General features: G+C 40.4%; 2 protein-coding genes and 2 non-coding genes across 15 annotated transcripts; 2 read left to right on the top strand and 2 right to left on the bottom strand.

The window, feature by feature from the left end:
• Positions 1-11,180: 11,180 nt before the first annotated feature.
• Positions 11,181-11,253, top strand: TRNAK-UUU (transfer RNA lysine (anticodon UUU)). The gene has a single exon. It is a non-coding gene; the product is annotated as a tRNA-Lys (tRNA).
• Positions 11,254-26,433: 15,180 nt separating this feature from the next.
• On the bottom strand, positions 26,434-171,366 carry IFT81 (intraflagellar transport 81). 9 transcript variants are annotated; one of them, XM_049698444.1, is made up of 20 exons: positions 171,211-171,366; positions 130,845-130,926; positions 107,960-108,124; positions 107,333-107,436; positions 106,604-106,784; positions 102,917-103,006; positions 100,360-100,425; positions 99,936-100,046; positions 97,882-97,966; positions 92,284-92,447; positions 90,882-90,977; positions 82,334-82,480; positions 61,854-62,003; positions 52,610-52,738; positions 51,438-51,527; positions 37,269-37,355; positions 36,193-36,264; positions 36,023-36,108; positions 32,276-32,321; positions 26,434-27,184 (listed from the first exon to the last, which is right to left on the bottom strand). In XM_049698444.1, the coding sequence occupies exons 3-20, from the start codon at positions 108,101-108,103 to the stop codon at positions 27,002-27,004; spliced, it is 2,031 nt and encodes a 676-aa protein (XP_049554401.1). In that variant the 5' UTR covers positions 108,104-108,124; positions 130,845-130,926; positions 171,211-171,366; the 3' UTR covers positions 26,434-27,001. The 9 variants fall into 9 exon arrangements, with proteins under 9 accessions (XP_049554401.1, XP_049554402.1, XP_049554400.1 ...); XM_049698445.1 differs by lacking the exon at positions 171,211-171,366 and adding an exon at positions 111,660-111,858 and having other exon boundaries at positions 130,845-132,592; XM_049698443.1 differs by lacking the exons at positions 130,845-130,926; positions 171,211-171,366 and adding an exon at positions 110,899-111,055.
• Positions 106,222-106,329, bottom strand: LOC117195409 (U6 spliceosomal RNA). Its single transcript, XR_004475133.2, has one exon. It is a non-coding gene; the product is annotated as a U6 spliceosomal RNA (small nuclear RNA).
• P2RX7 (purinergic receptor P2X 7) lies at positions 146,689-201,521 on the top strand. Of its 4 annotated transcripts, none has more exons than XM_004276722.4 (13): positions 146,689-146,952; positions 167,664-167,832; positions 168,949-169,017; positions 173,327-173,399; positions 174,427-174,523; positions 179,168-179,248; positions 179,876-180,005; positions 183,565-183,701; positions 191,368-191,458; positions 192,738-192,803; positions 192,891-193,040; positions 195,260-195,361; positions 198,947-201,521. In XM_004276722.4, exons 1-13 carry the CDS (start codon positions 146,828-146,830, stop codon positions 199,442-199,444), a joined length of 1,788 nt encoding a protein of 595 aa, XP_004276770.1. In that variant the 5' UTR covers positions 146,689-146,827; the 3' UTR covers positions 199,445-201,521. The 4 variants fall into 4 exon arrangements, with proteins under 4 accessions (XP_004276770.1, XP_033296845.1, XP_012391008.1 ...); XM_012535554.3 differs by lacking the exon at positions 146,689-146,952 and adding an exon at positions 156,654-158,470; XM_033440954.2 differs by lacking the exon at positions 192,891-193,040.
• Positions 201,522-217,868: the final 16,347 nt, after the last annotated feature.

Raw genomic sequence — 217,868 nt, forward strand, 5'->3', positions numbered from 1 at the left:
CCAACAAAAGAGAATAGTTAATCATGATAAACCCACATTGGAGAATATGATGCAGTTATTGAATATGGTCATTGGTATAGGCAATTTGGTCCAAAAATGTGTGTGAAATCCCATGGGCATTTTAAGTCTTTACTAGTGGGGCAAGTTCTTTACCTCTCCAAGGCCTCACTCTATTTACCTGTAAAATGAGTTTATCAGTATCTACCCAGGAGAGCTGCTGTGAGAATTAAATGTGATCATGTGATCAGGGTTTCTGGCTGATTACGAGACTCAATCAATGTGGGCAATGATTATTTCATAATGGACATGCATAATTTTTTAATAAGGAAAAATCCTAATTCACGCTATTTTAAAATAATATTTCAGAAGAGTTTTTGATGAAATGGAACACAAAAATAACATATTAAATATAAAAGCAGAATACAAATAATGTGTGTGCATATAATCCCATTTTTCAAATGCACACACATATACACAAATATATGCATGCATTTCAAAAACACGTAAAGGAGCTACCTCACAACGTTACCAGCAGTTAAGTTGTGGATTATGGGTGATTTTTGTTTTCTCCTTTACAAGTTACTGTGTTTTCAAAAATCTCTACAATAAGCACGTTATCATTTTTAAAAAGTAAAAATTTTCCAGAGATTCCAAATCTGATGTGGGGAGAACACAGAAGGGAAAACTGTGACCTCCATCTGTGAGTGGCCCCTCCGCGGGTGTCGTGCTCCACAGAAAGCCGAGTCACCCCTGTGAGGCCAGGGTGTCCTGTGAAATATGTAGACCAGGGTCAGACCAGCTTGTGAGGCATGATGGCCTCGGCAGACCTTTCCGGGGAGTGGGCACTCTGCCACCTGGGCCTGTATCATAATGAGATAATGTTTGTGAAAGCACTTTGCCAAAGAGAAAACTCTATCCAGATAGGCGATTCTGGGGCTTATTCTAGAGAAAGGAGGCTCTCAGAGCACATTCCATTAAGGAATTTCACACTCTGCCTCCTCCTCCAGACTCCTCTGTTCCTCCCTCCCCTGAACAGAAACATATTTAGTAACCCTATCTAAATCCTCTTCTTTCCCTTAATTTGATTAAGAAGCTAGGGGAACAAGGGATGAAGTGGAGGGTGAGGAGAGGGGGAGACTGAGTTGTGGGGAAAGATTAGAGGAGCTCAATGGATATCTCGGCCAAGTGATGCCTGAGTGTGGACAGGACAAGGGCCTCCAGGTACTTAGTACAGAAGCACAGAGCACAGAGGGAGGGACACAGTTGATCACGGAGCAGCCTCTCTGGCTGAACGAGAACCAAATAGGGGAGGGTCATGCTTTAAGGATTAACCAGGGGAATGGGGGCCATTTCCTAAAGGAGGCGCTAGCACCTTTCTGCGTCTCTTCTGGATCCTTGGAGCTTTAGGGTCTTCAGATACTTAAGAAGTTCCAAGGGGCTAATGTGTTGAACTCCTGCTATATGTGAGGTACTTTCACATATATTAATTTACTCTAATTAAGTAAATTATCACCCATGAAACTGATGCTCAGAGAGAACAGTTTTTGCCTGTAAGCATACAGCATCAGTGGGGTGGGGAAACTGGGGTTCAAACCCAGCTCTCCCTGCTTTTACCACTCTTCCTGGCAAACATTATCCTCAGGAGGAAGATAGTAACAGCCAGCATTTATTTAGCCCTATGTGCCTTACAAATAAGTGGTTTCATGTAATCCTCATTATATCTCTACAAGGTAGATATATACTATTAACAAACCCATTTTACAGATGAGCAACCTGATGCTTAGAGCAAGCAACTGAGCTAAAGTTACAGAGCTGGTAAATGGTGAAAGAGCAGGGCCTTAGAGAGCCTGGGAAAGTTAAAGGAACATTGGGTATGAGGCATTTCGAGTGAGAGGGGAGCTCCTGTTTCATGTGTCTCTTCTAATAGCTGGTTGCACCTCAAGGACAGGGACCTTACCTTGTTTATCCTTTTCCCAGCCCTGAACACAATGCCTGGAACACGGGGAACGTTTGCTGCAAGAACTAGTGGTACTTGTTAAGTTTGGCCAAGTGAGAGTCTCCAGTGTGGTGAGGATTAAGTGAGACATATTTGTCTAGGGATTTCCAAGTCTAAAATGTCACAGTGCTGGGCTTCAGAAAAGGATCCATTGGCAGTGGGAATCCCTGCAGGAGGCTTCAAAGGTGACCAGGACCTTGACAATGGGCAGGCCCAGGGAGAGGGTTCCAGCTCCCTTTCAGAATTTGATTCAGACCAAAGTGACAATGAGGGGGGCTCAGGCACATAGTCCCCACTGGTTCCTTCCACAGGGACGTCTCAAGGACATCTCCAAACCTTGGGAGATAAAACACAGTATGGGAGATGAAGGTGAAGGTGGGAAGAGTGCCATCTGGGCAGCTCAGAAAGACAGGAGAGAGAGGGAAGTGGGGAGCTTAGTGCTTTAATTAACAGGGACCTAAGACTCTTCTAGAAATAGGTTTGAAAGGATAAAGGGCAGAAAGTTGGTCTCTTCTGGAGAGGACTAATAGTCTCCACGAAGGGACCTCAGGCTTCAGTGAGAGTCTCTCATTGATAGATAAATACATCATTGCTTTATGGTCCACTACAGCTTTAGATGAAGCATTCCTGCTTCTCTTCCTTCTATAACCTGTGAGGAAGGCTACCAAAGGGCAGAGAACAGAAACAGCCACCGAGTTCCTGGGCCAAGTCCAGGGCTTCCTGGCCTATATTCAGAGCCTCAGCTTTTCTCCCCCTCTTGCAATAGTTTTTGGTGTCTTTATGTGAGTTGCTTATTAACCAGAGGATATCAGGGCACTGGGAGGGGAGAGCTGGTGCTGGTTGCCAGTGAGTGTAATTCAGAAGCACAGAATGGGGCAAAGCTGATGTGTGCGGTCTGGGTGACAGAGGATGGAACCAGACTCTGGTCACCACGCTGGAGCATCAGCTTGGAGGGTCCTGTGACCTGTGGGGGCAGCTGGGAGAGCCAGGGGTTCACTACCAACAGTGCCTATCCCTAGAAGAGTTCCACTTGCCAGGATGAAGGATAATGAATGGCTCTGAAGCAGCTGGGTCTACGCTACCCTCCCACAGCAACAAGTGGAGGGAGTTCTTTCAATGCTGTAGGAACTCCTCTACCACCCCCTTTTCCAAAGACACTACTTTTCAATTAAATATGAAAATCCTGGGCATCCTCTCCCGTCTCTTCTGGTAAGCTGCAGCTGACGGTCCTAGTCTACATAAGTACTTCTGATGGGCTTCATCAGCCAGCTGACCTCTTGGGGTCAAACCAAGGAAGCAGAGCCCGCCCTGGGCCCTGAGATGGTTCTTGATACTAGAGCACAGAACGGCTTCCTGCTGTGTCTAAGAAATACGGCTTAGCCAGGCTTCAGCTGGGCTGCAGTGTTAAATGTCTCAGGTTTCAAGTTGGTACCAGCTGCACTGAAGGGAAGTGGTTGGGGAAATTCTCCCATTTGGCTTCTTTCCACATGGAGGATGGCTAAAGGAAGAGAGAGCTTAGAGCTGCTGTGCTGGTGCTGATGCCTTAAAAATAATGATATAAACACAGCCACAGAGGTTGGCCTGTGGAGTCCCTGATGGGGACCAGAGAAGAAATGTTGTCCTGACTTACCCTTCAACCCATGCTCTGCAAACAGAAGTGACCCAGCCCTCATCTATCACCTCTGAAGCTAAACAACTTCCCCAGATGGCCCCATGGAGCATACATCAAGAGGGCCCTAGCTTCCAAGAAACCTGTACACAATTGCAGCCCTCAGAAATACTTGTTCTCAGATTCTTTCTTCCTCTATGTTCAGAATACGGTGCTAGCAAGTCATAATCCCAGATGAATATAGCAGATCATCTTAAACATGTCACTCAGTTTCTCTGAGCCTGGATCCTCACCTTTAAATGGGGATCATGTCACGTCTGCCTCATGGGTTTGTGGTGGAAATTAAATGAGATAATTCAAGGAGAGTGCTTAGTTCAGTGCCTTGATGAATGTTAGCTTCTATATCACCATTATTTCATTAGCTGAAGCCCATTCTTAGGTACAAAGACAGAAAACGAACAAACAAATAACAGCGATTCTAATTGTAATCCCAAACACGAAGGGCTGTGGGCTACAGCCTCAATGATTTCATAACACACAAAGCTTCTGTCTCCTGCTTACTCTCATGCCAAATCTGTGCCAGATCTGGTTATACGTGGTAACCTCAGTGGCCTCCAAGTTGTTTAAATTCTCACAGAGAATCCCAATGGATACTCAGACCTGCTGAAGCCGAGACAAATTCAAACATGCTGGGCTGGCAGTGAAATGTAGGATAAGAAATCATCACAAAGAAAGTCTGTTCACATTCTAAAAGTGCCTGAAGAACCATGGTTTGTACAGAGAGCCCTCCTCTCAGATGGGCAGCTCACAGATTCTTTCCTCTCGTACTTATTCCACAATACCACATCACACCCCTAACAAACATGTTTTGCTCCCAACTGAACAGGTAAAGACATGACGGCATTTCTGTTTTAAAGCTATTGAATGCCAAAGCCTTTGCTTCTGCTCACGTGTCCTAACCTTCCCTGCCTGGGAATTGGATCTGGGGTAATGGGTGACCCAGCAGGCACAAAGATGACAGATTCCTGCATCATGTAGCAACGCCGGGACAACCTGGGGCATCTGGCCTGGCTGGCAGGCGGGCAGGCTGGGAGGGGCAGCTGTAAGTACACCGACCTTTGTCCCCGTTTGCTCTTGGAGAGGGCGGGCCCTGCCAATGCTGCTCTCTTCTTTCTCTCCGTGTCTGCCTGGGACTCCTGCTAATCAAAATGTTCTCCAGGACCTGAGAAAGCCTGACCCTGGTGGGTGGCAAGCAGAGACCTCTTCTGGCAGCCAAAGGGCGCTCTGAACCTCTGTCCAGACATGGCAGGCACGGGGCTCCTAGGCACATGTATGTTCCTGTTCCCGAAAGAAATCTCTTCCCTTCTGGCTTTTTTCCAACTAGAAGGCTTATCATTAACTAGCCATCTACTCCTTTAGAAAACTGTTGACTCTGGGCACTCCTTCTACTAACGGATAACCACTAACGGATCCAAGGGAATATATTAAAGGACAGTGCCCCTGAATTTGAGCTCAGCAGGGCTGCTTTTCTCTTTGCAGGGCTCGTCCTTTGGGGAGGGAAACGCTCCTGTGTCTGCCTTCCTCACTGCCAGTTAAGTGGTTGTTCTGAGGAAACTGCGTGTCCTTTCTTCCAGCAAGGTTCTCCAGACCTCTGGCTCCCCAGGCTGGACACAAGGAGGGGGATGGATGCACATGTCTAGTGGGGAGGTAGGGGTACTCTCTGGCTCTTTCATGGTAAATCCTCCTGCTTTTTTCCCTTTCTTTCTTAGTTTCCCTGAATGATGCTGCTGGGGCTTAAGGCAGGTTGAGCCAGAAAACCAATTTTTCTTGAGAAAAGGCTGAGAGTTTTCTCTTTTAAGTAAGAAGTTAGGCCCTGGTTGCCTATTCCCTTCACCTTATGGAGGGCACTACGCCTGCCAGTTCCCTTCCATCTGGCAGGGGAGGCCACAGTCAGAGAGAAGCATCCTTCTCTTTCACAAATAAACAAATCCAATCCATGTGCTAGAGGACTTAGGGTATATTAATAGACAGATATTTTGTTTTCCTATTCTGGTGCTTATCCCCTTCCACTAGTATGAAAGATAAGAGAACACAAAATGTTCTCCACCAGCCACCCTTCTCCCCTCCCCCAGGGAGAAGCAAGCCAGGGGGCATAAGCTATTCTGTTTAAAGCCATCGCTGATGTACGAACTCTGAGAAAACAGACTTAAAGGTTTATATTCGGTCTCTCTTGGCTACGGTTGCTGTTCAGCAAAGAAACTATATTGTTTAAACCCTCCAGGCAAACGGGTTGCAAGGCAACCTGCAAACAATAGAAAATACCCCAAACTAAAAATACAGGCTTTAAAGGATAGGAAGCATGGTGGTGTCTTGGGGAAATAATTCCAAAATTGGGGTGAAGGAGAAAGGTGTCAGTTAGGTTGCTTTTATGTCCCATCAGCCCATCTGCCTGCTTTCACCCTTAACTGAGTTTCTTATAATCCAGGCATATTGGATTTTTATTCCTGGACTCTTAGTTCTTTCCATGGTCATCAACACCTTTATGGGGGAAGGGGCTCAAAAAGGCTATAATATCAGGCTGCCTCCTGTCCTAAGAAAAGCTACAAAGATTCTTATCAATGTACTTCCCCACTAGCTCCCAGCCCTGACAATGACTGCAACTCCTATGCCTGAGAAGTCCTTAGAAGCCCAAGAAAGAAGAGGGCTGGGGCCCAGCTTAATCACAAGGGTCCTGTGCCAGGAAGGCAGAGGGTCAGAGTTAGAGAGGAATGTGACGATGGAAAGAAAGCTTAGAGTGATGCGCCTGGAAGACAGTCGAAGGACCACAAGCCAAGGAACGCAGGTGGCCTCCAGAAGCCGGAAAAGACAAGCAGCTGCATTCTCCCCAAGAGTCTCCAGGAGGAACATACCCTTGCCGACACCTTGATTTTGGCCTCATGAGACTTCTGACCTCCAGAAAGGTAAGAGAATACATTTGCGTTGTTTTAAGTTTGTAGTAATTTGTTACAGCAACAATAGGAGACTACTACAGCAACTGAGAACCCAAGGATCTTTTACAAGGACAAGAAACCTTCTGTTAGTTCTTGGGTCCTCCATACTCTAGTACTGCAGGCAGATGACTGGGAAACCATGGTGTTCCCTTCCTGATGTACTTTACCACACATGACCAGACCATCGGAGGGCACTGAATCAGGTGGGCTGATTCACTATTATATCTCATGGCTTCCTTTAAACAAACAATCAAATAAACACAAATCAGTAAAAAGGCTGCTCTTTTATTTTTACCCACCGACAGGGCAGACCGATCAATCTATTATCCAATAGGCAGACTTGAGTGGCTGGGACATGGTTTTCTCCCATAACTTGTGGCCCCACCCCAACCAGTGTCACTCAGAGGGATCAGACCAGAAAGGGAAACTGGAAGAAAGAAAAATAAACCACTTCTATCTCCCTACTCCAGGTAGCCGGCCAGAAACTATAAGAGAATCTCTTGGACCTGTTTGGAAGGAAACACTTAAGAGATTTCAAGGCTCTCTCTTCTTTTGTGAGCAGGTTTGCTTTTTTCCAGACTATTCTCTGATTAAATGTCTTCTAAGGGCTTGCATAGAGAGCCTAGGAAACCCTATCTCAATAAAAAAAGAGAAAAGCACAGGATTCCCCTAGTTCCTTGCCTCCTAGAAGCATAAGCACTGGAAGACCATAATTTACTCTGTCTCATGACATTTCTAAGAGATAAGAACCATGGGTCCGGTCCCCATTTTATAATTTGGAACCCTGAGTATTACAGAGAGAGCAGCAACATGGACACAGTCACCCAGCAAGTTAAAACGATTTGCCCAGGGCTTCCCTGGTGGCGCAGTGGTTAAGAGTCCGCCTGCCGATGCAGGGGACATGGGTTCGTGCCCCGGTCTGGGGAGATCCCACATGCCGCAGAGCGGCTGGGCCCGTGAGCCATGGCCACTGAGCCTGCGCGTCCGGAGCCTGTGCTCCGCAACGGGAGAGGCCACAACAGTGAGAGGCCCGCGTACCGCAAAAAAAAAAAACCAAAAACAACCAAAACGATTTGCCCAAACCAGAACATAGCTCCCCCGACACCTAGACTGGCACTGTCCTCGTGTTCTCATGCTTAGTCTCAGGCCCTGGTGAACCAGGTCAGTAGGGCATAGCCTCTGGGTAGGTGGTCTCAGTGGAATGCAGAGATATGAAACCATTAAGCCTGTCATCACAAGGCAAGCTACTGATGCCCCAGGGGAAAGATTTTTCCAGACCAGAATAGAGCTCTGAATTGTTCTGTATGTCTGGTGTGTGTGTGTGCACGTGTGTGAGAATTTGGAAGGTAGTCAGGGGTGTGAAACAACGGCCAGGTCAAGGTATCTGCACTCTACCTTACCTTTTTTTTTAAAGACGTACTTTTTTAAAGATTTATTTATTATTTATTTTTGGCGGCGTTAGGTCTTAGTTGTGGAATCTTTGTTGAGGCATGTGGGATCTTTCGTCGCGGCACGCAGGCTTCTCTCCAGTTGTGGCGTGCGGGTTTTCTCTTCTCTATTTGTGGTGTGTGGGCTCCAGGGCACGTGGGCTCTGTAGTTGTGGTGCGCGGGTTCTAGAGCACGTGGGCTCTGTAGTTTGCGGGAGGCAGGCTCTCTAGTTGAGGTGTGCAAACTCAGTAGTTGTGGCATGCGGGCTTAGTTGCCCCACGTCATGCGGGATCCTAGTTCCCCAACCAGGGATGGAACCCAGGTCCCCTGCATTGGGAGGAGGATTCTTTACTACTGGACCACCAGGGAAGTCCCTACCTTACCTCAGTAAACCCATGAAGAGCTTTCATTTTTCTTTTTCTACCATCAAAACAAATCTTTTTCTAGCTTCTTTCTCATTTATCCCTCCTCCTCTCTCTCCCTCTACTATTCTTCTGAGAGCCTGAAATCTGACTTTAGGAGCAAAACTAATAGATTCCCCAAACTCACTGCAAGGGGATCGTGCTGGCTTGTACTGAATAGCGGCTTTGGCTTCAGAGCCAGAACTACCAATGCCCACAGCTCGGCATGAAATGCTGACAAGTTCTGCACATTCTCCACCACTTCTACTGCCCTTCCACGCGCAGGGGGCTTTGCAGAGCCACCTTCATTTCCTGCCACCTACATTTTGTGTCTCTCAAAGACTGAAAGGGTGCCCCTCTCTTTTCTTTCAGGTATAAAGAAAGGAGAATGGAATGACTTGGTTTAACACTACACTATTTTCAAAGTGTAGCAGACTCCTAATGGGGTTGTCATGTAAAAGTGGACGTAAAAATTAAGCTGATGTTGCCAGGTGCCTTCCCTAAGGGCCCAGAGTGGGCCCACAATATGGATCCTGTGCCACGTGAGGCAGAGGGCAGAAAATGGCAGCTGACAAAGGCAAAGTCAATGACCCTCAGCGTCTGAGTGGAGGAAGGTGACGAAACAACACCATGGGGGGCCAAAGATGTCAAGACAAGATGAAAGGAAGGACTGGTGGAACATGGCACTTGGCAAGACTGGTAGTGCTTTTTATTTACTTATTTCATTTCATTTTTTTGGCCACACCACGTGGCTTGTGGGATCCTAGATCCCCAACCAGGGATCAAACCTGAGCCCTCGACAGTGAAAGTGTGGAGTCCTATGACTGGACCACCAGGGAATTCCCTGGCTAGTGATTTTTAAAATCTGAGCTTAGGGCTTCCCTGGTGGTGCAGTGGTTAAGAATTCGCCTGCCAATGCAGGCGACACGGGTTCGAGCCCTGGTCCAGGAAGAACCCACATGCCGCGGAGCAACTAAGCCCGTGCGCCACAGCTACTGAGCCTGCACTCTAGAGCTTGCGAACCACAACTACTGAGCCAGCATGGTGCAACTACTGAAGCCCCATGTCTAGAGCCCGTGCTCCGCAACAGGAGAAGCCACCGCAATGAAAAGCCCGTGCACCGCAATGAAGAGTAGCCCCCACTTGCCACAACTGGAGGAAGCCCATGTGCAGCAACAAAGACCCAACACAGCCAAAAATAAATAAAATAAAATAAAATAAAAAAGAATCCGCCTGCCAAGGAAGGGGACATGGGTTCAAGCCCTGGTCTGGGAAGATCCCACGTGCCACACAGCAACTAAGCCCGCGAACCACAACTACTGAGCCTGTGCTCTGCAACAAGAGAAGCCACCACAATGAGAAGCCTGCGCACCGCAAAGAAGAGTAGCCCCCTCTTGCTGCAACTAGAGAAAGCCCGCGCACAACAACAAAGACCCAACACAGCCAAAAAAAAATAAGATAAATTAAAAAAAAATCTGAGCTTAAATTAACAGACGCAGTTTTGAGTTTGACTAACCCTCAACCTTGTATTAGTCCTAAACTAAAAATAATCGATGCCCCCAAATCTCCTTGCCTTATGCTAGAAATACGCACACACAGGGATGATAGGTAAAAAGAAGTGGGACAGGATGACTGGGACCCAGGGCTAAGGATCAGATGGGAACCAGAACCTCTTTATAAGGTTAACCCTGAGAAGTCCAAAAGTAAACTGTCACAATTATGATCAACTGATTTGCAATAAGGGTGCTAAGACAATTCAATGGGGAAACAATAGTCTTTCAACAAATGGTGCTGGGACAAATGGATATCCACATGCAAAATAATGAAGTTGAATAGGAGAAAATATTTGTAAGTCATATGTCTGAGAAGGGACTTGTATTTAGAATAAAGAACTCCTACAACTCAACAATAAAAAGACAAATAACCCAATTAAAAAATGGACGAAGGATCTGAATAGACATTTTGTCAAAAAAGATACAAATGGCCAATAAATATATGAAAATTAGCCATCAGGGTAATGCTTACAAAACCACAATGAAATACTATTTCATACTTACTAAGTTGGCTATAATAAAGAAGATGGATGATAACAATATCCTTTTTTCCAGTATCCTTGGTGAGGATGTGTAGAAATTAGAACCTTCATACTTTGCTGGTAGGAATGTAAAATGGTACAGTGAAAAAGTTTTTGAAAAACTTCTGCAGTTCCACAAAAAGTTAAACATAGACTTACCATATAACTCAGCAATTCTACTCCAAGGTAAATGCCCAAGAGAGCTGAAAACATGTCTATACAAAAACTTGTATATGAATGTTCATAATACTGTTATTTGTAATAACCAAAAAGTGGAAATAACCTAAGTGTTTGTCAACTTATGACTGGATAAACAAAATGTGGTATAGCCATATGATGGAGTATTATTCAGTCATAAAAAGTTAAAGAAGTAGAAAGGAAATTCTGACAAATGCTATGACATGAATGACAAGGTTATTGAGCATATTATGCTAAGTGGAACAAACCAGTCAAGAAAGGACACTGTATGATTCAACTTATATGAGGTTCCTGAGGAGTCAAATTCATAGAGACAAAATACAATGGTGGTTGCAGAGGGTGGGAGAAGGAAAATGGGGAATTCCTGTTTTATGGGAATAGAGTTCAGTTTTATAAGATGAAGAGAATTCTGGAGATTGGCTGTAGAACCAATGTAGACATATTTAAAATATTGAAATGTACATTTAAAGATGGTTAAGGGAATTCCCTGGTGGTCCAGTGGTTAGGACTTGGTGCTTTTGCTGCCATGGGCCCAGGTTCAGTTCCTGGTTGGGGAACTAAGAGCCTGAAAGCTGTGTGGTGCGGCACACCCCCTCCCCCCACCAAAAAAAAAAAAAGGTTAAGATGGTAAATTTTATGTTATGTGTATTTTCCCACAATAAAAAAAAAGTAATGACGTCTAATGATACATACTATGACATGGATGGCCTTGAAAACGTTATGCTAAGGGAAAGAAGCCAGACACAAAAGACCACATATTGTATGGTTCCATTTATATGAAGTTCCAGAATAGGCAAATCTATAGATCTAGAAGTAGATTAGTAGTTTTCTCAGGCTGGGGGGATCTGGGGGAAATGGGCAGTGACTGCTAATAGGTACATGGTTTCTTTTCAGGGTGGTGAGATGTTCCTAAAGTGAATGTAGTAATGGTTGCACAACTCTGGTGATGTACTGAAAATCACTGAATTTTTGAATGGGTGAATTGTATGGTATGTAAATTATATCTCAATAAGGCTGTTAAAAAATTAAGGTAAGAAGACTGAAAATGAATGAACTGCTTCTTTTTAAAAATTATTATTGTTAGGTTCTGTGATCTAACAATATCTAACAATATCTAGTTGATGACTGCTTTCCCTTAATGAACTGTAGGAACATAAGGCTGTGCTATGACAGAACAGGGGAGGAGTGCTATTCACAAACAGGAATACAGCTAACTCAATTGAAGAAGTGAGAAAAAATGTCTGCAGGCTTGAAAGAAAAAAAATAACCCAGCAGCAGATATTTTTAGAAGATACTTCAAAAAAAGTTGTAATAGGTCAAATACATTTCTAGAAAAACAAAGCAACTAAAAACCTTCAATACAAGGGGCTTGCAAAAGGTCTTTAAGGTTTTTCTCAAACTAAGTCCTGCATTGTTTAATCACTTTATAACCGCTTTTGATCTCTTGACAAGATAATTTGGAAGTCCAAATGTGCATTTCAACTTGCTTCTCATCATTCTGTACTTGATCATGCTCTGGGACGTTAACATAGACAATACCTGCAAAGATGTTTAAGAGTAGAATAGACTGTACCATAAAAATGACATTAAAAAGGACAATGGTCTGCCTGAAGCAGGAAGGAAATCCTGTCACATGGTACAGCATGGAAGAACCTTGAGGATATTATGCTAAGTGAAGCAAGCCAGTCATAAAAAGATAAATACTATATGATTCCACTTATATGAGGATCCTAGAGTAGTCAAATTCAGAGACAGAAAGTAGAATGGTGGTTGCCAGGGGCTGGGGAAGGGGGATGGGGAGTTAGTGTTTAATGGGTATAGAGTTTCAGTTTGTTCTGGAGATCTATTGTGCAATAATGTGAATATTCTGAACCATACACTTAAAGATGGTTACGATGGTAAATTTTAGGTTATGTATTTTTCACCATAATTTAAAAAGTTTAAAAAGGACAGTGCTGAGTTACAAGCCTTAATAAAAATTTCATTTTTATTGTATTAAGGTATGACTGACATGGAAAGAATTTTCAAATTTGATAAAGAAACTTGCTGGCTTGTGTTTATCTTTACTTTTTACTCCTGCTGGAGTATAATGAAAACAGATCACTTGGTTTAATTTTGTGATTATTTTTACTTCCTGGTTCCTGCCTGATTATGCAATGCTTTTGGTTACAAATAGAAAAAAAGGAAAGTTTATGTGCTAGTCTATTATTTTTGCCTCTATTATGGCATTACATTAAAGAGGACTGGACTGAGAAATATTTCTACTTATATAAGTTTTTATACAGATTTATTTCTAAACAAATTGAAATTCTGGGGCCTTGGCCACTAAGTAAGGCATCTTCCCTAAGGTCTATGAGCTGATGCTACTTTATACTTCCAAGTGTATTATTTTAACTGGTTTTACAATACACTAGCTTCCTCTTTCAACAAACCTAAAAGGTCACAGAATCTATCTTGAGTAATACACAAAATATTTCATAGATTTTTTTATTTCATCACATTAACTCTAAAATGTAACCACTGCTTGGAACTGTGACAATTTGATACAAGATAAGCCAAAAAGGACAGATGTTCATTACAATCATGTACAATGGGTCACTCTGAGAACAGCTACTAGCTATTCCATACTTATACTATGTGCGTTCCTGAGATACCGTCTCTGCTTTTAGACAATAATCATACATATGCATTTTTCCATACATATGCATTTCTGTGTGTTAAAGGCATGACAACATTCATTTTCTTGTTTTTAAAAAATAAATTTATTTTATTTATTTTGACTGCGTTGGGTCTTCGTGGCTGCGCTTGGGCTTTCTCTAGTTCTGGTGAGCGGGGGCTACTCAACGCTGCAGTGCGTGTGCTTCTCATTGCGGTGGCTTCTCCCGTTGCAGAGCACGGGCTCTAGGCGTGCGGGCCTCAGCAGTTGTGGTGCACGGGCCTAGCCCCTCAGCGGCACGTGGGATCCTCCCGGACCAGGGATCGAACCTGGGTCCCCTGCATTGGCAGGCGGACTCCCAACCACTGTGCCACCAGGGAAGTCCCAACATTCATTTTCTATAAACTTTATCCTAAGCCTGATGAGTGTTCTAGTATTAGATTTATATAACATACTTTTGAATAGTGAGAATGAAGCAGTGGGTAAGATGTCAAAGTCTCCAGGACATACTAGTGATTATTTCTAATTACAGAGCTGTATTATATTTACTTTATTCTCTATCTGGTTAATCAAGATGATACTTGGGCAGTTGCTACAGTAAGCTCTACCTGAATGGTGACTGTAAGTAGCTCGGTAAAAATAATGAGAAGACAATCACTTTGGAGAGGGCTCCCAGTCTTACCTACCACCTTCATACATAACCTTATTTGATCCTTTCAACAATTCTTTGAAGTTGTCAGAGAAAGAAACTGAGGTCCAAAGCAATTAAGTGATTTACTCAAGGTCACACTCTATTACGTTCATTCATTCATTATTCATTTAACTAGTATTAACTGATCAAAGTTGCTTATGTGCAAGTAGGCACAGGAAATACAACTGTGAACAGAAACCAATTCCGCATTCAGCATGGTCCAAAAGGAGAATCAGATAAGGATATGTATGATTACCATACAGGACTTGTATCTTTAAATGGCTGACCCTATATGTTAAGCATTTTACTGTTCCCCAGGTGTCTACTACACTTTCTGAAGGTTCTTACCCTGGCTCACCAATCTCATCTCCTGTTTTATGTGTGTGTGTGAGAGAACAATGATTACATATACACACATAAACATATATAATACAATATTTATATATATAATATATTCCTTTATAGACATATATTTAAAGAAAATGTGTTTGTTCTTTAAGGTATTCCTTAAAAGAATTCCTCTATCTTCCATGCCATTAAGGGATTATAGAGCTCCTTCTCCTCCACTAAGAGACCTATTGGCTCCTAGGAAATCTCATCCAGTTTGAGCCCTGGTAGTGACAGGACAGTGTCAAGGAAAGAATGCTAATGATTTTTCCACTAGCTGATCCCAAAAGCTTGGCAGAGGGGAGCTCAGTCCACTGAATGTTTATATAGCACCTTGATTAAAAGAGCTCAAAGCAGTAGTCTGAGTAGCTGTATTATAACCTCATTTTGTAAACTGTGTATTTTAAATACGAAAATAAATTCCTTTACCAATAAGCTTCATTATTTGTTAAAAATAATCATGAGATAAATTTCACAGAAAGAAGACTAGAAGTAAAATTGTAAATGGTGATAATCCCTGGGTGGTGGGATTACAGGTTATTTTAATTATCTTCTGTATTCAAAATTTCTACAATTAACATTATGGACTTCTCATTTAGAAAAAAATACTTAAAAAATTAAAGAAGAGGCCATAAAAACTCAACCTTACATAATTAAAAAAATACAAATTAAAATAATTCTTTAAGTCTATCATATTGACAGAGATGTTATGAAGCTAATATACCTAGTATAGGTAAGGGGACAGTAAACTAGGCACTGTCATTCATGACTGATGGGATTACAAATTGTCACCAGTTTTTTTCAGGGTGATTTGGCAATATCTATTGATCTAAATATCTATCTAAAATTTTAAATGCACATACTTCTGAATCCAACAATTCTACTTCTAAGATTTTTTTTTCCTTGTAGATATACTTGCATAAGGGTGCAAAGATGTAAGCAGAAGGATGTTCAATAAGGAATTTGTTAATTAAACTGTTCTACAGCTATATAGTGGAATATTCTGCAACTATTAAGAGTAGGAGAGGGGCTTCCCTGGTGGCGCAGTGGTTGAGAGTCCGCCTGCCGATGCAGGGGACACGGGTTCGTGCCCCGGTCCGGGAAGATCCCACATGCCGCGGAGCGGCTGGGCCCGTGAGCCATGGCTGCTGAGCCTGCGCGTCCGGAGGAGCCTGTGCTCCGTAACGGGAGAGGCCACAACAGTGAGAGGCCCGCATACCACAAAAAAAAAAAAAAAAAAAGAGTAGGATAGCTCTATATGTACATATGATTATAATTTACTGTTTAGTGCAAAAAGCAAGTTTCAGAATAGTGAATATAACCCTTTCTGTATACAATTTTAAAAGGCTGTAAATACATATATGTGCCTGTGTATGCAATTAAAATGTCTGGAAGAATATTCTAAAACCTAACTGTGGACATACCTCTGAGAAGTGAGAAGACTGAGACAGGTGAGGGTTTATTTTTTTAAACTACTATTCTTTGATATTATCTGAATTTTGTTACACTGATCTTGTATTTTTATCTTTAACAGCTTTATTGGGACATAATTCACATAGCATAAAATTCACCAATTTAAAGTGATTTAAATCACTTTAGTGATTTACGCACACATTCACTATTTTTTAGTATATTCACAGAGTTGTACAATCATCACCACGGTGTGTATTTTTTTTAATGCAAAATATTTTGAAAAATGCTCTAAAAGTAAACTTACTAGTGGCAAGAGAATGTGTGTCTGAGATACGAAAAAAGAAAGTTTTGAAGAGTAAGGGAATGATACACATAAACAAGGAGGAAAAAAATGATGGAGAGGGTCAGAGATAAAAAAAAAATAAAGATGTTAAATTGAGTTTTAACTAGGAACATATTAGATCTGCCTTCATTAAATCAACACATCTGGATTCTGTACCAACAACATCAAGGTAAGATATTTAGGCATGATAAGAAAAAGAAAACAAAGAAACCTTTGATTTGATTGTACTGCAAATATTTGGACCAGATTCTATATAAATCTACAGATAGCTGGATATGAATTTAGTTTAGAAAAATATATTGATTTTGTAGTTGCTAGAAATCTCTCCTGTCTTAGGAAGTTAACAGAGAGATACTACTTCTTAAGCAACGAATACTTACGGAACATCAACAATGCTCTGATTTGCTTAAGAATACCTGAGATGTCTGTAGCCTTATTATGATTTTAGGCAGCCTCTCTGCTAATGGATGGGGCTGTGTTCCTGTCTTGCTAGTTGTTTGGCATAGGGTGTCCAGCACTGTAGCTTGCTGGTTGTTGAGTGAAGCCGGGTCTTGGTGTTGAGATGGAGATCTCTGGGAGATTTTCGCCGTTTGATGTTACGTGGAGCTGGGAGGTCTCTTGTGGGAATAAAGACACAGACCTACTAGAGCATGGACTTGAGGATATGGGGAGGGGGAAGGGTAAGCTGTGACAAAGTGAGAGAGTGGCATGGACATATATACACTACCAAACGTAAAACAGATAGCTAGTGGGAAGCAGCTGCATAGCACACGGAGATCAGCTAGGTGGTTTGTGACCACCTAGAGGGGTGGGATAGGAAGGGTGGGAGGGAGACGCAAAAGGGAGGAGATATGGGGATATATGTATATGTATAGCTGATTCACTTTGTTATAAAGCAGAAACTAACACACCATTGTAAAGCAATTATACTCCAATAAAGATGCTAAAAAAAAAAAAAAGAATACCTGAGAATAAGGAGAGCTGGGTAGAGAGAAAAGGGCTCCTGAAACATACCGACAAACTTAATAAGCACAAACCATGTAGGAATATTCTGACTCTTTGGCTCAAAGTTTTGTATATGTTTTTAGAAGAAGGATGAGAAAACATACATTTGAAAGATAATATTTTATGAAAACATTCAGCAAAACTCACATTTAATCTCTGTATTACTTAAAATTACCTTTTCTCTGAGACTTTTCCCTCATTAAAATCTTGCTTGAGCACTACAGATCTTAGGAATACTTTGTAAAATATCACCTTATTTCCTTTTTTTGTATCTTTAAAAAGCACAGTTCAAAAGTTGTGCAATTGGAGGAATCTCTGGCACCAGGAAAAGCAAACTTCACTGATCATCCTATAAAATCAATTAGCTTGGGTACTACGAGCTCTTATATACTTAATTAGGGCCCTGTGGTGACTATAGCAATTGATCTGGTTCAACATCAATAAAATAATGGAAATAGGGGCTTCCCTGGTGGCACGGTTGAGAGTCCGCCTGCCGATGCAGGGGACACAGGTTCGTGCCCCGGTCCGGGAGGATCCCACGTGCCACGGAGCAGCTGGGCCCGTGAGCCATGGCCGCTGAGCCTGCGCGTCCGGAGCCTGTGCTCCGCAACGGGAGAGGCCACAGCAGTGAAAGGCCAGTGTACCGCAAAAAAAAAAAAAAAATAAATAAATAAAATAAATAATAATAATAATAATGGAAATGTACACAGGATAGCCACACTCATGCAAAACCTGTTTTTATAAAGAAGTAAATATCAGATTAAAAATATAAGTCACAAAAAAAAATAAATAAATAAAAAAAATAAAAAAAAAATAAAAAAAATATAAGTCACCACTTTTGAATTAGGAAACTGCAAAGTAATGCTGGTGCAAAAAAATTTTATTTATTTTTTTAAGGCCATGCTGCGCAGTGGCTTGCAGGATCTTGCTTAAGTGGTAATAGTTGCAAAAATCACTCACCATGTGGCTAACAGTTGACATAATACTTGATTCAAAATCAAGCAACAAGGAATCCTCGAGAACAAGCTATCCTTTGAAGTATTATAATATGTTGTGTTTCCCTATTTCTACATGTGCATGTAAGCATGTGCACGTGTGTTAACACAACATTTTATTGGTAATTAATGAATTGTGTATGCTGGAGACTATTGCTAACAACATAATCATCTCTATAAATGCTCTGATTGACTGTAACATCTTAGGAAACCGTATGAAAATAGAAAACGTTCCTATCCCCAGTAATATGCCATGTAGGACAATGATCAGTTGTTATTATTTGCTTAAAAGTAAAATTGCTTTATCAGAAAGGTTACCTAAGTCTTGTCCTGTGACTGTGACAACAAATTAAAAATGGAACTGCTTAAACCTCCAAAATATGCAAAACGGTAACTGAAAGAATATCGCTTTAATGACAGTTGAAACCATCCATCTCCATGGGCTAAATGTAGATACATTTGGAAGCTAACCTTGGCTTTCAGGCTTGAGGCTAGACTAGTAGGACTTCTATTGTCATCTGGACAGGTGGCAATAACCTTAGACGGGGATGTCAGAGCCTCCAAAGTCTTCTTTTAGATCTTACATCAAGCTACAATGAACCCTGGCTTCCGAACAAATTCTGAATGCCAAAAAGCAAAGGTGAAGGGTTAACTGCTCGTTATTTTTTGTTTCTTTGATGCTAAAATATTTTAAAAAGCAAGGACAGCTCAATTTAGATTTATAAAAAGGCACTCTGATGAAAAGCAAATGTGTTCCTGTATTTTGAAGTAGATGGTTAGAAAGCTAATATAGAGCTTGTGGTCTAAATATATCATTCTTTTAGAGGCAGAACATATTGCTGGGGAAAAATATTCTCTATCATAGGACTTATGGCATATAGTAACTAAAATGTTTTTTCCATTTGTTGAATTTTCAATGTTGGAGAATATTATTCACTAGACCCAGAGAGAAGTCCTAAATTGGAAAAGCAGCTGAGTCCAAGGTCATCTCTCTTGTTTCCAAATATATCTTGAAACAAATGCAAGAAGGGCACTTTGCTGAGTGTTATCTGGACATATATAGTTTCAATCAAATTCTTCAAGAAGTGTCAGAATAAAAGTTGAACATTTGTTTGACACTGCCAAGTCACTAGCAAGTGGGTCTCTTCAAGGGCTGAGGCTCTCCTCAGCGACTTGTCAATTATTACAACATAAAAGAGTTCTTTTTCCTACTCTCAAGAAAAAGAAATCAAGCACTGTTAAACACCAGCTCTGAATTTTTTTCTCACATTTTTAGATATACAGGAAATCATATAAACTTATAAAAATGTCTCCCAACAAAAATATAACTTTAAAATATTTTGTGGGCTTCTCTGGTGGTGCAGTGGTTGAGAGTCTGCCTGCCAATGCAGGGGACACGGGTTCGTGCCCCAGTCCGGGAAGATCCCACATGCCGTGGAGCAGCTGGGCCCGTGAGCCATGGCCGCCGAGCCTGTGCGTCCGGAACCTGTGCTCTGCAATGGGAGAGGCCACAACAGTGAGAGGCCCGTGTACCGCATAAAAAAAAAAAAAAAATTTGTTTCTCACCTAAACTCCTTTGAATTAGCAAATATTTTCCATATATCTGAAAATATGACATGAAGCAAAAACGTGATTGTATAGATGAGATGATAGAGTTGTAAACTGAATCAAAGAATAAAATGTTGAATTTCTGAGTTAGTGTAAAAAATATTCCTCCAAAGACAATGAAACAAATAACTGGCTTATTGCCTATACTGCTCTCCTTTGTCATAAAAACCAAATCAAACGTAGTCCATGATAGTAGTCTCTCTTGGAGATGATTAATTTGTGATTCTCTACAATGTATGAATCTCTCATTTCATCAAGGGTTCAAAAGGAAGCAGGGATATTAAGAACAATGCCAACAAGTGTACCAACTCAAAACCTTCAGCAATTTGGTTTCCAACTCCGTTTCCAGCTTCAACTCTCTTACTCTCTCCAGCCTTGTCTGGCTTGTACCTCAGGGCATCCCTTTCTTGGGGCTTCCTCTTCCCCATGGAGCTCTTGTTCCCTCCCTAAGCCAAATTCTACCCATGCTTCCAGAATGGTTGAAACTTGTACTATCTCCTTCTCTAGCGTGCCTAGACTGCTCCAGCCCACAGTGTTTTTTTTTTTTTCCTTTGAATTCCCATAGGACTATTAACTCTTGATCCCATTCCAAAAAGTTAAATTGAAACTTTTAGAGACCCTAAACCCTAAAAAGAGTGTAAGGAAGTCTGAGTTCTGATTTTTCTAATGAAAACTTCTTTTTTTTTAAAATTAATTTATTTTTTAATTTTTGGCTGTGTTGGGTCTTCATTGCTGTATGCGGGCTTTTCTCTAGTTGTGGCGAGCGGGGGCTACTCTTCGTTGCGGTGCGCAGGCTTCTCATTGCGGTGCCTTCTTTGTTGTGGAGCACGGGCTCTAGGCACGCGGGCTTCAGTAGTTGTGGCACGTGGGCTCAGTAGTTGTGGCTCGCGGGCTCTAGAGCGCGGGCTCAGTAGTTGTGGCGCACAGGCTTAGTTGCTCCGTGGCACGTGGGATCTTCCTGGACCAGGGCTCGAACCCGTGTCCCCTGCATTGGCGGGCGGATTCTTAACCACTGCGCCACCAGGGAAGCCCTGAAAACTTCTCTGATTTCTGAAATATCAAATATCAGGGTACATCTGTTTGCCTACTGGATAATCCAGTGCTGTAAACTCCTTCGATTACTGGTTCCTATCCAAATTTTACTCATCTTTCCAGGCCCAGATCGTTCCTCCCTCTTTGATGAAGCCTCCTGGACTCCCCTTTGACCTTTTAGTCTTCCCTAGATCTCCGTTTTGATTGAACTTTGATAGCACACAAAATTTAGCACTTGGTTATTAGGATTCGATATATTTGCTGTTGTTTAATGTATTGTTGTTACTCCTGTTAATGACAGGGGCCATGTCTTATACTTGTACTGTACCTTTTCATAGAATCCAGCTGAATGCCCAGCATATCAAATTACAGAGCACAAGAGCTTAGCACATAATAGGAACTCCTTACCCTGGCCCCATGCAACTGGGTAACTTACTGAGCCATTCTAGACTTGTCATTTCCTGAAAATGCCATGTCCTTAAATGCCTTTATGTCTTCCACTTTTCTTATACCTATCAAAATCTTAACTTATTCTTACAAATCTAGCTCCAGTCCCACCTCTTCCATTAATCTTTCCTCAAACCCCCCTGTTAGAATTAATTGCTTCTTCCTCTGAGCTCCTTGTTCTATAGATTAAAAAAACTTTTCTTTTTGCTGCCTAATATTAGAGTGTTCTAGACTGTAAGCTCTTTGAGAGCAAAAACCAGGTCTTGTTCATTTTCCATTTTAGCACTTAGCACAGTGTCAGGCACACAGAAAATACTCAATAAATATTTGCATATAAGTAAATGAGTGAACTTACAAATTCATTCTCCAATTAATCAAGTAATATCTTGCTAATTTCTTTAGTTTGGCCTTGGCATTTTCATAGATGAAGGCAAGAAATGTCCATAAAACTATTCAATGGATTCTGGATTTGACCAAATTAAATAAATTTTGTGGTTTTGCTTAATATTTTATTGTATCTCAATCTTTAAGTTTCATTGCAGCACTGCTCATAAAGTAAAAAACTGGAATCAATCTAAATGTCCAGCAACAGGAGACACATGATTTTAAGACTTTCACAGAGAAAGTTTTAAATTATAACCTATAAAGCTTCTATTTGCTCTGTATCTAAAACTATTGCTTCTTTTATGTATTTACTTGACAATCATTTTTACTATAATTCCCTCATCTGGTTGGTAGAGCTTATTTTTAACCATTTAGTAAATTAGTAAAGTTTGTTCCTCAGGTACAGTAAGCAAATACATTTTTAAAAAAGCATTATAAGAAGCAATAAAAATAGGGACTTCCCTGGTGATCCAGTGGTTAAGAATCCACCTTCCAACGCAGGGAACGCAGGTTCGATCCCTGGTCGGGGACTAAGATCCCACATGCAGTGCGGCAACTAAGCCCTTGCGCCACAACTACTGAGCCCGTGTGCTCTGGAGCCCTTGTACCACAACTAGAAAGAAGCCCGTGCGCCACAACAAAAGATCCTGCATGCCACAACTAAGACCTGATGCAGCCAAAAAAAATAATAAAAAAAAATAAATATTAAAAAAAGCAATAAAAATAATTTCACACATATTATAGTTTATAAATGGACATTAACCTTTATGGATATATATAACCAGTATATTCATGGGTCACACTGCAGGACAACACAGTAGTAAAGAGCACAGGTCTTAGACTCTGGCTCTGCCACAGTTATTAGCTGTGTAATACTGTGAAAGCCTTTCTGTGCCTCAGTTTCATCATCTATAAAATGAGAATAATAGTATCTCACAGGATTATTTTGAGATTTACATTGATTCATACATATAAAGCACTTAGGACAGTGTCCGGTACACACCAAGTGCTTAATAATGGGTTAGCTGCTAGCATGATCATCATCATGATTATGATTATTATGATTACAGAGCTTTAGATTACAGGGAATAAAATTTGTTCAATCTCGCTTTGCCTAACTGCTGTTGAAAAAAATTTCTCCTCCTCTGTAAGTCTGCTTCGCTTCTAGAACCAATAAACCAATCAGGCTGTGCTCTTTAACAATGGAACAGGCTCCCTCGTGAGGAGTGAGCTGCATTGCGGTTACTCTACCCAGGCTGGAAAGTGATTTGCTACAAGCGTTAACGTCCTGATTTCTGCACTGTAGAGAGGCTGAAAGAGGTCCCTCAAAGGTCCCAATCTAATAAATGACTACATGACTCATTCTGAGGTTCCTTTCAAGCTCCAAAACTCTATGCCTATTTACCAGCTTCTCACATGCAGTGTTAAGCAGCAGACTTGCCAGGAACTTGCCATTAACACTCTGAACTGAGGTGGAAACGAATACTTTCACTGAAAAGCAGAAATCTTTAATTTCCTTCTGTGTTCTGAACAGTGAATTTTGTGTTCTGAAACCAAATTTGTTGACTCAAGTCTCTTAGCAATTCTAGAAAGGAAATTGTGAAATTATCGGTATTTGCTGAGAAAGTACTTACAGTTTGCCAAAAGAGGGAGCATGGGAGCAGAAAGCATGTTTGTCTAAGTCTTTAAAAAAATACTTGTTTGGATTCTGTGCTTTAGTTTTTGACTTCTTTTGCAAGGATGGGATGAGACTAAATGACAGTTACAGACAATATTCTCTTTTTAAGATTGTCTTCAGACAGAAGGGTCAAAGACTGATACACATAACTTTAAACGATCCCTCTCCATCCTCCCCAGACAAAAGTCACCTCGTGCCTGGCTGCCACACATCAAAGAGCTCTAATTAAACTGCTCTCATTAAAAGGAAACGGAGGAGGAGCTCAGGCTAGCAGCTTCTCCTGAGTAGGGAAACAATTACATATTTAATAAAAGTACAACTTTATTTCTCTCCTGGCTGCCATGGATTGTTTAAAAAAGAAGGATTCATTGTATATATAAGCTAGATCTCACCTTTACCACAACAATGGAGAAGTTATTGATATAACCAAGTTTAAGGAAAGTTAATCATCAGGGTGGTGCTAACTTACTCACTCCCTAGGGCTAAACACTCCTTCTTGCCAAGTAAGAGGAATGATATAAGCGCCTAGAACCCTTTGTAGAAACAAGTCTTTGATTCACACTTATTATTAGTCACTAATGTTGGGTGAATGCCTGTGTGAGACAAGGAGGTTTCTATAAGACTAAGACACACATCTCCATGAGAAGTCATTTTTCAATACAAATTTGATTTTTGCCTTTGTAAAGGCAGCTTTAGCAAGTTACCCATTTGTGCATATTTTCAAAATCAATTCAGAAGAATGCTGCAAATTTATATATTTTTAGTTTGAGCAACAGATTCAGTCTCTTCCTTTACTCAAATTACCAAAAAGTTCTTTGTATTACGTTAGCCTAAAAACTTAAGAAACACACTTGGAAAATTCACAGAGCTTAAAATTTTCCCCCCAAATTATATATGTTATATAAACTAATTATTTGATAGTTTAATGAAATGGCTTCTTTTATTACTGCTGTCTGCTGCATTAAAGCAAAATGATAGAAAATATTAATCTAAAGAAGAAAGTTAAATGTTCTACAATTTCCTGAGATCTGGTTTAATTTCCATATGCCTTCGAACAATGTTCTAAGACAATTCTGCTACACCTTCTGGACCGGGAAAATACATGATCTTGGATTCAGTTATTAATAGATTTATAACAGAAAAGACATTATCCTATTATAAGATTCTTCTTAAAGGACAACCTTTAAAGTTGGATTATTTCCTTAACTAATACAGGAAGCAAGATAAGCACTGGCCTTTTGAAATTTACAGTTTAAATAGTCAGTCCCATGCAACAGCTGGCAATACTGGGTCCTAGGAGGAGAAGATCTGTGAACGCAGAAGCAGATTTCACAGGCTACATTTTTTTCCTTTATTTGGGCCATCATGTGGAAGCTGGATTATTTTCCAAAACGATTAAGTACTCTCATCAATTAGCCAGCTAGAGTATCAATCCTGAAGGAAAAATGTAATAAATTCTTCTTCTGTAAGTGCCAGCTGTCAAAAACTGTCAGAGTTAGTCAAAGCTTTTTAATGTTCCAATCAAATCGTAAAATGAGTGGAAAGTCACTGTATAAAACCCATTAAGCTGTGTTACTAAATGTCCAATGTTACATAAAAACTATAAATAACTTTGTACTTTTAGGGCTTTTTTTTTTTTTTTCAATTTGCTTTTCTTAAAATAATAATGATGTTCGGTTTCAGTTAATAAAGTAATTTTGGAGCTGCCTTAGAGTTTAATCCACATACTCTTTCTGTGTGGAATAAAGAAGGCAAGCAATAATCAAATCAGAATTGTAAGCATTCCTTGGAGTATCTGTCGCTAACAATTTTAAAAATTAAGAGAAGAGCATCAAAGACAGTGAAGGCTGAAAAAACTAATCATTAGGCTTAATAATCTTACAAATTGACATAACTTTGGGGAATAAAATGCTGTTTCTGGGAAGCGCATCTAGTCTTTTTCAACTATTTGCAAAGGAATTCATACTCTGGTTAAAGGAATATCACTTACTACTGGCTTAAAAATAACAAGGCAGTAGCCAACACTGAACAAATACATTTACCTCAGTGTTCAAAAACTGATTATTGAGTTAATAAGGGTTTGCTTCCACACAGTGAACATAGCCTTTCCTCTTTTAGTACATGGTTGATCTAATAGTTGATCTACGGGCACAAATGAGAATGCTGGTAACGGATATTTGATCAAATAAGTAGCTAAAGTAAGCTGAGGACCAGATTCAAACCACTTAATAACATTGAAATGCTTCTTTTTTTCTTAAGATATGTTAAAAGAACTTTGGGGCTTCCCTGGTGGCGCAGTGGTTGAGGGTCCGCCTGCTGATGTAGGGGACACGGGTTCGTGCCCCGGTCCAGGAAGATCCCACATGCCGCGGAGCGGCTGGGGCCGTGAGCCATGGCCGCTGAGCCTGTGCGTTCGGAGCCTGTGCTCCGCAACGGGAGAGGACACAACAGTGAGAGGCTCGTGTACCGCAAAAAAAAAAAAAAAAAAAAAGAACTTTGTTTCTATACTTTCCTGGTAAGTTCTTCCATACTCTGATGGATCCCATCTCTTCCAGTAATAGCTCCTAGAATTACGAATAATTTCCATGCTAATAAGATTCTCTGATTACCAAGAAAGACACTTTCTAACAAAAATCAAGAGTAGAACACATGTGGGAACAAATACACCCAAAGCCATTAATCCAGTTTGTATATTTTGCACAGGATAGAAACAACTTTCTTCATTAAAATGTTTTTGTTTTGTTTTCTCCAGGATAGCTAAAAAGAAAGAACCCAAGGTGGACATGCTAACAATTTGAAATTTGAGTTTTCAAATCTAAAAGAAATTTTGAAAAGTAAATTGAAACTGAAATGAAGTAAAGGGTGGCATATGAATTTAGTACCTTTCTTCAAGGAAAAACCAAAGAAATCTTCAAATACCTTGTCCAGATGAAGCAGAGAACTTGAGGCACTTCGACAATTTCTTATATTTAAAATAATAGTCCCCCAAACCTAAATACTATATTAGACTTTTGGTGAAAATAAGTAATAATCCTTAAATTTAACACAGTGCTATAACATAAATACTTACTTAAAAAAGAATAAAAATTTACACTATATAAATTTTAAATAAATAGCCATGATATGTGCACCAAGTTTTATTTGTGTTTAAACGATACAAATAGAACAAATATGTTATTCAAAATAATAAATCTTCTTGAATTTTACATAAGAAAAAGAAACTGAAGTGAAACTGTAGGAATTGCTGAACTTCAGATAAATGTTTCTTCAAAACAAGAGAGATTAATTCCTAAAAGATTCCTCTAAAGTTAAAAAAAGATTAAGAAAAACATTAAGCCACTGGGTTAGTATGTTTAAAAAAACCTACATGTTTCTTAATGGACATATGTTTACATTTACAGATAGTAAACTCAGTCTCCTGTCTCATAAAACACAGAAGACATCACTATGTCTAAACTAAGCAAAAAAATAAAGGACTCTTTTCCATATTAAAAAACTTTTAAAACCTAAATCTACCTTAACATTATTTTCCAAGAAAACTTAATAGGGAATGGCTAATCTGAAAGCAAAATGTTGTACAAATCACTTTCAAGAAAGGGAATACACCATGGGATTATGCTTATAGCTAGCAGTATCAGCTAAAACCCCAAACAATGACACATGAACTCAGAGTATCAGCCGGTCCTCTCCTCCCTCCTGAATTACCTGACCAATGGAATTTTGGCTTTGTTGTTTCAGAAAGCACTGTTTCTTACATTCCATCAATTGTTCAAAATCACGCCACATTTTCACTTGTTTCATATTGGGACCATGACTTTCTCGTACAGCTTTTTGTTTTTCCCGGAGTTTCTATTGTTAAAAAAAAAAATCAAGAATAATTAAATCTCATATACGGATTTACTTCTATTGTTCTAATCAGAAGAATATGGTATGCTTTGTACATCTGATGAATAATAGCTAAGCCAGGTTCTCCTATGATAGATGAAAACGAAGATGATAAAAGTTAACTAAATTTATGATAGATCTAGGACAACCTGAATTTAAAAAGAACAGAAAAATGTAAAAGAAAGGAAGGGGGGAAAAAAATAAAGGGAATCTGGAAAGTGGAGCAGTAACATGGTATATAAAAATATGCAGATTTTGGAAGTCAGAAGACTTGAGTTCCAACTCTGGCTCTGTCACTAGCTGTAGGGAAGACAATTTCTCTGGACTGTAGTTTTCTCAATTGTTAATTAAGGCTAATAATAGGGGTAATTATAAAAGTATCTGCTTTATAAGATTATTTTTTCCACATGACAATAGATATGGAAAAAATTATAAACTACCATGTGTTATACATGTTATTATTATTAAATACTGTATTCTTTCCTGAATCAGTATGCTCTAAGGGTATGCTCTATACCCAAATAAATCAAATTGTATGTAAATATTCCTCAGGGAGAAGGTCTAGTGATATTCTAAAAAGGCCCAAATCCTTATCAGAATTGTTTTTGTTACTACTAGCCTATATAGTTCCACCTGCCAAAATTGTTCTACTTACTGACTCTAAAATTATAAATAGGAATAAGAACATTTTTCAATACATTGCAAAACTATACTTTGGTTCTGTATTATGGCAAATTGAGGAGAGTGACAAAGAAAGGGAGGCACAAAGTCAGAGACAATGAGAGGAAAGAAAAGAAGGAAGGAAAGAAGAGAAAAACAGAGATGATAGTACACACATAAGGAAACAGTGTGACAGAAATACATACACTGACACAGTGTGAGAAATCACCAAGAAGGGCAGAAAAACAAGCAAAGACACAGAAACAGATTACACAGGAACATCTCCATCTTTTCCTCTTTTAGTATACATGGTTGATTTAACAGGTGACCTAAGCACATAAGTGAAAAGGCTGGTCATTGGTACTTGCCCAAATAAGAGGCTAAACTAAACTGAGGCCAGGTTCAAAACACTTACTAAAGACTGCCCTCTCCATCTATGGTTAATGAAAAGCAAAGTTAACAGCAAATAGCAACAGGAAACAAAACAGAATTAAGAAAATATAATTTAAACATAACCAGCAATTTTTTGACACAATGCCTGGCATGCAAATACATCTATTTAAGTCTATGTTACAAATAAAGTATCTTACAACAAATATTTTTATCCTCATAAACTAAAACAAAAGTAGTAAGTCAGATCAAGAGTACTGAGCATGATTTTAAGATTAAGGTACTACTTAACTGTAACTTTTCTTATATTATTGGAATAATTTCCTTGTCAAAATCCTAACAACCTATAAAAAGTTATTTAAAGAACCAAAGACAGGAGGTGGGGACTGTCTGTATCAGAAATATTATATTACTGTCACTTATTACAGATTTATTTTGTGGATAGTTGCAATGTACAAAAAATACTTGTCACAGATTTCATTGTTCTTAAAAGGAAGAGGTGGTACAGGAGGAGGAAAGTTACAACTTTCAGTACAATATTCCATCTTGGTAAGGCAAATTCTAGTATATGATAGTGTGAATTGTAGCACTATAGCTTGGTCTAATTTCAGAAACTCAGTTGGCATGAGGAGGTCTGTGGATGTCCAGTCTTTGCTGGTTTGGAAGGCATATGCTATTGTCAGTTTCAAAGCCTAGGTATGTTCTGTGTTTGCCTTGAAAATTTAGATCCACTCTAGGAGTGAGAGGATCAAGAAGCTTTGTTTCTTAAATGATACAGCCTGACAATCGGGGCATGAACTAATCAGTGGCTCATTTTGCTGGAACATGCTTGACGTCAGACTGCTGCTACTGCTTTCCCCCCAAATCCTGCAGTAAAACACTACACTGGAAGGGGAAAGAATAATCTTTAATCATATTTAGCAATTAAGTTTGGGTCTTTGAAAGGATTCAAAGTTTGACAAATATTTCTCTACACATAGCATCCATCCAGATACTTTTCAAAACAAATGAAATAGAGGAATATTTTCATATAAAAAATTATATTATTTATGAAATACCTGGATGAAAGTCAATTATTGACAATCATACTAAATCCTAAAGCCCCCAAAATCTCTAGTTAAAATACTGTACAAATGAATGTACAACTTGATTCAAACACATAAGTTCAAATATGAAAATTATTTTTTCCTTTTGAGTATGGCATGTCATTTCATAAATGGAATAAGGTGTACAGAACTCAATTTCTCTGATGAAATGGAAGAATCAGCTTTAATGTTTCTTTTTACTTAGATTAATATGATGGACATCTATTCACAATTCATACAAAAAGAACAGATGAACACTTTTTATAGATATGGCTGATTCCAGATTGGGGACAGGAAATGTACAGAATGAGCCTTTTGTCTGGAACATTTTGTCATTCCAGAAAATAAAAAATCCATCAAAACCTAGTAGGATTGTTTCAAAAGGATTCAGGAGCTGACTTCAAGAGGCTTCCACCGGCCAAACATGGGGCAATTTGGATAGGAATAATAATAAATATTAAATAAATAAAAATAAATAATAATAAATATAATAATAATAATTGCAATGGATTGAAACATATAAAACATGTTAAATCTGGGAGTTATAAACATACTTTTAAAGAATGATAAAAAATGAACTCATCATTTTGAAAACCAGTAATAAACAAATCAAGCAGTTATTCTGCCTTTCCTATATGACCTGTACTTTAGAGTAACCAGAGTTGGTAAGATGCTCTTAACAGAATTATTCCAGCCAATAAATGAAGAAGGAACAACATAATTAGAATATGACTGTTCTGCAACCTCTAATGAATTAATGGACTGAGGAAGTGATTTTCATTGGCTGCCTACATTACAAAAAGAGAGCTTCCCAAATATTGAATCATATTTAATCAAGTCTCTAAACCCAACTGCCAATTCACAGGACATACTGGGGACAGAAGAACATGCTAACTGACACTACAGGGAGGCCATCAACAAAGCTCAGAATGCTGGAAAATGACAAATGATCAGGTTTTTTTTCTTCCAACAAATAAATTGTAAAGAAAAAAGATGGACTAGTAACCTAGAGAAAAAGGGACTTAAGAAATATATCAAATAATAGCAATGTATGAACTCTTATTAGGATCCTGATCTGAACAAATAAACCATTAAGAAATTATGAGACAATTGGTGAAGTTTGAACACTGACTGGGTATTGGGTATTATGCAATTATTGTTAAATTATTTTTGGCATGATAATAGTATTGCAGTTATGTTAAAAAAAAGAGTCTTTATGATACATACTGAAATATGACCAGATAAAACAATGAAATCTCTGAGATTTGCCTAAAAATGGGCAAATCTGGGAGTGGGACTATAGATAAAACAAGACTGGTCACAAATTTAATTACTGAAGTTGAGTGATGGTTACATGTGAGTTCTTTACATTATTTCCTCAATTTTTTATTTAGGCTTGAAATTTTCCATAATAAAAACTTTTATTTTTTTAGTTCTTTTTAAAGTTTTTCTCAAAAAGACTTTTAAAAAGTCTACTTAGCAATTACTTCATTGCTTTCTACACTATTTGTTTTTCTGAAGTTCATCGTTAGAATATTACTTACAGGTTTATGGGAGCTAATTCAGCTTTTATGTAAAAGCAGATATATGTAAATATGTTTTTAATAATGACTCAAATGAAAGTAAGAATGAATAATTTTACTGTCACCAATTTATTGAGTCAGACCAATAGCTAAACTGTACAATGCACTAAGACTGAAACAAAGCCATATTTTTCATTTGTACTATTAGGATGGACAAGCCTATATATGTATATAAAATCATTTCCAGGCTGCAGCCTCAAGAATATTTGAACGTTGAAATTAGACACCCATATGTAATCAGTATTTTAAATGAAAAACTGCAGCCAACAATTTCTAACTCTGATGCTACAAACTTGACACTCCTATTAGAAAAACTAATAAGGAACTTCAATTTTCAATAGTGAAACCAAGTAAAGAACAGATAAAATGGCGTATAGTGAAGCATGGTTAGCATTCACTATGCAACATGGATTTAAAATCATTGAAGATTAGAATCAATTAGAAAAATCAATTAGTCATTTAAGTCCTGATGTTCAAGGCCCCACCACCTCTTCTACTAGGAGTGGCTCAGAGAACTGAGAAAACAAGACTCAATCACATGCTCCTATTTTTAGTAGCCCTCATATAAGACTGGCAGGTAGGGAGTGAGTATCTTAAGTAAAGTTTTTCGATTATTTGTATTAATTGAATCAATGTTTGTAAAGGACTTAAACTAGCCCCTGGCTCATAGTAAGAGCTTTGCGTTTATTAAATAAAATAAATGAATAAGTTTACACTTATAAGTATAATCCCAGTATTCCCAGATACCTGGGAATAAACTGAAACTTGTAGTTCATTAAACGTGGCATTTTGTTTGTTACGCATGAACTCTTTGTTATTTAAAACTGGATTTCCCCCCTCCTCCCAAATTCCTGTGCCTTCACTTTTATAAAACTAAATTCCTAAAGAAGAGTCTTCATCTTTGAAAGGGAGTAAGAAAGTTCCAATTTCCTCTATAACCTTAAAAAAAATGACAATGGCATAATCATGTACTGAAAGCCTGAATAGACACATTAAAAAAAACAACATTCTTGGGACTTCCCTGGTGGTGCAGTGGTTAAGAACCCCCCCTGCCAATGCAGGGGACACAAGTTCGATCCCTGGTCCAGGGAGATCCCACATGCCACGGAGCAACTAAGCCCGTGCGCCACAACTACTGAGCCTGTGCTCTAGAGCCCACATACCACAACTACTGAGCCCACGTGCTGCAACTACTGAAGCCTGTGTGCCTACAGCCCGTGCTCCGCAACAAGAGAAGCCATAGCAATGAGAAGCCCGTGTCCCTGCTCGCAACTAGAGAAAGCCTGCGTGCAGCAACGAAGACCCAACGCAGCCAAAAAAAAAAAATGCATTCTTACCTTTCCAAGATTTTCCTGTTCAGCAATATTTTTGGTATACTGTTCCCTGGGGAGTAAACATAATGATTTAGTTTACATTTACTTCAATCGATTTGATCATACAACTAAATTATAAATTAACGTATCTATCTAAATATATTAGACAATACAGTTTATAGAGTACTAGAGTCAGAATGAAACCCATTATCAAACACTCCCTTTTCCAATCTTTAGTCAGTTCATCTAATAAACAGTAATATAAGGAAAAAACCAAGGCAAAATATCATGTAAGAAGTTAAGTACCATTTCCAGTTAATCTACACTTAAATCAATGGTAATCCATTTGCTTAAATTACACTTTTTTTTTAAAGAGGTTTGCAGAAGAGAGAAAGGATACACATTTTTAAAAAACATTAAATAGCATCTAACCCAGCAATCCAACTTCTAGGAAGTCATCCTACAGAAAAACTCTCATAAGTTAATAAAGATGAAAGCAAAGACTATTACTTCACCATTGCTTATAGTAGTGAAAATCTGCAACCAACTAAATGTTGATAGACGGGGAAATGTTTAAACAAATTATGGTACATCCGTTCAAAGGAATAATACAGAGTTGTAAAAAAAGAATGAGGTAGATCTATAAATACTAAAGTGGAAAAAATTCTAGATAAATTATTAAGAAAAAAACTGTATATGTAGCTTAATCTTATTTATGTATACACACATATACAGACATATTAGCAAAAGCATGGGAAAAGAATATGGGATAATATACAACAAAATATTAACAGTAGACATTTATGAGGTATGGCAGTGTGGACAACATTCAATTTTTGTGTGCTATACTTGATAATGGTTACTTTTTGTTTTTATAAGTATTTCTTTTGTAAGCTAAAAAAGTTACAAATTTTTAATGTAAAAATAGAAATACAAATAACGTATTGTATTTTTAAACAAAGGTATAATTATATTTTAATATTATATAGGACAAAAAGTGAGATTTGAAGCGTTAAGGACAAAGATTGAAGGATGAGGACATAGGAACCAAGGACAAAGGAACCAGTGACAAGAAGATAAGAGACTTTAGACCTCAAATTTGTATGGAAAAAGACTATATTTCTGTGTAAAGCTACACAGTAGTACTTAAGAAGAAATTAAACAACACAAAATTGGGAATCTAATAAATCATAAACCACAAACTCTAGCAGCTTAAGTGAAGAAAGATTTGCATTTATGTCAAAAGGGAGGTAAACATGATTAGAACAGAGAGAATGGCAATCAAAAGTACCTGAAGCCCTTACAGAGCTGAAGTGAAGGTAGAATTTGTGCACAGGAATAAGAATGGAAGGGAATAGACACAATCTTGATGAACCTTCATTTTTCCCTTAAAATTTATGAGACACTAAGTCAAAATTGTTTACCTTTCTAGCTCTTCAATGAAAAAAAGCTGGGAGGAACTAAATGACATATCCCTCAAGAAGAATGTATGATTATTATTAAGAGAGCTTTAAATAATTCATTTATTACCCTAGGCCCGAGGAATGTCCAAACTGTTTTAGAATTTCCATTTATATTTTATCAAGAAATCGACAGGCACATGCTCTTTCTCCATAACAGTAATATGTAATTTTAATTTATTCAATGAATTTATTCAAGAAATAATTACAGAGCACCTGTTATGTACCAAGCATGCCCTGGGATTTCAAAAAGAAAACAGGACAGACAGGGTCCTTGCCCTCTAGGAATTCATACTATATCATTTCTAAAATACTGCTGCATACATTATATTTAACTTGAGCCTCTGTGGTATATATTATTCTCCTTATTTTATAGATGAGGAATGATTTGTCCAAGGTCACAAAACTAGGAACTGGAAAAATCAGGTTAGAAACAATTTTATGGTCTCTCTCTAGTACTTTGATATATAATATGCTGCCTCTTTAAGTAAAATTAAAATTTGCAGATGATCTTTCAAAACCAAGCTAATTTCTTACACCTTTGGCCTTACCAGGAAGTACCATAAAAGTAGAAAATGAAATAACATTAAAAATATTGTGTCTACAATACTTATAATATTTTAAACATGTATCAGTGAGTTTAGAGTATAATTAACTCCATTTTATTCTTAACATTCTTATCATGTACTACTCTAGTCAGGGCGCAGTATGGTAAAGGTTTACAATGAGGAAATGGTAAAGGTTTACAATGATTTTTAAAATGATGAAGAGGAATATCTAGCTAGAAAACTGATAAGAAAACCAATAGTTCAGGAGCTATATTTCCTTTTTTACTATTTATATTGATCACTTTGGAAGAAAAGAAACAATTTCTAAAACTTTTATTTTTCAAGAACAAAATTAACTTCTCACATTTGTGAAATATTAGCATTGACTATATAGATTTAATGAGCAAAGTTTACATTCAATGAAAGAATTTGTATAAGTACATTCAGTATGTTTTTTTAATGTAGACTTATTATTTTTTAAAAATATTTATTTATTTATTTGGCTGTGTCGGGTCTTAGTTGCGGCATTTGGGATCTTTCGTTGCGGTGCGCGGACTCTCTAGTTGTGGCACACAGGCTCCAGAGCGCGCGGGCTTCAGTACATGCAGCACACGGGCTCTCTAGTTGTGGCACGTGGGCTCTGGAGTGCGCAGGCTCAGTCGTTGCAGCATGTGGGCTTAGTTGCTCTGCGGCATGTGGGATCTTAGTTCCCTGACTAGGGATCGAACCTGTGTCCCCCTGCATTGCAGGGGGATTCTTAACCACTGGACCACCAGGGAAGTCCCTGTATGTTTAATATGTTAGACTATTAAAAAATAATATCCTATTTATAGGATATTTTTGGTCTGGCCTGCATTATATAAAAAAAATTTAGACTTTGCAAAACATTCTATTTCTTAGATTCCTTTTTGTAATATTAATGTATATGCCACTAAAAATCTCAACTGCCGTCTAGAATAAGTGTGAATCCTACACTTCATTTGAGTTCTTACCGAATGGTAAAAGCAAAACATTTGAATTACGATTAGGGGCAAAGAAAGCTTATCTTGTTCATTACTGCATTTTATCAAAGCTAGCAATTCAACTATAAACGTATTTTTTAAGACAGCATTTGATTTATTACAATATGCTGCAAGCTAGGATTACAAAAAGAAAAAATCACCATATAAGGACTAGTAGTATTTATACACCCTTCTTTGCTTTAAAGGCTGACACACTGCAGTCACACAGTTTCTAGCTGAAATGCAGTCACTCACACTGCACAATGAGCAGGCCAACAACCAGAGTCCAGGCCATGTAGGACTTGAAAAATAGACCAACCTTAGTGCTTTTAAAAAAGCAATTATGAAATTATACGTATTCCTGAGGAGGGGGTAATGGGGATTAACTGCTTAATGGTTGTAAGAGTTTCTGTTTCGGGTGATGAAAAAGTTTTGGTAATATATAGTGGTTATGGTTGCATAATATTTTTAATGTAATCAATGCAACACTTTTAATTATACACTTAAAAATGGCAAATTTTATGTTATTTACCTTTTGCCACAATAAAAAAGTAAGCAAGCAAGCAAGAAAAATTATATGTATTCTTACTTAGTCAGCAGGGCTGGACTATCCAGAAGATGTTTAACAAGATTTAATCCTAGATAATATCTTACTATATGCTTATTTAAGTACTCTGACTTTGTATAATTCCATCTTATTTATAAAACTTCTATAGATTAAAACATTAAGTAACTCAATATAAAAACAACAAAATTACTTGCCTAATTGCCTTTCTTTTTTCTTGTTGATCAGAAGAGACATATGCCTTCATTTCATCAGTAGCACGACAAAGTTGTACTTCTAGGTTCTAAGTGGAAAGACTAAGCTTTAGGTTAAGTCCTTGATACAGAAAAATCTCAGAAAAGTTTTTGATCCACTTTCTTTGTCTTACCTTAATCATACAATTTGTATAATGGTATCTACTTTCGTCTTGAAGACATTCTTCACGGAGTCCTCTGACTTCCTAATGTATATAATTTTAAATGGGCAACATTATCGAAAGAATAATCAGATACAGAGAGGATGACTATATTTACAACAAAAGACATACCATCAGAGTATTTCCTCTTCTGCAACCGAAACTTTATTATAATAGACTAGGTTGCAATCTTTTCTAGAGACCACTCATATCACTCTACAACCTATAAGTTTAGTTATTTATTAAGTACCTACTGTGTGCCCAGCTCTGTGCTAGGTGCTGGGGACAGAGGAGTGAACAAGACAGGTCCCTGCTCTCATTCAAGTAGAGGAAACAGACATAAACAAGGAAACATGTAATGAAGGTAGTTTCAGATGGGAAAAAGTGCCATGAAGAAAATTCTGCAGTGGAATGTGATAGGGTGACTGAGTGGGCAATATTAGGTGATCAGAGAAGACCTCTAGGAGGATGTGACATTTAGGGTGAGACCTAAAAGGTGAAAAGGAGAGATCAAGGCAAATAGTTGGTGGTAGAGTATCCCAGAGAGAGAAGAATACATGCAAAATCCCCAAGGTGAAAACAAGCTTGGCCTGTTTGAAGTACAAGAAGGCGGCCAGTGTGGCTGGGGCCCTGTGGGCGAGGAGTAGAGCACGTGGATATGAAAGTTCATGGAAGCAGGTAGGGCCTTATAGACCACAGTTCTGAAGTTAGATTTTAAGTGCAACAGGAAGCCAGTGGAGGGTAGCCTAACTGCTGTATAGGTTTCTTTGGCTGCTCTATGGAGAATAAACCTTAGGAAGGCAAGCGTGGAAGGGGAGAGTAGGTGGGAGGTTACAGTGCGAGTCTAGGGGGCCTGGACTCTGGCGGTAGGGGTGTAGATGGAGAATTTAGTATGTACACATCAAGTCTGAAGAAATAAAAATCTCTGCAGCTTAGGAGACAGACTCGGGATGAGGGTAAAGATTTGGGAATCTTTTGACATTGGTAGTGAAAATACGCATATACAGGCAGTTTCTGCTAAGTTGTTAAAATAAAAACTGTCTTCTTACCTGTTCTAATTTGGACCGATTACTTTCAAGGCCTGCTGCACAGCTATCATACTGGGATTTCTTTTCATCACACTCCTGGGTTAATTCCTAGTATGAAAAGGGTAATTAATTGAATAAGTAAAAAACAAAGGCCTAACATGTGGCTCTGAAACAATACATGCCCTTGTCAGTCTTGTAACTTAACTCTAAGCTTCTTGGCATACTTACGAGTTATTTATACAACAATCAGACATTTGAGAATTATGACAGATGAAGGTGCTGATAAAAACAATAACTGCCATGTATTAAGCTGTGTGCCAGGCTCTCTGTTAGAAGCTGGGAATAAAACAGCGAACAAAACAGCCAAAAATCCTTCCCCTCAAGTAATGCTCAGACAAGTAAACAGGCTGAGTGCTATGATGGATGAATGCAGGGTGTTACAGGAGCACATGGGACGCTCACTGGACCTAACCCAGGCTTGGGGATCAGTGCGGACAACCTGCTGGAGAAATTGATATCTAAGCTGAGGTACGAAGGATTAGTAAGCATAGTTAGAAGGGACAAGAGGAGGAGAATGTTCATAAAAAAAGGAACACTATGTATGAAGTCTTGGACTTGGAACTAGAGAGAAGAAGGACAATTTAGGACATATAAGTAGTTTATTATACTGGAGCATGTCTGGGAAATGTGAGAAGAGGCTGAAGACTTTGGCAGAGGCCTGATCAGAACTTTGTAAACCATGTTAAGGGTGTTTGAGCTTTACCTTTAACAATAACTAAGTCTCAAAACAACCTCTTGAGGTAGGTATTAATATCCCCACATCGTGCAAGGACAAGTATCTTGTAAAAGATTGTACTGCTGGAAAGACGTGTTAGAATTTGAATTCAGGCTATTTGAGTAGTTTCACACTTTCTTCTAACATAATATTTTGAAACTGATAATTTGAAAATCTTCTTCTACCGACACCTGGAAATGCTAAAAGTATCAACAAATGCTTGATAAGGCAGGGCAAACATCCTTTCAGATCCAGAGCTAACTGAACTCTCAAGGAAGTAAAAGGAATTACCAGGACTAGAAACAAAGGATGACAGCCTATGGCTATACTTGGTGAAGGAGTTGGGAGCCAATCTTGATAACAGAATGATTATTATCTCCAGGCAGGGCAAAAGACCTGGAAACCTGTGAATAAAGGGTTAACACCAGGCCTGGATTGATTCAGGCCAGACTGGGAATGGTTTCACACAGCACAGTTTCCTTGGGAACTGGAGAGTTAACATAAATGGGTAATATTGTGTGGCGCTTCTGCTGTGGGGGACTGCATCTGGTTTGGGGTGACTAGCACAGTATAAAAGACTGGTGGGAAAAAGGAGCCATGGCTTTTGTGAATCAAAGTGACCTACAGACATCTAAGGCTCTCATGGTTGACATGAGAAGGGGCAACAGAGGCTGTGTACTTGGGTAGCTGCTGGGCCTGTCAGTGAGATGAAGATACTATAGTATATGAAAGCCTTTTTTTGTTTGTGAGTTTTATGGCCAAACTGATCAGTAAATGCAGTTATGCTACTTCAGAGGAGGATGGAAAAAAGGAGTCTGTCCTCAGGCAGGTTTGGGATTTGTATTTACCCTACCTACGTGGTCTAAGAACTCCCAAGCTGAGACATTAACTCAAATTAGCTCCAAGCTTGTGATATTCCTAAAACACCTGGCAGAACAACAGCAAAACCACTCTGGAGGGACACACCCTCCATCTTAGCTGCCAGGACTCAAGAGACAAAACCCTACTAAAGATAAACTCACAATCCAAAAGTATAAATATATAAGGAACAATCAATCCATTATGAGTGAGAATCAGAAGATATAAAACACACAGCAGGACTATACCTCCAGGAACTTCGAATACTAGAAGAAAGTCTATTAAATAAGTATGCTTAAAATAATTAAAGTTATAAAGGAGGAACTGAAAATAAAAGACTAAAAAAGGCACAGTGAGTAAAAATAGACAAAAACGAAAAAAAAGTCACTGAAATTAAAAACTAAGTAGGTGACATAAACATAAGATTGGCTCAGGAGATGAAAGAATGAACTAAAAAACAGAGCTGAAGAAATTATCCAAAATTCATCACAGAGAGAGACAAAGAGATGAAAATATGAAAATGAGGTTAAACAACAGGGAACAGAATAAATACATCTAACATATATCTAACAGGAGTTGCTGAAGAACAGACTAGAAAGACCAGGGGAGAGAATATTTGAAGATATCATGTAGAATTTTTCCAGAATTAATGGGAGACAAAAAAGCACAGATTCCAGCAGAGCAGATAAAACTAAATCTATACTTAGATCATGGCAGTGAAACTGGACAACACCAAAGACAAAGATAAAAATATTAAAACTGTCTACAGATTTAAGGCAATCCCTATCAAAATACCAATGTTACTTTTCACACAACTAGAACAAATAATTTAAAAACTTGTATGGAAACACAAAAGACCCTGAATAGCCAAAACAATCTTCAGAAAGTAGAATAGAGCTGGAGGTATCATACTCCCTGACTTCAGACTATACTACAAAACTATGGTAATCAAAATAGTATGGTACTGGCAACAAAAACAGACACATAGATCAATGGAACAGAATAGAGAGCCCAGAAATAAACCCACACACTTATGACCAACTAATCTATGACAAAGGAGACAAGAATATACAATTGAGAAAAGACAGTCTCTGCAATAAGTGGTGATGGGAAAACTGGACAGCTAAGTGTAAAGGAATGAAATTGGAACATTTCCTCATACCATGTACAAAAATAAACTCAAAATGGAAAAGGGAACCCTCTTGCACTGTTGGCGGGAATGTAAATTGATACAGCCACTATGGAGAACAGTATGGAGGTTCCTTAAAAAACTAAAAATAGAACTACCATATGACCCAGCAATCCCACTACTGGGCATATACCCTGAGAAAACCATAATTCAAAAGCAGTCATGTACCACAATGTTCATTGCAGCACTATTTACAATAGCCAGGACATGGAAGCAACTTAAGTGTCCATCAACAGATGAATGGATAAAGAAGATGTGGCACATATATATAATGGAATACTACTCAGTCATAAAAAGAAATGAAATTTAGTTATTTGTAATGAGGTGGATGGATCTAGAGTCTGTCATACAGAGTGAAGTAAGTCAGAAAGAGAAAAACAAATACCATATGCTAACACATATATATAGAATCTGAAAAAAAAAACAAAAACGTTGTGAAGAACCTAGGGGCAGGACAGGAATAAAGACGCAGATGTAGGGAATGGACTTGAGGACATGGGGAGGGGGAAGGGTAAGCTGGGACGAAGTGAGAGAGTGGCATGGACATATATACACTACCAAATGTAAAATAGATAGCTAGTGGGAAGCAGCCACATAGCACAGGGAGATCAGCTCGGTGCTTTGTGACCACCTAGAGGGGTGGGATAGGGAGGGTGGGAGGGAGGAGAAATGGGGATATACATATATGTATAGCTGATTTACTTTGTTACACAGCAGAAATTAACACACCATTGTAAAGCAATTTTACTCCAATAAAGATGTTAAAACAAAAAAAAACTAATAAGAAAAATAAACTCAAAATGGATTAAAAACCTAAATGTAAAAAACCATAAAACTCCCAGAAGAAAACATAGGCAGAACACTCTTTGACCTAAATCACAGCCATATTTTTTGGGTCTGTCTCCTAAAACAAAGGAAACAAAAGCAAAAATAAACCAATGGGACCTAATTAAACTTAAAAGCTTTTGCATAGCAGAGGAAACCATGGACAAAATGGAAGATAACCTACTGAATGGGAGAAAACATTTACAAATGATATCATTAATAAGAGGTTAATATCCAAAATATATAAGCAGCTCATATAACTCAAAAAAAAAAAAAACAGTTAAAAAATGGGCAGAAGACCTGAAAAGACATTTTTCCAAAGAAAATATACAGATGGCCAACAGGAACATGAAAACATGCTCAATATCATTAATCATCAGCGAAATACAAATCAAACCCACAATGAGATATCACCTCACACCTGTCAGAATGGCTATTATCAAAAAAGACCACAAATAACAAATATTGGTAAGGATGTGGAGAAAAGGGAACCTTTGTACATTTTTGATGAGAATGTAAGTTGGTACAGCCACTGTGGAAAACAGTATGGAGGTTCCTCAAAAAACTAAAAATAGAACTACCACATGATCCAGCAATTCCACTCCTGAGTATATAACCAAGGAAAATGAAAACATTAATTTGAAAAGATATATGCATCCCAATGTTCATAGCAGCATTATTTACAATAGCCAAGACATGGAAGCAACCTAAGTGTCAATCAAGAGATGAATGGAAAAAGAGGACGTGGCATATATATATATATATATATATATATGTATGTATACACACACACACACACAATAGAATACTACTCATCCATAAAAAAGAATGAAATTTTGCCATTTACAACAACGTGGATGAACTTGGAGGGTACTATGCTTAGTGAAATAAGCCAGAAAGAGAAAGACAAATACTGTACAATATTACTTTTCTGTGGAATCTAAATAATAAAACAAACTAGTGACTATAACAAAAATTAAAACTATATATAGGGAAGACATTATCTAAAAAGAAATGAGAATTAAACCGATAGCAGATCCCTCAACACAACAAGAGAAAGCAGAAAGCAATGAAAATAATTTTTTTTTCTGACCAAGTCACTATTTAAGAAGAAAAACAAAGATGGTTTACTTTTGGCAATGATTCTTTACTAAGAGAACTACTAAAAGAAAAAAAAATAAAGCAAGGAAATTTCATTTTAGGAAGAAGGAAACTGAATCCAGAAGTAAGGAATAAAGTACATGAAGCAATGGTGAGAACTGCTAAATATGTGGGTAAATCTAAACAGGAAATGACTGTATGAAGTAGTAATTATAACAGTAATGACCACCATGACAACCACTTTTAGAGATGAAGAAATAAAATGGGAATAAAATACCACAGGATAACAACACATGTGTTAAATATGTTAGAGGGTGTTAAATTATTCTGAGGTTCCTGTATTGTTCAGGAGATTAACAATTGTTCAGCTGATTAACTTTAGGCAGGAAAAATATGTTAAAAATTTAAGAGTAAACAATATCAGAATAGAAGAAGATAGAAAGGGAAATAAAGGGAAAAAAGAATATAAAGAAAACAGGATTGGTGCAACGGAGGGCAGAAAGAGGAAAAGAAACATAGAAAAGCACAGTACATAGGATGTACAAAATAGAAATAAATTCCAATGTATCAATAATAAGAGTAAATGGGACTAAACTCACCAATTAAAAGACAGATTCTCACACTGTAAAGCAACTATACTCCAATAAAAATTTTCTTAAAAAAAGATTCTCAAACTGGATGTAAGAAACTATATCCACACAAAATCCAACTATATGCTATTTATGAGACTTACATAGGACAAAAATAAGGACATAGAAAGCTGAAAGTGAACAAATAAAAAGACATACCAAGCAACACTAATCCTAAGAAAGCTGCCACACTTACGTTAATAGCAGACAAAATAAGGCTCCTAGACAAAAAGCACTGCAAGGAATAAAGAGTCATAAAATAATGATAAAATGAATAATTTTAAGTGTTTTTTTTAAAAACCAGGAATCTTTAAATTGTGGTAAAATACATATAAAATTTACCATTTTAACCATTTTTAAGGCTACAGTTCAGCTGTATTAAAAACATTCACGTTATTGTGCAACCAATCTCCAGAACTCTTTTCACTTTGCAAAACTGAAACTCTATACTCCTTACACCACAAGTCCCCATTCACCAGGAAGTTTTGAACAACACATTTAAGAAGCTTGATCTGACAAACACATGGAGAACCCAGCACTCAACAACTGGAAAATACATTCTTTTCCGGATCAGGTCACTAAAAAAATTATGTCGGCCTCAGCTCTCTCCATGGCCACACTTAACTCTCAAAGACTGTGGAGCTACACTTTAAAAAACCTCAAGGAAAGAAAGCATGATGTAAGGGCTTTTATGCTCAATCAAGCAGTTGTTGAAATATTTAAGGCAACAAATTCTAGATTTGCAAGAACTCATCAGGTAATATTGCTCTACTAAGCTTTGAGGACTCTACTAGAAAACAAATGAGAGACAATAAAAAGTAGGAAAATGGGCAGTGAGAGGATTGTTAATGAGCACTGAATCTGACAAGTACAGGTATAATACTAAAGACAAAAGTGGGAACTAGGGTGATAGAACAGAACATAAATGTTATATGCCCTGACAGTGTAGACACGATACCATAAAACCTGCAGGGAGGGGAAGGGGAAAAGAAGGTGGAAGGTAGAATGAATAAGCCAGCTTCCTCAATTTTTAATTGCTGGGGATGGATGGGGGAATGTCAAAAGATATAATTTAAACCTGATGAATCAAGTCATAGTATAAGCATATTACAAGTATAAAGGCAAACAGTAAGAAAGACAATACAAATGACCAAAATTAGGCGCTAAAGCAAAGGGAAGGAGAAGTTAGAGGAAAAATACCAATTTCATCACTACTCATAGTGGGGATTAATACATACTATCAACAGAAATGGATGATTAATGGTGGCATTACAGATATAACCAGTAGAGCAAAACCAGAGCCAGAAAATATGAGAGAGAGACACAGACACAGAGAATGAACAGAGGAATTTATTTTTATAGGATTTAAAGTCAGAAGCAAAACAGAAAATGCACAAAGACCAAGTATGTCTACATATCAATAAATATGAATTGGCTAAACTTATTTATTAAAATAAACCTTTCAGATTATGTCACAACACAAAACACAGTTCAAGATCTATTCAGAGACACACCTAAAACAAGGTAAATTTTTAAAAGCTGAAAGCAAAAGATGGGCAAAAGTATAGCAGGCAAATGCAAACAAAAGGAAGCAAACATTAGTATCAGTCAGAGTTGACTTCTGGCACCCCACCAAAAAAAAAGCTTTTGTTTTTTTTAGAGAGTAAGAACAAAGGTGTGGAGATCAAACTTCAGGTAGCCAATAAATAATTATCCATTCATGAATTTTCAGAAAATTTCTGGAAAATATATAAGGAACTGTTATCAGTTATTATTTCTGGGGAGTATGCTAGGGGTGGAGTGTAGAGAGAGAAATAATTTCTATTCTTTCCCTTAACCAATTCCTTACAGTTTGAATTCTGGTCAAGAGCATGGTTTTACTTCTATAAGAAAAAGCAATCAACAAGAAATATTTCAGTGAAATCAATAATTACCACATTGTATATATACTCTAAAACAAGTATTTTAGCTTTTTCCCATATATTAGCAATTATATGTATTATGTCATTTAATTACATATAAATTTATAATTTATGGAACGGCATCTAAAAAAACAAACATGAAGATTTTCAAGATGCTATCTAACTCTAGATAATTATAAAAGATTTAGATAAATATAAGTTGTGATTTTCAAAGTCTTGAGATTTTCAAACAATTTTCAAACAGTTATGAATATTCAAATTTATAACAAAATGCAAATAAAAAGAATGGAAATGTACTAACACTTCACTATAAAATTTCCTAAATATTTGAGAGTTGTCCATGAAAGCAAGAAGTATAAAGTATTTTTAAGAACTCCTGCACTTTAACAATACGATAATACATCTGTGTAGTTTTGAGTGTTAAATATACTTACACAAGTTAAAAATAAACACTATTCAAAGCAGAGAACAATTATGAATTTCAGTTAATATTTGGCAACAGCTTAAAGTCAATGAAGCAGCTTGTTTTTTCAGTATACTTTTTATTACAAAAGTTTTCTGGGTAAAAATAGAACTATAGGGACTTCCCTGGTGGTGCAGTGGTTAGGAATCTGCCTGCCAATGCAGGGGACATGGGTTTGATCCGTGGTCCGGGAAGATGCCACGTGCCGCGGAGCAACTAAGCCCGTGCACCACAACTACCGAGCCTGTGCTCTAGAGCCCGCAAGTCACAACTACTGAGCCCACGCTCCACAACTACTGAAGCCTGCGCGCCTAGATCCTGTGCTCCCCAACAAGAGAAGCCACTGCAATGAAAAGCCCACGCACCGCAATGAAGAGTAGCCCCGGCTCGACGCAACTAGAGAAAGCCCGCGCACAGCAACGAAGACCCAATGCAGCGAAAAAAAAAAGAACTATACATGGATGTGGGAGATTAACACATGGAGCTAAGCAAAATGAGCATCAAGGACTCACCAACTGCACTGAATTCAAACATTGAAAAAAACTAAAAAGTTAATGAAAATGTGGGCAAGTTCTATACTCTTAGATTTTTTAAATTATGGTAAAATATACATAAAATAAAAATTATTACTTAAACCATTTTTAAGTGTGCAGTTCAGTGGCATTAAGTACCTTCACACTGCTGTGCAACCATCACCACCATCCATCTCCAGAACTCTTTTCATCTTCTAAAACTGAAACTCGGTACCCATTACTTTTCAACATGGCAGAAGACAGAGATGAAAATGCTTAGAGGACCTAGGCGCCCCTTGACTTGATGAATGTGTTAAGAACTGGAGAGTTGTATTATTTGAGAATAGTAGTGAGACAGCTATATTTCTTTGTAATGGAAGAGGCAGGAAGTACTTGACATACAGAGAAATCTAGTTAAATTGTATAAAAATGAACTGCAGGTTCTGGTTACATTATTATAATAAATGACTTTTTTCTAATTTATTTATTTATTTTTGGCTGCGTTGGGTCTTCGTTGCTGCACGCGGTCTTTCTCTAGTTGCAGCGAGCAGGGGCTACTCTGTTGCGGTGCGCAGGCTTCTCATTGTTGTGGAGCACGGGCTCTAGGTGTGTGGGCTTCAGTAGTTGTGGCACGTGGGCTCAGTAGTTGTGGCTCACAGGCTCTAGAGCACTGGCTCAGTAGTTGTGGTGCACGGGCTTAGTTGCTCTGTGGCATGTGGGAATCTCCCCGGACCAGGGCTCGAACCCCTGTCCCCTGCATTGGCAGGCAGATTCCTAACCACTGCACCACGAGGGAAGTCCCTATAATAAATGACTTTGCAGAATTAAAGATCTGGTATATGATTTTACTTAGAAAACAATTTAGTTGAAAAGCAATAGTATTCCTTCCTTTAAAACCATTTTTTAATAGTTATAATGATAAATACCTTTTTTAAAAGTCCTTATGTATTAGTCATTGCTGTTGCAAAGTACCTTATATGTGTTATTTAATTTTACAACCACCCTATTAAGAAGGGAGTAGTTTACAGGTGAGGAAACTGAAGTTTATAGAGATGAAGTCATCTACCCAAGGTTATCTAGGGTCTGCCTGATTCTCTAGCCCATGTTCTTAAATCATTCTATCCATATTGTCTCCCTGTAATTAGCACAATTGGTACCCTTTGCTTTTCACCTGCTGACATTTAGGATAAAGCTTATCCTAAATCTATGTGACATATGCACTAAATGGCCCAAGACTGACAGATGGCACAGTTTAGTTTCATACATTAAATGGTTCTTTTACTGAACTAATAAATTATCAATATATTTCAAAAGAATTAACAAGTGTGGAGCAGAATGGCACAATATAGAGGAAGAGGGCTTTGAACTCATAGAGACTGCAGTTTGAGTTCTTGTGCCAACACTTAAGTCATCTTAAACAAGTTATTTGACTTCTCTAAGCTTCAATTTCCTTATCTAAGGACAATCTGAAAATATTTTATAGTTGTGAATATTAAATGCATGAATGAGAAAGCATTAAGAGAACACTGTGAGGGCTCAATAATAATTATTTATATAATTCTGTAGAGGTCTGCTTCTAGCTCTAGAAGATTCTTGCCACTTATATTTATACTTGATTTTTAAAATACTTTTAAAAATGTTCTGTTAATGAAGTCAACAAATGTTTATTGAACAACTACATTGTTCTAAACGTGGTTCTATAAACCAGACACTCACAACTCTGGTAGATATTACTGTAAGGACCTTAATAGCAAATTTTTTTTAACTCCCAAAATAGAGAATTCCCTGGTGGTCCAGTGGTTAGGACTCCATGCTTTCACTGCTGAGGGTCCACCCAGGGTCAGGGAGCTAAGATCCCACAAGCTGCGTGTTGTGGCAAAAAAGAACCCCAAACACAAAAAACAAAAATAAACTCTAAGTACACGAAGTAATTTCATTTGCATCATATAGTATTAAACCAAAACCCAAGAGGGTCTTTCCTGAAGTCTTCTCAGACTTCATCTAGTCTTACTCCATGCTCTTTTCGGTAACTGCATCTTCTCCTGAGCTATGATCAAACATCACATCTAGGCAGATGATTACACACTTCAACTTGAGCCCCGATATCTTCTCCTGAACTCTTGCTGGATATTAACTTTGAAGTGTCTATAAGAAATTCATCATTTCTCCTCTTCTTCGTCCACTGCTACCACCAAAACTAGCTCTTCCTCATCCCTAATCTGCACTGTTAGTGGTTTCAAACCTCAAAATTATCTTGCTATCTCTTGTTCCCTTGTCTGTAATTAGTGTTCTTCCATATACCATTCAGATCTATTCCTTCTTGTCCATTCCTTCCACCAACACTAGTTTGGGACCTCATTCCCTCTAACTTAGGCTATCGAAAGGCACTTGATGTCACTTTTATTTGTTGAAAAGAATAATTATAAAGACTATGGCAAACAAGGGAAATATATTAACTGAATAGAACCTTAAAGTAATTAAACGCAATGTATACTACCATTCCAACCATGTAGAAAAAGTATATATAAGAGGACAAGGATAAAATGCAAAGATGAACACTGTTCAGCTGTTAATAATAGGATAATGGGTGGTGTAGTAAAGATGTTAAACAGCAGTCCCCAACCTTTTTGGCACCAGGGACCAGTTTTGAGGAAGACAATTTTACCACGGACCAGGGCAGGGTGGGGGATGGTTCAGGCAGTAATGCCAGCGATGGGGAGCGATGGGGAGCAATAGGGCGCGGCAGATGAAGCTTCATTCGCCTGCCTGCTGCTCACCTCCTTCTCTGTGGCCTGGTTCCTAACAGGCCACAGACCAGTACCAGTCCACAGCCCAGGGGTTGGGGACCCCTGAAGTAAAGTACCCAAAGTACCCATAGCCTCTCCAGAAGGAAAATTCTCTAGGCAGCCATATTTAGTACCATATCACCCTCCTTTCTTCTGATCCCTACCCACAAGCATAGCTGGTTACACCAAGGATGGATCCTCGGTCTGACCCGAGGATAGCCAGTAATCTCTGAGGTAGTCTGGTGTGGAAAACTGCCCCCAAAAGAGAGGAGCTGCACCAGGAGTTTAAATCAGAAAAGGCAGAGAAAACAGGGCAGTTATAGTGAAAACGTCAACATATATGTAGAGAGAAAGGCTACAGTGTGAGATATGAACAATGAGGAGCCATAAGCGAGCTAAGGTTACAAGTATGCCAATCCAAAGAATGGGGAGAAACTAAAAGATGGAGAAAAGAAACATAGGCAGACACACAGCTGGTGGCAGGCACAGTGAGAAGCCAATACAGAGTGATTCACTGAGTCATGTTATTGGTGTAGTATGAGTATGAAGAACTTGGCTCTGCCATTTACCAGCTGTGTAACCTTGGGCAAGTCCTTTACCCCTCTGTACCTTTATTTGCTCCTCTGTGTAAAGGGTGGTTTATCTAACTGGGTGGTTACGAGGCCTGAATGAGTAATGTAACAGTGCCTGGCACACAGAAAGCACTTGATAAATGCTATTACTATCACATTCATCATCATTATCCACAAGCTCCTGCTAAGGTTCCTGAAGCTTCCCTGAGCCAAAATGCTCGGTAGAGAAGTATAGTACCTCTACCTGCTCCAGAGAGACTATAGTTCTGATCCTTGGATTTCTAAAACAGCATATTTCCTTTAATGTTCTAAATATCCTTTCAATAAAACTCCTCATTTAAAATGTAAATGGACTTAATAAAAGAACTACAGGCATACCTTAGAGATATTGTGGGTTCTGCCCCAGACCACTGCAAAAAAGTGAATATTGCAATAAAGCGAATCACATGAATTTTTTGGTTTCCCAGTACATATAAAACTTATGTTTACACTATACTGTAGTCTATTAAGTGTGTAATAGCATTATGTCTAAAAATGTGTATATTTTAAAATACTTTATTGCTAAAAAATGCTAACCACCATCTGAGTCTTCAGCAAGTCAATCTTTTTGCAATAGTAACATCAAAGATCACTGAGCACAGATTACCATAACAAATATATAATAAAGAAAAAGTTTGAAATATTGCAAGAGTTACCAAAATGTGACACAGAGACACGAAGTAAGCAAATGTTGTTGGAAAAATGGCACTGACAGACTTACTTGACACAGGGTTGCTACAAACCTTTAATTTGTAAAAAATGTAATACAATGAAGTATGCCTGTATTTACAAACAGATTTATTTTACTATATCTTATTTTATTATATATTTTACTTTTACCATTAGGGAGAAATTTTACCATCACCAGAAATACATATAAGTGTTCCCTTTTGTCTGTAAGTTGCTGACTCAAGAAAAGCATTAAGAAAATCAATTCTTTAGAACGTACCCATGAAAACAATCCTTGATGTCCTCAATCTGAAAACCCTGCTCAAAAATCTCCTTTCTGGGGGCTTCCCTGGTGGCGCAGTGGTTGAGAGTCCGCCTGCCGATGCAGGGGACGTGGGTTCATGCCCCGGTCCGCAGGGGACGCGGGTTCATGCCCCGGTCCGGGAAGATCCCACATGCCGCGAAGCAGCTGGGCCCGTGAGCCATGGCCGCTGAGCCTGCGCGTCCGGAGCCTGTGCTCCGCAACGGGAGAGGCCACAACAGTGAGAGGCCAGCGTACCGCAAAAAAAAAAAAAAAAAAAAAAAAAAAATCTCCATTCTGAAATCTTCCTTTCCTGACAATCATTTCATTTCCTTATTTCCTTCATTTCCTTCCCTTTTCCTTATCAGTTAAGTATATGATCCTGATTATATTTTTTCTATATTGTTCTTAGGTTGGGTTATCTTTTATTTTTCCTAATTTCCTCATGTGTTTGTTCCCTCTCACCTATGACAGTATGAACCCCAGAGAACAGGGACTTGTCTCTTCCATTTCTTTCGTGGCAGCAGGAGTGTATAATGAAATAAGCAGAAGATTTAAAATAAGATGCTAGAGATGCTAGAGTCAAGCCCCAACTCTCTCACTTCCTACTTCTCTCTTTGGATAAGTCACTCAACCTGTCTCAGACTCCATGGCATTTTCTATAAAAAAGGAAACAATATCCATCTGATTTCAAAGTCCATGTGATTTCTCACTCTGCTTCTCTAACTCTGATAGATGGCATTCATGAAGAGTTTTATAGTTCCATCCTTAGGCACATGCAGTACAGCTCACATTCAAACCTAAAATTACTACGTGGAGAACGATAAAATAACAATTGTTAAGGACAAACGGCGAAGGCCACCTTATCTGGATTTGTGGAGGGCATTTACCTTCTCACAGTTTATCTTTAAAGCAGTGCCTGGAATTAGCTTCCAAGTAACTGTATTTCCTCACTTAATCATAAGCCATCATGGTTTGCCCCCCACCCTGCTCCCTAGCAAAGCAAGTTCATTAATCTAACATTAACTTGTCACCACTCGTTGGCAGACTCTGAACTTTTACCTGGCCACAGAAGAATGTGACTTCATAACTCTGACATGAGTATGATTTAAAGCAAAAATCTCATTTGGCTGCACTTGTGATTTTAGCTTAAACTCCTTCCTCTCCTCCTCTCCCCTGCCCCCGCCCAAAATTTATGACAAAACAAACAGCATAAATTAAACAAAAACTGTTGTAGGTCACATTATTATTCTCTTCTGCAGAATCATATAAAAAATAATAATTTATTTCCAGAAATTACCCAAGTAAAATATTTGGGATTCTAACTAATACAGCTGAACAAGAGAGAGTATTAAAAGTATCACAAAATTACCACCTAGGGGGGTGGGACAGGGAGGGTGGGAGGAAGATGCAAGAGGGAGGAGATATGGGGATATATGTATAGCTGATTCACTTTGTTATAAAGTAGAAACTAACACACCATTGTAAAGCAATTATACTCCAATAAAAATGTTTAAAAAAAAAGTATCACAAAATTAAATTCACTTACTTGACATTTCTGACGCAATTGTCGTAGTTCTTTTATAACTGGAGCTAGAGCTGATTTCTTTTCAGATACCAGAGAATTTAGTCTTTTCACCTGTCATTTAAACAAAATATATGACATCTAAGAAAAGAACTCAAAAGAACAAAAATACCATAAAGGTATTTATTGAAGTGTTATATGAGTGAAAAAAACTATAAATTACTTCAATGTCAAACAATGGGGAACTCATTTAGTAAGTAGTGATTCCTCAATAAGAAGGAATATCATTTAACTCTTCAAAATGTCAATTATTAAAACTGCAAACCATTATGGGAAAATATTTACAATCTAGTACTGAATAACTAAAACAAATTACAAAGTTGCCTTTATACAGCTTTGTATTATGTAAAAAGTATACAATTATGTAGGTTATATAAAATACACATAAACATAGATGAAGTGATATTCAAGATAATTAATAACCCAAAAGGCATAAGTAATGACCAATCAGAATGGACACCAGCCATAGAGATGAACAGGGTCTTGGAGGCCTCTGCTGTACTAAATGTTCATCTTTATAGGAGTTAGAATGTGGTGAAATCCAGAGGGTTCTGGGACCAATGTGGACAAGACAGGTGGAGGTGGGTACTCTGAGAGTTTGGGGCAGCAGCTATTTACCAATAAGTAGTGAAAGATTTCAACATTTTAATGCCTGATGAAGCTGTATCTGTGCATTCTGGCTGAATAGCAGTCCTGAATACAGAAAGATACTAAGGACATACACAAAAATGAAATAATTGTATTAATTTAAGTAGCATGATTTGGGGAAACTTGTTTTTTATCTTAAATATTTCTTTAATACCATGTAACTTTTTTTTTTTGGCTGAGCTGTGCAGCATGCGGGATCTTAGTTCCCTGACCAGGGACCGAACCCGAGCCTCCTGCAATGGAAGCACAGAGTCCTAGCCACTAGACTGCCAGGTAATTCCCAATGCTATGTAACTTTTACACACTTCAAAAACCACAAAATTGAACAACCTCTTTACAACCTCATTAGAATGGAAAAAGGTGAAAGAATGTAAAGAAAACAATGTGCAGAAATGAAAATTTGAATGCTTCACTGAAAACAGAACACAAAATATCTGCCTCAGAGGTAGACCATAAAACAAATAAACAAACAAAGCCTGTGTAATCACCATTTCAGACATGTCATCCAGTGTTCGTCCTTTCACTTCATCAACTTCACTCTTCAGGGCGGATACTCTTTCTAGCTCTTCTTGGGTGTAACTATATCCAGATATACCCTTTTTCTCCTCAATAGTTTGCTAAAAGTAAAGAATAAAATAGGTGTAAAAAATGGGGTCCACAAAATGGGTGTCAAAACCTTGATGATTCCATAATAAGTATATAGATTTAATAGGTAACAATAAAGTCGTAAATAAAGTAGTTTAAATCCTAAAGAACAATCTTTATTGACTTCAACAATAATTACGTTCCTTTATACGTTATAAACTTATACTGAAGAACTGAGAGGATGGAGCGCCCATTTGTTGAGATGAGGAGGACTTGGGAGGAACAGGTGAGGGAGTAGTAAAGATCAGAAGTTTAGTTTTGGACATGTTACAAATCTGAAATCTCTAGCAGAAATCCAAGAGAGTTCAAGATGTTGCATATACAAGACTGAAATTTGAGAAGCAACTGGAGATACAAATTTGTGAGTTGTCTGCATAGACAATATCTTTAAAGCCATAAGAGAATAAGATCACCAAGGGAGTGAGGGTAGAGAAGAGATCCAAGGCCTAAGCCTGGGGAACTCAAACACCTAGGCTTTGGAGAAATGAGAAGAAATCCACCATGGAGTAGGAACAGGAGTGTTAGTAAGGGAAAAACAAGGAGAGTGCAGTGTGCTAGAAGACAAGTAAAGAAAAATTTTACAGGAAGAGGGAGTTATGAACTATGTCAAACACTGCCAATAGGAAGATAACTAAAATGAATCTGTATGGACTAATCTCAGGATATTTTCAGTGGATACAGTGGGTGCTCTGCCCTGATCTGTTTATTGTGTCAGGGTACCCATCCCGTAGCTGTTGTGAGAATTGGTATTTTGATGGTCTACAGCTGTCCCTTCTTCAAAGTGTACCCCTGGTTTAACAGGAACTGTATCACACCACTTCTTGGGTGGTAGTAAGAGGGTCCATAGCAAATTACTGACTGACACAGGGGTCCAAAGTGGTAGCCCTCTTGCCTAAAGATGAGACCAACTCTGTGATGCAATTTATGCTCCAGAGCTCCTTATGCAATCAGAATGAAATTGGACTCCAACTGAATCCACTTTTTCCTCTTGCTTCATCTTTTTTCCTAAGAGCACTCACTGAATTATTCATATGAGGAGGAATAAGAATTCTTGTTTCAGGTTCTGCTTCTAGAGAACCTGACCAAACTACAAGGATGGGCTTCTAAGGTAGGATCACTCCCTAGGTGAATGGAACTGAGAGCCCTATCATTGGGGGCAAGCAGAGTATCGTTAGTCCTAGGCATGTTATAGCAGTACAATTGCTAAGACTGGTGAACTAGGGCAGAATATAGGTGGAAGGGATTATGGTGGGCATGACAATGGAAGGCTTGAATCTCCTTCAAGAGAGTTTGCTGAGAGGAACAAAGTTGACTGACAGCCATAACTGCTGCCCCTCTGGATCCACCATCACGTTCACACCAAGGCCATGCTTCCCCCAGGCTGTTCCCAGCCAGAGGCTGACCCATTCCTGCCTGACAGGGAACTCCTCTAATTGGTGACTGGCTCAGGAACTCCCCATCATCCCAACCAAAACGTCCTTAAAACTGTGCTTACAGCCTAAGGCTCTTCCTCTCCAATCCTCCTTCCTTCTTCTTCCTTCACAGAACAGCCTAAAGGCATTTAGAGCCTAAAGGCTTTCCCTGCCGCCTGCTGCTCAATTCCCTTTACCCTTCACAAAGGCTTCCTCCAATAAATCTCTTGTACATCTAATCCAATCTGGGCGTATGCTTCTTGGAGGACCTGAACTATCACAGGAACATACTAGCTGGTACAGTGTTGTTGGTGTTCGAGAAGCATGAAGAAATCGTAACTATAAGGACTATGAAATTGGGGTGGCTGTTGCTAAGCTCAAATGACAGGCTCAAATCCATTAATCAGTAATTTAAAGCAAAGTGATAAGTCAGAGAACCTCCTTAGGAGCTTTAAAGAAACCCTCATTTCCTGTGGCTATGAGGCAGAGAGAGCTGAAAACCATGGACAGGACTTAAATTGTAAGACTGGCAAAACTTCAGAGAAGGCTGAATATGTCCTATGTCAAAGTCAGGGCTCTGACAGGGAAGGGACAGGGTGCTGAGTCTGAAATGGGGATAACTGGATAGGCTCACTTGAGAACCTTAAAACCCCAGATTATCTTTTATCTTCTGGGCAGTGGCAAATGGCTTAGCTTGTTGGGTCAGGGGCCTGGAGGAAGCAAGATAGCAAGACTAAATGACTGGGGACAAGGAGGTCTCGGGAAGAGGCATCTGGATTGAGCTATAAGAGTTAACACTAAGTGTGAAGATCTCTTCATCACATGTATATGGCCACTGGACAATGTCCACAGTAGAAGAGGCACTCAGCAGCCGAGTGGAAAGGATGATTTGGCCTTTCCAAAAAGGCCAAAAAGGCTGACAGTAGATGTCAGCCAGCCTCTGTCATTGGCCACCCAGTGTGTGGACAATGGGCTCATGAACAGAATGGCTATGTTGGCAGAGATGGAGGCTAAGTATGGACCAAATAACATGGGCTCTCTCACTAATGCTCATCTAGCTAATGCTACTGCCAAGTGTCTGAGCTGGCGGCAACACAGACCAATCCTGAATTCTGGGTATGGAATCATCCCTTGAGGAAACTGATCATCTACTTAGTGGCAATTTGATAACACCAGATTCTTTCTACCTTGAAAAGAACAACACTTCATCCTGAATGAGACTGACCCATATTGTGAGTAAGGGTTTGCTTTTCTTGCCCACAGTGCTTTAGGCAGCACCACTATCCAAAGGCTCAGAATGTCTGGTCTACTGATGTGGAATCCCACATAATATCACCTGAGACCAAGGGACCTACTTTATGGCAAAGTAGGTATGGCGATGGGAACATGACCACAGGATTCAGTCACTGTACCACACACCATCCAGAGAGCTAATGGCCTGACTGAATAGTGGAAGGGCCCTATGAACGTAAAGCTAAGGTGCCAGCTTGGAATTCATGGCCTGTGAAGATAAGTTCTATTCTTCATGATGGAGTGTATATCTTAAACCAATGCCCATTACATGGTGTTGGGTTCCAAATAGATCCAAAGACCCAAAAATACATGGGTCTTGGAACCATGAGATGAAAGTATGAGTGTTATCACTCACCAGAATTCCTACTCATCCACAGGGAATTATGCTTCCCTTCTTGACAACTTTAGGCTCTATGGGTATAAATGTTCTGGTTTCCGTAAGGCACATGCTTCCACCGGAAGGCACATTGAGAAGCCCTTTAAACTTAATGCTCTGCCTACCATCTTGTCACTTGGGCTCCTCATGCCCACAGACCAGCAGGCAAAGAAAAGAGCGATTTATTGGCAGAATATTTTAAGGGTATACAGATGCTGTTATATAATGAGGGACAGATAGGAATAAGTTTGGCATTCAGGTGATCCATTAGGGCATATCTTGGTACTCTCATGCCCAGTTTTAACAGTAAATGGGTAAGTTTACCAACCACAGCCTGATAAGGGCATTGTACTAGAATCTCATACCTCTTAAGGATGAGGGACTGAGTCATCCCACCAAGTGAGTCATCTAGCAGTCCCAACCTTTTTGGCACCAGGGACCAGGTTCGTGTAAAACAATTTTTCCACAGACGGCGGAGGGTGGGGGTTGGGGGGATGGTTCAGGCAGTAATGCCAGTGACGGGGAGCGGCAGATGAAGCATTGCTGGCTCGCCTACTGCTGACCTCCTGCTGTGCAGCCCAGTTCCTAACAGGCTGCAGACCAGCACCGGTCTATGGCCCGGGAGTTGGGGACCCCTGATAGACCACTGGAGGTGCTAGCCACAGGTGTGGGGTGGGGAATCTAGGTGTGGGGAATCTAGGATGGATGGTAGAGGAAGGAGATATTGAGTATCAATTATGTCCTTGGGACCAAATGAAGCAAAGAGAGTTTTAATTTGTCCTCCTCACCCTCCTGTTTTCCTAGAAATTTTGACCAACTGTAATCCTATATAAACTATACCAGGATGGAGTGACTTTAATGTGAGAAGCAAGTAGATCTCAGGAGTACAAGGGGTGGCTTATAGTGAATGCTGTTGGTGCGCTACTCAAACCTCATCTGCAAGCTGCAATGAGTGTTGACTGCTAATGGCTCACAGATGTCCCCTTCTCTAGAACATGCCCTTAGCCCAATGGGGGCTGCCTCATCTAGAAGGTTATACCGTGCAATAGCCAATGACTGACTGATATGGGAGTATAAAAGGCCAGCGCCCTTGCCTCAAGGTGGAACCAACTCCATGGTGCAATGCGTGCTCCAGAGTTCCTCATGGGATCTAAATGAAGCTGTTTTCAGTCGGGAATACATCCTTGCTTGGCTTTTTTCTGCTGCTCCATCTGTTTCCCTCATTCCCTTTCTTCTGAAGGTACTCCCTCCCTCAGTAAATCATTTGCACCAAGTATTCCCCTCTCAGGCTCTGCTTCTAAGGAACCCAGCTTAAGAAAAGATGTAAAGCAAAAACTGATGGAACTAAAAGGAAAAAGATCATAGATATTCTAAAACATCTTTTTCAATAACTGATGGAATAAGCAGATGAAAATATAAATAGAAACATGAATACATGGAGGCTAAACAATACACTACTTAATAACCAAGAGATCACTGAAGAAATCAAAGAGGAAATCAAAAAATACCTAGAAATACATGACAATAAAAACACGACAACCCAAAACCTATGGGATGCAGCAAAAGCAGTTTGAAGAGGGAAGTTTATAGCAATACAATCCTACCTCAAGAAACAAGAAACATCTGAAATAAACAGCCTAACCTTACACCTAAAGCAAATAGAGAAAGAAGAACAAAAAAACCCCCAAAGTTAGCAGAAGGAAAGAAATCATAAAGATCAGATCAGAAATAAATGAAAAAGAAATGAAGGAAACAATAGCAAAGATCAATAAAACTAAAAACTGGTCCTTTGAGAAGATAAACAAAATTGATAAACCATTAGCCAGACTCATCAAGAAAAAAAGGGAGAACACTCAGATCAATAGAATTAGATATGAAAAAGGAGAAGTAACAATTGACACTGCAGAAATACAAAGGAACATGAGAGATTACTACAAGCAACTATATGCCAATAAAATGGACAACCTGGAGGAAATGGACAAATTCTTAGAAAAGCACAACCTTCCAAGATTGAACCAGGAAGAAATAGAAAATATAAACAGACAAATCACAAGCACTGAAAATTAGACTGTGATTAAAAATCTTCCAACAAACAAAAGCCCAGGACCAGATGGCTTCACAGGTGAATTCTATTAAATATTTAGAGAAGAGCTAACACCTATCCTTCTCAAACTCTTCCAAAATATAGCAGAGGTAGGAACAATCCCAAACTTATTCTACGAGGCCACCATCACCCTGATACCAAAACTACACAAAGATGTCACAAAGAAAGAAAACTACAGGCCAGTATCACTGATGAACATAGATGCAAAAATCCTCAACAAAACACTAGCAAACAGAATCCAACAGCACATTAAAAGGATCAAACACCATGATCGAGTGGGGTTTATCCCAGGAATCCAAGGATTCTTCAATATACACAAATCAATCAATGTGATACATCGTATTAACAAATTGAAGGATAAAAACCATACGATAATCTCAAGAGATGCAGAAAAAGCTTTGGAAAATTCAACACCCATTTATGATAAAAACCCTCCAGAAAGTAGGCATAGAAGGAACTCACCTCAACATAATAAAGGCCATATATGACAAACCCACAGCCAACATCGTTCTCAATGGTGAAAAACTGAAACCATTTCCACTAAGATCAGGAACAAGACAAGGTTGCCCACTCTCACCACTATTATTCTATTATTCAACATAGCTTTGGAAGTTTTAGCCACAGCAATCAGAGAAGAAAAAGAAATAAAAGGAATCCAAATCAGAAAAGAAGAAGTAAAGCTGTCACTGTTTGCAGATGACATGATACTATACAGAGAGAATCCTAAAGACGCTATCAGAAAACTACTAGAGCTAATCAATGAATTTGGTAAAGTAGTAGGATACAAAATTAATGCACAGGAATCTCTTGCATTCCTATACACTAATGATGAAAAATCTGAAAGAGAAATTAAGGAAATACTCCCATTTACCATTGCAATAAAAATAAAATACCTAAGAATAAACCTACCTAGGGAGACAAAAGACCTGTATGCAGAACACTGTAAGACACTGATGAAAGAAATTAAAGATGATACAAACAGATGGAGAGATATACCACGTTCTTGGACTGGAAGAATCAACATTGTGAAAATGACTATACTACCCAAAGCAATCTACAGATTCAATGCAATCCCTATCAAACTACTAATGGCATTTTTCACAGAACTAGAACAAAAAAATTTCACAATTTGTATGGAAACAAAAAGATCCCGAATAGCCAAAGCAATCTTGAGAAAGAAAAATGGAGCTGGAGGAATCAGGCCCCTTGACCTCAGACTATACTACAAAGCTACAGTAATCAAGACAGTATGGTACTGGCACAAAAACAGAAATATAGATCAATGGAACAGGATAGAAAGCCCAGAGATAAACCCACACACATATGGTCACCTTATTTTTGATAAAGGAGGCAAGAATATACAATGGAGAAAAGACAGCCTCTTCAATAAGTGGTGCTGGGAAAACTGGATAGCTACACGTAAAAGAATGAAATTAGAACACTCCCTAACACCATACACAAAAAATAAACTCAAAATGGATTAAAGACCAAAATGTAAGGCCAGACATTATAAAACTCTTAGAGGAAAACATAGGCAGAACACTCTATGACATAAATCACAGCAAGATCCTTTTTGACCCACCTCCTAGAGAAATGAAAATAAAAACAAAAATAAACAAATGGGACCTAATGAAACTTAAAAGCTTTTGCACAGCAAAGGAAACCATAAACAAGACAAAAAGACAACCCTCAGAAAGGGAGGAAATATTTGCAAATGAAGCAACTGACAAAGGATTAATCTCCAAAATTTACAAGCAGCTCATGCAGCTCAATATCAAAAAGACAAACAACCCAATCCAAAAATAGACAGAAGACCTAAATAGACATTTCTCCAAAGAAGATATACAGATAGCCAACAAACACGTGAAAGAATGCTCAACATCACTAATCATTAGAGAAATGCAAATGAAAACTACAATGAGGTATCACCTCACACCAGTCAGAATGGCCATCATCAAAAAACCTACAAACAATAAATGCTGGAGAGGGTGTGGAGAAAAGGAGCCCTCTTGCACTGTTAGTGGGAATGTAAATTGATATAGCCACTATGGAGAACAGTATGAAGGTTCCTTAAAAAACTAAAAGTAGAACTACCATACAACCCAGCAATCCCACTACTGGGCATATACCCTGAGAAAACTATAATTCAAAAAGAGTCATGTACCAGAATGTTCATTGCAGCTTTATTTACAATAGCCAGGACATGGAAGCAACCTAAGTATCCATTGACAGATGAATGGATAAAGAAGATGTGGCACATATATACAATGGAATATTACTCAGCCATAAAAAGAAACGAAATTGAGTTATTTGTAGTGAGGTGGATGGACCTAGAGTCTGTCATACAGAGTGAAGTAAGTCAGAAAGAGAAAAACAAATACCGTATGCTAACACATATATATGGAATCATAAAAAAAAAAAAAAAAGGTTCTGAAGAACCTAGTGGCAGGACAGGAATAAAGACGCAGATGTAGAGAATGGACTTGAGGACACGGGGAGGGGGAAGGGTAAGCTGGGATGAAGTGAGAGAGTGGCATGGACATATATACACTACCAAATGTAAAATCGATAGCTAGTGGGAAGCAGCCGCATAGCACAGGGAGATTAGCTCCGTGCTTTATGAGCACCTAGAGGGGTGGGATAGGGAGGGTGGGAGGGAGACACAAGAGGCAGGAGATATGGGGATATATGTATATGTATAGCTGATTCACTCTGTTATAAAGCAGAAGCTACATACCACTGTAAAGCAATTATACTCCAATAGCAATGTTAAAAAAAAAAAAAACATGGAAGATTTGAGTATCATGGTTAAACATACTGGACTGAATTGACTTTTATGGAATGCCATCCCCCACAACTGCAGAATATATATTCTTCTCAACTGCACATGGAACAATGATCAAAACAGACCACATGCTGGGCCATAATGCAACATTCAAAAATTTCAAAGGACTGAAATCACAGAGTATGTTTCCTGGTTACAGTGGAAATAAGCTAGAAATGAGTAACAGAAAGGTAACTAGAAAACCCCCAAGTGTTTGGTTTTAAGCAATGACCATAGGTCAAAGAAATCACAATGAAAATGAGAAAATATTTTAAAGTGAGCAATAATGCAGTTACTACATATCAATTTTAAAAGTGCTGTTACAATCTATGTTTAGTGCTGTTAGAATCTATGTTTGATGCACTGTAAATTTTCAATCTTAAGTTCCCTAGAAGCAAACAATATTCAACAGCATGAGACAGAAAAGTTCATATTGCCAGCTAATTACAACTGGTTCAAATTTCATTCACCTCTACCAGATTATTGCTAGCTGGTAAGCCAACATCCTGATGAAATCATTTCCCCATGGGTAAAAGAAAAAAAAAAAGCCAAATCAAGAAAACTCAGAGGAACTGGTACCCACGATGAGAATAGCTTTGCTGCTAGAGGGATTTCTCTGGGTTTAACTTTTTTCTGACAACCAAGGCACAAATACATAAGGAACAAGCCTGCAGGCAAACTTCCATACAGAACCCTCCCTGGATACTTATTTCCAAAGCTCCAGGGAAGTGGCTGCTTAGATTTCTGCCCAGCAGGCCACGATAAATAAATTATTTTATAGTCAATCTCTTGGTATGATCATTTTGGTCATATTAACTAGCTAACCAAAAGAAAAACCTACTTAATAGAATTCAACTTCTATTAATTACCCCAAAGTCAGAACACATAAAAAAGTTAGTGCCTACTGCTACAGTAAAATACAAAAAATCAGCTTTTATGTCATCTCTGTAATTAATCAGAGAAAATGAATAATTTTATGGTTTTTCTAATAAAAACAATGACCTCAGTAAAAAGCTATAACCTATAAACCTCCTGGCATTTGTACTTTTGGAACCCCCAGATAACACTGTATTATTACCAGTTGATGTTGAATATTTTCATGACGTTGCTTAAGAAGTTCTTCTGTCCTCTGCAAGAGACCAAATTCAGCTTTAAATTCAGCTATTATCTGATGCTTCTTTTTGAAAACTGTACTCTTGCTTCGAAGTTTACTGACATATCGTTTGAACTGTAAAAGAACATAACATGTAGTTTAATAAGTAGAAAAGTAGTTGCTAAATATATATAACCTCAGTGTATTAGAAAAATTTTCTTTTCTACCATCCTACATGTGGGTCACAAGTACATAATAATAACTTAGTCTTATTAGAAAAGTTGGAAAGACTAACTGTTCAGTTAAAATATTTTGTGTATGTTTTTATTTTTTGGACCCATTAAACACTGTAAATCATTATACAAAAGCTATTTATTTTGGGCTTTACAAATAAGGATTAGGAAAACAGAAACTTCAACACTATAAAAGTAAAAAGGTTAAAAAGAAGAAGAAGGGACTTCCCTGGTGGTTCGGTGGGTAACACTCCATGCTCCCAGTGCAGGGGGCCGGGGTTCAATCTCTGGCCAGGGAACTAGATCCCACATGCATGCTGCAACTAAGAAGTCTGCATGCCGCAACTAAGATCTGGCGCAGCCAAAATAAATAAATAAATAAATATTAAAAAAGAAGAAGAAGGAAGTAGAAGACCATTTCTGGTTGTGGTCTTATCATGATATCTCTTATGTACTGTACTATTTTGGTGGCACTGGATCTACTGGGGTTAAAATAGCCAACCAGAATCGTCAACACTTGTAGCAACTATTTATCATTTAAGAAAGGTACTGTGACCATATACCCTAAGAAGCATCTGAAGTTCATCCCAAATGTTAAAAAGCTAAAAATATTCCAAATTAGTGGGAACTCATAGTTGCTTAATTCAGCTGTTTACATACTAATGAGATTAAAGTTACAACTACTCTAATGGAAAGACTCTGTTATTAAATAATACCAACAAGAGTTTGGAAAAACAAGTGAAGTGGATATTTAAAGGAATTCATTTGACAAGTACTATTTATTAACTATTATGTACTAGGCACTGTGCCAGACGCAGAGAATACAATGCTAAACAAGATGCTCACATGTCCTGCCCTCATCAAGCTTAAGGAATAGTGGGGGAAATAAACATTGAACTGATGTTCACAACCATGGTGAACATTATGAAGCAGTGAAGGGGCCCTGAGAATAAATAACAGGAGTTTAAACTGGGTTGTGATGAAGGTAGGAAATGTGGGGTTGGATTTTAGGGAGGTGGGTTTTGACAAGTTTCTCAAAAATAATTTAAGCCAAGACTGAAGTAGCAGGAATACATTAGAGGAAGGACAAAGAAGCAAGGAAGAGCATTCCAAGTAGAGGAAACAGCAGGTGTAAAGGTCCCAAGGCACTGGCTCATTAAAAGTATTGCTCAATATGAGAAGCAAATGTGAAAATTTTCTAGTATTTCTGAAACAGAAACATAACACATAAAAAAAATCACTTTCTCTTATGTACCATTAGTACTAAGAATTTTTACTACATAAAATATTTTTTTCTGCTCCAAACTTTTATTAACTACATTATTTTTAAAATGTCCATAGTAAGAATCTGGCTTATTATACTTAAACTCATCACTTCAAAACAAAAGTAAGCCTCCATATTACCTAATATGAGAAAATTCTTTGATAATCTTAGCCTTTTAAATGCCCAATTCTTTACAAGGATAATTGGGGGGGTTATAAATAATTTTATAAATAATAAAAGTAATGAATGTATTACTGAAATTTTAGAAAACGGAAAAAATTCACTCAAAGCCACTATCCCAATGCAAGCTCTATTATCATACGGTATTTTACCTCCTAATTTTAAAGGCTAAATCTAAGGTCAGTAATTATAAATTGTAAGGTAGCAAAATAGGAAGGAGAACATTTCTAAAATTTAGGTTTTTTTTTTCTTAAAGACTTGATTGATTCCTGAATATACAAAGTCCTTAAAAATAGTAAGATTAAAAATTCTTCACATAAAAATAACCCTCTAATTCCTAGTTTAGACATCTTTTTGGCCTCTCCCGTTGCGGAGCACAGGCTCCGGACGCGCAGGCTCAGCGGCCATGGCTCACGGGCCCAGCTGCTCCACGGCATGTGGGATCTTCCCGGACCGGGGCACAAACCCATGTGCCCTGCATCGGCAGGCGGACTCTCAACCACTGCGCCACCAGGGAAGTCCTAGACATCTTTTTTAAACGTGACTTAAACTTTGAAAGAAATGAGGAACACATCGTGTTTTAGAGGAAGGAAGTTCAAAATATTTTTCTATTCATGACTGAGTTAGTTTTAATATTAAGGAATCCAGCCCACAAAAAGCAAATTATCAACGGCTGTATTACAGAAACAGTTTAAAAAATTTAGTCATACCAATGTACCTAGAATCTAATTACTTGCAATTTTTCCTTTTAAAGAATAAATGTGTAAGCCTGACGTAACCACCGATTCAGAATCCCCAGACTAACTATATGTTCTATTAAAAGTGTCCTGGGCAAAGTGCCCAAAATGAAATCAATCCTGTTCATCTGCTATCCTCTGTATTATCTAGGCCAATCTTCCCCTTCTCTATCTTGCTGTGCTCTGGAACTATTTTTAAAAGCTAAAAGCTATAAATGTTTTTGGTGAAAGAACAAACCTACCGATTACTCAATGTGCTCTATGCTGATTGGTTATTATTTGGCATTCACTGGACAAACTACCTAGGGGAAAGGGAGTCAGGGTCAGATTAATGACAGTTCCATAAAATTAAGCAATAGGTGGCCATCAAAGCACTCTAAGGGTTCCATTACCTTAGACTGAATTAGAGGGGAAAAAATGCATTATCCATGATTTTCTTCCATTGGAAGTTTTTTCTAACTATCATTTGGATTTTAGGTTATTTTTGAACTTTCAGATTATTGAAAAAACAACCATGATAAAAATATTGAAGCTAAATCTTGAGACACATTCTTAATAATTTCTATAGGCCATACTCCCAAAAATGGTCAGAAGGAAATTTTTTTTTACCTTTAACTTAGTTTTATTTTTTTAATTTTTATTGGGTTTTGATACCTTCTGCCAAACTGCCCTTCAAAGGCTATTTATAGTACTGTTTATAATTGTCAATTTAATAAGCAGAATAGTATCTTATATTTTGTTTGCATTTCTTTATTAGGGAACTTCACTTTTTGCCATGTTAATTGTGCATTTGTGTGGATTTTTTAAAATGATATGCCTGTCTTTGGCTCATTTTTTAATTGGAGCCTTTCTTGTGGATCTGTAATAGTGATTTTCAAACTTTTGGGTCTTAGGAACCCTTTATTAATGATCTCAAAGGGATTTTGTTTATGTACATTGCTGGCATGATAAATCTGAGGAAAAAGAATAGAATACTCATTAGTAAACCAAATCCTACAACACGTAAAAAGGATCATACACCATGATCAAGTTGGATTCATTACAGGGATGCAAGGATGGTTCAACATATGCAAATCAATCAATGTGATAACACCACATCAACAAAAGAAAAGACAAAAGCACATGATCATCTAAATAGATGTAGAAAAAGCATCTGATAAAATTCAATATCCATTCATGATAAAAAATTCTCACCAAAGTGGGTATAGAAGGGGACATATCTAATAAACCCATTTATGACAAACCCACACCCAGAAGCTGAAAGACTTCCCACTAAATTCTGGAACAAGTATGCTCACTCTCACCACTTTTATTCAACATAGTATTGGAAGTCTTAGCCACAGCAATCAGACAAGAAAAAGAAATAAAAGGTATCCAAACTGGAAGGGAGGAGGTAAAATTGTCATTATATGTAGGTGACATGATACTCTACATAGAAAACCCCAAAGACTTCACACAAAAATTATTAGAACTCATCAGTGAATTCAGCAAGGTAGCATATCACAAGATTAATATACAGAAATCTGTTGTATTTCTTTACACTAACAATGAAATATCAGAAAGAGAAAGTAAAAAAAAAAAAATTCTGTTTAAAATCATGTCAAGGGAATTCCCTGGCAGTCCAGTGGTTAGGACTCCACGCTTTCACTGCCAAGGGGCCAGGTTCAATCCCAGGTCAGGGAACTAAGATCCTACAAGCCGTGTGGTACGGCCAAATAAATAAAATAAAATAAATAAGAAAATAAAATTAAATCACATCCAAAAAAAAAAAAAAACCTAGGAATAAACCTAACCAAGGAGGTGAAAGACCTATATGCTGAGAACTATAAAACATTGAAAAAGGAAACTGAAGATGATTCCAAAAATCAGAAAGGTATCCCAAGCTCTTGGATTGCAAGAATCAATATTGTTAAAATGGCCATACTACCCAAAGCAATCTACGGATTCAATGCGATCCCTATTAAATTACCCATGACATTTTTCACAGAACTAGAATAATCCTAAAATTTATGTGGAACTACAAAGGATCCAGAATTGCCAAAGCAATCCTAAGGAAAAAGAACTAAACTGGAGGCATAACCCTCCCAGACTACAGACAATACTACAAAGCTACAGTAATCAAAACAGCACGGTATTGGCACAAAAAAAGACATATGGATCAGTAGAACAGAATAGAGAGTCCAGAAATAAATTCACACACCTATGGTCAATTAATCTTTAACAAAGGAGGCAAGAATATACAATGGAGAAGGGACAATCTCTTCAGGAAGTGGTGTTGGGAAAGCTGGAGAGCTGCATTACCCCAGCCCTCACACCATACACAAAAATAAACTCAAAATGGCTTAAAGACTTAAATATAAGACATGACACCGTAAAACTTCTAGAAGAGAACATAGGCAAAACATTCGCTGACGTAAACTGTAGCAATGTTTTCTTAGTTCAGTCTCCCAAGGCAAAAGAAGTAAAAGAAACAAATGGGACCTAATCAAACTTATAAGCTTTTGCACAGCAAAAGAAACCATAAACAAAATGAAAAGACAACCTATGGAATGGGAGAAAATATCTGCAAATGATGCAGCTGACAAGGGCTTAATTTCTAAAATATACAAACAGCTCATACAGCTCAATATTAAAAAACACAAAAATTCAATCACAAAATGGGCAGAAGACCTAAATAGACATTTCTCTAAGGAAGACATACAGATGGCCAACAGGCACATGAAAAGATGCTCAATATCGCTAATTATTAGAGAAATGCAAATCAAAACTACAATGAAGTATCATCTCACACCAGTTAGAATGGCCATCATCAAAAAGTCTACAAATAGGGGCTTCCCTGGTGGCGCCGTGGTTGAGAGTCCGCCTGCCGATGCAGGGGACATGGGTTCGAGCCCCGGACTGGGAAGATCCCACATGCCGTGGAGTGGCTGGGCCTGTGAGCCATGGCCTCTGAGCCTGCGCATCTGGAGCCTGTGCTCCGCAACGGGAGAGGCCACAACAGTGAGAGGCCCACGTACCGCAAAAAAAAAAAAAAAAAAGTCTACAAATAATAAATGCTGGAGAGGGTGTGGAGAAAAGGGAACCCTCCTACACTGTTGGTGGGAATGTAAATTGGTGCAGCCACTATGGAGAACAGTATGGAGGTTCCATAAAAAACTAAAAATAGAGTTACCATATGATCCAGCAATCCCACTCCTGGGTATATATCCAGAGGATTCAAAAAGACACATGGGGCTTCCCTAGTGGCTCAGTGGTTGAGGGTCCGCCTGCCAGTGCAGGGGACACAGGTTCAAGCCCTGGTCCGGGAGGATCCCGCATGCCACGGGGCAGCTAGGCCCGTGTGCCACAACTACTGAGCCTGTGCTCTAGAGCCCACAAGCCACAACTGCTGAGCCCGCGCACCTAGAGCCCGTGCTCCGCAACAGGAGAGGCCACCGCAGTGAGAGGCCCACACACCGCAACGAAGAGTAGCTCCCCCGCTCACTGCAGCTAGAGGGGGCCCACACACAGCAACGAAGACCCAATGCAGCCAAAACTAAATAAATAAAATTTAACAAAAAGACACATGCACCCCACTGTTCATAGCAGCAGTATTTACAATAGCCAAGACATGGACGCAACCTAAGCGTCCATCAACAGATTAATGGATAAAGAAGATGCGGTATATATACCTGATGGAATATTACTCAGCCATAGAATGAAATACTATGAATACCAAAGAATGAAATACTACCATTTGCAGCAACATGGATGGACCTAGAGATTATCATACTAAGTGAAGTAAGTCAGACAGAGAAAGACAAATATCATATGATATCACTTACATGTGGAATCTAAAATATGATACAAATGAACTCATTTACAAACCAGAAACAGACTCGTAGACACAGAAAACAAACTTATGATTACTGAAGGGGAAGGGGGCATGGTAAATTAGGACTATGGAATTAACAGGTACACACCACTATATATAAAATAGATAACATGGATTTACTGTATAGCACAGGGAAATGTATTTAATATCTTGTAATAACCTATAATGGAAAAGAATCTGAAAAATATATACATAACTGAATCACTTTGCTGTACAACTGAAACTAACACTGAGACTAACAACTATACTTCAATTTAAAAAAAGAATAGAATATTCAATCATTGGACCCCTTACTTCATAATGCATAAAAATCAATTCCAACTGGATTACAGACTTATATGTGAAAGACAGAATGAAAACTCTAGAATATAGGAAAATATTACTATGATTATTGAGATAGTAAAGGATTTATTAAATAAAACACAAAAAAAGCACAAACTGAAAACAGATGTTGATAAACTTGACTTTGCGAAAATTGAGAACTTTTGTTCATCAAAATATATATTAAGATATTAAGAATGTAAGTCACAAGTTGGGAGAATATATTTACAACACATTAATCCAATAAAGAATTTGTATCCAAAAATACATAAATTAAACCTACAAATCAATGAGAGAAAGGCAAATAATCCAACAGAAAAATGGATAAAATACTTGAATAGTCACTTCATAGAAAAGAAAATCCAAAATGGCCAATAAGCATATTAAAAGACGTTTGACCTCATCTGTAATCAAATTAGTAATGCAAATTAAAGCCACAATAAGATAACATTGTAATACCCACCCAATTAGCAAAATTAAAAAGTCCCTCAATACTAAGTGTTGTTGAAGATGTGGAGGAAATAGCACACCTATACACCACTGACAGTGAGGGATACATAATTTAGGACAATAGATTGGAAGACAACTTGGCATACCTACTAAAGTTGACCTGTGTTCACCCCATGCCCCAACAACTCCACTCCCACAAACAGCAGGGTTTCTCACACTTAGCTATGGTGATGAACCAGTTTTTTAAAATTTCTAACCATTTGTGGACTGGATACTTTTATAAAATAACAAAAATGTCTATACAATATCAAATTACTATAAACGTTTCTAAATGCTTCCTCTGAATTTATATGGTTGTGGCTTAGTAACTTAACAGTTTGTAGACTAGAACTGGTCTTCAGACCACACTTTGAGAAGCACTGTTCCAGAGCAGTTCATCCTGAATGGGGTATGCTCCAGTACACTCATGTGGCACAAATATTATGGGTGTGCCAAGATGTGCAAGATATTATAAAGAACTCCAAAGCCAGTAATCCTCAGCTATAAGCAGCCTTATCCTTTTACCTCAGTATGCTAAACAATAACCATTTTCTTTAAGTGTCATATTGTGAAAAAAGGTAAGAAACGGAACACTACCCTGGAAAAACCCTTGCTCATAGTCACTGGGAGACATACATAAGAATATTGATACCGTTTTACTTTTTTTTCCCATAAATTTATTTATTTTATTTATTTATTTTTGGCTGCGTTGGGTCTTCGTTGCTGCGCACGGGGTTTCTCTAGTTGCAGCAAGCGGGGGCTACTCTTCCTCGCAATGCATGGGCTTCTCATTGCTGTGGCTTCTCTTGTTGCAGAGCACGGGCTCTAGGCGCGCGGGCTTCAGTGGTTGTGGTGCGTGGGCTCAGTAGTTGGGGCTTGCGGGCTCTAGAGTGCAGGCTCAGTAGCTGTGGTGCATGGGCTTAGCTGCTCCACGGCATGTGGGATCTTCCAGGACCAGGGCTTGAACCCGTGTCCCCTGCATTGGCAGGCAGATTCTTAACCACTGTGCCACCAGGGAGGCCCCCCGTTTTACTTTTTAAACTACATATTTGTATTAATCTAAACAATTATGATTAAAAGAACAATCCACCCCAAAAAAGCCCATCACCAACAAAAACCTAACAGCTGATAGATTTTATTTTGAATAGACTTAGGGTATTAAAAATTAAATTTACTCATAATTCTGTGTAATAATAACTTATCTGAGCAAAAATTCACAAATTTATAAATTAATCATTAAAGGTCCTAGGAGCAGTACAATAGGGTCACAGAAGCAGTTCAGAGAGTTGTTGAGACCAACGGGCTGTGTTGTCAGAGAAACATGATTTCAAATCCTGACCCCACCACTTAAAGTGACCTTGGGGAGGTTTCTAAATAAGATCTATAAAACGTACTAAAGTTCTATAAAAATTGAATAATGGATAATGATTAATAATATCTGTCATTTTGTTTGAACACAGTTAAAAAGTACCTAGAAAATGAGATAATTTACTGTTCCTTCTAAATACTAAGAAACAAGGAAATGTCAAGTGATTAGAACAAACAGAAGAGTAAAGGTCTAGGTGTGACACAATGCTCTTTAGAACTAAAACAGAACAATCACTACTGCAAGAAACTACAAATCTACATACTCTGAGTACAACTATGTAAAATGTTTGTATGTATGTCTATGAACCAAGATTGGGAGAGAATGAAGAAATAAAAATAGCTGTTGTGTTGGGCAGGTAGGGTTATGAGTGAATTCTTTGAGATTTATTTCTTAAATATTTAAGTTAAAAAAATATTTTAAAGGAACTCTGGCATAGGAGATAAGCAATAAATCCTTGGAATATTAAGGAAAAAGTTTTCAATAGTGCACTATAGCAGGCCAATCAAGCAAATTTGTCATGAAAGTGAACTATAAAGATTGCCATTGTGCAGGAAGGCCCATTATAGCAGTTATTACTAATCATTTGGTCCAATACACATTTGTAATCTAAATTTGTCATTTATGAAAGAGCAGCCATCATTTTAGATGCTGAGATCAGTAAGATTAATGTTTTAATTACTTCTGACTTCAGAACCAATTTTACAGACTCAGCTCCTCTGTGATCAAAATGGTATTTGACAGATCTTCTTTCTCCTTTACCCATTTAATATGTTTTAGAACCTTTAATAGTAATGATCTAGGCAAGCTTTTTAAAAGGACAAGGCAGCTTATTTCCCTAAGTATGTAACCATTTACAAATGCTTTTCAAGCTTATCTGGAACTCAAAAGTATTACTGGATTCCAGATATCATTCTGGATATTTATGTGGAAACAAGAATCTCTGCTCCTGTTGCAAATTTCCAACTCAATATCTGGTGTGAAACTATTTTCACAGTAATTAGCTGTGAAGACTTTATACAATAAGTACTTTATATTGTCCAGAACCACAAAGAACCATTTTTAAAAAATACTACTCCCCCTTTTACAGGGAAGAAACCTATAGAGAAATTAATACAACTCATCAAAGTTCAGAAAGTTAGAAAAACTGGAATAGAATGAATACTTCTGTCCTCAAATCCTGTTGGTCCACTATTCATGCTATTTTCCACTTATTAACTAAATCACATCTTTGTCAGGTATTTCATCAAATGATTTTTAAGCACAGAAAACTACAGAAATAGGCCCAAGAGAGCTAGGTATGAAATGGATAACACCAACTGTTCAAGAGTAGAACGAATATGCCCAAATGGCCATAATTTTTTTGGCCCATTTGTCAGTGTTCCTATTTTGTCTGAATTCAGACTTGCAGAAAACCTGAAAAGGCCATCTTTTAAGTCATGCTTCATGTCATAAATCATTTGGACTCCCTGAAGTCTCGTCTCAGAGTTGCTATTTGTTTTAAGGCATGAAAAAATGTTTTAAAGCAACTTTTGTTTTCTGCTAAAATGTTAGTCTTTTCAAATCACCCATCATAACAAGTGCAATATATATAGACATACAAATACTACTCAAACCTTTTTCCAACCTGTTAGTACTATGTTTTCAACTTTAAATGAGAAAATCTCACCAAGCCAAGCATAAACAATGCAATTACCCACATATGGTAGTGGATAGTTAACTGCTGATTCTCTTGAGAGAGTCTATAATAAGCAATATGATATATGCTAGTAGAAATCTGTCTTAATAGAAACTTGTGGTACAGGAACATCCATCTGGGAAACACAGGTAATCATACCATCCAAGGTCTCCCTGCTTCTGTTATAAATCAAATCACCACCACACAGCTGTTACTATATCTCTAATGGGGATTTCAACTGCTGTCCAAGCAGTTAACTCTCAAAAAAAATTTCTATGAAAAGTTTTCACGTTTTGGGTTAACATTGTGGGATTACCTAAACTGCATATATAACACCCTACTTCTATTACAGTGAATTGGGCCAAATTTATTTGATTCTGTTTTGTTCCATCTCCTGGGAAATTTTAGGGGCCTTAGGTCCTGCTATGAACTCTAAAGAGTGTAATGTGATTTGAAAGGCTCTAAAAATATCACAGGTTTGCCTGGGCTCACTTAGAAGGGTGGATGATTCAATTACAAGTGTCAAAATTTGATTCCTAATTTTTCAGAATCTGACAGCTGCAGCTAATCTTGCCAGGATCCCTTATCTTCATTGTGCTTCTCTTTGAAGTATTTAAAGAAGATTTCATAATCTTTGCAATTTAGCTCTAGGATTTCTGTCAGTAGCTGTAGAATGAATTGGTTGGCTCTTTCTTAAGCTGCTTATTCATATTATTTGATCAAGCACATTGTAAAAGTAGCCATTAACTGCAAAACAGCTGAGCTTCTTGTAAGGTTTGGGAAGAAAACATAACGAACTTTAAACCCGTACACCATAAACCAGGAGTGACCTTTCAATGCATGAAATGACAATGGAACCTTAACCAAAGGTTCATTTGTTGCTATAAAAAATTTCAGACTCAAAAGGCACGCATTCATTTCAATCACAGTTCTGAGAAGGGTACTAGCACAACATCATTGGGGCTAATTTTTTGTTTTGCTTTTCAAATAATTAATGCAGAGATTCAGAGGTACCAAGGTGATGAAAACGGTAAAGACCAGTAGCTATTCAGCACTACTACAAGAAGTAGAGCTTCTATTCTTTGCTCTTCCATAAGTGAGACAAAATCATTAGGCTCAGATTGTTGCCTATGAATGGGTAAAAATCATATTTACCATGTGCTGTGTTTTGTCACACAGAGGGTTTTCTTCCCTTTTTTCCCCCAGATTTATTGAGATAGAATTAACATACAATAAACTGCATGTATTTAAAGTACAAATTGTTGCTGTTGTTCCATGCTATGATAGCTTCATATTTTGGGACAGAATTTTAATATTAAGTGACCTTAGTTTTCCATAATTGGAAGTGTTATAAAAATGTTTACATAGAAATACCTTGCTTTATGCAGGATTCAGTGTGAGAGGAGATAGAAAAACAGTGTTATAGCATAGTATAATAGTTAATGTTCATAATTATGACTCTGAGTTGTCAATAAAAGGTTGCTGTGATCAGTATGATTTTAAGATAACAGAAAGAGCTGAAGTAGCATGTCTCCCACGAATCACACCATGTTACTATTTTCCCAGCTCACACCCCATAACCCTGAAATGTATTCCCATACCACTCTGTTAATGTGTGTTCTAACATACAGCTCACTTAAGATCACTTGTTAAATTTCTGACTCCCCTAAGAAACCATTAAGCTCTGTGATGGCAGGACCATATCTCTTTCTCACCACCATTTACTTAATAGTTGGCATGTAAAAGACACTTGGTAAATGTGTAGAAAACCTGAATAGAACTGTATAATCTAATCTAGATACATAATTTTTCATTAGAAAATTGATAACATTTAAAATGTCTTGGTACTTCAGTTGATAAGGAAAAATTATTTATATGTAAGTCTTCCTCCTAACCATAATTGTTTATTTTATTGTATAAAGTTATTTTTAAATACCTAATCAGAAACATAAATTTGCCATGTAATACAGTAGCCCCCACTTATCATAGCATGGAACAACAGAAACAACTTGTACTTTAAATAAATGCAGTTTATTGTATGTTAATTATATCTCAATAAGGCTGTTTGGAAAAAACAGGGAAGAAAACCCTCTGTGTGACAAAACACAGCGTATACAAAGCTAAGAGACAAATGACAGACTAGAAGAAAACAATTACCCAGATTAATCCAGAATATAGGTAAAAATATGAGAAACAGATAAGGAAAAACATTCAATTAGTACAAAAATGTGAGCATACTTTGTGCCACTGAACTGTACAGTTAAATATGGTTAAAATAGTATGTTTTATATTATGTGACTTGTACCACAAAAAAAATTAAAAAAAAGAAAATACATTCAATCCATTAGAAAAAAATGAAGAAAGACAATAAAAGGGCAAACGACAGAAGAAATACAAGTGACCAAACATGTATGTGGACAGATGTTCAATCTTAATCAAGAAAAACGAAAATTAAAATGAAATACTGTCAGAATGATAAAAAAATAAAGGACTGAGGATCAAGTGCTGTTTTAAATAACAGAGGAAACAGATGCTTTTGTACGCCCTTGGATGGAATAAAGAAATTGTACATACATTCTATAGAACACAATGTAGCAATTAAAAATTTTAAAGTACATGATAATAATTATTATTATAACTGTAGGTAGCATTTATGAAGTGCTTCCTATAAGCCAGCCACTGTTGTATACTGCTAAGTTGTATTAACTCATTTAGCCCTCACAACCACCATATGAGGTGAGTACTGTTATTATCTCCACTTTATAGATAAGGAAACTGAGGCACAGAGCAGTTAGGTAACTGCTGTAATTAACTGTTAGGTTGAACATCTAATAGGTGGCAGAGGTGAGATCTGCACATAGGTGTTCTGGCTTCAGAGCTGATCCTCTTAACCTCTAGAGAATAGCCTCTTCATTTACTGACATGGAAAAATCTCTAAGACGTGTTATTAAAAGCAAGTTGCACAATACACACGGTATAATACCATTCATATTTTTTAAAACTCACAAAACGGTATTATCTGTATCTGTATCTATCTCCAGAGAAAGGACTGAAAGGGTTTACAAAACTGGTGGCAGCGGTTTCTCTTTGGAAAAGGGTCTAAGGGACTGGGAATGGGGATAGGAGGTAATCAATAGGGACTTTTGTTTTATGTGTATTGTTTGCTTTTCAGACCATGAAAATGTATTCAGATATTACTTGCATAATCTGATTTTTAAAATATTATTCTATTTTATTTTATTATTATTATTTTTTATACCCTGGAATAAATCCTACTTGATCATGGTGTGTGATTCTTTTAATGTATTGTTGAATTCAGTTTGATTTGGGGATGGAAAAAGGTATTCCATGCAAATGGAAACAAAAAGTAAGCTGAGGTAGTAATATTAATATCAGACGCAATAGATTTTAAAACAAAGGCTACAGCAAGAGATGAAGAAGGACATTACATAATAGTAAAGGGATCAATCCAACAAGGAGATATAACAATCATAGATGCATTCAAGATAGGAGCACCTAAATACACAAAGCTAATATTAACAAACATAAAGGGAGAAACTGACAGTAACACAATAACAGTAGGGGACTTTAATACCCACCTACATCAATAGACAGTTCATCTAGACAGAAAATCAATAAGGAAACACTGGCCTTAATGACACATTAGACCAGATGAATTTAATAGATCCAGAAAGAACATTCCATCCAAAAACAATAATAATACTAATCCATCTGTATCAGGGGTCCCCAAGACCATCCCCAGGTTCAATGATTTGCTAGGAGAACTCACAGGACTCAGCATAAAGTCATATTCTTGGCTATGTTTTATTACAGTGAAAAGGTACAAAGCAAAACCAGCAAAAGGAAAAGGCACATGGGGTGAAGTCAGGAGGAAACCAGGGGCAAGCTTCCAAGAGTCTTCTCCCTTAATTCCTCCAACAGCGAGTTGTAACAATACATGTGAAAGGCTGCCAACCAGGGAAGCTCATTAGAGACTCAGCGCCCAGGGTTTTTACTAGGGGCTGGTCACGTAGGCATACTCTGCCTAGCCCATACCAAAATTCCAGACTCCAAGAAGGAAAGCAGGTGTTCAACATAAACCACACTCTGTACATACAGTTTAGGCACGTGAGCCATTCTTATCAAGGAATGGTGGGAATTCTAAAATCCAAGCTCCCAGATGCCAGCCAAGGGCCAATCCTGCAAGCAAGTTTTTCTAAGAATAGCAGTTTCAGGCTTGCTATGTTAACTCTTTTCTGCACACCATCCTTTCCATAATCCTTGTGATATTAAAATGCAGTTCTATTATGTCTTTCTTTAGTGTTTTGTTCTCAGCTAATTCATAATTAATTCTTTCTGTGAATGTTTCCAGACTTTTCATTTGTTTTAGTCACCTTCATCTAGACTCTGGCTTGACTATGTCTTTCTTAAAACATGAAGCCAAAAATGTAAAATAATATTCCAGGCATAATTTCACGTAAATGGGATATTATATTTTTATTAATAGAGTATAATTTAAAAAAAAATTTTTTTTTTTTTGGCCAAGCCACGCAGCTTATGGGATTTTAGTTCCCCGACCAGGGATTGAACCCTGGGCCCCGGCAGTGAGAGCGTCAAGTCCTAACCACTGGAGTGCCATGGAATTCCCAACATTTTGTTTTTTAAAGCTGCATTATTATTGGATGATTTCTGAGCAGCAGATAAAACTCAGATTCTATGACATTATTATTTATAATCCCATTAATGACACTTTGTTTGCTTAAGCACAATGTTTTTAACTACCAAGATGATTTTGAATCACAATTCTATCATCTCAGATTGACTATTCCTTCTAGCTTCCTGTCATGTCATGTGAAAATTATTAAGGGTTCTGGAGCCAGACTACTGCAATTCACATCATGGTACCACTAATTACTAGCAATGTGACCTTGGATAAGTTAGCATAAGTCCTCTGTGTGCCGTAGTTTCCTTATTTGTAAAAACTAGTAATAATAATCATATCTATCTCATATACCTCAATGAAATAAATGAGATAATGTACATAATAAACCTATTATGCTATCTGGCACGTTGTAATTACATAATAAACATTACTTATTATAATTAATCTAAGTTATTGATAAGAATAATAAATAGGTCAGGATCAAAGTTCCATAGCATTTTGGGGTGATTCCTCTCAGAGATGAAGGCAGTCAAAATTCTTTGAGAATATCAATTCCATGAGACTTATACTTTATTATGTATTTAAATCCAATATAGAAAACTTCATGATATAAAGGAGAGTTAGATATTATTATAAATTTTCAGTTATGTCAGAAACTGTAGTCTCTAAACTTAACCTTTTTATCACCTACCAAACACTTGTTTGAAGAGAAAGAAATCAAGATAGACTAGACTGGCAAGAAAATCTCCATCACTAAGAAGATAATTTCAACTGTTTGAGAAATTCCTACCTATGTCAGAAGTCTGGCAGAATAAGATTTTGCTGTGCTTATTCCTGTATATTGCCTACAAGGCAATACAATGAAAATACAGTGTTAAAGTGATAACCAAAGTATAAGAAAAGCAAGAAGTATTTTTAGACTCTTCATCTTTTTTAATAAGAAAAATCAAGGGAACACAAATGAAAACATCTAGTAAGAACAAATGCCCGTAGCACTTGTCATCTGCAATCAGAAGAACTAAAATTCTTAGACAAAATATAACATCTGGAATATTGACTTTAATGGCAGTAGGAAGCATCAAAATGTACTTCAAAATGCACACCTCTAAAGAGAAAACGACAAAGGAATATAAATTACTATATGTATAGTATTCGTTACATTTATCCTTACACAGTCACATTCCTAAATTTTTCCAAGAAAAGATTAATCAAACATCTACATATGGATAATCAAGAAATGAAGTTTCCAGCAAGTTTCTAGCAAGCTTTTGTTTCCAGTTAATGACTGTCTACAATGTGGTCCTATTTAGAGTCAAATATGAATCTTAAAATTAACTCATTCTAATAGTGTCTTGAAGAATAGCTCAGCATTCACTTAGGAGCACAGCTGCTGAGGCATTCAGATTTGGATTCAAATCCTTGCTCTGCAACTCACTGTGTGACTTCAGGCAAGTTACTTAAATTTCTCTAAGCCTATTTCCTCAATAATAAAATGGAGATAATATTTACCTCATAAGCTTTTTGAGAGGATGAATTAGCATATGTTGTATGTGTGTTTTATTGTAGTTAAATATACTTAATGTAAAACTTACCATTTTAACTATTTTTAAGTGTACAGTTCTGTGGCATTAAATGCATTCACAGCACCAGCAACTTGTGCAACCAGCACCAAGGATATGTTTTTGTTTTTATTTTATTTTATTTATTTTATTTTTATTTTTTTTGCAGTACGCGGGCCTCTCACTGTTGTGGCCTCTCCCGCTGCGGAGCACAGGCTCCAGACGCACAGGCCCCGGACACGCAGGCTCAGCCGCCATGGCTCACGGGCCTAGCCGCTCCGCGGCATGTGGGATCTTCCCGGCCCGGGGCACGAACCCGCGTCCCCTGCATCGGCAGGTGGACTCTCAACCACTGCGCCACCAAGGAAGCCCTGTTTTTATTTTTATTTTTTAGGTAAGAAGCAGATTTACTTAGAAACACACTCCAGAGTGTGGGTCATCTCAGAAGGTGAGAAAGGCCAAGGATATGGGTTTAAAAAAAAATAAATTTATTTATCGTATTTATTTATTTTTGGCTGCGTTGGGTCTTCGTTGCTGTGTGCGGGCTTTCTCTAGTTGTGGTGAGCGGGGGCTACTCTTTGTTGCGGTGTGCGGGCTTCTCATTGCGGTGGCTTCTCTTGTTGCAGAGCATGGGCACTAGGTGTGTGGGCTCAGTAGTTGTGGCTAACAGGCTCTAGAGCGCAGCCTCAGTAGTTGCAGCGCACGGGCTTAGGTGCTCCACGGCATGTGGGATCTTCCTGGACCAGGGCTCGAACCTGTGTCCCCTGCATTGGCAGGCAGATTCTTAACCACTGCGCCACCAGGGAAGCCCCAAGGATATGTTTTTAAAGTGCTCAAGATTGAGCACACAGGTATTGCTTGGTGAACGGCAGCTAAAATGACTCAGTGCTATCTCATCACATCTTGAATCTGTGCAATTTATTTTATCTCTATTTCATATTTATTTCTACTGAATTGCTCCCAATCTGGAAAATACTAATATCAATTTTTAAGCTGTAAACTGTATTACTTACTTTCAAATTCTTCATCCAGGTAAATAAATACATAAAAATATTAAGAGCTAATACTTATTGAGCACTTAGTATGTGCCTGGTGCTATTCTAAGCACTTAACAGGTATTAACTCATTTAATCCACACTAATAATTCTAGGCGGTATATACTAATAACTGTCACATTTTACATGTGAATACAAAGAGGTTAAGGAACCTGGCCAAAGTCACCCAGCTAATTGGCTGACAAAACCAGGATCTGCACTCAAACCAAGTTCTAGAGACCACGCTCTTAGTTATTCCACTATCCTGCTTCTCCCACATGCAGTAACATGGGGCCCACAGGAATGATTACTTTCAGGTGCCAGATGTTATATGTAGACTTAACCTCTGAATTTCTCAGAAGCTTGGACATCCATTATTTCATGTGTTCTTCCTAACGACAATGAAGAGCAACTTCTCCCATTTTACAGATGGAGAAGTCATTTTCCTTAAGGTCAATAGGAACATGTGAGAGAGACCTGGATCCTGCTTGGCCACTTATTAGTTGTGTAAATCTTTACTTTTCCTGAGTTTCAATTAATTGTAAAATGGAAATAACAATAATATCTAAGAAGAAGAGAATATATGTTTGCCAATCATCTAGCAGAGAGCCTTATATAAAAATTGCTCAATAAAGGTTACCCCTCCCTTTCCTCATTCTCCTATTTGTGACTCCGGGCATAATATTCTTTTCAAACACCGTGCTACCATTTCTTGATACCCTCTCACCAACTGCATTAACAGATTGGTGGTAAAGAACATGATTTTTTGGTAATTACCATGTGATACCAAATGAAACCTTAGTGAAGTCCAGCTACATTATATAATTTTAAGTATAACAAACTTTCTCCCTTTTGTCCATATGGTCTACCACTTTATCAGAGTAGAAAACAAAATTGGTCTACCAAGATTTGTTCTTTATAAAATTGGGCTTAATGTTCCCCAATACCTTCTGTTCTTTTAGGTGACCGCCAAATGATTTACTTGATTTGTTCTAGTTTCTGACCAAACATTGTTTAAAAAATTAAGTTGACCTCATCATATCCAAAGTTATCTTTTTCCCCTTTAAAAAAATGTGTCTTTTTCTGTCATCAGATACTTTTCCTATTCACCATAATTTGTCAAAGATAAAAGCTAATAGCTTGGCACTAGGTTCTTTTCCGTCACATTTGCAGAGAGAGGATATCTAATACTGAATTATAAGCACTATTCATGCCAAATATGGCCATAGCAATTGGTATTTCTGGTCAAATGGGCAGCATTTTCCTAAGAAAAAATTAAAATGCTAGGAGATAGCATGTTCTCTTACAAAGCGAAACTGCTGCATAATTAATATTTTTTTCCTGGATAGCAAGGATATCACAAAGCACACTCTGTTGGCTTCCAAGTATCATTTAAAATACTCCCATGTCTTAAAGCAATCTGGAAGTGGATGTTAAAAGCCAAAGGAATTTTTTTTTGTACTGCAGGTTCTTATTAGTTATCTATTTTATACATATTCGTGTATATATGTCAATCCCAATCTCCCAATTCATCCCACCACCACCACCCACCACGCCCTCCCCCGCCACTTTCCCCCCTTGGTGTCCATACATTTGTTCTCTACATCTGTGTCTCAATTTCTGCCCTGCAAACCGGTTCATCTGTACCATTTTTCTAAGTTCCACATATATGCGTTAATATACAATATTTGTTTTTCTCCTTCTGACTTACTTCACTCTGTATGACAGTCTCTAGATCCATCCAGGTCTCTACAAATGACCCAATTTCATTCCTTTCTATGAAAGCCAAAGGAATTTTTCAATCAAGTGTTGACTTCTGAATTCTACTACCTTCCCAATAAGCTAGAAGGCATACTGGGAGGCTACAATCAGAAGCACCAGAGAAAAGTGGTGCTGTGGAAACAATTCATTTGTGTTTGGCATAGTTAAGGTTCATTGCCAATTTGTAACGGTATGAATTCAATAACTTTCCAAAGCCAAAAATGAAGTTTGGACCTGAGCAGCTTTTCAAAGTAGCTTTTGCTGAGGGCTAGTACTTAATATAAAATAAAAAAGCTGTTAGAGGTGGTAAAGTGAGGCAATGTTTAAGAATTAAAATATGACCTATTGGGCTTCCCTGGTGGCGCAATGGTTGAGAGTCCACCTGCCGATGCAGGGGACGCGGGTTCGTGCCCCGGTCCGGGAGGATCCCACGTGCCGCGGAGCGGCTGGGCCCATGGGCCATGGCCGCTGGGCCTGTGCGTCCAGAGCCTGTGCTCCGCAACGGGAGAGGCCGCAGCAGTGAGAAGCCCGTGTACCGCAAAATAAATAAATAAATAAAATAAAATAAAATAAAATAAAATATGACCTAGCACTTGATTTGCTAAAAAAAAAAAAAAAGCACTGAGTTAAAGGCAAGATATTTTGCTTCAGTCATTCACTCTTTCTTGAGCTAAGAAAGAGCGAAAGAGCCCCTTTATGAAAAGGAGATGGGGATTATATTTTGTCTATAAATGACAATATTACTTGTCCTACTAATCTCATGAGTCTGACAGAAGGATAAGTGAAATAAGAGCTGTTAAAGCATTGTTCAAAATGTAAAGTAGATAGCAATGTAAGACATAATTATATTTTTAAAATTTGTAAGCATTTACAACAAAGTCATTTTATGGTGCCAGTCCCACTGGCCAACTACACATTACTGACAAAGTAACTTAGTGATACTTTCTCAGCCCTTTATGGAATTATATTTATCAAAAAATATGAATATTTGTCTTATCTGTCAGTTTCTACTCATTTGGTTTCACCTTTATAACTTAATACTTATAATAAATAAACCCAATATAAATCCACCTAATTAAAAAGTGAAAATTTGGAACATTATCTCATAAAAATCACTAAAATCTCCATCATTATATATCAAGAATATCTCAATATTACTGCAAAGAGCTTTCAGTTTTAAATAAATAGGCTTCATAAAATAAATTAACTTCTCATTATTGACAGTCAAAATAAAAAGTAAAAAAAATCAATGGTTTCAAACAAAAACAACACTCATATCCTTGTCCCATTAGACACCTCAACTTACTTCATCTCCCTTCAAAACTTCGGTGCCATCAAATTCACGGGTCTGATTTGTCTTCGCTGACACTTCTCTCTCTAGGTTGGCTAACTTCTCCTTTGCCTCCTGAAGTTCCTCAGCTTTGGCTTCTTTTTTACGAGAAATGATGGATGCCTAATTGAGCATTAAATATGAGTGTAAAGTAAGATATACAATCAACTTTCTATTATCTTGTGAAATTAAGTATTTTTTAGATTTTACTGAGCTAAATTTTCAATATCAGGTTGACTTCTCCTGACAATAATACCCCTTGCCCTACTACCTACTATCACCAGTTATATATTTAGTATGAGTATGCATTGTGTGTGTGTGTGTGTGTATATATATATATATATATATATATATATATATATATAAAATACATTTATATTCTTTTTTGGCTGCACTGTGCGGCTTACAGGATCTTAGTGTCCCCAACAGGGATCGAACCTGGGCACCCGTGGTGAAAGCGCTGAGTCCTACGACTGGACCACCGGGGAATTCCCTGCAACGTATATTAAATAGCAACCTAAAAACATTATGGAAGACAAAAGCCCTGAAAATATAGGACGTATCAGCAGAGAAACAGAAATGCGATAGTAATAAAAATATTAAAATCTTGTTAAGTAACACTCAAATGCTAATGAAAATACCTTCTAGGTAAGTACAGAAGCTAACACTAGGTCTACTGTTTTTCTGCATGGTCGGTTTCCTTTCATTGGAAGAAAACAAGAATGCTTTATTCTCAAAACTACAACACAGGTCTTCTTATCTAAATTCAATATCCATACCTTTAAAATAAAATGTTAAAACATTTATTATATTTGGGGCAATCTAATAAATAAAATGCAGGTTCAAAATCAAACATCTGACTCACCAGAATTATGCAAACGTTTACACAATCCAGATGGCTGCTCTTAGCCATAATGGCAGCATTTTATATTAGTTAGCAACTCACGGGGGATTTCCTTAAATGAACCATGGCTGTACTGGTTTAAGAAAAACATTAGCTAAACTGTCTTCACAAGTGAAATAGTACAAATATTTTCTTCAAACAAATTTGACAAGAAGGGGGAAATCTTTAGTCTAAACCCTTTAAAAAACTCTATTGTCCTCCCTGTTTAAAAAATGAAAAAAGACAAATGATGAAGGAATGTTTCCCTCTATAGAACTGTTTCAGCCAAAAAAAAAGAGAAGTAATGATTAGAGTACCAGAATTGTATAGGAATTGATGGTATGCTTCCTCAACATGATAAAATAAATAAATATAAACCTCAGCCCAAACCAGGATCTTATTTAATAGAGACATATGAGCATATATCCTGCCAAAGTCTGAAACAAGGTAAAAATGCCCAGCATCTCCACTACAATTTAATACTGTGCTGAAGGTATTTGCACACACCATTAGACAAGAGAAAGCAATTAGAAGCACAAGAATCTGAAAGGAAAAATTGGAATTTTCACAGTATATGATTATGTACCTAAAAAATCAAAAGAATCTACAGGAAATAAATCAATAGCTTTCATAGACAAATCAGTCAGAAAACATTTGGAAAGAAAAGCCCTCATTTATAAAAGCAAAAACCAAAATTAAATATGTAAGCATAAGTTTAACAAGAGAAGTTCCAAAATTTTATGAGGAAAACTATTCAACACTCCTGAAAGATACAAAAATAAACTTGAACAAATGGAGAGACATACCATGTTCTTAGATAGGAAGACTCAATATTGTAAAGATGTAAGTTCTAAGGTAATTGATAAATACAAAGCAACCCTAATAATTTTAAAAGTATGATTTTTTTCTAGAGATAGACAAATTGATAATAAAAGTTATTTGGAAGAACATACAAATAACAAATGTAAGGGATTTCCCTGGTGGCGCCGTGGTTAAGAATCCGCTGCCAATGCAGGGGACACAGGTTCAAGCCCTGGTCCGGGAAGATCCCACATTCTGCGGAGCAACTAAGCCTGTGCACCACAACTACCGAGCCTGCGCTCTAGAGCCTGCAAGCCACAACTACTGAGCCCACATGCCACAACTACTGAAGCCCACACGCCTAGAGCCCGTGCTCCGCAACAAGAGAAGCCACCACAATGAGAAGCCCGCGCACCGCAACGAAGAGTAGCCCCCGCTCACTGCAACCAGAGAAAGCCTGTGTGCAGCAACGAAGACCCAATGCAGCCAAAAATAAATAAATTTATTTAAAAAAAAAGAATTGTAAGGAAACCCTAAAAAAGTAAAACAACTGGGGATGAAAATGGCTACTTTTATTAGATATTAGAACTTGATGATAAAGTTTCTATAATTAAAACAGTTAATATGGGTACATAAGCAGACAGGTCAACAGAACAACAGAAAATCTAGAAATAGATCCAATAGCATTTAAAAAATTTAAATAAAACAAAGGAGGACTCTCAAATCCATAGGGGAAAAATGGACTTTTTACCAACTGGTATTGGAACAACTGGATAATTGGACAGCCATATACAATAAATACCATACACCAAAGAAAAATTCTAAACAGATCGAAGATTTAATTACAAAAATTAAATCACAGAATTCCAAAAAGGAAACTTGAGTAAATTTCTCTATAACTTTCAAAAGGGAAAAACATTCCGTAATATGACTTGAAACCTGAAATGATAAGTGAAAAAATTAATAAATTTGATTTCCTAAAAATGAAGAACTTTCCCATGGCAAAATAATACCATAAACAGAGTAAAAAGGCAAGTACCAAACTGGGGAAAATGTTACACTTATAAGCTAGATAAAGAGTAAATATTCCTGATATGTAAAGAGTTTCTAAAACTAGAAAAAAAAGGCCTACAGCCCTATAGAAAAATAGGTATAGATAGGAAGGGATAATTCACAGAAAAAGAATTAAAATGACTGTTACTCATGTGAAAAGATGCTCAACTTTGTTTATGGTAAGATAAAAAAAATTAAAACTATCATAAGATACCATTTCTCATCTACAAGGATGGCAAAAATCTTAAAGTTTGACAACATACTCTATCGGTGAGGCTGTAAGGAAACAGGTGCTCTCATACACTGCAGATAGGAGTGTAAAATGCTAAAACCCCCGTGAGGAGGAATTAGGCAATACTTAGCAAACTTACATCTACATTTATCGTTTGATGTAGCAATCTCACTTCTGAGACTATATCCCAAAGATACGCTGGCAAAAAATTGCAAAGACATAAACAAAAAGCTATTTATTTAAGTACGATTTGTAATAGCACAAAAATGGCAACAACCCAAATGTCCATTAATGGGGATTGGTTGAATAAACTGTGGTATAACCACTCAGTGCAGTATGTCTGTGAACAGGAATAAGCATATCCACTAGGACGGCTATAATAAAAAAGACAGATAATAACAAGTGTTGCTAAGAATGTGGAGAAATCAGAACCTTCATACACTGTTGGTGGGAATGTAAAATGGTACAGCTGTTTTGGAAAGCAGTCTGGCATTTCCTTAAAATGTAAAACACAGAATTATCATAGGAACCAACAACTGCACTCCTAGGAGTATACTCAAGAGAAATGAAAACTTATTTTGAAACAAAAACTTGTACAAGAATGCTCCTACCAGCATTATTCATAATAGCCAAAAAAGTAGAGACAACCCAAATGCTCATCAACTGGTGAAGAGAAAAACAAAATGTGATATATCCATACAATGGGATATTATTCAGTAACAAAAAGGAATAAAGTATGTACAGATACATGCTACATCATGGATGAATTTTAAAAACTTTACACTAAGTAAAAGAAGCCAGTCACGAAGGACCACATATTGTATGATTCCATTTATATGAAATGTCCATGACAGGCAAATTTATAGAGATAGTTTGGTCTTTGGTAGGATTTGGGGGAGATGAGAAGTGACTGCTAATGATGGCTTTGGGGGTTATTTTTGGGGTGATAAAAATGTTCTAAAATTGATTGTGTAATGATTGCACAACTCTGTGATGCTAAAAACCATTGAATTGTAAATTTTAAATGGGTGAATTGTACAGTATGTAAACTGTATCTCAATAAAGTTATAAAGGAATAAAAATTATTTTACTATTCACAAGCATATATTAAGAAAAAAGCATGGAGAATAAAAGTGTATAATATGCTCTTCTTTCTCTGAGGATGGAAATATATGAATATATGTATATGTAATATTATTTTTAATGGAATAATAAACTATAAAATTAAAAAATACCTATGGGAGAAGGAAAGAATAGCATGGATAGCACAGAGGTAGATGCTAGAAACTTCAAATACTTCTTGTTTTATAGGTTTGACTTGGAATCATGTAAATATTTTAAATAATTATAAAATTAATCTCGAAAATGTAATCCATAAAAATCAAAATGACCATATATATTTATCCAGTTTCCTTTGTGGCCTAACCATACAGAAGAATTATTCCCAGTAACTTTAGAACAGTAATTTGACTATATAACCCTAGGGGGATATATCCTAAAGACAAAACAAACTAAAAAACAATTTTCAGCAGTAATCGTATTTTTGATGGTAGTACTGGTACTTTTATTTTGAAACTGTTGCATGTAATGCATGGATTTAAGCAAATGATGAACTATGTTGGTGCCAATGGAATGAAGCAAATAATGAATGCAATTATGTTGATGCTTCTGAGAACCAGAATTTTCAATTTGGGATAAGGAGGAAAATGGGAGATTGATGAGGTGAAGTAAAAACCCAGTAGTCCTGGAGGGCATTTCGTTTGTGAACAGACAACCCTACACTTTCAAAACACAGATTCCAATGTCTAGTCATGGGTCAATTTAAAAGGTTGAAGAATATCTACCATTGGTCACACTACAGGAGGCCAGGGACCATCATATTAAAATGGGTGTTGGGTCTTTTCCTTCCAGAGCAAAAAAGGGGGAGGTGGGGCTTACTGTGGGAAGTCATAAACCACAGAGAGATTAACCTAATCATCCTGGCTCTTTTCCACACTCCACCATGCCAAGCAAACATCCTCTGAGCAGTCAGCATGAGAGTGCTTGGAAAAGAGTCATAATAATTACCCAGTATTTTCTGGATAGATCCTTGATACACCTTCTATATGTTTCTTTCATTCTAAAGTTGTTCTCTGAGGAGCTGATATCTTATTCCAATAATGACCCATGCTTATCTGCTCTGATATGAGGCCATCTACTGAGCAGGAACAAATACTGTAGAATTCCCTCCTATTCAGAGAAGCCATATCAAAAGGATTGCTAGCCATCAATAATTGAGCAAGAACTGTTTTTCTATAAACAAATATTGGGCAGAATGGCCCTCTCTGACAGCAAAGTAGAGATAAAAAAGTAATTCACCTAACTTCATCTCCTCTATATTCCAGGGAATGGCAAATTGGAGATTTACTTACCTAGAATTTTAATTCATTCTTCAGGACCAAGTTAATAAAAGACCAAGAAACTCCTGATTAAACTGGATATGGAGTATTTTGTAGACAGGGCTGCAGATTTTGGCTTTGTTATATTTCTGCTTTCTCAGTTAACATTTCAGAGCTGAAACATTCCACATTCCCCAGCAGTGTGGGGGCCAACTCAGGCTTACAATTCTGACTAAAAATCACCCTGTGCTTCTAGCTTATCCAAATTTTCTGCCCCTCACTAAGCATTACACTATCCAGGAGATACACTAGCAAGTTGTGCAACTGAAAAAAACCCACACTTTTCATTTAGATTCTTGCAACTGTATCATATGTAATATTATCACTTTTTCTACATTTTGGTCAAATAAATTTTTATATCAACTAAAAACAAACAAACAAAACCAGTAGTCTTGAATCTGAACTGAAAGGATCAGTATGAACTCATGGTGTACTTTATGAGAGAGAAAGAGAAAAAATACTTCCTAGCTCTGTCCACTAAAAAGACCTAAAAACAATGGCCACCCCAGTAGCAATGAGAAGTACTAATACCAGATTGTGGTCTGTAAATATCACTTCCTACTAAAACATATCAGGCTCATAGAAGAAAGTCTAATTCCAAGACTGGGGTAGGAAATGTAAAAGATGAGCCTAGAAACTATCTTAATCATACCAGAAAGTAAGGATGTTATCAAAGACAAATAGTATTTTAAAAGGACTCAGAAGTTAACTGGAAAAGCCTCCTACCAGCCAAAAATGGGACAATTTAAGCATCATTAAGGAAAATGTCTGCAACCTAAATTTCATTACATCTATGGTTCATAATAACATTAAATAGATAAGAAACCAAAAAAATTAAAAACTAACCCTAATTAATCATTTTTAATGTTAGACGCAACCAATCCATTTTGAAAACTGAAAAATAAAAATAAGAATCAAGCATGTACCCTGACTTTCCTATATGAACTATACTCCAGGATAACCAAATAGCTGATGAGAGGAGGTTTCTCTTTTCAGAAGTAGCCCAGCTCCAACATCGCTAATTATTAGAGAAATGCAAGTCAAAACTACAATGAGGTACCACCTCACACCAGTCAGAATGGCCATCATTAAGACGTCTACAAATAACAAATGCTGGAGAGGGTGTGGAGAAAAGGGAACCCTCCTACACGGTTGGTCAGAATCTAAATTAGTGCAGCCACTGTGGAAAACAGTATGGAGGTTCCTCAAAAAACTGAAAATAGAGTTGCCATATGATCCAGAAATACTACTCCTGGGCATATATATGGACAAAAACATAATTCAAAAGACACATGCACCCCTATGTTCATAGCAGCACTATTCACAATAGCCAAGACATGGAAACAACCTAAATGTCCGTTGACAGATGAGTGGATAAAGATGTGGTACATATATACAATGGAATACTACTCAGCCATAAAAAAAGAATGAAATAATGCCATTTGCAGCTACATGGATGGACCTAGAGATTATCATACTAAGTAAAGTAAGTCAGAAAGAGAAAGACAAAAACAAGGTCCTACTGTACAGCACAGGGAACTATATTCAATATTCTGTGATAAGCCATAATGGAAAAGAATATAAAAAAAGAATGTATATATGTATAACTGATTCACTTTGCTGTACAACAGAAATTAACACAACACTGTAAATCAACTATATTTCAATAAAAAAAGTAGTCCTGCTAATAAATGAAGAAGGAATCATAGTATCAACATTTTATTATCCCTAATGAAATAAATGGGCAGGCACTGATAATCAATGGCACAAAAAAAATCACAAAAAAAGAGACAACCAGACATTAGTCCCTCCAAATGAAAGTATAAAATACCACTTAGAGAATATTCTTGACCAAAAAAAAAAAAAAAAAAAATCAAAACAGAACCTGTTCAAGCTTCTAGATCTAATATATAGGAAATACAGGAAACAGAGGAACATTTTAAAAGGACACCATCAGGCTGCAATCAGTAAAACACCAACTATGGGAAATGCTATAGGATAAATAAACAAGTTTCAATTAAAAAAACTGCAAGAAAATTATTAAATGAATGGATAAATAAGTAGGGAAGAGAGCCTATAGATTAAAAGAGACAAATATATCAACCAAATGCAGTGTATAAATCCTGTATGGATCCTAATTAAAACAAAGCCACTGGGGGAAAAAAAAAACAGGAAAGGAAAAAAAGAAAGAAAGAGACAATCAAGGAAATCTGAACATTGATTGGATATTTGCCAATATTAAGGAAGTAATAAAAGTGTTCAAATGTGGTATGTTAAGTTTTTTAAAAGTATTTTTTAAAGATACGTTCTAAGATATTTGTAGATGAAATTATATGAAGTCTAAGATTTGCTTCAAATAATCCAGTTGGGGCGGGGGGTATAGATGAAATAAGAATGGCCATGATTGCTATAGCTGAGGGACACACGAGGGTTTACTGAACTATTTTCTCTACCTTTGTATATGGTTAAATTTTTCCATTATAAAAAGGTTTTTTTAAAAATTCTAGCATCCTTGAATAATGCTTTGTTATGTTGCTCAGTATTTTCTGAGGTTACAGAATGCTCTTCACACTAAGCTCTTCTTGCCAAGGTTCTTGTCAGGTAATCCATGGCTGTCATTTGAGCCTTCTGTCTAGAAATACATAACAACATATATACCCTCATGACTTCTGGATAAAATGATAAATGCCTTAGCACTAAAATTCAATTTATTCTGTATTTTTTCAAACTAACTTTAAACCTGAAAAAGTATATTGCCTTTAGTTCATTAAAGATTATAAATAGTCTTATTTATATCACTTAAAATAAGCATTCATATAAAAAATCAAATTTCACACTCACAGATATAACCACAAAGAGCTCTATCACCACAGTTGGCAGACACTAAGGAAACTAAGCATTATCAGACATATTGAATTTCAAACCTGAACATGTGTCTTTTGTGGCTTTTCCACAAATTCTTTCTTATAATCTGGAGATTAGCAATGACAAGAGAACATTTATTCTTTGCTTCCTTCTCACTTTAAGACTATCGATAACACAGACGATGGTATTAATGAAAATGTTCACCAACAAGATTACAGACCTAAATATGTGAGCCAAAAGGAGTGGTCTTACCTGTTGCCTATATAGTGACAGTTTGCCTTCAATTGGCTCATTTCTCATCATTTTCTTTTCAATCAGCTGACTGATCTGTGTGTTTATTTCATTTATCTAAAACAGTATGAAAATAAAAAGGTTAAAACTCTGCCTATGATTACCCAAACTAAGGGACATCTGGCCAAACAAAACTTTGAATTTACAGTTGTTATTATCAGTAATTTGATGGGAGGATCAGCTCCATTAACACTATGAGTGGGCTGTTACGATTATTTTTAGAGACAACTTGCATTTCACAGTTCATGATATATATTTACACAATTTGATTACTTACATGGATTTAACCATCTATATCTAAATTATCCTAAAGTATTCTACATGAAATATTTATATATTACTATCAAAAAGATGATTTCTAAAAATCTGAAGTTATCCCTTCACCTAGGCTGTGACTTTCAAGTAACTGTAAGTGATAAAGCAAATCTGGACTAACATTCCCCAGGGATTTAGTACAAGGAATTCACGAACCCAGCTGAGAGTTGACATGAATGACATCTAAAAACCCTTCCTGTTCTAATGAATGATCTATGATTCTATAATAGCTGTCACTTATCCTATTGATTAATCCAAACTTTTCTCAAATGTAGTAAAACTGAATAAAGCCAACAGAAGCATATAGTCCTATAATAAATTTTTTTAAATTACATGGCTTTCAGTATAACTATCCTTTGAAAAACTAGAATTTTCCTGTTAATCTTATAACATTAAACTGAGCCAAATCTGACTTGGACAACTAATTTCTATACATAAATTAAAAGAATAAAATCATTAGAATTATGTATTTAATTGTAGTGGCTATTAAGCACATTAAAGTCAAAATCTTTCAATCAATTTTCATGATATTTAATTATTATTTTAAAAAATATACATTTGATTAGTGTTTTTAGGGAAGAAAAATGTTATACCAGGTTTCAATGAGCATTACAAGAAAGTTTAGTAATTCCAAAGCAGGCATAAAAAGCTAATAAAAAACATTAGCTTTAAATACAAAATTGCTATAACATTATTCTTGGAAATAAAAAGTAATCACATTTACGATATTTTAAAAATTGTCAACTAAATTATTATATTCTGAATATATAAACTTATGAGTCAATCATATACATTAATTTATATATCCAATTTACCCACTTTCCTAATCAGTTGACTAGGTTTTTATAACACCATGTGGCTTAAGTGACAGCATTATGTGCTATAATTTCTCATAAAGAACAACTCCTCATAAGAGCTGTCAGCTCTTAGCACAGGTTAACTTAAGAGTCAAGAGTAGGACACTATAGAAAGCAGTTCACATAATTTTCACAGGAGTGGGGATGAGATAAAATTGGAAGCTTATAAAAAGAAGACGATTGTTACTTACTTTAGATTCAAGTTCAAGAAGATCAGAATGACCCATAGCAGGCTCTGAAACCACTTTCTGTAAAAAATGCAATTCTTTTTTCTTGTTCTCTAATTCTTTAGGAAATTTTTCAGTTACCATATATGAATTAAACTTTATCTCCTCTTCTAGCCTCTTCATTAAACCTATAAAAATAAAATAAATGAATATTCAGCCCAAGAGAGTAGGTAAAGTGATGCTTTGTACATTTTAAAACATAAGACCTGGATAGTATGGCACATCCATTGAGAGCATTCTGTATAATACCTAGCATAGAACAATAAAAGATTGGCCACTGAAATTTTTTGCTGTTAATTAGAGTGATAATGAAGGACAATTTACATAGAAGAATATTTAAATTATAGAAAAAGTAATATTATGATCTTTCCAAATTACCACCTAATTCTTTTACAGTCCACAATATGCAAAAATAACCTTTACGGTGCCAAATATTTTGTTGGGTCATATTTTGTCGTCTAAGTATTTAAGGAATCCATGAACCAAATGACAACACAAATGAAATCTAATCCAGGTTATTTCTTCTATAAGTGGTCATTTATTCTTCTTCTTTTGCAGTACTTATGATGCAATTTATATTTCTATTCTAATACTTCATAAATGGTAATACATTATCATTTTTAGCTTTAAACCAATGAAGATATTACTAAAGGTACAAGTTAAAATCTGAAAAAGAGAAATTATCTACATTCATAAACATTTTCAGTTTTCCATGTTTGGTAGTTTTGATTTTGTAAAGTATTAGTTTACAGTTAAGTGGCAACTTAAATTACATTTTCTTATTCTGGCAGTATTAGTTTACAGTTAAGTGGCAACTTAAAATACATTTTCTTATTCTGGCAGAGTGAACAAACATACACATATACAGATTTTCAGTGAATAATGGTTTTGTTATAAATTCCCAGCCTTGAGAGCTTTGAAAAGTTTATTTCAGATCTTTCCATTACACATTTACAAATTCTGGCTTGACTTTTTAAAACACTGGATTTCCGGTTTAAGTAATCTACGTACGTAGATTGCATAATAAATCTCAGCCAAAGCCTTAAAATTATTTTTAGTTCTGCTGTGCTAACCGTATATTAATGTGTAAAATTTTATTAATGGTAAATTCACGAGTTTTCCATTCATCCCTACAATTTTCCACCTCTTTTTTTAGGGACTGGGGATAGGAAGGGAAAAGAAAGTGTTTACTGAATCACACTATAATTAGGCAGACATTCCTATATGGTTTCCGATTAACTCTACCACCTGGCTTCTTTGGCTATTAGATGACTAGTTTTTCCACCTTCAAGTTCTTAAACATAGTGCATGTAATCAGAGATGCAAGAAATCAAAATCTAAAATGTTTTTAAAGATTTAAAATTCTTTAATATTACTTTCCTTATTTAAAAAAAGTTTCTAATTCTAGAAAATACAAACCAATCTATAGTAACAGAAAGCAGATCAATGGTTGCCTGGGGTGGGTTAGAGAGGCAGAGAGGGACAGGAGTGAGATATTACAAAGGGGCACAAGGAAATGTTTAGGGGTGATGGATATATTTGTTATTTTGATTAAGGTGGACAGTTTCACTAGTGTATATGTATGTCAAAACTTATCAAGTGTATACTCTAAACATGTGCTGTTTACTGTATGTCCATTTTACCTCAGTAAAGCTATTAAAAAACAAAAACAGAGTTTCCATCACATTTTAAATTCTTCTCTTAAAAATTTTAACTTATGAAAAGTGGACACGTTTCTATGCAGTTTTTTAAAAATTATCTTTGAAAATCCTGGTGAAATTAAATATAAGGTCACTTAAGATCTCCGCAAACATTTTGATTAAAAACCCTTTGAAAACGTCTCACTGATCCTATTACAACTGAATGAGTAGCTTCTTTTACATAATAAATCTCAGGAATATGTAGAGTATAAAGATGAATTAACAAGTGAGTATTTTATAATACAGCTGTTACTCTGAAAAAATACAAATTATACTGTTATACTAAAAATACTTTTATGTTATTTAAGCAAACAGAAATTTTTTGTAAGCCATTTGTTGTTACTAAAAAATTTCAATGGACCTTATTAAACTAAATACCTGAAGCAACTGAACATCTGTTTAATTTACTCTTTTCCTAGGCTGCTGAATATAATCCTTAAGACTCTGCTTCCCAGAAAGATGTCAACAAATCAGGAACTCCTTAACTTCCTGCTCCCCACTCCCTGTCCATCCACAAAAAACATATATTGCACACATAATACCTTATTTTTATATTTTCAGCCATTTTTTTTTCTTACTTGATTTCCCTCCTACCCGTGGAAAAGATCATTTTCTTCCTATGCAGGGTTAAGGTCTCTACTCCCACCACCCAACTATTTAACAGATTGTTTACTGAATGCTGGCTGTGTGTAATCTGTGTGCTAAGGCCTGAAAATAGAAAGAACAATTATGACTTGGTGACTAGCCTGTTTAGCTGTGTCAGAGTCAGATATGCCAACAATTAACGTATTATGGTAATTGCTGTAGAACATTCAGCGCAATACAGGGACACAATGGGAGCACACAGGAAAGGTTGTTACCAATTCTCACCTTTTCCTCCTGAATCTTCCAATCTTCCTTTGTCTGACTGACTCTCCAGCAATGTGAACACCACTAGACCACTACCCTGCCTCAATCTATGCACAGTACTATATTTCTCAATCATTTGCACACTCTCTCCCTTGCTTTCTTTTCAAAGACAAGCAGTCAGAAGAAGCCTGCCCTTTTATCTCTACTTCTTCCTCCATCATTTGCTTAGCTTACTACATTTATGTTCTTTTAGGTCACTCTGCCTTGGCATGGAATGTCTTCCACTCTTCTACCTCTCCAGCTTTAATTTAACTCAATTGCCACACCTCCAGGAAACCATTTGACTCTGTGTTAGCGTTTAGTGCTCTTTGCCTCTTTGTTCTCATGGGAGCCTGTGCTGAGCTCCATCGGTGTATTTGTCACACTGCATTATAATTGTCCACTGCTTGTCATTTCTCCATTAGACTGTGAGCACTTTAATAGAAATAGCTTTTCTTTCTATTCCTAGCACTTAGCACAGTATCTGACAAGTAGCAGATGTCCAGTAAACACTGAATTAATGGACTATTGGTTTTGAGCCAATTACTTCTGTTACTGCGTAACAACACAATTGACTTTACTATTTAGCATCATCTACTAACATTTCGAGAGATGCCCAAAACAGAACAACTTTATTTGTCCATTTTATTACTAAATAATTATGTATTTCCTGGCCCAAACAATTCTATTTAGGCTAGAAAGCCAAAGCAAAACAAAGTCTATCAATTCAAACAAAAAATGAAATATTACTAATACTATAAATATCTTTGGATATTCTGTTTAGTTACCAGAATTAAAACATAATAGCAAGAAATATTTAACCAAATAAAACTGAGGATAAGCAGAAACACATGTTCAGGCTAACATTTTAAGTTGTATTAAACTGTACTGATCAATCAATTTTTCTGCATACCAAATCTTTCAATTCTTATATACATTACCTTCATTTTCAAAAATTCACTATTAATGTTAAGTTCTAGAAATTTCTTAGCAAGGATAGACATATGAAAACAAATTGCTTATTGATATTAATTTTTAAATGGCTATAATTTAAGGAATTTCTTTTGAAGATTTATCTTAATTTTTTTACAGTAAAGATGTGAAGGAACCTACATCAAACCCAAAGAACATATACTAAAAAGATATACTATATATAATACTAAGGAGGAAAAAAAGCACTAAAAAATTACTTTCTTTTGTCCTAAACATTCTCCTAAAAGGTGAAAACCTAGTGAATAAGGAATCAAATGACACCAACAACTAAATGCATGGCAACTTCCAGGTACTGCTTGAATCTGAATTTATGACTGAGAGGAGTCAGAGATTCTATGGAAAGCCACTAATTAATACGTATGAACCATACATTTTATAGGGAGTACTATACTGGTTTCTTAAATATCAATTAAATATGCCATATTTCCTTGATTTTAAGATGCCATCAACTAAATTACAAATACCATGTGAAATGCATACATAAAGTATAAGATGTATCTCAATTGCAAAACCAATTAAAATGGTAAAGAACATGTGTCTAGAATCAAGGAAATACTGTATTACCTCTTTCAACAGCTTTATTGAGATATAATTTACCACACAGCCATAAAATTCATCTGTTTAAAGTGTACAATTCAATGGCTTTTAGTAAATTCACAGAATTGTGTAACGATTACCACAATCAATTTTAGACCATTTTAATCAGCTTAAAAAGAAGCCTCTATACCCACTAGCAGTCACCTCCTCCCCCCATCATCCACCTACCAACACAGCTGTCCTCCCCTACAGTTCCCCAACCCTAGGCAATCACTAGTTTGACTTCCATCTCTATGGATTTGCTTATTCTGGAAATTTCATACAAATGGGGTCATATAATATGTTTTTGTGACTAGTTTCTTTCACTTAAGATGTTTTTGGGGTTCATGCATATTGTAGCATGTATCAACACTTCATTCCTTTTATTGTTGAATAACATGCCACTGTATGGATATGCTACAGTTTGTTTATTCATTCATCAGTTTAGGGATACTGGGGTTGTTTTTACTTTTTGGCTATTATGAACAATGCTGCTATGAACATTTATGTACAACTTTTTGGGTGGACATATGTTTTAAACTCTCTTGGTAGAATAAAATTGCCGGATCATATGGTAATTCTAGGTTTAACACTTTGAGGAACTGCCAAACTGTTTTCCAAAGTGGATGCATCATTTTACATTCCCACTAGCAAAGTATGCAGGTTCCAATTTCTCTACATCCTTGTCAACACCTGTTATTGACTGTCTTTTTTATTACAGTCATTCTGTATATTATATCTTAGAGTATAATATTTCACAGAATACTAGAAAAAGATAAATTAACCTTCCCATAGCTGGATATTTATACTGAAATATTTCTCCAATACCAATGAGAACTTTTTACTGCTCTTCCAATTTACATGGTCTCCCTTCTGATGAGCACACTTAAAAAATGCCTAGGATAGGTTTGGTGGTATAATCTGGGATATCAGAACAATGTATCCTCTATGTAAAGCTAATGTGCCAGCAGAGCCAGGGATACCCATGTCATTAGCACAACCCAAAATATGAAACAACACTCAGTTTTAAGGGTCCAGCATTTTACTCTTTTTCTTTATAGCCCTGGCACTAATATTCACATTTTTTCCATCCATCATTCTCATAAAATACATTCTAAGTATTTTATACATTCACACACCAGAGAGCCTCTCTCCATCGTGGTTTTCATTAGTTCACCCTCTGACAAAACACTGAAAGGGAATTTAAAAACCACAGGTGAACACTTAAGGATGTCTTCATCAGGGCTGTCACTTGCTAGCTAGGAAATGATGCCCTAAAATGCTGAGCTATCACTTGATGATAATTAGTTCCCATTAGTAAGGAAGACTACTGATTTAAATTAATATTCTCGCTAATATGATGACTTATATCATATTATATGATCATCATATAATTTCCACTTACTTTCAGGCTTCGCATCTGCTGCTGCATGGCGCATACTTTTCAACTGGTTTTGTATTCTTTGCAGTCTCTGCACTGCATGAAATAGCTTTAAAATACAATTAGATCTATTACTTCCTTAGTCTAATGAAACCTACCATTCATAGACATGCAATGAAAAATACAAGTTCCACATAATTATTATGCTGTAAAGGGAACAAATGATAAGAACTAAAAAATTACTAAGCTAAACCCAAAATGTAATTGGTTCGCTCAATACCCTCTCATGTAAAACTTAAAAGAAAAGCTTTCAGAAACTTTTTCTTTAGTTATTTGTTGAATTAGGTGATCAAGGAAAAATGCTGGTTAGAAAAGTATATGCACCAGGCTTTTCTTGTTAAAACATGGTTTTCTTTATTCTAAGGAATGCTAGTATTCTCAGAAATGATGGCTCAGGAATCAGAAACTGATGCTAAGTAACCATTCAGGGCGTGGGCAATGCAGCTTACTGCTGCAGGGTAACTATTATGATGCCAAGCCAAGTTCCAAAAGAGCCAAACATCTAAACTGCTCACTTAGTAGGAAATGAAGCTGATTTGAAATATATTTTTAATGTACAAGTCTACTCAGTGTTAAGATAGATTTTTTTTTTTTTTTTTTTTGCGGTACACAGGCCTCTCACTGTTGTGGCCTCTCCCGTCACAGAGCACAGGCTCCTGACGCACAGGCTCAGCGGCCATGGCTCACGGGCCCAGCCGCTCCACAGCATGTGGAATCTTCCCAGACCGGGGCACGAACCCGTGTCCCCTGCATCGGCAGGCGGACTCTCAACCCCTGCGCCACCAGGGAAGCCCTAAGATAGATTTTTAATAAAATAGAAGAAATACTTTCTGGCCGGGAATTCCCTGGTGGCGCAGTGGTTAAGAATCCGCTTGCCAGTGCAGGGGACACAGGTTCGAGCCCTGGTCCAGGAAGATCCCACATGCCGTGGAGCAACTAAGCCCATGCGCCACAACTACTGAGCCTGTGCTCTAGAGCCCATGAGCCACAACCACTGAGCCCATGCGCCGCAACTACTGAAGCCCGTGTGCCTAGAGCCCATGCTCCACAACAAGAGAAGCCTCTGCAATGGGAAGCCCGTGCACCACAGCAAAGAGTAGCCCCTGCTCGCTGCAACTAAAGAAAACCTGCATGCAGCAATGAAGACCAAATGCAGCCAAAAATAAATAAATAAAATAAATAAATTTTTTTAAAAAAAGAAATTCTGGCCAAATTATTTTTTCTTTAAGGCAAAGTCTAAAAACGTGGAGTGTGGGTAATTTTGAGCCTTTTCAAGATCTGCTTATTTGCCCATGGAGTAAAGTGTAAAGAATACAGTGATCAGTGGAATAAAATGGATGTTTTTTCATAGCCCCACAATCTCAGGACACCCTTTAAGAGATTCTAGAAGTTTTATTAGCAGTTAATCTTACTGCTTAACATTACAATGGATATTCTGTAATGCTGGAACAACATGAGTTAAGCATGGGCCAAAAGATAGTGTATAGATACCTACAGAGAATAGAACCCAAAAGATGGTATTGTTTTTGCTGTTGGTGCCACACAATACTCTTTTTTTGTTGTTGTTTGTTTGTTTTTTTAAATTTATTTATTTACTTTATATTTTATTTTTGGCTGTGTTGGGTCTTCGTTTCTGTGCAACAGCTTTCTCCAGTTGCGGCGAGCAGGGGCCACTCTTCATCGCGGTGCGCGGGCCTCTCACTCTTGCGGCCTCTCCCGTTGCGGAGTATAGGCTCCAGATGTGCAGGCTCAGTAGTTGTGGCTCACGGGCTTAGTTGCTCCACGGCATGTGGGATCTTCCCAGACCAGGGCTCGAACCCATGTCCCCTGCATTGGCAGGCAGATTCTTAACCACTGCACCACCAGGGAAGCTCACCACACAATACTCTTAAAAAGAGTATTTCATCATGTTAACAAAGGGAATCGTGAACTACAATTCTAAAAAGTTTTCTTTACATTTGAATGATCAGCAGGAACTATTTCTTTCACAATGAGAATATAAACTTTTATGTGGGTACCTGATTCTTTTGTTCCTGTTTCTGTTGTGCAAGAAATTCTTCTCTCTCTTTCTCAACTCGAAGTTGCCTTGCTATTTTAAGCATCCGTTGATGATTCTGAACTGTCTCCACCTACAGTGAGGGAATAAATAGTATATATTACTATCAGGTTTAAGAAAGACATTAGCATGTCATGTGACTCAGACATCCACTTATCATTTCCTTTTGGTAAACAGTATTCCCTAGAGATGACACTAAAGTTTCAGACTCCAGGTCCTTAACAAGTTTCGGGCTGCTGCCTAAGGAGATTCCCTTTCCATCAATGTATTTGACTCCAGCCTCCGATGTACACTCATGCCTTGCTTAATCTTTATTTGCGTTCCTAAATCTTTGCAAGTCCTTGGGAATTGGGGCCAAAGTCTTACAGTGCTAATTCTTGCCTTACCCTTTTCTTCAAACGTTCAACTCTCTTAATGAGCTGATCCTTTTCTTCCTCCATTGCACTGATATCCTAAAAAGTAGTCAAGAAGACGTTATAAGAAAAAGTATTCTTTGTCTGTAGAATTCAGATAAGGTCTTTACATGATTATGCATCTACCATTTCCATCATTTATAACCAGAGCATTAAGGAACAAAGATCCTCTTTTGGATGAAGGGCATTTCTATTGCCACCCCTCACCCCAGGGTTCTTTATGCAGGGTAATTTATTTGGTAGCTTGGTGTTCATCTAGAAAAGCAACTGAAACAGGTTACAAAGCAGTAAGGTAAAGCTGCCAACCAGACATTTGTGTTCTGATTCCAAATATGGGCACATGATTTTTCAAAAATCTTCTATAATGGAAAGTGTACAGGTCTAAAAACATGAACAACAGCTGCTGACATCCCGTCTGCTCTGTTAAATACCAAACTATATATTCTGTCAATTTTCCACCAAAATTATTTTTAAGGCTATGGTGTTTTCAAGACATAAATTTGTATCTGGTTTTGTCAATTAACCAATTCCATTTCTAAAAATAAAGATTTCAAAAATGTCTTTTAACCAGCTCCACAATAGTTTCTAGTGAAAACAAACAAAAAATCCTTCCTAACCCAAAAAACTAATAGGCTAACTCTCACAGTAATAATAAAAGGAAAAATATATACGGTAGTCAGTACTGACAGGATTTGGGGAAATAGGCACTGTTACTACTGGTGGCATTATATTGAAGAACAATATCAAAAGTCTTAAAATAAATGTGTATGCATTCTGGCTCAGTAATTTCACCTCTGGGAATCTATAAAGATCCTCATAGATGTCAATTATATCTAAAATTTGGAAATGACCCAAATGTCTGAGGATTATTAAGTAAATCATGGCACAACACAATGAAAATCACTAAAAATCATGAAGAATGTTGAATGACATGAGAAAAAGTCATGATATGACATTACTTGAAAGAAGCAGATTATAACATTTATATATAATACAATACCAAGAAAAATATATTAAATATATTCACTAAAATATCAGTAGCAGTTATCACTAGAGCATGGCATTTTGAGTGAATTATTTTCTATTTTTTGCTTAATCATACTTCTTTACAAAGAATATGTTGAAAAATACTTTGGTAATAATTAATAAAATTAAAATCACAGACGCTAAGTTATTTTATCATTTTAGTTTACTCACATGACATAATGGAGGAACCATAGATAGACATCACTCTTATTCCATACTTTGCGATAACTATCTACTTATGGGTCTTTCTTTTCCATTAGATATGAGTTCATCTTTCATTTCTTATACATTCATACATACATTCTCAAACTCTTATTGAGAACCTCCCACATGCAGGGCACTGTGATAGGCACTGGGGATACTGTGGTGAACAAGATATGTAGACGTGGTCCCTGCCCTCACTGGGTTTAAATACAGTTGGTAAGACAGGCATTAAAATAATCATAAGTGTAATGAGTGTTATGAAACAGAAAGAACTGGGGGGAACTAATCTATCTAGGGAATCAGGGAAGGCCTCCCTGAGGAAGCAACTTCTAATGTTTCCTGTTTGAATGAGAAGATAAAGATGTGATTTCTAAAAATACAAAATCCATGAAAGTGAGAATTAGCAATTGTTTAGAGAAAGAACTTACACACCTAGCAAGAATATAAAGACATTTTTTGGAGAACACTAAGTAACATACATCAAAAGTCCTAAAAATTCTCATATGCTTTAATAAGCAATTCTACTTCTAGGAATTTACTCTAAGGAAACAATCGCAGGTACCCCCAAATAAATTTATGTAGAAGATAATCACAGCATTATCTATGACAGCAAAAAATGAAAACAAAACACCAAAAATTGTTAGACTATCCATACCACAGAATATTAAATTAATACTAATAATTAATTAATATAAATTTAGTCATGAAAAATCATACTGTAGAAAGATAACAATGGGAATATATTCCCATGTAATGATTAAAAAAACAAATAATTATGTATAGCATGATCCCAAATACACACACACACATATTTTTTTTCTATATCATATATATATATTAGATAAAGACCCAATTTTTTTTTTTTTTTTTTTTTTTTTTGCGGTACGTGGGCCTCTCACTGTTGTGGCCTCTCCAGTTGTGGAGCACAGGCTCTGGATGTGCAGGCTCAGCGGCCATGGCTCACGGGCCCAGCCGCTCCGCAGCATGTGGGATCTTCCCGGACCGGGGCACGAACCCACGTCCCCTGCATCAGCAGGCAGACTCTCAACCACTGCGCCACCAGGGAAGCCCAAGACCCAAATTTTAATTGCTTTTAATCCATGGTAATGGTCTATATAGTACATAAGAACTAATTATGAAGTTACCCTGGCCTCATTAATTTCTTCAGTAAAGAATCAGCAAAGGTCCTACAAAAGAAAATTTGCCATTTGCTATCACTAGTTTCCACATAATCTTAAGACTCATACTGAATTTAATTCAAGTTCCCCAAAAAATGGTTATTATGTTTTTTTTCCTTTACCCTTCTTATTTCTGCTGTAGAAAATCCAGATGTCTTGAGCTGCTCACATTCTTTATGCAAAGTTTTAAAGGCTTCCATCAAATCTTCATACTAAAAGAACAAGTTAAAAAATTATAAACTAGTGACTAGATCCAGTAGGCTTTTCTTAATCAGGTTATCTATTAAAGTGATTACTTAATCGGTATAGAACAGCATTTAAATATATCCTTAAACATTTATACAGGACACAAAAAAAGTTGGTGTATATAATCTGGCCTCTAAAGATTTCTCTGGTTACTTCCCTAACTAACACTCTATTCACTAGCTTTGTTGATCTTCGTTCAATCCCTGGAATATTCCACCTTCACTTTACACACCCTATTCCCTCTGAGAATACTCTATGACTCCCTCACCATTTGCCAGGATAGCTCCTATTAATCCTTCAGGTCTCAGCACAGACACCACTATCCTCAAAGAAGCCTTCTCTAACCCTGTACCTATTCCATATCAGAGTACCATGATATCAGAGTAAATATCATATAAAATTATAATTGCTAGTTACTTTAGACAGTGAGAGTCAGGAGGATAAGAATCATATTACTTGTGGAGACTTCTACATTCCTAGGGCCTAGCATAGTGCATAACCAATACAGGTGTGCAATAAAAAGTAGTTGAATGAAAAAAATCACAACTCTTATCCAAAATTTTTTAAAAATAGGTCTTCTTGTGGATAATGACAGAAAATTAATAATATTTTTTCTTGACTGATCATATTCTGCAAGTCTGTAAATCATTCTAAAACTCTTCATTCAGAAAGACAATGTTCATTTTTTTTTTTTTTTGCGATACGCGGGCCTCTCACTGTTGTGGCCTCTCCCGTTGCAGAGCACAGGATCCGGACGCGCAGGCTCAGCGGCCATGGCTCACGGGCCCAGCCGCTCCACGGCATGTAGGATCTTCCCGGACCGGGGCACGAACCCGTGTCCCCTGCATTGCCAAGCGGACTCTCAACCACTGCGCCACCAGGGAAGCCCACAATGTTCATTTTTTATTAGGCTCTCTGCTAAATGGCTAAATGTGTAAGTCATTTTATACATATACTTCAAACATGCTTCGAGGACAAACATGTCTTATTATTAATCCTTCCATTAATAATTAGCTGGGCGTGTTTAGTAAAAGCCTATTAATAACCTTCCTCCAGGGACGTCCCTGGTGGTGCAGTGTTTAAGAATCCGCCTGCCAGTGCAGGGTTTGAGCCCTGGTCCGGGAAGATCCCACGTGCCGCGGAGCAACTAAGCCCGTGCGCCACAACTACCGAGCCGGCGCTCTAGAGCCCGCGTGCCACAACTACTGAAGCCCACGTGCCTAGAGCCCGCGCTCCGCAACAAGAGAAGCCACCGCAACGAGAAGCCTGAGCCCCGCAACGAAGAGTTGCCCCCACTCGCCCCAACTAGAGAAAGCCTGCGCACAGCAACGAAGACCCAACACAGGCAAATAAATAAATAAATTTATTTTAAAAATAAAATAAAATAACCTTACTCCAGAGGAATTGGTTTCTATCAAATTTATTGATGTGCGGGTTTCCCTGGTGGCGCAGTGGTTGCGAGTCCGCCTGCCGATGCAGAGGACGCGGGTTCGTGCCCCGGTCCGGGAAGATCCCACATGCCACGGAGTGGCTGGGCCCGTGAGCCATGGCCGCTGAGCCTGCGCGTTCGGAGCCTGTGCTCCGCAACGGGAGAGGCCACAGCAGTGAGAGGCCCACGTACCACAAAAAAAAAAAAAAAAAATTATTGATGTGGGAGGGTAGGGAGGATAAAATATTTCATATTTACAATAAATAAAATATAAAATAATAAAATAAAATATTTCATATTTACACCTCTCTATTTCTTACATTATGTAAAGCATTCAAAGGTAGGGGCTGCAGTGGTCTCATTCTGCTATACTTTTCTCAAGGCATCTACTGTAACATTTGACATAATTATTTGCATAAATCTTTCAACCCTAGAAATGTCTTAAGAGATCAATACTGACTCTATTTTGAGTGACTGCTATGGATGAAATATATTTCATCCAAAATATATGGATGAAAAAACATTTAGTTGATTGTTTCGATTAATACAAATTTTGAGCACATACCATATAGAAGCAACCCTACCAAACTCTGGAGGAAAACAAAGATGGATAAGACATGATATCTGTTTTCATAGATCTCATAATCTATTGGGAGGGACAGATTGACAGACTACTCACAACAAACTGGCACAAAACGGCCTACATACCTACTATAGAACAAAAGCACAAACGCTAAACAGAGGCAAATTTTTTTCTTTTAAATCAAAGTTCTTTGAAATCTTAAGCCTAAATTCTTTCTTTCCATAGTCTTTGATCAGCAATGTGCTTTGAAATCCCAGGACCAGGAGCCAGACCAGCCAGAATCCTGAGTAGTCAAGAGCTTTAAGACCTTAAGGCCAGAACCCAGTATCACCCCAAAACTCTGGAGAGGAAAGTACACTGAAATTACAAATTCCTGGTCCCTTCTCTACCTTCTGCCTGACTGGAACATCCTTTGAGATCATAAGCTTGGCTTCTTTGTCTACACACAATCTTTGAAGGTGCTCACATGTACCAATTTGCCTGGCATACTGTCAATTTATACCTTTTGCTCCAGTGTAATTATGATAACCCCTTTCCTCTCTGATTTGGATGACAAATTATACAGTCACAGAACTGATCAACAAAGTATTCTGCAGTCCCAAGCCCAGGATCCTAACTACCCACAATTCTTTTTTTTTTTTTTTATTCAACCCACATTTATTTATTTATTTTTTAAACATCTTTATTGGAGTATAATTGCTTTACCATGGTGTGTTAGTTTCTGCTTTATAACAAAGTGAATCAGCTATACATATACATATATCCCCATATCTCCTCCCTTTTGCGTCTCCCTCCCACCTTTCCTATCCCACCCCTCTAGGTGGTCACAAAGCACCAAGCTGATCTCCCTATGCTATGCAGCTGCTTCCCACTAGCTATCTATTTTACATTTGGTAGTGTATATATGTCCATGCCACTCTCTCACTTCGTCCCAGCTTACCCTTCCCCCTCCCCGTGTCCTCAAGTCCATTCTCTACGTCTGCATCTTTATTCCTGTCCTGCCCCTAGGTTCTTCATAACTTTTTTTTTTTTTTTTAGATTCCATATATATATGTTAGCATACGGTATTTGTTCTTCTCTTTCTGACTTACTTCACTCTGTATGACAGACTCTAGGTCCATCCACCTCACTACAAATCACTCAATTTCGTTTCTTTTTATGGCTGAGTATAAAATATGGAACACTTCATGAATTTGCGTGTCATCCTTGCACAGGTGCCATGCTAACCTTCTCTGAGTCGTTCCAATTTTTAGTATATGTGCTGCCGGAGAGAGCACCACAATTCTTAAGTAATAAATTATTCTAAGATCCAAATTTCAGGGGTTTTTTTCCTATCCACATACTCTATCACCAAAAAGGTATTTGTGTGCAAAAGTCAATATTTTCATAAGTGATTACAGCTGAACATTAGCTGATAACTGTTTTACCTTTTGATGCCACTGGAAATACGGAGACAGCAAATAAACTAAAGTGAGATCAATATATATTTGAATGTGTGCACCTTGAAATCCACTACGGATAGCTTAAAAATACCATTTATATATTGTATACCTGTTTATTGGTATCAGCCACGGTTTCATCCTGAAGAAACTCACTTGGTACTTCAAGTTTTATTAAAAAACGAGCTAAATATGCTCTTTTCTTCAGTTCATTAGTCCTCTGAAGAAGCCAGTGGAGCACTGGGTAAATCACAGGTTTACTTCCAATCACCAGACCCTGACGAAAGTTACTCCTATAAAAAGAAAATAAACACACACACACACACACACACACAAGGCTTATAAGTAAACCTTGAAAAGAGGTAACATTTGCTCAAAATCCAATTTACAATTTCCTGATTGCTTTCCATGATTATTTTAAAAAGATAAAACCAAGGCTAATCTAAAGTCAGTCTGCACATTAACAATAATCATAAAATTAGGCCTTTATATCACTGGAATATACAGGGAGGTTGTTTTGGAACCATTAACCGGTACAGTCAGCCTAGATACTTCACTTCATTGACTGGACAGGTTTAAGTCATTGTTTTTGTCTAGGATGGCAGATAAATGATAAAATGGAATCATGGATTTGCCTGACTTTTCTGATTAAGAGAAAGAACTGACTCACTTAAGACTCCTGCATGACAAAATAACATTAAGAATTCAAGATTATTTTGAAATTCAGTGATTTTCTGAGGCCACTGACTTAGGGAAAACAGGTATTGCCAGAAAGACTGACTGTGAAGGTTTCGATATTAAAGCACAGCTCTAAGAAAGCAACACTTGATCAGATTCTTACATGTCCGTGGCATTTCCTGGAGGTTTGTATTTAAGGATACCAAGAAGGCTCAACATCCTTTTGGCTGTCTGCTCTGGCATCTCCTCTCTGATATCAACAACTTGCTAACAAAGAAATTGAAAAAATGTTATTATTGTATATCTAACAAAGTACAATATTTAAACTCACTGACAAAATTGTTCTGCTAGAGCATAACAGTCACAATGGTCTCTTCAAAAACATTAAGTATGGAGGCCCCCAGATTCCAAGTGAGGGTACATACAAGTACAATCAGGATTCATATTAAGAAGGTCAAGCTTAAAAAAGTCTCAGTGGAAAAGACCAGTGTATGAGAGACATGAGCCAACTTGCAACACAATAAAACCTTTCGTAAAAGCATCTTCATTCCAGGACCAAATCTATTTATGTTTGGAAGTAGACAAATAATTTCTAAATAAGGTATAAGTAGATAATTTAGTTTTTGAGCTATTAAGAAACCTTAAAGATCATCTACTATCTACAGCTTTACAGGCATGGAAAATTAGGCCCAGAGAGGTTAAATAATTTGCCCTAGATGCACAGATATTTAATGGCAGAAACTGGCCTTCTTGCCACCCTTTTCATCACAGAGAAAAAGAAAACTCTTACCTTTGGGTCAATCTCAGCCAGAACATCACTGAGAACTTGTAATAGTTGCATTGGCTCCAGGGAATCAAATGTGATTAAGTTATAGTTCTTCCTAAAAGGCTCCTTATTGAGATTGTCCACGATGAATTTGATTTGATCACTCATAATTAGGTCTTATAATTTATACTAAAGAGTAAAAATACAGAAAAAAATTCCTCAATATTGGTAACAAAAGTTCTGTATTAACAAAAAACAGTCAACAGAAAGTCAGTATTAAGTTCATAGGAAGTAGGCATGGGAAGTATTCTACATGGTATATAAAATGCTGTGAAGGGGTTATTTTGTTGAAAGAAAAAGAGTATGCAGACTTTCTTAGGAATGCTACAGTACATACTGTTAATATTTAATGACCTGTTTTTGTATATGCATCTGATAGCAATCATCTGAATTAACACTGAATTAATGTGGACAAATGAATACAAAATCCACCGACATTAACATTTCTCCCACTCAGCTTCACAATTTCTACCTAGAGGTAAAAACTTGTTAGCCTGTAAACATACTTCTAATATATATATATTTTTAATTAGCAGCCCACATTAATCCAAATTACCAATTTCTCTGGAAAATCAGATCTGGCAACCCTGGACTCACTAGGTACATGGCCACAACCACCTGAAGCTGGGTAGAGGCTACAAGCTTCAGCCTTGGGGGTGCACTCTTTGGTTTTGTTTTGGGTTTCCTCCACCAGGTACTCTTCACACATTGATGCATCAACTCTGCCACCCTTGAGTAATTAAGGCCTTCATTTCCTTTGCCTTCAATAGTTCCAGTCTCTGCCTCTCCCATTCCAAATCATTTTGTAGGCGTCTCATTGCCTACAAAATAAAGTCCAAACTTCTTGGATTTTGAGACTCTTTAAGATCTAGCTCAATTTACAGTTTCTCAATATTATTTCCAATTGTTACCTTACACCCTTTCAAACTTCAGCTGACTGAAATAAGCACTGCTCCCTAAATAGCTTTTCCATCTCTGCCTTCCGTTAATGCTGTGTTTTCTGCCTAGGACTGTTCTCCCTTTCCCCCGTCTCCAGAGGTGCAAATCCTAACCATGTTTCAAGCCCTGCCCTCCAAATCCAAGTTCCTCTAGGAGATCTTTCTCAAGCTATCCCCCAGTTCTGCATCAGAATAGCAGCATTTGCCCTCCAAGCTGATCACTTTATCTGCACTGCTCTCCTGGAGTTACTTTTCCGTTCTGTACTAGTTACTTACCGACAGTTTCTCTTCTCTACTAAACTGTAAATTCCATGAGGACATATCTGTGCCTAATTCTATCTCTGAATATCCACTGCATCTAAAACAGTGACTTCTTCCACTAGACTGAATTTGTTCACAGGCCCAAGGCCAGAAAATAAGCATAAGCCTAAATAGAGTGGCAGTGAGGAAGATCATAACTTTTTAAAAAATTGATTACCTGATTATTTAACTGCTGAAACAGTTTAACCAAGGCTATTAGTGTTTCTTGCACACAGATATCACTTGTTTAGTATGAGAAAAAGTGGTAGAAATTTGCAGACAGGCAATTTTTTAGAGTAGCTATTTTTAAAAATGAATTAAAAAATGAACTACTAAAAAAAGAAATAAAGAGGGCTTCCCTGGTGGCGCAGTGGTTGAGAGTCCGCCTGCCGATGCAGGGGACACGGGTTCGTGCCCACGAACACGGTCCAGGAGGATCCCACATGCCGCGGAGCGGCTGGGCCCGTGAGCCGTGGCCGCTGGGGCTGCGCGTCTGGAGCCTGTGCTCCGCAATGGGGGAGGCCACGGCAGTGGGAGGCCCGCGTACCGCAAAAAAAAAAAAAAAAAGAGAAATAAATACTTCAGTGCTCCCTAATAGCGCCTAACCATGAAATGAAGAGATGCTATTTTATTTAAGACATTCATTGGAGCTGCATGCACCTTGCTCTGAAATAGGTTTTTTAAAGTGGGTGGGTGGCGCTAGATACCTAACATTGAAATGTAAAAATATTATCATTTCCTCATAAGTATGATAAAATTATGAGTAAATGATTATTTTTGAAAAATAAGCCAAAAGATGGTAGAAAAGATAACCAATGTGGTTTAAAATTTTGAGGTTTCCTCCATACTGTTTCCTTTAAGCTATAAAAGGAAAACTTTACATAAATGAAATAAAAATCCACACTGGAGATGCAAATTTTCCACTGTTGAAAGTATTTTAAGTATAAGTCCACGTCACAACCTTCACACACAGATATATTAATTTTTAACTCTTTAGAAATTATATACATGTAGAAATTACACATACACAAAACGTAACATATACACACAGATATATATTCTTTTTTCCCTTCCCAAAACCAGAATACTTGGACAAACAAGTAAAACGTTCCCAGGAGACAAAGATGTACTGAACAGGTAGGTTGTCTGTGCCCAGTGGGCTCTGCGCTCTAAAATTAGCAAAAGCAATCACTCTCCCTCTTCCAAAGGAAAGTCGCCACACTAATTCACAAGCACTCACCCACATAAGAACCCGAGAGGGTGGGGGAGAAGAACTGAAACCAGGACATGCGTTTATCTGGCACAACTCGGCACAGAAACGACGCTGCCCTGGTCCCAGGCTGGCACGCACGCTGGACCAGCAGCCTCCCAAGATTCCCCAAAATAGTATCTCCCCCACCCCCTCACGCCCCGGGGCTCGCGAGAGCGGACAGAGGACCCCACGTCAGACCCAGGCACCTCGCGAGGGCTGCTCTGGGCTCCCCTGCGGTTCATCCCGCGGGGGAGCCGCCCGGATCACTGCGAGGCACCACAGGGGCCGACCCCCGATGTTGGGGTTCAACTGCTGCTACCCCTCCGTTCTCGAGGTGCTGCACTGGGAAAGGAAGGAGTTCTCTCCTACTTAGGGGTTTGGGGGAGCTTCCGACCGCGGCTTGGCGAAGTTACCTCAAATTCTCCTCACGAAACCACTTCCCCCCCCGGAGGCATCCGGGCTCTAGTGAGTTCCTAGGGACGAGCTCCTTGGCAACGGTTGCTAGGCCGTGGACACATCACTTCCGGGGGCGGGAGGGTCGGCGCGTTTCCGCGAGGCCCCGGGCGCGCGCTCTGTGGCCAAGGCCCTGGAGGCGAAAGGCGGAGGCGGGGGGGGCTCACCTGCAAACTAGGTTCACAGGTTCTGAGCCACTGCGGACAGCTTAGAGAGTTGGGGGTTGTTACCGTGGCAATAAACTTTCCCAAGCGTCCTGCAGTTTGCAGTTTACGAAACACTCTCTTCGTTTTTCACCCATGTTAAATTCGTGTGCTCTTTCCTCCTTCCCTCCTTCCTGCTTTCCTTCCCTCCTTACTTCACCAAACATCGGTGATGACATCTTTGAGGCAGGGCCAGTGGGATTCGGGTTGAGAAAGCATTTGGCCTGGGCTTCAAATTTAGATTTTTGACATAAGTATCTCCAAATTAGGTTACACGTAGGAACAATTGTAGTCTCTTCTGTGAATTGTAGATTAACAGAAGGCACATTCATCATAGAGATGTCAGCTTCTTTGTCACATTATTGAGCCACATAGCCCGTACTGGGAATTAATTTTTTTCATCCAGAGTTTCTTTAATATTCTGAGAGCCTAAAAAAAAAAAAGGAAATGGCCTAAGGCTCTCTTTGGCTTCTGAGAGTCTATTTTTAGGCACCTGCAGAAATGAATATAGTTCTTACATTTTCATGCGGTTCACGTTCTACGAGGTAGGCGTGGGGGGCGGAGATCTTCATGTCTAGATCACAGAGGAGGCCAGGAAGACTGGAGCCGAGAGAATCCCGGGACTGCACTAACTGGCTTCAGGGGAGAGTTTAATTGATGAATGGTATTTTGAACTGCCCCTATTAGGGTGGAAACCACTGTACTCCGTGATGTCAGCTGGCAATGGAGAAATGAGAAGAAAAAAAAATGAAATTCCTCACACCCTGAAAACTTAGTTGCCTGCTCAAACATCTTGGAAGAAACCAACTACAGATTTAGCATCAGACTTACAAAATAAAGCAAGACAAAAAAAAAAAATTCCATATTAGGCATCTCCTGTAGGCCCTGCTCTTTGCTGGCTGCTGGGGATGCAGTGGAAGGCAGGGAATTACCTGGCCCCTGTCCTCACGGAGCTGACAGTCTATGCAAGAAGAGAGACAATTGAACAGGCAACACCAATATAACTATGACAAATGCTATAAAGAAGGACCCAATGATGAGAGAGTCCAGATGAAGGGTCACAAGTTTATTTGGAGCTGAAGGGATTGTACTGTTAGGAGAGGTTCCATCGGACAATGTGACGTTTAAGGGTCAGTAAAAATTAGCCAAACAAGAAAGGGGAGAGTTTTTTGGGCAGAGGGAACAAAACATTCCAAGAAGGGTACATTGCTGGCTGCAGGGCGCTTGGAGAGAAACTAAGACAGGTCCCAGCTCACAGATGCTCAAGACTAGTTGGAGGAGGCAACACTTAAAACCTTGAAAAATTAAATAACTCTGAGAGAAACAATAAAAGATGCAAACAAGGGATTATATAATTACTTGATCCTATTGGGTGTGTTAGGAGATTCTCCTGGCTCCCTGGATTTGGGTATTGGATTGCCATTGTATGGCCTCACGTGAGATGTCTTTTCTTCATCTCTAAAATGTGGCTATAATAATACGAGGATTACATGAGTTGATATGGGTTTAGCGATTAGAACAGTGCCCGATACTGGTAGAGCTAAGGACATTTTACCTTTTTTGTCCCCTTTTTTTAAAAAAAATGAGATGGTTAGATTTGCTCCTTCTATAGTCTAAAGATGTCAGCTATACAAAGGTAAGAGTGGCTTTTCTAGTAGTTTTTAGTTCCTCCTCTGCCTGTTGCTGCTATTACAGTTATAAGAACGTGTCAATTCAAGTAAGCAATGGAATCTACTCTTTGCACTCAAACTTGATTTTGTGCTTAATGTGATTGCTCTGGAACACAGGAAAGAATTGGAAGCCAGTCTGCATGCTTCCTGGGGTCCATATACTGAGAAGCTTATATTCCAATCTGAAGCAAAGAAGAGAGACATTGAGCAGCCTTGCACATGTTGGGTCCCTGCCTATCTGTCAGACCCACACACAGACCAAAGGAAGACTTGTAACCACCCCTTGATTCATTTAAGATAAAAAGATTCATTGAGGTATCCAAGAAGAGCTTACCAAGCAACAATTTCACAACAGTGGAGGCATTGCTGAGTACATCCCAAGTTTAGCCACACACACGAAGGCTTTTTTTTCCTTAGATGCTTTACTGAGTCTTCCTTGTAAACCCCCAAAGCTGCCTCTTGGCTGAACTATAGTTGACCCTTTTAACAGGTGAAGGGAAGTCTCAGTCATGTGAGACAGCCTCTCTGAAAGATTCCCACTCCTACCCTGACTCTTTTTTTTTAATAGCTTATTAAGATATAATCCATAAGGGCTTCTCTGGTGGCGCAGTGCTTGAGAGTCCGCCTGCTGATGCAGGGGACACGGGTTCGTGCCCCGGTCCGGGAAGATCCCACATGCCGCGGAGCGGCTGGGCCCGTGGGCCATGGCCGCTGAGCCTGTGCGTCCGGAGCCTGTGCTCCGCAACGGGAGAGGCCACAGCAGTGACAGGCCCGCGTACTGCAAAAAAAAAAAAAAAAAAAAAAGATATAATCCACATACATACAATCCACCCATTTAAAATATACAATTCAGTTGCTTTTAGCATCTTTACAGAGTTGTGCAACCATTACCACTATCTAATCCAAGAACATTTCATTACCCCAAAAAGAAACCCCATTCCCTTTAGCCATCATCTCCCAGTTTGCTTAATGTGATTAAGCAAACCCACCACCACTTCTCAGCCCCTGGCAGCCATTAATCTGCTTTCCTTCTTTATGGACTTGCCTTTTCTGGACATTTCATATAAATGGAATCATAAAGTATGTGGCTCTTTGTGTCTGGCTTCTTTCACTTAGTTGTAATATTTTCAAGGTTCATCCAAGTTGTAGCACATATCAGTACTTCATTCCACTTTATGGTAGAATAATATTTCATTGTATGGATTTTTGTTCATCCATTTATCTATTAATAGACATTTGGATTGTTTCCACCTTTGGGCTATAAAAAACAGTGCTGCTATGAACATTCATGTACATAACTCCACTGTCTCATGGATAAAGCACTTCCATTAGCTAAGTCAGGTAAGCAGGGTATGCACATCAGGGACATGGGTAAATGGAGGGGTGGCCTTTCTTGGATTTGTCTTTTCCTTTCAATTCTTGTTAATTTTGTCTTCTTGGGTGCTCAAGGTTGCAGACTATGGGACCTAAGATATGGATTCTTTAGCAGTTTTTGGTTGTAAAATCAGACTGTTGTTGAAACCTACTCTACCCTTGCTACCAAAGCACTAAAAGAAAATGCTGTTATTTGGTATTATCCTTTAAATGTTCACCAGCCACCAGTGGAGGAGAAGGTGGGGAGGAGTGCGGAGGAGATGAGAGAGAAACTGGAAGCTGCCCCTTCTAGCTCCCTTATTTAACCTTATAGATACTGCAAAGACCATCCACAGCTGTGAACCTCTGCTCTGGTTATTCAGAGGGGAAAAAAAAATCACTCCTGGTCAAGTGTTTTTTCAAGACTGAGTTTAGTACTAGATAAAAAAAATAAGGAGAATGGTCATTATTTCATGTAATTGTAAAGTCCAAGGAAATCACTACCTTCAGGTATGGTTTGATCCAGGAGCTCAGTGATGTCATCTTAACTTTCTTTCTCCCTCCATCTTCCTGTCTCTCATCCCCACTTTTCTCTGAATGGGCTGTTGGGAGCAAGAGGCTTACATTCTTCAAGCATAGCATCCTCAATAAAAGTAGAATCTTTGCTTCAATAGTTCCAGCAATTTCCCAGTGCAAATTCTCATTGGTCTGAAATGTGTCAGATCATTCTTGAATCAACTGTTATGACTCTGCTGGACACAGTAATTGATTGGGTAAGGGTGGTTTCCCAAAAGAAAGGGCTGGATTTTCTTACCAGAGGTAGAGACACTGTGCAAACAAGAACAACAGATGTCCCGTTCAGGTGGTCAGGGAAGGTGGTTAAATCTCAAAAGTTGGGTAAGCAAAACCAGAAATGAGTCTGCTTATTGTGGAGAGTTTGTGTGTTAGTGCGAACCTTCTCCCTGATTTCCTTCCAACAAATTATCTTTCTTCAATGCAGACTCCCATCATGGGCCAAATGAGGTCTTGGGATAACAGCAGACCTTCCAAATCCCTGTAAAAATCTGAGGATGCCATGAACTTAATGTCTCCAGCCCCTTCTTATTTCAGAACTTTCAAACAAGAACTTTCCTGTGCAGAGTACAGGGAAGCCAAGCCAATTTTCTGTTTTTGGTATTAAATTTAGACCTTTCATCCTGACCATGAGATATTTCTGGATTCTGCATGAGTATTCAGCGAATGCCAGTGTTCAAGATGCTATCCCATCTGGGGCTACTCTGCACACTGCCCACTTTATCTCATTCTTTTAAAACTGGGAAAAATGACCCAGACATAGGAACAAATTCAGAAGTAGGTTATTCCATTATCCATTAATTGTCATTTAATGCCTTTGCCATCTAGGTTATTTGGAGATGAAAGAAATTAAATTTAAACCGAAACCTGAATTGAGCTTTGCAGAGACCCTAAATTGTCTCTGCTCTGGCGATTTAATCCTGTGGGTATGTTTAGCAGCAGAATGTGCTTTCCTAAAATGTTAAAAGGTAAATAATATGTGAAAAGTTAAACTGCATGGATGGGATTCCAGAGGTCTTATTAAATGCGTGCCTGGTACTACATTTTTGTCAAATGGTTTTTTAAAATGGATTTTGTAAGATTAATGGGTAATGTAGAGGAGCCAAAATAATATGCAATTCATATTAGTTCTTTGGTTATAATTATGGGCTGAAAAATAGAATGCACCTAACATTCTTACTGTGCTCAAATAATAATTATAGCATCACTTATTGAGCGCTTACTGTATGTCAGGGACTTTGTTAAATACTTCACGTATGTGTCAGAATTTATTAAAATGTTAATTTATGTGTGTACTCCTTCTGTTTCCCCTCCTCTTGAAGCAATTTGCATTGCCTTGAGTTTTACAGGCTGAAATTAGAAACAGTACTTATGCCTTTTGTAAAGGTCTGAAGTCTTTAGAGGAGCTTATACTGGTTGTCCTCAAGGGGGGAGTGGAGAGGAAAGTTCCTATTAGAGTAAGAAGAGAGTAGAGAGATGCTAAGAAGATTGGGAAAGGATCACAGGTGGTAAGTTTGGGGCAGCTCTTGAGGAGGCCACACCATCAGTCCGGTGGCTTCCAGTGTGGCCCAAGCTTTCCTTGTCCCAGGTCTGACATAGAAGCATCAATGCCATTGGACCTAAAAGGACCAGGCAGCCTGGGATGATGGGTGGGTGACCAAGCAAGCACCACGATGGGCCATCAGCAGAAGACTGCAAGTGATTCTCTGAGGCCTTGTCACTGCAAAAGAACCCAGAGACTTGCAGCCCCCAGGAAGTGTGTGAGGGAGAGATGCTCAGTAATGACAGGATGGGGGCTCAGAGTTGGATTTCAGTTGATTATAAAATAATATACTTCCTCTAGCAAATCTGAGTTGTGAACTAAAATGAGTGACCTCTGCATCAGTCAGCTTCCTGGCAGGATAAAGATGGCACATTCTGGACAACTGATGAGAGCTTAATAAAGGACTATGTATAAAGGTGTGGGTGGGGTTTAGGGAAACCAGCAAGGGTCCAGCAACAAAGGCAGCTATTGCATCCCTAAACCTGAAGCAGCCAGAGAAGGGAACAGGCACCAGAAGCCCAACACAGCAGCTGTATGGAAAAGGTTACCCAACAGGAGGCTTTAGATACAGCCAGTCTTGAACTCACTCTCCTTCCACTCTCTGATCTCCTGCCTGGCCTTCCCTTGGCTAAACCCAACAGGGAACCAAAGGAGCAGGCAACCCCTTGAAGACCATCCATGCAGACTGGCCTCCCAAGGGAGAAAATGGCAGAGTGGGGATCTGGAGGGGCAGATGGACTGAATTATAAATTGAATTATACAGTCAAAATGATGGGCAGGAAGGCCCTGTGAGGCCACCCAAGCCACCGCCGCATCTCTAAGCTTCCCTGGTTCTCCAGCTGAAGATCTAGGCATCGGTGGAGTTAGGTCTAATTCTATTTCTGCACACTGCCCACACCCACGTCATCTCATTTAATCTTCACAATAGGTCTGCAAGGACAGTATTGCTTTTTCCATTTTGTAATTAAGGAAACTGAGTCCTGGAGAGTTAATAGAGGGCCCAAGGTCACATAGCCAGCAGCTGGCTGAGCCAAGATTCACACACAGGTCTCCCTGATCCCAAAGCTATTTACACCAACCCACTAAACTGTCTCAAAACTGGCTCAGCGGAGTCTGGAAGAAGGATCATAAATCAGGCCGCTGAGGAAAAGTGATTTTCTGTGTGAGGCAGAGGGATTTTCTATGTGTGAGGGCCAGGGTTAACATGCTATCTGGCTTTCTCTGCCTACAAGGGCTTTGCCAAGGAAACTCTTTTCTTTCCCAGGTAGGGCTAGTGGTTTGAAATACAAGCGCTTACCCTGGAATCAAAGAGGGAGAAGATGGAGAGAAAACACTTGGCTGATGATGGGAAAAAAGTGTATTTTCATTTCAGATGCCTTTCAAGTTCTTTTTTTTCCAGCTGAGTGTTGGTGTATTTATAGAATTCAGGGGGAGTATTTAAGGGTAACCAGCAGTGGAGCTGCATTTTGGGACATCAGGAAGCTCAGAATCATGCAGGAAAATGTTGATGGGGTGGGACAAGAAAAGGCCAGGAGCAGCAGGGCACAAATCTTCTTCTTCATGTTGTCAAGACCTTTTCTCCCTTCTGGGATGATGACGTCAAATCAAGGTCTATAAGAGTGCTATAGATGGAATATAGAATCAAAATGACGGGCAAACGGATGGAAGGCTGAACAATTTGTGGTATAAACATACGGCAGAATATTATTCAGCCATAAAAAGAAATGAAGTATGAATACATGTTGCAACAGGGATGAACCTTGAAAACACCTTAAGTGAAAGAAGCCAGACACAAAAGGCCACATATTGTATGATTCCATTTATATGAAATGTCCAGAGAAGCCAAATCCATAGGACAGAATGCAAGCTGGTGATTGCCAGGGGCTGGGGCGGTGGTGGGGGTGGGAGAATGTGGAGCAAAGGCTTCAAGGGTATGGGATTTTCTTTGAGGACGATGGAAACCTGGAAATAGACAGAGGTAGTGGTTGCACAATACTGTGAATGTACCAAATGCCACTGAATTTTCCCTTTAAAAAGGTTAATTTTATGTTATGTGAATCTCACCTCAATTTTTTAAAAAAATGATGGGCAGTCAGGCCCTTAGGAGGTCACCCCAAGTCTTCCAAGCTGTGTTTGCTCCCTATGGTTGAAGTTCCAGGAGCTGCATGGTATAAGGTCTGATTTCATTCTAGGTTTCCCTTCTCTCTCTACTCCTCCGACCACTCGTTTCCATTCAGTTGCTCAGACAAAACAAACCCATCCCAGCCTCAAGATCTTTGCACCGCTGTTCCTTCTGCCTGGCCGTTCTTTCCCCAGATCTTCACCAGCCTGGATCTGTCTCCTCAGCCAGGTCACAGCTCAAATGTTAGTTTCTCATCTAACATCTGAGGAGGTCAGGAGGTCTTTCCTGACGCTGTTACTTAAAGTAATACACCCACCAGTCATTCTCCATCATTGTGCTCTGCAGACTGTCCGTTATGGCCCATTAGTGGGTACTGAAATCAGTTTAATCATTAAATCAGTTTAATGTAAATCATGATTAACATTTTTAAAAACTGAAATTAAGTGTAATAGAAAATATCACACAGAATAAGGGTAAATATTTCTTTGACAGAAATATTTTTGCTGCATTCAAACCACTCCAAATTTATTGGCTTAAAAACAATACCTTTTGGGACTTCCCTTGTGGTACAGTGGTTAAGAATCTGCTGCCAAAGCAGGGGACACAGGTTCGAGTTCTGGAACGGGAAGATCCCACATGCTGCGGAGCAGCTAAGCCCGTGCACCACAACTACTGAGCCTGTGCTCTAGAACCCGCAAGCCACAACTACCAAGCCTGCGTGCCACAGCTACTGAAGCCCATTCTCTGCAACAAGTGAAGCCACCTCCCACCTCAATGAGAAGCCCGCACACCACAACGAAGAGTAGACCCCGCTGGCCACAACTAGAGAAAGCCCACGCGCAGCAACGAAAACCCAATGCAGCCTAAATAAATAAATATTTTTTAAAAAAACCCTTTCCCCCCACAAGTCTGTGGATGAGCTCAGCTGGGCAGCTCTTCTGCTCCATGTGGTATCTCCTGGGTCATCATGTGACTAAGTTAGGCTGGGAGCTTGTCTGGGGCTGGAACATCCAAGATGGCTTCCCTCCTTTCTGGGGTCTCAGTGCTGGCTGCCATTTCTCCCTCGTGTGGACTCTCTCTTTCTCCTTGTGGTGTTTCATCACTCAGTGGTCTAACCTGAGCTTCTTTACATGGCAGCTGGGTACTAATGGCATAAAAGTGAAAGCCACCAGGCCTCTTAAAGCTGAGGCCCAGAACAAGTACAGTGATCATTTCCATTGGTCAAAGCAAGTCATAAGACCCTCTCGGGTGCAGAGTCCTAACCACTGGACTGCCAGGGAATTCCCTAGACTCTACCTATTGACTGGGGAGTGGCATGTGCATACCAGGAATGATGCTTGCCAAACTGCTGGCAGATATCTTCACAGACAATCTACCACAGCTGTTCTGTGAAAGTTTCATTTCTGCTTAATGAACATGCATGGGTGTTCACTGGGTCACACAATAAGCATATTTCTTGCTGTGAATCACAGTCAAAAGGTTTAAAAAACACACTTCTTCCACATCCCTTTTTTAATATCTTCCATAGCACTTAGTACTCTCAGAACTTAATTTACTTTATTATGTCACCCCCATGAGAATATAAGCTCTCTGAGGGCTTGTCTGTCTTGTTCACTGCTATATCCCCAGCACCTGTCAGGGCCTGGCACCTAATTGGTGCTTAATAAACATCTGTTGTTGTTGAATAGGTAGTAAGAGTTATTATTAGGTGCTGAGCAGTTAAAAGAATTATCTCATTTAATTCGTTTAACACATTTGAGCTCCTACTGTGTGCTGGTGAGACAACAGTGAACAAAACAGACAATAATTGCTGCCACAGAGTTTACATTAGACTAAGATACTAGAATAGTATTGAGTAGATTTGTTGATGTTATTTTGACAGATAAGGAAACTGAGAGTCAGAGGACTCAGTCAATTTACCCAAGGTCACATAGCTAATAATTTCACCCTGATACCTGGCTCTTCTCTACCCTGCCGCAGAGGCTGGGCTTTGCCCAGAGATGGGCCTAAGTGGTTACTGATCTCAATTCCTGCAACTGCTTCTCTGAAGGATCAGACATCTTTCTGGGAATCAGGCACAAGGTAGTGGGAAGAGGAGAGTCCCATGACCTCAGGGTCCCTGCCTTCCCCACTCCCTGCCCCCCCCCCCACTCCGTGATGACGTCTCACACCTGGGGTGTTGCAGATTTGAGCCACAGGTCTCAGTCACCCCCGACTGTCTTATCGGCATGTGACATCCCCAAGTGGCTGGGGCCTGCAGGCCTGGCAAAGAATGCAGCCCGAACAAAAATAAACCTGCCACATTCTTTGGCAGCCCCCTGCCCCTTCCCGCTCTCCAGCCATCCATCCTCACAGCAGAGCCTGCCAACGAAGGCCGAGAGAGGGAGAACAGGGTGCAGGAAGTACTGCTGCAGTCCAACCCTGAGAAAGAGAGGGAGAGGGGAAGAGAGGAAGAGAAAGAGAGAGAGAGATCACCTTATATGGGAACGTGCGCAGACAATATGTGGCAATGGCTTAGAGGGCAGCAGAGGTCAGATACCAGACAGATGGAAGAAATTAAACATGGGACAGAGAGTGTTCCTGGGCCCTGAAAACAGCTCTTGTTTCACAGCGAGTTCGCACAAAACCTGGCCCGTTTTCCTTTTTAGCCTAGGCCAAGCAAGATTTGCGTCCTAAACGCTACATGACTTTGAATCAGGCCCCTGACTCTGGCTGGCCGAGGTCTCAATCCTCTCAAGTCATTTCTCTGACGAACAAAATTCCTCTTTGCAAAAAAAAAAAAAAAAGACGGGGCCTGTTTCCCAAGAGTTTCCAATACCTCTCCAAAGCACATAAATTTGCTGTTAGTGAGTAAATACCCCTTCATTTCGCATTCATTCATTCATTCAACAAATATTGAGGACCAATTATACCCCATGCACTGAGCCAGGGTCTGGAAAGACAGTGTTGTTGTTGATGATGATGATGATGATGATGATGATAATAGTCGTAATAATAATAATAATAGTTAACGTGTTGATTTGCACTCATCTGGTAATGTTTCAGTTCATAATAATTTACTTAGTACCTTCCATGTTCTAGTCATTGGTGATACTGAATGTTGACCTAGAATCATCTGGTCCCTGCCCTTGTGGAGTTTACAAGGGAGTGGGGGAGTAGAAGTGACAGATATTGAACAAGTGATCCCCCTGGATCCTCACAACAGTTTTTTGAGTTAGCTACCATTACCATCTCCATTTTATACGGGGTTTTTCAGCTTCAGCGTTACGGACATTTTGGGTTGGATCATTCTGTGCTCTGTGTGTGTGTGTTTGGGAGCGGCTCTGTGCACTGTAGGATATTTTGCAATATCCCTGGCCTCCACCCACTAGGCATCAGTAGCAATAACCAACACCCTCAGTTCCTCCAGTTGTAACAACCAAAAAATGCCTCTAGACATTGCCAAATGTCCCTGGGGGGCAAAATTGCTTCTGGTTGAGAATCACTTTTTTCAACAGATGAGGAAGTAGGAGGGGTTATAAAACTTCCTTAAGGTCATACCACTGGCATGTAGGGCTCACACCTCCGTCATTTTGATTCCAAAGCCCACGGGCCTAACCATTACAGTGTGAAAACCTGTATCCTTGACAACAGATGACTCTGGGTTTGGATGATTGTAGACCTCACTAGCTCATTTCACAAAATGGAAGTCATCTGTGTTAGTTCAGATCCTCTGAGAAGCAGATACCACGTTGAGCACAAATTTGCAGATTTACTGAGGATTTATTTATTTATGCCTATAAGGGATAAAGGGCAAGGGAGTGAGAATAGGCAAGAGGCTGTTCAGACTGTGATGCTGGTCTGATACCTTGGAAGGAGAGGGGGACAGAAGGATTGGGTAGGAAGAGCCTTGGACAGCAGCACAGTTCTAAGAAAGTTTTGGCCATGCTGAAAGGGAGTTCCCCAGCCACAGTCAGCTGTGAGAGGGATTCCAAGTCGGGCAGCAATGGGGCTTCACTAGCACTCGCAGTGTGCTCTGTTATTGGCTGGGAGCAGCCCGGGGAGGTATGGCCTTGGCATGAGCTTGGTGGATCCAGAGGGGTGGGAACTAGTGCTGTCAGTCAACCATGCTCTTTGAAGCAGACACTCAGGAAGGAGTTCTGAGTGGTGCACTCCAACCATGGCTGCCACATCATCAGAGAAGTGCTGCCCAGTAGTTACAGTCACCTTAAGACAAGGAGATAAAGGCACTGGAGATGCAGTGGGCAAAAAAGCCAGGTTGGCATCCTTTAAGCAAAAGGGTTCATTTTCCTTGCAATGTCTTAAACTTCTTAGTGAACTTTGAAGTCAGCTCTAACTTGGGTACCATCAGCAAGGAGGTAAAGAGTGCAGTCTTGAGGGTCTAGTTTGTAGTTTGTGAAAGTGGGCACTCTCTGAGCCTCAGTTTCCCCATGCATGTAATGGAGTTAACCTGCTTTATCTCATAGGGTTGATGTGAGGATTGAATGAATGTTCATGGAATTGCTTTTCAGAAGAAGATGGAGGTCCTCCTGCACAAACTTTCTGCCCATCCTTTGGTTTTGTAAGGACATCTCCCTGCTAGCCACCCTCTCATCCTTCCAACTAAGATTCATCTTGGCATATACCCAAGGAACAACAAACTAGCATCCCCAGGGCTAAGTATGACAGATAGGCAAGTTGTGTTTGGCTCACAGAGCACTAAACAAACAAACAAGCAGAATGAACCAACATCTGAAAATTGAGATATTTCAGGATGAGGCCAATCAAAACCAGTGAGACTCAATTGCATTTGTTGGGACTGTCTGGATTTCTGGAAATCTGGATATATATGTGGAAGCTTGGCTTAAGCTGAGAAGAGGCTTCCTGCTTCAATGGGACATGCACTGACCTGTTTGCCACAGTTCCCCCTGCTCCTTAACATGTGTGATCCGGAAGCCACTGTCAGTTGCTGATTATCGTCACGTTTGTGCTGCCGTTCTTCCTAGAATAACATTCCTTTGTCTCGTGTACCTATTGAAGGGGAACGTGTAGACCAGGAAGCCTATGTTCTTTCTTGTATCTGCTCCTACTTCACTCACTTAGACCATCTCCTGGTGCCTGTAGCATCCAAGTTTACCTTTAAGCTTGCCATCCTTTTAAGCCCTTCTGGAATCTTCTTCCTAAAATTATCCCTGCAATTTCATAAGAAATCTCTACATTACACCTAGAATCTTCCCCCACCACTGACTCCTTCCTCTAGCCTTCCCACTATGCACCAGTCTTCTTCTCCACACCCACCTCCCCTGCCTTGTTCCTGGGACATTGCCTTCCTCTCATGGGAAGGCCACCCTCATACCCTCTTTCCTGATTCAAATTGACTTCAAGACCCAGGTCAACCCCCGCCCCGATTCAACCATGCCGGGCTACAATGAAATTGTTCTGGGAACTCCTAGTACAGTGAGAATCTGAACCACACACACCAGCACTCAGCTCCATAGCTGTTGAATGAATGAATGAGGGGATAATCTACATGAGTTGCAATAATTAGAAAGCAGGGTCAAGATTAGGACAAAATAAACAAAAATGTTAGTGGGAGCTATTTTGATAGGTTATGGGTGATTCTGGCTTTTCTTTATTCCTTTTAGTTTTTCCTACAATTGAGAAAAAAAGATAATAGTGAAAAGGAAGTAATGTGAGTCTGGTTTAAACATCTAGACTATAAGCAAGGTGAGGGCAAGGACCAAGTGTTAATTCTGATATATCCTCCTAACTCCCAGCAGCAGGGCACACACAGTGAGCTAGGGAGAGCTCCCTGGGAGCTAAATTAACAGCACCAGGGCTTATAACAGAGACTGTCGATTCGCTTCTCGAAAGCTTCTTAGTGAAGATGTCCCCCTTTCCTCTTTCAGACTCTCCAAACCCCAATTTTGTGTGGTGTCCCCTGCCTCTTCTTCACTGCCGTGTGCTTCATGGAAGAAGAGTCCAGTCCCAACCCCTGCACTGATCAGTCTAGCCCAGGGTTTCTCAACCTCAGTACTATTGACATTTTGGGCAGGATAATTCTGCTAATCTTGTTGAGTTGTTGTACGTGCCACCTTGGAGTTTACTTGTTATATGAAGTAAAATTTTCCTTAATGTTGAAGTGTTTAAGCTAATTTGAGTTGTGCCTTTCTGTTGCAGCATCTTAACCAACCCAGGGATGTCTTAAAGACATTGCACTCACATACAAATAAAACGACCATCAAAAACAGTGATGATCTGGGTGGTTGAGGGCAGATATCAGCATCTGGAGTTGGGGATAGGTGTGTCAATTAATAGTCCCTTTTTTTTTTTTTTTTTTTTTTGCGGTACGCGGGCCTCCCACTGCTGTGGCCTCTCCCGTTGCGGAGCACAGGCTCCGGACGCGCAGGCCCAGCGGCCACGGCCCACGGGCCCAGTTGCTCCGCGGCACGCGGGATCGTCCTGGACCGGGGCACGAACCCGAGCCCCCTGCATCGGCAGGCGGACCCCCAACCACCGCGCCACCAGGGAAGCCCCTAATAGTCCCTTTTGAGTACCATTGCTGATCTAAAGCTATTCCAGTTCTACGTGAAATTTCTGATAACCTGTGCAGATGCTGAGACAGAGAGAGAGGAGTTTAATTTCTTTTGCAAAACAAGGAGCAATATCTGGACTCGAACCCACTATGTCCCATCATATGAAAACTGCTGCAAAACACCAAGTTCTGTAGTTGTTAAGCTAATATTTCTGGGAGTCTACCAAACAGCCTCTAAGATGGAGCTGATTAAGAAAATGCTAAGCCAAATGGCATAACCTCTAGAAGCCTCAGTTTTCTCATCTGTAAGCTGGGGAGAACAAGAGGAGAATCCCCTGGTATTGAGGATCAGAAAATACTTCATGAACCATAAAGAAGGTAATGTGTTATCAATACTAAGCAGACAAGACATACAGCAATGCTGTTCCTAAAATTGGAATGTTGTAAATTTAGGATGTGGTATGAACAAAATTATCTGTTGATTGTTTGTATGTAGTCTTGTTAAATTTCTTATGCTTCTGAGGTTCTGCTTTCTCATTTGTGTACTGGGGCAAGACCTCATTCTGACTGTGTGCTGAGGATAAAATAAGGCTCTTTGAAAAAGAGAAACATACTACTATCATTATTTCACCACAGTTTTCTTGCCCCGGGTCAGATGATAGCAACAGGGCAAACAAGACTTGCAGGCACGGACTCTACAGTGAATGTCGGCTCACCGCTACCCTCTACTGGTCATTAGCGGTGCACAGGTAGATACAGAGAAGAGAGGGTCCTTGGAGAGGGACCCCAGGAAACTGAGGCTCAGAGAGGGAAAGGGACTTGCTCGAGGGCATGGAGATAGTCTTGGACAGAACATTTGGGACTCCTGATTCTTAGCTTTTTCCAAAGGGAGAAAAATGAGAGCTGGAAACTCATTATGGCTTCACTCTTGCTAAGTTCTCACGAGCTTTTCTAGATAGTCTGATTGGGACTTTTCTCTCCTGTTCTTCCCTCACCACCCAAACTGCTTGGACTTCCCATCCTTTTCTTCATACCAAGGTGGCCACCATCGGCCCTGAGGCTAAGAGTCCTGTTGGGTGCTGGGTGCTTCACAAAAGTGATCTCAGATCCTTACAACTGCTTTATAAGGTAGGCCGGGAAACTAAAGCTCAGAGAGATTAAGACTCTTGCCCAAGGTCCAACAGCAAGTAAGCACAGGAACCAGGATCTCAACTCTCACCTGAGACCCCAAAGCCCACATTCTACCTGCCACCAAAACACAAAACAAAGCAAAACATCATGGCAACTTGTGTTGAAGACATGATTAAAGGTAATCTTGTGGTTTTTTTAATGCCCCAAATGGCATTTGCTGGGCAGACATATGATGAAGCAACAAAAGAGGGAAATTTTTTGAGCACTACCACATACCAGTGACACTCATATATATTATCTATCAATTCTCCGATGACACATATATGATCTTGAATCCTGTCAACAATATTGAGTCACAAATGAGGAAATTGAGTTAAAAGAGATTAAGAAATTTGCCTAAAGTCACTTGGTGAAAGCTGGCATTCAGACTCTAATCCTCCTGCTTGGTGTTAGTATATAAACAAATTATGCTCTTAGAAGCATAAATAGAGGAGAGTATATGGTAGCCTGTGTCAGGCTAGACTGCAGGCCTCCCCTCCACAAAACCCCTCAGGCTCTCCTATAAACCATTTTCTTCCTGGAGGCCTCAGGATTTGAAGTCCTCCTGATCTGAGTTCAAACCCCTTTCCTTTTTTTTTTTTTTTTTTGAATTTTATTTTATTTATTTTTTTTATACAGCAGGTTCTTACTAGTCATCCATTTTATACACATCAGTGTATACATGTCAATCCCAATCTCCCAATTCATCCCCCACCACCACCCCCCGCCACTTTCCCCACTTGGTGTCCATACATTTGTTCTCTACATCTGTGTCTCTATTTCTGCCCTGCAAACCGGTTCATCTGTACCATTTTTCTAGGTTCCACATATATGCATTAACATACGATATTTGTTTTTCTCTTTCTGACTTACTTTACTCTGTATGACAGTCTCTAGATCCATCCACGTCTCTACAAATGACCCAATTTTGTTCCTTTTTATGGCTGAGTAATATTCCATTGTACACATGTACCACATCTTCTTTATCCATTCGTCTGTTGATGGGCATTTAGGTTGCTTCCATGACCTGGCTATTGTAAATAGTGCTGCAATGAACATTGGGGTGCATGTGTCTTTTTGAATTATGGTCAAACCCATTTCTGAGCCCTACTATGTGCCAGGCCCTGGCTGGGTATATATTTAATTTAATTCTTGAGAGAACACTGCGAGGTAGATAGCAATTATTATCCCTATTTTACAGGTGAGCAGATTGAAGCTCTGAGAAGTACAGTTGACTGTTGAAAAACATGGGTTTGAACTGCCTTGATGCACTTCCACAAAGATTTTTTTCAATAGTAAATACTACAGTACTTCATGATGCATAGTTGATTGAATCTGCAGATGTGGACAAACCACAGATACGGAGGGTTGACTCTGTATATACTCGGATTTTCAACTACGAGGACAGTCGATGCCCCTAACCCCTGTGTTGTTGAAGGGTCAACTGTATCTTGCTCAACTATGTGGGCGAGCCCAGGTGTTGATAATTTGCCAATATTCTATGTGATATTCTCTGCATGGTCTTATTCTTCCCCATTAGCATACAGGAAAATAGAGTTAAAGACAAGTGAAAATGACTTGCCTCAGGGCCTTTGCACTTACTGTTCCCTCTGCGTGCAGTGCTCTTCCCAGACATCCTGGTGGCTTGCTCCCTCATCCTCCTAAGGTCTTCACTTAAAAATCATCTTCTGGGACTTCCCTGGTGGCGCAGTGGTTAAGAATCTGCCTGCCAATGCAGGGGACACAGGTTCGAGCCCTGGTCCGGGAAGATCCCACATGCCGCGGAGCAACTAAACCCGTGCACCACAACTACTGAGCCTGCGCTCTAGAGCCCACGAGCCACAACTACTGAAGCCCACGTGCCCTAGTACCCGTGCTCCACAACAAGAGAAGCCACCACAGTGAGAAGCCCGCGCACCACAACGAAGAGTAGCCCCTGCTCACCGCAACTAGAGAAAGCCCACACACAGCAACGAAGACCCAACACAGCCAAAAATAAAAACAAATAAATTAATTAATTTAAAAAGAATGTGATATAGCCACTCAATGGAATATTACTCGGCCACAAAACGGAATGAGCTACTGATACACTCTAAAACATGCATGAACCTTGAAAACATTACACTAAATGAAAGAAGCCAGTCACTAAAGACCACGTAGTGTATGATTCCATTTATGCGAAATGTCCGTAATAGGTAAATCCATGAAGACAGAAAGAAAACTGGTGGTTACAAGAGGCTGGTAAATCCATAGAGACAGAAGGTAGATTGACAGTTGCCAGGGGCAGGTGGGGAGGAGGGAATGGAGACTGACTGCTTAGTGGGTAAGGGTTTCCTTTTGGGGTGATGAAAATGTTTTGGAACTAGATAGAGATGGTGGTTGCACAACACTGAGAATGTACTAAATGCCACTGAATTCTATACTTTAAAATGCTTAATTTTATGTTGTGTGAAGCTCACCTCAATTTTACCAAAAAGTTCAACCCTAAGCACATCTTATCTTCCTTCCCTGTTTGATTTTTCTCGGCAGAGCACATGGCCCTCTCACATACTATATATTAGTATCTATTGTTCATCCTGTTTCTTTAGAATATAAACACCAAGAGGGTAGGGATTTTGATCTCTTTAGTTATCTCACCCCAAAGAGTCCCTGGCACTCTGTAGGTATTCGTTGCATAAATGAAGTAGAAAAAGTGTGGTGATGAACCAGAGTCCCGCCCCACCAACCCACCCCGCTCTCTAATTCTAACGGGCTCTTGATCCTCAAGCAAATTAACAGTAATCTTCAGTATGGGCTCATTTTTTCCTCCTTTTCCTAAAGAGCTAAATCCATAGGCTCTCAGCTCAGCTCTTTAAACCCTTCTCTGCAGAGAGTCTGAGAGAAGAGGGGCAGGAGAGGAGACAACGAATCCATCACTATGTGGAGAAACACTGTCCGCTCTGCCGCTCTGTGGCTGCCCGCAGCAATTGATTGTAACCCCAAACTGATGCTGTGAGGCCATCTTTTCCCCCAGCCAGGAGGACATCATTCCCAGCTGCTGCACAGGTGGCTCTTCAGGAGGGATATTTACAGGAACGAGTCAATAACCATTTATGAACAGCCATTCTGACACAGCTGTATACCAGGCACTTGGCCGAGTTACAAATGTAAGATATAATCATTCATTTGATCATTCATTCACTTATGTGGTTATCAAACATTCATTGAGCACCTACCATGGGTCTTACATTATGGCCCTTGATTTCAGTTTACAATTGAATTTACAGCCAAGGCACCAACACAGTATAGACCAGAGTTTCTCAACCTTGGCACTATTGACATTTTAGACCAGACAGTTCTTTGCTGTGGGCGTTGATCTGTGTATTGTCGGATGTTTAGCAGCATCTCTGGCCATTAGATGCCAGTAGCATCTAATCCCCTCCCTCAATCATGACAACGAAAAATGTCTCCAGACATTGCCAAATGTCCCCTGGGGGTGAACAATCACCCCTGTAATGAACCACTGGTTTAGATGAGTATTTTTTCCCCAAACCCAGATAAACCACAATTATCAGAGAGAAGAAAAACACATTTAAAATTATTTTTGCTGTTCAATCTTTCCTCTCTGTCTCTTTCTGTCTCTCTCTGTCTATTTCTTTCTGTGTCTCTGTCTCTTTCTCTATCTCTCTGTCTCTGTCATTCTCTGTCTCTGTCTCTTTGTCTCTGTCTCTCTGTTTCTCTCTCTATGTATATACATATATGTATATATTCTTTCTTTTGCTAGTTAAATTGGAAAGGGAGAGCATAACAGCTAACATCTGTAAAGGGCATATAGTGTTAACTTTATTATAATAATAATTATTATGAACCTGCACCATTCAACACTTTAAGTCCTTTATCTCGATTACTCTCACAACCACCCTACGAAGAAGATGCCATCAATGCCCATTTTACAGATGAAGAAATTGAGGTTCAGAGGTGTTAATCAACTTGTCTAAGGCCACACTGAGAGTAATGGGCACAGTTAGTGTTCAAATCCAGTTCTGTATGATTCCAAAACACGAGCTTTTCACCACCACATTACATATTCCCAGCTCCTGGCACAGAGCCTTGCACATAGTAGGTGTTCAGTAAACATTTGTTGTCTGAATTAATAAACAAAGGGATGGGGAAAGGATTGTAAGAAAGGTCTGGAGAAGCATAGGCTCCTACTTTGGGGCCTGATGCTCAGGAGGGACATGTACTATTTTACTTCTTTCTATTATTCATCCATCCACCAGTCCATTGGTCTATCCATCAATCCATTCATTCATTCACCAAGCATTCCCTGAAAACGTGGGTTGTGCCTGCTACCTAGGTGGGATTCTGGTTTCAAGATACTTGAGGAGACATGACATGTGTTCAGAAATAATTGCAACCTCAGGTTCAAAGTGATAAGCCATATTGTGAAGGTACACATAAAGGTTCTACTAGTCAAGACTCTTTTGGTTCAAAGTGATAGGAGGGTCTGCTTCAACTGGCTTAAGCAGAAAAGGGAAGTTACTCGCTCCTGAAACTAGTCAGGCCTTCTGGCATGGCTTGATCCAGATGTTCAAATAATGTCATCAGGAATCCCTCCATCATTTCCCTCTGGATTTCTCTGAATTGACTTCATTCCCTGCTGCCAAATGGCCACCAATAATTTTCGGCCCATATCCTACCAGCTTAGCAACTCCAGCATAAAGAGAGCACCACTGTTTCAGTAATTTTAACCAAAGTTCCAAGACATATCAGACTGACCTGGCTCACATGTCCAGTCTTGAACAGAGCACAGTAGCAATGACGAAGTGTCTCAGACTGGTCCTGGATCCACTCCTGGGGCCTGTGGGTGGGGACAAAATCAACTGAGAATGTAGAAGGCACGGTTCTGTCAAAGGAAAACCAGAAGAGAAAATAAGGCCAGACAACAAAACCAACAGATGTCTACTCCAGGTATGATGGGGGTTCAAAGGAGAGAGCAGCCTCTTTTAGCTGGCAGATCAGGGAAGACTTTTTGGATCTTGTGGAGTCTGTGAGCTTTGATATTACCTAAGGAACCCAGAACAGGACACAGCCTAGGAACTGATTGGAGACTCCAATACTCCACACCCAAGACTTTGACTTTCAGACACCCCCGTCAGTGCCAAGATAGGGCCCATTCCCTTGGGAAAAACACAAATAGGTCATTATTTACCTGGGCAAATAAATTCTCTATAGAGCTCTTCCCAGGCTGGGCCATATTACATGCCTTATAGCTGTCCAGGTCCCCTATGAACACAAAGATTTCCTTCCGCATGTGGGAGAGGCTACTCATTCAGCTCCAGGTCAAAGGACCATTCCATTGGTACCAGTGGCAGGAACTCTTGCTTGTCTTTCAATATCCATTCTCCTTTCTCAAGAAAAGTAAGAAAACTCCTGATCCAATTTTAAGCAAGCAACATGGTCAAACAGAATAAGGACTACATTTCCCACCTCTTGTTGCAGGTAGGTGTGGTCACGTGACTAAGTTCTGACCAATGAGCTGCAAGTGGCAGTGACAGGCCACGCCCTTGAAGGGAGGAACATGCCCTTTCTTTCTCCTTTCCTCCTTCTTCCATCCTTCTATTTGGAATTTGATCCTGATGCGGAGCCATTTTTGACCATGCTGATGAGGGCAACACCCTAGCGATGGGTCCCTGATGAATTCATTGCTCAGAACCGCCATACCAGCCCTGGACCATTTTCATCCAGACTGCATGTGAGAAAGAAATCAATTTCTACCTTATTTAGGCTACTGTTATTTGGGGTCTCTATTGCATGCAGTTGAGCTCTGTATCCTAACTGATATAGTGCCTGTATCTGGACATTTCCAATGACCTTTGGGCAGAGAAGGGGAAAAAATAAGGATGTACATCCTTGATAAATGCTAGTATGAGAGTGCACTACCTCATTTAATCACCAGGACACCATAAGGTAGATATTACCATCCCCTTTTACAGATGGGGAAAATGAGGCTCAGGGAGGTTAAATAACTTTCTTCAGATCACATAGAAGTGGCAGAGTTGTGATATATGCTCAGAACCACCTATTCAAATTAGCTCCAGAAAATGATTTTCATATTAAAGACATAGTTCTCATGGAATCTCCTACAAAATCTATAGCCTTAGGAAGGGCAAGAATCAGGGTGATTCCAGGGACCACATCAGTTAGAGCTGGAGGACTTTCACCCTAGAGCTCCTCCTTTTACTTGATTCCCTTAATGCCTTTGTATCTTAATTTAAATTCTTTTTTAAAAAAATATTTATTTATTTATTTGGCTGTGCCAGGTCTTAGCTGCAGCATGGGGGATCTTTTAGTTGTGGCATGCGGGATCTTTAATTGTGGCACACGGGATCTTTAGTTGCGGTGTGTGAACACTTAGTTGTGGCCTGTGGGATCTAGTTCCCTGACCAGGGATTGAACCGGGGTCCCCTGCATTGGGAGCGTGGAGTCTTAGCCACTGGACCACCAGGGAAGTCCCTTAATTTATATTCTTTATTTTTAAAATTAATTTAGTTATTTATTGTGGCTGCGTTGGGTCTTTGTTGCTGCAATCAGGCTTTCTCTAGTTGTGGCGAGTGGGGGCTACTCTTTGTTGTGGTGCGCGGGCTTCTCATTGCAGTGGCTTCTCTTGTTGCGGAGCACAGGCTCTAGGTGTGTGGGCTCCAGTAGCTGTGGCACGTGGGCTCAGTAGCTGTGGCTCACGGGCTTAGTTGCTCCATGGCATGTGGGATCTTCCCGGACCAGGGCTCCAGCCCATGTCCCCCTGCATTGGCAGGTGGATTCTTAACCACTGCACCCCCAGGGAAGCCCCTTAATTTGTATTCTTGATAGAGAGATTCCAATTGGTCACTGGCCAGCCACTGTGCTGACTCTGCTTGGCAGTTGCCCATCCTGGTCCAATCAGCCCTGGTTAGGGATATGAAGGCCTGCTGATTTCAGGTTGAGCTAGAAGAAGTTAGGCATGGCAGAAAAATTTATAATCTCTGCTAAAATTCAATCTTTGAATATTGGGTTATTGAACCTGGGCATAGAGCAACCACTCTCCTTGTCTTCTAGGAGCTTATATCCTCTTATTATTATTGTTACTATAATTAATAACGTATCACTATTAATGAAAAGCTGCAATTTGCTGAACACTATTATGTACCAGCCATGGTGCTTTTAATGAGTAATCTCATGTAATTCCTTTAAAGAAAATCAGTCAATCAGAGACCTTTCATCATGTATGGCAACACAGGGACATTTGGGATTTAAGAGGTGTGCTTTGGGAAAAGAAGTATAATTATTCCATTTTCACTTAATTGGAGAAACTAAGTGGTAGGTGCAGTTGTAAAGGAAGGCAAGCTCTTGGGCAGGCAGATGGTAAGTAGGAGGCTGTTCAGGCATAAGGGAAATGGGGGTGGGAATGAAAAAGAGACAGACAAGGGAAATTAAGTTTGACTGGATAAAATGGACAGTGAGAGTTTTGATAAGAGCAATGAAATGGGCAGGGAGAAGTACAGAGGTCTTCAAATCATGGACTCTCTCACCACGCCCTCCCTCTTCCACCAGAAGAGAACTAGGGTGCTCTCCCCGCCTCTTCTTCCTGGGGCCTCCAGAGACCCTGAGCTCAGCCTGCTGGCCTGCCCCTCAGCTAGGGGCCTCACTTCCTGTTTGCTGTAACTGCTCTATTCCATGTCACCATCTCCATGTGTCCAGATCCAGCCTGGTGGCCTGATCCCTGTTCCTATCCATTCCATTGGCTTCTCCATTTGGCTTGGAACTCTTGAGCTAGACTGAGACTATGCTGACGAATGCCACATGACTGGCTCCACAAAAAGGGTGGAAGTAAGTCAACATCTTTGACATGAAGATGCTGTCATTTTGACAGGGGCCAAGAGAATGAGACTATTTTAGTTAAACTTGTTTGATGGTGAGGCATAAATACTCAGTCACACTATGTCACTGTGATATAATAAGAATATATATTAGGTCTCAGCCCCTGGTTCCTGACACAGAGCTCCTAAAACCCTTGTAATTTCCTGAGTTATAGGGGTGCTAGGAGCATCTTTTGTTTGAATGTTTGGTCTTTGTCCCTGATTCCTGACACAGAGCTCCTGAATTTCTTGGAATTTCCTGGGTTATAGGAGCATCTTTTGTCCTAAAGAGGCCACTCTTGGTGGGCTCCTGGACAGGCTCAGGATAGGGCTGGTCACCAAGAAGACCAAGCCATGATTAGAGGCTTGGAACTTTCAGTCCCATCCCCATCCCCCAGGGAGGGAAGAGGGGCTGGATATTGAGTTAATAACCAATCATGCCTAAGTGATGGAGCCTCCATAAAAATCCCTGTACTATGGAGCTTGGAGAGCTTCTGGGTTGGTGAACATGTCCATGTGCTGGGAGGGTGGCAAACCCCAACTCCATGGGGACAGAAGTTCCTGTACTTGGGCCCCTTCCAGACCTCGCCACCCTATCGATGTACCTCTTCACCTGGCTGTTCTTTTGTCTCCTTTTTTATGTCCTTTACAGTAAACCAATAAACATGTTTCCCTGAGTTCTCTGAGCCATTACAGTAAATTACTAAACCCGAGGAAGGGGTCACGAGAACCCCCAATTTGTAGCCAAGTCAAACACCTGGGACGCACTACTTGTGACTCGCATCTGAAGTGGGGGCAGTCTTGTGGGACTGAGCCCTTAACCCGCGGAGTCTGTGCTAACTCTAAGTAGTTAGTGTCATGATTGAATTGTAGGACACCCTTTTGGTGTCCAGAGAGCTGGGAAATTGGTTGGTGTGGAAAACCCACATATTTGGTGTCAGGAGTGTTGTGAGTGTAGAGACTGACAGTGGCTTTTCCTTTTAGTCACAATTATTATACATATGATCAGAGAGAAATATATAACATGGGATTTCATGAAAAAAAAAACAAAATAAGTTGTAAATGGGTCAGGGTTCTTGGACTCCAGAATTAATGAGGAATTCTCTGTTCGGGGTCACTCTAGGGACCTTCGGAGCTGGTGGGTCTTCATGCCGCAGCCCCACCCTCAGCTCCTCTGTGCTTTCTCTCTGTCTCCCTGCTTCTGCTTTTCATTTCATGTCCTAAATTTCCATCTATTCAGCATAACTTTATTCTGCTTTCCCCTCTATGCTCTGTAACAGAATGCCCTGTTGGAATTAAACTAATGGTTTTTATCTCTGCTTTAATGAGAGAGATGGTGACTCACTGATACAAGGAAAGTATTTCGCCTCCTGAGGGTGATGTATTCAGCTTTGGGGTTAAAAAGGGGAAGCTTTCAAGCACATGTGGATATCCTGGTAAGTTAAAAAAAACCAAAGAACAGAAAACTTGGTTTCTAAAAAAAATTAAACATACAATTGCCATGATCTAGCAATTCCACTTCTGGCTATATACCCCAAAGAATTGAAAAGAGGGACATGAACAGAAATCTGTACAACGATGTTCAGAGAAGGACTATTCACAATAGCCAAAAAGGTGGAAACAAACTAAATGGAGAGAGAGAGAGAGAGAGAGAGAATTATTCAGATTTTAAAAGGAATGAAATTCTTTTTCTTTCTTTCTTTCTTTCTTTCTTTCTTTCTTTTCTTTCTTTCTTTCTTTCACTTATTTTTTGCGGTACACGGGCCTCTCACTGTTGTGGCCTCTCCCGTTGCGGAGCACAGGCTCTGGACGCACAGGCTCAGCGGCCATGGCTCACGGGCCTAGCCGCTCCACAGCATGTGGGATCTTCCCAGACCGGGGCACGAACCTGTGTCCCCTGCATCGGCAGGCGGACTCTCAACCACTGTGCCACCAGGGAAGCCCCAAAATTCTTTTTTTAAATTGAAGTATGTTTGATTTTACAATATGTGTTAGTTTCTGGTGTACAGCAAAGTGATTCAGATTATATATATATATATGTGTGTATGTGTATATTCTTTACCATTATAGTTTGTTAAAGATATTGAATATAGCTCCCTGTGCTATACAGTAGGACCTTGTTGTTTATCTATTTTATATATAGTAAGTTATATCTGCTAATCCCAAACTCCTAATTTATACCCACCCCCTTCCCACTTTGGTAAGCATAAATTTGTTTTCTATGTCTGCAAGTCTGTTTCTATTTTGTAAATAAGTTCATTTGTATCATATTTTAGATTCCACATATAAGTGATATTGTATGATATTTGTCTTTCTCTGTCTGACTTGCTTCACTTAATATGATAATCTCTAGGTCCATCCATGTTGCTGCAAATGGCATTATTTCATTCTTTTTAATGGCTAAGTAGTATTCCATTGTATATATACACGACATCTTCTTTATCCATTCATCTGTCAATGGACATTTAGGTTGCTTCCAAGTCTTGGCTATTGTAAATAGGGCTGCTATGAACATTGGGGTGCATGTATCTTTTTGAATTAGAGTTTTCTCTGGATATATGCCAGGAGTGGGATTGCTGGATCATATGGTAACTCTATTTTCAGTTTTCTTAAGGAAACTCCATCATTTGCAAATATTTTCTCCCATTCTGTAGGTTGTTTTTTCATTTTGTTTATGATTTCCTTCACTGTGCAAAAACGTGTAAGTCTGATTAGGTCCCATTTGTTTATTTTTGCTTTTATTTCTATGGCCTTGGGAGATTGACCTAAGAAACATTGCTACATTATATGTCTGAGAATTTTTGCCTATGTTCTCTTCTAGGAATTTTAGGGTGTCATATCTTATATTTAAGTCTTTAAGCCATTTTGAGTTTATTTTTATGTATGGTGTGAGGGAGTGTTCTAAATTCATTGATTTACATGTGGCTGTCCAGTTTTCCCAATACTGCTTGCTGAAGAGACTGACTTTTCTCCATTGTATATTCTTGCCTTCTTTGTCAAAGATTAATGGACTGTGGGTTTATTTCTGGGCTCTCTATTCTGTTCCATTGATCCATATGTCTGTTTTTGTGCCAGTATCACACAGTTTTCATTCCTTTGAATATTTTGTTGAATATTACTTTGAATGGCTTTGTAGTATTGCCTGAAGTCTGGGAGGGTTATGTCTCCACCTTTGTTCTTCTTCCTTAGGAGCGCTTTGGCAATTCTGGGTCTTTTATGGTTCCATATAAATTTTAGGATTATTTGTTCTAGTTCTGTGAATAATGTCATGGGTAATTTGATAGGGATCACATTAAATCTGTAGATTGCTTCGGGCAGTATGGCCATTTTAACCACATTAATTCTTCCAATCCAAGAAGAGATGAAATTCTGACATGTTACAACATGGACGAACCTAGAAGACGTTATGCTAAGTGAAATAAGCCAGACACAAAAGGACTAGTATGGTATGATTCCACTTTTATGAGGTACCCAGAGTAGTCAAACTCATAGAGACAGAAAGTAGAATGGTGGTTGCCAGGGGCTGGGTGGCGGGGAAGGAATGAAGGGTTATTGTTTAATGGGTACAGAGTTTCAGTTTGAGATAATAAAAAAGTTCTGGAGATAAATGGTTGTGATGGTTGTACAACAAGGTGAATGTACTTAATGTCACTGAACTGTATACTTAAAATTGGTTAAAATGTTGGGGAGGGAAGGATTGGGCATTTGGGATTAGCAGATGCGAACTGGTATATATAGGATGGATAAACAACAAGGTCCTACTCTATAGCCCAGGGAACTATATTCAATATCCTGTGATAAGCCATAATGGGAAAGAATATGAAAAAGAATATATATATGTATAACTGAATCACTTTGCTGTACAGCAGAAAGTAACACAACATTGTAAATCAACTATACTTCAATAAAATGCTTTTAAAAAACTGGTTAAAATGGTAAAATTTGTTATGTATATTTTACAACAATTTTTAGAAAAGTTTTTGGTTTTTGGAAAGTTAGAGGTAGTCAACCCATCTGTCATTTGAGTGAGAGCATCTCTTGTGTTAATTGGTCTAAAGGAGAAGCTGGCAGAACTCTCACAGAGAATTAAAAAAGGGAAGAGAACTGAGGCTTTGAGTATACAAGGTAGCAGATACCTGAGCCATATTCTGATAACATATTCCAGAGTTCAAATATCACCAGGAGATTCCAGGGTAAGGACATCAAGGAAAAGATGACAGGGGCGGGGGGTTTGTCAGGGTGCTGGACTTAAGATGCATCCCGGATATTGGGCAGGCTGCCTCTTGGCAGTTGAGTCCCTGCTGTCTCTGTACCTCAAGGAGGCAGCCCACTGTCCTTAATTACCCCATACATTGTATATCTGCCTGTTCTGTGCTTCAGAGGTATTGTCTGCCAGCCTCCTGATGAACTTTATAGCAGTTGCCTAGCAATGCTTCTTAAATCAGAATGCTTCAGCTATGATGAGTAAAAGAAAGCCCAGTTAAAATGGTTTAAACAATATATATATATTTTCTTTTTTAAATAAATTAATTTAATTTAATTTATTTATTTTTGGCTGTGTTGGGTCTTCGCTGCTGCGCGCGGGCTTTCTCTAGGTGCAGCGAGCGGGGCCTACTCTTTGTTGCAGTGCACGGGCTTCTCATTGCGCGGGCTTCTCATTGTGGAGCACGGGCTCTAGGCGCGCGGGCGTCAGTAGTTGCAGTACGCGGCCTCAGTATTTGTGGCTCGCAGGCTCAGTAGTTGTGACACATGGGCTTAGTTGCTCCGCGGCATGTGGGATCTTCCCGGACCAGGGATCGAACCCGTGTCCCCTGCACTGGCAGGCGGATTCTCAACCACTGCGCCACCAGGGAAACCCTAAACACTATATATAAGAAAAGAAGTCCTAAGGTAGGATGGCTCCAGAGTTACTTAACTCAGTGGTGCCAACAAGTTCTTTCCATTGTTCTGCCCTGCCACCCTGAGCATGTCACATTAGAAGGACCATTTCTTCTCATGCCTCTCTCTTAGGAATGACATCTTTCTTTAGAAGACCTCTAATAAACTTTCATGTTTTGGTGGCCATAATTAGCTTTCATATTCATTCCTACCTAAACCAGTCACCCACAGGTAGAATGGGATTAACGTGATGCCCTTGAGGTGGGTACAGAGTTATCTTTCCTGAAGGTTTGAAACCTGGACAAAATTGGGGATTCTCTTAACAAAGAAAAAGAGAGCAGATTTCAAATGAGTAGCTGAGTGTCTGCTACACCCCTAGATACTGATAAGCTTGGGGGATTAATGGACATTTAGGAAGGGTTGTTTTGGACTTGTTTCTATTATTAACCAGTGGGTGAGGAGTATGAGTTCTCATACGCTGGATCAAATATGGCTCACCTCTGGGTTTCATTCCAAATTGTGGGAACGGAATAGAGAACAGTGGAAGGCATGCTCTTTTCTTTTTCAGGTCATGACCTCAACATACAGAGTTCCTTCTACTTCCTGCCTCCCGTAAACTTGGTTCTCCCCTGACAGTCCTGATGCCCTCCCCAGAGGATGCAAATCCTTCTCCGACTCTCATGGTGTCCCCCATGGTCCTCAACTCTATCAGTGGTCCTTCATCTTGATTAAACTCTGAGGCTCAAGTCATCTACGTGTACCACCTTCAATACCTTCTCATTGCTGATGTCTACTAATCAGTCAGTCATTGTTCTTAAGAGGACTATAGCATCTGGCTCATCCCTCCTCCCCATCCCAGTTCCTACCACCATACTAATGATTTTGATGACGAGGATGACCCAAGACTTGGCCAACCTCCTGGCCCCTTGGCTCCTGTCTCTCCTCATTCCAGTGATCTTCACCTCCACTTCTCTTGAGCCACCCCCTCCCTTGACCATGTCCTAGACCTCAGTTTTTCCTGGAACTAATCTTCCTCCAAAGGCTTACATTTCTCTGACCACACTCTTGTATCCTCTGTTCTTTCAGTTATTGCAGGCTTAGCAGTTCTTTGAACTCCAGAATCCCAGACCCTTCGACTCTCTCCCTCTCAGGACTCTCCTTCTTCCACTTCATTCCCTATCCAGCATAGATCCTGTGGTCCTCACTTTAGCTACTTTATTGCCAGTCCCCAAGTAGTGGACTTTATAGATGAGTCCCCAATATCTACTTGAACTCAGGTGATTGGTCCGAGTTGGTCATGGTCATTTCCTCTCCCTTGTCAGTAAAGGAACAGGCATGTGACTCAATTCTAGTACTAGAGGGTAGAGTAAGGTGGGGAGAGAGGGGCTCTGGGAAAGATTTTCCCATGAAAGAGACAAAAGAATTGATGATATTTCTTTCTGAGGATGAACGCAACAACAAAGGGGGTGGTGCAGCGAGATAGAAAGAACCTGGGTCCTTGATGATGTTGTCAAGCCACAAGATCAACCCAATCTGAAGTTTGTCCTCCCTCTTGATATCTTATTATATAAGATAATAATTTATTTCATATTAAGCCAGTTTGAATCAAGCATTCTATTACTTTCACATGAAACACCCTAAATGACATAGTTTTTAACTCCCAGCAAAAGCTCAGCCCTGGATCAATATACATATCCTTCTTTTTTTTTTCTTTTTCTTTTTAAAAATTTATTTATGGCTGCATTGGATCTTCATTGCTGCACGCGAGCTTTCTTTAGTTGCAGCGAGCGAAGGCTACTCTTCGCTGTGGTGTGCGGGCTTCTCATTGCAGTGGCTTCTCTTGTCATGGAGCACGGGCTCTAGGCACATGGGCTTCAGTAGTTGTGGCATGCAGGCTCAGTAGTTGTGGCGCACGGGCTTAGTTGCTCCACGGCATGTGGGATCTTCCCGGACCAGGGCTCGAACCCATGTCCCCTGCATTGGCAGGCAGATTCTTAACCACTGCGCCACCAGGAAAGCCCACATATCTTTCTATACTGTCTTCATACCTGTCCTGCTAAGACTGATGGAAAAAACAATAGGTCCCTGGTCCTCTAGAAACCCCAAACACCTCTCTCCCATCCACCATTAGAAGAAGAATGACAGTTTACCCCATCCTTCCCCATCCTCTGTGTTTAAGATTGCAGAACACCTCAGTTATCACCTGAAGTGGCCAGCTCTTGACTAGGAAATGGATTTTAAAAGTTTCCAAGAAGAGCATATGTATTTGGCTTGGATGGAGTGGAGTGGAGAGATGATCTTGGGATTGAAAGAATCCAGCACCCATGAGAAGGATACAAGAATTACACCCAGAATAAATTGAGTGAAACAAGACATTCCTAGTGCTTGGGTTGAGTTAGGGGGAAAAGAGGAGCTTCTTGCCTTGCATTGTGGGGCTGGCAAGGGATACAAGCCCCAGGAAAAGGGTGACTTAGGTGGAAGGCGAGGCAGAGACGTAGCTTTGCTCACAATGTTTCTGGAACAAATGTAGAAGACTAGAATAAAGGTAGTAGATATCAGTGATTACAAACTCTAAAACTATCTGAACCACTTGGCAAGAGCTGGCTGGTCTCTGGGTGGGGAGGTGGGAGGTGGATCCTGTAGGTGGGAAGGCCCTTATCATAATCTCAGTCATGCAGACTGTTGCAATAACAAATTCATAGTCTTTAATTCTCAGCACCACCCTGGAATTCCTGTTTTCTTTGTTGGCTCTCTTCTCCTGGTTACCATAGCAACTGTTTTGAATCTTCTTCACTCTCATGGACCCTCCTATTCCTCTGCCTTCCCTTTCTCTCTCATCAGGCAACTTTGCCTCCTATTTCACACAAAAAAATAGATGCCATCTGACTGGGACTGCCCTCACCTTCCTCATTTACTTGCAACTGTATATCACCTTTTCCTCTATCCCACAGATTTAGTCAGTAGTGCTGCCCGATAGATCTTTCTCCGGTGGTGGAAATGTTCTACATCTTCACTGGGGTAGCCATTGGCCACATGTAGCTGTTGAGCACTGGAATAATGGCAAGTGGGACTGAGGGACTGAATTTTAAATTTCATTTGATTTTAATTAATTTAAATTTAAATAGCCACATATGGCTAGTGGCCACTCCCTTAGACAGCACCAATTTAGTGTAACTCAAGGAAAAACATTTTTGAACACCAGGGCACTGGGTATTTCTCCTAACTCTGTGACATCCCTAAGCAACAGACTCTTGACCAACTTATTATAAGAATTATGAATTAGGTGATGAGAAGGAAGGAAGAGAGGGTTAGAGCGGCAGGTTCACAAGAAATTGCCATGGAGAAATATAGGTGAAATTAACATCATTTTGACATGCTTTTTTTAGTAGCTCCAGTTACCAAGAAAGAAACCACAGTGAATCCTGGCTGAAACATATTCCTGAAGGAGAGTAAGAGGCTCTCATCATCATCTTTTCATCACTGCAAATCCATCCTAGTCTTTTTTTTTTTTTTTTAATTTATTTTTGGCTGCGTTGGGTCTTCGTTGCTGCACGTGGGCTTTTCTCTAGTTGCAGCAAGCGGGCTACTCTTCATTGCGGTGCTCAGGCTTCTCATTGCGGGCTTCTCATGCTTCTCTTGTTGCAGAGCACGGGCTCTAGGTGCGTGGGCTTCAGTAGTTGTGGCTCACGGGCTCTAGAGCGACTCAGTAGTTGTGGCGCATGGGCTTAGTTGCTCCGTGGCATGTGGGATCTTCCTGGACCAGGGCTCAAACCCGTGTCCCCTGCATTGGCAGGCGGATTCTTAACCACTGCGCCACGAGGGAAGTCCCTCCATCCTAGTCTTGACACCAAGGAGGAGTCTGAGTGGGAGAAAGAACCAAGCATCAGCCCGGTGCTGGTGTGGTATAGTTATCAGTTGAGTTATTTCAAAGGGCATCCAGTTATCTTTGCATTTCTACGATAACGCAAAATGTGTGCAACACAAACAGAACGGTGACTTGAATATCCCTTTTGTGTAACTGATTTTGTTCACTTTCGATGATTCTATTACATTTCAAACAGCTACACATCTTTTATTTATTTATTTATTTTGCGGTACGCGGGCCTCTCACTGTTGTGGCCTCTCCCGTTGCGGAGCACAGGCTCCGGACGCACAGGCTCAGTGGTCATGGCTCACGGGCCCAGCCGCTCCGCGGCATGTGGGATCTTCCCAGACCGGGGCACGAACCCGTATCCCCTGCATCGGCAGGCGGACTCTCAACCACTGCGCCACCAGGGAAGCCCTACACATCTTTTTAAATATGAAAAGTTAGAATACCACATCCCCTCCCCTCCACCGACCTCCTGTAAATAGCTGGCCAATTGCTGTGAGATCACATTTTGAGTAATTTCTTTCTCCCCTGATTTTATTTTTGGTTTTGTTTTTTTTTTTTTGGTGTGTTTTTTTTGCGGTACGCGGGCCTCTCACTGTTGTGGCCTCTCCCGTTGTGGAGCACAGGCTCCGGACGTGCAGGCTCAGCGGCCATGGCTCACGGGCCCAGCCACTCCGCGGCATGTGGGATCCTCCCGGACCGGGGCATGAACCCATGTCCCCTGCATCGGCAGGCGGACTCTCAATCACTGCGCCACCAGGGAAGCCCTCTCCCCTGATTTTAAAATGCTTTTATCATATGCTAAGTTCCCACCTATCTTTGGGTTTAATACTTGACTCGATCCTGTGCCATTACCTGTCAGCTTCCTCAGTAGTGCCCTTTAATTCTGCAGCATTCTAATCGCTCTTAGTATGTCCTGTGGCCCCTGGCTTATTTGTGAACTGCTCTCCTGTTGGCTTCTGAGTGCACACCCCCCCTTGGTTTTCCTCGCCTTCCCTGATGCCTCTGCTTAGTCTCCTTGGTGTTGGATTCTTTGGGGATCTGCCCTCAGCCCCTCCATGTCACTATGCCCCCTCCGTGGGCAGAACCCCTGCCTCACTCTTACCCCGTCTATCCACTTCCACAGTGCAGCCAGAGTAATTTTACTACAGTGCAAATAAGATCATGCCACAACGCTGCTTAGAAGTCCACCTATTGCTCTCAGAGTAAATTCCCAACTCCTTAACGACAGCACAAGAGACTGAAATAGACTGGGTTTCCCCAAAGCAGACCCTGAGTGCAAATAGCTTATTTGAGATGAGCCCAGGAAGGGGAGTGGGGAAGTGGCACGGGGAAGGAAGGGAAGGCAGCCAATACAGGAAGCATTCAAGAGCATGTCACTGCTGTGGGCATCTGGGGCCCAAACTCACTAGGGACCTCTGGGAGACTGCCTAGGCTGCCTTTGAACTGTCCCACCTGAGAGAGAGGGGTTGGGGTATTTAAGCAGAGCCCCCCAGCCTAGGAGCCTCTATTCTCTGAGAGCCACACCTCTCTCTCTCCCTCCCTCCATTCTTTCTTCCTCCCAGTCCTGTCTCCCCTCCCTCTCCTCACCAAGGCAGGGCCCCTGATGCTGTATTTGTTCTGTGACGCCATCCACAGCCATAGCTGATTGGACCAGAGGTAAATAGCCAGAACAATCAGATCCACTCCCCTGGGATTCTGGAACCGGGCGTTGATCTGGGCTTTCACTTGAACTTTCACGTGGACAGCTGACCATGATAGCCTTGTTTGGCCACAGGTCCTCAGAGAAGAAGAGATGGCCAGTGTTTAGAGAGACACATGGTGGGTGGACAGAGAGACAGGTAGAGGTGGGACCTCATAGCTTCAGGCAAATTGAAAGAGCAGCCTCAGCGTGGGACATTTTAGTTTCCTGTCCTGCTCATGAGTTCTCACGATTTGGAGCCACATTTCATGCATTTGAGTTCTGGGAGATAACGGTGTTTCCTCAAAAAAACTTGCTTCTTTTCTGAAGGAAGTCACTTGATTTTCTGACCTGTAACCAGAAACACACACACACACACACACACACACACACACACACACACACACACTTAACTAAGAGAAATTCACCCAAGCCCTCCAACCTCTGTTCCATTCATGACCTGAGTTCCTACTTCACAAAGAAACAGGTCACTGTTCTTGACATTCCACTTTGAACATCTTTGAACGGCTCAAATGTTTCCATCTTAACCACACACACCAATCTTCCCTTGACTCTATGACCCCCATTAAAAAATCTCCCTTACCCCTCTTCTCACATAGCCAAGCTAACAGGAAATGTAGACCCCATTTACTGTCTCCACTCTTTTGCTCTCATTAGTCCTTGCTCACACTATTATTTTATGGGAAAATGTTCCGTTTTTAAGTTGTGATTTGAAGTGTCTGCGGGATATTTAGGTCTGCAGGTTCATAGACCACAGGTATGGAGCTCAAAAGGCAGGTTTGGTCTGGAGATATAGCTTTTAAAAATCTATCAGTGTGTGTGTGTTTTTTTTGTTTTTTTTTTTTAAGTAATGCATACATATGGTGGAGAAAACTTCATAGAAAGGTGATAAGTCTCTTGACACTGACTAATCCCCCTGTTCCCTCCCCAGAGACCATCTTTTATTTTTTTAGTATTTATTTATTTATTTGGCTGTGGTGGGTCTTAGTTGTGGCATGCAGGATTTTCATTGCCGCCTGTGGGATCTTAGTTGTGGCACACAGGATCTTTTAGTTGTGGCATGCAGGATCTTTTAGTTGTGGCATGCGGGCTGACCAGGGATGGAACCCGGGCACCCTGCATTGGGAGCGCAGAGTCTTAACCACATTCCACAGACAGGAAGAGCAGAAATGGGTAAAGTCCACAGCACAGGGAACACGAAACAGTATTTCTGTGTAGCTGTAAGGTGATAATAGCCCCCATCTTTGAGTGAGTGACTGCTACTTTGTTACTTACTGAGAAACATCACCCTCTAAAATCATAGACTATCACAAACTTTGCTATTTGAAATTGCATCTGTAAGAATGAAATGTTCCTGTTTTGCCTGGAGGATCTAAGTCACCTTGAAACAGAGAGGCAGCCTCGATTTGCAGCTCAGGTGCAGAACTTCAGATATTGGGTTTCTGGAAACAACAAGCAACATCTATCTTAGCTTTATTGCTTCCAAGGAAACAGGGCCCTGGGTCCACTTTGCAATCCAGATCTAAAGTTGACTGTTTTATATAAAACTGCTTTGCTTTGAACCTGTGAAAACTTGATTTCATTTAAATTTGATCTAAACTCCACCTTCCCCAGAATCTGATGATAATTCTATCCCTTTGTTTGTATACTCCCTCATTGAATGGGTCAATAAACCTCATTTTGTTGGATGGCAGGTTTGTTTCTTAGGCTGATTGCGCTAGGTCATGGGTTGACCTCCCGGGGGAATGAAGCAGAGTGGAAAGTGGATCTTGAGGGTCAGGCAGGAAATATCCAGCATAGAAATAAAGTCCTCCCCCAAACCCAGCCCCCAGCAAATCTAATTCCTCCTCTACAGACCAGAGTGTTGTGAGGACGTGAGGGAGGGAGGAGCGGGGAGACCTTCATTCATCCAGTGTTCACATACATCTGGGGCTAAATAAAGGGTTGTAGAAATGAACTAATCAGTCTCTGAGTGGGGCTTGAGGCAATGGAAAGATCTAGGCTCTTTCTTAAGGTACAGTGGAAGCTCTGGGTCTCCTGACATTTGAAGGGCTGCCCCTTTACCCCAACTGAAATGAGCCCCAAAAAAGTGAAAGGAAAAAGGGGATAAGGCAGAATTCTTAAAATGCCTTTCCTTTGAACACCATCTTTGTGCAGGCATCCGGGGGAGGCCAGCTGGGGCGGGGACATCTGCCAGCTGGGCCTGTTGGACTTGGCTTTTCTTGTTTATTCTCAGCCACATCTTGGGCAGCTGCCAGTGCCCGCCCCGACTCTGACATCATTGGAGGAACTCAAACTTAAAGGTTCCTGCTAAGAATAAGGACATTTCATTTTCCTCTTACTGTTGGGTCTGCTGTGGCCGGTCTGGGAGGTTTGAGCCCTGGTCCAGCCCCGAGTGGAGAGCGAGCCTCTCACCATGACAGCCTGTTGCAGCTGGAACGATGTTTTCCAGTATGAGACAAACAAAGTCATCCGGATCCAGAGCATGAATTATGGCACCATTAAATGGTTCTTCCATGTGTTGTTCTTTTCCTACATTAGGTAAGTGGGCTGTGGGGATGACCTTAAATCTCTGCAGTGGCTGGCAGCACAGAAAACCTCAAGGTCCAGCTTCTTGTGCACATCCTGAATTCCCTGTGGTTTTAAAATCTGAGACATGAGGCTCACAGCAAGCTGGGGAGAAGTGGGAGTCAGGGGAGGAAGCAGCAGGCGGGAGGAAGTATGCCAGTTTCCTGCAGGGAGAAGCCACAAGAAAGGAGGGTGACACTTTGGGTTCTAACCCAGGACTGCTGGGGTGAGCTGGGCAGGGCATGCCTGGGGCAGGTGGGAAAATGCAGGGCAACACCCTGGATTCCCAGGGAGGAGTCAAGGATTCAGGGCACACCTGGTGATAATGCTGGCATCTACATGAGTCATCACTGCTTAGGGGGAGGAATAGGACCAGACCTGTAAATGTAACTTTAGGTCCTCACCAGGGTCATAAAGACCCTCCTTGCTCTTTTTTTTTTTTTTTTAAACAACTTATTGAGATATAATTCACATACCATTCAACTCACTCATTTAAAGTGTATAATTCAGTAGTTTTTACTATATTCAAAGAGTTGTGCAACCATCACCACAATCAATTTTAGAATATTTTCATCGCCTCAAAAAAAAAAAAACCAACCCACTCCCTCATCCCTTAACCATCACTCTCAATCCTCCTATTCCCCTGCAGCTCCAGGCACCCACTGATCTACTTTCTGTCTCTATGGATTTGCATATTCTGGATATTTCATTCTAAATGGAATCATGCAATATGTGATCATTTGTGTCTGGCTTCTTCCACTTAGCATTATGTTTTCAAGGTTCATCCATGTTGGAATAGGTATCTCTACTGCACTCCTTTTTTTTTTTTTGGCTGAGTAATACTCCATTATATGGATATACCACTTTTGGGTGGAAATTTGGGTTGTTTCCAATTTTCAGCTATGATGAACAATGCTGCTGTGAACGTTTGTGTACACATTTTTGTATGAACATGTCTTCAGTTTTCTTGGGTATGTACCTAAAAATGGAATTGGTGGATCACTTGGTAAACTTTAATTTTTATTATTTTATTTATTTTATTTTATTTATTTATTTTTATTTATTTATTTTTGCTATGTTGGGTCTTCGTTTCTGTGCGAGGGCTTTCTCTAGTTGTGGCAAGCGGGGGCCACTCTTCATCGCGGTGCGCGGGCCACTCACTATCGCGGCCTCTCTTGTTGCGGAGCACAGGCTCCAGACGCGCAGGCTCAGTAATTGTGGGTCATGGGCCTAGTCGCTCCGCGGCATGTGGGATCTTCCCAGACTAGGGCTCGAACCCGCGTCCCCTGCATTGGCAGGCAGATTCTCAACCACTGCGCCACCAGGGAAGCTCCTAAACTCTAATTTTAATCTTTTGAGAAACTACCCAGTTGTTTTTCACAGTGGCTGCACCATTTCATATTCCCACCAACAATGTATGTTCCAGTCCTTCACATCCTCATCATCACTTGTTATTGTCTCTTGGATTATAGGCATCCTAGTGAGTATCTCGTTGTGATTTTGATTCCTATTTCCCTAATGGCTAATGCCCCCTTGTTCTTTGTGATGGTGGTGATGATGATGATGATAACTTGCATCTATTAGAGAGACAATGCAGTTTACCAGCTAAAAGTTAAAGCAACTTATTTCATAAACCTGGCTAAGTTTCCTTGATCAAGTCACTTAACATATTATAATTATACAAGAAAAGGCAAAACAAGCTCTTATCAATGCCTAGCATAGGGTAAGAGCTTCACAAATGGTAGCTATTTTTTAAAAATAATCTTTTTGAATATAATAGGTACTTTCATATACACTCTCTCCTTTGACCCTCAAGGTAATCATGCCCAAGCTTGGGACTTCAGATCTGGAAATGTGGATTCAAAACTCCTTCGCCGGGTTTCCCTGGTGGCGCAGTGGTTGAAAGTCTGCCTGCCGATGCAGGGGACACGGGTTCGTGCCCCGGTCCGAGAAGATCCCACGTGCCGCGGAGCCGCTGGGCCCGTGAGCATGGCCGCTGAGCCTGCGCATCTGGAGCCTGTGCTCCACAACAGGAGAGGCCCGTGTACCACAAAAAAAAAAACCAATAAAAAACAAAAAAAAAACCCTCCTTTGCCTTTATGAGCCTTGGTTCCCCATCTGATATTATTAGGATTATCATTATTTGAGTCATATGTTTTCTATGCAACAAATATTAAATAATAAGCATGTATATTAAAATTCTAAAGATATATTACTTAGACCAGATATCACAGAATGGATAATAAAGAATATAGTTAATAAATTCTCCCTTATGAATCAATACATAGATCATATGTCACAATTCCACATTGTGATGCGGCTTCCTGGTATTCTTGGGCCTAGCAAGCAATGTCTTAAAAGAAGATTGCTGTATATATATGAACAGATTATTATGAGAACACCTTATAATGATATTTTTCTTTCATATGGTGGAATCTTTTCTTACGAGCTTTTAATTCCCTCAAATTCAGTTGTACATGTTCCACAGGAGCATGGAGAGAGAGCACAATTTAAACAGTGCAATGATTCAGCAGTTGGGTGCCCCAGAGTAAACGTGGGGTTCCCTCAGTCAGTTTCTGTTCCCACACGCTTCTCATAGCATGAGCATCTTGCCTCCCTACCTGTGAACATTTTCCACTCAACATGTCCCCTAAAATAAGCCAACTCCTTCACCTCCACCTTTGAGACCCAAGCTTTTCAAACATATGCACCATGCAACAACACTTTGGTACACAGGAAATAGCATAGGGTGCTGGGCATGAGCAGAATTCATCTTAAGGAATGGATGGGGACAGTACCAGCCTTGACCTACACAATAGGGACCACTTCCTGGACCCCACACTTTAGAGACCCCACCCTGGCCCTCTGCTAGCTGCAAGCTTCCCCACGGAGTGAGGAACCTGTGGGGCTGTATTAGTTTTCTGTTGCTGCGTAACAAATTACCACAAACTCAGTGGCCTAAAACACCATCACTTATTAGCTCACAGTTCTGTAGATCAGTAGTTTGGGCCTGGCGTGACTGGGTGCTCTGCTCAGGGTCTCACAAGGTTGAAATCAAAGTGTCAGCTGTGCTGAGTTCTCACTTTGGGACTCTGGGAGAAAATTCACTTCTAGGCTCATTCTTCCTGTTGGTAGAATTCAATCCCATGCCGTCATGGGATTCAGAGCTCTGTCAGCCGGGGGCCACTCTCAGATCCTAGAGACCACTTGCACTATTTACCATATGGCCCCTTCCATCTTCAAGCCAGTGATGATACAATGTTTTCATGCCTCAAATCTTTGACCTCTCTTCTGGGACCAGCCAAAGGATATTCTCTGCTTTTAAAGGACTCATGTGTTTGGGTCAGGCCCACCCAGATGATCTTGCTAGCTTCAGGTCAACTGTATAGTATAATCTAATTGTGGAAGCATTTCCATCATACTCAAAGTTTGGGGGATTAGGCAGGGTGTGTATGCCAGGATACAGGAAATATGGGTGTCCCCTTAGAAGTCTGCTGCCTCAGGGGCAGAATGTGCCAATCCAGAGCACTGGATGCACTCCCCCCATCCCACCATGCTCGGTATGTAGGACCCCAGAATTCTCTTCCCAAATGGCCCTTAACCTTTTCACAGATTTATCCTCTTGAGAGGAGACCATAGCACCCAGGGGCATGCTCCTGAGATCAAGGGATGGCCAAGGGGCAGCTGAATGCAGGTGGAGGGTGTGGAGGGGGCTTAGGCATAGAGCGCAGGGCATCCAATAGGTGCACGAGGCCCTCACAGAGCTGGGAGGAGCCAGAGTGAGATGAGAAGGGGGGTGGGCTAAGGGATAAGGGTCAGAGGCCTCTTCAACCAATGCTTCCAAGTTCTGGCACAGAATTCTGAGGAGTCCAAGAATTCGAAATTTGAATCTGGCCTTCCAGGTTGTAATGAAGGTATGTCTGGGTAGATGAAAAAACACGTTTCATTTTAAAGTCTGTTATGACTTTTAGGGACTTCCCTGGTGGCGCAGTGGTTAAGAATCCACCTGCCAATGCAGGGGACATGGGTTTGAGCCCTTGTCCAGGAAGATCCCACATGCTGCAGAGCAACTAAGCCTGTGTGCCACAACTACTGAGCCTGTGCTCTAGAGCCCGCGAGCCACAACTACTGAGCCCGTGCACCACAACTACTGAAGCCCACGTGCCTAGAGCCCATGCTCCACAACAAGAGAAACCACCCACGCAATGCAACAAAGAGCAGCCCCTGCTCACCGCAACTAGAGAAAGCCCACGTGCAGCAACGAAGACCCAACGCAGCCAAAAATAAATAAATTTATACAAAAAAAAGTCTGTTATGACTTTTAAATGTCTGAATAAGCAGTATGTGGACCTCCACTTGTTCTCTTGCCCAGTTGTCAGTTGCCTGTCATTGCTGTAACAATTAACCACAAACTTGGTAACTTAAAACAACGATTTATTCTCTCACAGTTCTAGAGACATCTAAAATCAGTATCACTGGGCCAAAATCAAGGTGTTGGCAGGGCCACGCTCCCTCCAAGTCTCCAGGGGAGAATCCTTCCTTGCCTCTTCCAGCTTCTGGGGGTGGCCTGTGTTCCCTGGCTTGTGATCACATCACTCCAATCTTCAAGGCCAGCATCCTTGACTCTGCTCCACCTTCACAAAACTTTCTCCTGTATGTGTGTGTGTGTGTGTGTGTGTGTATGTGTGTGCGTGCGTGCGTGCGCACGCATGCATGAAATCTCCCTCTGTCTCTCTGTTATAAGAACACATATGATGGCACGTAGGGCCTACCTTGATAATCCAGGATCATCTCACCATCTAAAAATCTTTAACTTAATCACATCTGTAAAGACCCTTTTCCCAAATAGGGTAATAGTTATAAATTCTGGGGATTAGGACCTGATAGCTTTGGGGCCATTATTCAGCCTACTATAGGAGGTATAGCCCCAGGCATTCAGCTCATTGGGGATGGCAGTGACTAAGATTCTGGCACTCATTCCCAAACATTATTGGCATGAGTTCCCACCTTAGGGCTTAGCAGTGGCTGGCCGAGTCTTTTCTCTGGAACAGTCCCTGTTCTCTGGGTGTTGTTCCTGGCTGTGTAGTGTCTCAGCAATCCTGGTTTTTGGTCCTCCAAGAGATTGTAAGAACTGCCTAATGTCCTTTAAAATCTCTTTCTTCCTTTACTTTTTAACAACTTTATTGGGGTATAAATTTATATATCACAAAATCACCAATTTTAAGCATACACTTCAATGATTTTTAGTAAATTTGCCAAGTTGTACAACCGTCATCATAATCCAGTTTTAGAACATTTCATCACCCCAATAAGATCCCTCATTCCCATTTGCAGTCACTCCCCATTTCCACCCCCTGGACCCAGGCAACCACTAATCTATTCCCTGCCTCTATAGATTTGCCTTTTCTAGACAATCTTTCTTCTTAAACTAGGCAGAGTGAACTCTGTTGTTTAGAACTAGAAACCCTGACCAATATAATATTAATATCCCCTAATTATAGAAGAAGAAATGATGACTCAGAAAGGCTAAGTTACTTACATAAAGTCATGTAGGTAGTAAGTGGTAGAGCCAATGTTGAACCCAAGTATCTCACCCCAGAGTCCAAGCTCCCACTAAAGTACTGCAGAGAATGGAGGAGGTAAGAGTACAAACGGAGGGAGGGAGACAGTGTAGGAGGCTATTGGGTCATCCAGGTGAGAGTTAATGGTGATCTGGTGATCTGGTCTGAGGAGTGGTAGAGGAGAGAAGTAGACAGTTTTGAATAACATTAGGAAGATAAAACAAAAAAATTTGACAATTGAATGGATGGGGGGAATGAGGGAAAGGATGAATCAGGGTGTGTGCCATGTTCTGGCTTGGGCAATTGAAGAGTGGTGGAAGAACTTATGGGAATAGGAAATGTGAGGAAAAAAAGCGCATTTAGGGTGGAAGATGAATTCAGAACTGAAGGCTCTGAGCTTGACAAATCTATGGGACATACAAACACAGATGCTTAGCTAGATATATGAATCTGGAGCTGGAGGTGTAGATTTATATATCACCAGCATACAAATGGTAACTAGAAATATGGAAGTAGCTGCAACTGACCAGCAAGAGAGGATGTAGATGAGAAGGCAAGAGGGCCTAGAACAGACCCCTAAGGAATGCTAACCTTTAAATGATGGGAAGCACAGAGGTCTCCAAAGGATTCTCAGAAAGGGCGAACGTGGAGAACCAAAGAAAGTCAGGAGAATGTGGATTCTGGGAAGCTGAGGGAAGAAGGGGAGGCAGGGAGATGGTGCATGGTCACTGGTGTCAAATGCTGCTGAGAATTTGCCAGGTCTGTGGCGTGTCTATTGGATTTACCGATGGTGGTGTTGTTCACTTGGCACGAGAAGCTTTATAGAAGTTCTGGGGCTGGGCGGAGAGCCAGACTGGAGTGAGCAGAGGAGTGAATGGAGATGCGGAAATGGATGTGATGACTCACTTTTTCAAGGGACTTCGCTACAAAGGAGAAGAGAGGCATCAAGTGGTAGAAGGAGAAGAATGTGGGGTCGAGGGACGGTTTATTTTTAAAATGGGAAATGATGTTGAAATGCAGATGGAGAGGAGACTCGAGAGAAAAGGAGATGATGAGATAAATGAAAATTATCGTCACGTTGTCATCGTTATCGACACCATCATCATCATCATCATCGTTGCTGTCGTCACCAACTAGCAACCACAAGGAAAGCTTGTTCTGTTCTGGGACTGTTCTAATTGTTAGACATTAACCCAAATCTAACTCCCTGTAATTTTTCCCTTTGATTAGAGTTCTGCCCTGTGGTCCCTTTTCTACTGGACACTTTCCAAATGGCTGCAGCCTGCTATTATATTTCTCAACTTCTCCAAACTAATAGCCCCAGTCCCTCTGGCTATGTCCCCCTAACACAACATCCAGACCCTTTACTATCTCAGCCAACCCCACACAACCACATTCTTGTTTGTCAAGGCTCTCTTAAAAGGTGGTGCATGCACACTTTTTTTTTATACATCTTTATTGGAGTATAATTACTTTACATTGTTGTGTTAGTTTCTGCTGTACAACAAAGTGAATCAGCTATATAAATACATATATCCCCATATCCCCTCCTTCTTAAGCCTCTCTCCGACCCTCCCTATCCCACCCCTCTAGGTCATCACAAAGCACCAAGCTTATCTTCCTCTGCTATGCGGCTGCTTCCCACTAACTACTTTACATTTGGTAGTGTATATATGTTAATGCTACTCTCTCACTACTTCCCAGCCTCCCCTTCCCCGCTGTGTCCTCAAGTCTGTTCTCAACGTCTGCATCTTTATTCCTGCCCTACCACTAGGTACATCAGTACCATTTTTCTAGATTCCATATATATGCATTAGCATATAGTATTCGTTTTTCTCTTTCTGACTTACTTCACTCTGTATGACAGACTCTAGGTCCATCTACCTCACTACAAATAACTCAATTTCATTCCTTTGTATGGCTGAGTAATATTCCATTGTATGTATGTGCCGCATCTTTTTTATCCATTCATCTGTCAATGGACATTTAGGTTGTTTCCATGTCCTGGCTATTGTAAATAGTGCTGCAATGAACATTGTGGTACATGTATCTTTTTTTTGTGGTACGCGGGCCTCTCACTGCCGTGGCCTCTCCCATTGCAGAGCACAGGCTCCGGACGCGCAGGCTCAGCGGCCATGGCTCACGGGCCCAGCCGCTCCGCGGCATGTGGGATCCTCCCGGACCGGGGCACGAACCCATGTCCCCTGCATCGGCAGGTGGACTCTCAACCACTGCGCCACCGGGGAAGCCCCAGTACATGTGTCTTTTTGAATTTTCTCAGCGTACATGCCCAGTAGTGGGATGGCTGGGTCATATGGTAGTTCTATTTTTCATTTTTTAAGGAACCTCCATACTGTTCTCCATAGTGGCTGTATCAATTTACATTCCCACCAACAGGGCAGGAAGGCTCCCTTTTCTCTACACCCTCTCCAGCATTTATTGTTTCTAGATTTTAATGATGGCCATTCTGACCGGTGTGAGGTGATATCTCATTGTGGTTTTGATTTGCATTTCTCTAATGATTAGTGATGTTGAGCATCTTTTCATGTGTTTGTTGGCCATCTGTATGTCTTCTTTGGAGAAAGGTCTTCTGTCCATTTTTGGATTGGGTTGTGTTTTTTTTTATATTGAGCTGCATGAGCTACTTGTATATTTTGGAGATTAATCCTTCGTCAGCTGCTTCGTTTGCAAATATTTTCTCCCATTCTGAGGGTTGTGGTGCATGCACTCTTGCTTTGCTGGTGAAAACAGGAAGTGCTTCAAGATTTTGTGGTTTGACAAAATGAATCAAGATTAAAAATGTGCACATCCTTTGACCCAGAAATTTATTTTAAGGTGTGAATTTACCTCAGGTGTGAAAATATTCTTTTATTCATTTATTTATTTATTTTTGGCTGCGTTGGGTCTTCGTTGCTGAGTGCAGGCTTTCTCTAGTTGTGGCGAGCGGGGCTACTTTTTTTTTGTTTTGTTTTTGCGGTACACGGGCCTCTCACTGCTGTGGCCTTCCCTGGTGGTCCAGTGGTTAAGATCTGCGGGTTCGTGCCCTGGTCCGGGAAGATTCTGCATGCCACGGAGCGGCTGGGCCCGTGAGCCATGGCCGCTGAGCCTGCGCGTCCAGAGCCTGTGTTCCGCAACGGGAGAAGCCACAACAGTGAAAGGCCTGCGTACCGCAAAAAAAAAAAAAAAAAATCCATTGTGTTTCTATACACCCACAATGAGCAATCTAAAAAAGAAATTAAGAAAACAATTCCATTTACAATAGCACACAAAAGAGCATAAGCTGTGGAGCCAGTTTTGCTACTTACTATGTGTCTTAGTTCACTGGGGCCACTATAACAAAATGCCATAGACTGAGTAGCTTATAAACAACAGAAATTTATTTCTCATGGTTCTAGAAGCTGGAAATTCCAAGATCAATGCACCAGCAGATATGGTATCTGGTGAGAACCTGCTTCCTGGTTCATAGATGGTCATCTTTTTGCTGTACCCTCACATGGAAGAAGAGGTGAAGTTTTTCTGGGGCCTCTTTTATAAGGGCACTAATCCCATTCGTAAGGGCTCCACCTTCATGACCTATTCACTTCCCAAAGGCCCCACCTCTTCATACAAACACATAGGGGTTAGGTTTCAACTTATGAATTTTGGGGGGTCTCAAACATTCAGTCTATAGCACTATGTGAACTTGGGCGCACTTTCTCTGTGCCACAGTTTGTTCAGCTATAAGGTGGGGGTAACACTATAGCTTCTTTACAGGATTATTTTTGGGAAGGTTAGGATTGAAAGAGTTAATATTTATTATTAATATACACTTAGAAGAGTGCTTGGCATGTAGTAAAAGCTATATCAAGATTATCAAAAATGTTTATAAGTGGGAAAAATGAACAAAAGTTCCATTTAAATATCCATCAGTAAGAGACCAGCTGGCAAATTTTCACAATTCACTTCTTAGGCTGAACCGTATGAAATTGCCAATATTCTACTGTTTTGGTCTACAAAATGGGCAATTTCATATGTTCCAACCTGAATACTAGAATACTCCGTAACTATTCAAAGTGGTTACATATCATAGATCTATCTTTATCATACATTTATCAATACTGTTGTGGAAAGAGTTAATAACATATTATTGAGTAAAAACAGCAGGTTATATAATAGCATGTAGAGCATGGCCATGTTTGTGTGTCTAGGTGGGGGCATAAAGAGACATCTGGAAGATACTCTCAAAGTTTCCACAGTGAAAACCTCTGGGAGGGAGAACGTTGGAACCTTTTCATGTTCTTTGTGCTTTTCTGTGAAACTTCTACTTTTACAACAGCAAAAGGGATTCTCTTAAAAAATGTGGCTTATAAGACCTGAACTCGGGGCCCCCACTGCTTGCTGCCTAATTAGGGCATAGGGCATTGGCTTATCACCACCCTCAAGTGGAATATTCTACTTATCTCACCAAAGTTTTAGACAACACTGGTTTTTTGGGTTTTGTTTTCTAGATGATATAACATAACATTGGTTAATATGGGTTTAGAGTTATTTAAAATTTTGGGTCTCTAAGTTAAACCTCTGCCAATCTGGGTGGTCCATGGCCTGTATATGCATAACTGAGTTTTGGAGCTCAATGCCTTTACATGTATCCATTATATTTCCTCTAGCTGGTAAACGTTAACTAATAGGTTAGGACTCACTCTCTGCTCTCCATACAGTAGGATGCGTAGAAAGTATTGTGTTCTGCAGTAGGTGTTTTTTGAATGAGGGGGACATAGTTTGGGAAGTATGAAAAGGAAGGGTTTTCCAGGTATACTAGATGGTGGAGAAGAAGTGCAATAGTCAAAGTGTATTAGAAGGGCGGGTGATGTCTTAGCCAAGCTGTGGGTTACAAGAAACTGAACCCTCTCACTAGCTAGCTCAAGGAAAGGCGGGGCAGAGTAGAGCAGGCTGAATAATGCCTCCCCGCCCCACACCAAAATCTCCATGTCCTAATCTGTGGAACTTGTGAATATGTCACCTTCTGTGGCAAAAGGAACTTTGAAGATGTGATTAAGTTCAAGGTCTCGAGATGGACAGATTATTCTTGATTATCTGAGTGGCCCCAGTGTGATCACAAGAGTCCTTACCAAGGGGAGGCAAGAGGGTCAAAATCAAAAAAAGGAGCTGTGACAAGAGGAGCTGAGGTTGGAGTGATGTGGCTGTGAGCCCAGGGATACCAAGGCAGTCTCCAGAAGCTGGAAGAGATGAGAACAGACTCTCTAGTGGAGCTCCAGAAGGGACCAGGCCTGCCATCACCTTGATTTTAGTCCTGTAAGAATGATTCTAGGCATCTGACCCCCAAAACTAAGAGAAAAATGCTTCTGTTATTTTAAGTCACAAAGTTCATGGTGGTTTGTTACAGCAGCAAAGGGAAACTAACACAACCGGCATTTAACTTGCCTTGGGGATGCAGGCTCTCCTCCACTTTCTTCTCAGTGCATCTCTGGCTGCCCCTGGCCCTTTCCTGACCTCCGCCTACAGCTGAATGGATCAGGGTTGGACATAATCAGATTCTTCTCTTGGGATTTTAAATATAAGACACAGAGGATGCAGGCTCAACTTCTCCATGAGGCACAGAGGGTCCAGGACCAATGGTTCTCTTGGAGGCCCACGAAAATATCTATTGGCCCCTGGTGTAAGCGTCAGTTAACCTGATGGAAGGGTAGTTCACTTTCAGGTCACACCCTTTCACTCTAGTGTTACCTTTGTTCAGTGAGCTCTGTGAGGGCAAGTCAGGCTTTGCTGAGAGGCACTTCCTCCTCGTGGTGCTTTGAGGACTCTCTTACCATGGCTTACAGTCGATTCCACCTGAGCTGCCAGCATACGTCTGCGAAAGTTGTTCTCATTGAAAACTTATGGATTGGGACTCTGAAGAAGCTCTTCATAGTGGGCACCTTGCTCTACATCTGGTGAGTCAGGTGCAGTGTGCCACTGAGGACTCCCTGGGCTGACCTCACTCTCCATCCTTCCCTCCTCTGCCCCTCTACAGCTCTCCTCTTCAGCCAGCCTGGCCTGTGAGGACCCAGGCTTCTATCACATTCATTCTCTTCCACCTTCCCAGACTCTTCAGCTTTCCTCTCCCCGCTCTCTACTCATCCTACAAGGCCCGGCTGAAACCCCAGCTGCCCTGTTCGCTCCAGGGACCAGTGGTTTTGCCCTCTTCAGAATGCAGAGAATAGTAGCTTCTTAGAGACAAAAGGTCATAGGGATTAGGGAGCCAGGCAGTTATCCCCTCATTCAGGGACTAAATCCATGGCCCAGAGAGGTGGCATGGCTTGTCTGAGTCACCAAGCAGGTGAGGAGAGAGCTGCTGGGACAGTCATTAGAATGTTCCTTCCATAGGGCAGGATACTGCAAACTCTTTCTCTTCCTTTTTTTTCCCTTTGATGCATCTCTGAAGCATTTTAATTCTTTTTTTTTTTTTTTTTTTGCGGTACGCGGGCCTCTCACTGTTGCGGCCTCTCCCGTTGCGGAGCACAGGCTCCGGACACACAGACTCAGTGGCCATGGCTCACGGGCCCAGCCGCTCCACGGCATGTGGGATCTTCCCGGACCGGGGCACGAACCCGTGTCCCCTGCATCGGCAGGCGGACTCTCAACCACTGCGCCACCAGGGAAGCCCCAATTCTTAAAATGATATGTTCATTATTATATAAAAGCAAGTTTTCTGATTTATGAGAGGGTTGGATTCCATTAAGGCTGATCTATAACATGTTGTGCATTTTGGGATGAATATGAGAGACTGAGCTTCCCAAATGGAGGGCCAAACTGACCCAGTGTTATACTGGGAGGCTGTTGCAGCATCCAGCACAAAAGAACATTGCACATACATGTGCACGTTGTGATGCTAGACTGAAATATATTGTTGAGTAAGTATTATTGTATTTGTCTATGGAATTACATTGAATAGCTCTGTCTCATATATGCTGATTAGATCTCGAATCTGGATCTCTGGCCCCAACGTCTTTCATTTTTTAAAAAATATATTTATTTATTTAGGCTGCGCCAGGTCTTAACTGCAGCACGTGGGATCTTCGTTTTGGCATGTGGGATCTTTAGTTGCGGCATGCGGACTCTTCGTTGTAGCATGCAGACTCTTAGTTGAGGCATGCATGTGGGATCTAGTTCCCGAACCAGGAATCAAACCCAGGCCCCCTGCATTGGGAGTGTGGAGTCTTACCCACTGGAAGGCCAGGGAAGGCCAACCCAGCGTCTTTCTTGATGAGCTTTCTTGATGAATGTTATAGAAATATGAAAATAGATCGAGAATAATGAACACTCAGGTAGGACCATCCAACTTAATTACTAACCCAGTTTTTGCTCCCTGAAAACCTAGCCTTTATCCCACTCTCTTTCATCTTCCCTTATAAATATCCCCCTTGAATTTGGTGTTTGTTATTCTATGTTTTTTTGTTTTTTCTGTTTTTTTTTTTCTGCAGTACACGGACCTCTCACTGCTGTGGCCTCTCCCGTTGCGGAGCACAGGCTCCAGACGCGCAGGCTCAGCGGCCACGGCTCACGGGCCCAGCCGCTCCACGGCATGTGGGAACTTCCCAGACCAGGGCACGAACCCGTGTCCCCTGCATCGGCAGGTGGACTCTCAACCACTGCACCACCAGGGAAGCCCCTCTATGTTTGTTTTAATACTTCTACAACGTATGTCTATATTTATAAAAAATATTTTTTCCTTTTTTAATTTAATTTTTTTTATACAGCAGGTTCTTATTAGTCATCCATTTTATACACATCAGTGTATACATGTCAATCCCAATCTGCCAATTCATCACACCACCCCACCACTCCCCGCTGCTTTCCCCCCTTGGTGTCCATACGTTTTTTTCTCTACTTCTGTGTCTCAATTTCTGCTCTGCAAAATGGTTCATCTGTACCATTTTCTAGGTTCCACACATATGCGTTAATATATGTTATTTGTTTTTCTCTTTCTGACTTACTTCACTCTGTATGACATTCTCTAGATGCATCCATGTCTCAACAAATGACTCAATTTCGTTCCTTTTTATGGCTGAGTAATAGTCCATTGTATATAGGTACCACAACTCCTTTATCCATTCATCTGTCGATGGGCATTTAGGCTGCTTCCATGACCTGGCTATTGTAAATAGTGCTGCAATGAACATTGGGGTGCATGTGTCTTTTTGAATTATGGCTTTCTCTGGGTATATGCCCAGTAGTGGGATTGCTAGATCATATGGTAATTCTATTTTTACTTTTTAAGGAACCTCCATACTGTTCTCCATAGTGGCTGTATCAATTTACATTCCCACAAACAGTGCAGGAGGGTTCCCTTTTCTCCACATCCTCTCCAGCATTTGTTGTTTGTAGATTTTCTGTTGATGCCCATTCTAACTGGTGTGAGGTGACACCTCATTGTAGTTTTGATTTGCATTTCTCTAATAATTAGTGATGTTTAGCAGCTTTTCATGTGCTTCTTGGCCATCTGTATGTCTTCTTTGGAAAAATGTCTATTTAGGTCTCCTGCACATTTTTGGATGGGGTTGTTTGTTTTTTTAATATTGAACTGCATGAGCTGTTTATATATTTTGGAGATTAATCATTTCTCCGATGATTCGTTTGCAAATATTTTCTCCCATTCTGAGAGTTGTCTTTTCATCTTGTTTATGGTTTCCTTTGCTGTGCAAAAGCTTTTAAGTTTCATTAGGTCCCATTTGTTTATTTTTGTTTTTATTTCCATTACTCTAGGAGGTGGATCAAAAAAGATCTTGCTGTGATTTATGTCAAAGAGTGTTTTTCCTATGTTTTCCTCTAAGAGTTTTATAGTGTCCGGTCTTACATTTAGGTCTCGAATCCATTTTGAGTTTATTTTTGTGTATGGTGTTAGGGAGTGTTCTAAGTTCATTCTTTTACATATAGCTGTCCAGTTTTCCCAGCACCACTTATTGAAGAGACTCACTTTTCTCCATTGTATATCCTTGCCTCCTTTGTCATAGATTAGTCAACCATAGGTGCGTAGGTTTATCTCTGGGCTTTCTGTTCTGTTCCATTGATCTACATTTCTGTTTTTGTGCTAGTACCATATTGTCTTGATTACTGTAGCTTTGTAGTATAGTCTGAGGTCAGCGAGTCTGATTCCTCCAGCAATGCTTCTTTCCCTCAAGACTGCTTTGGCTATTCGGGGTCTTTTGTGTCTCCATACAAATTTTAAGATTTTTTGTTCTAGTTCTGTAAAAAATGCCGTTGGTAATTTGATAGGGATTGCATTGAATCTGTAGATTGCTTTGGGTAGTATAGTCATTTTCACAATATTGATTGTTTCAATCCAAGAACATGGTATATCACTCCATCTGTTGGTATCATCTTTAATTTCTTTCATCAGTGTCTTATAGTTTTCTGCATACAGGTCTTTTGTCTCCCTAGGTAGGTTTATTCTTAGGTATTTTATTCTTTTTGTTGCAGGGGTAAATGGGAGTATTTCCTTAATTTCTCTTTCAGATTTTTCATCATTAGTGTATAGGAATGCAAGAGATTTCTGTGCATTAATTTTATATCCTGCAACTTTACCAATTCATTGATTAGCTCTAGTAGTTTTCTGGTGGCATCTTTAGGATTCTCTATGTATAGTATCATGTCTTCTTCAAACAGTGACAGTTTTACTTCTTCTTTTCCAATTTGTATTCCTTTTATTTCTTTTTCTTCTCTGATTGCCATAGCTAGGACTTCCAAAACTATGTTGAATAATAGTGGTGAGAGTGGACATCCTTGTCTTGTTCCTGATCTTAGAGGAAAGGCTTTCAGTTTTTCACCATTGAGAATGATGTTTGCTTTGGGTTTGTCGTATATGGCCTTTATTATGTTGAAATAGGTTCTCTCTATGCCCACTTTCTGGAGAGTTTTTATCATAAATGGGTGTTGAATTTTGTCAAAAGCTTTTTCTGCATCTATTGAGATGATCATATGGTTTTTATTCTTCAATTTGTTAATATGGTGTATCACATGGATTGATTTGTGTATATTGAAGAATCCTTGCATCTCTGGGATAAATCCCACTTGATCATGGTGTATGATCTTTTTAGTGTGTTGTTGGATTCTGTTTGCTAGTATTTTGTTGAGGATTTTTGCATCTATATTCATCAGTGATATTGGTCTGTAATTTTCTTTTTTTGTAGTATCTTTGTCTGGTTTTGGTATCAGGGTGATGGTGGCCTCACAGAATGAGTTTGGGAGCTTTCCTTCCTATGCAATTTTTTGGAAGAGTTTGAGAAGGATGGGTGTTACCTCTTCTCTAAATGTTTGACAGAATTCACCTGTGAAGCCATCAGGTCCTGGACATTTGTTTGTTGGAAGATTTTTAATCACAGTTTCAATTTCATTACTTGTGATTGGTCTGTCCATATTTTCTATTTCTTCCTGGTTCAGTCTTGGAAGGTAATACCTTTCTAAGAATTTGTCTGTTTCTTCCAGGTTGTCCATTTTATTGGCATAGAGTTGCTTGTAGTAGTCTCTTAGGATGCTTTGTATTTCTGCGGTGTCTGTTGTAACTTCTCCTTTTTCATTTCTATTTTTATTGATCTGAGTCCTCTCCCTCTTTTTCTTGATGAGTCTGGCTAATGGTTTATGAATTTTGTTTATCTTCTCAAAGAACCAGCTTTTAGTTTTATTGATCTTTGCTATTGTTTTCTTTGTTTCTATTTCATTTATTTCTGCTCTGATCTTTATGATTTCTTTCCTTCTGCTAACTTTGGGTTTTGTTTGTTCTTCTTTCTCTAGTTCCTTTAGGTGTAACGTTAGATTGTTTATTTGAGATTTTCTTGTTTCTTGAGGTAGGCTTGTATAGCTATAAACTTCCCTCTTAGAACTCCTTTTGCTGCATCCCATAGGTTTTGGATCGTCGTGTTTTCATTGTCATTTGTCTCTAGGTATTTTTTTATTTCCTCTTTGATTTCTTCAGTGATCTCTTGGTTATTTAGTAACGTATGTTTAGCAGCCATGTGTTTGTGTTTTTTACATTTTTTTCCCTGTAAATCATTTCTAATCTCATAGCGTTGTGGTCAGAAAAGATGCTTGATATGATTTCAATTTTCTTAAATTTACTGAGGCTTGATTTGTGACCCAGGATGTGATCTACCCTGGAGAATGTTCCGTGCGCACTTGAGAAGAAAGTGTAATCTGCTGCTTTTGGATGGAATGTCGTATAAATATCAATTAAATCTATCTGGCCTATTGTGTCGTTTAAAGCTTGTGTTTCCTTATTAATTTTCTGCTTGGATGATCTGTCCATTGGTGTAAGTGAGGTGTTAAAGTCCCCCACTATTACTGTGTTACTGTCGATTTCCTCTTTTATAGCTGTTAGCAGTTGCCTTATATATTGAGGTGCTCCTATGTTGGGTGCATATATATTTATAATTGTTATTTCTTCTTCTTGGATTGATCCCTTGATCATTATATAGTGTCTTTCCTTGTCTCTTGCAACATTCTTTATTTGAAAGTCTATTTCATCTGATAGGAGCATTGCTACTCCAGCTTTCTTTTGATTTCCATTTGCATGGAATATCTTTTTCCATCCCCTCACTTTCAGTCTGTATGTGTCCCTAGGTCAGAAGTGGGTCTCTTGTAGACAGCATATATATGGGTCTTGTTTTTGTATCCATTCAGCAAGCCTGTGTCTTTTGGTTGGAGCATTTAATCTATTCACGTTCAAGGTAGTTATTGATATGTATGTTCTTATTACCATTTTCTTAATTCTTTTGGGTTTGTTTTTGTAGGAACAAAACACTTGTGTTTTGTTTGGGAAACTCTTGTGTTTCCCACTTAGAGAAGTTCCTTTAGCATTTGTTGTAGAGCTGGTTTGGGGGTGCTGTATTCTCTTAGCTTTTGCTTGTCTGTAAAGCTTTTGATGTCTCCATCAAATGTGAATGAGATCCTTTCTGGGCAGAGTAATCTTGGTTGTAGGTTCTTCCCTTTCATCACTTTAAGTATATCATCCCACTCCTTTCTGGCTTGTAGAGTTTCTGCTGAGAAATCAGCTGTTAACCTTATGGGAGTTCCCTTGTATGTTATTTGTCATTTTTCCTTTGCTGCTATCAATAATTTTTCTTTGTCATTAATTTTTGCCAATTTGATTACTACATGTCTCAGCGTGTTTCTCCTTGGATTTATCCTGTATGGGACTCTCTGTGCTTCCTGGACTTGGGTGGCTATTTCCTTTCCCATGTTAGGAAGTTTTCGACTATAATCTCTTCAAATATTTTCTCAAGTCCTTTCTCTCTTTCTTCTCCTTCTGGGACCCCTATAATGCAAATGTTGTTGCATTTAATGCTGTCCCAGAAGTCTCTTAGGCTGTCTTCGTTTCTTTTCATTCTTTTTACTTTATTCTGTTCCGCAGCAGTGAATTCCACCATTCTGTCTTCCAGGTCACTTATCCGTTCTTCTGCCTCAGTTATTCTGCTATTGATTCCTTCTAGTGTGGTTTTCATTTCAGTTATTGTATTGTTCATCTCTGTTTGTTTGTTCTTTAATTCTTCTAGGTCTTTGTTAAACATTTCTTGCATCTTCTCGATCTTTGCCTCCATTCTTTTTCCGAGGTCCTGGATCATCTTCACTATCATTATTCTGAATTCTTTTTCTGGAAGGTTGCCTATCTCCACTTCATTTAGTTGTTTTTCTGGGGTTTTATCTTGTTCCTTCATCTGGTACATAGCCCTCTGTCTTTTCATCTTGTCTATCTTTCTGTGAATGTGGTTTTTGTTCCACAGGCTGCAGGATTGTAGTTCTTGCTTCTGCTGTCTGCCCTCTGATGGATGAGGCTATCTATCTAAGAGGTTTGTGGAAGTTTCCTGTTTCCCTTTTTTAATTGAGGTGAAATTCATAGAACATAAAAATTAACGACTTAAAGTGAACAAGTCAGTGGCATTTAGTGCCTTCACAATGCTGTGCAACCACCACCTCTATCTAGTTCCAAAACATTTTTATCTCCCAAAACGCAAACTTCGTTATGCGGTTACTTCCATTTACCTCTTCCCCCAGCCCCTGGCAGCCATAAATCCACTCTCTGTCTCAATGGATTTACCTATTCTGGACATTTTATATAAGCGGAATCATACACTAAGTGGCCTTTTGTGTCTGTCTTCTTTCACTTGGCACAATGTTTTTTGAGGTTCATCCACAGTATAACACGTGCATCCTTTCATTCCCATTTGTGGGTAGATAATATTCCATTGTTTGGATAGACCACATTTTGTTTATCCATTCATCTTTTAATGAACATTTTGATTGTTTCCACCTTTTGACTATTGTGAATAGTGCTGCTATGAATATGCGTGGACAGGTATTTGTTTAAGTATATAATGTTTTTTGAATTTCTTTAAACTTTCTCTCATTCTGTGGCATGCTTTGCTTACTCAATATTATGTTATTTCCATATTGATACAAGCAGCTCTCCATTCATTTTCACTGTTGCAGAACATCCCATTGGATGAATCCAACAATTTATTCACCCATTCAATGTTCAAGGACATTTAGGTTTTTTCCAGTTTTCCCTATTGCAAATAGTACAACTTTATACTTTCTTGTATATGACTCCTTGGGCACATGTTTGAGGGTTTCTCTGGGGCATGTACCTAAGAGTGGAATTGTTGGGGCGTGGGGAATGCATTTCAAATGTACAGTACTTCATATTGCCAAATGTGACCTGTCTTTCCGTGAGTGTCCCAGGGGTCCTCAACCCTGGCAGTGCATTAAAATCAACTTTAGAAAAATATATAGGTACCTGGTTAACTCTCCAGACCTTCTGAATCAGAGTTTCCAGGGATAAGACTGGGGAGCTGCAATTTTGAAAGCTCCCTAAGTAATTATACTGTACAGCCAAGGTTGAGAACAGCTGGGACCAAGCCTTGGCCCACTATATCTTGGTTTCCCAATGTCAGCTCATAGAGGGCATCCATTGGCTTAGACTTCCTAATATCATTCAGATATCAGAGACTGAGCAGAGGGAAGAGACCAAAATAGGTACCTGCCAAATGAATAAACAAAGCATTTAAAATAAACTCCTAAGGACTTTCCTGGCAGTCCAGTGGTTAAGACTCCATGCTTCCACTGCATGGGGGTGTGGGTTCAATCCCTGGTCAGGGAACTAGGATCCCATGTGCCATACGGCATGGCCAAAAAAAAAACCCCAAAATAAAACATAAAATAAACTCAATTATTCAGGGCAATGGGAGACAGGGAAAAGAGATAAATGGGGATGGAATCTACCATTTTTAGTTATCAATTCCACTTTCTCCCTCTCTTCCCCCACCATATAATTTAGATTCATATTCTAAAGAAGATATTAACAGCTAATGAATGGATCAAAAGGCAGGAAACCAGAGGCAGAGCCACATGATGCAGGTACAAGTACAGTACATGGTTAAGAGGTCTGGCTCTGGGCTATAAGGTAGACCAATCAAGGACCTCAGTCGTGCCACTGACTACCTGTGTAACCTTGGGCAAGTTCCTTCACCTCTCTGAGCCCATTCCCTCATCTACAAAAGGGTGATGATTACAGTAACTATCTCCTATTGCTGTTGTGAACATTAAAGGAGAGGATGCATACAGAGCACATGGCATGTACTAAGTGCTCAATAAAGGGTAGCTGCTATTATCAATATTATTTGTAAATCAGGTGGGTGTTTCTGGAAAACAGGAGGCTGACCTGCTGGACACACCCTTAAAAAGATGCTAATGTGTTACTGAGCCCCAAAACAAAGCTGGTGGACCAACCTGGGGTGGACTTTGGTATTTGAGAAGGCAACCTATAAATTAGGGTGTATATTAGGCAATATTAGAAGTTGGTATTGGGGCCAATAGTTTCTATGTAGTGAAAGCTCACCATGCTCCAGATATAGCGCTATGGAGTTTGCATGCATATCCCGTTCCATCCTCACAACAACCCTATGAGGTAGGTATGACTATTCTTCCCATTTTACAGGTAAGGAAAATGAGTCACAGAGATGGCAAGTCACTTGCCCGAAGTCACCCAGCAAGCTAGGATTTTAATGGAGGTGACTTTCGGAACCTGCATCCAAAACCGATGCACTGTGCCTCACTTGAGAAAACCATTGATGCTTTTCTGTGTCTGCCATTTAGCTTTGCTTTGGTGAATGACAAGCGGTACCAATGGAAAGAACCTGTCATCAGTTCTGTGCATGCCAAGGTGAAAGGGGTGGGAGAGGTGAAAAAGGAGATTATGGAGAACGGACTGAAGAAGGTAGTGTGGAATGTCTTCGACACGGCAGATTACACTGTCCCCTTGCAGGTGAGCACTTATCAGCATCCTCCCAGGACTCGTCCCTGGTCACTGTCCCCAGGACCTCGCACCCCTCCCTGGGACCTAGAGCCTCACTCCAGAAAAACACTGGCCCCATTTAAAAAGCTCTGTGAAAATCCCAACTGAGAAAACCTAAAAATTGCAAAATTGGGTCAGATCCAGCAACTCGAAGGAGATGATTCTTTGCTTTATCAAGTCCTACAGGGTTTCTCAAAATAGCAGTGTGTCCTGGTGCATTGAAAACATGATTTGATTCACTCACACTTGATTTATACACAGTTTTTCAGAAGCAGGGCCATCAAGTCAGCAAACTTTGCCTAGATCCAGAAAGGTAAAGAACTTTCTGCCTAGAGGGGACCAGCCCTTCTATATTGTTTGTGTGACATCTTATCAACAAAAATGTCTCCAGAAAAACACTCTTGGGTACAGTTTTGCACAAGGGAAAGGAAGGGTGTGGCTCAGAAAGAAAGGGCATGAGATTGTCTCAATTTGCAAGAAGAGAAAATGAAAGTAGAATTCTCAAAAGGGAGAAACTGAAGTGGGGTTGAGAACAAAAAAGAACAGATGGGGGGTTGGAGGGACAAAAGGGCACGTTGGCAGCCCTTGGGAGCTGGAAAGCTTTTCGAAACCATAAAAGCCAAGCTGCTATCCGTTTTTGTCTCTAACAGTGGGTCATTAAAACCTCCAGCTATTTCCCAGGTGGTGGGATGACCTACTGCCCTTTCATTAAAGTCCTGGATAATCTGAACAGCTTCTGATGGAGGTGACACCTCCACCTCTGCCTCCCCAGGTCTCTTGAATTTCAATTTAATGGGTTTTCACTGTGTCCGAAAAATGAAAAGGCTGCTTTTGAGGCTGGAATGGAAAACCAATGCTCAATCAATTTGAACTGTTCCTCTGCTCTCCCTCAGCTCAGCAGGGCGGCTCATCCAGCTTTGCTATTAGGCCTCAGGGCTGTCAGTTGCTTCCAGACCCTGATTTCTAGACTGAAACTTAGAAGAGTGGAAAGGTTTGCCCCCAGGCACTTGGCCAGCTGGATTACTATGATTAAGTAGTTCTGTTCTGAACGGCTTTACATTTGCCTTCTCTCCTTTTTCTCTGCAGGGGAACTCTTTTTTTGTGATGACAAACTTTCTCAAGATAGAAGGCCAAGAGCAAGGGTTGTGTCCTGAGGTAAGACGCGATGGGTGACAAGAGTTCCTGGAAGAGACACAGGTCAGAGGAAATGGAAACTGACACCCAGGCGTGTTTTGGAGCCTGCGAATATTTACTGAGCCTCTGCTTGCTACAAAGCAGGGGTGTAGATCTGGGCTTGGTGGAAAGGGTGAGAAGATGTTGTAGTTCTCCCTCTGTAACCACCAGATCTTGATCTGTCCCCCTGGGTCTCCAGCTCCAGCCCTAGGAGCCTGTGCAGCTCAAGGCCCCCTTTCTCCATCGCTCACTCCCTGTGCAGCTCATGACAACAGGGATCCTTGGCCTTTGCACAGCACCTCATGTTTCAGTGGAGCCTCACTTGAACTTTAGGGGGGTAACAGCATTCCCAGCCCCATTTTACAGGTCAGCACAAAGATCAGAGAGGTTCAGTGACCTCCCCAATGTCACACAGCTTGCTGGAGGCAGAGCCAAGCTTAGAATCCAGTTGTCCTCATTCACAGCTTCTGCCACGGTCCACTGTGAACTGCCTGCAGGGCCAGCCTGGGAATCAAGTTTGATTTTTCATCCCACTTCTTAGAGTTTTAGGCTCTATATCAGGTAGGAATGCTCCCATGTCTCTTGCCGTCACCACTACCACCCATGCAGTCTTTCCCAGACTGCATGGGTGGTAGTGGTGATGGCGGGAGACATGGCTAGTGGGTAGTGGTGAAGGCAGGAGTGGGTAGTGGTGAAGGAGGGAGACATGGGAGCATTGCCCTCTCCGTACTCTCCACCTTCCCCTACTTTTTCTGGAAAACTTTCTTCCCTATCAAAACATACTGGTCCTATTCTGTCCCATCCCAGTCCTGCTCTCTGCTCTGTAAAGTGATAACTAGCTATTCTGGTAAGTTTGTCTATAGCAAAATTTGTCTAGGCAACACACTCCTGCTGTTCCCCTCTCGAGTAACTCACCTGCGCTTTACCAGGGACCATCCCAACTGAGGGGCACAACGCTGTGGCAATATTGAGCAGGTCCCCAGCCTGTGGGGAAGACCAGCCTTGCCTGTGGGTCTTGCTCGTCAGCCTACTCTGGTGACAAGGCCTAGATTTCTGAGTGTCTGAGAGATCAGGGTGGATAAGCTCTATCTCATTACAGTCTTTGGCGTCATTTCTACCTAAACTTGGAAACAAGCTAACATTCCCTTGGTGTCTATCTCAATGACGTTCCCCTAAAAGTAGACCTCTCTATGTTTATCTTGCCCCCATCTCCCCTTAAATGTTCCTGCTACTCTAACGAAGTAGCAGGCATCAGTCCAACTAAACACTCCCTCCCACCTCCCTTCCCAGCAGCATCCAAAATTGTGTCCAGTTTGGGGCCAGTTTGGGGCCAGTTTTGCTTCCCATACTCTGGAATTGCTACTTACCCTCCACCCCTGTGGTACTTTGCACAGATGCTTTCCTTTTCGTTTCTTTTTTTGGCTTGCTGCGGCTTGTGGGATTTTTGTTCCCCGACCAGGGGTTGAACCCGTGCCCTCAGCAGTGAGAGCTCGGAGTCCTAACCACTTGACCACCAGGGAAGTCCCCCACAGCACTTTTCAAGTTACTGAGACTGGTAAGGAAGACAGTTAGGGTAGCCCAGAGCCTGGATTTAGGAGCTAGACTGTAAATGGTTTAATACTTGACGTATTAGCTTTGTGACTTTGGGCAGGTAGCTTCACCACTCTGTGCCTTGATATGTTCATTTGCAAAATGGGGCTAATTACAAAACCTAGCTCTTAGGATTTTTGAAACAAATGAGCGAATCTCTGTGACAGGCTGGAAACAAGGCATAATACATTGTAAGCACTGGATAAATGCGAGCTGTGACGGTTCGAATGACAAGTGACTCTTTCTCAGACAGGATGTCACTCAGACTGACTGGAACTCAAACAGCAGCCCAGAGAACGCTATGTAACTCTTGGGATTTTAACCTGTGACCCAAGCTGGTTTGGGTTGCTTTAATGGGATATTCGCCTCCTCTCTTTGCATACTGACACCCACCCTAACTCTGATCAAGAGGTGGAAGTCAAGGACAGGGCTTGACTCAGTAAATATGGCCAAACCCCAGTGGTACACCAAAATGAAGAGACATTGGTTATAATTATCTATTGCTGCATAACAAACTACCCTGAACCTGGTGGACTTAAAGCAACAAGCATTTTACGAGCTTTCATAGTTCAGTGGTTGACTGACCTTAGCTGGGCAGTTCTGCTGATCTTGGGATCTGCATGGGATCTCTCACGGCGCTGCAGTCGGATAGCGGCTGGGGCTAGCACCATTCGGAGGCTCAGCTGGGGTACCGGGATGGCTGGCCTTCTCTTCCTCTCCGGGGACTCTCAAGGCTTCTCCTCCTTTCAGAGTCTCTCCGCATAGTCTTTCTAAACTTCCTCATAGCAGCTCAGGTTCCCCCAAACCAAAAGAAGCTTCCAGGCCTCCCAGGCTCAGTACTAGAGCTGACACAGCATTACTTCCACTGCCTTCTGTTGGTTATTTGGTCAGAGCCAGGCCAGCTTCAAAGGGAAGGGGAAACCCTCTACCTCCCAATGGCAAGAGCGACAAAGAATTTGTGGCCATCGTCAACGCATGTGACAACCACAAAAAGAGATGATTAAAACGTCTTTTTAAAAAATATATATATTTATTTATTATTTATTTATTTGGTTGCACTGGGTCTTAGCTGCGGCTCGCCAGCTCCTTAGTTGCGGCATGCGAACTCTTAGTTGCAGCATGCATGTGGGATCTAGTTCCTTGACCAGGGATCAAACCCGGGCCCCCTGCACTGAGAGCGCGGAGTCTTATCCACTGCGCCACCAGGGAAGTCCCACGTCTTTATTTTCTTTTAATTTTGGAATTTCTTTTGGAGAGTAAAATAGAGTCAGTTTATCTTCTTTCCTGAGATTTCTTTCCAGTCAATAATCAAAATAACATAGCTTCCCATGAGCCACAGTAAATGATCATTTGTTCATTCATTCATTCATTCCACATTCATCAAGACCCACTATGTATCAGGCACTCAAACTACAAAGATATGACCCAGGCCTTGTATTCAAACGGTTCATAGTGTAGTTGGAGGTCACAAGGGCAGCAAACCAAGGACATGCTGGGTAACAGGAAGAAAGCAACTTGGGAAGAAAAGAGAACATGAAAGAGATTGAAAACTACAGGAAACGTTCACTGAGCAAGAGCCATGTGCTAAACCCTTTCTCATCATAATTCATTTAATTTTCACAACAACCATATGAGACAAATCTGTTCATTCCCCTTTTACAGGGAAGGAAACTGAGGCTCAGCGAGGCAAAGTTCCTTGGCTGAGGCCACTTAGCTAGAAAAGGGTGCAGCTATTGCCGAACCTGGTTGTACCTGGGTCCAAGCCTGGGGACTCCCCTGAAGCTCTGTAAAATTGCACAGAAGAGGCTATTTTCACAGAGGTTCTGGTTTCCCCAAGACGGGCCGGTAAACCTGGTCCCTGAAAAATGGGAAGCCGAGTATGCATAAACCAAGTCATCTCATTTTTCTTCTCCTCATTCTGTCCTCAGCTCTTATTGAAAGCTGATTGACCTCATTTTCTCAGGCCAGGAGAGAGTGCTGGCTGGAGTCCTTTATTTCCACATTTCCTGCTGAGACTTTGTGCCTGTCCGCTTCACTTGTTTCTGGAGCCACAGGGCTGCTTGAACCAGGCCCCCTGCTCTCCAACACAAGGGTTGTCCCCGAAAGTGGCCCCTGGCATACGCTTCTTAGAATTTCATTAATTTTTATTTTTTATTGAGATGTAATTCACATACCATAAAATTCACCATTTTAAAATGTACCATTTAGTGGTTTTTAGTATATTCACCGAGCTGTGCAGCCATTATCACTATCAGTTTCCAGAACATTTTCATTATTCCAAAATGAAACCTCATATCCATTAGCAGTCACTCCCATTCCCGCTTCCCTCAGCCCCTGCGACCACTGATCACCCTTTTGTCCATGGATTTGCCTGTTCTGAACATTTCATATACACAGAATCATACAATATGTGGTCTTTCGTATCTGGCTTCTTTCACCTAGCATCCATCATGTTTCAAGTTTCATCTACATTGTAGCAGGTACCAGTACTTCATTCATTCCTATCTGTGGCCAGCCAGATAACATTCCACTGGATGAATGTCCTGGATTTTAGTTGTCCATTCATCTACTGGTGGATATTTGGGCTGCTCCGTTTTCTTGGCATTATGTGCAAGCTTTTGTGTGGACATAGACATCTGCCCTTCTGTATCGCAGGGACACACGATGCTTATTCCTCACTACCTTGTCCTTCTCTCTGCAGTACCCCACCCGCGGGACGCTCTGTTCCTCTGACCGGGGCTGTAAAAAGGGATGGATGGGTCCAAAGAGCAAAGGTATGTTCTGTTTCTTTTCCTGAGACCCCGTGGGTGGATGGTCTGGAATCTTGGTGACATTCGAGATGCCCAGATTTTTAGCCTCTGGCTCTCAGCTGCCTTCGTCCACCCTCCCCAGGCCATGGATGAGCCTGTACCTGCCCCATGCCTCGACTCTGAACCCAGAGGACCAGCTGCTGACTAGGAATGTGACTCTAACTCCCAGTGAGAGCAGCTCCTGAAAACCTCGCAGAATTAGCCCCTTCAGGGTTCTCATTGATAGAAAAACTGAATGGCCTATAGCATCATCTGAGTGTTCTAAGTGTTTCCTCTTGAATTTCCCCAAAGGTTGAAAAGGATGAATGTGTACCCCCAGGGCACCTGGGGACAATATTAACCTTCAGAATTTCCAAAGCTCTTGTTTTAACTTAAGGCACATAATAAAAAAATTACCACAAAAAAGAAAAAGTAAAAACCATCATTGTTTATCATACACCTGTACACAAAAAAGCATATGAATATTCAATTCCATCCCATAATACATATGCATTTGAGTTGGTGGAGAGGTCATTAATATTATTTACTATTTAATTTTCCCCTCAAAAATTTGTTAATGACACCGATACTCCAGGAAGATGCGCCATGCTTACTCCATGGCTCTGTACATCCTGGTACATGCTGTATGCACCTAGAGGGACTCAGATGCCTGTTTAGAAGCCAAGTTCTAGTCCATTTATACGAGGCAAAAGAATATACCCTGTTCAGCTCCCCCCCTCAGCCATCTTTTCTTGCAAAGAAACCAAAAAAATCGAACGGCATCCATGGTCTTTCTGTGTTCTCTTTGATCCTTTTTTGAAAAGCTTACTGTTCTATGTGTTGCTTGCTTGTTTTTTCTTATGTAAGTTTGTGGTTTGGATGGGTTTCATGGAAACTGAAACTGCTTGGGTTGAAAAACATAGTCTCTTGCTTGAGTTGAGTGGAGTTTCCTCCCCCCCCCCACCGCCCATTCTTTCATACCTGTGCTTCTACGACCCCTTGACCCCCACAGGAATCCAGACCGGCAGGTGTATAGAGTATAAAGGGAAGCAGAAGACCTGTGAAGTCTCCGCCTGGTGTCCCGTGGAGGCAGTGGAAAAGGCCCCAGAGTGAGTTGTAGGGAGGGGACAGACACGGTGGCCCTCAGCTTTGAGCAGATGAGGTTCTGCCAGGCACTGTTCCGACTTCCCTTCTCAGCACCGTCCCCCCAAGTCCCAGGGCTTACTGGCTTGGTGGCTCCTGTGCCAGGCACACTAGTGGTCTCTGGGAGGCCCCTGATAGTTGTTAAAATACTGAAATCATTCCATACCAACTGGTAAATAGCTAATACCTTCAGCACCCTTGGGTGCCCCTGTCCCTTGGCTGTCCCAGTACCTTCCAGGGCACCCCCAGGTACCTCCTCCAGTGCTACAGCAGGATCCTTTCAGACTGCCAGTGTCTGTACTGAGTGATTAAGGAAGAGAAGGTGGGAGGGAGGGAGGGGAAAAAGGAAAAAGGAAGGAAGAGGAAGGGAAGGGAGAAGAAAAGGAAGGAAAAGGAATGGAAGGGGAGGGCAGTTTTCTTAAGTTAAATGTTCATAGTGACATACAGATTTGGTGGTCCCCTGTATTGACTCTTCTCTTTAACACAAAAGATCAGGCCCAGAGGGCAGAACTTGATGTTAAATCTCAGAAACCACTGGGAGGGCTGCATTTCAGCAGAGAATAAGGAGAGCTGGATTCAAATCCCGGCTTTAACACATCCTTGCTGTGTGACCTTGAACAAGTGGCTTAACCTCTTTGAGCTTCAGTTTCCTTGTCTTTAAAATGAGGGTAATAGGACTTCCCTGGTGGTCCAGTGGTTAAGACTCCGAGCTTCCAACACAGGGGGGCACGGGTTCAATCCCTGGTTAGGGAACTAAGATCCCACGTGCCACTCGGCGGGGCCAAAAAATTAAAAAATAAAATGAGGATAATAATTGCACCTACTTCACTGGGCTGTTGTGAGAATTAAATGAGATAATACTTGTACAGTGATTGCAAAGTGAGCCCTGTGCTTGGCACACAGTAAATGCCCAATAACACACACACAGATGATCTGCCCCTAGACATGTGGTGGTTCTAGACCAGCACTGTCCAATGGAACTTTCCGCAATGATGGAAAGGCTCTGTACCTGCACCATCCAATATGGTAGCCACTAGCTACATGTGGCTATTAAGCACCTGAAATGTGGTTACCACAACTGAACTGAATTTTTACTTTACTTTAACTTAAATAGTCACACATGCCACAAATGCCTAGGAGATGTTGGACTATATTGGACAGTGCAGCTCAAGACAAATGTGACTCAGGGCCACACTATCAGCATCTCTGGGGCAAAGAGAAGACTTCCCCAAACTGACTTCTTAGAAGGTTCAGGCAAAAGTTTCCTACGTCAGGATGGGAAGCACTAGGCAGTATCAGCCAGTCCGGCCCTCAATTGTTAATGGCACAACCCTGGTTCATTTGTAGGTCAGGGAAGTTTCTTTGTCACCGAATGAATGTTCAGGACCTGGGTGGGACATCAGCCTACATTCAAGGAGTCCCTAGTTCAAGGCAAGAGGCTTCTCGATTGCCTGTGGTTTTCAGTCCTGGCTCTGCCACCATTCATTCATCAGATAAATACTGTGTATCTGTAATGTTCTGGGCCCTGGGCTGCAATTTTACATGACCCTGGGCAAGTAACTCCTGGAACTTTAGTTTCTTAGATGTTATACGAATGGATTACTAAGATGATTCATTTAATTGTTCGTCCAACACATCCATTACCATGTAGTAGGTGTTAGATATTTATTTTACATGTAACCATACACAAGGGAGGCAGTGCTAAATTTTTTGTAAAATACAAGAAGACCCAGATATGCAGCAGGTCCCAAGGCTCTTACAATCTAATATTGGGTTGGCCAAAATGTTTGTTTGGGTATTTCGTAACATCGTACAGAAAAACCCGAACGAACTTTTTGGCCAAACCGATAGAAGAGATAAGACACATGTACAGAGGGCTGTAATTCATAATAGAAAATTATAAGTGTCATGAAAGAGGAGTAAAGGGGATCCTGTAGTCCTTTGATTCTTAGAGTATTGCCCAGGAAGTGTGGGGTTTAGAATGTTCTAAAGGCAAAGGGTCTGGCATATAGCAGGAATCTGTCGTAAATCAGATTTTTTGTGTGTGCAAGGGACAAATATAACTTTAACTGGGGGGCTTCCCTGGTGGCGCAGTGGTTAAGAATCCGTCTGCCAATGCAGGGGACATGGGTTCGAGCCCTGGTCCAGGAAGAACCCTCATGCCGTGGAGCAACTAAGCCCATGTGCCACAACTACTGAGCCTGAGCTCTAGAGCACGCGAGCCACAACTACTGAGCCTGAGCTCTAAAGCCCACGAGCCACAGCTACTGAAGCCCACATGCCTAGAGCCTCTGCTCCTCAACAAGATAAGTCACCGCAGTGGGAAGCCCACGCACCTTAACGACGAGTAGCCCCTGCTCATCGCAACTAGAGAAAGCCCGCGCACAGCAACAAAGACCCAATGCAGCCAAAAATAAATAAATTTTTAAAAAAGCTTAAGTATAAAAAAAAAACAACTTTAACGGGCTTCAGATAAAAAGGACTGTTAATTTTTGGCTTGTGTTTTTGACTCATGTAAATGAGAAGTCCAGAAATACTAGCTTCAGGCATGGCTTGATCGAGGCTTTCAAATGATGTCTTAAGATTTTCTCTCTCTTTTCCTCCACCTTCCTCCTCTCCCCAGCCCCTAACTATTCTTTCTTCCATTCTGGCTCTCCTTACACTGTGGTCTGGGGCACTCCAGGTTTACACTGTCTCTGCTACTAATAATCCTAGAGAAAATGAGTTTTTCTTTCCCAACAGTTCCCACAAAAATCCTGTAATGTTCTCAGTGGCCTAAGCCATGTGACAATCTATGAACCTATCACTGCAGTCAAGGGATTAGATTACACTGTTTAACCAGCTCTGGATCACTTGCCCGCCCTGGGAGCTGTAGGGATGGGCAGGAGATGAGAGTGGGCTGAGAGTGGAAGAGACCTGGCTTCCCCAAAGGGAGAAAATTGAGGTGCTACTGCCAAAGGGGGAATTGTTGCTGGACAGGCAAAAATTACAGTGTTCTCTATAGTTATATCTCCAATAGAGCCAAAGTTGGGCTCTGGAAGTCCTGGAATAAAAAGCAGATCATTCTTTTTTTTTTTGGCTGCATTGGGTCTTCGTTGCTGCACGTGGGCTTTCTCTGGTTGTGGTGAACGGGGGCCACTCTTCATTGTGGTGTGCAGGCTTCTCATTGTGGTGGCTTTTCTTGTTGCGGAGCATGGGCTCTAGGCGCATGGGCTTCAGCAGTTGTGGCTTGCGGGCTCTAGAGCGCAGGCTCAGTAGTTGTGGCGCACGGGCTTAGTTGCTCCGCGGCATGTGGGTTCTTCCCAGACCAGGGATCAAACTCATGTCCCCTGCCTTGGCAGGCAGATTCTTAACCACTGTGCCACCAGGGAAGTCCTTTTCTTTGTCTTTTTAATATTTATTTATTTATTTATTTAGGTTGCTCTGGGTCTTAGTTGCAGCGAGCGGGGTCCTTAGTTGTGGCATGCATGTGGGATCTAGTTCCCTGACCAGGGATCGAACCAGGGCCCCCTGCATTGGGAGCGCGGAGTCTTAACCACTATGCCACTAGGGAAGTCCCCCAAAGCAGATCATTCTTGATGTCCCCTTCCAAATACCCTCCACCTTTAGCCTGTGCTTCTCCCAATAAACATCTGCCGCCTACTCAGGCATGTCAGGCAACAGTGGTATATTTTTATGGAGCCAGTTCTCTCCATCTTTAACAGATTGTCAACCCCACAAGGACAAAAACCTCGACTGTCTTTTTCATCACTACATCACTAGTGCTCAGCCCCATGCCCAGTACAATAAATATTTGTTGAATGAATGAATGCATGGATGGTGGGTGGACCTTCCAGCAGTCGAGAATTTGGGCTCCTCTCACTCATGGAGAATTTTACACTACTCAGAGCCTCTAGAGTGTGAATGATAGAGTCAATTATATATGTGTGGCCCTGTGCTAAAGGCTGAGGATGCCAAGATGAGAAAGTTGTCTCAGCCCTGCAGGATCACAAAGCCTATTGTGAAAGATACAAACAGGAGTGTGCTGGAGCTGGCTTGTACGAGCTCTGAGCCGTTTCTGCTCATCCCTTCCCAACTCCAAGTTCACTGATGTTCTATTGGTAGCTTGAAATCAGCTAGGGTGGGAGTATTTATACCACAATAATCAGTAACTCCTACAATATCAGGGCTTTTTGTTTTCCTGGAGAGCTGGTTATTAAATGTTTACCAACATACCACTATGCATAACTAAACATATAATTATATCAGAGTGAGAAGTATTACAGTAAATGCCACGGGGTCTCTTTTGTTTTTTGTGGTTTTTTGGGCCATGCCACGTGGCTTGCGGGATCTTAGTTCCCTGACCAGGGATCGAACCCGTGCCCCCTACAATGGAAGTGCAGAGTCCTAACCACTGGACCACCAGGGAATTCCTTCCACAGGGGTCTTAAGAAGGGAGAAATTCTTCCTGGAGAAGCTGGAGAATTTTGGAAGGTTTTTCCCAGTGGATTGCATTTCTCTTCATCCATCATATTGACCCAAGCAAGAAACCAGAGCCTCTGGTCCATTGGCCCACTGACTCCTTTGGTCCCTGTAGTCACTGATCCCCATTTTTCATTCCTCTCTTTCAGGCCTGCGCTCTTGGGCAGTGCTGAAAACTTCACTGTGCTCATCAAGAATAATATTGACTTCCCCAGACACAACTACACCACGTAAGCACCCAGAATGTCTGGCTATATTAGTTATCTACTGCTGTGTAACAAATCATCCCAACACTTAGAAACTAAAAGCAACAAACTTTAATTTTCTCACATAGTTTCTGTGCATCCCAGAATGACATCTGGGTATGACTTCACTGGGCGGTTCTGGCTCAGGGTCTCTCAGGTTGCAGTCAAGCTCTCATCTCCAGACTGGACTGGGGCTGGAGAATACTCTTCCAAGCTCGCTCACACAACAGTCAGCAGGAGGGCTCAGTACTTCATCATGTGGACCTCTCCTTCAGACTGCTTGGGTGTCCTTAGGACATGGTGGCCAGCTTTCCCAGAGCAAGAGATCCAAGCCAAAGAGCAAGCAAGTGAGACAGTAACCAAGATGAAAGCCACTGTATTTTATAATCTAATCTCAGAAGAGACACACTATCACTTCTGTCGTATACTATTGGTCACAGAGACCAACACTGTACGATATGAGAGGAGAATACACAAGGGTGTAAATCCCAGGAGGCAGAATCATTGGAGGCCCTCATGATGCCCGGGTACCATATTGGTTCACTCTTATGAAAGAGATGGATCCCAGTTTTCAATAGAGATGTTTGTTTGTTTGCTTTCCATTATGTGCAGGAGAAACATCTTGCCGGATATAAACGTCACTTGCACCTTTCACAAGACTCAGAATCCACAGTGTCCCATTTTCCGACTAGGAGATATCTTCCAAGAAACAGGAGATAATTTTTCAGATGTGGCAATTCAGGTTGGTGACGTCTTTGTACAGTGGGATGTGGGGGGGTGGGTCAAGGGATGGAGGATGACAAATGGCCAAGAGGCTGGACCACTGGGTCTTAATAATATGCTCATATTTATTGAGCATTTTGTAAATCCATGCACGGTGACAAGGACTTTTCCTGTATCACCTTATCTAATCCCACAACAACTCTATGAGAGACACTCAGTGTATTCGTTTCCTGTGCCTGCTATAACAAATTACCACAAATTTTGTGGCTTAAAACAACACATTTTTTTTTTTATACTACTGGAGGTCAGAAGTCCAAAATGAGTTTCACTGGGCCAAAATCAAGATATCAGCAGAGACATGCTCCCTCCGGAGGCTCTAAGGGAGAATCCATCTCCTTGCCTTTTCCACCTTTTAAAACCGCGTTCCTTCCATTTCTTGGCTCACAGCCCCTTTTTCCCGCTTTGAAGCCAGCAGTACAGCATCTTGCTTCAGTGGTCACATTGATTTCTTATTCTGTGTCAAATCTTGCTCTGCCTCCCTCTTATAAAGACCAGTGTGTCTTCACAGTGTCCACCCAGATAATCCAGGATAATTTCCTCATCTCAAGATCCTTACTTAATCACATCTGCAGTCTCTTTTGCCATTTCAGGTAACATATTCAGAGGTCCAGGGATTAGGACCTAGGATTAGGAATATTTGGGGGACCATTACTCAGACTACCACACTTGGATTAGTCAGGATTCTTCTGGTTGCAAGTTATAGAAATCCAACTCAAATGATGTAAGCAAAAACTAAATCAAAAAGTAATTTGGGGGCAAATAATAGAAACCAAACTCAAGTGGATTAAGCAAAAAAGGAACCATATTAACTGTGTAAAAAGACCAAGAAAAATGAACATTCTAGTATACCCAAGGCATCCTCCTACCTTGGGAGTTTTCTCTTGCTGTTCCCCTCTGCCTGGAACAGTCTGTCCCAGACATAGCATTAGCTGCCTCCTACACCTACTTCCAATATTTACTCAAATATAAGCTCAGTGAAGCTTTCCCTTCCCGCTACATTTAAAGCGACAATTCCCACCTCTATCCCAGCATGCCCTATGGCCCTTTCCATGTTTATTTTTATCCCTGGCACCTAGCATTATCTGACATACTATATATTTTACATACCCATTTGTCTGTTGTCTATTTTCCCTGACTAGAATGTAAGTTCCATGATGGCAGGGACATTTAGCTTTTTTTTTTTTTTGGGGGGGGTGGTTCATTTTTGTGTAATGTTCAGCCCATAATGGACACTCAATAAATATTTGTTGATTGAATGAAGAGTATGATAGATTTAGGCATAGCTGCCTCCAGGAACTCAAATGATGTCTTCAGGAATCTGACTCCTTTCATCTCTTGATTGTTTCCTTAATGATGATGTCATTCTCAGGCATATTCTCCACATGTCAAAGCAAAGCCACCAAAGCTCTAGCACTGTGCTATCCAATACGGTAGCCACAAGTCACATGAAGTGACTTAAACTTAATTAAAATTAAATAAAATTAAAATTTTATTTCCTTGGTCATACCAGCCTCATTTCCAGCATTCAATAACCACTGGCTATTGTACTATACAGCATGAATATAGAATATATCCATCATCGCAGAAAATCCTATTAGACAATGCTGCTTTAGACTTTCACACTCTATAGCTAGTGGTCCCAGTCAGTAGAGGACTTCTTTTCCTATGGTTCTGGCAAAATGTCTCAGGAAGAGCTCTGATTGGTCTACCTTGGGCCACATATCTATCCTGAATCAATCACCAGGTCCAGAAGGGAGCACTGTCCTGATTGGCCAGGCTTGAGTCATGTGCCCACTCCTGGGGCTTGGAGAGGACATAGCCCCATTCAAACCACTGAGAGTTGGGAAAGGTGTTTCCCCAAGGAAATTCCAGGTAGTTTTCCCAGAAGGCGGCAAATTGGATGCCAAGTGACAAAGGCATTAGATATTCACTGTAATATGTAGAGTGCTTGGCTTAGTGCCAGACAAAAAAATGGCAGTTGTGATTATTCTGTATTATTTCCCCTTTCTCCAAGTCAGAGCCTCCTTGCTACTCATTTCTGTATCCTCAGTATCTAGCATACTGTCTTGAAATGCCTAAGTTCATTTATTCAAAGACATACCTTTTTTTCACTTTTAATAGTTTCCAAATCAGGAAGTGCTTTCAGTTGATGGAGTCTCACAGTTTAATTGACAGCATTTTTTTCTTAGAGGAACATTAAGAAAAAAAAAAAAAAACCCTATGTGTCTTACAAGCAATGGTGTCTAAGATTCAGTGAAATATGATAGTCAGTACTCAAAAACATGTTTGTAGAAAAAAAGAAGTACCAAGTATAGGTAAGAGATTAACAGATTCTTTAGAAGTTTAGAGGAGAAAGGTCACCATGAATTGAGGGGCACAGGGGTGGCTGAGTGGGTGGGGAAGGATGTTTGCTGGGTCTTGAAGGATGAGGAGGATTTAGCTAGAGAGGTGAGTGGAAGAAACATTTCATTGGGAGAAAAGGTCAAGGGCCAAGATTTAAAAATTCAAAGCAGACCGAGCAACTCCACTCCTAAGTATGTACCCACGAAAAATGACAACATATGTTCACACAAAAACTTGTACATAAATGTTCACAGCAGCATTATTCATAATAACCAAAAGGTGGAAGCAACCCAAGCGTCCATCAAAGGATGAATGGATAAACAAAATGTGGCATGCTCAATCAATGGAATATTCTTCCACCACAGTAAGGAATGAAGTACTGACACATGCTACAACATGGATGAACTTTAAAAGCATCATGCTAAGTGAAAGAAGCCAGACATAAAGATCATATATTATATGATTTCATTCATATGAAAGTTCAGAATAAGGAACTCTATAGAGACAAAAAGTAGATTAGTGGTTGCTTAGTGCTTGAGAGAGGGGTGGTAACTAAAGTTTACATGTTTTCTTTTGGAGGTAATGAAAATGTTGTAAAATTGATTGTGGTGGCAGTTGCACATATACGTGAATATACTAAAAACTGTTAAATGCACAAGTTATGTGGGCGAACTGTATGTGAACTGTATCTCAATAAAGCTGTTTTTTAAAAAAAGAAATGAAAATGCAAAGTGTGTTTAGGGAAAAGCATAGAGATTTCAGAATAAGAGCTTTCTCCAGGGGTGTATTGGGAGATAAGCAGAGAAGATGTGATGGAGCACGATGAATTCCAGTCTAACAAGTTTCAGCTTAAACTTTACTGGGGGGTGGACATTACACGTGTCTGATTACAGGAGTGGTTTGTTGAAAGTTATATTTTAGGAAAATAAATTTAACGGTGGCGTGTTCCAGGTGGGAGGAGGAGCAGGGAGATGCGCTTGTAGCTGCCACAGTACTAGTTGTATGAGTTAGATAGGGCTGCACCTATGGCTCTGAAATTTTTAATCAGCATTTTTTTTTTTTCCCTCAAAAGCCAACTTTTCCTTCAGTGGTCATCACTATGTAGGGAGATGTCTGACGGCTGCATAACCCATGTCCAGCGGGACTTAGAGATTGTCTCTCGTTGTCTTCCCCAGGGAGGAATCATGGGCATTGAGATCTACTGGGACTGCAACCTGGACAGGTGGTTCCATCACTGCCGTCCAAAATACAGTTTCCGTCGCCTTGACGACAAGACTGCCAAGGAGTCCTTGTACCCTGGCTACAACTTCAGGTAACAGTGCTCCAGGTCAGACTTGCCCAGTGACTGGCCACCCTTGGATCCCCAGGGACCTTCCAGGCCTGACTGAATTGTATCCCCAGCAGCCAGCAAGACTAGTTTTGGTTGCCAAGGCAACAAGAGGAATGTAAAAGACTTCCTCTAAGAGCTAGGCAGTGACTGAATTTTTGTATGAATTATTAAAGAATTGCACACTCTTTGTAAGATAAAAACAAAACTTGGGAAACAGAGAAAAGCATAGAGAAGAGGATAAAAATCACCCATAATTCCTCTATCCTGAGATAATTGAAGATAACCCTCTGGTGAATGTTCCTTCGTCTAACCAATTGTTTTGTGAGGCTTATATAAGATCATATCACATTTATAGTTTGGTATTCTGGGGGGGGGTTTCATATGCCAGGTCACTCAAAATTCTTTGTGACCATCACATTAATTATCATCGTATTCCATTGTGAGTGTAATGATAACGTTAGCTACAACTTAGGGAGGGTATTCTACATACCAGGCATTTATATCACCATCACTAAACCTCACAACCACCCTGGAAGGTAGATATTAGTGTCCCGGGGAAAGCTGAGAAAGGTGAAATGATCTCCCCTAGACCCACAGCTAATAGTAGAAGCTCCATAATCCTAACCTAGATCACCAAGACCTTAAAACACACCCTTTCCCTTCCATCTCATAATTTTCTCACCATTCCGCCATTACTGGATATTTGGGGTATTTCTGATTTTTCTTTATAAATAACTCTGTAGTGTATATCTCTGTACATATATCTTTGTTTGAATCCCAGATTATTTCCTTAGGATAAGTTTCTAGAAGCAGAATTATTGGATCAAAGGTTATGAGCATTTTACCATATGCTTTCAGGTTTTAAAAATACTATATGGCTATATTTTTCATTTCTCGGATTTATATTCAGTTCTTTTTCAAAGCCACCTATTACTGTTTCAGTGAGATCCATTCTTAGCTTATGGATCCTACTCCTTTTGTCCAATCTACTGTATAACCCCTTTCACACTGAACTGTAGCAACTTGGATGGGATTTCTCTTTGTGGGGCTTTGGAATATTTGTTGGTGGACTTCGGCAGAAATGATCTTGTGCAAAGTTTTGCGTGTGCCATGGGATATGGAGACATTCCTCTGGGGTGACAATTTAATTTTGTAGTTGTTCCTGCCAGGACTGTATGGCATCTATCAATTACAAACCAGTTTTTAGTTTAATTTATTGGTGCTGGATGTCTTCACTCCACTAGAAGTATCCCATCCCTGCTTCCTTGCTAAGTTGGGCATCTGCAGCCTCAGCTCCTTTCCCAAGAAGTATGTTAAGACTCTAGCTGCTCAGATACAAATCTGATCTGGTACTCCTAGGGTTCACGTGGCTTTAGTCCCCACTTACCACTCATCTCTAGCACCTGCCCTTCCTTGTTTTGAGCTCAATAATATATTGATATGACTTTAAAAAATACTTTATCTTGCACTTCTTTGTGTAAGTGCAGTGGGGTGGGAGGTGGTGGTGGAGGTGGTGAGGCAGCCTGCCATCTTGATTGGAAATCCTTTTGGTGAGAACATTTTTTTTTTTTTTTGCGGTACGCGGGCCTCTCACTGCTGTGGCCCCTCCCGCTGTGGAGCACAGGCTCCGGAAGCGCAGGCTCAGTGGCCATGGCTCACGGGCCCAGCCACTCCGCGGCATGTGGGATCCTCCCGGACCGGGGCACGAACCCGTGTCCCCTGCATCGGCAGGCGGACTCCCAACCACTGCGCCACCAGGGAAGCCCAGAACATTTTTTTAAAATAAATTTATTTATTTTTGGCTGCATTGGGTCTTCGTCGTGGTGCGCGGACTTTTCATTGTTGTGGCTTCTCTTGTTGCGGAGCACGGGCTCTAGGCACGTGGGCTTCAGGAGTTGTGGCTCGCGGGCTCTAGAGTGCAGGCTCGGTAGCTGTGGCGCACGGGTTTAGTTGCTCCGCGGCACGTGGGATCTTCCCGGACCAGGGCTCGAACCATGTCCCCTGCATTGGCAGGCGGATTCTTAACCACCGTGCCACCAGGGAAGCCCAGTAAGAACATCTTAAAGACTCCTGATACCTTGGGTAACATTGCTTCCTCACTGCAGTTTTGTCTAATTTTTAAGGTTCTTTGTAGTACATCGCTTATGCTTCTAGCTTCTGGACTTCAACCCTATGAATTCACTAGAATTCTGGTTCATTTTCACTCTTGAGCTGGCTAGTGCTGGTTTTGTGCTGATCTATTCTTGTTTTGATGCTCTGCACAGTTCAGTCCTCTGCTCCTGACTTTTTCCCATTGGTGATCTTGTGCCCCTAACTTAGTTTCCATGTTACCTCCTACGTCTGGATAATTTTTTCAGCCTGTTCCTACAACACTGGGCCAGCAGTAATTTGGCCTCTCAGTTTGAGGCTTATAACACAGTCTCCATGACCTTTCATTTCCTGTGGGAATCGGGCAGGGTTCTGTGACTGTGGTTATGGCTGGTCATTTTGTGCTCTGATTCCAAACACAAAGCAGGCTTTTGCTGTTTCCTTTTCAGAGAGAGTTGCTGAGTATATCCCTCGGTTACACAATTTGCTTAAGAAGCTGGTAGGATGTTGATACTGGCATTCTTCATTCATTAAATATATATTGAAGAAAAAAATATTTGTTGCCCCAATGGGTATACATTGGTAAACAAAATAGACAAATTACTGCTTAGCATATATCCTAATAGGACATGACTATACATATAAGACAAAAATATAATAAAAAACTCCAAGTCAACATCATTAGTCACCAGGGAAATGCAAATTTAAACCACAATGAAATATAATGACATGCCCACCAGAATGACTAAAATTAAAAACACTGGAAATTCCAAAGGTTGGCAAGGAGGAGGAACAACTGGAATTCTCCTACTTTCCTGGTGGGAGTGTAAAATGGTACAACCACATTACAGAATTGTTGGGAAGTTTCTTATAAAGGTAAACATACATCTATCCTCTAAACCAGAAATCCCACTCTTAGGTATTTACCCAAGAGAAAGGAAACATATCTCCACAAAAAGATTTGCACATGAATGTTCACAGCATCCTTACTCATAATAGGCAAAACCCAGAAAGAACCCAAATGTGCAATAACAGGTGAATGGAGAAATAAATTGTGATATATTTATATAATAAAACACTACTTAACATAAATAAAAATGGAAGAAATTACTGATACACACATCAACATAGATGAATCCCACAGACGTTACATTGAGTGAAAGAAGCCAGCCCTGAACGAGTACATTCTATGATGCCATTTATTTGAAGTACAAGAACAGGCAAACTTATCTGTGATGATAAAAGATAGAACAATGGCTGCTGGGCTGGGGTTTGGGGGTAGGAAAGGAGGAGTAGGAACCAATTGGAAGGGAGCACAAGAGTTTTCTGGGGTAATGGAATGTTCTAGATGTTGGTAGGGATCTAGGTTACAGAGAGTATTCATTTGTCAAAACTCATTGAATTGAACCCTTAGGACTTGTGCATTTTATTATTATATGTTAGTTATACCTCAATAGAACAAACAAATCCAACAAAACCATTTCAGATGATGATAAATACTTCAAAGAAAATCAAACAATATAGTGTGATGGGGGTGTGGGGAAATGCAACCGGACAAGGCCTCTCCAAGCACAGGATAGGACCCCCATAGGCATCATGCACTTTCCTGAGGACTGAGCTTTCCTAGTTAAGAAGAGAAACTGTACACATAGGAGTCCATGTTAGGGAATCAACTTGCAAACATATTAGCTTCTGTGAATACTTTTAGTACTAATGGTCTGGACCAGTGGTTCTCAAAGTGCGGGTCCCCATATCAGCATCATGTGGTATCCTTCTAGAAATGCAAATTCTCAGGCTCTACGACAGACCTACTGAATCAGACACTCTGGGGATTGTCTTCATAAGCCTTCCAGGTTATTCTAATGCAAACTTAAGTTTGAGAATCACTAATCTAGACCCTCGATACTCAAATATGATCCTGGAACCAGCAACATGGGCCTCACCTGGGAGCTTGTTATGATGTACAATCTCAGCCCCGACTCTCAATTTACTGAGTCAGAATCTGCATCTTAAGATTCCCAGGAGATTCATGTGCACATTAAAATCTGAGAAGCACTGGTCTAGACTATATTTTCTAGCATCCCAAACATACTTCCTTCTTAGATGATTCATCTGACTATATTTTCTTTCTACAACCAGGTTGCTAGCTGCCTGGGAGAATGAATAAAATAAAGTGTCTACTTAATCTGAGCATGCAAGTACAGGCCAAAGTACACGTGCACGTGCAAACACACACACACATTCATTGCTTCCTAACCCTTCTGCTAGCACTCTTATTGAGTTCTGGAGGGGTCCACTTAAGCAAATGGCTTTATTTATATTTTATTTAAAGCAGCATCATTAACTGGCAAGCAGGCTTCAAATTTTGTTTTTGTTTTTGTTTTTGGCCTGCACAATGTTCTGAAAGTTGAGACATTCTACGTAAAAATATGGCCTTCCTACTTTTTTTGAAAATTAAGCTATTTGAAAAAAATCAACCCATTTGACAACACTGGCTTCATATTCCACAGGGAGCACTCAGCTTGAGCTGAGTATCAGTGGTTCCCTTTAGAAAGGCCATGTGGCTCTTGGTTTGCCATGCTCCTCACCACTCCTTATTGCCTCTTACCTGGCTGCATCACTCATTTCTGTTATCTGGCCCCTATAGGCATTTGTGTTTGAGACCCTTGGCTAAAGACTGGCTGAGATCAAGATGTAACAGGATTTTGCCTTCTCCGGGTCAGTGGAATTTCATCCAGGGCCCTGAAACCAGCTCCTAGTTTAGGTAATGTTTTGATCATTCCCAGCTGCTCTACTGAATAGGCTTGTGGCCATTAGCAAAAAGAGAGGCCTGGATCAGTGGTCCCCGACTGCCCTCACAGGCTGTTTTTACAGCAATCAGCAGACGCATGCAGGGCAATGTACCAATCAGATGTTAGCAAATGTTCTTCAAGTCGCTGAGCTAAGCCTAAGAACATTAGCTCCTGAAGAGATCTGAGCTTTCTGAAGAACTGGTTGTGATGTTAATATTCTTTTAGAACAAAGTTTTAGAGCATTGGTTCTCTGGAATAAGCACCAGAAGAAATCTTTAGCCAAAAATAAAATGTCAAGATCTGACGGGTAACTGGACAAGTTATTGTCAAATAGCCACACAAAAGGGAAGGAAGTTAGAGGTTATATGAGGTTAATGAGAAAATATAACTTTCTAAAACAGGAAGTTGAAGGAATTGATCACGTTGCAGAATTTTGTCCTTTACCAAAAGATCCATGGCAAAAGATCCTTTTTCAATTATTCAGTTTATTTACAAGATGTGTAAAGCAGGGAAGTCCCACACAGAATAGAATGCCTGATGTGCTTCTCTGCTTCTCAGAATGTGTGTGTGTGTGTATTCATTTCCTATGGCCGCTATAACAAATTACCACAAACTTGATGGCTTTAAACAACAGAAATTTATCTCTCACAGTTCTGGAGGCCAGAAGTCCAAAATCAAGGTGTCAGCAGGGACATACTCCCTCTAAAGTCTCTAAGGGAGGATCTTTCCTTGCCTCTTCTAGCTTCTGCTGGCTCTAGGTGGTCCTTAACTTGTGGCTGCATCCCTCCAGTATCTGCCTCCGTCTTTACATGGCATTCTCCTCTGTGTTTCCGTTTCAACTCTCCCTTTCCTTTTTCTTATAAGGATACAGCCATTGGATTTAAGACCCACCCTAAATCCAGGATGATCTCATCTTGAGATCCTTAACTCATTTACATCTGCAAAGATCCTATTTCCAAATAAGGTCACATTCACAGGTGCAGGGGTTAGGCACTTGGACTTATCTTTTTGGGGGGCCATTATTCAACCCACTACAGAGTGTAAAAACATCCTTGTCCAGGGCCTGGTGTTCTGAGTGTGGCCCACTGATCACCTGCATCAGAACCACCTGGTACCTTTCCTGGAAATACAGATTCCTAGAAACACCTCACACCTTTTGAAACCACCCTTTGGGGGTGAGGCCCAGGAATCTGCCTTTTGAACACACTTCCCAAGTGATTCTTGCCCTCAGTTTGAGACCCACTATACAAAGACCCTGAAAGCAGAAATTCAAGTATTTACTATACAATGTTAACCTTCCAGCAAAACAGCTTGCTTAGAGAGATAATGCAACCCTGGGGCATGGAGTGGTGATGCATGCTTGCTTTGTATTTTAAAAAACAAATCAATTAATAGAGCAGAAGAAAGTACTGTCATGGAGTGAGAACAATCAGATGCAAAGAAACTGAAACCCCTTTGGCCAGAAACAGGCACTGAAGTGCCTGAGAATATCTAACTGATCTCAATGTCAGATCGTGAGTTTAAAAAGAATAAGAATTTCAGATGTTCCAAACTATACTTTGGCAGAGCATCTGTTTTCTTCTCTCCCCACACCTGTAAATAGATTATGAATTAATAACTCAAAGAAAATATATGTCCTTACCTAAAAATAACCACCAAAAGTGGTAAGAGGGAGGGTCAGATTTAAAAGTTTTGTGAGACATGTGGCTTAAGCCTTCCTAATTATTCATGAAAAACAAAACATGACACTTTCCCTGACTGTAGCACTGATGAGGGCTGCGTATTTTGGGTGACTGTGATTTGTGTCCAGGTCTTAATTTATAAAGGTGACCGAGTAGTAACACAGAGAAGTCAATGCCCTTGAAAGAAGAATTTCCCGAGAGGTGGGGCACACCAGGTCACACAGGGCCACAGGGAGAAGCACCAGGTTTGGTCAGGGGTTAGCAGGAGAAAGGGGAAAGCACAGCCCAGAGCCTTTACTGTGTTTTCTGTGGGAAATGAAAGGCAGGGCAGGGGAAACAGCTTAGGATTGGCTAGTTTGAGTAATGGTGGTGGGCTCTGGGCTACAGGGGTGGTCTCTGGTTGTCTGGTACCTGGCCCTGGGTAAGTTAGGGCAGGGGAAATGTTGGCTGGGTGTGTGAAAGTTAGATACAGAAGGTGGCTGGAGATATGGACTCAGGATTGGTCAAGAGGGTTTGTAACATGATTTTCACATACTTGCAAAAGCTGGATGGCAGGGGGCATGTAAACAACATTGTCCGCTAGTTTGGCCCTGGTGATAATGGATGCCAAACAGACAAATACAGAATCTTAAGAAAACACAGTTAGAGCAGATTGCTGAGGGGCACCTGTTCCCAATCCATTCATTAGTATCTAAGATTCACCCTCCCCCTCTTTGTTCTAGAAGCTAAACTTTTCCCTCTTAGAGAATGATCAGAGTGCTTGAAGTTATTTTTTTTAATTTCTCTTGTTGTCAACCCTGTATTGGTTAAAAATTGTTCATTTTAATCTTAAACTAAAACACAGACTTTCCATCATCCTGTGATGCTGGAAGTAGAGAAGGTGACACGGGGAAGTGGTGCCTTGGTTCAAGGTGAAGAGACAGAGAATTTCATGGGTTTGGATTGTGTTCTTTCCTCTGCCAACCAGAGCAGAGCTAGAAGCCGGACAAAGAAGACTAGAACGGCTACTGGTTCGGTTTTTCTTTTCATAAAATATCAGCACTTCCAGAGAGATCTTTATAAATATGTATCCTTTTCCTCCTACAGATATGCCAAGTACTATAAGGAAAATAATACCGAAAAGCGGACCCTGATAAAAGCCTTTGGGATCCGTTTTGACATCCTGGTTTTTGGCACCGTAAGTCTCTTCTCGCATTCAGCCACTGGCATCTCCGTTCCTATGACTGTGTCTTAATTATTGCTGTAGTGTCTCAAAGGGTGAATGTTTTGGTCATAGTCGTTAGCTGGCACTGTGCATCTTGCATGTGGGATCAGAGAGGGGGAAGAAATGTTCTTGTTCATGGACAAGTCATCTAATGAGTACAAGAGTGGGCTTGGGGAGAAAACCTAATACTCAATTTTCAATATACTCTGATGCTTAAAAAAGAGAGAGAAAGAAATCCCTCTGCAAAATACTTTGTAAGGAATCCAATTCAAATGGGTTTAGGAAAAAAGACGACTATTTTTTTTTTTAGTTCACATAACTGAAAAATCCAGAGGCAATTTTCAGGCTTCGGGCATCATGAATCCAGATGTCTTAACAACATCATCAGGAACCTGCCTCCCTCCATCTCTTACATTTGTTCTCCTCTGTTTTGGTGTCATTCACAGTGGGTCATCTCTATGCAGTGCTGTCAGCAGCTACTTATACCTTAGCAATTTAGCAACCTCAGTGAAAAGAGAACATCTCAGCAAAAGCCTCAGCAGATGCCACTGGCTTTGACTGGCCCAATATGGGCCAGATGCTCACTGCTGAACTGTGACCAGGGTCACTCGCAATGGCTGGTCTTACATCAGCCCTGAACCAGCCCCTTCCCCGCAAACTACATGGACTGAGTATGGACACAGACAGTTCTCCAAAGGAAAATGGGCATGCTGTCTCCAGAAGAAGGGGATGCTGGGTATGCAAAAATCAACAGATGCCCACATACCTTGTCTGACAGCATATTATTTATGTAACATGGTGATAAGCAGCACAAGAATCGATGAGATATAGTGAGAGGATACAAAGACACTGAGAATAAAAACCACAGGGACATCTATGGGAAGAGTTTGTGCAGACATTCCTTCCCTCTGTTTCCAGAGTAATCTCAAATCACTTTTAGGGAAAGCTCTTTTGAAACCCTCACCTTGAATGGAATAAAAAACTTTCAATGGTTCTCCTCTCAGTGTGTGAGTTCCACTGCTTATTTGTTTAAAACATCCATGTTTTCAAGCACATCCTGAAAGGCAGAAGCAGGAGGAATGGGATTCATATTTTCAGTCTCCTTAATCTTTGTTGCCGTGAACACTTTGGATGCATCTGTCAAATTCACGGCACTAGACTCCCTCCTCTGCTGGAACTTACAATTACATGTTAGAGCAAAAGAGCATTGCTCTGAATTTCAACCGGGTAACCTTTTGTACTCTGTTTCCAGGGAGGAAAATTTGACATTATCCAGCTGATCGTGTACATCGGTTCAAACCTCTCTTACTTTGGTTTGGTAAGGGATTCTCTTTCTCACATTTTATGAAAATGATTTGGCAAAAGGAAGTTTCACTGACATGGTGCTTGTCTGGGTTTTTCCCAGGCCACTGTGTTCATTGACTTTCTCATCAACACTTACTCAAATAAATGCTGTCGATCCCGTATTTATCCCTGTTGCAAGTGCTGTGAACCCTGTGCAGTCAATGAATACTACTACAGAAAGAAGTGTGAATCCATTGTGGAGCCAAAGCAGGTAAGGCTTGCTGTGTCCATGGGATGTTAAAACACGTGTATGGCCCATTGGACCATGGAGAAGTTTGCAAAAATAAGGCCAAGGGCTTCCCTGGTGGCGCAGTGGTTGAGAGTCCGCCTGCCGATGCAGGGGACACGGGTTCATGCCCCGGTCCGGGAAGATCCCACGTGCCGCGGAGCGGCTGGGCCCGTGAGCCATGGCCGCTGAGTCTGTGCGTCCGGGGCCTGTGCTCTGCAGCGGGAGAGGCCACAACAGTGAGAGGCCCGCGTACCGCAAAATAAATAAATAAATTAATTAAAAATAAGGCCAAAATCATAGGTGTAATCAATCCCGTGGTGGATAATTCTCTGGAATCTACCCCAATCCACCATCTCTCAGATGAATCCTTTAGTTTTAGTGAAGAATAGACACAAAAATGGAGAAGCAAGATATAGGGAAAACAAATTTTTATGTTCCAGGATTTGTCAGTTTTGTCAGATTTATTAAATTGGTTGTGCAAAAAAAGTATAATGACTTTGGAGAACAATTTGTAAATCTAGTAACATTTAAATGGGACATACTTTACAGCCTGGCATTTCCATTTCTCTATACCTGCCTTAGAGAAACACTCACATGGGTACCCACGTAGTACACATGTACCAGATGTCCATCACAGTGCTGTCTGTGACAGTGAAGGGGAGCATCTGCCCAAATGTCCAATAGGTGAATGGTGATATAAACTATGATAAATCCATAGTAAGGAAGGCCTGGTACCAGTTTTTAAAAATGAGGTAGATTATAATAAAAGCAAACGTTTACATAGCATTTCCAGTGCTACGTATGCATTAACTCACTGAATCTTCACACAACCCTACAGGTAGGTTTATGGGATTATGATTATTAGCAGAACTCTAGATAGGTGCTATTATTATCTCTTTCTATAGATGAGGAAATTGAGGCACAGGAAGGTTAAATAATTTGCCCAAAGTCATACAGTTAGTAAGTGGCAGAGCTGAAATTCCAACTCAGGCAGGCTGGTTTCAGAATCCATGTTTATAACCACTATGTTATAGGTAGTGGCATGAGCAAATATCCAAGACATTTGTTGACAGGAAAAAAACAAACTATGGAACAATATATATGGTATGATATATAGGTTAAAAAGCAACAATACACATAAACTAATTCTATGTTTTTTCTACATGTATATATGTCCATTTATATACACACACATATAGATTCTGTATATTTTCTGCATGTATTATACACACACACATATAAATGTGTGTGGGGAGGTAATATACGTATAAAAAAAGGTACTGGACACTCATAAAAGTGATAACAGTGGGGGCTTCCCTGGTGGTGCAGTGGTTGAGAGTCCGCCTGCCGATGCAGGGGACATGGGTTCATGCCCCGGTCCAGGAAGATCCCACATGCCCCAGAGTGGCTGGGCCCGTGAGCCATGGCCGCTGAGCCTGCGCATCCAGAGCCCGTACTCCACAACGGGAGAGGCCACAACAGTGAGAGGCCCGCGTACCGCAAAAAAAAAAAAAAAGTGATAACAGTGATTGCTTCTGGAAAGGAGCCTAGGATGGGGGAGTGGTCAGAGTGGTCAAATTTTAGTTCACCTGTATGGTTTTGATTTGATTAATTTGGAATTTACTACATTGACTCCATGATTTCCTCCAATCAAAGAGAAGTCTCTGGTATTTAAAAACAACAGAGGGTTTCTTTCTTTCATCCAAGAACATTGCTGTCCTTTTTTAGCAGCTGAATGCACAATTCACTGTTCGTTGTACATGTATTTGCAATTAAAGTAAAAGTTCATCTTTGCAACTAGAATTAATCACCATTTCATGGCCCAAGATGGGATGAAATTTAATGAAAATATAAATAATTTAAGATTCAATCGTATAACTTTCTGGAGATATTCAACCTAGAGTAACTGAAATTGAGGGAACACCACAAAGGAATTTTACATAGCACTTGGGGGACCTACAGATATTAGGCAGGAAGCTGTGGATACTCTAAATCTACAAATTAAGGTGCTTGGGGATCAATTTCTGATTTACCTTTAGACTCGGAATCATTCTTTCTTTGTTAGCAAGAGTTTTTGGTTAGCTTGTGTAACAGGTTGTCATTTGGAAATAGGAATAACAGTTGCCTTTAGATATGTTCAGATATGCAATTCGTGATAATTCTGAACTAAAGTTGGTAACCTTTTAATCTTTATTTCCTAGACATTAAAATATGTGTCCTTTGTGGATGAACCCCACATTAGGATGGTAAACCAAAGGCTACTTGGGAGAAGTCTGCAAGATGTTGAAGGTGAAGAAGTGCCAGTAAGTTATTTCGTCTTTTTTTTTTTTCTCGGTCACACCACGCAGCTTGCAGGATCTTAGTTCCCCAATCAGGGATCGAACCCGTGTCCCCTGCAGTGGAAGCGCAGAGTCCTAACCACTGGACAGCCAGCAAATTCCTGTAGTCTTTTTTTCTTTTTTAAGAGAAAACTTACTATTTTATTTATTTATTTATTTATTTTTGGCTGCATTGGGTCTTCCTTGCTGTGTACTGGCTTTCTCTAGTTGCGGCGAGCGGGGGCTGCTCTTCGTTGCGGTGCATGGCCTTCTCATTGTGGTGGCTTCTCCTGCTGCAGAGCACGGGCTCTAGGCGCACGGGCCTCAGTAGTTGCGGCACATGGGCTTAGTTGCTCCGTGGCATGTGGGATCCTCCCCGACCAGGGCTCGAACCCGTGTCCCCTGCACTGGCAGGCGGATTCCTAACCATTGCACCACAAGGGAAGCCCAAAACTTACTATTAAATATAAATATATCTAGAAATGTGTATAAATCACAATTGATGACAAAGTAAACCACATGTGACAAGCACCCAGATTTAAAAAGTGACTATTACTAGCAGAAGTCCCTTTTATGCCTCCAAATTACTACCTTCCCTTAAAAGTAGTCATTATCCTGTATTCAAGGTTAGTTTTACCTCTTCTAGAATTTTTTTATTTAAAAATTATTTTTATTTTTATAATTCTTTTAAAATTTTAATCCTATAGTATGTATTCATTACATACTCTGTTGGGTGTCTGGCTTCCTTCCCTCAATATTATTTTTGTGAGAGTCATCCATGATGTTGTGTACAGCAATGGTTCATTCTCGTTGTATAATTTCCATTTTATAAACATTCAATTTATTTATCCATTCTATTGTTGAATGAACTACCTATTTGGGTAGTTTCCACTTTGGGGTTCATGCCAATGATGCTGCTACAGTAAACGTATGGCACCTAAGAGTGGAACTGCTAAGTCATAAGGCAGGTGTGTGTTCAGCTTTAGTAGATACCACCTAACAGTTCTCTGAAGTGGGTGTTCATTTTTTTTTTTTGCTGTACGCAGGCCTCTCACTGTTGTGGCCTCTCCCGTTGCGGAGCACAGGCTCCGGACATGCAGGCTCAGCGGCCATGGCTCACGGGCCCAGCTGCTCCGCGGCATGTGGGATCTTCCCCGACCGGGGCACGAACCCGCGTCCCCTGCATCGGCAGGCAGACTCTCAACCACTGCGCCACCAGGGAAGCCCTGAAGTGGTGTTCTAATTCACATTCCCCCCATCAGTTTTGGCTGCTGGACATCGTCACTAACTGCGTTAGTTTTCTACAGCTGCCATAATAAATGACCACAAACTAGGTAACTTGGAACAACAGAAATTTATTCTCTCACAGTTCTGGAGGCCAGAATTCTGAAATCAAAGTCTGAAATCAAGGTGTCAGCAGGGCTGTGCTCCCTTTGAAGGCTCTAGGGGAGGTTTCTTTCTTGCTTCTTCCAGCTCCAGGAGCTTATTACACCTGTTAGGATGTCCAGTACAATACTGAATAGAAGTGATAAGACCAAGCATCTTTGTCTCATTCCCTATGTCAGAAAGAAAGTTTTTTACTTCACTATAGAACTTGCTGTAGGTCTTTTTATTTTTTCCGGCCTCGCCCCACGTCTTGCGGGATCCTAGTTCCCAGACCAGGGATTGAACCCGGCCCACCACAGTGAGAGTGCCACGTCCTAACCACTGGACCACCAGGGAAGTCCCTGCTGTAGGTTTTTAAAGAATGCTCTATCAGATTAAGAAAATTCCCCTCTGCTCCTAGTTTACTAAGAATTTTTATCATGAATGGATACTGAATATTAAAATAACGTGTTTTTTCTGCTTCTTTCCAAATAATCAATGAGTTTTCTTTTCTTCTGTCATGTGGTGCATTACACTGATTGGTTTTCAAATATTAAGCCAACCTTGCAGGAATCTGCAATAACATCAGTTTGAGTGTGATGTATGATTCTTTGTATTTACTGCTGGATTCAATTCCCTAATATTTAAGAATTTTACATCTCTTCTTGAGAGAGTCTGACCAAAATTTTTCCACTCTTGTAATGTTTTTATCAGATCTGGGTATAAAGTGAACTCCTGTGTGTTGGGGTGGGTGTGGTAATATACACATAACCTAAAATTTACCATTTTAATCATTTTAAAGTGTGAAGTTCAGAGACTTCCCTGGTGGTCCAGTGGTTGGGACTCCGTGTTCCCAATGTGGGGGTCCCGGGTTTGATCCCTGGTCGGGGAGATGTATCCCACATGCTGCAACTGGAAGAGCCCACATGCCGCAACTAAAGATCCTGCATGCTGCAGCGAGGATCCTGTGCACAGCGGCGAGGATCCCGTGTGCTGCAGCTGGGAGCTGGCATAGCCAAATAAATAAATAAATACATAATTTTTTTAAAGAGGAAAAAAAATAAAGTGTGCAGTTCAGTGACATTTAGTATATCCACAATGCTGTGCAACCATCACCACTATCTAGCTCCAGAGCCTTTTCACACCCCAAAAGGAAACCTTATATCCATTCAGCAGCCACTACTCACTCACTTCTCCCCAGCCCCTGGCAACCATTAATCTGCTTTCTGTAGATTTCTGTATACATGGATGTACCTATTCTGGACATTTCATGTCAATTGAGTCATACAATATTTGTCCTCTTATGTCTGGCTTCTTTCATTTAGCATAATGTCAAGGTTCCATCCATGTTTAGCTAAACATCCATGTTTAGCATTTGTCAGCACTTCATTCCTTTTTATAGCTGAATAATAGTCCATTGTATGAACATAACATTTTTTTAATCCATTCATCCATTGACAGACACTTAGGTTATTTTCACCCTTTGGTTATTATAATAGTGCTGCTGTGAACATTCATGTACAAGAACCATTCAATTTTAATGTACTTAACTCAGACTTTCTTTCTCTGGTGAATGAAGGTATATGTCACAAAGAATAGACAAAAATGATGGCAATTATGGCAACTTCCACTGGAGGATAACAAATGGATTTTTTCAGAAAAGAGAGCATGGTGAGAAAGGAGAAAGCAGAGCTAAGTCAACAAATATTTACTGTCTACTATGTGTGGACACTGTCCTAGGCATTGGGAATGCAGGCAGTAAACAAAGCAAACAGGGCCCCTGCTTTCATGTGGAAGAAGAATCATTAAGTAAACATATCAATTCATAAGATCATTTCCTCATAACAAACATAGAACATCATTATGTGATAAGAGAATGACCTGGGAGGAGGGGAACTACCTAGATCAGGTGGTCAAGGCAAGAAGGTCTCTCCGAAGAGATATATGTATTGAGGCCTGGCTTTTCTGAATTTCACTTTCCAAATCTGTAATATGGAGATCAGAACACATATCTCACGAGGTTCTCCAAAAGCTTAAATGAGGCAGTGCTTGCAAAACACAGTCCTGATATATACATTTAATAAATGATAGCTACTAGTATTAATGTAATATTAAATGTAATTTTACAAGTTAATAATAAAGTTAAAGAACCTAGAACCCTAGGGGTTGTCAGTGCTGATGGGTTTGGAAACTTGCCTTTTTCAGAGACCCCCGATGGACTTCACAGACTTGTCCAGGCTGCCTCTGTCTCTTCACGAGCCACCCCCCATTCCTGGACAACCAGAGACTATCCAGCTGCTCAGTGAAGGGGCAACCCCTAGATCCAGTGACTGCCCGAATTGGTGCCAGTGCGGAAAGTGCCTCCCATCCCAACTCCCTGAGAGACAAAGATGCTTGGAGGAGCTGTGCTGTCGGAAAAAGCTGGGTGCCTGTATCACCACCTCAGAGCCATTCAAGAAGCTTATCCTGTCCAGACATGTCCTGCAGTTCCTCCTGCACTACCAGGAGCCCTTGCTGGTGCTGGATGCAGATTCTACCAACAGCCAGCTGCGGCACTGCGCCTACAGGTGCTATACTACGTGGCGCTTTGGCTCCCAGGACCTGGCTGACTTTGCCATCCTGCCCAGCTGCTGCCGCTGGAGGATCCGGAGAGAGTTTCCCAAGAGGGAAGGCCAGTACAGTGGCTTCAAGAGTCCTTACTGATGTGCTGAGCAGTCATATAATATTGCCTTTGCTTGCACCTTGAGCTTCACCTGCAAAGATGTGTGTCCAGATTTTCAGCCACAGGGAAATGTGCTTTCCTCCTCCCCCAGCTCTGTTTGTGTCAGAGAGCAAAGTGACCGGAGTAAACAAACAGCAACTAAACTAGAATCCCTCAGCATGGACTGAGAGTCAAGAGATTCAGATTTATATCTCCATTCTATCCCTAGGAAGTTGTGTGATCCTAGGCCTTTAACCTCTGTACCTCATTTGCCTTATTATCCAATCTATTGTTTCACAGGGATATTAGGAGAGCAAATTGAGACAGTGTACACAAACTCTCTTTTTAACGCATAAAGAGCTACATGAATATGAAGCAGCTCATTTTGAGGTGAGACTAGGATAATGTCCAACTATCAACAAACCCTTGGGTCCTGGTTAAAGAATGGGGAGGATTAAAAGTTTTGGCACAAATTTTTTGGCATTTGTCCTATAGGACCTGAGGGGTTATATCTCCACCCCTTTTGTCTTGGCAGCTCTGATCACTTTATCCAATGATAAAGTGATGCTGTGTCAGGTTCAGGGTCTTGGTCTTAAGATGCTGTCAGCTTCCACTTCCTGTCCCTTGAAACTCTTGCTGTGAAGGAAGCAAGCTCCCATGTAAAAAGCTGCCTATGCTGAGTCCACCCTGCTGTGAAGAAGCCCAAGCAGCCAAGTGAAGAGGAGAGATGCCCCCAGCATTCAAGCCATCCAAGCCCATGGGAGAGAAGAAGCCTTCAGATGATTCCAGATCCTGCTGGAGCCTGTGCTCCGCAACAGGAGAGGCCACAACAGTGAGAGGCCCGCGTACCACAAAAAAAAAAAAAAAAAAAAGTGAATAGCAGGTTTTAGGATCCCCCTGCAGGATTTCCGTTTCAAGGTTTTGGCACTAGAACGGACTATTTCTTTTTTATTTTTTTTCGGACTATTTCTTAACGACAACTATTTTAAAGAATAAATAGAGAACATTATTCAAAATTGTGACTAATGAAGGATCTGTGAGTTTTTTTTTTTTTTTTGTCGGTACGTGGGCCTCTCACTGTTGTGGCCTCTCCCGTTGTGGAGCACAGGCTCCGGACGCGCAGGCTCAGCGGCCATGGCTCACGGGCCCAGCCGCTCCGCGGCATGTGGGATCTTCCCGGACCGGGGCACGAACCCGTGTCCCCTGCATCGGCAGGCGGACTCTCAACCACTGCGCCACCAGGGAAGCCCCGGATCTGTGAGTTTTTAATACATATTCTAAGATTTATCATTTTGACACTTTTTAAAAGTCATCAGCTTTCTACTGTTTTAATGTAAGATAATATGAACAAAAACCTTCTTTTCTGGTCCCAGGATTTCACCTGGCTTTAAACTCAGGAATCAAGTTAACGGGGCCAGATTTAACTCTCATTTTTACTACCTTTCAGAGATATTTTTGAAAAGTGAATTATATATGACTTCTTCAGAAGTGAAATTTTTTACTCCAAGAATTCTATGTAACTGCTACAGATTTCCATTCTGATAGCCTCTGAGCCTTCATATGTTATTTTTTGATGCCTTCTCCCCTAGTGTGTTTCTATCACCTTGTGGAGACCCCAGATGGAGTCAGCATTTGGAATGACAAATAATCACTGGATCCACCTGTTGTTTTCACCTTTCCCAGATGCTCTGGGTGAGAAGGTGAGAGGGTGATGTGTTACATTAACTATGTGCCAAATGTCTGACACTTCCTACAACAGCATGCATCACATTTATATTCTTATTTTTGGTCTACAGTAGAAAATAGTGTCATCGCCAAAGGCATCCCAAGGAAAGTCACATTTTGTAAGATCTGTTTTTTGTACTTAAATCCATTCTGTTATAGTAATTGCACAGTATTCACTGCTTCATCTCTGTATTGGAGATCTGCTTTCTTGTAACACTGCCTGATTTCATGTAGCATTGGTTATGGACTTGCATTCCTCTCTTTAGAGGGAACCATTTTTAAAACCCTTCCTAATTCTAGCTTGGCAATGTAGATGTCTTAACAGTTTTGATAATAAAAAAAAATAACGTGTAATTCGCGTTTACCAAAGTATTCCCTTTACTTTTTCTCAGAAGATCCCCAGATCAGTTAGCTCATTCACTGACACATTCATTCAACATATACGCACTGAGGCACTTTGACATACAAAGATATGTTTTTAGTCTCTGCCCCCAGCTCCTAACACAGAGCTCTTAAATCCCTTGGAATTTAGAATTGTCTTGTGTTCTAATGAGGCCACTCTTGGTGGGCTCCTGGATAACTTCAGGAAGGGAGCTGGTCACCAGAAAGACCAAGCCATGATTAGAAGCTTAGAACTTTCAGTCCTACCACCTTATCCTCTAGAGTGGGGAGGGGTTGGAAATTGAGTTAATAATCGATTTTGACTATGTGATAAAGCCTCCATAAAAATCCCTACACTGTGGGGCTAAGAAAGCTTCCATATTGATGAATACATCCACATTTCGGGAGGGTGGTACACCCCCAACTCCACAAGGACCAAAGCGTCTGCACTCAGAACCCTTCTGGCCCTCACTCTATGTAACTCTTCATCTGGCTGTTCATCTGTATCTTTTAACATATCCTTTATAATAAATGGGTAAATGTAAGTGTTTCCCTGAGTTCTATGAGCCACTACAGCAAATTACTGAACCTGAAGAGGGGGTTATAGGAGCCCCCAATTTATAACCAGTTGGTCAGAAGTACAGGTGACAACCCTGGACATGACTGGTGTCTGAAGTGGGGGACAATCTTGCAGGACTGAACCCTTAACCTATGGGGTCTATGCTAACTCCAGGTAATTAATGTCATAATTGAATTGCAAGACACCCAGTTGGTGTCTGGAGAGTTGAAGAATTGGTTGGTGTGGGAAAACCCCACGCACATTTGGTGTCAGAAGTGTTACGAGTAGATTATAGGTAAACAGGAGTTTTCTTTTAGGCACTTACTAGAGATCAATGATAAATAAGGTTGCCAATCTCATGGAGATGTAAGGAGATGGACATTAATCAAATAATTCAAACAAATATAAACTTGTAACTTATGATGAGTATCATGATGAAGAAGGTAAAAGATGCTCTGAGAGCCTATAATAGGGGAACTTGACCTATTTGGGGAAATCAGAGAAATCTTCCCTGAGGAAGGAGCTCTTCAGCTGAAATTTGAAGGATAAGTTCTAGATAACTATGTGAGTTGGGGAGGAAAGAGCATTCTAGGCCAAGACAATAGCATGTGCAAAGGTCCTGGGGCTGACAAAAAGCATAGAAGGTTTGCAGAATTTAAAGGAGACCTGTATGCCTGCTCCATAAATAGTATGGGGAAGTAAGAAATGAGATAAGACTGGACAGGCAGGGGTTGGACTACATAGAGCCTTGAAGGTCATGGCAAGGAGTTTTGTCTTTATCTTAAGAAAGACCAATGGAGACCCATTGAAGGGTTTTAAGTAGGAGCCTGGTAAGATTATATTTCATTTTTAAAAGATCATTCTGATCGCCAAGAGTGGTGGTAGATATAGTTTTAATTTTCATTTCAGTCTTTCCCTACTCTGTGAAACACATGTCCCAGATTTGCAGCAAAATGGACTGATTCTTTTTCCTCTCCTGCTCCTCCTCTCCCGGCAGTGAGAGCACCGAGTCCTAACCACTGGAACACCAGGGAATTCCCATTATGCCTTGATTTTTAGAATATCTCCTGTCCCAAGTTGGTGGAGATGAGAACACTCGTTGAGCTTTGGGTCAGGGTCAAGAATGTGCCAAATCTAGAGACAAGGGGCAGTCAACAGAGCCCACAGATGCATTCCATCCTGTGGAGTAAGGCCTAAAATCAAGGTCTAATATTACGTGCTGCCTTAACATCTGGTGAAACCAGGAAGGCCTAGTTTGGCTTAACTGCAAGTTTTTCTTCTTGGTCTGATTGAAAATGTCACCTAGTTAAACAACCTTCCTCATCAGATGGACCAGATGCAGTTTCTGCTGATCCCTGCATAGTGGATTTGCGTTCCCCACCAGGCCATGGAATTACCCAAAAGAGCCAACGACATTCTCCTGTGGGAACCACAGGACACCTCACCCTCCGGATACTACAAAGCAAGCTTGCCTCCCACTGCCTCTGGTTGTTCACTCTGTTCCTAAATGCTACCCCCATGTGACCCTGCAGGGCGTGTGGTGTCCTTCTTCCCTGTGCTGTGAGTATATGTGACCAATGAACTGCTGTCAATTTCAGCTGTCCAGTGCTGGGTGTCATATGTTCAGCCATCCCCATACCCCTAGGGTGGGAATCCCTCCCTTACCAATGCGGTGAAGAGGAGGTGATTAAGATACCCTTAGGGGCTTCCCTGGTGGCGCAGTGGTTGAGAGTCCACCTGCCGATGCAGGGGACACGGGTTCGTGCCCCGGTCCGGGAAGATCCCACATGCCGCGAAGCGGCTGGGCCCGTGAGCCATGGCCGCTGAGCCTGCGCGTCCGGAGCCTGTGCTCCGCAACGGGAGAGGCCACAACAGTGAGAGGCCCGCGTACCGCAAAAAACAAAAAACAAAAATCAACAACAACAACAACAAAAAAAGATACCCTTAAAGCCAGTTGCCCTAAAAAATTAGAGGCTTGGCTTCTGCGCAGTCACTGTCTGCACAAAGCCCTGTTTCTTAGAGCCCATGGGGAACTGGGACCACTACTCCCATTTATTCAAAGTAACCATTTGTGTGCACTGGGTGTGGTTACACTTTCTGCTACTTGTATGTTTCTCAACCCATACTCTAATCCAATGCAGTCATCATTCCAGGAATCCCTGAGGGTCCGCTGATTGAAATCCTTCTGCTTTCTCTCTTTTAAAAAAAATATTTATTTATTTATTTATTTGGCTGCATCAGGTCTTAGTTGCGGCACACGGGATCTTCGTTGTGGCACGTGGGATCTTTAGTTGCAGCATGCGGGATCTTTATTTGTGGCATGTGGGATCTAGTTCCCTGACCAAGGCTCAAACCCGGGCCCGCTGCATTGGGAGTGTGGTTTCTTGGCCGCTGGACCACCACGGGAGCCCCCGCTTCTGCTCCCTTTTGAATAGATGTAGACATCACTATCTTCTTTCACTTTTACTGTGATCTTTCAGTTTCCTCTTTTCCAGTCCCAAGAGGGTTATGAATCATGTTTCCAAAACAGATGATGATCTGTGGAAAGGATTTTGCATTTCTAACTTCCTTAGTTCTTCTGAATGAATTATGAGGGTCATATGTATGTGAGTCTTCAGGAATCAGAGGTGGAGGCCAACACTAGTCATTTTAATCAAATAATTACCATACTTGACAGGCTTGGATAAGAGCCTTAGGCAAGCCTTAGGCAAGGCTGTTGAGTATAGTAGGTTATGAGTTTTTTTATTTCCCCAAGGAAACAAGAAGCTCCTCAAAGGCAATGGGCTTGGTTCTGTGTGTCTGCATGCCTATTCCAGCACACTAGCGCAGTGGGGAAGAGCTGGGACACTGGAAACTGACCACCTGGCTTCAAATCCTAGCCCGCCCACTAATTAGCAGAGAGGCCTCAGTTTACCCAATTCTTAGAAAACTTAGTTGTATCTTTGTATCCAAGGGTTGTATTAAATATTAAATGTTCTAAGAGTAAATGTATGTGAAGCACTTAGCACACTGCCTGGCACAGAGTAAGCGGTCAATAAATGTTAGGTATTATTGGACTTCCTTGGTGGTACAGTGGTTAAGGACCCACCTGCCAATGCAGGGGACACGAGTTTGAGCCCTGGTCTGGGAAGATCCCACATGCCATGGAGCAACTAAGTCTGTGCGCCACAACTACTGAGCCCGTGTGCTGCAACTACTGAAGCCCATGAACCTAGAGCCCATGCTCCGCGACAAGAGAAGCCACTGCAGTGAGAAGTCCGCACACTGCAACAAAAAGTAGCCCCTGCTTGCCACAACTAGAGAAAGCCTGTGCGCAGCAATGAAGCCCAACGCAGCCAAAAATAAATTAAAAAAAAAAAAAAAGTTAGGTATTATTGTTATTTAAAGTGTTAACCATGTCTAACGATGCTGGCTATTATTGTTATTTGGACAGTGCCCAAGCATCACTCCTAAGCTCTAGGCCCATATATTTAACCATGTGTGGATGAATATTCTACTTAAATAGTTTAGAGGCAACTCAAATAAGTACAGGGGAGAAATAACCATCTCTGCTTCCTCCACCCCCACCCACATGGGCTCTTCTGGAACTCCCAAGCTCGGTTAGTAGCACCACCTGCCATCAGTTCAGTTTCCCAAGTCAGAAATCCAAGGGACAGCCTCACAATCTCCCTTCTCTTTCTCCATTCCATCCAATCTCACCAATTCATTCAGCAAACATTTATTGAGCACCCTGGCACTGGGTAGGTGCCAGGATAAACAAATGAACCAGACAGGCTGTCCTGGAGGTTAGGTGAAGTGCAGAAGATGGGCAAGCAATGTGTAAAGGGATGAGTTGAGCACAGCCTGGGATAAAGGGTCTGAAAGAAATAAGCAATGCGCTGTGCTAAAAACAATGGAGTTATTTCTGACAGGGGTCAGGGATGGCCTCTCCAAGGAAGTGACATTTAAACTAAATCTGAATGTCAAGAAGGAACTGACCATGACAAGTTGGAGGCAGGACATTTCAGGCAGAGGGACGGCAAGCACAAAGCACTGAAGTGGGAAAGAAATGAGTGTGTTCAAAGAACTGTCAGATGGTCAGTGTGACTGGGACATTTACAACAAGGTCTCTGGACCTTCTAGTCTAGCCAGGAGGGACACAAGCTTACTTCTTACTGCTTCATAAACGATGTGGTCCCATCTCAGTGAGACAGAAGCTCAAAGAAAGGCAAAATAAAATCCATACAGACAAGAGTAGTCACAGGGGGCTTTATGAAGCTTGTGACACATGAGCTGGCCCTCCTAGATGAAGAGACTGGAAACATTCAGTGGGATGAGAAAAGGTATTCCCAACAGGACTAGTGGCCCCAGCCAGGTCTAGAGAAATGAGTATGGTATGTGCTAAGACTACAAGTAGACTTGACTGGCTCCCCAGATTGGGAAGAAAGTGGATGAAAGTTAAATAGAGGCTGATTTGGGAAAATCTTTTTTTTTTTTTAAGGGCTGAGATGTTTGGACCAATTGCAAAGTTAAGGTGGAGCCATTCTTGGGTTGACAGGAGATGTGAGGAAAGCAGTGACTTAAGAACATCCTTCAGACATCCATGAGGATGTTGGGTGAAGGGGGAAACCCTGGGAAGGGAGATTACTTTTAGAAGTCTGCTGGAATCATATAAGAGTGACTCAAAAAGCAACCTAGACTACGAATTGGGTGGTGATAATAGAAAGAACAGAATCTGAGTAAGAATTTGAAAAATTCCTTTAAATCCAACACTAGAGTGTCGGTTAAATAAATTATGGTAGATAGCTAGTGGGAAGCAGCCGCATGGCACAGGGATATCGGCTCGGTGCTTTGTGACCGACCACCTGGAGGGGTGGGATAGGGAGGGTGGGAGGGAGGGAGACGCAAGAGGGAAGAGATATGGGAACATATGTATATGTATAACTGATTCACTTTGTTATAAAGCAGAAACTAACACATCATTGTAAAGCAATTATACCCCAATAAAGATGTTAAAAAAATAAAAATAAATTATGGTACACTCATGTAATAGCACTATATGCAGCTATTTAAAATGATGCCATAGAAGGATAGCAAATGACACTGAAAGGTGTTCAAGGCAGAACACAATCTGCAGGACATTTCTTACTTAAGGGAGATGTGAGTCTTCAATTAGGGTTCACTTTTTTCTTGCAAAGGTATTTATTAAAAGCCTTTAACCCTGAATGCAAGTTTAAGGAGATAAGACTCACCTCAATCCTCACTGAAATATGTCACAGATAATAACAAATTCAGAGATATCAGAAAAGGTCAAATGATGTTTTCCTGAAATCCAGAAATCAAGCTTAAAAACCATCTTTTGTGTTCCCCTCTACCATGATTTGTTTTGGGTCAGTCAGTCAAGAGTTGGCATATATGGACTTCCCTGGTGGTGCAGTGGTTAGGAATCTGCCTGCCAATGCAGGGGACATGGGTTTAAGCCCTGGTCTGGGAAGATCCCACATGTCGTGTAGCAACTAAGCCCATGCGCCACAACTACTGAGCCTGCGCTCTAGAGCCCATGCACCACAACTACTGAGCCTGTGCTCTAGAGCCCATGCGCCACAACTACTGAGCCCGTGAGCCACAACTACTGAAGCCTGTGCACCTAGAACCTGTGCTCTGCAACAAGAAAAGCCACCTCAATGAGAAGCCCGTGCACCGCAACGAAGAGTAGCCCCCTGCTCGCCGCAACTAGAGAAAGCCCGCGCACAGCAATGAAGACCCAACACAGCCAAAAATAAATAAATTAATAAATAAATAAATTTATTTAAAAAAAAAAGAGTTGGCATATGGCTGGCTCTACCCCTCCTGTAGGTTCAGTCTTGCTCCCGCCACCACCAAATGCTTATGTTGAAGTTCTAACCTCCATTATCCCAGAAAATGACTGTATTTGGAGATGTAGCCTTTAATGAGGTAATTAAGGTAAAATGAGATCATATGGGTAGCTCCTAATCCAATCTGATTGGTGTCCTTATAAGAAGAGGTGATTAGGACACAGGCACAGAGGGAAGATCATGTGAAGATACAGGGAGAAGATGGCTGTCTATAAGACAAAGAGAGAAGCCTTAGAAGAAACCAACTCTGCTGACACCTTGATCTTGTACGTCAAATTTCTGCTCTTTAAGCCACCCAGTCTCTGGTGCTTTATTATGGTAGCTATAACAAATACTTCGATTCTCTCTTTTTAATTGTGACAAATATATTTTAAATACAAAATCTAATGCTTGGGTTCCTCATGTATTTAAGTTTCTCAAATACTTAAATGCAAAATTACTATATGATCCAGCTATTCCACTCCTAGGTATTTACCCAAAAGAATTAAAGGCAAGGACTCAGATACATACTGGTACACAAATGATCATAGCAGTATTATTGACAATAGTCAAAAGGTGGAAACAACCCAAGTGCCCATGAAGAGATGAATGGATAAACAAAATGGGTTATATACATACAATGGAATATTATTTGGCCATAAAAAGGAATGAAGTACTGACGCATGCTACAACACGGATGAACCTTGAAAACATTATGCTAAGTGAAGTAAGCCAGACACAAAAGGCCACATACTATATGACTCCGTTGATATGAAATATCCAGAACAGGCAAATCCATAGAGATAGAAAGTAGAATAAAGGTCACCAGGGGCTGGGGGGGGAGAAGAAAATGAAGAGTTAGTGTTTAACGAGCACAAAGCTGCTGCTGATGAAAAAATTCTGGAAATGGATAACGGCCATGGTTGTACAACACTGTGAATGTGCTTAATGCCACTAAATTGTACACTTAAAAATAGTTAAATTTATGTTATGTATATTTACCACAATTTTTTAAATTAACAAAAGCAAAAACCAATGCTTAGGCAACTGTGGGATTTTTATATTTTGTGGAAATTTCCTTATATCATTAAAATATATATACTTTTTTTGCAGTCTAGACTCTCTGAGTCTCAATTGGAGGCTTGGTGATGGCTTGCTGTTCATACTTTTTTGTTTCTTCCAACCACATATAAATGTGTCTTGTAAGAAAATATTCCAGTGGAGATCCCCAGCTTGGCCAGCAAGCCAGGAGAACAATATTTGTGAGGATACGCAAAGAAGAAGGGATAAACCAGTGGTTGGTGGATATAAATCTTACCTTTGGCTTTCTTCGGATGGAATTGGAGGCACTGATCTTGCCTGAGGCATTGACTTTGCCATCCACCATCAGGGAAGAAATTTCTACCTTTCTGATGGGAATAAATCTGACTTCAGCAGATAAAGCACTAAAAGACTACGTTCCCAAAGGCACTTGCTGATGCCTGTGTGGAGCCAGGCTCACAGGCAGGGAGGCATCATGTGTACACTGTGCCCACTCACGGTTTGAGGACTGCCTGGCGCAGTATCTGGATTCAGCTTTGCTTGCTCAGGGTACAGCCACATTAGCTCCCGTGCTGCTGGGAGAGCAGAGTGGCTTCGCCTCCCAGGTGGGTGAGGTGAGAAAACCCACATGCAGCCAGGCAGTACCGATGGGTAATTACTGTGAGTATCTTTGTGATGCGGAGGTTTTCTGAATGTGCCACAGAGGCCTTATCAAAACAGTGCTGGGACAGGTCACCTTGGAAATGGGACAGTAGTGCCCAGGAGAACATAAGGCGGGCTGAAGTGGCTGCCTCATAGAAATAGGTCCAAATGTTGAAGTGAAGCAGAGAGGGGTAAAATGAGAGCAGAATATTTGAGGAAAGGAAGAAGTCCCTGTGGGAAACTCATTTTGAATAAACTCTATCTGCAAAACTCTAGATTTACAAAATAAGTAAATAGGATGGGTGAGCATGATATTTGTTTATAAGATTCCTTTCAGTAACAATTCAATGAAATTAAATGAAAGTGGAGTCCTCCCTTTTAAGAGCTTATCTGTCAGAGAGGCGGCGGCGGGGGGGGGGGGATGTCCAAAGCCTGGGTTCTGACTAACGGTGAGACCCTTTTAAACCTCATCTTAGTTTTCTTATTTGCAAAAGGAAAGGACTGGGATAAGTATGATCTCTAAGGTACTTTTAATCTCAAAGTGCTTCCCCCATCGTATAAAATGCAATCAGTTTGTACTTGACATCAGGCTTATGTAAAGTTCATAGCACATCACCTGGTAAGTGTGGTCAATGAATTTACTGTGTTGGTTAAAATCAAAAGTCCATATGATTGCCTCTGAGGCCCTACTTGATCTGGCCCCTGACTACCTCTCAGGATCTTACCTCACCTCACTCTCCTCCTTGCCCACTATGTTCCAGGTCTTCTTTCTATTCCTGGAACACACCAAGCTCATTCCTACATCAGGGCCTTTGCACTTGCTGTCCACTGTGCCTGGGATCCTTTCCCCCCAGATTTTCAGAGAGTTGGCTCTTTCCTGACATTCATATCTCAGTTCAAAAGTACTTCCTTCGAGAGGGTCTCCCTCAAGCTAATAGATATACAGAGAATTCAACACCCACTAAGAATGCATGTTCTTTTAGGGTGCACATGGAACATTTGCAAAACAGACATGCATGTATCTCCTTCAATATATTCCCAATGAACAATATGATACAGATCAGGTTCTCCAACTGCATTTTAATGAAATTTGAAATTAATTTTGAAAAGATAAATTTTTAGGGAATTCCCTGGCAGTCCAGTGGTTAGGACTCTGCCCTTCCACTGCTGAGGGCCCCGGTTCAATCCCTGGTGGAGGAACTAAGATCCCACAAGCTGCATGGCATGGCCAAAATAAAAATAAATAAATAAATAAATAAAACTCTTCTAAAAAATAAGGTTTATTTTTAAAAAAAGATAAATTTTTAAAATATTTGGAAACCAAATAAAATATTGCTAAATGACTCTTGGAAATATTTAAAACTGGATGATAGTGAAAACACCACACGTCAAAATTGGTGGGACACAGTGAAAGCACTATTTTAAAAGGAAATTTATAGCTTTATATACATTTATCAGGAAACAAGAAAGGTTAAGAAAGACATGAGGCTAAGCATTCAACTCAAATACTAGAAAAGAAGCAAATGAAAGAAACAAGAAAGAAATAACTATTAGGACAGAAATCAACAAAATATAAACAACTGAGATGACTAACAAAACTAAAAGCTGATTCTATGCAAAGATTAATAAGATAAAAGTCTTGGACTTCCCTGGCGGTCCAGTGGTTAAGACTCTGCACTTCCACTGCAGGGGGCACAGGTTCGATCCCTGGTGGGGGCACTAAGAAACTAAGATCTCTGCATGCTGCTCGGCACCTCCAAAAAAGAAAAAAAATTTCCCTCCACGTTTGGACTTCCCTGCTGGCACAGTGGTTAAGAATCCGCCTGCCAATGCAGGGGACACAGGTTCGATCCTTGGTCCAGGAAGATCCCACATGCCGTGGAGCAACTAAGCCTGTGCGCCACAACTACAGAGCCTGTGATCTAGAGCTCACAAGCCACAACTACTGAAGCCCGCGCGCCTAGAGCCCGTGCTTCGCAATAAGAGAAGCCACCGCAATGAGAAGCCCGCACACCACAATGAAGAGTAGCCCCTGCTCGCCGCAACTAGAGAAAGCCCACCCGCAGCAATGAAGACCAAACATAGCCAGGGGAAAAAAAAAAAAAACCCTGGAGGGTACTGGGTTATCGGGTAAACTTCTAACTACAGTTCAAATGTTTCTAGGAAACTGAACTAATTGTTCCAATGGATGATGGAAAACATAGCAAGATATCAAGAAATCCAAAGCAATATGGGTGAAGTCTTATTTAGCATCCTGCAGTACACTGCCAAACATGATTTTAAATCTCAAGCATGGTATTCAAGTGGAGAATAAATGAGTGTTTCCTTGCTGTAAATAAATAAATAAATAAAAGAATCTTATGTTTATAGTGTTTCTATGGAGTTAGTAATTATATTCGTTTCCTATTGATGCTGTAACAAACTATGACAAATTCAGTGGCTTAAGAAAACACAAATATGTTATTTTACAGTTCTGGAGATCAGAAATCCAAAATGGGTCTAATGGGCCCAAATCAAGGTGTTGGCAGGCTGCGTTCCTTCAGGAGGCGCTAGGGGGAATCTATTTCTTGCCTTTTCAAAACCTATTAAAAATTGGCTCAAGAAATGAATCACAGACTTAAATATAAAATGTAAAACTATAAACTTTTTAGAAGAAAATGGAGAATATCTTCAGGATCTAGGACTATGCAAAGAATTAATAGACTTGACACTAAAAGTACAATCCATAAAAGAAAAAGAAAAAATAGGGCTTCCCTGGTGGCGCAGTGGTTGAGAGTCCACCTGCCGATGCAGGGGACATGGGTTCGTGCCCCGGTCCGGGAAGATCCCACATGCCGCGAAGCGGCTGGGCCCGTGAGCCATGGCCGCTGAGCCTGCGCGTCCGGAGCCTGTGCTCCGCAACGGGAGAGGCCACAACAGTGAGAGGCCCGCGTACCGCAAAAAAAAATCAGTCCTCTTCAAAATTAAAAATGTTTGCTCTGCAAAAGACCACATTAAGAAGATGAAAAGTCAAGATATGGACTGGAAGAAAATATTTACAAACCACATATTTGATGAAAAATAGGATCTAGAATATATTAAAACCTGTCAAAACTAAATAGTAAAAATCAAATAACCCAATTAGAAAATGAGAATTCACTGAAGAGGATACATAGATGACGAATATGCACACACAAAAATACGCAACATCATTAATCTTTATGGAAATGCAAGTTAAAATCACAAGGAGATACAACTACACATTTATCAAAGTGGCTAAAATAAAAAATAGTGACAACACCAAATGCTGATGAGGATGCAAAAAAACTGGATCACACACTTTGTTGGTGGGAATGTAAAATGTTACAGCTACTTTGGAAAATAGTTTGGCAGTTTCTTAAAACACTAAATGTGCAACTACCGTATAACCTGGCAACTGCAATCTTGGGGATTTAACTCTGAGAGATGAAAACTTATGTTCACACTAAAAACCTGTGTACAAATATTCATAATAGTTTTATTTTATAATAATAGTTTTATAATAGTTTTATTTGTAATAGCCCCAAACTGGAAACAACCCAGATGTCTTTCAGTTGGTGAGTGGTTAAACAAACTGGTACATCCATTGCATGTAGTTAATAGTGTGTGGCATTAGTGGAGGGGTAGATTAATAGGACAGGATAGCATGTGATACTATGCAGTAAAAAAAAGGGGGAACAAATTATTGATATAGGCAACAATGTAGATGAACCTTTAGGTAGTTATTCTGGATGAAAAAAAGCCAATCCCAATAGGTTCCATACTGTATAATTCCATTTATATAACATTCTTGAAATGACAAAATTTTGGAAATGGAGAACAGGTGAGTGATTGCTGGGAATCAGGGGCCAAGGGAGGTGGAGAGGGTTGGATGTGGCTATAAAAGGGCAAGAAGAGGGATCCTTGTGGTGATGGAGCTGTACTTTATCCTGGCTGTACCAATGTTGATATCCTGGTTGTGACAATGTATCATAGTTTTGTAAGATATTACCGTTGGAGGAAACTGGTAATAGAGAATTACTGGTATAGAAAATCTGGTATAGAGAATTTCTCTGTATTATTTCTTACAACTGTGAGTCTACAATTATCTCATATTAAAATATCTAATTTAAAATAATCAAATAAAAAAAGAAAACACAAATCTATTATTTTACAGTTCTGGAGATCAGAAATCCAAAATGGGTCTAATGGGCCAAAATCAAGGTGTTGGCAGGCTGTGTTCCTTCAGGAGGCACTGGGGGGAATCCATTTCTTGCCTTTTCCAGAAAGCTTCATTGTTTGGCTCATGGCCTCCAATTAGCAATCTCATCACTCTCACCTGTGCTTCTGTTGTCACAGGCCTTTTCTGACTCTGATCTTCAGCCCCTCTTCCATTTTTTAAGAACCCTTGTGATTAAACTCACCTGGATAATTCAGGATACTCTTCCCGTCTTAAAATCCTTAACTTAATCACATCTGCAAAGTCCCTTTTGCCATATAACGTTAATACAGTCACAGGTTGCAGGGATTAGAACACTGATATCCTCAGGGGGATCATTATTCTGCCCCCCCCCCACAGTAATTAAGACACCATCTGGGAAAGTTATCAGATTTGACACTAATGGGACTGTATCTTCAGGTCCTATTTTCCTGAGTCTGTTGGGTAATCCTTCCAAATAATTAGGTATCTAATAGTTTCCAAGTAAATTTGAGAAGATATTACATCATATGCTAATGTCGGGGAACATGATGAAATGTATGGGGGTTCCAATAACTAGCATCTCCACAAGCATGACTTCTCCCATTTCAAGGTGACCCCCGCAATCCTCATTATCCCTTAAACTTACATAACATACCAAGCAATGGAACCATAAAAACAGTCCCACATAATATTACACAATGATTTAGTGGAAAAAATGATTTCACAGCATTTTAAAGCTACATAATGAAATATTTAAGAGCAAAGATTCTGGAATCAGACAGACATGGACTCAAATCCTGACTGAACCCGTTGCATGATCGAAGTCTCAGTTTTACTCCTCAGTGCCCACCTAGGTTCACATGAGACCAAGTGAAAGGAAGCCTATAAAGCTTTTAGCAGCATATTATTAGCTGTTGTTATTAATATCATAAAGGCGATATCATATTTGACACAATAACATCAATCCCCATTTTACATATAAAGAAACATACTCCCGGGCTTCCCTGGTGGCACAGTGGTTAAGAATCCGCCTGCCAATGCAGGGGACACGGGTGCGAGCCCTGGTCCGGGAAGATCCCACATGCCGCGGAGCAACTAAGCCCATGCACCACAACTACTGAAGCCCGCGTGCCTAGAGCCTGTGCTCCGCATCAAGAGAAGCCATCGCAATGAGAAGCCCGTGCACCACAACGAAGAGTAGGCCCCACTCACCACAACTAGAGAAAGCCTGTGCGCAGCAACAAAAGACCCAATGCAGCCTAAATAAATAACTAAATAATAAAATAAATTTATATAAAAAAAAGAAACATACTCCCCAAAAGTAAATAGCTCATCTAAGGATGCATAACTAGTAAATAATCATATATATCCCAGTGTCTGGCACACACTGTATCCACTCCTGAATACCTTTGTTTTCAGTAATACCAGATACAACCCCCGCAAGTCGACCTCACAACTGCTCCATCACCTCTTGTATTCACAGCTTTTTTCCTATCCATCCTCTATTCTCTGTTGCCTACCAAAGGATGTGGTCTCTGAGGACTTTATACTACCCTGAAACCAAATGTCAAATGTGCTGAGATTTTAAGACACAGTTTCAGAAACAGGTCCAGCTCATCTGCAAGAATATCATACTTCCCATTTTCTCCATTTTGATAAGCTATAATTCCCCCCACCCACTGAATGGGAGGAAACATTTGCAGATCATATATCTGATAAGGAATTGCAGCTGCAATATATAAAGAACACTTACAACTTAAAATAGACAAATAACCCAATTAAGAAATGGGCACTTCCCTGGTGGTGCAGTGGTTGAGAGTCCTCCTGCCGATGCAGGGGACACGGGTTCGTGCCCCAGTCCGGGAAGATCCCACATGCCACGGAGCGGCTGGGCCCGTGAGCCATGGCCGCTGAGCCTGTGTGTCCGGAGCCTGTGCTCCGCAACGGGAGAGGCCACAACAGTGAGAGGCCCGTGTACTGCAAAAGAAAAAAAAAAGAAATGGGCAAAGGATCTGAACAGACATTTCTCCAAAGATGTACAAATGGCCTATAAGCACCTGTAAAGCTCGAGATTAATCATTATGAAAATGCAAACTAAACATTTATATATATACACATTTACATATACATATTTGAGTGCAGGCCAATTATATTTCATATTAATTTCTTTCAGGGCTCCTAACGGGATATTAGAAAATATTTCTTTTTAAAGGGATTTTGAGTCTGATAGGTTGAGACCCGCTGATCTAGCAGATATGGTCAACATACGGCCTATTAGATATGGAACATACGGCTATGTTCCACACCAACTTTAGCCTCAAGAACTCCATGGGGAAAGCAACAGTAAAATTATAAAGTGATTTATTCCTCACTTCTGCTACCAGCTTGTTCTTTATTTAGGGAATGTGCTGTTTCTGGAGATATATAATTACACATTTGGAGCACATGCATCTGTCATTATGTTATACAATGACAGATTTTACAATGTCTACGTGCCAGATAAGTGAATCTTACATCTATAAATGCCTGAAAGTTAATTTAAACGTCTTTTTCATTGAAGCATACAGCTTCATCTGACTGGCCTTTTGCATCTCGAGGCCACTGTAATGACTGTGCTATAACCAAACCACGCTCTAACATGCACTGAGGCCAGCCACTGCTGGCCTCGCAACTAAATGGTAACAGACTGATGAGCTTTTTGCAGTTCTTTTGGAGCTTTTTATAGGAACTTATTTCTTTTTATGGACTATTAATCTATTTATTGCTGCTCTTAGCATTGATGGCCTCAAGCAGTGCCTCCCATCTCTAATTTGCTGCATTCATACAAACATTTGTTTTAACGCCCACATTACCAGTGACAGTACATTTTTCATCTCTTGGAACCTAGCGCTATAGCCAAAGCCTTTTCAATCCCAACTTTCAAAAGCCTTCTAGCTTAAGAAAAAAAACGAACATTTATTATAAGCTTATGGGGGTACATTAAGGGCAAAAGTGAACCAAGGAGGCAGAACCAGGAAGTAGAAACTTAGCAGAAACCAAAGAGGCCATTTTCTTAGTATTGCTCACCTCTGCTCCCTTTGCCTGTCCAGTTCTTTTCTTTTGCTTCTGTAAACTCCCCTTCTTGGCTTCTCCATAAACATGAGTCTGGCACAAACCCTAAGGTTACATCAACTCAGTTCTGGTCACTTGCAGAGAACAAAGAGCTGCCTCTCTCCCAGTGCCAATCCCAGAGGAGAGAATCAGATTGGCCCTTTTGGGTTAGGTTTCCCTGTGGTCCGATTGATAAGGTCATCGGACCTTAGGATAAAAATGGCTGCTGGGGCCACCTCTGTGAGGAAGGGCAGTTTTTAGAGGAAGAATGTCGTGGCTTACCATGCATCAAAGGAAACGGACAATCCAGACTGTTGGAACTTTGTCTAAAATAAAAATAATTTCTGTGTGAGGGTCTGAGGTGCTCCCCTATGAAGAAAGAACATGAGGTTTGGCCCCATTATTATGTGGTAGGTACTTTTTATCTGAGGCCCTTGATTGTCTACTCCCTGTTTATTTCTTTCTTTCTTCCTTTCTTTCTTTCTTTTCTTTCTTTCTTTTCTTCCTTCTTTCCTTCCTTCCTTCCTTTCTTTTTTTAATTTGATATAGTTCACATACCATAAAAGCCACCTGGGGCTTCCCTGGTGGCGCAGTGGTTGAGAGTCCGCCTGCCGATGCGGGGGACGGGGGTTCGTGCCCCGGTCCGGGAGGATCCCACATGCCGTGGAGCGGCTGGGCCCGTGAGCCATGGCCGCTGGGCCTGCGCGTCCGGAGCCTGTGCTCCACAACGGGAGTGGCCACAACAGTGAGAGGCCCGCGTACCGCAAAAAAAAAAAAAAAAAGCCACCTTTTTATTTTTTTAATTTTGTGTTTTTAAAATAATTTTATTTATTTTGGCTCGCCGGGTCTTAGTCATGGCACACGGGATCTTCGTTGCGGCATGCAGCCTTCTTAGTTGGGCATGCGAACTCTTAGTTGCTGCATGCATACGGGATCTAGTTCCCCGACCAGGGATC

Source organism: Orcinus orca, chromosome 15 (assembly GCF_937001465.1).
Source record: "Orcinus orca chromosome 15, mOrcOrc1.1, whole genome shotgun sequence".
In the NCBI taxonomy this organism is placed as follows: domain Eukaryota; kingdom Metazoa; phylum Chordata; class Mammalia; order Artiodactyla; family Delphinidae; genus Orcinus; species Orcinus orca.

Bases quoted from the DNA above. Each gene is read 5' to 3' on its own strand.
- P2RX7 (XM_004276722.4), top strand. From the start codon at position 146,828: ATGACAGCCTGTTGCAGCTGGAACGATGTTTTCCAGTATGAGACAAAC. The intron at 179,249-179,875 runs GTAAGCACCCAG...CATTATGTGCAG, and splicing joins CCCAGACACAACTACACCAC to GAGAAACATCTTGCCGGATA. The intron at 191,459-192,737 runs GTAAGTCTCTTC...CTCTGTTTCCAG, and splicing joins ACATCCTGGTTTTTGGCACC to GGAGGAAAATTTGACATTAT.
- IFT81 (XM_049698444.1), bottom strand. From the start codon at position 108,103: ATGAGTGATCAAATCAAATTCATCGTGGACAATCTCAATAAGGAGCCT. The intron at 100,047-100,359 runs GTAAGGCAAGAA...CCCTCACTGTAG, and splicing joins TTGAACGTTTGAAGAAAAGG to GTGGAGACAGTTCAGAATCA. The intron at 90,978-92,283 runs GTAAGTAACAAT...ATACTGTTTTAG, and splicing joins TTCTTGAACTTGAATCTAAA to ATAAATGAAATAAACACACA.